Source organism: Squalius cephalus (assembly GCF_949319135.1).
Source record: "Squalius cephalus genome assembly, chromosome: 24".
NCBI lineage: Eukaryota > Metazoa > Chordata > Actinopteri > Cypriniformes > Leuciscidae > Squalius > Squalius cephalus.
In genome coordinates this window covers 4,780,606-5,050,391 of record NC_137145.1, presented here as the reverse complement: position 1 = coordinate 5,050,391, position 269,786 = coordinate 4,780,606, and the positions used below count along the sequence as shown (strand labels likewise).

The 269,786-nt window shown below is 37.0% G+C and overlaps 13 protein-coding genes across 46 annotated transcripts in view; 9 read left to right on the top strand and 4 right to left on the bottom strand.

The window, feature by feature from the left end:
- LOC307152690 (metal transporter CNNM4) overlaps window positions 1–322 on the top strand; it is a 26,723-nt gene extending 26,401 nt beyond the window's left edge. For all 4 annotated transcript variants that reach the window (XM_079861525.1, XM_079861524.1, XM_079861523.1 and 1 more), the window contains one exon: window positions 1–322. This exon is cut by the window's left edge and continues 1,096 nt beyond it. The gene's annotated coding sequence lies outside the window, so the exon portion shown is untranslated.
- Window positions 323–2,582: 2,260 nt separating this feature from the next.
- Window positions 2,583–17,464, top strand: cnnm3 (cyclin and CBS domain divalent metal cation transport mediator 3). 4 transcript variants are annotated; one of them, XM_079861527.1, is made up of 10 exons: window positions 2,583–4,684; window positions 6,478–6,621; window positions 6,707–6,865; window positions 8,540–8,709; window positions 11,566–11,662; window positions 13,505–13,635; window positions 14,846–14,972; window positions 15,261–15,325; window positions 15,576–15,594; window positions 17,097–17,173. In XM_079861527.1, the coding sequence occupies exons 1-8, from the start codon at window positions 3,301–3,303 to the stop codon at window positions 15,308–15,310; spliced, it is 2,262 nt and encodes a 753-aa protein (XP_079717653.1). In that variant the 5' UTR covers window positions 2,583–3,300; the 3' UTR covers window positions 15,311–15,325; window positions 15,576–15,594; window positions 17,097–17,173. The 4 variants fall into 4 exon arrangements, 3 of the variants coding, with proteins under 3 accessions (XP_079717653.1, XP_079717654.1, XP_079717652.1); XR_013820036.1 differs by having other exon boundaries at window positions 15,261–15,594; window positions 17,097–17,464; XM_079861528.1 differs by lacking the exon at window positions 15,261–15,325 and having other exon boundaries at window positions 17,097–17,164.
- A 12,981-nt stretch (window positions 17,465–30,445) lies between these two features.
- Window positions 30,446–33,172, top strand: il1b (interleukin 1, beta). The gene is made up of 7 exons (XM_079862296.1): window positions 30,446–30,511; window positions 30,616–30,660; window positions 30,824–30,902; window positions 30,990–31,167; window positions 31,905–32,066; window positions 32,358–32,497; window positions 32,594–33,172. Exons 2-7 carry the CDS (start codon window positions 30,620–30,622, stop codon window positions 32,810–32,812), a joined length of 819 nt encoding a protein of 272 aa, XP_079718422.1. The 5' UTR covers window positions 30,446–30,511; window positions 30,616–30,619; the 3' UTR covers window positions 32,813–33,172.
- A 10,358-nt stretch (window positions 33,173–43,530) lies between these two features.
- Window positions 43,531–44,975, bottom strand: purbb (purine-rich element binding protein Bb). The gene has a single exon (XM_079861318.1). The coding sequence runs from the start codon at window positions 44,742–44,744 to the stop codon at window positions 43,851–43,853; it is 894 nt and encodes a 297-aa protein (XP_079717444.1). The 5' UTR covers window positions 44,745–44,975; the 3' UTR covers window positions 43,531–43,850.
- Window positions 44,976–48,987: 4,012 nt separating this feature from the next.
- Window positions 48,988–51,732, top strand: h2az2b (H2A.Z variant histone 2b). Its single transcript, XM_079861329.1, has 5 exons — window positions 48,988–49,451; window positions 50,147–50,224; window positions 50,304–50,417; window positions 50,562–50,691; window positions 50,807–51,732. The coding sequence occupies exons 1-5, from the start codon at window positions 49,449–49,451 to the stop codon at window positions 50,866–50,868; spliced, it is 387 nt and encodes a 128-aa protein (XP_079717455.1). The 5' UTR covers window positions 48,988–49,448; the 3' UTR covers window positions 50,869–51,732.
- A 926-nt stretch (window positions 51,733–52,658) lies between these two features.
- Window positions 52,659–72,831, bottom strand: LOC307152533 (DNA-directed DNA/RNA polymerase mu-like). The gene is made up of 13 exons (XM_079861264.1): window positions 72,365–72,831; window positions 71,818–71,995; window positions 71,626–71,724; window positions 71,376–71,546; window positions 71,083–71,154; window positions 70,821–70,941; window positions 68,577–68,709; window positions 68,306–68,408; window positions 67,972–68,202; window positions 67,254–67,337; window positions 55,616–55,904; window positions 54,631–54,881; window positions 52,659–53,225 (listed from the first exon to the last, which is right to left on the bottom strand). The coding sequence occupies exons 1-13, from the start codon at window positions 72,535–72,537 to the stop codon at window positions 52,878–52,880; spliced, it is 2,253 nt and encodes a 750-aa protein (XP_079717390.1). The 5' UTR covers window positions 72,538–72,831; the 3' UTR covers window positions 52,659–52,877.
- Window positions 72,832–73,767: 936 nt separating this feature from the next.
- Window positions 73,768–91,143, top strand: gnsb (glucosamine (N-acetyl)-6-sulfatase (Sanfilippo disease IIID), b). Its single transcript, XM_079861302.1, has 13 exons — window positions 73,768–74,090; window positions 75,373–75,432; window positions 75,509–75,712; window positions 79,143–79,208; window positions 79,491–79,589; window positions 80,681–80,848; window positions 82,316–82,398; window positions 82,484–82,602; window positions 82,680–82,783; window positions 82,876–82,977; window positions 84,965–85,075; window positions 85,161–85,268; window positions 90,168–91,143. Exons 1-13 carry the CDS (start codon window positions 73,935–73,937, stop codon window positions 90,315–90,317), a joined length of 1,530 nt encoding a protein of 509 aa, XP_079717428.1. The 5' UTR covers window positions 73,768–73,934; the 3' UTR covers window positions 90,318–91,143.
- Window positions 91,144–92,177: 1,034 nt separating this feature from the next.
- mrps24 (mitochondrial ribosomal protein S24) lies at window positions 92,178–94,797 on the bottom strand. The gene is made up of 4 exons (XM_079861326.1): window positions 94,702–94,797; window positions 94,413–94,481; window positions 92,945–93,056; window positions 92,178–92,782 (listed from the first exon to the last, which is right to left on the bottom strand). The coding sequence occupies exons 1-4, from the start codon at window positions 94,750–94,752 to the stop codon at window positions 92,499–92,501; spliced, it is 516 nt and encodes a 171-aa protein (XP_079717452.1). The 5' UTR covers window positions 94,753–94,797; the 3' UTR covers window positions 92,178–92,498.
- Window positions 94,798–95,108: 311 nt separating this feature from the next.
- Window positions 95,109–102,731, top strand: nudcd3 (NudC domain containing 3). The gene is made up of 6 exons (XM_079861310.1): window positions 95,109–95,475; window positions 96,188–96,438; window positions 98,242–98,374; window positions 98,532–98,675; window positions 100,236–100,424; window positions 102,135–102,731. Exons 1-6 carry the CDS (start codon window positions 95,278–95,280, stop codon window positions 102,243–102,245), a joined length of 1,026 nt encoding a protein of 341 aa, XP_079717436.1. The 5' UTR covers window positions 95,109–95,277; the 3' UTR covers window positions 102,246–102,731.
- Window positions 102,732–104,483: 1,752 nt separating this feature from the next.
- camk2b2 (calcium/calmodulin-dependent protein kinase (CaM kinase) II beta 2) lies at window positions 104,484–179,401 on the top strand. Of its 24 annotated transcripts, XM_079861290.1 has the most exons (25): window positions 104,538–104,779; window positions 110,167–110,261; window positions 122,163–122,222; window positions 123,008–123,062; window positions 124,029–124,094; window positions 135,104–135,176; window positions 138,600–138,702; window positions 139,770–139,853; window positions 141,764–141,858; window positions 141,937–142,059; window positions 142,273–142,356; window positions 143,343–143,385; window positions 148,691–148,771; window positions 153,817–153,851; window positions 159,280–159,312; window positions 160,297–160,365; window positions 163,258–163,302; window positions 165,052–165,100; window positions 166,488–166,568; window positions 170,519–170,638; window positions 171,805–171,945; window positions 175,544–175,619; window positions 175,914–176,008; window positions 176,119–176,353; window positions 178,947–179,399. In XM_079861290.1, exons 1-24 carry the CDS (start codon window positions 104,718–104,720, stop codon window positions 176,349–176,351), a joined length of 2,001 nt encoding a protein of 666 aa, XP_079717416.1. In that variant the 5' UTR covers window positions 104,538–104,717; the 3' UTR covers window positions 176,352–176,353; window positions 178,947–179,399. The 24 variants fall into 24 exon arrangements, with proteins under 24 accessions (XP_079717412.1, XP_079717402.1, XP_079717401.1 ...); XM_079861286.1 differs by lacking the exons at window positions 135,104–135,176; window positions 159,280–159,312 and adding an exon at window positions 126,689–126,761 and having other exon boundaries at window positions 104,484–104,779; window positions 153,814–153,851; XM_079861275.1 differs by lacking the exon at window positions 159,280–159,312 and having other exon boundaries at window positions 104,504–104,779; window positions 153,814–153,851.
- A 6,536-nt stretch (window positions 179,402–185,937) lies between these two features.
- Window positions 185,938–207,621, top strand: ogdhb (oxoglutarate dehydrogenase b). Of its 2 annotated transcripts, none has more exons than XM_079861257.1 (23): window positions 185,938–186,084; window positions 186,963–187,352; window positions 190,638–190,826; window positions 193,067–193,169; window positions 199,051–199,166; window positions 199,312–199,466; window positions 199,790–199,936; window positions 200,038–200,128; window positions 201,351–201,530; window positions 201,889–202,017; window positions 202,804–202,983; window positions 203,090–203,242; window positions 203,918–204,020; window positions 204,139–204,267; window positions 204,569–204,719; window positions 204,801–204,928; window positions 205,055–205,233; window positions 205,321–205,392; window positions 205,485–205,610; window positions 206,000–206,072; window positions 206,157–206,320; window positions 206,481–206,635; window positions 207,125–207,621. In XM_079861257.1, exons 2-23 carry the CDS (start codon window positions 187,128–187,130, stop codon window positions 207,243–207,245), a joined length of 3,069 nt encoding a protein of 1,022 aa, XP_079717383.1. In that variant the 5' UTR covers window positions 185,938–186,084; window positions 186,963–187,127; the 3' UTR covers window positions 207,246–207,621. The 2 variants fall into 2 exon arrangements, with proteins under 2 accessions (XP_079717383.1, XP_079717384.1); XM_079861258.1 differs by lacking the exon at window positions 193,067–193,169 and adding an exon at window positions 192,753–192,846 and having other exon boundaries at window positions 185,972–186,084.
- pargl (poly (ADP-ribose) glycohydrolase, like) lies at window positions 207,404–225,586 on the bottom strand. Of its 4 annotated transcripts, none has more exons than XM_079861268.1 (17): window positions 225,337–225,586; window positions 215,299–215,437; window positions 213,922–214,443; window positions 213,731–213,817; window positions 213,475–213,585; window positions 213,327–213,398; window positions 213,154–213,240; window positions 212,501–212,661; window positions 212,304–212,416; window positions 211,094–211,166; window positions 210,950–211,025; window positions 210,727–210,874; window positions 210,457–210,535; window positions 210,263–210,371; window positions 210,080–210,170; window positions 209,847–209,975; window positions 207,404–208,506 (listed from the first exon to the last, which is right to left on the bottom strand). In XM_079861268.1, exons 3-17 carry the CDS (start codon window positions 214,441–214,443, stop codon window positions 208,388–208,390), a joined length of 1,977 nt encoding a protein of 658 aa, XP_079717394.1. In that variant the 5' UTR covers window positions 215,299–215,437; window positions 225,337–225,586; the 3' UTR covers window positions 207,404–208,387. The 4 variants fall into 4 exon arrangements, with proteins under 4 accessions (XP_079717394.1, XP_079717393.1, XP_079717391.1 ...); XM_079861267.1 differs by lacking the exon at window positions 225,337–225,586 and adding an exon at window positions 222,194–222,387 and having other exon boundaries at window positions 207,528–208,506; XM_079861265.1 differs by lacking the exon at window positions 225,337–225,586 and having other exon boundaries at window positions 207,528–208,506; window positions 215,299–215,623.
- zmiz2 (zinc finger, MIZ-type containing 2) overlaps window positions 225,577–269,786 on the top strand; it is a 52,689-nt gene continuing 8,479 nt past the window's right edge. The window contains exons 1-14 of the mRNA XM_079861260.1: window positions 225,577–226,090; window positions 258,256–258,361; window positions 262,070–262,184; window positions 263,241–263,434; window positions 264,004–264,187; window positions 264,805–265,026; window positions 265,251–265,442; window positions 266,093–266,191; window positions 266,423–266,588; window positions 267,471–267,612; window positions 268,018–268,228; window positions 268,341–268,446; window positions 268,983–269,140; window positions 269,220–269,287. Of these exons, the coding sequence (XP_079717386.1) occupies window positions 258,312–258,361; window positions 262,070–262,184; window positions 263,241–263,434; window positions 264,004–264,187; window positions 264,805–265,026; window positions 265,251–265,442; window positions 266,093–266,191; window positions 266,423–266,588; window positions 267,471–267,612; window positions 268,018–268,228; window positions 268,341–268,446; window positions 268,983–269,140; window positions 269,220–269,287 (1,907 nt within the window). The 5' untranslated portion in view covers window positions 225,577–226,090; window positions 258,256–258,311. The remainder of the gene's footprint in view (window positions 226,091–258,255; window positions 258,362–262,069; window positions 262,185–263,240; window positions 263,435–264,003; window positions 264,188–264,804; window positions 265,027–265,250; window positions 265,443–266,092; window positions 266,192–266,422; window positions 266,589–267,470; window positions 267,613–268,017; window positions 268,229–268,340; window positions 268,447–268,982; window positions 269,141–269,219; window positions 269,288–269,786) is intronic.

Here is a 269,786-nt window from a genome sequence, read left to right as displayed (position 1 = left end):
TTTGAAGATATGAAATTTGCTGACACAGATGTGGTTTGGAGAACCCCACGTGGTGACATTTATAGCAAAAAAAACCATTGAGCTTTTACCACTGAAAAACCCAGACCTGTGATTATGAAATTCTAATTATGATAAAATAGTTTATTGAAAGATTAATGTATTTATTTTTTTTGTCTAAATTATGTATGTATATTTCATCAGTATTTTGTATAATCTTTTTTTTTTTTTTACCTAATTGTAATTCGTCCCCTGGATGAATCTCACAAGAGTTATATTTCACAACAAACATTTATTCGAAGAAATAAAGCCTATATATACCATTAAGATTTTTTGCATGATGTTATGCGTTATTTTCATGACAATTACGCTGATTTTCTTGACAAATTCTCATTACTGTACTTTTTCTGGAGGTTTTGTAATTCTCATTCTCAATTATCATTAGAGTTGTATTTCTGTACTACGATTGTTCATTTTAATTGTTTTTTTTTTTAAGTCAGTACAGCTAATGCACTCATAATGTAGCAATATTTAATTTTTTTCACCTCACAGTAATGAAAATACTAAGAAATATCAGAATGCAAAAAATCTTCATGGTCTTTATTAATTTTTATTTTGGGGTGAAATATGATCAGAAATTTTGTGAGATTTAAGGCCCACCAAGAACAATAACTATAACGATAATGTATAACGAAAAAGATAGTTCTAAAAATCATTATAAATATAAAAGAATATCAGAGTCCACACCACAACTATAACGGCACAGAAAAACAATATCGTTGGAATCGCTTTCAGAACGATTTTCCCGCTGATGAACGATTAAAAACACTGACAGCCAATCAGAATCCATCCTGCTTTAAAGAGCTCGAGCATTTAAAGTGACAGACGACAAAACTGCAGCTCGCGCTTAGAATAAACAACGATATCTTCTGCTGGTAACTAATATAGTTATCGTTCTTATCTCAAAGGCTACTGTCCATTAAACAACTCAAATGCTGTTTCCACCAACATTCCTGTCCTCGGATACAGAGATGCTTAAACAGAATTCACTGTGAACTGAAGTGAAACCATACATTCATTCTCATACTTGTTTGTACGCTATTGTATCGTCAGTATCTCTTCCTGAAGTCACCAGTACGGTTTGGTTTGTTATAAGCCTCTAGAGTTCAAAGTGAGCAGTTAACAAACTAAAGCCTCTTCTTTCCTTGCACTATATTAAGATTTTCTAGATCTTCTTGCAGTGACCATAAAGCCAGTTCTGTCCTGAGATCACGTTTCAGAGATCAGTGATTTTTCCATTGTGTTCCTCTCATGCTGAGCTGACATTAGAAACTATTTAAAAACCTTATTCTGGTGTATTCATGGCATGCTGTAAGTACGCTATGCAGTGCATGCATAAAGGTTTCAGCGTTAAAGTGTTCTTTTATTTCATAAATTGTATGAATATCCCAGTGAGTTACCGAGTAAAAAGTATTAGAACGAATTACTCTGAAGAATAGCATTGGATTGTTGTTATAATTGTTTTACTCATTGAAGAGTATGAAATTAACTTGTGTATGATGATTATTCATATATTATTTATAAATGTTTTGTTGCCTTTACAAGAGATTTAAATCTAAAGCAATAAATAGTTCTTTGTTTCTTTTTTACAATGTTTAATGTACAATTACAAACTTGAGAAAAGAAATAAGTTGCATTTTACCTAGTGCCGTCAAATCGATTAATCGCGATTAATCTCATCTAACATAAAAGTTTTTGTTTATATATGTTTCCAAACTTGACCGATACTGTACACACACATATATACATATATACACAAACTTGACCGATACTGTACACACACACATATATATATATATACATACATATTATATAAACAAAAACTTTTATATTAGATGCGATTAATCGCGATTAATCGATTTGACTGCACTAATTTTACCTCAACTGACATTCTTGTATATGATATTTGACTAGTATATACTTCAACTGAAACCAAAACATGGGCATTGCGAGCTCTGTACTGCGCCGTAAGATGTTGTATCATAACCAAAGTTGCAACACATGGAATTAAATTTGTGAGTGAACACATTGGCCAAAGCCTTTTGCACTTTGATTTGTCTGTTTAATTCTCATGTTCCTCTTATTGCACAGGGACTTTGTTTTGTGGGGGTGGGGGGATGCTGTTGCTGCTTGAAACTAATGAAATTCCTTTGAGCGTGCTGCTGGGATTTCCAACCCAGCTCCGTAATCTGCTTTTAATGTTCTCCGTAGTTTCTGCTGAGGAACTGTACGGTAGAGATGCTGTGCTGGTTCCCCTTGTTTGATCATTAGACCACGGTGAAGGTTAAAGATTACGAATGTGAGTTTTCAGGATGCATGGTTGCATTTTCAACTCTGCATTTATTTACTTTTCGGGGTCATGACCTATATTGACCTTTTAAACAGTTCAGGGTGTTGTATTGCATACTAAGCACACTTTGTTTTGGGTTCACTAAAGTGTGAGAACACTCTTGTCTTCCATTACACAAGTGAAATAATGAAAAAGAATGAGGTGTGAGTTTTTTTCATATTTATTTTTTAAAAACAAACTAATAATGATTTTCCACACGCTTTTTCCTATCCTCAAGTTGCTCCTCTTTAAAGGGAAATGCAAAACGCAAATGTACTGTACCTCCCAAGAACACAATCGTATTTAAAGCAATGTGTATATAGTATTTTGTATTTCTGTTTGAATTCTTATGATGTATATCTAAGAGATATTTCTCTAATAAACACCTCTTTTGCTCAGTCTGTCTGTGCAGTGCATTTATTCCAGTGGCAAAAACATTTTGCAAGCTGTAAAACATTGCGGTAGGTTTTTAACTCATAAACTCTTTCTTTGCTACTCTGTGCTAGAATCGTTTAAAACCTGTAAATGTTTAAATAAACCCTCTCTGTTTTCGACTGCACAACCAGATAAAGGCGTTTATTTATTTTTTCAAAGAGCCTTGAGAAGATGCTAATCTCACAGGCTGACGCTCTTCAGTGCCGTTGTAGGCGTGGTTTCCCATGCCAGTCCGTTCTCCGATTGGTCAAGCGCGAACTTCCCGTTCTGTCATTGGTCCATCAGTGACACGACGTAGCGTCCGTTCGAAAAAGAAACTGTGTTCATTGTGGCTCCAGACTTCGGGGCCACGTCTGTGCCTGTTTCTTAAGAATCTCCGAGCCAACATGGCGGCCGGACCTAGCCAGTTTCCCTCACCGTTTTATATGAAAACAAGAGAAAAAGTAGGAGGGTAGCAGCAACAACATCAGCAGCGTCACATGATTCATAAAGCCAGGCTGTCCTGTTCCAATATGGTGGTCAGCTTGGCGGAGCTGCGTCTCCCGTTGATCATATCGTTCCTGTGCGGGTTCGGAGCCTGCAGCCCTCAAGAAGTGCAGGTTTTCGGGCTGCGCCTGGAGGACGCCAGCGAGCTGGTGTACCTGCGCAAACGGGTCATCGTAGCTCCACACGGGACCAATTTCACGCTCAGGTTGTTTGGGTCCTACCTGTCCAATGAGACCTGGCCGTGGGTCGAGTTCGCCGCGCCTGGAGACGGTTCGGTTGACCCGTGCGCGTCGGAGGATAGCCGCGGTTCCGCTGCGTTCAAGGTGCACCGCTTGGTTGAGACACAGGAGGAAAACAGCAGGCTTATAGAAGTCTATACCAAGCCTGCAGCATCCGAGACGACGAATAAAGATGCAGAGCCTGTTTTCCATCACATCTGCGTCTTAAAGGGCCAGACGTGGGGGTCATTTGGGTCGGACAAGTTTCTAATTAAGGACCCGGGTGTACCATCTGATTTCATTCCGTTATGGGGTTCGGTTTTGGTGCTTGTACTTCTGGTTTTGATTTGCTGTGTGGTCAGATGCTTGAATCTGAGTTTGCTGTGGCTGGACCCACTGGAGCTGTATGTTCTGCACAGCTGTGGTTCAGAGGATGAGAAGCGGGCGGCCAAGCGCCTCAAGCCCATCCGGAGGAGAGGAAACGTTTTGGTGTGCTCGCTCCTGTTCATTTGTGCATTGGGTCACTCTGTGCTCGGTGTTCTGTTGTACCGCCTCTATGGGTCCATCCTCCCCGCCGTGTTCACTAGCGGCTTCCTCATATTCCTCCTGGCTGAGTTGGTTCCTCATATTGTGTGTTCGGGTTATGGGTTCCAGATGGCACCGGGTTTGATATGGCTGGCCCAGATCTGTCTCATTCTGACGTGTCCACTTTCATGTCCTCTCGGACTCCTGCTGGACTTGATCCTCCACCGGGACGTGAGCACCTGCGGCATCCGCGAGAAAACCATGGAAATGATTCGGACTAGTGTGAACGATCCGTATAATGAGTTTGTCAAGGTGGAGTTCAGTAAGGGTGCTCTCAGGACCAAAACCGTGGAGGATATCTTGACCCCTCTGAAAGATTGCTTCATGCTGCCTTCCACGGCCGTTCTGGACTTCAGCACCATGTCTGAGATCATGCAGAGCGGATACACTCGCGTCCCTGTGTACGAAGAGGAGAGGTCCAATATCATCGAGATCCTGTACGTGAAAGACTTGGCGTTGGTTGATCCAGAGGACCGCACTCCCATGACCACCATCACGAAGTTCTACAATCATCCTCTGCATTATGTTTTTAATGACACCAAGCTGGATGCAATGCTGGAAGAATTCAAAAAAGGCATGTCAAATCCCAAGCCGATGCCTTCAAACTACATGTATCGGTGTTCGACCTTTATTTGACTTAGGCCCATATTGAATGCATATAATATTTGGGGTTTTATTTTCATCAAACTTTTTTTATTTTTTATTTAAGTATTAATAATTCTTATTATACACTGCCCGGCCAAAAAAAAGTCACCATTTGGATTTAAATAGGCAAATGTGTCAATGATTGGATCATTATTCAGTGATTATTATGTTTCTAGCATGTTATATGTTTGGCAACAGTTCTTCTAACCCTCATTGATGGAGTGTGTGCTTTTCATTTCTTAAACAACCATGTATGAGACACATCATGGCCATATTCCAGGATGACAATGTCAAGATTCATCAGGCTCAGATTGTGAAAGAATGGTTGTGAGGACAACCATTTTCACACATGAATCTTCTCCTCTGAGTTCAGAGCTTAAATTCACTGAAAGTCTTTGGGATGTGCTGGAGGAGACTTTACATTGTCAATACAAGATCTTGACCAAAAATTAATGCACTTCTTGATGGAAATAAATCAATACCATCAAGAGGTGCATACATTTTTCCTACATGGTTGTTTAAGAAATGAAAAGCCACACACTCCATCAATGAGGGCTAGAAGAACTGTTGCCAAACATATAACCTGATAGAAACATTAATCACTGAAATAATGATCCAATCATTGACTCTTAAGCATTCGCTTATCCAAACAGCGACTTATTTTTGGCCGGGCAGTGTATAATAATATAATAAATAATATATTTAAATGTGTATGTTTTTATTATTGTTATTAATCTGTCATAATGGGTTAGTAGTGTCTTGATATTTTGATAATCATAATCAGATGCCTTAAAACTAGGTGTATCGGTGTGCAACTAATATTTTAACAATTAGGAAAGTTAGTATGGGACTTAAACAGACCCATGTTAGCCCTACAGAATCACCAAATGTTGATCAAAGAATTACATATTGATTCCTAATTTTGATTCCAATAAGGTAAAAGAAAAAAAAGCCTATCTGCAAGCATTTTTGTTGGCATGATTAGGCCGATATTGATTGCATATAAATATTCATGCTTTTGTGTTTACAAAATTTTTATTAAATATTTAATTTTATATCTTATTATTCTTTTTCATAATACATCTAAAACAGTGTTTATAATATCAGTGTTTATTACACATCTTTCTTTAATACTTGATTCAGATCACTGCATTTATTTTTATTTTTTCAAATATTTTATGACAATTCATATCTGTTGTATACTTAACATTAACGCCACTATGGCTAGTGGTTTTCCAAAGTTACTAGTCACTCATCATTTTCACTGGCTACAATTTTGACCAATACCATGGAGAAAAACTGCCATAAAGATATTTTTAATATCTCATAATTTGGCAGCAGGAATATTAGGCTGCTGTCACTTTAAGACCTGATGCACAGATCCATTATACTGTAACACATGCATATTCTTTCTCAACTGTTTACATTCACTTAATACATAACTGACTGTGTTTACATTGATATTCACCAAGATCTGCATTTTTACATTTTTTTGTGTGTATTTGATTGTTTAAGTGCAATAAGAAACGAGAAAGATCTCATTTTAGTACTGGGAGGTGGCTTTATGTGAACGCACTTTGGTTGGAATTAGTAAAATTATGCTCTATCCCACGCTGAAATTCAAGCCCTGTATCACCAAAACAATGCAATTTTAGAAACTTAAAACAAAGTCATTGCAAAGCTGCTTCCTCTAAAGCAAATGTTCTCTGTCTGTCCTCACAGGAAACTCACACCTGGCCATCGTTCAGAAGGTGAACAATGAGGGCGAAGGAGATCCGTTCTACGAGGTTCTGGGGCTGGTCACGCTGGAGGACGTTATTGAGGAGATCATCAAATCTGAGATCCTGGACGAGTCTGATGGTTACAGTGAGTAGCTGTATGCTGTGTTTTTGAGTTGATACCTGTTGTATCATTTGATCTGAATTATAATGTGTTTGGTCTCATTCCACAGTGGACATGAAGGTGAAGCGTCCGATGGCCCCGTTGGAGATTCCCCTGGAGCCGCGCGGCGTTCATGACGAGTTCTCCATCTTTAAACCTCCAGAGGGCGAACCGAAGATCCGCACCTCTCCTCAACTGTTGCTGGCCACCCACCGCTTCCTATCCCGAGGTCTGTCTGCTTCAGTATGAACCTGTTTATTATCATTAAGGTGTCAGGGTGCCTTGGAAAAATCTGGGAATTTTTGAATTTTCTAGTTGATCTCTGCTATAAAATAACTAGAAATTGCTCTTTGTGTGATCTGTGTAAAATGACTTTTACAATCCTTATCCAGTATTCATGAACAACAACAAAATAATGGAAATGCATTGGTCAGAAGGGAACCCTTCAGTGCTTTCGGATGGTAAAATCATTAGTACTCAGCCTCAAATGGCTTATTCTTCTCAAGGGGAAAATGTAAAATAGCAAAAAATATTTTATAAAGTGAATAACAGAGAAAAAGGTAGCCATTCTAAAAAATGCTTTAATAATAATCATAATCTCAACCAAAAAAAAAAAACACACTATCGTTAATTAAAGGGATAGTTCGTCCAAAAATGAAAATTCTGTCATCATTTACTCAGCCTCAAGTTGTTCCAAACCTGTATGAGTTTCTTTCTTCTGTTGAACACAAAAGAAGATATTTTGAAGAATGTCGGTAACCAAACAGTTGATGGACCCCATTGATTTTCATAGGATGGAGGGGAAAAAAATACTATGGAAGTCAATGGGGTCCAACAACTCTGTTTGGTTACCGACATTCTTCAAAATATCTTCTTTTGTGTTCAACAGAAGAAAGAAACTCATACAGGTTTGGAACAACTTTAGGCTGAGTAAATGATGACACTATCCCTTTCAAAGCAACTTGTCATATTTATATAATTATTCTACTGATGTGTGGTCAGATCTTCGAGCGTGAGTCATCCGATGTTAGAGCTGAATCACTTTTAAATCACTCTCTTTATCTGCTGTTATGTTTATATACAATATACAACACTGTTCAAAAGTTTGGGGTGAATAAGATGTTTTTTGGGGGGGGGGATAATACTTATATTCACCAAGGATGCATTTAATTGATCAAAAGTTTCAGTAAAGACATTTATAATGTTACAAAAAATCCTGAAAAATGTATCACAGTTTCTACAAAATATTAAGCAGCACAACTGTTTTTATTGATAATAATCAGAAATGTTTCTTGAGCAGCAAATCAGCATATTAGAATGATTTCTGAAGGATCATGTGACACTGAAGACTGGAGTAATGATGCTGAAAATTCAGCTTTGCGTCACAGGAATAAATCACACATTAAAATATATTCAAATAGAAAACTAAATTGTAATTTTTAATGTACTGTATTTCACTGAAAAAAAATGATTCGTTGAATTTAATTAAAAAAAAAAAAATGGTAAGTGGTTGCACACAATTGATTTTAGCTACATTTAAACAAATGCATTAAGTTGAACTTAATCAATTTTAGTTCAACTTAATGCATTTGTTTAAATGTAGCTAAAATCAATTGTGTGCAACCACTTACCATAAAAAAATTGATTAAATTCAACAAATAATTTTTTTCAGTGTTGATGCAAGCCTTTCAAAAACACATCTTACAGGCCCCAAACGGTATATTTGTTAGCCTGACAAGAAGGAAGTGCTCAACTTTTAAAGGACATTCCCAGTCTCTCGGATCAATGGCGGGACGATTTGTGCTTGTTATGTGCCGGTTAATGGACATGATTTGCTTGTTATGTGCCGGTTAATGGTGGTGAGTTCATCCGCCAGTAAACACTGCACCTCTGTCTGTTTCAGAGGTGGAACATTTCAGCCCTCAGCGCGTGTCAGAGAGAGTCTTATTTCATCTGCTGCGGCACCCCAGCGTCAACCAAGAAGTGAAGTTTGACCCCGGGAACCGGCTCAGTCCTGATCACTACCTGTACACGCGGAACCACCCTGTGGATTACTTCATTCTGCTGCTGCAGGTGCGAGACACACACATCACAGGACACACACACTCGTTTATGGACATGTGTTCCATGTTAGGCACTTTATAAGCTGGTAATGCTCATAAATACAATATCTAAATATGATAGTATTAGTAGTAGTAGTAGTGCTTTTATTATCAAAATATTAACATTTAAAATGATATTTTGCTAATCATATATATCATTAGATGAAAATGCAAAAATGTCTCCACCCTAAAAATATTTTTATTAGGTTTAAGCAGGAGATAAAAACAGTGCAAACGTTACGGCTGTCTGCCTTCGTCAGGGTTTAACATTTGATAATAATTTCTGTTGTATTATTTTGAAAATTATAGTTATATTGAAAATATTTTGCAAATAAGTAAATATTATGTATTAGTATTAACCTGTCAGAATGTGTTAATGGTGTTTAAACTTTTTTTAAATAAAATTTCTTATCATAAATTCACATTCTTGATCATAAGCCGCTTTCCGACCAAGTAGTTACAGGAACTTAGTTATAGGAACTGTCCACTTCTAAACAGTTCTAAGAACTACTCTTCCCCAAACTCGGTTTTGCTGTTTGCGTTCGCACTGGCCGAGTGACCATAGAGCTGGTAAGTCCCGCCCCTTCCGTAAAACCCCAAGTGGACCTCTAGGTTGAAAAATGGTCAATGCAAGTGAATGTGAGAAAATAATTATTTTCTGGTCCCGTTTGAATTGTGCCATGAATGTGAACATATGTTGTCTGTGAATTTTTTATATAATTTTTCATGTTACGAGTTTGACAGTATATTGTATGATTCTTTGGCTAGCAGTTGTGGAAAAGACATAACGAGAAAGACTACATGTCGCCTATGTGACGTCACCCCATAACACATTTTCCCTCCATTTGTCAAATCACGGTGCTAATGCTGCGATAATCTATGGAGACAGATCGAGATGCCTGTGTGTTTTGTACCCAAATGTCACCATTCAAACCAAATGGGCTGTTCTTTCTTCAGATTCGCGTCGAAAGCAGTGAAGAGTTGTAGTCCACAAAGTGCTCTCACACAAAGTCTAACCGTATCAAACTTCTACCAGCTAAATTGTAGCATTCTTTACACGAAAAGTTATATTAAAAATTCACAGACAACATATGTTCACATTCATGGCAAAATTCAAATGGGACCAGAAAATAATTATTTTCTCCCATTCACTTGCATTGACGATTTTTCAACCTAGAGGTCCAGTGGGGTTAGCGGAAGGGGCGGGACTTACCAGCTCTATAGGAACTGGTAGGAGGGGTAAGGGAGTGACGCAAGCATGGTGACTTTTATTTTGACGGCGCAACGGACCTTTATTTTGGCGGCGCTGAGAACGCCAGAGCAAACAATGCTCGCATTCTCTGTGTTTATTAGTTAACAATCTGTCTAACAGTACTGTTTAACATGTTATTAGATAGAACTGTTATAGAAAGTAGACAGTATATGAAAAAAAGGTTATTAGCCTATGCCGTGTGGTTGATGTCCAGTGTTGCTAGCTGAGCAGAAATACATAATCATGTTTGACTTGGTCCCTTCAAAGTTGCGTTGGATTTTCTCTTCAGCATAAAGGTTTAGAGACCCATCTATCACTGTTTTCCATGTTTGTATCTAGTTTCTGGAGTAAATATATAGGCTATAATCTGTGTGTTTACATATAGCTGTTTTAAAAATGGCGGGTGCTGGTGTTCCGCGTGTGTTCGGTCATCAGCGTACACTAACGTCACGAGTAGTTCCTATAGTGCTGGTTTAGACCGAGTCTGAAGTAGGAGCTAAATTAGTTCCTCCAAATGGAGTTCCTAGAACTAAAATCGTTCCTAGTTCCTGCGGTGCGAACACGCCGACATCCGGGTACTTTAGCCAATAGTTCTAGGAACTGTGAAAAGGTTCCTCCGGTCGGAAAGCGGCTATAGTGTATGTAAGGCACTTTATAAGCACTGGTGTAAATAATATATACAATATCTAAATATGATATTAGTAGTAGTTGTAGTATTTTTATTATTAAAATATTATTATTTAAAACAACATTTGAAATTTCAATATTTGATCATTTAACATTGCTAATTTAATAATAAACGCCCGTTCACACCAAGGATAATTATATAGATAACAATAAGGATATAGTTCTAAAAAATATATACATGTATGTAAAAAAACATAGTCCACAACACAACTATAGCGATAATGACAGAGAAATTATACTGTTGGAATCACTTTCAGAACGATATTTTCCGCTGATGAACGATAAAAACATTGACAGCCAATCAGAATCCATCCTGCTGTAACGAGCTCGAGCATTTAAAGTGACAGACATAAACTACAGCGCGCGCTTAGAATAAACAGAACAATATCGTTGCGTTGGTGAGGACGCTAATTTAGTTATAGTTCTTGGTGTGAATGGGCCCTAATATTAATAATTAATATGTAATAATAATGAATCATAACAATAATACTTATTGTATAATAATAATTATTGTTGTTATTTTAACTATTTAAATGATATTTAATACATTACATTTTGCCGTAAATAAATATTTAAACATTGATACATGAATTATTTATTATTAATAATCTTATTAATGTGTCAGTAGTAGTGGCTTTAGAAGAGCTCAATTTCTTATTATAATTTCGCGTTCTTGATCCATTTATACAAGGGAGAGTTTGGCCATATTTCAGCCTAAAATAAAAAAATAGGTCATGTACGCGTAAAATGTAAATAATATACCATAATTTTTGTAACAAAATATTAAATAGCTTATTTATATTAATTGAAATTAATATTTTGAATTATAAGATACAAATGTGTATTTTTTTGGCAAGATATTTGTGTGATATATATGTGTGTGTGTAGGGCCGTGTGGAGGTGGAGATCGGGAAAGAGGGATTAAAGTTTGAAAACGGCGCGTTCACTTACTACGGCGTCTCAGCGCTCACAGCTCCCTCCTCAGGTACGGGATTTATGAGAATCACAGATCATCTCTAAATCCATCATTCTGATCATCTATTTATAATGCTGCTTAACAAAAACAAAGAACGCTGACTCATGAATGCTGGCTTCAAAATTCATGATAGTCAAAGACATTCAGTAAGCTGTAGGGCAACAAAACAAAAAACGGCTGATTCTGCAAGCCTTTTGTGTTTTGGAAGCAAAACAGCCATATGGGACTATTGTTTAAATGTTGATGTTTCACCTAACCAGTCACGCCACAAACTTTCAGCGTTGCTCTGTCCTCGCTGAGAGTAACATGCTGCACCAAGTGGCAAGTTTGCATCCAATCAGAACATATTTATTGATTAATGCACAGTTTAGTGGATTGGAATTTTAAACCAATGAGATTTTACTGTGGGCGGGGCTTCCAACTTAACAGCAAAAATGTGACCTTGGATCACAAAACCAGTCACGAGTCGCACGGGTATATTTGTGGCAATAGCCTACAATACATTGTATGGGTCAAAATTATCGATTTTTCTTTTATGCCAAAAATCATTAGGATATTAAGTAAAGATCATGTTCCATGAAGATATTTTGTAAATTTCCTACCGTAAATATATAAAATCTGTATTTTTGTGAGTGAATGCAGCGCAATCGCCAACATAAATGCACAACTTTAAAGAGATAGTTCACCCAAAAATGAAAACTCTGTCAGTAATTACTCACCCTCATGTTGTTCCAACCCCGTAAGACCTTCGTTCATCTTCGGAACACAAATTAAGATATTTTTGATTAAATCTGAGAGCTGGATCACTCCTCCATAGGCTTCTAAGGGACTGAAACTTGCTGGCCCAGAAAATGTATTAAAGACATCGTTAATATAGTCCAAGTGACTCCAGTGGCTCAATCTTAAGTTTATAAAGCGACGAGAATACTTTTTGTGCGCAAAAACAAACAAAAATAACGACTTTATTCCACTTTTCATTTCCTTCTCTCTGGGCCTCGAGTCTTTTCACGTAGTGTTTAAGCGTAGCGCGTCTGTGTTGCACGTCACCACGTATCACACATGACCAGCGTCGGCCAATAGTGAGCCTACGTGGTGACGTGCAACACAGACGCGCTACGCTTAAACACTACGTGAAAAGACTCGAGGCCCAGAGAGAAGGAAATGAAAAGTGGAATAAAGTCGTTATTTTTGTTTGTTTTTTTGCGCACAAAAAGTATTCTCGTCGCTTTATAAACTTAAGATCGAGCCACTGGAGTCACTTGGACTATATTAACAATGTCTTTAATACATTTTCTGGGCCAGCAAGTTTCAGTCCCTTAGAAGCCTATGGAGGAGTGAGACAGCTCTCAGATTTAATCAAAAATATCTTAATTTGTGTTCCGAAGATGAACGAAGGTCTTACGGGGTTGGAACAACATGAGGGTGAGTAATTACTGACAGAGTTTTCATTTTTGGGTGAACTAACCCTTTAATGGAGATTTTCTCAATGTTTCGATTTTTTTGCGCCCTCAGATTCCAGATTTTCAGACAAATATCGTCCTATCCTAACAAACCATACATCAATGGAAAGCTTATTTCTTCAGCTTTCAGATGATGTATAAATCTCAATGTAAAAATTTGACCCATGTGACACAATTGGGTCACAAATGTAAAACAGTTACATAGATCAGTTTTAGCAGTAGCGGTTGGTTAAGACACAATCCCAGATAAACATCAGAGTAAGTGATAAGATTTATCACCTGTTGTTTTATTGTGTAACGCCTGATTAGGTCCACAGTGTTATTGCACTACCATTAATGTCAGCAGTCCATGTCGTGATATATTGACCGTAAAGAGTGTGGGTGTGTTCAGTCCACCAGTCTCCGGTGTCCACCCAGCATCAGTCCCCCAGAGACCCCTTTGAGCTGGGAGAAGCCACCAGCCCGTCCAGCTACTGTCCCGACTACACAGTACGAGCCCTCACAGACCTGCAGTTCATCAAGGTGAGCGCACTACTTTCCTTTTACTTCTTTTGTGCTTCCTTTTTTTTTTTTGCAATAAGGTGACATTAGTACGTATTTGATCACTGAGCATTGATTATGAATCAAAATTAACCCTATTTACTTTCATAATTCATGTTCCAAGTCTAATTGTGCATGATTCCTCAATGCATTTTTTTTTAAGTAAAAATGTTTCTCCTTCATTTTAATAAAAAAAATCTTGCTCCATCTTTGTCACACTTCAATTTCAGCTGATGTGTTTTTCTATTTTTCTCAATATAGCAAGATTTTTTATTTTCTGGTAAAATATTAAAAAATGTAATTATATGATTAAATACTCAAACATTAGTAATGTAATTACTATTGTTGCTGATGTTATTTTAACATTTAAAATGAAATGTTAAATATATAAAATAATATATTAATATAATTAAATATTATGTTAAATATTTATATTTATTATTAAATAAAATTAATTTATTTTTTATTTGTTTTTTAAATACTCATACATTGCTAATTTAATTACTATTGTTGTTGATATTCTTATTTTAACATTTAAAATTGAATATTAAATATATTAATATAATATTATATATTATATTAAATAGTTATTTTTATTATTATAATTTTAACATTTTTAAAATATTTTTAAATATTTAAATGCTCAATCATTGGGTAATTTCATTACTATTTTTGTTGATATTTTAACATTTAAAATTATATTTAAAATACAATATAAAATAGCAATTAGAATAGTTTTTTTATAGATAAAAGTTTTTTTTTAGCTCTGATGTGTGCAAATTACATAATTGAGTCTCACTTACAACCTCAGAACATTTAAATATTTGCTTAACTCTTTGAATATTTTGCGATACACATGAAATATTATTTGTATGCCTATAACCTTGGAATATAAGTCAACAGTTTTATATTGTACTGTTTTATTTTTTCATTTGATGTATGTAATTGTAGTTCATTTCCCTCATGAAAGATTTGACGTGCACAGTGTTGCATTGTTTTCTCAGACATTTTTTGCTTCAAATTAAAGTTTGTAATGTTGTGAAGTGAGGCTTTTACTTAGGAGCTTGTCATTGAAGAATTTTTTAGAAAGATTATTTGACTTTTTCATCGCACATGGGTAATGTTCATGTATAACCTTCATAAAAGGATGCATTTTCTTTTCCTGCTGTTAAATCCGTCCCGTGTCCCACAGGTGACCCGTCTGCAGTACCTCAACGCCTTGATGGCGTCCCGGGTCGCCCAGAGCCCCGACCCCCCTGAAATTAAGATCCTGCCCAACAGTCAAACCAAACTCCTGAACGAGAAAAACACTACTCAAGGTGCGTGGCATGAACACAGCAGCACACATGCACGAAACACACCACAACATTGTGTGACTCAGTGCTTTGTATCTTGCTCTGTAATTGGCTAGCATTGGAATGTTGTGGCGTCTAAACATGCAAGAACAAGTCAACCGGGAATCTCTATAAAAGTGTGTTAAACGAGAGGCTTCAGTCTACATCCCTCTCTTCTGCTGAACTAAGACTGTGTTCTCTTTCTCTGTCTTTTTCTCTCCTTCCCTTCATTTTCTCCTTCCCTTCATTTTTCTTTCTTTTTGTCTCCATTAGACTTTCAGCTCCACTATTCATTCTTTGACGCTATTGACAACTACTGTTAGTGTACTTTGCATGAGGTAAATGCAAGTGATAAGCATGATACGTTAAGTTTGAAACGTGTATCCCATCAGCACTCGAGGCATCACAGAGAGCGCCACCAGGTGGTTGGTATGATACATCAGTGCATGCCAAATGATACGGATAGCGGTTACATTTGAACGCATCACTGATATGAGCTTAAGTCAGTCTTTTTTCCCCTAACTTTTCCCCTAATAACCCTCTTCTATATTAATGCTGTCTGTTGGCACCACCACATTAAACTCTCAGACAGGATATAAATGTCCAGGTAAGTCTTCTTATGAAGTTTCCTTTACTCTGTCTAGCAAACTGGTAACTAATTACAGCTGTTTTTGAGCCAATTAATAAATAAACTTTAGCCAAAGATGCTTTGTACAATTCCCTTTTAATATAGTAGGCATATATTGGAAGCCTATATTAACAGTATTTATTTACTTACTTACTTACCTATTTACAATTCAAATAGTAAATGGGTGAATCTTACAAAACCTGTAAAGGAATATGTAACCATATTTCACTCCAAAATCAAATGAAATAAATAAAAAATGATATTAGTGTAAATAAAGTTGCAGCTTATGCACATTATCTTGCCATTCTCATTACTATAAAAAAAACAAAAAACTGATATACATATTTCAATTGTAAAATATGTAAACATCATATTAGTATTAGTACTCACTTAAAAGCAGCAACATTAAGTAATGTAAAATTACTTTTATTACAGTAATGAGAATCCAATGAGAATAGAAAATAACTCAAAAGTTTCTATTCTCATTAGATTCTCATTACTGTAATAAAGTAATTTTACACTTAATATAATTTCACAAGGGCTAAATTGTCATAAAAATAATGTGAAAAATTTAGGGCTGTCAAACGATTAATCGTGATTAATCGCATCCAAAATAAAAGTTTGTTTTTACATAATATATGTGTGTGTACGGTGTATAATTATTTTCTATATATAAATACACACACATGCATGTATATATTTAAGAAATATTTGCATGTATATACTGTGTATATATATTTATATTATATATAATTTATATTATATATAAATATTTTATATATAAATAACACATTTTTCTTAAATATATATGCATGTGTGTGTATTTATATATAGAAAATAATTATACTCCGTACACACACATATATTATGTAAACACAAACTTTTATTTTGGATGCGATTAATCGCGATTAATCGTTTGACAGCCCTAGAAAAATTACAAAAAAAATAAATGGCCACAAAATATGCCTCATTTTCTTAATTCTTCTGCAAAATATATATTTTTATTATATATAAAATAAAAGGGGAATAGATCAAATTAACATTTATTTCAATTTCGGGTATGAAATATGTTTTTGTGGTCTCCAATACTCTCTTTGTCAGGTTAGAAAATTCTGTTATAAACAGTAATTTTATATAGGGAAAAATTGGCTATGAATAATATCATAATGTAATAATCAGCATCAGGCAAAGTGTCTAAATCGATGCATCCAAAGCTTTATTTGTATATCTCTATACTGTACTTGTCTTCCGATAATAAATAAGCTACTAATATATGACAGATGTCTCAAAGTTACAATCATTCATTGGTCTTAAAATGAAATGGAAGTTGTTTCTCAATCTACAATTTGCAAACACTTTTGAAATCTCAACCACAGTATTTTGGTCATTTTGGACACGCTCCAGTGAATGATGTCAGAACATGAGAGATGAATGCGTGTTTTTGACGGATGGTTTTCGTTCTGGTTTCCTGGGATCTGCAGGTGTGAGCAAGAGCCAGGAATCTAGCACAGACGAGGAGCTTCACAGCCAGAGAGGAGCGTTTTGACCTTCTATCTAACCTTCCTCGAGAACTCACAAGGATTTTATTATGACAACTAATTTGTTTGTTGCCGTCTCATATGAATCTTTTACTCCTGGAATGCAGCGATTGAGCCAGATGGAGGGACTGTTGAGGAAAACATGAGGAGACGTGTCATTCTGGTCAGATGGGATCAGTTCTCGCTCTTCTGCTTATTCAGCCGTCGCCTCTGATGTCACTTCCTCTGTACGCTCTGTTTGAGTTCACTTATTTTCTTAAGATGTATATGTGTGCATATGTACTACTAAATTAAATGGTGTTGTGCCAAGATCTTACTATTCCTGTCATATCATAGCAGTATTACAGCCCTGAATGCAACGTCTCCGTATTGTCAAGCCCTAATGTGCCAAAATGAGTTCAGAGCGACCCTCGTTCCAAACACACGAGCTTGTGTTTTCAATGAACAACATATTTTCGCAGCTCTCTCACCATATAATGGCATTTCATAGTGGCTACAGCTCTTGCCGTTAGCTATCACAATTTAAAATTAGAGTAATTTCCCCAGATTTAACTTGAGAACCCGAATATCCAATGAATCACTGCTGTACATATTTCAAGTTGACTAAACTTAAAGACAGCACAGCACAAAACTTAATTTTTTTAAGTTTAAATCATTTTGTGACTACTTCATTGACACAATCAAATATCATTCTCCATACATATTTGAACTGGAATAACCAAGAAACCATGGCATCAAATCTGAACATGAATATGATTTCATACCTTAGGGAAAGATTAATCATGATTACAAAATGAATGTTTTCCAAACAAAGGTTTGGAGTGTCTTTAGATCATATATAAGATATTAGATGCCGAGGTTTTAGAAATGTCTGTACTTGGTCCCTTTTTGATTATTTCTTGGAAAACATCATTTCGGGAGTGACATTAAAACTCGCCGCGCTGATTTCTGTGTGATCCCGACCCATTCTCCTCTGCATGCCTGCATTCGGCTGCCTTTCAATTCTGCATCTCAGAAACATTTGCATAATATTAGGTGACTAGATGCCTTGCTTGACTGTAGTGATGTAGCTAACAGTATAAACGAAAAATATCGAACATTTCCCAAACTGGCGCTATAATGACGGAAAAATAGATCTTAGCAATATTAGAAATCCCAATTTTAAAACATAGAAACATTGTGTAGATGGTTAATTAAACTAAACTCTTTTTATTAATGATTCTATCATTTTTTTCATTTATTACATTTTTTATTTATTTTTTCATTCCATGGTTTTCTGTTATAATGAATTCTATATCCGTTCCATCTGCTTGTCAGAGAAGATGCTTGGAAATCGAGTTTTTGAACACTCTTTTTAACCATTCAAAAGTCTGGGGTTGGGAAGATTTTAATGTCTCTTCTGCTCACCAAGGCTGCATTTATTTGATCAAAAATACAGTAATATTGTAAAATAATATTATAATTTATAATAACTGTTTTCTATTGTAATATATTTTAAAATGTAATTTATCATCATTACTCAAGTCTTCAGTGTCATGGTCCTTTAGAAATCATTCTAATATGCTAATTTGCTGTTCAAGAATTTCTTATTATTATGAATGTTAATAATTATTTATAATGTTTTCCTTTTTTTTCAGGATAAAATCTTTATCTTTGATAAATAGAATGTTCAAAAGAATGGCATTTTTGTAACATTATAAATGTCTTTACTGTCCTTTTTGATCAATTTAATTATTATTTTTGATTTCTTAAAAAAAGTCTTACTTACCCCAAATATTTGAATGGTATAAGTGTGAACTTTGGGTTTTGTTGTGCAAAGTCGTGAGATTTGAGGAACTTAGTAAAAGGAAAGACCTTCTTTTGTGTTCAAGAAATTCAAGCCTTCATTCAGCCTTGTTCAGTTTTACTGATGCAAATAATCATGATGTTATGATGCAATTTTTAGTAGTATTTTACAAGTGTGCATATTTTTGTTGTCTTCATTATAACCCATCTGCTAAAAACTGACTGCACCGAAGTAAATATTTTTCTGCTGTTAAAAAATCTTGTATTGTTTTTTCTGTTGTAAAAGTATATGGTCACAAAATAATGAATGTGTATATATATATATATATATATATATATATATATATATACACACACACACATATCTATATGTATATATATATATGTATATATATATACACACACACATATGTATACACACACACAAACACATGTTAAAAATACCTTTCTTGTCTTATTCTATTGAGAGAAAAGCTGGGGTTTTTGTATAGGTTGAGATGACTGTAAATTAATATGAAGCGTCTGAGACAGAGAGGTTAAGTTGGAACAGTTCCTGGCAATGACAATTCTTCAGGTACAAACATGTTACCGGGGACTCGAACACACTTTTACTTCTGACCAGCCATTTTTGAGATTCAAATCTTCTCTGTATTATTGTATATGAGCCGTCGAATCCTCTTGATATCAGCTGTTTCATAGGAAATAAACACAAACTACTGCTAAAATGATTGTCTTTCATTTTGTATTGTTTCCAGTGCGTGTTGCTGAGCTCCGTACATAGTAATGACTTGTAGATTAAACATTTAATAGATCTAGAGTAGCGGTTCTCAACGGGGGAACAGAGAACAACAGGCAAGATTTTTGAAAGGGGGGAGTTCACGAGTTTACACCAAAGATCCAGGCAAGACAAGATTAAACATGTAATTACTTGCAAAATAATTGCCTACAACATTCTAAAATCTGCCAGTTTAATGCGACATATAGCTTAAGCAATTATTTCTTTTGCAACGACTCTGTTATTTTCCCAGTCATAGACCAGCGCTGACTAGAATCAGCATTCTACACGTGTTTCGCGCTGACAACAACAATCCGGTGGTGACTGGAATCACTTCTTCAAACTATCTGGCGTGGCCCAGCTTTCTCAAGACAACTTAAAGGCGTGGTTGATTATGATTTCACTTTTCTAACTTTAGATAGTGTGTGATGTTGCTGTTTGAGCATAAACAACATCTGCAAAGTTATGAAGCTCAAAGTTCAAAGCAAAGGGAGATATTTGCTTTTAAAGAAATTGCTTTTTAAGGACTACAACAAACGGCTGGTAGAGACTATACAACATTCCTCAAGGGTTAGTGACATCACCAACCTTAGAATTTACATAAACCCCGCCCCCTGAACACGATTATCATGACAGAATATGCTAATCAATAACTAGAAGATAGCTACACATAAGTTACATAAATTCATCAACTAACCATTCAGAAATGTCCTGTTGCTTCTACATGTTGTCACTTCTTCTTGAGTCTCTCCATCATTGTCTGACTCCGGTTTGAACATAAAAGGCTAAAAGTTTTTTAAATTTTCAGTGCATGTCTGTGTGAGTGCAAGCTGTTGAAGCTCCGCCCTCTGCGCCGGGAGCAGCAGCTCATTTGCATTTAAAGGAACAGACACAAAACTGTGCGTTTTTTGCTTTCCCTCAAAAAGTGACAAATTTAACATGCTATATACAAATATCTGTGGGGTATTTTGAGCTAAAACTTCACATACACACTCTGGGGACATCAAAGGCTTATTTTACATCTTGTGAAAAGGACATTATACCACCCCTTTAAAGTTTGTCTCGACAAACTTTTTAATCTACATGCAGCGGAGGAATGGAAAGTTGACAAGCCATTAAAAAAGTATTGACTTAAGACCACTAATATTTCAAATATTTTCAATAAATCATGTTCCCATTCACTCCGGCGACGAATTTTAAAATGAAATAAACTAAATTCTATTTAGAAGGTAAAACTTGTACATGTTTAGGCATTAACTAATACCAATGCCTAATGCCAAAATGTTTTCTTTGTTCACCAAGTAATTTATTGGTCAGGCATTATGTTAACTCGCAAGACTGTAAGGAGAAAATGACAATTTGATGGATAATTTAAATATATTCTGTAATCACATTTTGGTAATGTATTAATTCCGCCGTAACTTCTGAGCGCGAAATGCTGCTTAGATAGTTTCAAGATAGTTAAAAATAATTAATAATAGCCTACAATAATAATTGAATTGTTCATATGTGTTTATTCTTGTCACATCCACATGCAGTCTAAGTATCGCAATCGCTTGGACTTGCATGCCTCAGGCGCACTACAGCTGAAACTATCGTCTCTGCAACCCGCAGTAAAGAAATTAGCAGAAAAACATCAAGCACAGGGCTCCCACTAATTAAGGGGCCTGGATAATGGATAGGGGGCGCCAGCGCTGGCCCAAAAAAGTTTGAGAGCCACTGATCTAGAGGTTCCCAGTATGTAGAATTCAGAAATGCTTGTTATTAGCGACACCGATGGCCGTTAAGTGAACTGCAGCCAGCAACATATTGCTCATGCTCATACTCTGCACACGTAAGTACAAGAGACTGAACATGGTTCAAGGCCCCGATAAACTCATAGGCACGGCAAAGTTATTTTTCGTTGTTTGATTATAAGTATAAGGGAGTTTTAAATGGTATAACTCGGAGCGATATACTGTTGACAAGCATCCCAACGTTTCCTCTCAACAACAAAATAAACAACAAAAATGACAGCGGTGAGAAAACAACCGTTAAGAAAGCATCTGATCATAGCTATGTGGATATGTTCACACCCGCTCTGCAATTCACCGGCTTCATGTCGACAGGCGATGTATTAAAAATGACACTGTTATAGTATAAAAGTAGACTAAAGTAGCCTATTTGAGACTATATCTGGCTATGTGAGACTAGTTTGACTTGATCCCTTTTTTTTCTTTTTGCATGACACATCATCATTACAGTAGGCTACATTATCCTGTCATTCATTTCATATGTCACTGAACGGAAGGGAGTTTCTCGGGAGCGCACGCAAACGTCACATCTTTTAGTTTTACTAGCAAACACTCCTGAGGCATATACATTTTGGATTCCCTGTTACCAATTGATGCCACACTTTGTTTTGTAATATTGTATGCTATGCTATGTTTGTTACTTGTTCTGTCTGTAATAAAAATAAAACACTCCTGAGGCATTCACAGACAACCTAAATCTGGCTGCAGACTTGCACTTAGAGTTTTTTTTTTTTTTTTTTTTTACAAAAATCATGTACAAGTGTAACTTCCATATTACATCAGAAGAACATATACTCAATACTATAGAAATTAAAAAAGGAAATTACACTCAGACTTGCACACTCAGTCACGTAAGTTCCCTAAAAGTTATTTTTTGCAGCTTGTGTTCATCGAAATATTATGTTATATCATTTATTTAGCTTTAGCTTACTTTCTTCTGGTTTTCTGAGCACAAATTGTTTCAAAACAGTACCTTCTAATGTTTATCTGAAGGAATAATATGAATGTATTTGTGCCCCTGTAGTCTAAAAAAGTGTAATGCACCTAAAACAACTGTTTTGTTTTTTTAAATGACCTTCCCAGTGTTGCTTTATTTATTTATTACATGTTGTATTTTACAATATGTTTCACAATACCTATTTTCACACAAAAATAAAACAGTAATCTATACAGTAGTTTCAGTGTGTATGCCATGGTAAGACAGTGTAGGCCTATATAAGACAGTTTATATACCACTCTATCAAGCAGTTTAGTTTATGTATTCAAGACAGTGAGTGGTTTCATGGTTGGCTAGTTAGACTATATAGTTAATGTTAGGCCTAATACAAAGAGTGAGCTGTGTATAAGTAAAATTAAAATTCGTATAAATTAAAGTAAAATATTGACATATGATATATATATACAGTATGTATATATATAATTATTCTTGAACGCCATTGGGAGCTGTTCTTCTCAGACATCGTAGGTATCGATTGCAAGTGACGTCACTTCCGGAGGAAGCCAGGTGACTGAGCGTGACTGAGCGTGCAAGTTTGAGCTTGCAAGTCTGCCAGTGAAAGTGGAAGTCTGCAGCCAGACGCTATTGCGACATCGGGGAAGGTCTTGTTTTTTAAAGTTTTGTCACGAGCTGTTCAAACATTGTCCATTAATTAATGAGAATTCTTCCATATAGCCCCTTGAATAAGGTAATAATTAGTGAGGAACATAAATGAAAATGCAATCTGAATTCTGGCTTTGAACCTCTCAGCAGCTTCAATATACGGTGGACACGTACATACGGCCTACACTGTCTTAATGTCAATGAAGATCGTTCTGAGGATAGATCTTGCATCATTTGAGCAGATACAGACAATTGATCTAATGCAATGATTTTCAGACATTTCTAAGTGTGATTTAATTGTCCAAATGCTCTCTGTTATTGTGCACAGCACTTTCAACTCAGTGTGTAGGCTATTTGTTAGAAAAATGACGACTCATGTCTTGCGATGTTTATAAGAATCAGAATTCACACTTACTGATCAAGACTTCCTCTCTTCCTAACTTCCGACCTATTTCTAATCTACCTTTTATTTCGAAGATCCTTCCCAGCTAGCAAAAAGTCGTCTATTAGACGTTGAATAGACGTAAATCTTAAACGTCTAATTACGACTTTTCAACGTTGAAAACAGGTCGATCTTCAACGTCTTGATGAAATATGTAAAACTCTTTACATTTATTTGAGATAATAATGAACATGGTTTGGTAGTTTGGTTTTCTCCGTTATTTTAGCATGTATAACAGACTTATCCTGTCTTAGATGATCAGTTGAAAACACGTACAAACAGTCCGGCTGAAACTACTTAGTTGAAATCACGTCGTAAACCAGTCCAAGGCGCCGACTTATTTTCAACCATATTTCAACGTTGAAAGACGGTAATTGTTTACTGGGTTGAGAGTTGCACTGACTCACTTACAATCATACTTGGCTGTAAATTCTCTCCATGAAACGTTTCAATCTGGTTTTAAAGCTTTACACATGCAGTGCTGAATCTGCCCTTTTAAGAGTTTCAAGCAATATTTTCACAGAAACTGATTCTGGGAAATCCATGGCTGCATTTGATTTAGTCGACCATGAGGTCCTGTTGAGACGTCTGGAGATATCTGTGGGCTTTCGTGGCGTAGTCTTACAGTGGTTTTGTTCTTATCTGACCAACAGATGTTTTATTGTTCGTATTGGTCATCAGTCCTCCTATAGTGTACCTCTAAACTGTGGTGTCCCACAGGGCTCAGTCCTCGGGCCGGTATTGTTTACCCTGTACATGCTACCTCTGGCTTCCATTTTTAATAAATACGGAGTATCCTTTCATCTATACACTGACGATACTCAGATCTATTTAAACATAATGATAAACATGGTTTACAACTCCTATTGGCCTGTTTAAATGAACTTAAGCTTTGGCTTTCAAGTAATTTTCTAAATTTAAACGCAAATAATAATTCTATTTGGGCCCAAGGAAACCTGTGTGCTTGATGTTGACCGTGGTTCTCTTGCCCCATATGAAACTCATCTGGGTTTTCTGTTTGATCACAACCTAAAATTTCATAAACAGACTAGTGCTGTTGTAAAATCATTTTCGCCAACTCTCTAAAGTGAAACCTTTTTTAACCCAGAGTAACTTTTAAACAGTGATTCATGCTTTCGTAACAACTCGTCTAGACTATTGTAACTCACTTTATATTGGTGTCTCTCGGTCTTCCCTCTCCCGTCTACAGCTAGTGCAAAATGCAGTGGCTAGACTCCTCACTGGGACCCGCAAGTATGAGTCGGTCACCCCTATTTTATCCACACTGCACTGGCTACCTGTCAAATTTAGAATTGATTTTAAAAAAAAAATTATTTGTTTATTAAGCTCTCAACAAATTGGCCTCTCAGTACCTGACCGATCTACTCTGTCCATACACTCCTTCTAGAAAACGAGGCGATTGCGCTTTTGCGACTGCAGGCCCAAAACTTTGAAACAGTTTCCCTCTGTTTCCACCTTCAAATCTTCTTTAAAGACTTATTTATTTTCTTTGGCTTTTTAATCTATTGTTTCTTTATTGGTTGTTTTATTTTTATTTTTTCTGTTCTGTACAGCACTTTGGTCAGCCTTGGTGGTTTTTAAATGTGCTTTATAAAATAAATATTGTATTGTAAGTAAGTTACATTTCCAAGGAATTTGCTCAAAAAGCCACTATTGCTCATTTGTGGTTGGCATGCCTCTGTTGAATTCTGTTTTTGATCAAGGACATTGTCAAGATGAGTTGCTACACATCTGTAACATTAAGCATGATTTATTGAAAGCATAATAAATGTTTGGGTTTTTTTTGTTACAATATTTCTGAACATTAATACACTTTTAGTATAAATTTCAAGGAAGATGCAGTCAAAATATTAAAATATTTTAAATAATTGTGTGAAAACAAAAACAATTTGAGCATTTTATGAACGATTCTTTAATCTGTAAGCATTTAAGGCTTAAATGTAAGGCTATTAATTGTTATTTTTCTATGAGTAGTTGTGGTGTGGCTGGGTTTTTTTGTTGTTGTTTTTTACATCCTTGTGGCAAATGAACTTCCTTCTACCAGCAGGCGAATGACAGGAGACCATATTTGGAAGTGGAAGTACATAAATGGTCATAACGTGCCTTACGCCTGTATGCTCTTACAAACGCTTTAAAAGTTCACAACGGCTGCATATTTGATTAAAACGTTGTGAAATATTATTAATGTTGAAAATAGACTTTAAAATGTAATTTATTCCTGTAATAAAAGCTGAATTTTCAGCATCTTTACTCCAGTCTTCAGTGTCACATGATCATTCAGAAATCGGATTTGCTGCTCATGAAACATTTCTAATTTTTAATGTGGAAAACATTTGTGCTGCTTAATATTGTTGTGGAAACCATATACGTTTTTTTTTCCCAGGATTCTTTGATGATTCTTTTTTTTTTTTTAAACAGCTTTTATTTGACATACATTTTTTTAAATATTTACAAATGTCATTACTGTCAGTTGATTGCATCCTTGCTGAATGTCTTTCAATATAAAATAATAAACATTTTCCTGACCCCAAACTTTTGAATGGCAGCATTTCAACAGTAAAATGATTTAGCCTATATAAAATGTTATAGCTTATAACACTGTTATTTTCTCCCTATTTTTTCCTTCACACACCCATTCAGATCCCTGTAATACTGGTTGTGTGATGCGACTATAAATCTTGAGGTTATCTCATGATGCAACACCGGTTATGCTTCCGATACAACTTGCCTATTATGAAGATTACATCACAGGAAGCAATTACACAAAGTAGCAAACTGGATAGGCTGGGTAAAACAGGTGTGGACACTGGTCTTAATGGTGTCACAATATCCTGTGTACTTTACTACTGTTTACATACTCTGACACGCAGTATAGTGAGTCATCTTATACTAAAGCAGCTGCTTTCATGGGGACAGGACCTATAGATGAGGAAGTTGCATAAGTGCAGAAGTTCTGCTGTACACTCCATGCGTCTGGTTGTGAATGAATGGAGATTACTTAACAAAAATCCTCACTTTTGAAGAACATATTTTCCTAATAACCCAATTGTGGATATTCTTTCACTGGAATAGCCAATTAATTCATCTTAAACTTTTTCTGTATTTTACCTATGTGAAAACGAAAGTTAATAAGATCACGTATCTCTTCTATTCTCATAGTCCATTGATGAATCAGAGGTTTTACAAGTAGGCCTAATTAAAGTCACCATGAAATCATAATTATGATTTATCCATGTACATCATTATTATTATTATTTTTAATTCATGTGTGGTCATAATCTTTACTCAGAATAACTTCCCCTCTATTTTGCAGTGACATCGCTTCTCTGATGATGTGTTTACTGGTGTGTGGGCGGGGCAATCTGTCACTCACATGACACCGACCAATAGCAAACCACATCCAATCAATTCCCCATGCACAAAATCTACATTTTGTCTTGTTAGAGAAGCTGTTTCACCTGGATATATGTCACAATTGGGTAGAAAAGATGCAACTTCCAGGAACAGGAGTTGCACCAAAGTGCTGTGCAATAAAACATTGAGCATATAAAAAGAAAGCATAAAAAGAAACCATGCAGCATACAAAATATAAACACAAATCAAATTAAAAACCTTTAACTAATAATAATAATAATAGGTTTATTTTTATAGCGCTTTTCTAGACACTCAAAGACGCTTTACAGTTAATTGGTTTATATTGAAAAAAACAAAAAAAAACAAAAAAAAAACAAACAAGGTATATATAGACAGGGTTACATAGATAGCACAAGAAATGTAAACACATAGGTAGCCTACAAGGACAAGCAGAGGCAAAGCAAGAGAGGACGCGATGAAAGGGATGAAGATGAAGAAGTCTGTAAACAGGAAAAAGCAAGCTCAAAGAGGTGAGTTTTGAGGGCCTCTGGTGCAACTCAGACATCATCATTCATCACAGTGATGCCCTCATACAGGAGATGTAACTCCAAATTGACTGATGTGGTCAGGGTGGGAGGGTGTTCCGGAGGATGGGCGCAGCAGCTGATAAGGCTCTGTCTCCCCGGTCCGGCGCTTAGTTCTGATGGGCTTGAGTGTGTCAGCACCAACGGACCTGAGGAGGCGAGCGTGAGTATGGCGTGTGAGAAGGACGGAGATGTATGAGGGACAAGGCTGTTAAGTGCTTTGTATGTGAGGAGAAGTATTTTGAAGTTGATCCTGTGTTTGACTGGGAGCCAGTGGAGGTTGTAGAGGACAGGGGTGATATGATCACGGCGGCGGGTGGAGGTGAGAAGGCGGGCAGCTGAGTTCTGTAGCCTACATATTGAAGTTTACCGATGATTTTGTTTGGTAGGCTAGTCTGTAAATGTGATATCTCTTTTTTTGTGCCGGTAATAAGTCTCGCTGCAGCATTTTGGACAGTTTCAGGCGAGAGATTGCAGTTTGAGGCAGGCCACAGTACAGGGAATTACAGTAGTCCAGACTTGATGTTACGAGAGCCTGGATTACGGTTTCCAAATCTTTCGGAGGTAGAAACTGTTTTAATTTCGCAACTGATCTCAGATGAAAGATGCTTCCCTTTACCACTGTAGGCTACTGATTTGTTTCTCAATTTAGAGACGAATCAAATGTAACCCCAAGATTCCTTACATGAGGTTGAACACTGGCGGCAATAGGATCTAAATTAAAAAGAGATGAAGATAGATGAGAATTTTGCTTTCATTTAGCCTAATTGCAAAAATGATTAGCCATCTAACATTTGATCTCCTCAAAACAGTTGCAGAGCACGTCCAAAGGATAAAAACTTGTCAGTTTTAGCTGGTAGATAAAACTGTATCGTCAGCACAATGGTATCTTATATTTCTTAAAAAGGCACCCAGTGCGTATAAAGTAAAAGAGAAGAGGGCCTAGAATGGACCCGTGGGGTACACCGCATAATAGGGGAACTGACGAGGAAAACTTCCCAATGCTCACTGAGAAGGTTCTGTCTTTGAGGTTAGAGGCCAACCACTGCATGATGCCGACTTTAAGCGCTGATGCCATGGTTTCATCTGCACACAGTTATTTAGGGGGTGTTTGGAAAAACTAAAAGGTGTTTTGTATATTTATGACTTTAAATAAAAGATTTGAATCTTAAAATGCATTCTGTCCGCATATTTATCGTCATTGGCATACCATTTGCCTTCTGTCAGCCTGATTTTTGTGTTTGCACGGACCACAGCACATGCACAAGTGATTTGAACGTTCAAAAATATGTCCACTAAATAGTGAACATGCATGCGCTGAACACGTCCATCCGCGCTCATGGTCAAACGTGCACTGGAACAGTGTTGGGTGTAATGCATTACAATACTTTTCCCTTGAAAAAGTCAAATTAGGGATTACTTAGTAAACAATAGTGGATTTAACATCAAAATGTAACGTCTAATGATAGTAATGATAGAAACTTGTTCGTTTAAATACTTTGGTCAATTCAAGAATATTTAATGCAATTTTTTAGTATTTATTTGAAAGATTTAAAAGAGCAGTTTCATGTCTATCTTTTTATTGATATGGGATTTAGAAAGTAAATAGCAATGCAGTAATGCAAAGTTTGGAATTTATTGACATTTTAGTCAGAAATGTGTGGTCGTGTGAAAATCATGTGAATTCCTTTGAACTAAAAGTCAGATTTTCTTGTAGATGTTTCAGTTAAACTTTTCACTCATATTGTTATGCACATGATATAATTTGTAGAAACATTCGAAACCTTTGGACCCTGCTGAAAACCTAAATTTCTTTGACATAGAAGTAAATTTCAAAGATGAGGGTAAAAGTGTTTGCTCATTCTGTCACAGACAGCAGCCATGCACTCAGAGGAGACCGGGGCTAGTTGTCACACAGGTTAGACTATCTTAATTTTTTCAGTTTCATAAGTACTTTTTTTTTTCTTTTTCTTATATTGGTTTCAAAACTGTTGCAAATTAGGATAATTTTCGTGTGTTTTTTTCCCCCCTACAAGCTACAACTTGAGTTACATCATATTATTGCAAAAGAAACAAGTGACCAAAAGAAAAAAAAAAACCAACTGGCGTAATTACAATTTTTATTGCTTATCAAAACAATGTTTTTATTAAAAAAAAAAAAAAAAAAAAAAAGACTTTCTTTTATGGTTTTCATGTCACATAAAAAATGCTACTTGCAAAACAATTTTTTTAAATTAATGTTTTCATTTTGTAATTACTCTTTACTATTAAAACAAATGCTTCTCTCCGCTTACTTTAAAGAAATAATAATAAAATACAATGCCAAACTAGCCTACTTAATCTATCAAACTGACTTTTAATTAGGTGAAAACACGATCATAAAAGAAGGGTTGTTTTTAAGTTATTCTGTTTAAATTGCATTTTTTATATATATATAGGCTACATTTTGTAATAAATGATTAGATCCGGACAGCAACATAAGCATTGCGATAGGCTTATAAAATTTGAAAATGTGCATTTCGATACTTACAAAATTTGAAAATGTGTTTCAAAAACTTGATATTGAATTCTTTAATTTTGAAAATTCAATAAACAAAACAAAACACAAATAAATAATAATAATAATAATAATAATAATAAATACATGAGCATTGCGTCACTGTGAGTGCACGTAAGCTTGAGCACATCCTAGCGCTAGCGTCCTGACATTGTTTTTATTAGCAGAAAAAATTAAATAATTATGTTTAATAGTTTTCTAACAAAGAAAAGTAAGTTTAATCGAGTTCATTTGCGTCTTTACCGGATTCCCCCGCTATAAAACTTGTCGCACCTGCTGTCCGAAATGACGAAAAACTTCATTTAACTTCCTCATTCAAGGGGAAATTCCCATTTAAGGAGGATATAAAAGCCAAACTTCTACTCTCACTAAGGCATAAACCAAAGAGTCTCACAAGAGAAAGAACCAACTCACTAATTCTAGAGAAGGAACTGAACTAAACGACAGGTATGTGGCATGCAATTGCATCTTGGCATCTTTAAAATTCCGATTTTCAAAACAGAAAGATTTTTATTTTCTCAATGTTTAACCCGTTTTCTGCTTCATTTTAGAACGATGGCATACGATGGATATGACATAACTTTTTCTTATGATGAGTAAGTATTACCAGACCAAACGTTTTCATATTATTATTGCATTATCAAACAGCTCTCGAAGACGGAATGATACGTCTGTTACTTCTTGAATTTGCTTTGGTTTTACTTGAAATAGTTTGCCTAAAACTCGTCTGATTCTATATCTGATTTGTTTCCTGAACAGTTTATCTGAGACAGACAGTGCCATTTACTCTGACAGTGCCGAATATGACGAGATGGACTGCGCAGATAAACCATCCATGGTTGGTTTCCTTTTAAATATGCTCATAAATGTGGACTAATTCATATAAGTCATCTAAAGCATAGCTCTAAAAATCATTTCTCTCCAGACCTGCCGATGCAACATGGATGAAGACGTCAATTTGGAAATGTGTAGGCATTCTTCCAGCATGAAGCAGGTGGTGAACATCATCATCGCCCTGAGGAGGATGAAGCACATCAAAACCAAGTCTTCAGAGTTTGGTGAAGAAGAGGTGCTCAACATCATCATGGATAGTGTGATTCAAGGTACTACCACCAAACTTTCATGCAGCTGAAACTAGCTTCTGGCGGTTTGATTGTGCATTGAACGACTGGTAAACCACATTGGTCGAGATGGTTAGAGCTGGTGGGCTACAGCAGTTCCAGTATGACCTATTATGACCTAGTTTGTCCAGTGAAACCACTATAATATTATGCATTTGCAATACCATACTAAAGGATAGTAATGAGCCCAAACTGAACAGAGCTGAATCACGACTATAGTTTTTTCATGCTACTTTGCAGCAAAATTTGAATTTGTTTAATATTTGCTGTAGTTTGCATCAATGACTATGTTTGCATGTGCTCTGAAAATGTGATTATTTCCAATAACCAGAGTAAGATGTTTATGTGACACGAGCAAACCTTCACTCCCATTTATAAGCAATTATAAGTATTTTTTTTTAACTGACATACAGTTAAATCCAGTGTGTTACTGGCCACTGTTCTTACACATTTCTATGGGCTTATTGAATTTGATCAAAGCATTGTGTTTTCATGAGGTAAAGCTCAATCACAATATTTCCTAAATCTCATTATAATCCCATTATGAAGGTGCATGTGAACGTAGCTCTGTTATTTTCCTGCTTTGAAACTATCCGTACTGTATAAAGCACTATATAAATAAATGCATGTGACTTGACCTGAAATAATTGACCAGACATTAAGCATTTGCATTGCTTTTTCGGTTGTTGACGTTCACTAATGTCTTTTTACCTCCACAGAGCGTCGGGTAGAACGGGTTGAGATGACACCATCTTACAAAAGCATCAACAAGATGTTGCTGTGCAACATTTGTGATCAGTTCAAGAAGACTCTGGTGAAAAGCAGCGGATCTCCTCGTCTGCTGGCCGTCACGCTGAGAGACGGAGCCGCTGAATACAAAGGTAAATCTCTTCACTCTTACAAAAAAGTGGATCTAAATCCAACTCTTGACTCAATTTATGCCAAAAAGGTTTTATATAAGCAGAAGAGTCCTACTTTCATGTTTAACGGAATTTTTCCTATTGATGCTAAATTCATAAAAATCGAATTCAAATTAAAGATGAAATCTAAATCCATAAAGCGATGGGAAGCTCTAAAAGGCTCTTTATGTGAAGCACCCTTTCTGAGCTCTCACATCTAAACCCGACTTCAGAAACGATTCTCTCTTAACCTCCACATTTCTTTATTTCCAGTTGATTTCAATCTGTCGCTGTATGCATCAACGAGCTCCTCCTCGAATTCATCCCAGCCTTTGTGCTTGGGAATCTCCGAGACCAATATCTACCTTGCTTGTACCAAGCCGGACAATTCTTCCCCCCAACTGATCTTGAAGGTTTGTTCCCCACACCAAGTTTCACAACCATATTATTGCTTTTTTATTTTATCCACATTGTAAACTAAAGATTTAATCCCCTGATTTTTATTCCAGGAGATCACTGAATCCCTAGACACCATTCAAGTTGGTGACCAGAATGACAACCTCCTGTTCTTCAGGAAAGAGACCGGTGCGGCCAATAACACGTTTGAATCCGTGAAGTATCCTGGATGGTTTATTAGCACGGATTATTATGAATCCAAGGCAGTGGAAATGAGCCAGATCGTGTCAAAGAACCGATGCACAACCTTCACGCTGAGAAGCAAAAACTAATCCAGAGTTAAGGATCTAATTTGATTCCGTAAATATCTTCAGAGAGTATGTACCAAGTACAGTTTATAATCTGGATTTATTTATTGTATTGGTCCAAACGTATTAGACTCGATGTCTGGTTTTAGTTTTTGCACTATGTGGGGATTTTATTTTGGAAATAGAAGATTCACATTGAATTCTTAAAAGTATTTATGTTTGACTATATCCATAAATTGTAACGATATTTAATATTTATATTTGACTACATCCATAAATTGTAACGATATTTAATATTTATTTTAAAGTATTTTAAATGTATTTAAATCAAACTTGTTTTGTACTTGATTTTTGTTACGAAATAAACCTATGAATTAAACCGTTACATGTTGTCGAGTTGATCAGATCATTAGACCTTCATTTGAACATGATGTCTTTTTAACATATAAAACAAACACACACATGATAAAGGTTGATAACTTGCTCCCTTCCAAACATGTAGGGAAATGTATAAAAGATGACGCCAGTTGTTTTTCCAAGCATACATTTTAATCACTTCAAAATATAGGGTATGCATCACCAGCTCTGGTCTTACAGAATTAGGACATGAAACTTGAGCGCCCCCATGTGATAGAAATAATCACTGCACACTGCAATTGCTTCAACTATCCTCAGTGTTGTGATAAATCTGTGTTGTCCATTAGAATGAGTCCAAAATCTCATAAAATAAACATCTCAATAATCTTGAACCTGTTGATATCAGAATATTTGACTGAGTTTTTCAAATAGAGCGCTTCAAATGTCGACTTTCTGTTTCACTATATTTGGCGATCATATTTAGGCCTATAACAAAACCTGTCCACAATCAAATTTAAACAAGCAATGTTTGATTTGACACCTCTAAAATCCCATAAAACTTAGATGTTATTATTGTTGCTGCTACTACTGCCACTATTATTACTACTACAACTATTATTATTATGATTGTTTCAAATTGTCTTGATTTCTATTTATCACTCAGTGAGTTTATCTCTCTCTCTCTTTTTTCTTTCTCTCCACAACATCACCAGAAAAATGTAATCAATATTAATGTTCACTATTATATCACTCTAGATCAACCTATTTCTTAAACTTATTACTGTACCACAATACTACATCTATACATCTTGCTGTTTTTTCTCTTTTTTTCTCTCCCTTTTTTTTTGTACTTGTGTATGTCATTGGTCATATTCTCAAGTCTTAATAAAGCTAAAACAATACAAACATACAGTCATAGCACTTTGTTATAAATTTACGTTGGACAAAAAAATCCTGAATAGACCATTTGTTTATTATAAGTAGTAATACTAGTAGCATAAATTTCCATAGATGAAGCAAACAAATTGGCCTAAATAATTTTTTTTTTTTAAAGATTAAACAGAAAAGGCGTACATTAATAAACAGTTATGGCACAGGAAAGATAAGATGAACCTCAACTAGAGAAACCGGTTGTGTATAGGCTTTTTTGCTTCAGCATCAACTCACTGAATGTTTGAACTAGACTGCTCAAACTTTTATTCAAAGTACCCACATATGTTTACAACAAAAGGCACTAATTCAAACCTCTGCAAGAATATCACAGCCCTGTTTGACGCAGGAGTGTGTGTATGTGTGTGTGTGTAAATTAATCTATTAGAACAAACGGTATTTATACTTATAATGAACACTCGATTCCAGTGTACCTGTGTAAAGAACATAGGTCTAACTACAAAACAACTGTCAATGTGTGTGTGTGAGCTTATGTCAGTGTGTGAATATTCTCAATCAGAGCCACAACGGTGACAAATGAATGTTGAGTGGGGGACCCAGAGACGGCATAGGGCACATTTTACCCACAATTCCTTTGAGTTACCGAATGGCTCCATTCAGACAACACAAAAGTTTCTCAGAATCCTCACCGCTGGCTTTCAACATTTTCTTCAGAACTGACCTGCCTTTCTTTTTAAATAAATAAATAAAATAAAAAAGCATACAAAGGTGGACTTGGTGGTGTTGTAACCATACATGGTCTCTCCCCTACATTATTTGCATGACAAAAATACCTTTTACAATTAATCTAAAAAATAAGTTTGTGCATGCAACAAAAAAAGTAACCAAAGTAATACCAAAGTTGAACATGATGTTACATGACTGATATTGCCATCACTGTATACCATGGTACTGGCACTGCTGTTTGTAAGGGAAGCCCTGCCACCAGATGGCATCTTGCTGGGTTCTTTACAGCAGAGGTTTGTCCCAGTTGGATGCACTCGTCCCTGAAACAAATACATAATTGTGAGAAAATTGAAGTCATCTATGACAGAGTCCATTCCAGATTTCATTCCAGATTTCATGCGTATTTCCAGGAAATACATTAAATGGATAGTTCACCCAAAAATGAAAATTCTTTCATCATTTACTCACCCTTAAGTTGTTCCAAACCTGTATGAATTTCTTTTTGTAACCGAGCAGATCTCGCCTCCCATTGACTAGGGGACAAATACTATATGGAAGTCAATGGGGGACGAGATCTGCTTGGTTACAAACATTCTTCCAAATATCTTCCTTTGTGTTCAGCAGAACAAAGAAATGTATACAGGTTTGGAACAATATGAGGGTGAGTAACTGATGACAGAATTTTCGTTTTAGGGTGAACTATCCCTTTAAATAAGAAGTTGATCTGTAAAAAATGTCGAATGTTCAGATGGATTAAAAAATAAAATAAATAAAAACACCTAAATGATTCCCGAGTAGCCTACCAAAAAACATCCCTGGATGATTCAATTATTATAAAGATCTATTCAAATTCTGTACACTCTCAGAAAATAAAGTACATAATTGTACCTTTATAGGGGTACAATGGCTTGTCACTGGGGCTGTACCCTCAACATTGTACCTTAACCTTTAAAAGAAACGGTGCATATATGTAGGCCTACCTTTTAATGTTTTTTTACCCTCAAAAAGGTACATATATGTACCTTGAGGTCCAATAATAAGCCCTATGGGGTACGTGAGTGTAGATTGTACCTTGGGGGACAGAAATGGACTCCTACTGTACCCCTATTTCTGACAGTGTATCAGCAGAGTGATTAGTCAGTTGGTGTTTACGGCTCAGGTGATTGGATCAAAAAGTCCTGTGGTTCCATGAGCAAAGATTTAAATCAGGTGTTTCTTCAAATCTAGAGAATCCCTCACACACACACCGCTCTCCAGTAAACCTGTGAGCATTACTGCATCTCTCCATTACAGTCCCACTGCAGCAACCCGATTCCCTGTTCACACACACACAGGCTGCATTGAATTGCACAAGCCGAACCCATGCATAAAGGACAGTGTCATAAAAGATGTTGCAGATCATTCTGATAACACTGAAACGCATCATCTGGCAAATTCATGTTAGCTAACGCATCAACTAATGTCGTAGCCTAAATTGTTATGCAAATATATATTATTTGGTAAAACTTTATGATGGTGTAAAAAAAAAAAAATCTATATTAAAATGCTAAGATTGTTAATGCTTTAAGTTTTTGATTCAAATTGAATGGCGTTTACAATTATTCATTTCACACACTTTAATTAATCCAAGGGAATGTGATGATATATTTTTGTCGCCGATTGCATAAAATTAAAAAAAAAAGTAAGAACAGGAGAAAATAAATGCTATTCATTATTCAAGTGATTTCCAAGGGATTGAAAACATAATCTGTCTCCCCGGCCGTTTGCTCGCTCACATGCGCGTGCAGCAGAATGTATGTCTCACATTCCGGGCACATGGCAACACCAGCTAAATATAGCCTGCCAGTGCCAGCCCATGCAGAGCAGAGCACGCTGGGATCAGGGTTTGTTCCTGCGAACGCAGAATCCCCATCACGTAACGCCCCCTCCCTCCTCCTCCTCCTCTTCTTTACGCGTTCTGTCCTCTCGTGCGCTTGCGTCTCACCGGGGAAGGGGAACTCGAGCTGGTTGCCAAAGGCTGCAGTTCGTTTACGGAGTCAAGCGGTGTGTGTGTGTGTGTGTGTTGCTCTCTGAGGACTTCACCTCAAACTGATGTCGAAAGCATTGTGCACACGCACACAAAAAATCAACCCACTATTTGTTGTTTCAGGGGAGACTGCAATCAACTGGACAAACCTCCCAGCGAACAAAAATGTGTTCTAAGAACGTTTTGCTAACGTTCCCGTTAAGTTATTTAGACGTTATGCGAGCGTTAAAGGGACAGTTCACCCAAAAATTTAAATTCTGTCATAATTTACTCACCCTAAAGTTGTTCCAAACCTGTATGAATTTCTTTCTTCTGCTGAAAGAAGATATTTTGAAGAATATGGGTAACCTAACAGGTCATGGACCCCATTATGGAAACTTGTTTCCACCACAGAATAAAACATAATTTTGGCTCACAATTTTGACTTTTTTTTCATGCATTTGTGAGTTTACATCTCGGATTTTCGACTCTTTTTCGAAATTGTGAAGATAGAAACTCGTAACTGTGAGTTCTAAAGTCTTTTAGAATTGCGTGATATCGCAATTGTGAGAAAAAAGGTATTTTTTCCTCAGAATTGGACTATATAACTCGCAATTGCAACTTTATATCTTGCAATTCTGACTTTATAAAACACGCATTTGCAACTTTTTTAACGCAATTCTGAGGAAAAAAGTCACAATTACCTTTTTTATTTTTATGTGGCGGAAACAAGCTTCCATGCCCCATTGACTTCCATAATAATACTATGGAAGTCAATGGGGTCCATCAACTGTTGGGTTACCGACATTATTCAAAATATCTTCTTTTGTGTTCAACAAGACATTTTAACAGGTTTGGAACTACTTGAGGGTGGATGAATGATGACAGAATTTTTATTTTTGGGTGAACTGTCCCTTTAAGGGAACATTCCATTTTGCAAACATTATGGGATTGTTATTTTTGAAAGTTCTCTGAACATTCTGAAACACTTTAAAAATGTTAGATGAACATCCAACATCCCATTAATGAAGTTTTTTGGTGCTAATTTTTTGAGAACATTATCAAAAACCAGATAAATTAATAAAAAAACGTTCTATTAACGTCACTGGAAGAATGTTTCTTCATAACTTTGAGAGAACCTTGCCAGAACGTTAGCCAATGTACAGAGAATATCCCCTGTTGTTGAGCTCGTTCACAAATATTACACATTTTGTAACATCATTTTAATAACGACTCTGACATGGATGTTTCCATGGTTGCAATCCCTTGCATTTTTTTTCTGCAAAATGTTTTTTGCAATCAGCTGCTCATCTCATCATACCCGCTTGGATAAAAGTCTTCTAAATGAATACATGCAAATGCCATTACATTTGAATGAAAAACCTATAAAGCATTATTAATCTTGAAAAAAATTATAAACCACCATAAAGTTCAACATGGTCTCATTATGCATTACCTGACATGAATTAACAATGAGCAATATATTTTTGTAAGTGAAACATAATTCTTCATTGTTTGTTGTTCATTCACAACGCATGAACTATTCCAACTTTTGATGTTAATCAAGTATAAATAATTGTATAAAAGAACATTAAGATTAATAAATGCTGTGGAAGTCTTGTTCATTGTAAGTTCATGTTAACTAATGAAACCTTATTGTAAAGTGTTGCCCATATTTGCATAACATTCAATCAAACTGAATTTTCATGGTTTCAAGCTATGCAAATGTTTTGGCTTTTTGGTGTTATGACGTCACACTACTCCACCCACCATGACCTAAATCAGAATAAGGACAGACCGTGTCCCATCTAATGCTGAGAGACAGCGACGACTCTGTGACCAATGAATGTTCGTGTGATCACAGCGGGAGCTCACTGCATTCCCAATAATCCCGGCCTGATTCGGCAGAGACCTCAGCGTGGCATCGCTCTCTAATTCCTTACACTCTCAGAAATACAGGTACAAATGCTATCACGCTTTCAAAAGGAAGAGGGCATATTAGTACCTCTACAGTAGAGCCTTTTAAAAGGGCCCGCCCCAGTGACAGATGCACCATTATTTTGGAGAGGTGCTGCGGGGTCACTTTCAAAGGGTGAGCCGGGACACGGAGCACACCCATCCTGCGAGGATGACTGTCATCAAACAGGCCGCAGGGCATCTGTGTGCTGTAATGTTACACTTTGCAACACTGCCATTTTTACACTATGCAAGTCATGCATTAAAGTCAAAATTGAACAATTTATAACCCGTTTTACTTACACTACCATTCAAAAGTCCTCTGAAAGTGCCAGTGATGACTTTATCATTTACATTTCAAATAAATGCTGTTGTTTGAACTTTCTATTTAACAAAGAATCTTGAAATAATGTATCATGGATTCAACAACAAATATGAATATGAAATATGAATTTCAACATTGATAATAATCAGAAATCAGCCTATTAGAATGATTTCTGAAGGATCATGTGACACTGAAGACTGGAGTAATGATGCTGAAAATTCAGCTTTGATCACAAGAATAAATTTAAAACATAATAATATATTCACAATATGAATAACATATTTCACAATATTTCAATTTTACTGTATTTTTGGTCAAATAAATACTTGGTGAGCATTAGAGGCTTCTTTCATGCAAAAACATTAAAACATCTTACGGACCCCAAACATATGAACGGTAGTGTGTTATGTGACATATTATGAATAAAGGAAGATATTCGACTAAATGTATGACGAAATGGCTTTTTGGGCGCCATGTGGAAGATGAAGATCAAGTTTACCCTCAAAAACAAGAATGCATCCCACAAATAATGCTTTTTTTAATTTTATTTTTAAGAAAATCTATTATTTGCTTTTGTGCAGTAATTAATAACACATTAAATGGAATTAAATTGCAATAAATGACTGCATTAACTTGCATTAAACAATGACTAAACTGCTATTTAATATTAATATTAATCCCAAGTCTGTGCTGACATCAATCAAGTCAAGTCATTTTAGAATAAGACGCACTAATGAATTGTTTACAAGCACAAACTTATACTTAGAAAAGATAAATGCTCAATTTTAAATTTAAAATAGTGTTTTCACCCTATTTTACTCCCATAATGCCATGTTATTTCAGAGTTAAACTGACTGACTGGATCATTAAAAAAAGTGGGACTTACATTCCGGAATGGAGATAGTTGGAGAGGGAGCAGCTGAAAAATAATAGGGATTCGTGGCATCATCCAATAAGAACAGTCATTTCAGAGGCGGGACTCTGAAACAAAAGTCATTACATTTTGATTAAAGATTATTATTATTATTAGACAAATGGTTTTATCATTTACTTTTAGGAAGTAAATAAGCAGTTTTTTTATCTTGAACTAAAACTATCAAAACATGTTTGTTAATTGAAATAAATATAAATATTAACACTTTAAACTCAAATTAGAAATGTTACCTTGGCAATAAACTAAGGTAAGTTTAACTAAAACTAAATAAAATAAACCTAAATAGTAATATTTATAAAAACATTAAACATTTATATTTTACATATTATAACATTTACATTTATAAAACATTTTACTAAAAATTAAACTAAAATGAACACAAACTGAAAATATTAAAATGAAAGCTAATTCAAAATATTAATAAAAACTATAATACTGTATAAATATTACTAAACGCAACCAACGTACATCAACACAACGACACCAGGCCAGTATTATGCTTTCCATCATTTATAATTTCCTTTATTCTGTTACAAACATACATAGCATTTTCTAAATATAGACTTGTAAATCTCAAGAGAAAAAAAAAAAAAAGTTCAGCCATGGGAAAAACGTAAGGCTGCCGGTTCTTGAGAGGCAGTCTAGCGCGGGACGGGGCTTGATGGGATGGGTGGAGATACTTTGAGTATCATGAGACCTGAGCTCTTGACAGTGTCCTGCAGTAGCTGTGAACTCGCTCTGTAACTTCAGGATCAAGTAACAGATAGAAAATATATACTGAGAACGCCAAGAACCTGAGTTTAAAGGGCATTCCGACGTTAAAATCTCTGCTGAAAACACAAGATATATTGGAAAAATAGCTACCTTTCAGTAAAGATTGTTCAATGAATTGCTGCTCTTGTGCGTACGGTGTCCAAAAAAAAAAAAAAAAAAAAAAAAAAACAGTGGTTGACACATGGATGCTGTTAAGAGCTCGGGTGAGTCGCCTGAAATAACACATTCTTTCGTATATCTTTTCGTACAGTGGAACAGAGGTATTGTTGTTCATTTGAAAAGTATGCGGACGCCCCACAGAACTTTGCACAAATCCCAACCTCAGGAAACAGGAAGACAAATCGGCCAATTGCGAGTCAGCTAAGAGCCTGACAGGAAATGAACTCATAATCTCATCCCTATGGATGAGTATTGCTTCCTGTCCCTATTCTTTTTTTTTTTCTTCTTTTTTTTTTAAGTGACATTAAGGTGGAAACCAAACACAAATCTTTACAGTAACGTATCCCAAGTACACATTTGAAATAAACGCAGCCAAGTTCAGTCGAAAGAAAGTCCATTTCTGGTGTTTTGCAAGAGATGTGTGCCCAATTCCAGATGTTAAACGGACAGGTCATTAAAGAAAAGAAAGTGCTGCGATACTGTGCGATACTCCACTTTGACATTTAGCAGCCTAGAGGGATTTAATGCATGTATACATCTTAAAGTGAAGGAAAAAATGGCTTTTTGTTGGTCATTTTTTAAAACAACATATTAGTCAGCCATCTTGGTTCTTCAACATGACACATTCACTTCGCTAATAGTACAGATGGGTCATACAATCAAAATGAATGCACACGTGATCCACAAATGGTGCTGATTTAGAAACGCCAGCAAGAACATGGCAAATCTCCTTCCGACAGCGAGTTTGTAAAACGAGTCCCGAATGGTGCCTCCCGTCTAGCGGCCCGAACAGCAGCTGAGGAGGGGCGAGGGGAGGGGAACGCAAGAATGTCCTGCCCAACAGCTGCTGTGTCACGCTTTCTATTGCCGTTCGGGCTCGGCTGCCAAATTGGGGCCTGTTTCAGAAGGGTAGTCGCAGAAAACACTATGCTGAACGGCACAACATCACTCTCTCTACTATCCGGCTGCGGCTCCCCATCACATGCACAGTCTGCTGATGTAATAACGTTTGCAGCGCCTTAACAATCGGGCCCTTGTGCGTCGACGCACTTCAGAGCAAACGGCACAGCTGAATCCACGGCCAGCGGAGCAGGAATGCTCACCCTCTCCACGCTTCCCGCATTAAAATAGCCGGCCTGCCCAGTCAGCTCACCGTTGAGGAGAAACAGCTGCTGCAGTCGTGAACGCGCATCCCATAACAATCACGCAGCCTATAGGCTAGATAAAAGTGTGGGAGAATATTTCATATTTCATAACAAACTATCGATTGCAATTCGTCTTGAAAGGATCACAGCAGTACACATGACTTCAACAGCTGCCATTAACACAAAACATTATGGAAGGTTAAAGGAGGATTTACACACCAGCACAAAAACACTGTTGCACCCAAGAAGGGATTTCTTTTTTCTTTTCTTTTCTTTTTTTTTTTCATTGTGGATACAAGCATATCGCAGTTTATGTTTTTGCTAAAGTGCACGGATGAAATATTCTCAACATTAACTATCTTTCTCCATCATAACCCACTGCATCTACTTGGTTATTCTTATAATATTTTTGGTGAAAGGCTAAAGAAAAAATATTGCATTAATATAGCTGCAGTTACTACGCAAGAGAAAGCAATAAATTAAATAAAAAGGCAAAATGCGGGACGGGCATGCACAGAAATGGACGCACGCTGCCACCGGAAAGACGTTTGATATTAATCACCGTGCGTGCTTGTAAACTCAAAAGGGTTGTGTGATGTTTCGCAAGGATAATCTCATATATGATGCTATACTCTTCTACAAAACAAATCCAATATTTCAATCCCAGCTTAAGGTTTCTTTTTTACAAAATTAGCTTCTTGAGCCTTAATTCGGTAGTTTATATATACTTTTTTTTTTACTGTGTATTCAAAAATATGCTGGTTTGTTTACTTATTCTCATAAAGATCAATTTTACATAAAAATTAAAAAAAATGACAACGCAAAAGGGGACGGGGGTGAAAATACACTCGTCCGTGTTGCTCTGTCCTTTAAGCAATCTATCCTTAAATATTCAGAGGGGACTTGGACCCAAGTTAGAAAAAGACAAAGCTCTTTGTATGTTGACCCCAAAAACCAAAATATCCCACCGGTCCATATAATGTTATCTTATAACACCGGTTGGATGATGTGCATAAAGCATCAATTTTCATTACTAACGCCTCAAGGAAGTCACTGGTTTACAGGTTACGACTTCTGATTTAAAAAGTCTCTGGCTGTGAACAGCTGAGACATGTCAACACAAAATCAGGGGTCAAAACGTTCCCCTCCAAATCTGAATTTAAAACTTTTCATCACTCAAATTGGCCAAACCATAAAAGTCACGTTGATGCAAGAACGAAAACCGTAAAACAATAACTTAGGGAACTTCTGTCTGTAGAAGAAAGAAATAAAATAATCTGAGAACACAACTTCTGATGCAATGTTTTGATAGTCCCATGCTGCCTGGAAACACACCATGAATACCAGTGACACTATATATATATATATATATATATATATATATATATATATATATATATATATATATATATATATATAGCCTACACTCAATTTCTCCCCTCTAAAAACATGTCGGACAGTATGAACCCTTACAGCCTGGTATTATCGTATTCAGGCCGCTTTTGAAATTCAGCAGCCTTGGCGTTGATGTAACAAAAGTTTAATTGTTAGCTAAGACAATTAAACTTGCTGGTTTAACCGGACAGGGCAGCATCGGGAATAAGTCATACCCAACGAGACATCCTTCGCCCCATGGCTTCGATACAGACAACCCCCCTCCCCAAACCCTCACCACATTGAAACTTCACAGATCTAGTTTTCTGTCCCATGAATATTTTAGTAGGCTATTTGAGTTCAGTTCATGCACTTCTTGTTTCACACGTGTGGTCATCTCCTGGCGAAGCTGCAAGTCAGTCGTCGTCCACGTCCTCGCCCTCGGACTCCTCTCTCCTCTCGTACATCTTATCCCGGTGTCTCTCCTGGATCTCCTTCATCTCCTCGGCGTAGCGGCAGAAAGCTCCTCCGAACTTCCCCCAGGCCTTGAAGGGGATGGTGATGGAGTTCCTGTAACTGGGCTTGACCTCGCTGACCCGCAGGAACACGCCGTACTTGTTGGAACCCACGTCGAAAAAGAACCTCTTGGAGTCCACCATGATGGAGGTGCCCTCGGGAAGCTCGCCGTAGCCCCCCGCGGCCCCGTGCCCCCCGCTCAGCTCCTCGTCCTCCCCGCCGTAGTCGTCGATGAGCTTGGCCAGGGCGTCTCGGAACTCGATTAAGCCTTGCGCCGGGAGCGCGATGGTCTGGCCGGTCTGCACGCTTCCTCCGGGACCGCCTCCTCCACCGACGCCGAAGCCCGGACCTCGGTTAACGGTCTGGCGGATGCGCAGGAACCTCCCGCGCTGGTTCTCCTTCAAGTCGAGGTAGTATTTACGGTTCTCGCGCACCAAGAACTCGCTCTTGAGCGCACGCCGCGGGCCGCCGTCCTCACCACTGGACGATTGCGCGATCTGCTCCGGGCTGCTTGGCCCCAGCTGGGCGTAGTGCTCGATGAAATCCCCGAGGTAGTCGCGGAACTCGGCCGCCACGGACATGGAGAGAGTCAGGCGGCTCTTGGAGCCACCAGCGCCCACCTCCGCTATCTTGATGAAGCGTCCCTTCGCGTTCTGCTTGACGTCCAGGTAGAAGCGCTTGTTCTGGATGTCCAGGCGCTTGGACGCCAGCTCCTGCGTCTCCTGCTCCCGCTGGAAGTGCTGAGGGCCGCCGCTACTGCCACCGCGCTCGCTCCCACTGTCTCCATCCGCCATCTTCAGCACCTCCAGCCAACTTCTCTCTCAGAGCAACGCTCCTCTCTGCGCTACTCACGCACGCACGCTCCACAGCATTGGCCTCACATCTGCCAATAACAGGCGGCGCGCGCCCGCGGGGTCACTCATAGGTCCGCGCGCTTGTCATTCGCAGGACGAGGGAGGTGCGCGCGCGCTCCATTGGTCAGAGACATTTCCTCCTCGTGTGCAGGCATTTCCTGTCCTTCTGGAGCTCAGCTGAAGCTTTGAAGGAGAACTAAGAAATATATCATTATTTTTTTTTTTAAATCATTATATTTGGATCAAATTATTCGATTGTTTTGTTTTGTCAATGCATATGCAATGCAGTAAAAGTATCAGAGAAGAAAATAAATGCAAATATGACGTGCCGTTGACGTGCTTAAAAAATATAAAATCAATATAAAAATAGAATAAAACATTCAACAAGATGTTATTGGAGTTTTGTGCAGAAAACTACTGTATTATTGACTATTGGACTGAAAAATATATAAATATGGACGTGACAGATGCATTACTCATATTTAATCTGTATTAATATTCATATATATATATATATATGCATCTATAATCTGTATCTAATATCTATAATCTGTCTTGATAAACGTAGCAATTGTATAAAGTGCAGCACGCAGCCTATACATATGTACGCATTTTTCTGCGTTTTCCCTTTTAAGATCTGACCCAGGATCAGCCGTTTTTCCACACTTGGATTTTGAGCTATTTACGAAATGACGTAAAGGCTGACTGTAGATCCGCTGCTGAACTTCCGCCATCACGTGCGCGATGACGTCAACCGTGACGTCGGGGTTTAATTCCCGAGGTCAGTGTGTTGCGCGCATGAAGCAGGGAATTTTTTTTTATGTTTTATTTGTATAGGTTCAGATATAGCCTATTAGGCATAGATAAAACTGTGACAACAGCCATCCAATGCGTGTCTCAGTGTGCCTGTAGCTAAAGCTAATTTGCAACACAGTTACAACAGGGGGGGAACCAAACATGAGTACAAGTTTGTTGCTGAATTAACCAATACTTTTTTAAAATATTAAAACTTGCAGCATCCACTTAAATAATAAATTATTCTTAAATAATCCACTAATTATTCCATTTATTACTCTGCCGCTCATCCATGCACACTCAGTGTTTTGAATCGCCTTTAGGGATTTTAATAACAACATCAAACTTCATGCCATATCTGAAGTAAAATAACTTTTATTCACATGCAGAGTCTGTCCATTTCTATAAGCCATATTTCACACACTCAAGTTTCAAAAAATAAAAGGACACGATGAATAGATCCAAAGGAAGCATAACCCATACAATGTGAACAATTTTTTTTATTTTATTTTTTACTTTTGACTATTTTGGGGAAACATCTAAATGAACATTCATATTAACAATGTGTGTGTGTGTGTGTGTGTGTGTGTGTGGGGGGGGGGGGGGTCACATCTGTCCTATATAAACTTAGTGGCTTTTTAAAAAATATTAAACCTTGCAGCAGATTTGAAATAATCAAGAAATTAATTTCATAATTTTACACCTTTCACTGAGAGGACAGTGACATTTTACAATTTCCACTTGAAGCCGCTCTCGTGGATCTGATGCACCCATGCAATCTCTCAACACATGGTGCAAGACCACTCAGACATTTAAACACAAACTTTACATAGTCTTACAGTTCAAACTACAATCCGGCCTCTAGTTCATAAATGCCAGAGGAGAACTGGCCCCCGACTGAGCCTGGGTTCTCCCAAGGTTTTTTTTTTTTCTCCATTAGGTGACCTGATGGAGTTTTAGGACACCATTAGGTCACTTGATGGAGTTTTTCGGTTCCTTGCCACTGTTGCCTTTGGCTTGCTCAGTTGGGGATATTTTGGGGATATTTAATTTTATTTTATCAATCAATAAATTCCACTAGAAACAAACCTTGTTGTATTATTTTAATTTAATACTGTGAAGCTGCTTTGATACAATCTGTATTGTGAAAAGCGCTATACAAATATACTTGACTTGACTTGACTTGACATAGTGGAGAAAGACAACATGAGCAAAGCTTAAAATCTTTACATAAGATCTGACAATGACGGTATCTTATTTGCTTTCTGTCTATAATATTCAAAGCTCTGTTGTAAAGACATGTAAATCCATATGTGTGATAATATCATCAAGTCAACAAAATCAAAAAATCAACAAAATCATTTGATCATATGTTAAACATTTTCTTTTTATTTTGAAGCTAGAAAGATTTGCCTTAATCATTTTACGTATCTTTTTCACATGACTTTTAAAATTGAACTGAGAATCTAAAATCATGCCAAGGTATTTTTCCTCTGAAACCTTCAATACCCTCATCTTTAATTCTAATGTTTAAGGATTCTGCTAGCTAATTTTTTTATTGAAAAACATAGACTTTGTCTTTTTATTCAAGGTTAAACAAGAGGCATCAAGCCAAGCCGACACTTTTTCTAGGTTTCTTGTTCATTTTTCATCAGCATACATTGGGATATAAGCACAATTTTTCACAATTATTTCATATGGAATAACACAGACATTATTTAAAAACAAATCCCTATTCTACCACACTTGATTCAATGAAAAGGGATTATTTTAGTAAGACAATTGGTCAATTCCAATGGATATTTGTTATAATATACTGAATTTCTACAAAAAATTCACTTAGTTAAACTATAGAGTTTGCTATTGTTCTTGACATGATTCTTAAGAGTGTGATGTTACTCTAATTCAGTGGAAATCAACATGGAACATCTTTGGGTAACATTTTCATTGATAATGTTGGTGTTTTAATAATAATAAAAATAGCAATAATGAGGATATAAGAAATGCTCTTTGTGTCTTTTCCTGCTGCAAGATTCTTTTGGTCTTCTTTATTCTGTATCTCTCGGGTCAAAGCATGGAAATTGCCAAATAAGTTGTGTGTTAATAACACAATTAAGGAAGTGTTTTAAAAGATAGGCTACTTCACAGAATGTATCCTGATAAGCATGTTTTTGAAAGATTTAAGCTTAATATTTCATTTAGTGCACTAAAGAAACTATTTTGCATCTGTCTTTTCACTGTAAGATTTAGAAAACATTATTAATAAAAAACGTAAACGTAGTATATGATAGAAATGTGATTTTTTATACTAAGAATGACAATTTGCAATGTAAAGAACAACATATTATACATATTATACAAATTTTTCACATTTTATGAATGACTTTAAATGATATGTAAATGTTTTGGAACAAACTATAAACACAAAACCGCTAAAAACATGTAATGCTTTGAACGCACTGGAATTTATGTCATTTTTAATGTATTTTTTTCATTTCCTGGCTGAATGTAATAGGCCTGATGTTTTCATGGCATTGTATAAGTAAAAAAGTGTTGCACACATGATTAATTATTACTCTTGTATCGCTTTTAACTGTAGAAGGCATAAACAATATGTAACTGGTTGAATAAGACAAATGTTTACATGATTGCAAGTTGTTTTCATTATTGCTCTTTCCAACACTGTTCTTATGTGCTTTAGTAATGCCAATAAATCACTGTGAAACTGAGAATTAATCATATTAACATAATTATAGTATAAAACAAATACTGAATGTTATTAATCAAGATGAGCAAAACATATTTCATTTGTCTCAAAAGTTATTTTGATTAATTCTTAGATAATCCATTAATTATTCCATTTATTACATGCCGCTCATCCATGCACACTCAGTGTTTTGAATCGCCTAGGGCCTGCATAAAAAAAAGAAAACATTAAAAAATGATATGTTGGATATAAACACTGTAAACACTTAGAAAAACGCCTATATGGGCATTTAACAGCTGGTCAAATATTAACAGAGACGAATTCCCACAACTGCACGTAAAAACACTGATCATCCTGTGAACGATGGAAAGAAGAACTGAAAGAGGAAGACTGGGATGAAGAGGAAGAGGTATTAAATAATAAGAAAATACAAAGGACTAACAAACTGTGTTCCTCACTTGCTCCGTTTTCAAGTATTGCAAAGAGGGAAAATTAAAAACCTGTTTGTTTTATTAAGTTGCCTTATAAGCTACACCTCCTGTTGTCTATTAGCTAAAACATCACAGTGCTCGTCAAAGTCAACAAAATGAAGGAAACTCACGAGGGCACTTTTACCATTTTAGCTTTAGGGGTGTTTTGAGAAGGAGGAGCTGATAAGATAGAGCTCCTCCTATTAGCTTTATGCTGTGCTAATTGCTGCAAGAGATATAGTAAAAGACAACACATTTTTAATAAAGTAAAATACAACACATCCTCAATATTTATTTGTTTTGCATTGTCGCTTTGAAAACACCATAGGCTACACTAGATATCAGACATGTTATTAGTCTATATATTTTATTGTGATCGAAACATTACCAACACTTCAAAATAATAGTTTAATCGATTTTAATGTAATGTAAGATGACGGCGGCACGCATGCGCACAACACTTACACTAGTGTCGGTGAAAAAAAAAAAAAAGAGAACTAAAAAACACCCACATAGTGAAACGCTCTGTGATTGGACGAAATCACCATTTCAAACCAAGACGGAGCTCGCTGATTGGTTATAACGCTGAACCGTAGCGCGCTATCGCTGAAGTGGGCATCATTGTGTTTTCCCTCCGTTTCAAGCGAAAAGAGAAGAAGCTCGTCTGACGATATGGTAAGATAAGTTTTTAATGGTCTAAATTCTCAAATAAATCTAAGCTCGGACCGATGTGTACTGTATAAACCGTAATTGTGCAGTGCTTTAATTCTGTGCACGTGATGGCTTTTAATAAGCTCGTAGTGTTTGTGGGTTGCAGTGTTTTGGTAAGAGAGCGCCGACCACGGGAATAAAGTGAATTTGGTGTATTGTTCTTAAAAAGGAATAAAAAAGCCGGAAAATGTGTGTGTAAATGTAATATTTGGAATGCAGGACAAAGTTTCCCGGCTTTAAACTAAATTTAGCGCATAAACGCATTATGACTCTGGCTGGTGGAATATATCCAACGTATATTTTTAAGTTAGTAAAGTAGAGATAACGTAGTGTTTATTAATAAAAGTCAAACCTTAAAGGCATTTTCTTATGCTGTTTGCTGTAGCTTGGTCAGATAAACTCAGAAGCTCAAGCTATTTTTAAGAACTCCGAGCAAAAATGATTAATTTACTTATCTTTTTGTGTTTATTTGATCACTTCACTCTTGAAAATGGTCTATAACAATACACATTGCCTATATAACTCACAAAATGATCCGATTCACCACATGTTGCTTTGTTCTGAAGAAAACATGCCCCATTTACATTGAGCACAATGTAATTTCAATGAGCCTTGGTGGGACATGCGAGTAATAAGTCCTTCTTCTTGTGCTTCCGCAGGCAGGAGGAAAGGCTGGAAAGGACAGCGGGAAAGCCAAGGCGAAAGCAATCTCCAGATCACAGAGAGCTGGTCTGCAGGTATGGATCCCTTTACCGGAGAGATAAAAACTGTAACTGTAACTTTAACTGTATGATGTTGACCGTTTATGTGATTCAGTTCCCTGTAGGTCGTATCCACAGGCACCTGAAGACCCGAACTACCAGCCATGGTCGTGTTGGAGCCACAGCAGCCGTGTACAGCGCAGCCATCTTGGAGTACCTGACTGCTGAGGTAATGGATTTATTTTGGCACCGTTTGTTAAACAAGCCTGTTGGATGTCATAGTGGCAGGTCGTTGGCTGGCTTCTGCTATACATGAGTCGTCTCTAGTGCATCTGTAAAGCAAATGCAAACCCAGTGATTGTCATATTGGCAGGTGTTGGAGTTGGCTGGAAATGCCTCCAAGGATCTGAAGGTGAAGCGTATCACCCCAAGGCATTTACAGCTGGCCATTCGTGGTGATGAGGAGTTGGACTCGCTTATCAAAGCTACCATTGCTGGCGGAGGTGAGTTTTGTTTGCGTAACGTGATTTTTTTCAGATGTGGTGTGATTTGTAAAACAAAAATGAACACTGGTGCTGATATGATTTTAATTCCATTTGTTTCCGTCTTTCCCTACAGGTGTGATTCCACACATCCACAAGTCTCTGATCGGAAAGAAGGGCCAGCAGAAAACTGTATAAGATGGATTGATGTTCAACTCTGTATAGCAACAGCAATCAGCGTTGAGAAAGCAGTTGTTTTTGTTGTTTCCTCATTTGTTTGGTTATGTTTGGTAAGTGTAGTTTAACATAACAGAGGTTAGAGTTTGACGTACTGTATCCATGATTATAATGGGGGGGGGTTGTTACGTGTTCTGGGGAAAAAAGGAAAACTAATCCTGCCTTTTGTTTAGTTGGGTTAAGAGATGAGGTGTGGGTTTCATTTTTGGCTTTTTAAAGTCTGTTTTATACAATAAAATACTTTTTTTTTTTTCTAAATGTTTTGCTTTTCTGTGATTTTTCATTTAATGCATAATCCTTTTATTAGCTTTATGCTGTGCTAATTGCTGCAAGAGATATAGTGATTGAATCCTGATACCAAGGCTGCAAATAATCCTTTTATTTTAAAATATGCACACATTCACTCTTTATATGTCTAAAACAGTGTTTCTTGTCTCCTTGCATTCAGTTACTAATTACATGATTCATGGAAAATGATAGCATATTTAGTTCAGTAGTTTCAACTTTCCATCACATATTGTTGGTTGTTTCATTTCTATAGTAAAACTGTTGTCAAATGTTTAATATTTAGCTACTTGCATCTTCCCATGCACTCTTTCACCATTAAACTAAAGTGTTGCGTTGACTCTACTTCTGTAAACGGTAAGCCCTGTCTTCTTTGATTTGATTGGCCATCTCAATCATTGTGACATTGACGACTGCTGTTAGACCACTGAGACAGACCAGCATAAACATGTAGGCTGATAATAGTCATTCTTGGATCTGACATAAGGGATGATGTGAATAAATGTATAGAAACATTTTTCAAGCTATATTCCCATTGTATATATCTTTTTGAGACAAAAAGTACATGGAAATTACGTCCTGGTGGGCTGTCAGTTTTATTCTTAAAAACATTTTAAATGAGGTCAGGTAAAAGTATTAAAGTCCCCCCTATTTTTATAGTTTTACATTTGACTATAGTTGATAATCAGCTAAACGTTTCAACTTATTGTTATTTAACAAAAGGTTGTAGCCATATATGTTCGACAGTAACATGTAACTTTAAAATGTGCAGTAGGATAGAAAAAACATTGTTTCATTAGAGGAACTGTTTGTCATAATGACATGACAAAATATATTATTTGTATTTTGATGGTATAATTATATAATAATAATAATAATTGTAAGGAATAAGTAAGATTAAATGTTTAGTTTTAATTCAGTATAATTGATATCTACACTTGTGTTCAAAAGTTTGTGGAATGTTTTTAAAAGGTGTCTGCATTTATTAGATATAAAAAATACAGTAAAATTTTTAAGTATTAGAATTTAAAATAACTATTTTCTCTTTGAAAACATTTAAAAATGTAATTTATCCCTGTTATCAAAGCTGGATTTTCATGATCATTACTCCAGTCTTCAGTGTCTAATGATCCTTCAGAAATCATTCTAATATAATGATTTGCTGCTCTACATTTCTGATTATTATCAATGTTAAAAACAGTTCTGCTGCTTAATATTTTTGTGGAAACGATACATTTTTTTTTTTTCAGGATTCTTTGATGAACAAAGTTCAAAAGAACAGCATTTTAGTTGCAATAAAAAAATCTTTTGTAAGATTATGAATGTCTCTGATGTCACTTTTGAATCAATTTATTGCATCCTCGCTGAATAAAAGTATTAATTTCTTCTTTAAAAAAAAAAAAAAATTAGTATAGTGTGTAGTAATTAGGCCCTTCACAGCCTTCGAAAGAAAACATAAACGGTGTAGTCAAATAGAAAAAGATTTATTTATACACTCCTCTTGTACACATAGACATTTTTCAAGATTTACAAACATATTTAAATAATTCTTCAAAACAAAAAAACTTCAAAAAATCACATTTGTTATTGCACTTCACCCTGTATTCACAAATGCAAAGATGTAAACAAAGCCTTGACTAACAACAGTAACAGGCAGAAATGGCGGGTTTGCTGGCGGCCTCTCCTCACTGTGTGCTGTAGTAGTGAGAGTGGTACGGCGGGTACGGGGTCATCATGGAGGGGTTGCTGGGATGGACGGGAAGGCTCTGTATTTGGCTGTACTGATACAGGGCGTCCACAGGCAGGCTCGGCAGGCCTCCGGTGGTGGCAGGACCGTAGTGGAACCCGGAGCCGTACGGTGTCGCGCTCTCCTGGACCCCCGCGTAGAAGCTGGGATACGGAGCGGCTCGGAAACCGTGCAGATCGGAGTAATGCATCATATGCGAGGCGACCTTAGCCTGGCAGGCGTGAGCGAGGCTGTCCTGGACGGTCCGCTTCAGCTTCATGCGTCGGTTCTGGAACCAGTTTCTGATCTGATGGAGAGAAGCATAATGTAAGGTCATATTTTGCACATCAACAAGTTGAAGCACTTAAAGCACATTGTTGACAATACATTTTTGTAGCACCTAATGAGGTCCAATTAGATAATGTTTGCAAACTAACAAAGATAGTTAATCTTTGTTAATATATTAGTTAATAAATATACAGCTGTTCATTGTTAGTTCATATTAGCTCTGGTCCGTTAAATAATATGGTAGCACTTTACTATAAGGTTTAATTTTTTAATGTTAGTTAATACAAATAAAATTCTATGTTGTTTGTTCGTGTTAGGGCACGTTTACACGACAACGATGTAGGCTACTAAAAATGGAAATGTTTTTCCTTTGCTTTTTTCAGATGACAACCTTTTTGAAACTATCCCGTTCACATGGATCCGCAAAAACGACTAAAGAGGCTGTATTATGCATGGCAGGCCAGTAGATGGCGATGTCACTTTGCAAAGAAACATTATGTGCCTATAGACTGTAATACGCATGCGCATGACCTCAACATTTTCACAAATTCGCGTTTTTGTAGTTTACAAAGAGACAATAACGGTATAGTTTTTGAAAACTTGCACTTTGAATCCCATTTTCAAACGTTTGCGTTTTCAGGCCCCCAAAACGTTGTTGTCATGTAAATGAACGGCCAAATCCCATAAAAAATGTTCAGTTTTTAGTTGAAAATGGTGAGGTGTAAACAGCCCTTAAGTTCACAGTGTATTAACTAATGTTAACACATGCAACTTTTGATTTGAATAATATATTAGTGAATGTTTAAATTAACATTAACAAAGGGGCCGTTTACACGACAGCGTTTTGAACGAAAAACTGAAACTTTTTATGCGTTTTGGCCGTTCATTTATACGATAACGATGTTTTGGGAGCCTGAAAGCAAAAACGGGATTCAAAGAGATTCCAATATCGGCCCTGTGTAAACTACAAAAACATGAATTTGTGGCTTTTCTTTACAGTGACATCGCCATCTACTGGCCTGGCATGCAGAATACAGCGTTTTTAGTCATTTTTGCAAATCTGTTTTTACAATGTTGTCGTCTGTACGCAAAACTTCTCAAAAAGGCAAAAGTTTTTTACTACACCGTTGTTGTGTTAAAGGTATAGTGGAGGATCTTTCCTGAATTTTAGATAAGACCCACCCTCTCCACTTTTTGAAAAGTTTGATTGATTCACCAGAATGATTGACAATTAGGAGGACCAATAGTGTAGGTGATCCACCCGGAAGTAAAAAAATCCTCCGCTATACCTTTAACATACCCTTAGATTAATAAATGCTTAAGTATTTTTCATTGTTAGTTCATGTTAACTAATGTAGTTAACTACTGTTAACAAATGTAACCTTATTGTAAAGTGTTACCAAAAAAAGAAATCAACCTCATACCTGTTTGTCAGACAGATTCAGTCTTTTGCAGAGCTCAGCTTTGTCCTGGGCTCCCAGATAAGCGTTCCTCTTGAAGGCTTTCTCCAGGCTGTTGATCTGCTCGGCGGTGAACGCTGTTCGGGGTCTGCGGCCAGTAGAGGGAGATGCAGACGGAGCCGGCTCTTTGAGGGCCCCAGGTGAGAGAGAACGGCCCCCCTCGCTCTCGTACCCGGACGTCTCCTCCTCCTCCGTGCTGCTGCTGAAACCGGCCTCTATAGCGTATAGGAGAGAACAAACACAGATTCATATACACATCAGGTCTCAAAAAACAACTTTTGCAAGAGGGAAAGAAAAATTATACATTTGCATTTAAATTGAAAATGCTCAAATGATAAATAAATAGAAGAAAATGTAGGAAAAAATCACAAAATTAAATTAACGTAGATCCTATGTAAACTGTTGATTTGCTGTAAGCAATCAAATATTTTTTTTAAAAATAAGATACTGACAAAATGACCGGAAAAAAGGATTTTAATAGTACTTTTAACCATTGTTACCATGTTAAAGAATATTTTGACTTTTTTAACTACTAATTCAATACAAAAAAAGATAACAATAGTGTTTTAGAATTTTACATTAAATGATTATTTAAAATGTATTAAATTTTAATATATTTTAAAATGTTTTTTATTCCTTACTTTTTACTTTTACTTTTAACTATTGTAACTATAACATGATTCAGAAAACATGGAGAATCAGGAGAAATGTATGGAGAATCGTTACATCAAATAATTAAATTAAAAAAAGGTTAATTAAATTAAATATGAAATAAAATGTTAGTATTTTAGATCGGTATTTAAAATAACTGAAAAAAAAACCCTTTATAATTTTAATTATATATACAATTTTACTGTTAATTCTATGAAAAACAATATAAAATAACAGTATTAAATCACGAAAAAAATGCATAGACGTATACTCTTGGATTATTAGAAAAGCATTTTACCGTGAGTGTGTTGCTGGATGATATTGTTGTCACTTGACTCGGTCTCTTGCGTAGATGCACACAGCAAACTGTTTCCCGGCTGTGCTGGCTCCATGTGTTTCTCCTGAGCCTCCGTGTTTTCCGGTCTCCATCTGCCGTAGAAGCCGGGAAGGCTCTCGGATGCCGTGCCAGAGGTGCTCGGGCCGTCCCAAGAGTTTGAGGGATGTGTGGATGATGCCGAGCTGCGCAAGGCCTGGCTGCTCTGAGAAAGCCACTCGATGGAAAAATGCCCCTTCATCTCCGAGAACGGCTCCAAATCCAGCAAAGAAAAGACAAATATCCGGTTTCAGACAAGGTAATGCAGTTCTTCTTCTTTAGGGTGAGTTTCCAGAAGTCCTGTGACTGAGCGAGTCAGATCTGTGTTTGTGTTCTGATAAGCGTGGCTTTGGGTTCACTGATCAACACCTCCAGCACGAGGCTCAAGTATTTATAGGGCTAATCCCAGCTCATTTACAATTCAGTTGGCCCGGATCAAAGGAAACATCCTCCCCTGTCCTGATCTCCACCCCTTCAGTTTTCACAAGTGTGGTAATGAAGACGTCTCAATCGGCCTTGAGTGAACCCATTAACTCCTGGCACCAGTAAGTCTGGAGATGTAATCCCCTCCCTAAAACCATCTCTGATCCCGTCTCCTCGCTGAGGTGTGTGTGTGTGTGTGTGTGGGATTTCATATATGTACACGCTAGAAGGAGTCTGATGGAGGAAGTTCAAGGTTAAAAACAGAGGCTGAGTCATGGAAGTCATAACCAGCAGTGATATTTGGGAATCTTAAAAGTTCAATAGTTGTAGTTCTTCATGAGAAACCAATGAAAAGCTCTTCAAACTGATTGAAAAAGCATCAGCGTATAATGCCCACAAAGATACATCCACATAAAAAACATAAAACTAACTTTCTTTCTTTCTTTCTTTCTTTCTTTCTTTCTTTCTTTCTTTCTTTCTTTCTTTCTTTCAGAAATGATCAACAAATTGGAGAGAAAAAAACAACACCCAAAAAGGACATCCAGTTTCTTTGTTTGTTTGTTCATTTATGTATTTATTTAAGTTCTTATGTGTCATTTTTTTACTTTGTTTAAAGTTCTAAATCAGGTATTTCTTAGGTTCGGTGTAATTTATTTATTTAAATTTTAAGTTTAAGGTAACTAATAAGGTTTTTTTTCAGTTATGTGTTATTTATGTATTTATTTATTTAATTTCTAAATCAGTTTTTTGGGGGTTATGTGTAATTTATGTATTTATTTATTTCAGTTCTAAATCATTTACTTATTTATTTTAGTTAAATGAGGTTATGTGTCATTTATTTATTTAAGTTCTAAATCATATTTTTAGTTTTTGTCATTTATTTATTCTAAATGTATATATGTATGCATTTTATTTATTTAAGTTCTAAATTAGGCTTTTTCGGGTTGTGTCATTTATGTATTTATTTATTTAAGTACTTAATCGTGTATTTTTTAGGTTATGTGTCATTTATTTGTTTGTTTGTCTATCTATTTATTTATTTAAGTTCTAAATCAGGCATTTTTTTAGGTAATGTGTCATTTATTAGTTTGTTTATAGTTCCAGCACAACAAAACACAAGCCGAAACATTTCATAGTAAGAAAATATTTTTTTTAAATATATTTATTTTTACTTAAAAAATAAGCTCAAATGTTTTTTTGTTTGTTGTTTTTTGTTTTTGTCTATAGAATAAGAATGATTGTGTCAAACCAGCTTGTTTGTTTATTTATTCATTGTTTGTTTGTCAGTTTCTCTGATAGAACAATAGGACAAAACTTTAGTGTAAATGTGTCTGTCTCTCTCACACACACTTAATGTCTGCAAACGTGTGTAATTCAGCTCTTGTTTAGCCCTCTTCAGCAGGTATTGGTATCAAAGCATGCGGCTCTTTTGAAGTGGCAGGTAGAGGTTAATGGGCTGTTTTAGAAACACTACACGAGTTTGGAGACAGTAGTCTGCGGAGAACAACTACTGATGGAGATAACTGCCGGCTCTTGGATCTATTCACCCACCCAAACGGGATCATTACGCATAGTTGATCTGGTTTATCAGCTGCTTGCTTGAGATTAAGTTGATCAGTCCCACTATTGAAGAATACGTGATCTCAAAGCCCGCCAGACACTTTTGATTATCAGACGAGCAAATAAAACACACTCAGATTGGCCCATTATTGTTTCTAAAGGATCTGAAGGGTTTGATCCCTTTTGGGCTCAATGAAGGAAAGAAAACAGAAAGACGGCGCCAAGGGTGGAGATTTTATGCATACAAAGGTTCACTAGAAGATTTATTACCTGCTAGCTAGATGCTGGCAAATCTTTCTTTGTCATCTTTATTTATTTATTTATAAATTCTAAATCAGATACATTTTTAAGTTATTTGACATATACAGTGTTGCTGTCTTGGTTTTTATTTAAATTTTCTAAATCAGGTATTTTTTAAGTTATTTCTTGTTTGTCATATAGTGTGGCTGTCTTGGTATTATTTATGTATTTAATCATTTTTCTAAATCAGGTGTTTTTTTCATATAGTGTAGCTTCTTGGTATTTATTATTTATTTATTTATCTTCTAAATCAGGTATTTTTTAAGTTATTTGTCATATAATGTGGCTGTCTTGGTATTATTTATTATTTGTTTTTCTAAATGAGGTATTTTTTAAGTTATTTCTTATTTGACATTGAGGCTGCCTTGGTATTATTTATTTAATCATTTTTTGATTATTGACATTAATTATTATTTTTTCAGGTTATTTGTCATATAGTGTGACTGTCTTGATATTTATTTTTCTAAATCAGTTTTTTTGTTATTTGTCATAGTGTGGCTGTCTTGGTATTTGCTATTTATTTTCTAAATCAGATATTTTTATGACATAGGTTGTCTTTGTATGCATGTATGTATATATTTATTTTCTAAATCAGCTCATTTTAGGTTAATGTTTCATATAGTGTGGCTGTCAGTATTTGTTTGTTTGTTATTTCTTCATTTTTGTTAGGCCTATAGATTTATTTCTTTTAAAACTGATGAAATCAAGTGTTTTTATTTTTGTTTGTTTCTGGGTTATTAAAATATCATAACGTCTAAATGATGCTCATTATCAAATATCACATAAAAAAAAACAGTCAATATTATGTATAGTTGTAAAATCATAAAGAGTCTTAAGAATTATATGTTGCATTATATCTCTAAATATGTTTCTGGGTGTTCAGGAAAAGGCATTTTACAGTTGTTTGGAAATATTTAAATTATGATTACAAATTATGAATGGAAGCAACTCCTTTACAATGATGTCAAACAAAACATGTTCATTCATCATCTCAACTCGTCAAATAATGAGAATAAAATGACTCAGACTGTTGAATGTGTCAATATTGTTCCCTCTTCAGCTCATTTAAAGGTTCAAAGGGCAGATGATTTGTTTACACTCTCTCATCATATCTTCATTTCTATCTGTCTCTCTCTTTCAACAAACACCCGATCTCATTCCTCTCTTATCTGTCACTGATCTCTCTGTAATTGTATTGTAGGTTTCTATATTCCGCTAGGATCAGTGTTAGGGGACGGTCCCGTCTCGTTTCCGCCGTCCCCGGGCCCTGATATGTGATAAACCCGGGGCTGACTTTGATGTGTGTGTGAGCAGAGAGGAATCAGACTCAGACAGGAGCCTGTTTTTATGGATGACAGACGGGAGGGGTTGGAGACGGCAGGGCCACCTCTCATCTCACTAACACTATCATTAAAGCAGAGATTACAGTGTGTGAGAGAGAGAGAGGGACTCTTCTGTTATAATGTGTCTGAGCTGATAGCAATGGTTATAGTAAAATCATCAATATAGGGTGATTGGGACACTTTTTGCCATTGATATGAAAGGGAAAACCTGAATTCACCTATACTTGTGCTTTATAGAAAGCAGAATCCAAAACACTGATTTGAAGATCCTATAATTTAACAGCAGCTGAAGAACCATTTACAGCCAAAAAAATAAAATAATTCTTTATATCCTTCCATGTAAGAAGATTTTCTTTTACGAGAATACGAGTTGCATGACTTGAGTTCTAAACCAGGTCATTTTTTAGGTTATGTGTCATGCATTTATTTATGTATTTAAGCTCTAAATTAGTCACACTGAAAAAAATTATTTGTTGAATTTAATCAATTTTTTATCGTAAGTGGTTGCATTCAATTGATTTTACCTAAACAAATGCATTAAGTTGAACTTAATACATTTTAGTTCAACTTAATGCATTTGTTTAAATGTAGGTAAAATTAATTGAATGCAACCACATACGATAATTTTTTTATTAAATTCAACGAATCATTTCTTTTTCAGTGTATTTTTTTTGTCATGCATTTATTTATTTATTAAAGTTCCAAAGCAGTTTTTTTTTATTTATTTTTTTATGTGGTATTCTTTAGGTTATGTGTCATTTAAGTTAAATCAGGTTGTTGTTTTTTAGGTCATGTGTCATTTATTTATTTACTAAATCTGGTATTCTTTATGTTTTGTGTCAGCGTGGCTGTTTTCACATTTATTAATATAGAAAGTTATCTGAATGATTTCAGCAGTCTCTCCTCTCTTAATAAAACGGTTCTTTGACAAATAATTCTTTAGTTTTAAAGCAGTTTTATTGACTTTTATTTTAATTTCTTGAACTCACTGGTATCAGTCTAGGCTCATGTTGGATACGGACAGCATTTTTTATTGATGGATAACACCCATAACACTGTTCTGTCCTCATATTTATTTGTGCTGATGAGTCTTCAGTTAAGTGTGTGTCTACAGACGGCAGTCTCTCAGAGTAATGGCCCCCGGCAGTGAGGGCCTTTGATTGTCCTCATTGAGGCTCTTTCATCTCTAATAGGGCTGTTTGCTGCTCTGTTATTGCTCAGGTATTGTCCCTCTCCAGCGCTGCAGGGCCCGAGGGCCAAACAACCAGCTGTGCAAAATCAACACCGGCACCACGAGCATCACACCACTGCAGAATCATCAGGACATGCTTTTACCCTTATGCTGAGCATCCATTGACAGATATGTGCACATTTAAATATCATTATAGAAACATTATTGCCTACAACATGCTGATATTGAAATCAAAACAATAACATTTATATTTAAATACATTTATGTAAACATACAGTCCTTTCATTTTAATGTTATATACATATCAATATAAAATAAAATACATCAGTGTTATTTTAGTATCATTGAGATCGATATTGTTTTTATTTGTCTGAATTACTTTTTATTTTTATATTTTCTGTTTTCATTTTGATTTTAAAGTTTGATCAGTTTTGTCATTTGTATTAGCTTCTTAATGTCTAAATATATGTATTTTTAAATAACTTTTCATTTCAGTTTTAGTTATTTTAGTACATCAAGTTGTGAGAAATGAGAAAGAGGGCAAAATAAAATAAATAGTTTAAGTTTTTAATTTTCATTTCAGTTAACAATTTTTGTATGATGGTAGTTTTAGCCATCAATATATAATATATATATAAATAAACGCTGACAGTATCCAACATTAGCCTAATTAGACTGATACCAATAATTTAAAGAAATAAATACAGTTTAAATAACAGATAATAGTAATTAAATAATCACAGATATTGTAAAAATAAATAAATAAATGCATGACACACACATAACCTAAAAATACCTGTATATATATATATATATATATATATATATATATATATATATTAATGCTGTCAAATGGATTAATTGCATCTAACAGAAAAGTTTGTGTATGTAATATTTGTATATATATTATTGTTTATATATATATCTATATATATATGTGTGTGTGTGTGAGTGTGTGTGTATGTATGTATGTATGTATATATATATATATATATATATACATACATATATACATACATATATAGGCAACAATATATATATATATATACATACATACATATATACATACATACATATATAGGCAACAATATATATATATATATATATATATATATATATATATATATATATATATTTATGTGTGTGTGTGTGTGTGTGTATAATAAAAGCAAATATTAAAATGTGTTAATACCCACATGGCCTGCCCATTATATATATTATATAATATGTAGGATATGAGTTACTAAATATCATGCTAAAAACTGAATTATACTGGAATCTTAATACATAGCAAATTTGTTCTCTATCCCTTATGTTGAGAATATTTGTTAATTGCTCTTCTTTTAGTGTGCCAATATCAGCTGGGTTTATTTAATTAAATTTTTTTTTTACATTTCTGTGATATTGTATGTTACGTATCAATTATCACATTAGAACTTCAAACTGCGATTGTACAACGTTTAACGACTTTAACACGGCCTCATGATAGTGTGTTCTGGTCTCGTTTGTTATGCAGGGAATGTCCATGAAAGTCACTAATCCGGTTAATCCCATCAACCCTGATTGCAACACATCCAGTAATCCCTCATTGACTCCAATCAGAGGAATGGACCCGAGGAACCGGCCCGGTTGGAAAAGCAGGTCTGTGATCAGGAGAGCTCCTCCAGAGATCTGCTCCTCACGGAGACCAGAGGTGTCCCGGACGCTCCGGCGGCCCATTCAGAGCACTTTTGTTTCACACCTGGAACCGGGGAGGGGAAGTGTGAAGGAGGCATTAAGCCCTATTGAGCATAACTGCCGAAACCCACCCACCCCGTCTCTTACGACACACACCACTGAAGAGCCGGGGCCAGATCACCATGTTTGTGAATGCTTTCACATCATGGACACTTGACTGAAAGGAGCGTCCTCGCCGAGAAAGACAAGGGAGGAGGGAACGCTACATTTGGGCCTTTCCTTTTCCTGTTAAGAGTGTAATGTAAAGGCTGATGTGAGGTGTGAACCTAGACGTGCCCTTTGAAGTTAAAATGACATTTAGAGGTCAATTATGTTGTTAGCAGAAGGTGTCTGCCGGTTTCAAACCGCCATAAAATACAACTTAAAGGTGGATAAAATGAGACACGCCGGTTTATGTCCTGTCAAACCTGAAGACACGCCACTTAAAGAGCAATGCAAACCAACAGCCATCAGAGATAAAACAATATAGTGTTTCACACTGTCCATTAGTGTATTATACACACTTATGTTACATGATGGGACATCAAAACAAAATGTCATTAAAAAAAAACTAGGCTGAAATGAAACTCAAAACATGAGTTTTCAAGGAACAAGGAGCTTTTAATATTTACACTGTACTCTGGGGGGTTTATAAACTGAACTGGAGCATTACCATTGTATCTAGTCTAAAAGGGCATCATATTAAAGGGACAGTTCACCCAAAAATGAATATTCTCTCATCATTTACTCATCCTCAAGCTGTTCCAAACATGTATGAGTTTCTTTCCTCAGTTGAACACAAAAGAAGATACTTTGAAGAATGTTGATAACTAGTTGACGGTAGCCATTGACTTCCATTGTAAAAAGGGAAAATAGTCAATTAACTGTTTGGTTATTCTTCAAAATATCTTCTTTTGTGTTCAACAGAAGAAAGAAACTCACACAGGTTTGGAACAACTTGAGTGTGAGGAAATGATGACAGAATTTTCATTTTTGCGTGAACCGTCCCTTTAAGAAAAAGTTAAATACCTTGAGTGAGAAATTGTTTTGGGAAAGAGAAAATACAGGTCAGATACGTCAACGTTAATAATTTATCTCAGAGAAAACAGTTTCCACACCAGTTGCTTTATAATTATTAGTATAAACATTTTTGGTTTGACCAGTGGCTATTTTGTGTTTTCAAATAAGCAGATTATTAATTTAAATATACTTCTTATTTACACTGTAAAAAAACTTTTTTTCTAGTTTTACGGAATTTTACTGTTTTATTTTACAGATTTTTCATGTATTTTTGAAATGTGGTAAAAGAAAAAAAAAAAACCCGTCAAATTATAGAAATAGACTGCAAATGTACATGTCCTGTGTAAAATGACATGAAAAACATGTAAATGTCATGTAAATTTCTGTTTTTTTTTTCTGGCACCCCAGCTGCCGGAATATTACCGTTTTTTTTTTACGGGGATTTATCTACTGTGTCTCCATAATATTTATTTGCACTCTAGGCAAATGGCAAATGTATCATGGATTAATTCTCTCATGCACATTTGATTATTTTATAAAGCCTAAATAAATGCTGCTGCCATTAACACTGAAAGAAAGGTGAATTTCTACTTGAAAGATCCCCCGCAGAGACAGAGACGTCTGTTTATATACTGGAGGAGACACCAGACTAAACACGTCTCATTTCACCTGACGCTAGCTGGTAAAACGCCAACATTTCCTCTTCCAAATGAATCGGATGATCAGTGTGTATTAAAATACTGTTGGGGATAGAAAGATTTTTTCATGTTTTTGAAAGAAGTCTCTTATCCTCACCAAGGCTTCATTTATTCGATCAAAAATACAGTAAAAATTATAATATTGTGAAATATTATTACAATTTAAAATAACTGTTTTATATTAGAATATATTTTAAAATGTAATTTATTCCTATGATTTAAAGCTGAATTTTCAGCATCATTACTCCAGTCTTCAGAGTCACATGATCCTTCAGAAATCTTTATTTTGATCAATTTAATGCATCCTTGCAGAATAAAAGTTTACATTTCTTATTAAGAAATCTTACTGACCCCAAACTTGTTAAACAGTACTGCATATTAAATGAAAAACTGAAATATATTCACTATCTACTAAGCATTGACAGAAGGAAGAGGTTAATTGAAAAAAATAGGCCTGTTTTATATGGTTTGTCAACAGATAATTATGAAAACATTTCAAAACTTAGGCACTATTGAACTCACCCTTTCATGAAGGTCCTATAGTTTTAAAATTGACATCCTTTCACGTAAATTTTGTCACAAAAAACAAATGTTAGCATGTTTCTTTTTATTAAATATCCATATGTTAAGTAGGTTGCAATGCCAGAAAAACAAAATGGCTGTGTGTGTTTAATTTTTTAGTTATGTAGTCTGTTTTCCCCCAGTATTCGAGAAAATGTTTTAAAATATATAATGCGCATGTAAAGAAGTTTGGCGGTTGGGAAAAGCGGGTCAAAATGAACCAGGTGCACAAAAAGGAGGTTAGAATAATGTCAGGCATCATCTAACCACAAACACATCTGCATATATGATGTGTACATGCATCAAATATTCTCACTGACAAGCTGAGAGCCTCCATGCATCTCCGTAAATGTCAGTAGAACATTTATAGGTTTAGTATATGCAACTTTATCAAAATTGTAGACAATCACACCAGCAGCTAAGACGATAAAATCAAGTCAAAACCAATGTGCCAGTGAAGATCTTACATTAAACCCAGCAATGGTCATTTATCCAAAGACAACGTCAAATTAATGCAGCGCTAACATGGAAATAATGTATAGTGACACATTTTCAGTTAAAATATTTAATTAAAAAGCATAAAATATGAACAACATCTTATAAACATTCAAGTGTTTGATAAAAGAGAATTATTATTTCTCATTACTGTACCTTATTTACGGAGAACCACGTTAAAACCTTAAACTATAGTGCAAAACACGGATGCTTGCAAAACATTTGCACATCTTATAAACGTTTATATGTGAAACGTGATCTGATCATAACTGGCAGGTAAAATCTAAAGTATATCCGGCTCTGTGATGAAGCACTGGCACATTAGTAGAGATAAGCGGAGACTGATAGACTGGATTCAGGCGTTGCGCTCGGACGGAGGAATAAACTCCAGACCCAGGTAGGCAAAAATCTCCTCTTCCGTCTTTGCTCTGAGGTATTGATTCTGTACAATTTTACAGAGAGAGATGTAAATGTAGCTTTCTTTTAGCAAGGTGTTGAGCATTTTTACAGTTAAACATTTAATGTTGACTTATAAAACCTACATATTATACAATATATTGGTCAAAAAGTATTTTAAGTCAAATTACACAGAATATGTTAAAGTGCCCCTATTTGCTCTTTTAAAGATTTTGTTTTTGTTCTCCCGCATTAAGTTTACATGCATCCAAGGTAAGAAAAGAAACACTTGAATTTTCTCATAATATAGATTGCAGTATCAGCTCATTTCTCACACGGTTCGATAAATGATTCGGTCTCTCTGAACCCCGCCTTTCTGAGAGCCTGCTCTGCTCTGATTGGTGTTGCTAGGTGGTTGCTAGGATATTTTGGTTGGTTGCTAGGGCGTTGCTAGGGTGTTCTGGGTGGTTGCTATGGTGTTGCTAGGGTATTTTGGGTGGTTGCTAGGGTGTTCAGGGCGTTTGCTAAAGTATTCTGGGTGGTTGCTATGGTGTTGCTAGGCAGTTGCTAGGGTATTATGGGTAGTTGCTAAGGTGTTTACAAGGGTGTTCCGGGTGATTGCTATGGTGTTGCTAGGCGGTTGCTATGGTATTCTGGGTGGTTGCTAGGGTGTTGCTAGGCGATTGCTAGGATTTTCTGGGTGGTTGCTATGGTGTTGCTATGCATTGCTAGGGTGTTCTGTGTGGTTGCTATGGCCCGTGCTGCGTTCCAGTCCAAAATTGTCATGCCCTACACTCGCTAACTTCCCTCCGTCTCGTTCACTCGGATGTACGTCATTGCTTACGTTGCACGAGTGCCCACTACTGGCGGAAACTGCAATGGGCTCAACTGGAACGTCCTAAGCCCTTGATCACTTGGAATCAGCTGTTGAGTTGATTTATTATTTAAAAAAATTTTCCTTTAAGAATTTGTTTAATGCAGCATCCAAATGTTTATATGTGTGTGTGGGTTGTTTTAAATAAATAAAAAATATAATTAATATATCATAGAGATGTCTGTTGTGGTGGTGATTAGACGAGATCTGTGGTGACGTCACAATCGTACTGCATTGTGGGACATATAGGTGCCTGAAGTGTACATATGAAGTAGACTCGCTCCCTTGGTCAAAATCAAGGGAACGAGGGTCTGTCCATATAAACTTCCCTCGTCCACTTCACGAAGTGGAACGCACTTCAAAATGGCGGCAGGGATTCCCCTGAGGGGAAGTGCTTAGGGAAGTTCGCAAGTGCGTGTCTAAAAGTGGACTGGAACGCAGCACCAGTCTGTTGTGATTGGTCTACTCTGCTCTGATTGGTCAGATGGTTCAGTTTGTTTTGATTGGTCTACTCTGCTCTGATTGGTCAGATGGTTCAGTTTGTTTTGATTGGTCGAAAGCTTACAGTATGTGTTGGAAGCAAAATGCCCATTACATTTTATATCTGTATTCAGCTCCTGATTTCGCAGCGCAGAAAACAGCGTCTCCTCTAAATGACGACAACACAAACCAAACTCTTCCAGTCTCAGCTACAACTACAGTGTTTGAGGGTCAAAGCAGACGTTGTTCGCGAGCAGCCAGTTGAGACCATAGGCTGGCATTATGCAAATCTGTTACAAACCTACGTAGGTTCATGCAAGACGTAAGACTGGAATCACTGACGACATGTTTCAGGCAGTTCAGAATTGGTTCTTTTAGGAGTCAATAACCCTATTTTACATTTACTACCAGCTATATCACACACTACATAAAAGGTAATATCCTAAAAAGCAGAATAGGGGCACTTTAACATACTATAAATATTGATGTACTTTTAGTGGCTCACCTGTTTGCTGTCGTACAGTGCGTGACTGCTCAAAGACATGTGCTTCTCTTGCCCAGCCCAGCGTCTCAACTCCCTCTCAAACAGCTGCAGAACAAACAGCCCATCATGACCTCAAAACACTGCGAGTGTGACGACGCCGTCAAACATTCACATTAATCAGCCTGATGATACGTTTTGTTACAAAGTAAAATGAACGTTAACTGAAATAAAGTAAAATAAAGTGTAGAAAACTTAAAATTATTTTATTTCAGCTAGCAACATTTCTTATTTTCATTTAGTTTAACTTTATGTACAAAAATGACCAAAACTGAAATAAAAATGTGTAAAATCTATACTATATAGACATATCTTATAATGACAAAAATTTATAAAAATGTCAAAAACATATATAATAAGTAAATAAAAAAATAAAAAAATAAATATATACACACATACATACATATACATATATATATATATATATATATTTATTTATTTTTTGTGCGTTTGATCAATTTTGATTGATTTCAATCAATAATCAGTGATCTGACTATGAAAATTACTAAATGTATTTAATAATTACAGTATTTAGTAAGTGTTTAAAAGTACTACTAAAAGTGTTTGTTTTCAAACTACTCAACCAATAAAACTAACTGAAACCAAACAATACATAATAGAAATAAATAATAGTGAAATTTTCTAAACGATTTAATCCTTTGGAAGTGAGGTAGCAACACACCTTAGACCCGGTCCATCCGAGAGTAGCGAAGGCAAACTGGCTGTAGGGACTGACCACCAGATCTACCCGTACAGCTCTCCAGCCGGACACACTGGCCCTTTCACTTCCTGTCTGAAGCTTAAATATGGAAAAGCATCTCTCAAAGCGATCCATGTTATTAGGAGCTCTAGCTGGACCGTCCATCTTTTCCAGATAAGAGTTTCTGGTCGTCTTCTGATACAGCAGTAAACCCTGATGAAAAATACATGTTACACGAGTAAAATTAATTTACAACACCAAACAGACACAATGAATGGATTTGATCATCCAATTATTCAAAGAACTTCACAAGTACCTGCTGCTCCAGCCAGTTTGTGATTTTAGGCATCAGTCCTTCCTCTTTTCCTTCTTCTGGATGCGTTATGAGAAAGTCCACATCATGACCAACTTCTTTCCCCCTGAAATATATATGGCGAATCTCAACTGCTTGATTGTTTATATTGTCGCAAAATGTCAAATATATTAAATCGCACAGCTCTATTTATATAGTACATCAAACTTTACCTGCATACATACAGTATACTCAGGTAAATGCTCAAAAATGCTTTGAAGATTCAGTATCTGACCTCCTGAACCCTCCCATGAGCCTGATCTCCGCTCCGGGCAGCACAGCGCGCACAGCTTTCTCTACGATATCACTGATGACATCAGCCTCCGCCTTAGTGACGGGTTTCTGGAGGTCGTCGTAATACTGGACACCTGAAAGTGATGAGGTCAGAGGTCATTTCAAATTCTAGATCGCTCATTTCAGTTTTTTTGAAGAACCACATCATAATTCATTAACCGGTGCTAAATCTTCTTCTAATTTGTTTGTAGAGTTATAGATGCTTGTTTAAATTGTTTAATTAATTGTTTATTAATTAAAAAAAAAAGAAAAAAATAGTTTACACGGACACACACTTAAATTAATATATATGTGTGTGTGTGTGTGTGTGTGTGTGTGTATGTATATATGTATATATATATATATATATATATATATATATATATATATATATATATATGGCAATTTTGTACCTTATATATATATACACTGCTCAAAAGAATTAAAGGAACACTTTGAAAACACACCAGATCTCAATGGGGAAAAATATCATGCTGGATATCTATACTAATATGGACTGGGTAATGTGTTATGAACGAAAGGATGCCACATCGTTTGAAGGAAATGAAAATGATCAACCTACAGAGGATTGAATTCAAAGACACCCCGGAAATCTAAGTGAAAAAATGATGCAGCAGGCTTGTCAATTTTGCTGAAATTTTATTGCAGCAACTCAGAATGGTACTCAGTAGTTTGTATGGCCCCCACGTGCTTGTATGCATGCCTGACAACGTCAGGGCATGCTCCTAATGAGACGACGGATGGTGTCCTGGGGTATTTCCTCCCAGATCTGGACCAGCGCATCACTGAGCTCCTGGACAGTCTGAGGTGCAACCAGGTGATGTCAGATGGACCGAAACACAATGTCCCAGAGGTGTTCTATTGGACGTAGGTCAGGTGAGCGTGGTGGCCCTTCAATGGTATCATTCCTTCATCCTCCAGGAACTGCCTGCATGCTCTCGCCACATGAGGCCGGGCATTGTTGTGCACCAGGAGGAACCCAGGACCCACTGCACCATCATAGGGCCTGACAATGGATCCAAGGATTTCATCCCGATACCTAATGGCAGTCAGGGTGCCATTGTCTAGCCTGCAGAGGTCTGTGCGTCCCTCCATGGATATGCCTCCCCAGACCATCACTGACCCACCACCAAACCGGTCATGCTGAACGATGTTACAGGCAGCATAACATTCTCCACAGCTTCTCCAGACCCTTTCCTGTCTGTCACGTGCTCAGGGTGAACCTGCTCTCATTTGTGAAAACCACAGGGCACCAGTGGCGGACCTGCCAATTCTGGTGTTCAATGGGAAATGCCAATCGAGCTCCCTGGTGCTGGGCAGTGAGCACAGGGCCCACTAGAGGACGTCGGGCTCTCAGGCCACCCTCATGAAGTCTGTTTCTGATTGTTTGGTCAGAGACATTCACACCAGTGGCCTGCTGGAGGTCATTTTGTAGGGCTCTGGCAGTGCTCATCATGTTCCTCCTCGCACAAAGGAGCAGATACCGGTCCTGCTGATGGGTTAAGGACCTTCTACGGCCCTGTCCAGCTCTCCTAGAGTAACTGTCTGTCTTCCTGGAATCTCCTCCATGCTCTTGAGACTGTGCTGGGAGACACAGCAAACCTTCTGGCAATGGCATGTATTGATGAGCCATCCTGAAGGAGCTGGACTGCCTGCGCAACCTCTGTAGGGTCCAGGTATCGCCTCATGCTACCAGTAGTGACACTGACCCTAGCCAAATGCAAAACTGGTGAAAAACAGTCCAAAAAGATGAGTAGGGAAAAAATGTCAGTGGCCTCCACCTGTAAAACCATTCCTGTTTTGGGGGTTGTCTCACTGTTGCCCATCTAGTGCACCTGCTGTTAATGTCATTAACACTAAAGCAGCTGAAACTGATTACCAACCCCCTCTGTTACTTAACTGACCAGATCAATATCCCAGGAGTTTAACTGACTTGATGCTATTCTCTGATTAAAAAGTGTTCCCTTTATTTTTTTGAGCAGTGTATATATATATATATGCGTGTGTGTGTGTGTGTGTGTGTGTATATATATATATATATGCGTGTGTGTGTGTGTGTGTGTGTGTGTATGTGTATATATATATATATATATATATATATATATATATATATAGGTTGTTTGATGAAAATATTTCTATATTTATGAATATAATTACAAAAATGTAGCACATTGAAATGCAGTACCTGCTTGCTGTGCACGGTTCAACTGTTGTCCTGTGCGAAACAAATCATCAGGAGATCGCAATCCCTCTCTAAACCAGCGATCTGCCGTCCGCACACCCACCCCAAAAATACCAGTTAGTGCCTGCAGAAAAGGTTGCGACTTCATAATTCACAAACTAACGGTACAAAATCAGTTATTTAATTTATAATGGCAGATGCCAATATTCAGAATAGTTTGAGTTGTATGAAAGAATGCTATTTTTGAACATAAACCCATCATTACCTTCATGGCCTGAAATTGATCTGATTGCCTTGTTGACTCCACTTCTCTTGATGATCCATCTTCTAAAATCTCCTAAATGGTGAAATAAGCTTCTTAACAGATATATCTAGACAATATGGATTTTTGAGAGAAGTTCTTTAGCAGACACTTTTATCCAAAGCGACAAAGGCAATGGTTCCTCTTCAGCAGAACAAATAATTTTATACGGGTTTGTAACAACTTGAGGGTGAGTAAATAATGACAGAATTTTCATTTTTGTGTGAACTTTCCCTTTAAGAAAGCATAATTGTCACCTTAATAACCCTCTGTGAATGGTCACCCAGGCAGGGCAAAGACCTCAGATCCTCCATGTTCTTCACTCGATAGGGAAGTGCCTTTAGGACTGAAGCTGCCCGTCTAAAAGCGACGCTCCGTCCTTCATTGTCATTATATTCGGCATTTTGAGACAAGATTTCAAGAGCATCCTACAGGACAGAGTGTCAAATAACTGCTCATCTTTGGCAGTGAATAAACAGAAATCATTTGAGACATCAAATAACTCACTGTTAGAAATAAATTGTGGTGTTTCAAAGGTGTTCGTCTTTGACAGGCATAACTTTTCATCAGCACTGCAGTTGGGTCTATGTTGGGTTGTGGGTTAACCTGCAACATATTTACATACTTAGTTCATTTGCTCTTTTTTGAAAGTAATGTGTCCATAAAAGCAGACCCAGCAAGTGAGATCTGCCCTTGTACCTGTAATGTGTGTCTGTCCTGAACAGTAACGGGATGTCCTGCCTCCATGCTCTCCGTAAACCACTTGATATCTAACAAATGGACAGAACTGGAAGTGTCTGGTCCTGTTTGGTTGTCCAGCCAGGCCTGCAGTTCATCTCCACTGTTGTTTTCTGACACAATATGTGTGATGGAGGAACTGTAGAAGAAAACAAACTGGGCTAGTCCAAAAGTTATCTTTCATGGCAGGGGGTTTCAATCTTTAAGATGCCACGGACCCCCAAATATGATCATCCTCGTGTGAAGGACCCATCCTAAAATTTAAAAGCCATCTATCATTTATAAACACCCAATTTATACACTGAAAAATGTATATTACATACCTAAAATTAGTTAAATTAAGTTACATTACTTATATATTTCTACTCACTTTAGTAATGCACAACAGTATGTATTATTTAAATCAAATTTTATCTATATAATAGATTAATAACCTGTGTTTTATGGAACAAAAAAGAACTGTGGCAATACCATGATAAATTGACGACGGTTCGTAGTGTAAACATACCTGTAGGTTTCTTTAATAAGAAATCCTTTGCTCCGTCCTAGTCGTGTAAGAAATGCTCTTCTAGATGTTCCCATCTTTCTCTCCAAGATGAATATAGAAACATGGGGAAATTTACAGATGTCATTCTGTTGGCTAACAGTTAGAGATACTTTCCTGCGTTTTAATGGGATCATAGTCTAGACTAGAGTAAACACTTTGGATCCCGCTTCTGCCAATTTTAACCACCTCATCTACCACCACAGATCAGGTGTAATCCAACCCTCTGCATTTTCACAAGATTGAGGGAAAAGATGTCACGTGTGAGTCACTTTTAAGTGCGCGCATTAGTGGCCCGAAATTTGTCCTTAATTGGTCTCGGTGGACATAAATAATAAGTATTGTGTTTCAACCATTCACTTGCTATTTTTAAATGAAACTGCTATAAAGAAAGTACGTTTCTCTTTAAACATTTTCAGGTGAATAGTGTCATAACCGCAGCGAAAGGATGTGGTGTTATCACGTGGTTTCTGTTACTTTTTTCAGCGTTGGTGAGGATGGACCAATCACAGCCATTTGTGATTACTAGAAAAGGATTGCTGCGCCGGATTTCTAATTATGTAGCAACGTATCACGCATTTTAAATAACAGATGTAAACGACAATGGGGTTATTCAGAAACGTCTAAAAAAGAAAAAGTCCAGAATTCAGTTCAGGTTTTCGTGCCACAGGCGACACCTCTCGGAAGACGGACCTCGTATCTCATGTACACCGGGGGATCTATTTTGAGTGATGCACATGGTGGTGCACTCATAAACAGTTCCGACTGGGTGCAGACATAATTACATTAACTTAACTAAGAATTAAAATAAAACATAAATAAAACAATGAATCTGAAAGGCCCAGAAAGTTTTCCTTGATCCTCAAATGCATGTATACAAAACCAAGTCATTCTAGATTCTAAAACAATAACAAACAATCACGTGAAAGGGAGGGGGGTGTGACCTTGAAATAAAACTTGCATTGTCATGTTTGTTAAATTTTTTAGTTGATTTGAGAGGAATATGTGTTTATGGTTTAGTCCTATTTCTCTTTATCGACGATGATGATCATATTCAATTCTTATAACATACGTGAATTGAAATAATATAAATATTTAATATTTTTTCATATAAAATGTCATAGAAATCATTAATAAACTTACGTGTCATATTTAAATAAATAAAAAATCTAATAGAAGATTGTGTCAGAGCATTATTAACATAAAAAAAAAAACGATGCAAAGTTACTCAGAACATCGTTTAACAGGCACAAACTTTGTGTCAGTGGAAGAAAAACTCCAAAACAACGAATCATTTTCTGTTTATATTACTTAATTGAACTGTGACTGTATCAGCTGTTATATCAGGCTGAAGTCATATGACACATGAGCCTCTCTCACTTCCTCAAACTTTGTCAGCTCATCCCACCACCGAGGTCCGCGAGTGCTGCAGTTCGCCACGCGAAACCCTCTTGTGCTCGACAAACTCCGTGTCTCCGGGCAGACACACACACAGATCGGGGGTTTGGGCTGATTTTGACCTCATTTCGGCCTCATGGCGAGCTCGCGCACGTCCAGCGCGCGCGTCGTGTCCACCTGTGTCCTCCTCGTCACTCTTCTCACCTGCACGCTCAGGTGTTCAGAATGCGTCAAACTGAACAACATCGTTCTCATTCTCACCGACGACCAGGATGTGGAAATGGGGGGAATGGTAAGCGTACAAAAGTACACTACAAATGTTTTTTTTATTGGTCGTGCACCTTTGAACAAAGTACTGTTCTGGTAACTTAATAAAATAGTAATACCATGGTACTTTGATATTTAACATGGCACTGAAATTCATACACTGTAGACATAGTATTTCAGTGAACTTCCAAAAATAGTCATATGACTTTTTTTTAAATGTTTTTTTTTAAAGTATCTTCTGCTCATCAAGCCTGCATTTATTTGATCAAAAATACAGAAAAAATATAATTATTGTGAAATATTATTACAATTTAAAATAATGGTTTTCTATTTGAATGTACTTTTAAAATATAATTCATTTCTGTGATGCAAAGCTGAATTTTCAGCATCATTACTCATCATTACAGTCTTCAGTCACATGATCCTTCAGAAATTATTATAATATGATGATTTATTATCAATGTTGGAAACCGTTATGCTGCTTAATATTTTTGTTTTTATAACCTGTGATACTTTTTTCAGGATATGTTGATGAATAAAAAGTAACAAAAAGATTTAAAATGGTAATACAGTATACATACTATTGTTCAAAAGTTTAGGGTCAGAAATTGTTCTATTTCTTTTTTCTTTTCTTTTTTTTTTTAAAGAAATTAATACTTTTATTCAGCAAGGATGTGTTCAATTGATCAAAAGTGATGGTAAAGATTTATATTGTTATAAAATATTTTTATTTTGAATAAATGCTGTTCTTTAAAACTTTTTATTCATCAATGAATCCTAAAAAAAGTATCACAGGTTCCAAAAAAATATTAAGCGGCAAAACTGTTTCCAACATTGATAATAAATCATCATATTAGAATGATTTCTGATGGATCATGTGACACTGAGGACTGGAGTAATGATGCTGAAAATTCTGATTTTGTCACAAGAATACATTTTAAATCCTAAAATACATCATTTTAAATATTTATTTTAAAACGTATTCAAATAGAAAGTAGTTATTTTAAATTTTGAAATAATATCCAAACTTTTGACCACCAGTGTGATATACAACACAACAGATTTCTGTTATGTTTTTGATATATATCTACATATGAGCTACTAGACTAAACCAGTCTCATGCTGGCTAAGCAGGGAGAGCATGTTAAAGTCATATTGAACCTGCAGTTGTTTCCTATCAAGTTCAGAAACGAGTCATTAGGCGAAAATAAGTGTGTGAAATAATACATCCTGTTGACATCTTAGGTGTTAGATGATTCATTATATTAATGCCATAATTGTCACATTGAGTCTTTCTGTTTCCACAGACACCCATGAAGAAGACCAAAGTACTGATCGGTGATGCTGGTGTGACGTTCTCCAATGCAGTGAGTGCTCATCCATTAAGACCTTTTCATAGAGCTGACCAAATATCACAAGTTTCCCCTTTCCTGTTGTGTTTAGTTCACTGCCACCCCTCTGTGCTGTCCCAGTCGTAGCAGCATCCTCAGCGGCAAATATCCACACAATCATTTGGTCCGAAATAACTCCATCTCTGGCAACTGCAGCAGCGTGACGTGGCAGAAAGAGGTTGAGCCCTTAGCCTTTCCGGTTTACCTCAATAAGATGAGCTACCAGACCTTCTACGGGGGGAAATACCTGAATCAGGTCAGCCTTTAACCCATCTGGTACTCTGTGAAATCTCACTGGCCTATTTGCAGAGTGTTCGTTCTTTAAAATGGTCAACAATGTTATCAGAAGATCTTCACAAATCCTTCAAATATTTGAAATGTTCTTAACCAACAACACTCTTAAAGGGATAGTTCACCCAAAAATGAAAATTCTGTCATCATTTACTCACCCTCATGTTTTTTCAAACACTATATGAGTTTCTTTCTTCTGCTGAACACAAACAAGATATTTTGAAGAATGTTGGTAACCAAATAATGTTTCTAAATACAGATATCTCGGTATTTTAATAGATGCATCTCTTTCTTTTACTTCTCATATTCAGCAGCTGTCAAAAAGATTAAAACTTAAACTAGGGTTTTATTTTAGAATCAAATCCTGTCTCTCATTCGAATCTAAAAAGAGGTTAGTTGCTGGTACTTTTATGTCTATTATTGACTATGGTGATGTTTTATATATGCATGCTTCGTCTCAAAGTTTACATGCACTGGACACTATATACCATGGAGCTTTGAGGTTCATCACTGGTCTTAAAGTCCTCACTCACCACTGTGAACTGTATGAACGTGTTGGATGGTCTTCTCTGTCAACACGGAGACTTCAACACTGGTATGTTTTTATATATAAGGCTATTTTAGGTCTTCTTCCATCCTACCTTCTGACCTACATCAGTGTAAAAAATATTGGGACTTACAATCTTCGGTCCCAGGATGTTAGAACTGAGCTGGGGAAAAAGGCGTTTAACTTTGCTGCTCCCTCTGCATGGAACAAGTTACAGAAAAATTTGAAACTTAATAAGCTTGTCTCATTGGTTACTTTTAAGAGGATATTAACTGACTTGGAAGCAGCCACATCTGGCTGTAGTTGTTCTGCATGATATGCTAAGGATTTGTGGTTGATGTATCTGCTATTTTAGTTGTTTTATGTTATTGTGTATTCTGTGTTGTATGTATGGTTGTACTGCTGCCTATCTTGGCCAGGACACTCTTGAAAAAGAGATTTTTAATCTCAACGAGTACTTTCCTGGTTAAATAAAGGTAAAAAAAAAAAAAAAAAAAAAAAAAAAGGTTGACGGTTGCTGTTGACTTTCATAGTGGGAAAAACAACAACTATGTCCATCAACTGTTTGGTTACCAACATTCTTCAAAATATCTTGTTTTGTGTTCAGCAGAAGAAAGAAACTCATACGGGTTTGAAACCACTTGAGGGCGAGTAAATGATGACAGAGTTTTCATTTTTGGGTGAACCATCCCTTTAAGAGTTTAATAAGTCATTTTTCTTTTCAACTACTTTCTAGTCCTGGTCATATTTCACCTGAAATTCTTTAAAAAAAAGAATGTCTTTCTTTCTTCAGTCGAAAAGAAATTAAGGTTTTTGGTTTTTGAGGAAAACATTCCAGGATCTTTCTCCATATAATGGACTTAAATGGCAACCAACGGTTTGAAGGTTCAAGTGTCCGTCTCAATGCAGCTTCAAAGTCTCTACACGATCCCAGTCGAGAAATAAGGGTCTTATCTAGGGAAACGATCGGTCATTTTCTAAAAAAAATAAAAATAAAAATAAAAATATATATACTTTTTAACCACAAATGCTCATCGTGTACCATCTCTGAGATGCACCACGCATTGCGTCATCGCGTTGGAAAGGTCACGCGTCACATCATCTAAGTTATTTGTCTGTGTACTCCAGTTCAAAAAGGTAGGGAAGGGCGAAAAATTCCATCTCATTTTCTCCTCCAACTTCAAAATCGTCCGACATCTTTGTTTTAATTTATTATTAATATATTTATTTATTTTTTGTGACCTTTCCAACGTGATGATAGCCTGGGAAAACCCAGACAACTTCCGGCAAATTTAGATTTGCTCTGCAAGTAGTCTGGCAAAGAGCTCATTCAAGCCCATTTCCATGCCGTCGAAATCGCGTCTCCAATCAGAAACGTTGAGGCGGGCTTTACACAATAACGATCGCTCTGATTGGTTTTAGGTCTAGCCTATCCAATTGCGCCCAGAGGCATTTGAGCGACGTCCACTCCATTGGTGAAGCACACCAACTTTTAAATGCATTATTATATTCAAATTGCAAACACATGAGGACAGTCTCCATGAAAGACCCACTGGCAGATGAACGTGCTACTACATTTCTCTCCGAAACGGTAGGAAATTAAATTAGATTTAATAGAGGATTTTAACTGTGACAAGATGATTGACAGGGCAGTTTACGTGACAGGATGCACGCGACAGATCCGCCCGATAAAGATGACGAAGTAGTATGTCCCAAAGCTTGCCTACTTTTTTGCTACACATTCAAAAGTAAATACATTTTCTTCACATAAAGAGTACATACTTTTATGGCGTAGTGTAACTTAGGCGAATTGGGAATTTGGGACACAGCATATGGCTTTACACAATGCCGATCGCTCTGATTGGTTTTTAGGAGTTTTAGGTCTATCCAACTGCGCCGAGAGGCATTTGAGCGACGTCCGTTGGTGACGCCCCTTTGGAAATGAGTTATTAAAGAAGCTTTGCCAGACCATAACTCTGTTACTACTGAGAATGGTCTGGTTTTAACCAGGCTAACGTGATGATGTAATACGTGGCGCATCTCAGAGATGGTACAAGACGGGCATTTGTGGTAAAAAAAAAAAAAAATAAATAAATAAATAAATAAATATATATATATATATATATATATATATATATGTAATATAATATAATGTAATATAAAATATTATTTTTTTTTTTTTTTAGAAAATGACTGATCGTTTCACTTGATAAGACCCTTATTTCTCGACTGAGATCGTGTAGAGACTTTGAAGCTGCATTGAGACGGACATTTGAACCTTCTTTGAACATTGGTATAGTTGTTTGCCATTGAAGTCCATTCTGTGTAGAAAAATCCTAGAATGTTTTCCTTAAAAACCTTCATTTCTTTTCGAATGAAGAAAGAAAGACATGGATATCTTGGATGACATCGGGGTGAGTCAATCATCAGCAAACATTTTTTTGAAAGTGAACTAATCCTTTAATCATTATACAAATAAAGGCACGTTTTTACTCCCAAATTCTGATTACTATAATCAAAACGCGCTATAATACAATAATACTTGTTTTTTCAATCAGCACTAGTACACTAGTACAATGCTACCATGTAAAATATTATTTAATATACCTTTTTTGCATTGTAATGAGAATTGGGAGAGATTAAAAATGCTTAACTGTCACGGAAATAATGGAAAAATGGGGGGAAAAAATCCTAAAATGGCTTTCATTTCATCAACAAAATATAGTTTCTTATTTTTTCCTGTTTGAATTTGAAGGGGGCAGTATGACTCTGGCATGTTTTGACCAGTATTGTGAGATTCTTCTACTGTTTTCACTCAACCTGTATAAATCCCTCTCCGTGTCTTCAGTATGGAAGTAAGGACGCGGGCGGTGTGGCTCATGTGCCTCCCGGCTGGGACCAGTGGCACGCGCTGGTAAGTCACGAACTGAAGCATCAGTCCCACATTACTTCCTGTTTCACTCTATCTGCATTCAGATCAGCAGGGAGAATCTGTATGTGTTGCCTATAGACATGCATTCATGCAGAACGCATGGTTTAGTTCAGTCATGTGAGGTGGTTTCATCACACCCTGCACCGCAAAAAGCAGATCCAGTTTTTAACCGTTTAATCTCGCTTTTACTGATTGTTTAATGGCAGATATTTCATTGTGCGCATGTTAAATTCAGTGTGATCTTTTGGTTTTGTGTATCCACAGGTGGGAAACTCTCAGTATTATAATTACACACTTTCTGCGAATGGAAAAGAGGAAAAACACGGGGACAACTATGAGAAGGACTATCTCACAGACCTGGTTGTGAGTCTTTAAAGCTTTAAAGTGTAGAGTCAGTATTAAGGCTTCAATTTTATTTCAAGTCTGTGATGTACTTCCGGGTGAAACCGGATGTTCAATGAGGAATAAAATGCATGAGACTATAGAAAGGGTTTTAAAATCTGTCAAAGACAAGTTATGACTTATTTTGAATAAGTTGCACTGATAAATAGTGCACAATAAGACTAGGATTGTGTGTTTGGAAAGTTTGACATTAAGTTGAAACTTATGTCAGTAATCACTATAATATCACTCACTATGTATACTAAAGTGAGACTTTTTACTTCCTTGTAAATGTGAAAGCCAATGAATTTGCCTCATCACCTGCTAAACATGTTTTACATGTGAAATGGATCAGTTAACACAATCTGGTTACCAAATAATGTTACCAATGGCTGTTTTAGAACAAGATACGAGCTGTTTGCCTCATTGTGACTCATACCCCACAGTTGCATTGCATGTTAGATCGAGCCTCCTCGCATCAAACTGTCCACACAGCAGTGTGTCATGTGACTTCTGCAAGATTCATGACTGGACCCCTTTAATACTTGCTGTAACAGCCGTTAATCTGACACTAAAACCTGCTCTGTTATTGTTTAACTAAGATTAGGTGTCCTGGAAAAAGATTAAACTCCACTCACAATAGTGATTCTCCGCCTGTGTTGGGTGTAGTGCATTACTAGATTATTATTTATTGTAATTTAACTATTTTTTTCATGTAAAAAGTCGTTTTTCTGTAATCACAGAATGATTGTATATAAAACAATAGTGGATTTGCCAAGTGGCATCCGCCCAAAAAAAAAAAAAAAAAAAAATCAGAACTTTTTTACTGCATGTTTTTAGTTTGTAGCCTGGAAATTCAGACCTAAATCTGAAAAATTAATTTAATAAAATTCAACTTGGGCTCTCGCGAGAACTCTGGATTTCCAGGGTATTTAGTTCATGCAATGGTCTTAAAATATAATCCACTATCAAACCACATGAAATGCCAGGAAATCAGGTTTGTTTGCATAAAGTTATATATTATATTTAAAACAGATGGTTTATATCTGAAATAAAGTCTTTGTTGATTCTAGTTGAACCGGTCGCTGCATTTTCTGGAGGAGCGAAGCCCCAATCATCCGTTCTTCATGATGTTGTGTCCGCCGTCGCCTCATTCGCCGTGGACGGCCGCCCCTCAGTATCAGAAGACCTTCAGCGACGTGAGAGCGCCACGCGACGGCAGCTTCAACAAGCCTGGAAAGGTTCAGCTTACAGTTTCATCCTTCATGACATCTGATAGTTAAGAGCAAGCACTGCAGGCGTAAATGATGAGACGGGGTTGGATATATCCTCAATATTTTAGGCTTGGAGAAAACTAATCTAAAACAAGTAATAGAAATATTAGTCAAATATTATTTTATATCAAAAAAATTGGTAATTTATATAAATGTATATAAATAATATTTCTTTATGTAAATATTCACATCTTTCAGCAGCCATTTTTATCACGATATTTTATAGATTTGATCTAAATTAAGTATTTTACTTCTTAAATAATATTGGTGGTGATAGTTGTATTTTATTTTTGTAAATGGCATAAAAAGCATGTTTTTTTTTTACATGCTTTCTTAAATATTTTGTTAAATAGATTTAAATAATTCCAGCCATTGAGTTTAATAAATTAGTGCTCTCAAATTGATTAATCACATCTAACATAAAACGTTTTAAATGTACATTATGTGTATGTATATAATACACACACACACACACACACACACACACACACATATATATATATATATATATTCATATAATAATAAATATACAATTGATGCACAATATGAAATTTACAAAAACATGCTGATTTACAAAGTAATATAAATCATTAATAAAATATACAGTATATTTATTATTAATATTTATTGTTAATCATTTATACTTATATTATTTATTATAGTGCCATCCAATCACAATTAATTACAAATTAAAAATAATCCACACACACTCACACATACATATATATATATATTTTAAAAAAGGCAAAAACTACTAAAAATGACAAAAACACCAAACAAAAATTACTAAAACTTTAAATAAAAAAAATAAAAAATAAATAAAAAAGCCAATTCAAAATATTAATAAAAGCTATAACAGTATCACAATTATACTAAAATAATGATTGCATCAAAATATAAGTTAGCAGAAAATAGACAAAAAAATTAAACAGGCAACATACAAAATATACAAACAACAACAAAAAAATTATTATTATTATATATATATATATATATATATATATATATATATATATATATATATTATTAATAATAATAATAATAATAATAATAATAATAATAATAATAATAATAATTTTTTTGTTGTTGTTTGTATATTTTGTATGTTGCCTGTTTAATTTTTTTGTCTATTTTCTGCTAACTTATATTTTGATGCAATCATTATTTTAGTATAATTGTGATACTGTTATAGCTTTTATTAATATTTTGAATTGGCTTTTTTATTTATTTTTTATTTTTTTTATTTAAAGTTTTAGTAATTTTTGTTTGGTGTTTTTGTCATTTTTAGTAGTTTTTGCCTTTTTAAAAATACGCTTAGTTTTTATAAATTTATATTTCAGTTTTAGTTGTTGTCAAATGAAGCTAAATGAAAAAGGTCAGATGTGTATGACCTCAGCATGAGCGTAAGATTAAATGCTCTTTCTCTGATCTCAGGACAAACATTGGTTATTACGACAGCCCGTGAATCCCATGCCAAACAGCTCCATCGAGTACCTTGATGACGCTTTCCGCAGGAGGTACAAAAATACACATTTCATAACAAGTTCTATCACATCACATAATGTAATGTGATCTGATATGTGTGTTTAATATCTCTGATAGGTGGCAGACGCTTCTGTCGGTGGACGACATGGTGGAACAGCTGATTAAGAAACTGGATTCATTAAAGGAACTGGACAACACGTACATCTTCTACACGTCTGATCACGGCTATCACACTGGTGTGTCCTCTGTCGCCACGCTTTTATCAATGTGTTGTCTTGTCTTCATAACACCATATTATAAAAATCACTTTCAGGCCAGTTCTCATTGCCCATTGACAAGAGACAACTGTACGAGTTCGATATTCGCATCCCCCTCTTGGTTCGAGGTCCAGGAATCAAAGCTAACCAAACACTTCAGGTTAGAGGAATGAATTACTGATTTATTGAGCGATATGTCTAAATGTATTATTTTACGTAAAATGCTGTAACATCTGTTTAACTGTCCACTAGTCTCCAGTGATGAATATAGATCTCCCCATGACTATCCTGGACATCGCTGGAGTAAATCTCTCCACCGTCAACATGGACGGACAGTCTTTCCTGCCGCAGATGGTGAGTGCGTCATGTTTTTCACTTCCTGTTTCAGCACATGTGTATTTATATTCTTAATGTGTGTGTGTCTACACATATATATGGGCCAAGCCAAAAATGCCAACATATTTAGGGAGCTTTTAATGGTCATTGTAGATTTAAGATTTTAGCAAGGATTGCACAAATACTGTAGATAAAGTAACTTGCCGTGAAATAGCCTTCCTGATTGATAAGTCAGTGTTGTTTCACACAATGTTAATGGCTCAAACAGTTCATGAATAGTTGAAAATGTCTCCCAGTTCGTTTGAGTTTAATTGTGAGACCAAATGTTTGCCATAGGCTTCAAATCTGGACATGAGCGTGAGCCTGATGGACTTGTTCTTGAGCCACTTCTTGGTTGTCTTTGCGGTTTGGGCAGGAACATTGTCTTTGTTGAACAATAAAATCAGCTCATTCCTCTTTAGATGACTTTTCATTTGTAGGAAGCGAGCCATTCTGTAATATTCTCCTGTACACCAAAGCATTAAATGACTTTTAACAGTGAAGCAGCTCTACACATGGAAGTGAAACACCTGTGTAATGACACTCTTCCTCCATGCTTCACTGTGGTAGAGATGTATTATATTTCTCGGCATATTTTTGAAGACATCACTCGGGAGCATCACCAAGAAACATGTTTCATTGTTATTTACAACTTCCCATATTCTGCCAACAACTTAATTCTGTTTTTGATGTTTTTCTGAGACGGCAGTGTCTTTTTAGGTAGTACTTTTGCTTAAATTCAGCTAATTTCCCAATCAAACATTTGTGGTTAAGACAATTAAAAGCTTAGTGTTCAGCCATTTTGTGCTTGGCCCATTTTTTTTTTTTTTTTTTTTTTTTTTTGCCCAGGAGTGTGTGTTTCTTTCCATTATGAACTATACTATAGATTATTTATACTATACTGTGCTATACTATACTATAGATTATTCATTACAGTACTGTGAATGAAGTATTTTGATGTCGTTTCAACTGCTTTTGTGCTACTCATTTCCATGCTTTAATGCCGTTTTCACTACAATATCTACCTCAATGCAGCATTATTTCATTATATCACACTAATGTTCAAAAGTAAGATTTGTTTTTGAAAGAAATTAATACTTGTATTCAGCAAAGATGCATTAAATTGATCAAAAGTGACAGTAAAGACATTTCTAATGTTACAAAAGATTTCAGTTTCAAACAAATGCTGTCCTTCTGAATTTTCTATTCATCAAAGAATCCTGATTTTTTTATTTATGTTTTTATCAGTGTTTCCACAAAAATATGAGAAGAAGAGTTTAAATGTGTCTTGAGCAGCAAATCATCATATTAGAATGATTTCTGAAGGATCATGGGACACTGAAGACTGGAGTAATGATGCTGAAAATTCGGCTTTGATCACAGGAATATGAATATTATATTATAGGAATATTATATTTTAAAATATATTCAAATAGAAAACGGTTATTTCAAATTGTAATAATATTTCACAATATTCCTGTTTTTACGCTCAAATAAATGCAGCCGTGGTGAGCAACATTTGACCTCAACATTTGGGGTCAAATGTGCAAGTCTTAATTGACTATTGTAAAGACCTTGTTGGGAATCTCTTAAAATCATATTGCATGGTAAAATCAGAAGAAAGAAATTATATTTTGCATTAAAAAAAACAAATGAAGCATGTTTTAGGACCATTAAGATCGCAACAATTAAGCACGTTTTCTCAAATCTCATTACAAGAAAGCAACAAAATATTGTAATGAGGAAATAATACTTTCTGCCATTAGTCTTTATGCTCATTTTGAAACGTGTATCCTAGCAAGATCATGTTCATGACTTTTTTGCATCACAATACAGAGAATGAGAATTATATTTAATGTGAATTCTCACAGTTAATGAGGATTACAGCAATGAAACTGTCTAATAATGTCACAATGAGAAGAAAATGCTAAAATGAGTCTTTTCTCTTCTAATGCTCTCCATGAAGGCACCATCATTGCGTAATGGCACCGAACGGCCCTTCTTTCTGGTGGAGTACTCTGGTGAGGGATATACTTCTGAAGATCCCAGCTGCCCTAAACTCGGCCCAGGACTAGCTGTAAGTGTTTTGGGAATCATCCTATCAACCATCAACCTCTCCTGTTTTCTTAGAATACAAAGCAAAGATTTCCTCTTTCTTCCAGCATTGTTTCCCAGACTGTGTTTGCGAGGACGCCTTCAACAACACGTACGCCTGCGTCAGAACTCTGAAGGATGGAAACCTGCAGTACTGTGAGTTTGCAGACAGTGAGGTGAGCTTTACACTAAAACTCGGGCTACTTTAATCCCAATTTACATTTACATTAATGCTTTGGATGCATGGATTTTATTACTTCATTCCAGGGAACACAAAAAAAAATTTATGAATCGCATATAAAACCTCCATGAATTTGTCTTGCACAATTTTAATGAACTTGATGTGATGCATATTTGTCAGTCTGGCATAAATGAAACGGGTAAGATTTATGCACAAAAAAGCCATGAACCAAGCCAATCAGCTACGAGGTGAATCACAACACTACAAACTTAAATTTGTAGCAAAAAAGTATTTGAAGATCAGACAACAATACCAAGGTACAAGACTGTGTACTTTGCTTTACTGATTAAAGAACTACAATCCCATGAAGCATCGTAAACAGCATAATCAAATTAAAAACGATGGAGAAATATAAAACTACTAATTTAAAAATGTTGATTTTTTTATATATATATAAAAATATACACATACACACATTTAGATTATTGCAAAATATGCATATATATATATATATATATATATATATATATATATATATATATATATATATATATATATATATATATATATATATATATATATATATATATATAGAATATTTAAATATTTTGAGGGCTTAGAGAGATTGACGATTACATAATTTGCGGTGCTTCATGGGAGTGGGCGGAGCTAACAAGATATTTTGGCGTTTTGCTTGTCTCGAATCACTCATTGGTGTAATTTTCTGTACAGCATTATGGGTAATGTAGTTTTTCCACCATGAATTCTGCCAATAAACAATTTTTTTGAAATAACGCAGGCTGATGGCTTCAGCAGAAGCAAATACCAGCGATTAACAACCTCACAGCTCACAGTAAGGTTGTCTTTAATGGTTTATAATCATCAGACTTAAGACTTGGCACCAACCAAATGACTTCATAAACTTAAATATGAGTACTCCACCGGGATATACATATATCCAGAGGCACCTTTACTAAGTGGTAAATGTGGCGGTCTTGCTGTTATCTACAGAGATGATATATCTATTGCGGAAATTACCATTTCCTGCGTATCATCATTTGATTTGTGTTGCCTTCAAAATGAACGGTACTTCTCCTGTTCTTATTGTGCTCATCTATCGACCTCCAAAACCTAATTCTTTGTTTTTCAATGAACTCACAGAACATCTGTTAGCTCTGTCTGTCCATCAATGATTCTCACTAGAGACATTAATATCCATGTGGACAACTTTAATAGTAATCTATCTGTTGAATCCATGGAGGTATTAGACTGTTTTAACATAACTCAGCATGTTAAATTAACCGATTAAGCCATCAATTTGTTCTTCTGTGCAGGAGTGTAACAAAATTCTTTTTTTTTTTTTTTTTTTTATGGATACAATTTTAAGCATCTATAAGTATATCAGTTTGGTACCTTGCTCTGCAATTCCTGAGTCCTATCCTGTTAGTTTTCCTGAAACTGCATTCTCCAGTTTTAACATAGTTTGACACTGATTGTATTTCAAAATTAGTGATGGCAATGAATACAACTACAAGAACCCTCGACCCAATCCCAACATCTGTTCTTAAGGGGTGTCTCTCTTCATTTGTAGCAATGTGAACACCTCTCTTACAATTGGTATTGTTTCAAAAGCCCTAAAGGTTGCAACTATTACACCAGTCCTTAAAAAGCCTGGATGTAGCCTATCTCAAATCTGCCCTTTCTTGCTAAGGTTTTGGAAGGTGTTTTTGTGGCACAACTCCACTCACACTTGTCATCCAACAAGCTTTTCGAACCTTTTCAGTCTGGGTTTAGAAAGGGACACAGTACAGAGACAGCCTTGGTTCGTGTTATGAATGACCTGCTTGTCTTGTCTACCATCTTGATCTTGTTAGATCTCAGTGCAGCTTTTGACACAGTGTGCCATTCTATCCTGCTAAATATAGGCTGGAGAGCTGGCTTGGTATCACTGGTACTGTGCTTAACTGGTTCATATCTTACCTCACTGATCATTTTAGGTTTGTTGTCTTGGGAAACAACAAATCTGAAATTGGACAAGTCCACCATGGTGTTCCTCAGGGATCTGTCCTGGGTCTCATGTTGTTTAGTGTTTATATGCTTCCTTTGGGGCAAATAATTTGGAAATATGATTTGGGGTATCACTTTTATGCTGATGATGCTCAAATTTACCTCAGCTCCAAATCTGATCCTACTGTCACCTCTAAAATTCTCTCGTAGTGTATGCAGGAAATAAAAACGTGGATGCACCATAATTTTTTTTTTATTGAATTATTCCAAGACAGAGATTCTACTCCTTGGCAGACCTGCGGCTACTCACAAAGGGATACATTTTAATTTGATTATGGATGATGGTGTTTTATTTCCATATTCTTATGCTCGTAACCTTGGTGTGATCTTTGACGCTCACCTAACTCTAGACTTACATATTAAAGGGTTAGTTCACCCAAAAATGAAAATTCTGTCAGTAATTACTCACCCTCATGTTGTTCCAACCCCGTAAGACCTTCGTTCATCTTCGGAACACAAATTAAGATATTTTTGATTAAATCTGAGAGCTGATCACTCCTCCATAGGCTTCTAAGGGACTGAAACTTGCTGGCCTAGAAAATGTATTAAAGACATCGTTAATATAGTCCAAGTGATCTTAAGTTTATAAAGCGACGAGAATACTTTTTGTGCGCAAAAACAAACAAAAATAATGACTTTATTCCACTTTTCATTTCCTTCTCTCTGGGCCTCGAGTCTTTTCACGTAGTGTTTAAGCGTAGCGCGTCTGTGTTGCACGTCACCACGTAGGCTCACTATTGGCCGACGCTGGTCATGTGTGATACGTGGTGACGTGCAACACAGACGCGCTACGCTTAAACACTTTAAACACCAAAAGTGGAATAAAGTCATTATTTTTGTTTGTTTTTGCGCACAAAAAGTATTCTCGTCGCTTTATAAACTTAAGATTGAGCCACTGGAGTCACTTGTGTTCCGAAGATGAATGAAGGTCTTAAGGGGTTGGAACAACATGAGGGTGAGTAATTACTGACAGAATTTTCATTTTTGGGTGAACTAACCCTTTAAGAGTATTACAAAATCTGCATTCCATCATCTCAGAAACATTGCAAGAATTAGGCCCTATCTTACTCTACCTGCTGCTGAAAGGCTTATTCATGCATTTGTTACTTCCAGGATTGATTATTGCAATGCACTATTTGTTGGTTTACCTGCTAAATCTATAAAAGGCTGCAGTACATCCAGAATTCAGCAGCATATGTGCTAACACACACTTCACACGTCAGCACATTACAGGCGTGCTTTATAGCTTGTGTTGGCTTCCTGTTCAGTCACGTATTGCTTTTAAAACTCTCACACTAACATACAAAGCTATGCACGAAATAGCCCCTTCTTATATCAGCCTGTACGTGCCTTCCCGTTCCCTTCGGTCTACTGATTCGCTTACTCTTCAGCTTTCTCTGTCACTGCACCCAGGTTATGGAATACACTTCCTCTTATTGTTAGAGATGCTCCCACATCAACCAGTTTCAAGAAGTTGTTGTTAACTCATCTTTTTAAAATTGCTTATATAGACTGTCATGATTAGTATTTTACAGTGTTGTACTGTAATGATTATTTTTGCATAACTCTTGTACTTCTGTATTTTATTTGCTTTTACGGTCTGTAGCGCTTTGGGTTTTAGAAAAGAGCATTATAAATAAAATGTATTATTATTATTATTATTATAAGTTATCTTTCAAAATCAATTTCCCTATGGAGAAAATTAATGGAGATTTTACTTAGGGAACCCGACTGTTGCACTCTGTAGGGCCCTATTAAATGTTTTTATGCTGTGCTGTGTGTGTTAGACTTTTTTCTGGATTTATGATTCAATACCAAATTATTATCAAAAACAGTGATAATCAAATGAAGGCATAGAACATTAACAATTTATTTGCACCCAAAAAATGCTGCACAGCAGAGGTTTACTGTTCAAATTTAAACGGAAGACAACTTGTGAGATTTATTCCTTAAAGTTGTATTATTGTTGTTTTTACATTCATTGTGGAAATCATGGGCCCTACAATGGCATTTTAGACCATCCATGGAATGGCAATTGAGTGCGATTTGACCATTTTGACAGAAAAATGCTAGCCTGGGAAAACCCAGACAACTTCCGGCAAATTTAGATTTGCTCTGCAAGTAGTCTGGCAAAGAGCCCATTCAAGCCCATTTCTAATCCGTCGAAATCGCGGCACCAATCAGAAACGTTGGGGCGGGCTTTACACGATGACGATCGCTCTGATTGGTTTTAGGTCTATCCAATTGCGCCCATTGAGCGACGTCCGTTCAACTTTTAAATGCATTATTATATTCAGATTGCAAACACATGAGGACAGTCTCCATGAAAGACCCACTGGCAGATGAACGTGCTACTACATTTCTCTCCGAAACGGTAGGAAATTAAATTAGATTTAATAGAGGATTTTAACTGTGACAAGATGATTGACATGGCAGTTTAAGTGACAGGATGCACGCGACAGATCCGTCCGATAAAGATGACGAAGTAGTATGTCCCAAAGCTTGCCTACTTTTTTGCTACACATTCAATTCATTCTACACATTCGTAGTGTAACTTAGGAGAATTGGGACGCAGCATATGGCTTTACACGATGACGATCGCTCTGATTGGTTTTAGGTCTATCCAACTGCGCCCAGAGGCATTTGAGCGACGTCCGTTGGTGACGCCCCTTTGGAAATGAGTTATTAATGAAGCTTTGCCAGACCATAACTCAGTTACTACTGAGAATGGTCTGGTTTTAACCAGGCTAGGAAAATGCCATTTTCGAATGCATCTGGATGAATGTAGACGTAAGCCTCATTGAATTTCCCCTGTGTTCTCCTGCAGTCATATGTAGAGATGTACAACCTGACGGCAGATCCCCATCAGCTGGAGAACATTGTGAAGAAGGTCGATCCTTCCCTTCTGCAGATCATGAACCAAAGGCTGATCAAGCTTGAGGGCTGCGTGGGAAACAGCTGTCGAAACCTCAAATAACCCTGCTCTCAAAGCCCAGCTCGAGCGGAGAACGCCAAGTTCGGTCATGTGAAGATGTGTCAGGGTTTTCACTTGCACAAATCTTTCTAAAAGGGATAGTTCACCTAACAAATGTGGATTTGCATTTGGTGCAAATGAAAGTCAAACAGGTTTGGAACGAACTAATTAGGGTGAGTAAATATTTACATGTATTTGGAGTGAACTGTCCCTTTATTTCTGATGTGGTGAAGTCACACACACGCCCCTCCTATAAATGTGAATGTATCTACAGTGTGATTCTTCTTCAAATGCTGAAATACAGCTACAAGGAAAGCACTTCTAAGGACTTAAACCAGATTAACTGGAAGTTTACTCGTCCTCAGGCTTTCCTTACTTCCTGCTGTCGTCATGCAATGTTTTTTGGAGCACTTTTATGGTAAATGAATGTTTAAACAAAATTTTGACGACTAAAATATACTATCATAAAAATATTTACCCTTTGCATTTTAAGTGCTGTTTTTTTTTTTTTTTTTGGACCGTTATCTTTGGTAATGCATGGTTGTTTTATGTTTATTTTTTTTTCATACTGTGAATTGAACCATATATGTACGTATGTGCCTCCTGTGCCACAGTGGAAATCCTGCTCTGATGTTCTTTTAAAATGAAATTTGCTTCATAAAGGGAAATGTCTGATATTTAAGGGAATTTTGCCAACTTTGATTTTAATCTATAATACGATTGTGCCTTTTTGCACTAAATCAGTGTTTGTGCCTTTTGTATGATACAAATGTCTAATTTTGAAAAATCAATAAATTTACACGAAAAAATAAATGAAATTTGCAGTGTCCATTTGATGCAAGAGCACATTACTGCCACCTGCTGCACTGGAATAACCTGTGACATTTATGAAATGAATGTAATATAAGTCTTATACACATATATATATATATATATATATATATATATATATATATATATATATATATATATATATATATATATATATATATATATATATATATATATATATATATATATATATATATATATATATATATATATATATATATATATATATATATATATATATGCATATATATATATATATATATATATATATATGCATATATATATATATATATATATATATATATGCATATATATATATATATATATATATATATATGCATATATATATATATATATATATATATATATGCATATATATATATATATATATATATATATATGCATATATATATATATATATATATATATATATGCATATATATATATATATATATATATATATATATGCATATATATATATATATATATATATATATATATATGCATATATATATATATATATATATATATGCATATATATATATATATATATATATATATATATGCATATATATATATATATATATATATATATATATGCATATATATATATATATATATATATATATGCATATATATATATATATATATATGCATATATATATATATATGCATATATATATATATATATATATATATATATATGCATATATATATGCATATATATATATATATATATATGCATATATATATGCATATATATATATATATATATGCATATATATATGCATATATATATATATATATATGCATATATATATGCATATATATATATATATATATATGCATATATGCATATATATATGCATATATGCATATACACATATGTGTATGTACTAATATAATAAACTTATGCAAATAGTTTGCTTCTGACATATTGTAACTACATTAGTGCTCTGAATGAAAGTCATCTAGACTGATTAAACAAGAAATTATGAGCATGTTGAACATTATGGAGTACGCATAACATTCATATGTATGAATTGCTCAGTTATTTTAATCTCCTTTCGTCCATTTATAAAATACACAATGCCAAATAAAAATGCAAAATACATAATTCACTGCTTTTTGTGTGGAAAAAAAACTTTATTAACAACAGAAACTCAATGTATGAAGCAACGCAGATCTTTATAAATACACACAGTGCAAGTTTTTTTTTTTACATTGCAATGTGAATATTTTTACTTAATATTTGTAAGGCCTTAATTTACATTTATTGAACATTGTAAAACACCTAAAAGTAGACATTTCACCCATTCAATAACCAACTTTCTAAAGCCGCAACAGTTGGCCTTAGAGATATTTGTAGACTACTTTTTCTTCTACTGTTTGCAACTCGATTTTAACTGGACATTTGTAGAAGTGTGAGAGCAGATTCTCTGTGTAGCCAATGAGAAAGTAGAATTTACTCGGTAAGAGTTTCTGTATCATCACAGCACAGATGACCAGGATGTTGCCTCTGCGTTTGATCACCACCTCATCCGCTAAACAGCCATGAAACGTGCCGTATATGAAGCGCCTGATGAAGACGTCCTCCACCACGCGCTCCGCCGCTCCAGCTTCACCTTGAAGATTACCTACGGCATGAGGAAGTGAAAGATTGTTATTCAGGCTTTTCTGACTTACAGTGCACATATTAGTTGAAACTGAACCGTAAAGGTCTGGAGTACCAGCCCACGTGGTGTTGGGAATCCAGCAGGTTAAAGAAAGCGTACTGTTTGAGTTGGATTGTTACTCACTAGTGTGCTGTGAGAGCCAGCCCTTCCTGTGGCCGATGTGATGAGGGTGATGCACCTGCTCATACGTCAGCGGCCTGTCTCCTTTACCCACTCGAATACGAGCTGCGCGGTTCTGTTAGACACAAGATAGATCGTCTGGGTTAAAGACGCTTCTTAAAGGGACAGTTCACCCCAAAATTTCAATTCTGTCATTTACTCACATTCAAGTTGTTTCAAACCTGTATGAGTTTCTTTTTTTCAGTTAGAACACAAAAAATATATATTTTGGAGAATGTCTGTAGCCATTGACTTCACTAGTGAGGTCCATCAACTGTTTGATTAACTATATTCTTCAAAATATCTTCTTTTCTGTTCAGAAGAAAAAGAAATTCATACAGGTTTGGAACAACGTAAGGGAGAGTAAACTTAAACTACTCATTTAAAAACACTGCCAATACTGCAGTCGGTTAAATCTTGTTTCTCTACTTCCTTCATGTAGTATTTGCTGTGTTCTAGCTTTTGTTTCAAATGGATATTGTCACCAGACCTGCTATTTTGAAATGGTCGTGTTGATGGACTTATGTAAAATAATGTGTTAACTACCTCATAAATATTTACCCCTGGTATTGTTGCCATTGTTATGTCCAAGATGCACATCAGTAATGTTTTTTTCTAAGGCATGTTTATAAAAGCTACTTAAAAAAGGGTGGTGTGGCGCAATGGATAAGACACTTGCCTTTGGTGTGAGAGACCCGGGTTCGAATCCACTGTGAGACACCAATGTGTCCCTGAGCAAGACACTTAACCCCTAGTTGCTCCAGAGGCGTGCGACCTCTGACATATATATATAGCAATTGTAAGTCGCTTTGGATAAAAGCGTCAGCTAAATGAATAAAAAAAAAAAAAAATACCCTAATTAAACTAAGGTCTAATCCTGGCTTAATCGAAGCCTTGTCTGTGAAACCGGTCTTTAATGTCAGATAAAATTGACAAAATTTCTCTTAAACTCACTTTGCAATTACTATCTGGTAATATTGATATATTTTATACATTTTGTGGATGGCATGCATTTAATTTATTTTGGAGTTGTTGCTTGTTTTTGGTCAGGTTTCTTTCATTTAAGGATCACATCCTATCCAACTTTCAAATGTGTTTTGAAAATGTTTTATTCATATTTTCCAATTTAGTATACATAAATGTAAATATGGGGGAAATTAGCCTTTGTTTTTCATTTTAAAGGCAGTTCAATTCCTAAAAGCAATATTAAGTTGCAAAATCTGTTAATAATTGTAAACGTTTAACGGTTTTTATTTTATTTTTAAATATCCTTTGCTATAAATTTGTATCCTGATGTTCTAATGTCTGTATTTTTAAATCAAAACCAACAAAATTGAAGATAAATTAAAATAAATGTTTCTGGATGATTAAGGATAACACAAAAGCCTCATTATTAATCAGACAAACCGCATCACTAGATCTGATCACATACCTTCAGACAAGCTGCAGTGCAGTGAATGTTCCTGAAACATGCCGCCGAATTTAACTGGCTGGTCACCATCTACGAAAACACAGATTATTGGATAAATGACATGCACTTATTAATTATATAATCCCAAAATCAAGCTTCACATTCCACATTTACGTTCAGTGCCAGTATCTATATATGTATTTTTATCAGAACGCCTTTCATTTTCATACGTCAGTTACACGATATATGGAAGATCCTGTAAATATGGGTCATTAGTTACAAAAGCAAAAAAATCAGAATGAAATCTTACCGACAACAATTTTGTCTGCCTGACCAAGGACGTCGCCATGTTTTTGCCCATAAATTGCACAAGGGCTTCAGTCGTCAAGAGCGCATTACTGCCACCTGCCGCACTGGAACAACATTTTATCCTGTGTAATAATATAATTTAAATGTAGTTCAACGTCAAATACATAGTAGTACATTTTAATATGAATATATTAATATAATATGATATTGAAAACTATATATATATATATATATATATATATATATATATATATATATATATATATATATATATATATATATATATATATATATATAGTATTAAATATTGTTAAATTATATTAATATAATAGATGTAATATTGTAATCATATATGCAAAGTGTTTTTCAAATGTTTTGTTTTTGGACAGACTTTTATTTTGTACTGAGTGAACCGGAAGCGCCTAAGCAGCTGCGTCCTCTCTCGAAAGATCTGTTGTTGCAGTGCTGTTTCACAAGTTTTCTGCGGGTCTTCTGTTGCTTTACGTTTGTTTTTCATCAACAAGCATCTAAATTAAACAGCGTTGAGTCAAAATTGATCCCGCTGAGCTACTCAGCCATGTCTTCTCCGGTGGAAATGACGGAGTTGTATGATAACGCGCTGTTAGGGATCCTGCAGCATGTTGGAAACATTCAGAATTTCCTGCAGGTTTATTTTGGGTTCCTGTACAGAAAGACGGACTTCTACCGTCTCCTCAGCGGCCCACAGGACCGCATGGGCTTCCCACCCGGAGTAGCTGAAAACATGGTGTTCAAGGTACTCGGGGACTTTTGTTTTGATCCATTAAACTGACTGGATTCTTTATAAATAAGTATAAATGTGGCAGTACAGAGATGGCACCAGCTGGAAATGCCATGTAACGTTACTGAATTTATTAACTATGATATTTACTGTCGTGATACTTGTTAAAAATCCTGGTATGGTCTTGTTTTGCTGGTAATGAATGACAGTGACAGCTAGCCTTGTGTCAGTGTTGTAATTTTGTTTTGGTGTGACTAAAAAAAAAAAAATATTTTTTTTTTTATTAAATAAAAATAATTAAAGTAAATAATTTTAAAATTAATTTATTCATTTTAAAGGTAATTAAAATATTATTCTATGTATATGATGCCACTTTATAATTGCTCTAAGTGTGTTTAAAAATATTACATTAATAAAAATACAAATAAATACGATTTATTAAATTAAAAACAATTTGTTTATTAACATGTTTATATTTTGCCACGTTATAAAAGTCTTCTAAAAATAATTAATTAAATATACTGTTAGTGTCTTTAAAAATAATTAAAATAGATACATTATTAATTATTTGTATTTATATTATGACTCTTTATAATCACTGTAAGAGTCTACAAAATAATTAAATTAAAGTGAATCATTTATAATTTATATTATTTATAATATGCAACTTTACAATTTCTGTAATAAATTGAAGAGTCAAGTGTATTTACTGTCATTCTTCCACCAGACGTTTAAGTTATACGAGAAGCTTGCTGAGCAGGACCGAGAGAGGGCCATGAAGCAGGCCGAGGAGCCGAAAGCTGCTCCTCCTGCAATACAGGAGCTGGAGGTTCAGTCCGAGCACGAGGCCGAAGCTCCTGTGGAGGAGAAGAGAAGCTCAGTCGAGTCCACCCCTGTCACAGCATCACCAGCGCTGAGCGAAGAGACGCCAGCAGGAGCCACAGCGGCATCACACGCCGAGTCTGACACCACTAAGGCGTACGTTTGACTTTACATTCGCTCACAAAATACTAATACTGAGACACACTACCGTTCAAAAGTTTGGGGTCAGTGAGAATTAATACTTTCATTCATCAAGGATGCATTAAATTGATCAAAAGAGACAGTAAAGCCATTTGTAATGTTACAAAATATTCGATTTCAAATAAATATAATCTTTCAAATAAATATATCTATTCTGTTTCAAACAAATGCTTTTCTATTCATCAAATAACCCTAAATTATTTTAGCAGCACAACTGTTTGATATCAACTCAACATTGATAATAATAGGAAATGTTATTTGAGCAGCAAATCAGCATATTAGAATGATTTCTGAAAGATCATGTGACACTGAAGACTGGAGTAATGATGCTGAAAATTCAGTTTAATGAAATGATGCAGAGAAATAAATGCAGTCTTGGTGAACATGAGGCCCTGTAACACACCTGGTATTGAGATGTGTTTTGGTCGATCGGATCACAAGTAGACGAGGGAGACACTTTCCCGTTTACACCTGGTGTTTTAATCCGTCTCTTCTGTCCACTTTGAACCACTTCTGTCCTGATTTCTTCGAGGGGAGGGTCTATGGCCAGTAAATGTATGGGCTTTTTCAGATCTTTCGATCTTATGGACAAAATAAGCTCACGCAATTTACATATGAACGCATCCAGAGACGACCGAAAAACACATGGAGTAAATCAACTTTAGTTTCTGCTCTGAGCCGTGAGATCAGCCGAACGCTGTGAGTGTGTGTTAGAAATCAGAAATGGTGAGAGAACATAATCTTCAACCAAACTTGGGTCTTCAGTGGACAAAGGTTCACGCGCTTCCCATAATGTTCACTCATGATGTCAGTAGGTTGAGAGAAGACGGTCTTTAGTGGCTGTTTGAACACATTCGATCACACGTTTTCAATATGAAAGCAATCCGGTCTAATGTGTTTTTAACTGGCTCTGGAAGTGGCAGAAAGTGGACGAGCTCAAAACGTTTTAGACCCCGTTTACACCTGTATTTAGAGTCGTCCACTGGTGATCCGATCGACCAAAACGCATCTTAAAGGCGTGGTTGATTATGATTTGACTTTTCTAACTCTAGTTAGTGTGTAATGTTGCTGTTTGAGCATAAACAACATCTGCAAAGTTACAACGCTCAAAGTTCAAAGCAAAGGGAGATATTTGCTTTTAAAGAAATCACTTTTTAAGGACTACAACAAACGGCTGGTAGAGACTACACCACATTCCTCCAGGGTTAGTGACATCACTAACCCTATAATTTACATAAACCCCGCCCCCGGAACACGATTTATAGATTATCAAGACAGAATATGCTAATCAATGACTAGAAGATAACTACACATAAGCTACATAAATTCATCAGCTAACCATTCAGAAATGTTGTCTACATGTTGTCACTTCTTCTTGAGTCTCTCCATCATTGTCTGACTCCGGTTTGAACATAAAAGGCTAAAAGTTTTTGAAATTTTCAGTGTGAGGTAAAAGGACACAAGCTGTTGAAGCTCCGCCCTCTGCGCCGGGAGCAGCAGCTCATTTGCATTTAAAGGAACAGACACAAAAACAGTGCGTTTTTGCTCACCCTCAAAAAGTGACAATTTTAACATGCTATATAAAAATATCTGTGGGGTATTTTGAGCTAAAGCTTCACATACACACTCTGGGGACATCAGAGATTTATTTTACATCTTGTGAAAAGGGCATTATACCGCCCCTTTAATAACAGGTGTAGACAGGGCCTAAGAGACTTCTTTTAAAAAATCTTACCTATTTGTTTTCTGCATCTCCAGTGGACAGGAAAGCTATCAGTCCAATGCAGACAGTTACAACGGTGCCGTTAGAGACGATTACACCTGGTCGCAGGATTACACGGATGTGGAAATTCGAGTGCATGTGCCGCCTACCGTCGTTAAAGGCCGACAGGTGTGTGTGTGAGACCTACTGCCATCTGATTTTTATCATGCTTACTGTCTTACAGATTGGCAGCATCCCCATTTAGATTGACTTTTATCTTGCTGTCTAGTATTACAACAAACTAAATTCGTTAACAGTCTGCTTTCCATTCCGTCTATCCGTGCAGGTGTCAGTGGACCTGCAGCCGGGACGGGTACGTGTGGCCGTGAACGAGGGAGGATCTCAGAGAGTCCTGATAGAGGGAGAATTCACACATAAAATTAACACAGAGAATTCCCTGTGGAGTCTGGAGCCCGGCCGCTGCGTTCTGGTACACATTATTTTTGGATGGTGTTTTTAAAAGTTCGACAGACTGATGTATCAGCCAATCATTAGCCATTTTGAGACGGCCTCCACTTTTCTGGTGTTTCACCTCATCATTGTAAGGTCTTGTGACTTGTCAGTGGATAATAAACACTTGTTTTTTATTTAGTGAAATTTGAGCAATTTTGTGTACATTTGCTGTCAGTGCTGTTTTAAAATAAGTCTCTTAGGCTCACCAAGGCTGCAACTGTTTTCAACATCGATAATAATCAGAAATGTTTCTTGAGCTGCAAATCAGCATATTAGAATGATTTCTGAACGATCATGTGACACTTAAGACTGGAGTAATGAGTAGCTTTGCATTACAGGAATAAATTACATTTAAAAATATATTCACATAGACAAAAATAATTTTGAATTGTAATAATAATATTCGCAATATTACTGTTTTTGCTGTATTTGTAATCAAATAAATGCAGCCTTGGTGAGCATAAAACACTTCAAAAGCACTAGTGTACATAGAATTATATCTCTAGATATTGTATGGAATTATTATTATTATTTTCAGAATTTTTGTGTCAATGTGAAATGGATACAGATCTGGGGCCGTATTCACAAAGAATTTTAAGGCTAAAAGTAGCTCCTAACTGGCGAATTTAGGAGCAACTCCTAAAAATAATGGGCGTGTCACTCGTAACTTTAGGACTCCTAATTTTTTTGACTAAGAGTAATTCCCGAAGCATTTTAGCCCTAAAAGTAGCACCTAAGCCTGGGACAGCTTAAAAGAAGTCGAGAGGACTCCTAACTCACCAAGACCTATTCACAAACTGCTTTTTGTGGCATTTCACGTTGCGATGTTTTGAAATGCGTATGCGGCGTCTACAGGAGCTTCCAATCGCGAGGGAACAATTTTGCATTGTAGGCATAACTAGGGATGCAATAACGCCACCAACAACAACCACAACTAGGCTACTCATTGCATGTAAACTAATTGTAACGTTTCATTGTGAATCAAATTAAAATGTTCTTCTCTTTGCAAACGTAGGCAGAGGCATATAGTGACAGATTAATTCAATAATGTTGCAAAGATATTTCATCAATCCATATGTTTCATTAGGCTACTAGGCTATTTGTTTTGCCTTACTCTTTATTCATTTAGGCTATTTATTCAGTTATTCATCATCTTCCGTCCTTCGCACTGCTTGTGTAGCGCACGCATTCTCAGACCTGTCACTCATCATCGTAGGGGAGGTGTTTGGAATCATTCCCGCTTTACAATCATCAGCCAATCAAGGTGGTCACTTCAGTCAAGCTCGTGCATGAGTAATGACGTCATCCATAGCAACGAAGACTCACTCTTAGTTTAAGAGTTGTCATTTTTCTTTACTAAGAGTAGGTCTGAAAGGCGTTGTGAATAACTTTTAAGAGAAAACTCCTAGCTAAAATCTTTTAGTGCGATTTAGGAGTACTCCTAGTGGTAAGATAAAATGCCTTGTGAATACGGCCCCTGATGTATATTGTTAGTAGTTGTAGATGGTCGCGATGATTATTTGGACTTTTCCTCCAGCTGTCCCTCAGTAAAACCGGGGAAGTTTGGTGGAGCGCCGTGTTGAAGGGCGAGACTGAGATCGATGTGAACCAGATCAACCGGGAACGCACCATGGCAACCGTAGATGAAGAGGAGCATGCCGTACTGGACCGCCTGACGTTTGATTACCACCAAAAGCTCCAGGGGAAGCCACAGAGCCATGAGATGGTGAGCACTAGAGCTACATGATTCTGGAGACATTTAGAATCTCAGTCTGTTGTTTAAAATGGAGATCACGATTCTGAATAGACAGCAAAACAAAATAACGTAATTTACTAGATGTGCTGACACAATTTTAATTGTTGCAGACTGTATTTATGTATTCATGTTATCTTGAGTTTGGATGTCTGGTGTTTGGGAGCGCAGTCATGCGAGACACTTATGGGAGGTCACTATACCAAAATCATTCTGATGACAGACTTTGGCTCAGGCATTTCAGAATGATCAAACCAACATTTGAGATGCTGTGCAATGAAATTGGTCCGCTTGTTAGTACAGTTATCCAATCATGTTCTTTGTTGAGGCAAAGTCACGTGAGAGAAGATGTATCCTCCTCAATTGAGTGCACAAGTTTTTTTATGCACATTTTCGTGTTTTTTTATGACATATAATAGGCGGATGGAAAAATAGCTAATGACAGATACTTTTTTTAACTCTCACTTGTCGCCACCTACTGGTGTAACAATGTAATTTATATACTTTATTTGAAGTTACTTTCAAAAGGTGATTTACTCTATTTTGATCACTACCATAGACATCAGTGTTTATATCTGAACTATAAACTTTTATAGTACTTCTGTGATCAAATAATAAAACTGTGTGGTTCAAAAGAGTTTGTGAAGCTGTTTTAGACCTATACATTACAAGTTCTCTCTTTATATCAGCTGGAGCGCCAATGCAGATCTGAATGTTCACTGTGATCGTACTTGTCAGATGTTTTAAAGGGCTGGTATAATGCACTTTTCACAAGATGTAAAATAAGTCTATGATGTCCCTAGAGTGTGTATGTGAAGTTTTAACTCAAAATACCCCACAGATATTTTTATATAGCATGTTAAAATTGTAAATTTTTGAGGATGAGCAAAAACGCACCGTACTATGTTCCTTTAAATGCAAATGAGCTGCTGCTCCCGGCGCAGAGGGCGGAGGAGCTTCAACAGCTTGCACTCACACAGACATGCACTGAAAATTTCAAAAACTTTAAGCCTTTTATGTTCAAACCGGAGTCAGACAATGACTCAAGAAGAAGTGACAACATGTAGAATGCAACAGGACATTTCTGAATGGTTAGTTGATGAATTTATGTGTAGTTATCTTCTAGTCATTGATTAGCTTATTCTGTCTTGATAATCTATTAATCGTGTTCAGGGGGCAGGGTTTATGTACAGTAAATTTAAGGGTTAGTGACGTCACTAACCCGGGAGGAATGTGGTGTAGTCTCTACCAGCCGTTTGTTGTAGTCCTTAAAAAGTGATTTCTTTAAAAGCAAATATCTCCCTTTGCTTTGAACTTTGAGCGTTGTAACGTTGCAGATGTTGTTTATGCTCAAACAGCAACATTACACACTAACTAAAGTTAGAAAAGTGAAATCATAATCAACCACCCCTTTAATAGAAACAGGCGAATCTTTGTCATTTTGGAATAAGTTTGCGTGTGTGTTTGAATCGAGATCACTGTTGATTTACAATAATAAAGCAGCTCTAGTGAGCACGCAATGCAAGTTATTTTCCATACTGCTTTCTTACTTCTGTGGGACATAAAAGAATTCAGTCCAATCTTCAGCCCTAGGACACTTTAACATGTTTTAATGTATTTTTAAGAGCTCTGGGACTTACTATGTGGATATTGCAGTGAAAGATGTTTTATTTTGCATTTCAGAAAGTCCATGAGATGCTGAAGAAAGGCTGGGATGCTGAAGGATCTCCATTTAAAGGACAGGACTTTGACCCCTCCTTGTTCAACATCCCACCCAATGCTGTCCAGTTTTGAGTTTACACGACAAAGTCAGCACTTACTGAAACACACTGAAGGACAGTGATGTGGCGCTTTCTTGCGGTGCGACAAAATGAACATCATTGGTGTCTACACTGCACAAATCAAGCCAATATAACTGATTTGCTGACACTGATCACTGTCTCGTATTTTGCTAGTGTTTGGCATGCAAATTGGGCCATTGATCATTTATAATTTTTAGTGTTTTATGGAATCAGTTGACTGAGGTTTTCTTTGGCTGCGTGTGTCTGTGATCATTACGTTTGCCCAGTTACTGACTATTCAGGGCTTATTACGTGTTAGTTTTCTTGCTATTTCAGTGACCTACAAGAAAGATTCATCAGACATATAAAACGTCTGTAAGCAGATTGCTCAAACTCTCACATGGGATGAAATTCTGTCATTTTCAGATTGTGTTGGCTGATGGATATTGCATCAGAATTTTTTTTCATTTGTGCCTAATTAAAACCTTTTGCAAACATTAAATTTGTGTTATTCTTTGATTATTGTTATGCTGTCACACTGACAATGTGTGAGTATCATTGCATTAGAATACACTTCTAATTGCATTACATGCACTAATGTATATTTATACAGTATACATATAATAGTACATGTTAAAATGTGATCCTCATTTATTTTAAGTGAGGTATGTAGACAATGTACCACACTTATAATATAAAATATTAAGACGTTTAATACATGTTAAAGTAACAAAAATGTGTATATTGGGATAAAATAAAATATATTAAATAATACATAACACATTAAAATGTTTCACGTAATGACCCTCATACATTTTAAGTGTGGTATGTATATGTCCCACAAATCTGGTCAGTTAAATTTAACAAAATTAATTTAACTAAATGTTTTAACTGTTTCATAATGATGTCACCTCTTAACACACCTACTAAAAGAGGTGTTGCAGGTGTTTAATTCTCAGATTTCGCTACCTGCTTGTGGAAGTTTTTGAAATAAGAAGTTTAGTGATATAGAATGGGAAGATTTCTGGCTTCTTTGACTTTTTTTTTTTTTTTTTTTTTTTTTTTTTGTCTAATAAAGTTGTTGAAGCCTCTATTAAAATAGTATGTAATTGCTACCCTGTAAATTATAAACTTGTCAAATTTAATAATAGCATTTCCCGATGTGCTCCTTCTGTCATCCGTTTGAAGAAACTATTATTAATTTGTTTTGGGACTGTACTTGTTGCAAAGTATTTTGCTCTGACTTTTCAAATTTTGATGAAAGGAATTAATTTTTTCAAACTTCTGTATAAACCATTGTTTTTTGGTGACTCTCTAAAATTAGACCCTTCTCATTTAAATGAAAAATAATTTATTGCTGTTCCTTCACTTCCGTTCATTTTTGGAACACAAAATTAAGATGCACAACTAACACTTTGATGCTTCAAAAAGTTCATAAAGAGATCATAAAATTAATCCATATGAATCAAGCGGTTTTGTACAAATTTTCTGAAGAGACTCAATCACTTTATATGATGAACAGATTGAATTTAGTCTTTTATTCACATAAACATTGATCACTGAAAATAAACAGAAGCTCAACCGAACCTGCTTGACGCACAAGAACAAACCTCTTGCAGAAGCTCAAACATGCTGCGTAACAAGAGAATGAACGTCATTGGTTCTTGCACATCAAGCAAACATGCTTGAGCTTTCATTTACCAAGCAAACATGCTTGAGCTTTCATTTACCACAACTGATGTGTGAGTTGATGAATGTTTATATGTGAATAAAAGCCTAAATTCAATTTGTTCATCATATAAATGTCTCTTCAGAAAATTTTGGGGAAAAAATAAAAGTTTTATGATCTCTTTATAAACTTTTTGAAGCATCAAAATTTTATTTGCGTAGCTGTCAATGGAGAAACAGAAATCTCTCAAATTTAATCAAAAAATATATTCATTTGTGTTCCGAAGATGAACGAAAATCTTGCGAGTTTGTAACGACATGAGGGTGGGGAATTAATGACAGAATTTTCATTTTTGGGTGAACTAACCCTTTATGTAAGACTTATTTATGGTGTAGTGCTAATGCATATAAGCCGGTATAATAAGCTTTGTGATAATGTAATGTAACCCTCATTGTTCTTTGTTTTGTCTCGGTATTTGTTACTGTTGTGTTTATCTTACAGAAAAAGGTATTGCAGGTGTAACGCCACAAGCAGAAGCTCCGCTGCGCCCTCCAGCGGTGACAGCGCGTCTCTCTCTCTCACACATACACACACACACAGACACAGCGGAAAACAAGTGCACTGCAGTTAAACGGCGCATTCGGTGAGAGGTCGGTAAAGCAGTCGAGCCTGCTCGTCGGCGAACCTCTCCCTCCCTCGAATATCCATATCCACGTTTAAGTTTTGCCCTGAAAATCCCGCAAGTCGAAGGCGCAGAAGCGTACAGTAGTGCTGGAAGTCAGCTCGGATATTGCCGCGAACGCTGAGGGCTGAGAAATGGCAACGACAACTTGCACGCGCTTCACCGACGAGTACCAGCTGTACGAAGAACTTGGAAAGTAAGATTTGCTTTCTCTGCTAGTGTTTGTGCATAACCCGAGTGTCTTATATTGATGCCACGCTTTATTAAATGTGCTAAAGCCCAGTAGAGATGTCAGGGAACATTAGAGAGAGTTGCGTTTAAATACTCCCACTACTCTTTAACTATTTATCATTGATAATAAACAAGAGAAATCTGGTGATCATTATGAGGATGTTGGATGCTTTTCGGCAATGGAATGCGTATCGATCAGTTTGGAAAGATAGAGCACTGTTGCATTTAATACTCTGTTATAGTGACTGTTTTCATATTTACTATATATGCACATCGACCAGGGCTTCGTTTTTCATGTTTTTTTTTTTTTTTTGTGGCACATTTGAACTCGATGCATCGTCAAGGAACATTAGAGGGAGTTGCATTCAAATACTCCCACTACTGTGTTTATTTGAAATTTGCTCGTAAATATAAGCCGTCAGAGGTTTGATTTGGAGAATATTGCATGTGTTGTGGTTCCTCTGGTGCATTTCATGCAGAATGCTCAGAGGAGCTGTCAGGAAACATTAGAGGGGAGTTGCATTTAAATACACCCACCACCACTGTGCATGTTACAGTGAATATTCCTATTCACACAGTCTCTGATCATAGAAATGAGCAAGCAGATGTTAATTCTGAGGAGGATTTTGCTGCATTTAATATGTAGAACTCAAAGAGAATCAAAAGAGTGCATTACTATTGAATCAAAGATCAGAAATATAAACAGTCAGAGCTAAATTTAGAGGATATTGCATGTTTGCAGCCCCTTTGAATGCACAGGGGAGCTTTTAAGACACGCAAAATGGAGTTGCATGGGACTATACAGATAAAAAACGTGAGGATATTGCATGTTTTGTGGCTCCACTTGTGCATTTCATGCAGAATTCTCAGATAAGCTGTCAGGAAATATTACAGTGATTCTTATCTCTGATCATAAAGCTATTGATTTGGTGGTTATGTTCAGGGTGATTTATATTTGAGAGTTTAATCAGGTCAACAGGTCGCAACATTGTATCTCCACATGGACGGTTGATATAATGTATTAAGAGTTGTCTGTTACAATGTATCATAAACTCTGGGAAGCAGTGAAGGGCCGCTACAATGTAACGTGTGACATTTGGAGCTGTGAGAGCTGCCCGGACGGCTGTTTGCTGTCTATAATCTGTGTGTGTGTGTGTGTGTGTGTGTGTGTGTGTGAGAGAGAGACATGCCTGCGGCCTGACGTTAGGAAATTATTTTACTCTCTCAGCGCCCCCCTCCTCCAGTCAGTCAGTAAGTATTGCGTTTCTTTCGCACAGTTTTCTCCTGAATTATTAACCGGCCCGTGTGTATCACCCACAGTCATAATAACACACAAATAGTAGTAGACAGATTTCTCTTTGAAACTTTTTCAACTTCTCTTTTTTTAATTTTTATAAATGCTCTGTAGCTTTCATTTTCAATTCATTTGAACCCAGTCCTCTCTCGCTGAGGAGAAACAGACATTTACAACTTTTGAGATGTGTTATATGTGTGATATTTCAATAGATCTTCACCATGCTTAGCTGAATATTTTACCACATCCTCAATTTGTGGTGGAGACATGCATTTTAGCCGTTACTTAACTTTCTTTAGTAGATATTTGTGCATATCATGTTTGTTATGTACAGTAGTGACCAAAAGTTATGTCTGGTCAAGGAAAATTGACATCTTCTCCCTTTATTCAAATATTATAAAAAAATTTGTTAAAGATTTTGTAAGCATATTGCGTAGTTAAATAAATTGTTTTATTTGTGATAATGCAATGAAATTGTGCTGACATAATTTTTGGTCAGGCTGTCATACAAAGAAATTAACACATGCACACAAAAAAAACCAAGAGAGAACCAACAGAATATTATGTTTTAGTCAATGAACGCATTTGCCTGTGAGCATTTTCTTTTGCATAGTAAAATAAAACCAAATAATTTTGTCAGATAAATAACTTAACCAAGTTTAGTGTTTTGGTCTTCCCTCATATTTAAAATATTTAAAATATATTAAATATTTTGACGATTTAATCAAACTTGTAGGGTCATTAAAAACAAATATCTCACTTTTGGCCACTACTATATCGAAATTTTTAAGAAATTTTCTTGTCTTGAGTAGCAAATCATCATATTAGAATGATTTCTGATGGATCATGTGACACTGAAGACTGGAGTAATGATGCTAAAAATTCAGCTTTCATCACAGGAATAATTTACATTTGAAAATATGTTCAAATAGAAAAGAGTTATTTTAAGTTGAAATAATACTTTGCAATATTACTATATTTTCGATATAAATAATTATTTATTATTATATTATGAGTTGAATAACTTCCAACTCATCTCGACATGACTTGTCAGTCCAAAGTTGCGGTGTGTTTTGCGTAGTTGTTGTTTGTGAGTGTGTTTTCTGCTGTTGAACCTGAGTAGATCAGTGGTTTGGTCTTCCTGACAGGCCGACAGCAGTAAATCAGCTCAGTGTCTCCGCTGAGACGCCAGCGCTAGTGAAACACGTTTGCTAACAGAGCGGCAGACAGACGCGGCTCCAGTCCTTCATGAGGTCAAAGGTGAACGGACGGCTCACGCTTGTGACACGCTTTGACCTTCTGCTTTATTAGTTGAGAAGTTTCCATTCTTCTTATCGGAGTGAAGAACATCATGTGTTGTTTTCCTCACATTGACAAGCAGTGTTTTATGAAATGAATTACGAAACATGATATTAGTTGTTGACGAGTATATTGGATTATATGTGGGGTTTTCTAATTATCGTATTGGCTGATACGTTTTTCATTTTAGTCGATAAGTGTCATAAGCAAGACCTCTATTTTAACAGAGCTGATATTCTTTAAAAGTAAATACTAACATAATTGAGTAAATAGTATGCAAATTAATATAATTTTAGCAATTGATATGCTCGTGTTATTTACAGTATTTAAATCAAATAGTGTGGTTATAACAGTGAACCATCTCATTACATTATATATTAATATGCTTTATATATTAATATGCTCATGTTAATATGCTGACCTTACTGCAATTCAGATGGTAATACCATTGTATTTAGATTCAGGATGCAAAATACATATATATCAATATATATACAAATATATATATATATATATATATATATATATCAGCTTTTTTTAGATCTTTAAATTTATATGTGTTGTTTGAGATTGTATATTTGCCAAAATTGTATATTTAATTGCACTAACAAAGTTACTATTTAAAAAAAACTTGAATAACTGTTAAATCTAATATTTAGCAAATATTAAAATAAATATCCTTTTTTTTCATACTGTAAATTATCATGTTTTGATGCCTTCATTAACTTTTAGCTGATTTTTACTTTTTAGTGTTTTATTTTTCATTTATTCACACAAAATATTCTACAATTTTATCCCAAACATTTTATCAGTCAAAACATCAAAAGATTATAAGCTTATTGTTTTCAGTCATAATTTTAATATTCATCACTAATTTACATGGTGCTCCATGGTTTTACCATCTTGAAAATGTCCAAAAACAAAGCATTCCCATGTTACCATATCCAAACGTCACGGTAAAATCTTTTTTTTAAAAATGTATGATCGACATTTGGATGTTTTGAATGACGATCTACGTTGAATGATGCCCAAAATCATCCAGTCTTCGTTTCTTCTAGTGCGCTAGCCAAGCGAACCGTGCGCAGGTGATTTGCCTGAGGTCACAGAGGGGCATATGGTCTGTTTTTATCACATGTTAACATCACATGGATGTTTCCAAGGGCATTTGAGCCTGTCGGTGAGGGGCGGGAAGTCACGGATCCGACTTCATCTGTTCAGAGCGTCTGCTTGAGACATTCTAAGTGTGTTGTGTAACTGTAACAAGGTGTGCTAAAATTAGCTGGTAAGGAATGACATCAGACCATTATCACAACTGTCTCAAGTGATTTGTTTTTTTTAATGCAGGTCTTTCTGAAAATAGACCCAAGAAGGCTGTTGATAGACAGCGTGTGCTCTACATTTTGTTCCCATGTGAATATTATGAATATTTGTGCATCAGACACCTACATGTTGTGTTTTGTTGTGACTCTGTTGATGCTTTTGGTAAAGAAGATGTGTGCATAACAGTTGTTCTTAAAGAGGCTGTATTATGCCCCATAAAGTCTGCTAGAATAGGTTTTCAAAAACACCTTATTTTCCCCATGTTTGATATTATTGCAGCACCTCTCTTTCCAGTCTGTCAGTAACGTTCTGTTTAGTTCCGGTCTCTATGAAACCCCTCCTCCCAAAAAGTACAATTGATTCTGATTGGTTGGCTGGGTCAGTGTGTTGTGATTGGTCAACCATTTCGAGCGTGTTTAGCGAAATGTCACACCCCTTACCATAACCGCAAGTTTCATCACACTACTAAACTCAACCAGGCCCCGCCCCTTATTATTTTTGCATGTGTCTTGAGCGGGAATTATTTTGTGACGTGTTTGTTCCCGGAAGAAAAGTCAAGACTACAATGGAGGCATTTCATGGAGTCCAGAAACAGTAGACGCGTTTCCATTACAGATTTGCGCAAAACTTTTGCGATTTATTTCTAAATGTCGACAAAAAACTATTGCGAAATGACGGTGTTTCCATTAACCGATGTTATGCGAATAAAACTTAATTTTTTCCTCTCACGAGAAGTAAAATCATTCCAAAAACCATGGCAATGGACGTTGGTAGTTTTATGTACTATATCCCAGCCACTGCACTAGCCATTATTATTAATCGAAGGAGATGTATGTGTGTTTTCCAAGCATTAATGGTAAGGAACGACCCTTATTATACTTGTGAGCGGCACATATGAGGTGTTTCTGGGTGTTTCTCCCTCAGATCTGCTTCAAGGTCTTGATTGTGGCATATATTTGAGGTTTAGAATCCATTATTCCTGTAATTCTTTTGTCTCATATGAATTTAATAAAGAACTCTGTCTCGTATTCTGTCCAAACACACCGCGTCATCTACGTCAGGTGACTTGTAAATGCGCAAATACTGTTTCCATTGCAGTTTTGCAAAATATTTCTTTTTCGAATTGCCTGAAAAACCACCTCATGCGAGCGTAAAAACTTTTTTGCGATAAATGGGAGTTTCCATTGGCCGTATTTTCAATTCACAATTTCAATTTGCGCAATTTGAAGGGTACTGGAAACGCAGCTAGTGACACTGATATAGAGAATAACTCCCGCTCGAGGGACTTTGTGCTTTGCAGACCCTTTTCATGCTCAAACAGCAACATTACACACTAAAGAAAGATGAACATGTGAAGGGTTTTGGAGGGTTCTTCAAGTTCAGCGGTGTATCTGCAGATCTTCTGAGCTGTTGTGTTTTTCTCTCGTCTGTTTCTTCAGGGGGGCCTTCTCAGTCGTGCGACGCTGTGTCAAGCTGTGCACGGGCCAAGAGCATGCTGCCAAAATCATCAACACCAAAAAGCTTTCGGCAAGAGGTAAATCATGACTGCTGGAAAATGTTTTTGGGCAGGGAAAAGGGGGTTGGTTTGCAATTAGAGCTGGGCGATATGGCTAAAAAACCTGTGGATATTTTTCAGTTGTACCTTAATATTTATGTATTGTGCACTGACATGGCTAAAAATTCTGGTTTTGTTTGAAGCAAACAGCTTGAAATTATTTAAAATATTTAATGTAAGAAATGAAATACTTCTCTTACATAAAAAATGCAATTTATTTGCATTAAAATCATCACAATATTTGATATTCATTTGGGCTGTCAGAATGAATACAATAATGCATACGATACATTTTTTCAGTTTAACGCGTAATAAATATTTGACGCAATTAACACAAGATCCGTTTTTTCATCATCCTTTGGCTGCGTTACAATATATGATCACACTTTCATTCATTCAACTGCTTTTAAACCATTTAAGCGCAATAAGACGCAATAAAAAAGAAGTTAAATCTGTACTGGTGCGCTGTCTGTGAAGCGGCTCTTTGTGAACAAACATTTGAAACGCGCACAGAAATCCACTTCAGACAGCGCGCCAGCGCCGCATTGAGTTCACTTTCATGCTTGAATGGACAAAAACGGAGCCAAAATGCTCCTTTTGTCGAGTATCCTCATACGCACAGTCTTAAATTAGTTAAATAAAGTGTTAAATGAGTGTAAAGAATTGTGAGGCCATGGTATATGTGTCAGATCTTAAAGTGACAGCAGCCTAATAATCCTGTCATTAATGTTAATCAAAGAACAAAAGACAAAGAGATAATCACACACTGCTCTTGACTGAATAACTTTTATAGCTTTAATAAGGATTAATCTATATTTAATTTATAATTTATGCAGTAAAGACTGTGAAGTGTTTGATAACTTTATTCAATTTCTGTATATTTCCTACCTGTTAGATCAAATATTTAAAATATGCTGTCTTTATGTTGGTTTTTTATGTTGTTTCTACATTAATTTGGAGATTAACTGTGAAATTATTACAATATAAAAATATATTAAATGTTAGGTGTGATTAATCGTGATTATTACAATAAAAAGGTGCGATTAATAAGTAAAAATGTTTCAGTCGATTGACAGCCCTAATCATATATTCAGAGTACACTACTGTTCTGAAGTTTGGGGTCGGTAAGATTTTAAAATTGTTTTTAAAAGAAGTTTCTTATGCTCACACTGCTTCACTTATTTGATCAAAGTAAAAACAGAAATATTTTGAAAATATTTTGAAATTTTCTTTTTGAATATATTTTAAAATATAATTTATTCCTGTGATCAAAGCTGAATTTTCAGCATCATTACTCCAGTTTTCAGTGTCACATGATCCTTCAGAAATCATTCTAATATGCTGATTTGATGCTCAAGAAACTTACTATTATTATCATTATTGAAAACAGCTGTGCTGCTTAATTTTTGTGGACATTTTTTTCAAGATTTTTTTTTTCAAGAACAATTATTTGAAATAGAAATCTTTTCTTACATTATAAATGTCTCACATTTGATAATGCATCCTTGCTGAATAAAAGTATAATTTCTTAACTTACTCTCCCCAAACATTTGAATGATGTGTATTCTGAATAAGTCAAAATATATAAAAAAAAAACCTAGTTTATGCCAAATTCCATGTTTACTATGGTACAAATATAGTACATTTTTGCCGTTTTTCGGAGACAGTGGTGGCTAGTATCAAGTGACCACAGTTTTACAATGCTAAACTAATTATGGGTGCATGGATGAGTTTAAATGACTAGGCGAATATAAAGATGTCAGCGCTTGTAGTTGACATGTTTGTTGTGGTGCTGTGTGATATTTTGGGAGAACAGGCCTGTGTGTGTGTTTTGGGAAATGTTGGCGCACAAGGGCAATCATACGGTCTGCAGGTCATCACAGGCAGCCTGACCGTTTGGCACACCACAGACAAGAGCGTGTCTGTGCGGCCAACATGCCAAGAGCACAGGATTCATCTCCCCACAGAGCGCAGACATACGTGTACATGCTCGAACACACACCCACGCTGGTGCGGAGGGGCTTCACTTCTCAACTACTCAAACACAAGAGGCTTTTGTTTGACTGTTTGAGAGCTGCGCTTCTGCTGCCATCCTCAAACAAAGCAATGCCACACTTCAAGTGGAAAGATTTCAGATTGCCGCCTTGTCATCGCTGCTGTTGTTTTGACTCAGCTTTTGACCACATCTGACACCTCACTGACGCCCATGCAATGATTCGTTTTCAGTGTATTCGTATTATTGTGGTTTGCAATGGAAACAGGGTTTAAATGTCATGCAAAGGCAATGCCAGTGCTGAAAGAGTTAATGCAAAATGTGGCAAGTTAAAACTGGAGCAAATGTGGGGGGCGGGGCCAGGGTTGGGTGATTGACACAGAGAGCAGCCAATGACTACGCAGCTCCCTTCCTCAAGAAGGATTCTCTTATTACGCAATTTACCCTTTTCAGACTGTTAAGACATGTTTCCACTCTTATTAACCTCGAAAATTGAGCAAAGCTGTTTTAAATTTTCACTTTAAGTCGGCGACGCCGTGATACAGAAGTTGCAGTACTCTTTTCTTACCTATTGTGATGCATATCCGAGTGAAACGGCTTTTCGAACAAGGAAAAAATGTAGAGTGGGACTTGATTTTGCACATTGGGAATTGATTGGATGGATGTGGTTTTCTATTGGTGGATCTCATGTGAATGACAGGTTGCCCCGCCCTCACGCCAGAAAACACATCATCAGAGAGAGAAGAGAAAAGATGTCTCTGCAAGAGGGAGGCGAAGCTATTTTGATTAAAGATTACGAGGCACATGAATGAAAAAAAATATGACGTGCATGGATATATAATTTATAATAAATACTGCAATATTCCATAAAAAACAAGAATGGTCAATTTTGATTTCATAGTGACTTTAAAGGGTTAGTTCACCCAAAAATGAAAATTCTGTCAGTAATTACTCACCCTCATGTTGTTTCAACCCCGTAAGACTTCGATTCAGCTAGTAGATCTACATGTGTCATTATGAAGCTCAAGTCAGTTCAAGTTTGGTTTCATCCAACGGTATAAGTGCAAAACGATAATAAAACACAATGTATAGTATTATAAATGTATATTAAAGGGTTAGTTCATCTAAAAATGTAAATTCTGTCAGTAATTACTCACCCTCATGTTGTTCCAACCCCGTAAGACTTTCGTTCATCTTCAGAACACACATTAAGATATTTTTGATTAAATCTGAGAGCTGTCTCACTCCTTCATAGACTTCTCTGTAATTGTATTCTGCTGGCCCAGAAAGTTAGTAAAGACAATGTTTAAAATAGTCCAAGTGACTCCAGTGGCTCAAACTTAAGTTTATCAAGCGACGAGAATACTTTCAATGCGCAAAATCCCCAAAAAATAATGACTTTATTCAACTATTAATTTTCCTCTGTGTGGGCCTGAGTGAGTTCACGTAGTGTAACAGCGCAGCGTTTCTGTGTTGTACGTCAGAACATAGGCTCACTATTGGCCAGCATCACACACATCACACACATGACCAGCGTCGGCCAATAGTGAGCTTGCATTCTGACGTACAACCCAGAAGCGCTGCGCTGTTACACTACGTGAACTCACTCAGGCCCACACAGAGGAAAATTAATAGTTGAATAAAGTCATTATTTTAGTTTTTTTTTTGCACACAAACAAGTTTTCTCGTCGCTTGATAAACTTAAGGTTGAGCCACTGTAGTCACTTGGACTATTTTAAACATTGTCTTTACTAGCTTTCTGGGCCGGCAAGTTTCGATCCCATAGAAGCCTATGGAGGAGTGAGCCAACTCTCAGATTTAATCAAAAATATCTTAATTTGTGTTCTGAAGATGAACGAAAGTCTTACGGGGTTGGAACAACATGAGGGTGAGTAATTACTGACAGAATTTACATTTTTAGATGAACTAACCCTTTAATATACATTTATAATACTATACATTTTGTTTTATTATCGTTTTGCACTGATACTGTTGGATGAAACCAAACTTGAATTGCCTTGAGCTTCATAATGACACGTGTAGATCTACTAGCTGAATCGACTCTTTTATAATTGATGAGTTTTGCTACATCAACAGTTATTGAATTGATGCTGGATAATGACACTTGCCTTTTGTAGAGCTGCTTCATATCTGAATCAAACTCGTTTCATAATTGGTGAACTTTACAGTTATTGAACTGAACTGAATTGAGCTGAATAATATTGTTTTGTAAGAGCAGATTGAATTTTGTCTCCTATTTGATGAAGTTTGCATTACTGATTCTGTAAAGCTGCATTGAAACCATCTGTATTGTATAAAGCCCTATATAAATAAAGGTGATTTGACTTTGTGTGAGTGTTTCTAATACAACAGCTGAGGGATTTGACATTTCTTCTGACCACTCTTGATAAAAAAATGTTTCCTCTTTTGGAAAAATCATAAATGCTATCGCTATTCGTTTGCTTTTGGATCAAATGGGAAGGCATGATTGATTTTTGTTGGAGTTTCCGTTCACCACTGTAGAAGTTTACTCAACTATGACGACTTCCACTTTTAAGGACCTGTAAATGTGAAAAGAATCCATAAGAGCTGCTTTGGGAAGTTGTGATTTGCTGTGAATACTTTGTGCATGATCGCAGCAGCACCTGCAATGCAGCATGAAGTTGACCTGGATTTACCCGAGTGTCACACACACACACACACATGCGGCTCTGGAGCGTTTAGCATGACTGAACCCGCTAGGTTGATCAGGGATATCGACTCAGTGATTATTTCCAATTATAACAACCTACCACTGGGATAAATACTGGGGAAAATAACAATTGTTTGAGCTGTTATAGTTTCTAACAGGCCTATTATCCTGCCATGCTTCTGTGGATGCAACCGTGAGCACAGTTGCATGTGATTGCACACAGTTGGTGTGTGTACAACGCACATTATCTTTCATTTACCTCTTGGTGGATTTTATTTGCATCAAAATTGCTTGTATTTAGTTTGCATTTTGTTGTAATATGTTCTTTACGTATGGTAAATGATTGTGATGTTTCTCATTTGTAAGTCGCTTTGGGTTAAAGCATCTGCTAAATGTACTATGAATCAATTCCCGATGGATAGAATCAAGTCCTGGCCTATATATTTTCTTGTTGAATTTCCAGTTTTAAGGCAGAACGATTAATCAAAGTCAATTCTGCTCCACTCCAAGTTTGCATCGCTTATAAACTTGCATTTGGGAAGTTTGGGCATCTGTCTTCCTAAACTTGTAAGGAGAAGCACTTTTAAACTTTTAAATAACAGAAGAGAAGCATTGGCTGGTCCAGCCTGAAAAATGCTTTTTTTTTTAATGATTTGAGCATTTTGGAAACAATTTATGAGGCAGTTGTCAGATTTCATTGGTGACTTCATATATGAAATTTAATCATGAGCTTGGTGAACAACTTTGGAGAATTTGATTGATGTTTCGCCATTCAAAGAGATGATTGCAATAGCTGCCTTAGAGGCGTTTCAAAGATGGCCGCCGAGTGAAATGACTTGCCTGAAAGGGAGGGACTTTGGTAAAACCTGGTTTTTTTTGTTTTGTTTTTTTCAAAGCTTTAAAGGATAACTCACGCCAAATTGCAACCTAGGCTATTTTTATTAATCTACCCGAGTCAAACATTTGTGTAAAAGCATAATTAGAATGGAAACGCCACTTTTAAGTTTGACCGTATTTTCGTTTTCGGTCAAAATGCCTTTTGAAGTGCTAGGGGCACTACAGTGATAGCATCAAAATCGCTATTTTTAAAACACTGAGAAGGCTCGACACAACATGAAACTGTGCTTGAAGTATCACCAGGGGCTCTACACGAGCTCCAGCATTGAGAACATTGTTTGTGTACACAAAGTTTACTAAAAAGAAAGGTTTTGTACGACTCACTTTATCAGTCAGTGTTTCCGGTGGCTGGAATTTTGTCAGTCAAAAGTAGTCGATCTCCGAATGCAACGTAATGAACTGACTCCATATGAGGAAATGTCATGAACTTGTAATTCCAATGAAAAGCATGATAACTTAGACACTTAGCTCATGGCAATATCTATTCAATAATAATAATAATTTATATGGAAACAAGCTTTAGGAGCTTTCCATCTTTACTCTCCTCATATTACGTTGCATTCGGAGATCGACTACTTTTGACTGACAAAATTCCAGTCACCGGAAACACTAACTGATAAAGTGAGTCATACAAAACCTTTCTTTTTAGTAAACTTTGTGTACACAAACAATGTAGTCAATGCTCGAGTTCATGTGTAGAGCCTCTGGAGATACTTCGAGCACAGTTTTATGTTGTGTCGAGCCTTCTTAGTGATTTAAAAATAGCGATTTTGATGCTATCACTGTAGTGCCCCATGCACTCCCATTCAAAAGGCATTTTGACCTAAAACAAAAATACGGTCAATCTTAAAAGTGGCGTTCCATTCTAATTATGCTTTTACATGAATGTTTGACTCGGGTAGATTAACAAAAATAGCCTAGGTTGCAATTTGGCGTGAGTTACCCTTTAAAGGCTCCCTGTGGTTTTCTGCCAAAATAAAAGCTTGATAGTTTAACGTTTAAAAATTAAGAAATCAAGACATTTATAAATGCCATAAATGTTAGTGCTGTAGTTTTATAGTTTTACTCTAAAATATTTTTTTTCTTACTTGTTTTTTTTATTTCACAGTAAAATATTGATATATAAGCACAAAAATGATTGTGCAACTCTACAAACAGGCACAGTAAAACCTGGAGCTTTTCTTTCCATTCCCATTTATATCGCAAGTGCAATTTCTATCAGAACAAAACCCAATTAGATGTTTTCTCCCCCTAACTGTGCAGCCCTGTCCCGTTTCGCTCAGAAATATGTCACATTATGGGAAAACGGCTTGGGAATGCTATTTCATGAGTTGATTTACATATTTATGGGATTTAGGGGGTACATTTAAAATGACAGAAGAGTTACAGCAACAAAAACCTCTTCAATTCTAAATGTTAGATGAGACATTTGTGAGTGTGTTTTTTTTTTTACTAACATAACTTGAGAGAATGCATCTTTAATCCCCATACCTGATGTGAGTGATGTGAACAGGCCAGTGTACTGTAGCTGTGGCGTGCGGTTCGTTACTGTAGTCTGATCGGATGGAGTGTTTCTCTCGGCAGGGTCTGGTGCTCTTTGCTGCAGAGGCGTTTTGTGGTGTTTGGGTGTCAGCATTCTCACAGCTTCACACCAGTCACTCCGCTCAATGTGACAACTTCTCGAGCTGTTGTGTGTGTGTGTGTGGATTTTTTTTTGGTGTGTTTGGGAGGGTTGCAGAGAGGCCTCAATTAGGTTCTGTAAACCGACTATAGCTTCAATAGCAATTTAAATGGCTCATATAATGCAATTTTTTTTTTTTTTTGGGAGCATCTTTATTTTATTTACACACAGAAATTGGTAGGTCTATTAGTCAAATCTGTTTACTTTAGCAATCTTTTTTTGTTTTTTTATTTTTTTTTATAATGCATTTTTTAATGTAATTGCATTTCGTCCCTGAGGTCTACTTAAAGGACAAGTTCGGTATTTTACACTTAAAGCCCTGTTTACAGATCGTTTCTGATGAAATAGAACGGTTAAGATAAAATTTTGGACAAATGCTGCTGTCCCGAGAATGTTAGGTTTCTTTCGCTTTCCCCCCCACCAGTAGACTGGGTGTATAGGTGCACTCGAACACTCCTTCCTAAAACACATTAAACTTTCGTTTACAAAGATGTGAAACTCACCGAGTGGTCAGGGGTGTCCACATGATATGCTCACACAAAAATCGCTGCAAAATATGCTTTCCAACAGGTGTTTTACCATTCGTTGTAAAACTGTGGACCTATTTTTCCAAACGCCTCACACCCGAACTTCTTCCGTTGAGAGCTTGAATAATAGACACCCCAGCCCAGTTGGTGGCGATAATGCACCTTTGCAAGCAAACCACTGGCATTTCATTGTTTGCGATCCGCCGTAAAAAAAAAAAAAAAAAAAAACACGAAGAAGAAGAAAACTACCCCTGAACCCCATTTCAGTTTCCGCGCAGAGTAATACCGTACCTCACAGCACATCCAATGCAAGTCAATGGAGGAGACAAAAACTACGATAAAACCTGTTGGAAAGCATATTTTGCAGCGATTTTTGTGTGAGCATATCATGTGGACACCCCTGACCACTCGGTGAGTTTCACATCTTTGTAAACGAAAGTTTAATGTGTTTTAGGAAGGAGTGTTCGAGTGCACCTACACACCCAGTCTACTGGTGTTTGGGAAAGCGAAAGAAACCTAAAATTCTCGGGACAGCAGCATTTGTCCAAAATTTTATCTTAACCGTTCTATTTCATCAGAAACGATCTGTAAACAGGGCTTTAAGTGTAAAATACCGAACTTGTCCTTTAATCTACACTACTGTTCAAAAGTAAAAGCAGTTCTTTAAAACTTTAATCAAAGAAAGAATTTTTTAAAATCATGGTTTCCTCAAAAATATTAAGCAGCACAATTGTTTTTAACATTGATAATAATACTAAATATTTCTTGAGCATTAAATCAGCATATTAGAATGATTTCTGAAGGATCATGTGACACTGAAGACTGGAGTAATGATGCTGAAAATTCAGCTTTGATCACAGGAATAAATCACATTTTAAAATACAATAAAAGTTATATTATACAATATTGCTTTTTTTAAACTGTTTTTGGTCAAATAAATGCATAAGAGACTTCTTTCAAAAACATTACAAAAATCTTCCTGACCTCAAACTTTTAAACGTTACTGTATTGAATCGTGACTGTTTTGAATGGAATGGGACTGGGGTAAAGACATGTTATTAAATATTCTCTTGTTGTACAACATGTTTGTAAATGCTTCTCATTACAAGATTGAAAAGATGTTGGTGCGTGTTGCTCAGGGTGTGTTCTCACTTGCCATGTTTGGTTGGATTTTGTCACTTACTGTTTTCCGCCTACTATATAGTACAAGTATGCGATTTCGGATGCAGCCCTAATGATGGTGGGATGATAGACAGCCGGCCGTGTCTGTTTATCAGGACTGAATCGTGAAGCGCTGGAGATAATCTGTGCCCTGTTACCCAGCTGTCCTCCTTCCCGTATGACTCATGCATGGCAGACAGCAGGAGTGTGCCGGAGCGGTCCAGGTCTCTCGGCTGTGTGCGTCTGTCTCTCCGTATCATGCAGATTCCTTCGAGTCGAGCATGTCCTCCACAGTCAGACTAGAAGAGGTTGCACTGGTTGGCCGTTGCCGTGTGGTTTACAGTAGGTCCTGTGGTCTGCATGATGCTGAGCGTGACCTTTGCTGCCGTGTTTGAAGTTATGTACAGACCGCTTTAAATGTGCACTTTAAAAGGGTTTAACCCATGTGAATGGAGCAGGAAAACAACCGTCACTGCCCTTCAGAAGTATAAAAAAAGCTTTGCTCAAAAGATTTGAAATTAATTATGAATGTGATTTTTCTATTTTCACATCAAACATCATGCATTCATCTTGCCATGACAACTTAAATGAGTTATTTTCAGGATATTGGTGCCATTTTGTGTTTGATTGTTCCATCTACGAAATGCACAAAAAGTTTGGAGTCAGTAAGAATTGTTTTTTTCTATTAAAGAATTGAATACTTTTTATTAAGCAAGGACACATTAAGTTGATCAAAAGTGACATTTAAAGGGATATTTCACCGCTGGAAAGATGAATGTGCATTTAAATTGGGTCATTTATGTAGTGGAAATGTGAAATTATTTTAGAAGTTGGTGCCTTCTAGACTGAGAAAAGCCAGAAAATGTATTTTTGGCTCATGTGGATGAAAGACAACAACTCCCAGAATGCACTTGCTTCGCTGCCCTACGAGGACACTCCAAAGCCACGCCTACCGGTTACAGAGGGCAGTATCGGAGGAAATGATACAGCTAGGCTACTAGTCGACTCGAAACTGAAAAGACAGCGTTTTATCATGAGATCCCCCTATGGGCGGGTTGAAGACATGCGGGACGAGCTCCTCCTACTGGCTGTAGTCTCTCGCCTCTGGACAAAAACCCTCAGATGACGATAAATGACGATTTTTGCGTCATCTGAGGTTTTTTTTCCGAATTGCTTTCGGAGTGTAAACGCTCATGTGGTCGACTGTGTTCAAACAGCCACTAAAGACCGTCTTCTCTCCATCTACTGACCGAATGAGTGAACATTATGGGAAGAGCTCTAGACAGACGGGATTTAAACTTTGTCGGCTGAAGACCCAAGTTTGGTTTGAAGATGAAAAACGTACCAAACACAATGTTCTCTCACCATTCCTGATTTCTAACACACACTCACAGCGTTCGGCTGATGTTGCGGCTCAGAGCAGAAACTAAAGCTGATTTTCTCCGTGTGTTTTTCCGTTGTCCCCGGGCGTGTTCATAAATAAGTTTTGTGAGCTTATTTTGTCCATTAGATTGAAAGATCTGGAAAAAAAAACATACATTTACTGGCCATAGACCCTCCTCTCAAAGAAATCAGGACAGAAGTGGTTGAAAGTGGACAAAAGTGACGGATTAAAACACCAGGTGTAAACGGGAATGTGTCTCCCTCGTCTACTTGTGATCCGATCGACCAAAACACATCTCAATACCAGGTGTATTACAGGGCCATAAAAAAACATATTTTTAGCCTACTCAGTAGATCTGCATTCTTCTAGATGCAGTTTTTAGGTTAAACAGGTCATCCATAACTTAAATGTTGCTATAGTAGCCTAATGAAAGTAGACTAGAAAGCCTATGCACTTGTGATTAAAATTAAAAAAAAAAAATTACTCTTGATTATGGGCGCAGGATAGTCCAGATGAGGGGGGGCGCTGTGGCGCTGGCCCTTGATAAGTATAAGTAGTCTTATTATTTATAACTATTCATGGTCTTATTGTGCAGGTTTCATTCATTTTCATAATCTTTCAGCATAATGCAATGATTTTCTCCGCCTCTGACAAGACTTTTCCGCTGATGTAAAAAGCATGTGTGGGCGAGAAAAAAATGATGATAACCACTCGTCACGATCAGTAGATAAAATAGTGCCAACTTACTGTTTCAGCATGTTAATGAGACATTTCAGCCCTTGCATCAGCGTGATTTCCTCACAGTCTGCAGAATCTGCAGTGTTATTTTTTTATGTTTTATTTTATATTAGTTATTGTTTATATGGTTTCAAGTTACTAAGTTTTTTTATGGTTCAAGTTTTAGTTTTTGTTAATCACCCTGATCTGCTGTAATGGGATGATTGTCACGCTTTTTTGGGGGGTCAGTTGAGAATGTAGAGTAGGAATTGGTCAAATAATACTCTGTAATCTGACATATGTTGGTTAGTTAACAGTTGATGTTGAGGTTAAAGGGATAGTTCACCCAAAAAATTAAAATTCTGTCATCATTTACTCACCCTCAAGTTGTTTCAAACCTGTATGAATTTCTTTCTTTTGCTGAAGAAGATATTTTGAAGAATGTCGGTAACCAAACAGTTGATGGACCCCATTGATATTTTTTTTCTCTATACTATGGAAGTCAATGGCTACCGTCAACTGCTTGGCTTCTGACATTCTTCAAAATATCTTCTTGTGTTCAACAGAAGAAAGAAACTCATACAGTTGTTTTAAACAACTTTCAATTAGATTTTTGGGTGAACTATCCCTTTAACTAAAATTCATGTGAAATTAGCAGAATTTCACAGTGGCTAAACATCCACAAATTTGTTAAATTCCACAAATGATTTGTGGAATCTATTCATTGGTTAAATTAAGCTTTGTTCACATAAAAAAATAATGCACTGCTCATTTAATCAATCCATCTGCAATTTCTCCATTACATTACGGATCCAATTGTTTTCCCAGATCACCAGAAGCTGGAGCGGGAAGCCCGTATCTGCCGTCTGCTCAAGCATCCCAATATCGGTGAGTCTGAAACATCGGCCGTTAAAGTTAGCTTCACAGATGCACCTGAACTTCTCCATGATGACTGAATGAGCTCGAGGGACAATGATATAGACAAAGTTAACTCAGTTAACAACTGTTAACTCTTTCCTTGCCAGCGTTTTTTGATCATTTTCACCAAAGTTTCATGGCCCCCAGAATATTTTGTTGTATGAATATCTGAATATGCAATAGTTCAAAAGAAAGAACCGAGACTCTGCTTTTAAATAAATTCTTGCTTCATAGCTTCCTTTTTATCAACACTTGAATGTGGGTAAGTTTTATAAAAAAAGCAACATTTTGAGCAAAAAAATCAATTTTTTGTCAAAGACCATCCATATCAGATTCAGAACGTTGATCAAAACACAGATGGAGTAGATCGAGTCCATCAACACCCCGGAAGCTTCACAGTCCTACAGCTCGTCCTGGGTCGACATTTCATTCAGTAACATTAGCCAGTTTTGATTTATATGCTTTTTAATGTTGATGATCTCGTTATTTGACTTATGCATATGCTTGCATATGATATCACTTGTTTCTGCTGCTTCTTCGCCTGTATTCTGATCAGGAGATTCATTAATCTTTCAGAAGATGTGTAATAGCGCCCCCTACCTTATATCAGTGTAAACACGGAAATCCGGAAAGTTCTGTCAATGGCGTGGAAAGAGTTAATTTCATTTCATAATCTGCTCTTTGAGTTGTGCTGTGAGTGAATGGCAAATTGAAAGTATTTGATGATATTATGACTCTCTTTATCTTTAATGCAGTGCGGCTCCATGACAGTATATCAGAGGAAGGCTTCCATTACCTCTTATTTGACCTGTAAGTGTTTCCATATAATGTGGTGCATAATATCTCTTTCTCTCTGCTTTGTTTTTGCTCAGTGCGCTTCAACAGACACCCACCCACTCTACCTTCCCCATAGCATCCCTCTTTCTCTCTCTCTCTCTCTCTCTCACTCGAGAGCCAGTTTCCATAGCAACAGAGCCGGGCTGCCCAGTCGAAGAGAAATCCTGCATCAGGGGTTTCCCCCCCGAAGCCCCAGTGATCTCTCTTCTAGAGGATTCCCCCATCCATACTCTCTCGCTCTGCCTCGCTTTCTTTTCCTGTCATACGCAACCATGCATGCATGTCTGTAAATTAATATCACAGCTGTCTTTAGTTTGTCCTATTTAACTGTGCTTGTGTAATAAATGCTGATGTCTAAAAAAAATTCTTTTTTTTACGTAATTTACTGTTGGAAAGGTGAAGTATGTCAATTCTGCAGAACAATTAAAAATCACGCCATTGGTTGAGCCAGTGTTGCTCTGTCAGGCAATTTACGCTTCAGAGAAATCAACCTAACCCAACCTAACCTAGCATAGGAGAAAGTATTTTTCTAAAAAAATTATTTTAATTTATTCGTTTTTGCACATTTGCTACATTATTTCATTTTTTTTTAATATATATATTTTAAACATTTGTATTATTATTATTAAATATTTATTTAACATTTTTACGTTTATTGTATTATTTTATTTTATCAATATTGTATTTAATATTTTATTTTATTAATATTTTATTTAATAATAATGAATTTTGTTTGCATTCCTATTTTTCTATTTTTTATTTGATTTAATTTCATTGAACCCATTACACCCATCAAGAGTGCAAATGCTTCTGCAATATGAATGCACAGTTTTTGCGATGCCAGTGTAAAGCACACCAAACTGAAGTTGAAGAATTACAGAATAAATTTGCATCTGATTATGGTGACCGTGGTGCCGATATCTTCTCTCTGTCCTGCAGTGTGACGGGTGGAGAGCTGTTTGAAGACATCGTAGCCAGAGAATATTACAGTGAAGCTGACGCCAGGTAAAACAGCTTCTCCATTTTCTGTTATCCAGTCCAGACCCTCCCACGACCATTTCCTCTCCATCCACATTTCTGCTTTCCTCTTTCGCTCATTTTAACTGGACAAACGTATGTACTTTGTATAATATGGGAGTGATAAATGAGTTTTTTAAATGTTTGAGGCAGTGTCTCGCTCTCTCCGTGCAGATCCCTTTTCCTCCAGTTTTCCCATCGGCTTCATTTTTTCCCCCGTTCCATCTATTCCTGTTTTCAGATCTTCTCACAGACACACACAACGACACACACCCACACGCTGCAGTCGCCCTCAGGAGAAAAGCTTTAATCAATTTGACTGTGTGGGAAAGCATGTGGGAGTGAAAGATGCGGCGAGAAACAGAAAGAGAACGAGAGATACTTACCGAGGGAGGAAACACAAGAGCTGGCGAGTGATGAGACTACACGGCTCAATGAGCTCATCCGCCATATTCGTGGGTAGAAACGTGTCACGATGCCGCCCATCCACCGTCAAGACGATGAAATGTATCCCCTCCGCCTGCCTCCACTAGAGTGTCTGAAAAGTAGGCCTCTAATTCACACACTTAATGAGAGTGTCGGCTCATATTCAGCCCTCTCCAGCACAGCGCCGCACGTGAACCCGCACACTGGCTTCATCTGAGCTTCATCTGTTTTAATAGCTCTAGAAATCCCTGACAGAGACTTAATGTCATTTATAATATGTAGTTTGGGTGGTTGCCCGGGTGAAAGTCTCTGTGATGTTCTGGGTTGTAGACATGGCTTGGGTTCCTTCTTTTTTGCCGTTTTATTGTTTACTAGTTTGATCACTCAAACTAATAGCCTAAGGACACGATTCATGGCTCAAATGTGAGAATTTCCTGTTTGTTTGTTTTTTGGCCTCAAATTATCAGTTTATTTATAGCTTTATGTTTTAAAATTTATTTATTTATTTAAATTTCAATAAGTACATACATTACCGTTTAAAAGTTTGGGGTGATTTGGACTGAAAGAAGTCTTTTATACTCTTTAAAAGTCTTTTTTATATATTATATAAAAAATATAATTACAATTTAAAATAACTGTTTTCTATTGTAATATATTTTCAAAATGTAATTTATTCCTGTGATTTAAAGCTGAATTTTCAGCATCATTACTCCAGTCTTCAGTGTCACATGATCTTTCAGAAATCATTCTAATATGATGATTTGCTGCTCAACATTTCTGATTATCAGCAATGTTGAAAACAGTTGTGCTGCTTAATATTTCTGTGAAAACCATGATATATTTTTTTTCAGGATTTTTTTGATGAATAGAAAGTTCAAAAGTACAACATTTAGTTGAAATATAATATTTTGTAACATTATAAATGTCTTTACTGTCACTTTTGATCAATTTAATACATCCTTGCTGAATAAAAGTATTAATTTCTTATTTATTTATTTATTTATTTATGTTTTCTCTCACTGACCCCAAACTTTTGAACCATATTGTATGTTTTCATATTGGCTATTCTTTTATTTAAAATATATTTATTTATTTATATTCATTAAGTATTTTTAAAACAATTTTCTTTACAAAAACATGTGTATTACAAAAAGAAAGACTTATACAACATCTAAACTTTTAAACTTTTTTCTTTTTCTTTTTTGCCGTGTTGACAACTTCAGAATCTTTTATTCGGCTACATTATTTGAGTGATAAAACATCAATACATCACAGAAAACTCAACTTTTAAAGAGTTAGTTCACCCAAAAATGAAAATTTTGTCAGTAATTACTCACCCTCATGTCGTTCGAACACAAATTAAGATATTTTTGATGAAATCTGAGAGGTTTCTGAACCACCCAGTAACGTCATTGCAAACTTCAAGGCCCAGAAAGGTAGTAAAGACATCGTTAAAATAGTCCATGTGACTACAGTGGTTCAACCTTAATGTTATGAAGCGACGAGAATACTTTTTGTGAGTGAAAAAATGAAAATAATGACTTTATTCAACAATTTCTTCTCTTCCGTGTCAGTCTCTGTTTTTTGCACACAAAAAGTATTCATGTGGGATCAACGAATGTAGGATTTTGAGTGGCACTGGCCTAAAAGTGACTTTTCTCCCAACGGTCCCGAAACGCTCTCACACTGCAGACCATCCTTATTAATGAGGCCTGTGTTAGTTGTGTGTGAGGAAAACACCGTAAGCATTTCAGAAAACAGTTGATACACTCTTAAACACCCAGACACACACACACACGGATCATTTCCATATTTTCAGCTCTACTCTGTTTGATTCATCCACCCTTCCCTGCATTTCTCCATCCCACATGTGAGCGTCAGCGGCACAGCGCCCTCACAGGATATGATGCATCCCGTCCGACTGCTTCTATTGTTCTGCGTCGTGTAACATCAGGTCTTTCACCGTTATCACTCGTCTCATTTCATCACCCTCTCCATACAATCATATCAAACAGTCTCTCTTATCTGTGTTGTTCCTATCCCGCGCTCGTCTCCCCCGTGACTAATTCACCACCTCCTTCACGGCTCTCTTCCCTCATCGATTCTTTTTCTTCTTGTTTCCTGTCTGTCCTCTCCTCTCTCGCTTGTCTTTACAGTCATTGTATCCATCAGATTCTAGAGAGTGTCAGTCACATTCACCATCATGACATAGTGCACAGGGACCTGAAGGTCAGTATGGGAAGTGCACTGGCCCCCTGCATGTGTCATGTGATTCTTGCCTGTTTCGTGCCGCCCATTTGTGCGTCTGACTGTCTTGAACCGTACGTCTGGGACTTGAGGTGTGTTTCTGCACTCGATGGCTGTTTTCACACTTGGTTTGATCGTTTTGTCTGAACTGGAGTTTTAATTTCTTGCTATGATCTTGTCACATTGTGTTATTTGGCTACAATTCGCAGTGGATTTGCACACTTAATGCAAATACTATTGTGAGCCCTAGCAGCATTTTGCCATTTTAGCTTGAAAACAGGGTCTAAGGTCGAAAACATTGTTTGACTCATATTTTTAGTTGCTCTAGTTTTAAAGGGGTGGTATAATGCTCTTTTCACAAGATGTAAAATAAGTCTCTGATGTCCCCAGAGTGTGTATGTGAAGTTTTAGCTCAAAATACCCCACAGATATTTTTATATAGCATGTTAAAATTGTCACTTTTTAAGGGTGAGCAAAAACGCACCTTTTTTGTGTCTGTCCCTTTAAATGCAAATGAGCTGATGCTCCCAGCACAGGGGGCGGAGCTTCAACACCTTGTGTCCTGAAAATTTCAAAAACCTTCTTGTTTATGTTTAAATTTATGTAGCTGATGTGGAGTTAACTATCTTCTAGTCATTGATTAGCATATTCTGTCATGATAATCATTACACATACAACATTACACACTAACTAAAGTTAGAAAAGTGAAATCATAATCAACCACCCCTTTAACAACCAAAGCTTAAAATGCACAGGGAATTGCAAGAAATGTAAATAAAGCACTGATTGTTGGAGCACGTTTCACTAGAAAATACTATTTCAGACTTACTTCAAATTCAGCGTGTTACTTTCCATCTCTTTGTAATTATTTGTGAAATTTCTGAGTGAAAATTGTTTTAAATGAAATCCTACAGGAAATGTTTTGTTTGTGTGCGATTACTTTGGTCTGAATTCCTCTACAGGCCACTTCTCACTTTGTATTATTTGGCTATGATTCACAGTGCAATTTGTGTCATGCCATCGTAAACACGTCTGTTGCAGATGCAAGTTGCCAATTTTGAACGAGCATCAAAAAGAAAGTTTTATTATAATGCTTCAAATTATGCTTTATTGCTTTCACTTTAAGGTACCAATTTGCAAGAAAAAACATTCACAAAAATGAGGGTTCTGTCTTCATTGCTTCATGCCGTTCCAAACCTGCATGACTGACTGTCTTGTGTGAAACACGATCGAAAAATTTGATAATGAAAAATGTACAATTGCATGCAACAGCGCCACCCACTTTTCCAGCGGCGTTGGTTCCGGAAGTATTTTTTCCATTAATTTCTCCCATGGGACTTAAAGTCTTGATTAAAGCATTATAAGCCATGATCCAAGTCAACCAGATACAAGGTGAATCATAACATTACAAACTTTGATTTGAAGCAAAAAAAAAGTATTTGAAAATCAGACAAAAACACAAAAGTACAAGACCATGTACTTAACAGCTTTATTGGTTGAAAGAACTAAAATCCCATGAAGCATTATTTAAAAATGACGGGAAAAATATGAAACTACTACTATATTTAAAAATATTGATTATTATAAATGTATGTGTGTGTGTATATATATATATATATATATATATATATATATATAATAGCCTATATATATTTAAGTTTATTGCAAAATATGCATATATTTTCAAATATTTAAGTATTTTGAAAGCATAGGGAGATCTATTTGATTACTTCATTTGCGGTGCTTCATGGGAGTGGGCGGAGCTAACGAGATCTTTTGCTGCTTTTTGCTTGTTTCGACTCTCATTGGTGGAATTTTCCATACGGCATTATGGGTAATGTAGTTTTTCAACCATGATTTCTGCTGTTAAACACTATTATTTTAAAACTACGTTGAAATAATGCAGGCTGACATCTTTAACAGAAGCAAATACCATCGATTAACAACCTCACAGCTCACAGTAAGGTTTTTAAAGGTTTATAAGTTAACATTCAAAATCAATTTCCCTGTGGAGAGAATTGAGTTTTTACTTCCGAAACCCAACTATTGCACTCTAATAGTTTTAGTTAACAATGACAATACCGACCCAAACGTTTCTTCAAAATTTCTTGTTTTGTGTTACCGAGAAAAAAAGTCATACAGGTTTGCAACGACATGAGGGTGAATAATGACAGAACTCTCACTTTTGCATGAACTATTAATTTAAGGTACTAATATGCATCCTTTAGGGGTAGATGAGGTATATTTGAGCGTTCTGCCCCATTGATCAAACCATCCAAATTGTGACGTCAAATGAACTCGGGTCAGCAGCAGACGCTCGAGTGTGAGAACAGCCGAACTGCTCTTGATGCACTGAGAGTTTCTCCTCACCCGTTCTGTCTTCTGCTCTCGTTTTGTTTCTTGTATCGCTGTCTGTCTTCCTCTCTGTTGTTTCAAAACAGTGTCATTTATCTTTGCAATTGGGTAATTCTCGGGCGCGTGTAATGTATTGTTTCAGTCAAGCCTGGCATTCAGGATGACAGAGTGCCGCTGTTTTGTTTAATAGTCACTTGAGTGAAGGGCTCTTACAGAGTATCGCAGTTTGTTGTGGTCTTGATTCAGAAGCTCAAATAAAGCTGCTGACTGTATCTGCTCAGTTCAACCTCATTTCAACCAGACCTCCAGCCCCTTTGAGAGGGGAAAACGGGAGGTTGCATGCGCCATAGGACCTGCTGTTTGATAGGTCTGACCTCTTGACTCGCTGACAGAGGAAAAATAGTCAGGAATTGCACTTTTATTGCTCAGGAGACTTCATTGAGTTGAGTCATTTACCCATCAACTTTGTTTCAGGTTGTTCTCCTAAAATTCCTGTAAGAGTATAGAGCCTTAAAATTAAAACGGATCACATAGATGAGATCATTTGGTCATGGGTGAATTTGACACTGCGACTCAAAATCAAAGTTTTGGGGTCATATGCTCTAAAAACAATGATAATGTAAAACAATCATAACTTAATGTTGTATGTTTTACATTGAGTTTTTTGATAGAGAAGTTAGTTGAACGGATGTGGCTTATTTCATCATCAGGTCAAGTTATAATGAAATTAAATTATCTGCTGAAATATCTGAGAATTTCACTTGAGCTAGTGTTTGCAGGACAAAGATAGAGGTCTATACGGGTTTCTCTCCTTTTTAGTTATTTATATTTTTAGTGATGAATGGATGGAAAAAGATGGATAGAAAAAGATGGATGGATGGAAAGATGGATATATGTATAAGATGGATAGATGGATAAGATCGAACGATAGGTAGATAGATAGATAGATAGATAGATAGATAGATAGATAGATAGATAGATAGATAGATAGATAGATAGATAGATAGATAGATAGATAATTTAGCTAGAAAACAGGGTAGTAAAATGCCCACGATTGATAACTTTGTTTTACTAAAAATTTTACTTGCTCTAGTTTTACTACCAAAGCTTTAAATGCACAGGGAACTACAAGAAATGTAATTAAAACAAAGATTATTGGAGCATTTTTCACAAGAAAATTAAGAGTTTGGTTCCAAAACGCGATAAATACATTTCGATTAATTTGAGTAAAAATTTGTTTTCTTTACCAAGAGAGTGGCAGTGACTGAGTGACTGATTATTTTTCACCCAAAATGCAATGCATTCATGACACTTTTTTTTTTTTCCAAAATGCAATTAATCCATTGAATCAATATAAAAGTTATTTTAACTGTTGAAAATACACAACAAAGTAAGTTGATCCACATATGACAGCCTCTGAACTCGGTCAATACTAATATACAGGCACTGGACTAAAATATATCCTGAACTTTTTTGACGGCGATCAGCTGTAAAATGGCTTGGTCCTGCTCGGTTTTCGTTGACTTTGAGTAAAACAATTGAAAGTTTTTCACAAGATCACCTGGGGTCAGTGTGTCAGCGTGACAGAAGTTTGATGCCGTCGTGTGAGAGCTAGCAACAGCCGGCATTTTTCCTCCTCCCGAGTGCCTCATCTTCTTAATCTCCTCACGTACATGATTAGATTTCTTCCCCACCGCAGAAACCACCACAGGTTCATCAATGCTGTCAAAATTACAAAGTACAAAGTATATAAGGAAAACTAGGATGCGGGGTAAAAGCGCCGCTGTTACTGTTTACAATGCGTGGAATGGTGCGCTGTGATTGGTTGAGCGGATGTATCGCATTCTGCAGAGAAGGGAGACTGGTGTTTGTCGCGGTTTGGAAAGAAAGGGAGAAAACATGACAGAATAACACGGCAGATATCGCATTTTACATAAAATTAAAAATGTACTTTTCAATACCGACCCCATCAGTGTTGCCAGATGTACGATAATTATCGTATTTGTACGATAATTTTGACCTCTGTACGATGTACGATCAATAATGGAAAAAATCCTATAATGTACGATAATTTCAGACTGTGTGACACTTCAAATGATGGTCGTTGTAATAGGGATTCTCATTGATCTAGCTGTGGATTTTACGTCTACCGGGGGAAGAACGTGTAGAGAGAGAGAGAGAGGGAGCGAGAGACCTTGCGTGTGTGTACTAGTGTGCCTCACGAAGCGCATGTAAGGACCCAACCAATCAATTGTAAGTGCGGGCGGGCTTTTATCTATACTCCCGAATCAGAACCGAACAAGCACCCCCCCCCCCCCACCCCCCCCCCCCGTTGGAGAGTTCTTGACACCCAGAAATGACTTTGTTCAGGTTGGGAAGTCTGTCATTTTCATGCCGTTGACTCGTGTACGATAATTTTCTTCCAAATACGATAATTTTGATCTTCTGGTACGATACTTGGACATTTCCAATCTGGCAACACTGGACCCCATAGACCTTATGTAGCCCCGCCCCTTTTCAGCGCTGCGCTCGTTGTCTTTTGACTTCAGGTCTGTATTTTCACAGCGATTTTGCGTGTTTATTAATGAACGGCTCGTTTTAAAATCTTCCCGTTCTACTGACATTTGTTAAGACGTCTGCTTTAAACATTACAGTCCTCATGATAACTTTCGTTAACTTAACTTTAAGTAAATCCACTTCAAAAGCTAATTACTCCTGGACAGCAATGCCATAGAAATATACAGAGCGACCGCAAAAACGGAAGTTATAGACAATATTCTAAAGATGGCGGCGCCCTCGTTTCTCTGGCTATGTCTATACAATACTGATTTTTGCGGGAACTCAATTTTTTTTTAAATGGCGTTTATCGCGTTTTTGAACCAAACTCTTCAAATACTATTTCAGACTTTCTTCTGCTGCTGGGCTTCAGTAAATGTTGCTTTCAGACTGGAGAAGTTTTGAGCTCTCGAAGTTACACTGTTGAACTCTTCCACCTCAAAAGTTTAAGAAAAATTGGATTTCTTGTGTTATAACTCCTTTAAAGAGAACCCATTTGTGATTTTTCTTTCTTGCAGAATCTTTTTATGTTAAATTAGTGAAGCAAACAGCGTTACCCTCGGGGCTCTTCAGCTGCCGGCCTGTGAGCCAGATCCAGCCATCAGTCATTTTTATTGCCTTGCGATTGATATTGATGAAGTTGCTGTGCGACCAGAGACGGGTTCAGCACTCAGTGCTCGCATGTGGAGCAGAGTTAGAGGTTAAGTCTATAGTTCAGTCATGTGCACCATTTTTGATTGTGTCTATTCTGATAAATGGGTCTTATTCAGTAAAGAGACACTGATGGTGAAAAACAAACCTTCAAAGGAAAAGTGACAGAGAAGTTAGTTGAACGGATGTGGCTCATTTCATCATCAGATCAAGTTATAATGAAATGAAATGAAATTTTCTGCCGAAATATCTGAGAATTGCACTTGATCTAGTATTTGCAGGACAAATATAGAGGAAGTCTATTCTATTTACTCTTTTTTTGGTTTTAGTTATTTGATGATGGATGGATGGAACGACAGATATATGGATATATAGATTTATGGATAGATATACGGATAGATAGATGGAACGAAAAATAGATGAATGAATGGATAGGAACGATAGATGGATGTAACGATAGATAGATAGATAGATAGATAGATAGATAGATAGATAGATAGATAGATAGATAGAACGACAGCTGCATGGATGGATGGATAGATGGAATGATAGATAGATGAATGGATGGATAGATAAACGGAACGATGGATGGATGGAACAATGGATGGATAGATAGATGGAATGATGAATAGATAGATAGATGGAACAACAGCTGCATGGATGGATGGATGGATAGATGGAATGATAGATAGATGAATGGATGGATAGGATGGATGGATGGATGGGTGGATGATAGATAAATGGAACGATGGATGGAACAATGAATGGATAGATAGATAGATGAAATTATGAATGGATAGATAGATAGATAGATAGATAGATAGATAGATAGATAGATAGATAGATAGATAGATAGATAGATAGATGAAATGATGAATGGATGGATAGATAGATGGAATGATGGACAGATGGAACGATAGATAGACGGATTGATGGATGGATGGATGGATGGATGGATGGATAGATGGATGTTCGATGGATGGATGGATGGATGGATGGATGGATCAATGGATGGATATATAGATGAAAGGATGGAACAATGGATGGATGGAACGATGGATGGATGGATAGATGCAACGATAGACGGATGGATGGATGATGGAACGATGGATGTATGGAAATATAGATGGATGGATAAAAAAAAAATAGGTGTTTTGTTTTTCATGTTAAGACATTATGTGCAATGAAAGTGCTCAGATCTAATGATTACCACTCTCAGATTAATCTTCATCTGGATATTTTGTCCTCCAAAAGAAGGAAGTTGAAGAGTCCTAGTGTAGAAGAACTAGAAAACAGCTTTACATGTACACACACATGTACACACACACACTGGCTCTCAGTAAATCAGCAGCACACGCCTACACAGGCTGACTCACACCGTCCACCTTCCTCTCCTCACACACCGGTACATTTCACCACACAACTGCCAAAAAACACTCCAGGGCCGCCTGCCAGTCTTACCTCTCCTTCTCCTCCTCTCTATCTCTCCTGATGCTCGCTGTCGTCGTGGGTGGTGAGAGCAGTTTAAGTGTGTAGTGTTAGATAGAGCTTCCTGTGTCAGTAAAACAGGAAAAGCATCATGTCTGCTCTTGCAGAAGACGTAGATGCACGTTAACACTTCTGCGGACTGAACAGAGTTTATGATAAAGAGCCTTTAATTCATCCAGAAGTGTCAGGAAACTCTTGGGTCTCTTTGTTTTGGGTGACGGTGGTCGTCTTCCTCAAGTCCCAAGTTGCTTTTAGTTATGTGCTATTTTTTTAATGTGTTTGAAAGCTAACCCTTCAGTTTTCTTTGCAGATAAGATAAATCCAAGGGTGAATCTCTGTCTGTCTGGGTCACGTTTTACTCTGAAATCAAAATAAAGAATTAATTAGCCGAACTTTGATAACTGGAGCCCTTGATTAATTTGGGATAAAATGTGCTTAACTGGCATGAAAATGCCAGAATTTTATTTTAAATGTTATTTATTTGTTTTTATTTTATTTTATTTAAAATATAACGAAAAGTAAATAATAATAATAAAATCATATTTATTTATAATAAATATAATACAAATAAATTAAATAAACATTAAAGGGTTAGTTCACCCAAAAATTAACTTTTTTTTTTCAAATAATGAAAAATAAAATAAATAATAATAATAATAAAATAATTTATAAATTAGACTAATTATAAAATAAACTATTTATTTGTTTGTTTTTTATTTATTTAAAATATAATGAAATATAAATAATAATAATAAATAGTTTATGAAATAGACTATTTATTTATAATAAATATAATACAAATAAATAAAATAAATAAACAACAATAAAATATATTTATGATAGATAAATAAACAAATAATTAACCATTTTAAGAATTTTATTTTCAATTTAATTTTTAATTTCTATTTTTTTTATTTGATGAAAAATTAAATAAATAATAACAACAATAAACATAATTTAAATTACAATAAAGTGTATTTCTAAATAAATAAAATTTTATTTTGATTTGGGGGGAAATGTGACCTGGACATGTTGTATGGAGATTCATCCTGTAGATAAAAGTCTTTGCCACACTTGTGAAAATTTGCAAGATTTACAAGACAGTGTTTTGGAAGAGGGAGTCACTTAAAGTGTTTTATTATGTTTGGCGAAGATGATGTATTGTTACATTTATCAGTAGCTCCTTGTAATGGGCCTGCATTACCTGCCTGTGCCTGTGCACGAGAGAATGGCATTGCTCAAACTAACATGCGCCCCCTGGTGTTTGCATGCAGTCACTGCATCCAGCAGATCCTGGAGGCGGTGCTTCATTGCCATCAAATGGGCGTGGTGCACCGAGATCTCAAGGTGAGTGACAGGTCATGTGTTTTTCTGTGCTTGTGTTGTGCATGCTTTGATGTCCAAATGTGCCTTGTATGCATTATAATGAGAGTCGAATGGTGAGATGATTAATAATCTGTAGGAGGTGTGGCTTAATACTCAGGATCCGATTTGGCATGGGTGACTGTGCATGGATATCTATTTCTTGCTTAGCTTCAGATTGGGCTAGTATGTCAGATTCATTTTTTGTTGTTGTTTTTATGTCAATTTAAATGCGCTGAACTAGAATGGGATATCGTTCACCAGTAAATAATTTGCAATGTGATCAAGAATGTCTATTAATAAAGTAAATAGGGGCAGTTTTGATTTCATGTTGCTTCTCTTCCTAATCCTGCTTTAGTTTAGAAGTTGTTGTTTTTATATTTCGAAGAATCAGGTTATGCAAATCTCAGTCTGGATGCGTTTCCAGTGCCGTTTCTCCGGATGCGGCTCAAGGTCATTGAGTATTTCACACCATCCTACGGATCCTCAACCAGAACGCATTTTAGATCATGAGCCCGAAACTTCAAGATGCCATCTGAGCTCCACGAATAGCTCCAGCAGATGGCAACGGTGGTTGAGCGTCAGAACACCGAGAGCGCACGTCTCTTTTTCATTACAGCATCTGTAGCGTGAGCATGAGAAAGAAAGATCAAAGATTGAGCCTGAATAAGTTTCCCATGATGCTTTGCTCCTCTGGACCCAATTTCCCACCTGGCTCGACTTCCACCAGAGCAGAGGGAACGTAACCTACTTAATAACAGCACACACACACTCTCACTCTCCGGCTGAACATTGTGTGGAGGTGTGAATGTGTGTGATAAGTGGGATGATGTATTATTAACCGATACGTCTTAATGAGTGACAGTTGGTTACGTGACCATGTGCGTTTAACGTTCGACATGAAATTAAAATGAACCCTATTGGATTTCTTGATACCGTTTGTTAAATGTTCCGTGTAAATATTTATGGAGGTACGTTACCGTTCAAAAGTTTGATAAAGATAAGTTAAGATAAAGATAAGATAAAGATATCTTATTTATTAAAGATAATAAATAAGATAAAGATCTTTTAGAAAAAGTATTCATTTCTTAAAAAAATAAAAATCTTACTGACTCAACTTTTGAATGGTAGTATGTGTACATTTATACTCTGTACAGTTTTTAAGATCAACATGAAATCAAATCAGCCCTAGTAGGTTAAAGGTTCTCAATGTTCTGTGTAAATATCTATGGAGGTAAATTGTTTTGTGCAAAAGTAAGCTAATTTTACTGAAATCTATCTGACACCAGTGGGATCACTGAGAGCCCGTCCTGTCAATCAAATGGACTGTGTTTAGCTAAAGATGATCCAGTCATAGGAAAGTGCATATAGGTGAAGATATTCCTGGTAGCTCTGCTGGAGTGACCAAGCTGCTTATTTCCAAAAAAAAAAGATGTTTTAAATGCATTTACACAAATTAGGAGTGTAAATGTATTAAAATAGTTAAATAAAATGTGTGTACAGTATGTATGTATGTACGTATGTATATGTATGTGTGTGTGTATATATATATATATATATATATATATATATATATATATATATATATATATATAATATACACATACACATATATATATATATATATATATATATATATATATATATATATATATATATATATATATATATATACATATATATATACATATATAGTATATACACACACACACACACACACACACACACACACACACTCACACTCACTGGCCACTTTATTAGGTACAACTTGCTAGTACCAGGTTGGACCCCCTTTTTTCCTTAATTCTTCATGGCAAAGATTCAACAAGGTGCTGGAAACATTCCTCAGAGATTTTGGTCCATATTGACATGAGAGCATCACAGTCGCTGCAGATCCATGATGTGAATCTCCCGTTCCAGCACATCCCAAAGCTGCTCTATTGGATTGAGATCTGGTGACTGGACTATGAACTCATTGTCATGTTCAAGAAACCAGTTTGAGATGATTTGATCTTTGTGACATGGAGTGTTATCCAGCTGGAAGTTGATTCACTGTGGGCATAAAGGGATGGACATGGTCAGCAACAACACTCAGGTCGGCTGTGGTGTTTAATGATGCTCAATTGGTACTAAGAGGTCCAAAGTGTGCCAAGAAAATATCCATTACACCATTACAGCACCAGTGGCCTGAACCGCTGATACAAGACAGGATGATCCATGCTTTCATGTTGTTTAAACTCTGACCCGAACATCTGAACATCCCAGCAGAAATCCAGACTCATCACTTCAGGCAGCGTTTTCCAATCTTCTATTGTCCAGTTTTGGTGAGTCTGTGTGAATTGTAGCTTCAGTGTCCAGTTCTCAGCTGACAGGAGTGTCACCGGTGTGTCTTCTGCTGCTGGAGCTCTTCTGCTTCAAGGTTTGATGTGTTGTGTGTTCAGAAATGCTCTTCTGCACCTCGGTTGTAACGAGAGCTTATTTGAGTTACTGGTGTCTTTCTATCAGCTGGTCTAATCGTTCTCCTCTGACCTCTGGCATCAACATCATCAACAGACCTGCCGCTCACTGGATATTTTCTGTTTTTGGTCCATTCTCTGTAAACTCTAGAGATGGTTGTGGGTGAAAATCCCAGTAGATCAGCAGTTTCTGAAATACTCAGACCAGCCCGTCTGACACCAACAACCATGACACGTTCAAAGTCTCTTAAATCACCTTTCTTCTCCATTCTGATGCTCAGCTTGAACTTCAGCAGAACGTCTTGACCATGTGATTGGTTGATTTGATATTTGTGTTAACGAACAGTTGAACAGGTGTACCTAATAAAGTGGCAAGTACTTATATACAAGTAATTAAAAAAAAAAAAAATTATATCCTAATTTTAGAAGTTTCAAGAACTGAATGTTTTTCATACTCTTTATGGGCAATGAATTTACATGACTTTTCCAGTCATTCGTGATCAAGAGAAAAAAAAGTTTTCTATACTCAAATAGCAGCTTCTGTGTGCTTAAATAATTTAGAGCTTGACTTAACTAGAAATATTTAGGCTATATTTGCTATAGAAATTTCCATGATTTAAGATTTAATATTTTTCCATTTTTTAATAATAAGCTCAAAGGTCATAGATGTCAAGTAGGAAGATCTCACATATGATTTTAAATGGAAAGCAGGGGTAATTAATCATGCTAATCAAACATGATTTTAAATTTTTTTTTAAGCTGAGTTGAAATCAATATGAAAATGCTTGTAGCGAACTTTACTGTTGACAGAACAGCTCTGCCCAGCACAGCTTATATTTTGTATATCTCGCGCACAGCTGTGGTTGTATGTTATATGTTAAGTGTTAAAAGGTGACGTGTATCAGATTTGGGTTCAGCAGTAATATGAGTGCGCACCTGATCTCCCCCCCAGCCGGAAAACCTGCTCTTGGCCAGTAAATGCAAGAACGCCGCCGTCAAGTTGGCCGACTTTGGCCTGGCCATTGAAGTACAAGGGGACCAGCAAGCCTGGTTTGGTACGTGGTCACTTTAAACTGAGTGTTCATCATTTGGCGAGACACTACAGGTGAATAGGGTAAAATTTTAAAATAATAGATATCATCATAAAACTTCCTCAGTTGATTACTTACACAAGTATATAAAAAAAAATTGTATCACAAGTTTTTGAAATTTTGTATGTTTAATTTTTGCAAACTAGGCATTATCTCATTCAATATGCGCGATTTTGCATATATTTTCAGTAGATAGATCTGAACATATGATAAAGCCAGGTGCTTTTTTCATTTAGTTTACACACAAGATGAAAAAAAGATTTCAGAGGGATTTCAGGATTTATGCAAATCAAAATATATTGTCCATAGCCTTAAAAAAAATCAATTTTCGTCATTTTTTTAAATTAAAATGTCACATAAATCAGGCCAGGAATGATTTATTAACAAATCCCTCTGAAAATATCTTCAGAATACTGCTAAGTGTATAACTGGAAAGTTTGGTGTACATAGGTGCTATATAGATGTTTGACAAAAAACTCATTTTGAGAAAACGGCATTTAAAGATTTAATAGCTCTAAATGAGATTTCATCATTAGCTTTAAATCCCCCTTTGGACATTCACGATTGGTTACTGATAGAAAGGAAATGCCCATATTTGGGTTACATAGCGTTGTGCAGGAGACTCAGAGACTCAGAGCTTTACAACGATACCGGTCATAACAGACTTCAGTAAACAGACGGATCTCGGCATGTCGCGTTGGAATGAACTTCTTGGTAAATTCGGGAGAAACTTTCTGCCGCAAGTAAACAAAATGTAATAAAATAAACATCTTAATGTATATTTTCAACGTTTTCTTTATAGCAGCTTGAAAGAACACATATTGAAGGAGTAAACTAGCCCAAAATCTCAAAACGGACCACTGCATGAAAAATCTATGTTTTTGCCTGCCGTGTCTCGCCTTAAATTTTTAGTTATTTCCCTGTACACTGTGATACCCAGATGGTTTTCTCAAACATCCAGACAGCATTGAGATGGAAAGAGTCTGTATGTTGCATTTTCAGATGTGTATTTTTTTTACTTTCGCACGCAGGGTTTGCTGGAACGCCAGGTTACCTTTCCCCAGAAGTGCTAAGAAAGGAGGCTTATGGGAAACCTGTGGACATTTGGGCATGTGGTGAGTCACACACTCCCTCCCGATAGAGTTTTTGCATCTATTTCTATCTTCTTTCTCGCTCGACACCCCACACGTATTCAGACGCATCAGCTCTCAGATGTGGAGAGCTCTTTCCGGCAGGTGTTGTCAAGAGGCTGTTGCCAAGCGCCGCTTTCACCACCGTCCTGTTTCACGTCCACTTTCTCTAGAGTATCTCTAGTTGAGCTGTTTAATTACTTTGCAGATCAGTGGGTGGGATGGTGTTGTTTTGTCTGTGGTTGGGAGTGATTCATTTCAACTAAGTGGTTTATTAGGACAGTTCGTATATCAATGAAGCAATTCACAGATTCACAGTCATTCTCAAAATGTAACACTTATTAGTAGTGTTGCACTATGTAGCATTGTTATATGTGTGTTTGTTGTCACAAAATAAATGTTGTTAATTAAAACTTTATCAATCTTGAACTGAATTTTAGTTTACATTTTATATAATATGGCTCTATATAAGTAAACAATATAGTTTACACTTAATATTTTTTGTATTTTATTTAATGTAATATATTTGCATTTTATTATTTTGAAGTTTTTAATTATGTATATTATATTATTTAAAAATAAATATATATATATATATTATTAAAAAATAAAATTAGACATCATTAAAAGCGTAACTGTTTTGACAACATTTGTCATTTTAGTTTATATTTATATTTTATTTTGTATAATTTATATAATATTATTTACATTTGATAAAATATTTGTTATATATAAATTTTTCTTGCTCTATATATATATTGTGTGTGTGTGCATATGTGTGTGTACTATTTCAACTCTTTCTCTCTGTATGTACTGCTATGCATAAGTTTAGACACCCATACTAAAGTTGACTAAAAAGAGGAATAAAAAATCATATTTTGGAAATTGAACTTAATGCCTTAATTTAAAAAATTAGGAAAAATCCAACCTTTAAGGACACCAATTTTCTTTGTGAATGAATAATGTATCGTAAATAAATAAATGTTCTTCCTTAAAATACAGGGTGCATAAGTTTGGACACCCCTATGTTAAATTCCCATAGAGGCAGGCAGATTTTTATTTTTAAGTATTTAAAAAAAAAAAAAATGTTAGGATACTATGCATCCTGATAAAGTTCCCTTGGCCTTTGGAATTAAAATAGCCCCACATCATCACATAGCCTTCACCATACCTAGAGATTGGCATGGTTTTATTTCAGTTGGCCTAATAGCTGGTTTGATTGGCATTGAGAGATGATCTTATGAAAAGTACCCTATGCCAATCTCTAGGTATGGTGAAGGCTATGTGATGATGTGGGGCTATTTTAATTCCAAAGGCCAAGGGAACTTTATCAGGATGCATAGTATCCTAAAAAAAAAAATGTAAAAAAATACTTAAAAATAAAAATCTGCCTGCCTCTATGGGAATTTAACATAGGGGTGTCCAAACTTATGCACCCGGTATTTTAAGGAAGAACATTTATTTATTTACGATACATTATTCATTCACAAAGAAAATTGTCTCTATATAGAAATATATTATTAAATAAATTAGACATCATGAAAAACACCATTGTTTTGATAACATTTGCCACTTAAGTATTTTTATATAATGTTTATAAATATTTGTTAAAATATATTTGGAAATATATATATATATTGCCCTTTAGGTTAAAATATTTGCCATTTTTGTTTATATTTATTATATTTTAATATAATTTATATAATATTATTTACATTTGTTAAAATATATTTGAAAAAAAATTATGTATTATTATTTTAATATCTCTCTCTCTCTCTCTCTCTCTCTCTCTCTCTCTCTCTCTCTCTCTCTCTATTAAATATACAATTTTATAATATAATTTAGAGAATTGCATAGAATCTGGTATTAGTGAAATGTCTATAATGTCATTGCAGGAGTCATCCTGTATATTCTGCTGGTGGGATATCCTCCATTTTGGGATGAAGACCAGCACAAGCTCTACCAACAGATCAAAGCCGGGGCTTATGATGTGAGTCCCCTTTTGGTCTCTATCATACAGTACAACTTGTGGAGTCAAAATATAACTGTGTTCCTATGTTTCCTGTAGTTTCCCTCCCCAGAATGGGACACGGTTACCCCTGAAGCCAAAAACCTCATCAATCAGATGTTGACCATCAATCCAGTCAAGAGAATCACGGCACAAGAGGCCCTTAAACACCCGTGGGTCTGTGTGAGTATTACCGGCCACCAACCAGAACAAAATACCAACACACACCAGAATACTCATGCTTAAAGTCAACATGACGCCCATATTACGTCTGAGATGTGGTATATTTCAAATAATGTGAATAGGATCCGTTTTAGTTTTTATATTAACTTTAAGACACAAAAGACATTATTCTTATAATTTGAGTCAATAAAATGATTCCTCTGTTTCTCACAGCAACGCTCCACTGTGGCGTCCATGATGCACAGACAGGAAACAGTCGAGTGCCTGAAGAAGTTCAACGCAAGAAGGAAACTCAAGGTCTGCTGATGTCTCTTCTTCAAAGTCACTATAGCTGAAACTAGGGGCCCTATCTTGCACCCAGCGCAATTGACTTTGTACACCTACGCATGTATCATTCCTATTTTGCACCCGACGCACAGCGGACTTTTCCCTCCACAGACGCACGTCGGTAAATTAGGGAATGAACTTGTGCACCCGGGGGCGGTTCAGCGAAAAGAGGAGGCATGTTCAGGCACAAACGTTCCCTGGTGCTATTTTGCAGTTTCAGAAAACAACTCCGCCACAGACCAGGAAAAACCTAGTCTAAAGTCAGAGGCGCGTTATTCAGATGATATTTTAAGGGTGCATGCTTGGTCATAATGTAGTGTGTGCACAACGCGCATACACTTTGCTTCTCTCATCTACACACAGCAGTTCACATTTTTGCAAATCATACATAATTACAAGGAAAAATATTACCACAGAGGGAAATCATTGTGGTGTCCATGAAGATGTGAAAAAAATAGGCATTTATAATCTAGCTTACACATTTACCCAAATTATTATACGCCTGTTTAACCGAAACAAATTTTTGGGTAACTAACCAATTTGGGTGGGTTTCTCCCATCCCCAATGTCACTTCTCTGTGTTTTACGGCCCTGACGAGAACGTCGGTCTCCTCGGCTGTGAGCCGCTCCTGGTGCGCACCTGGCAAATCCGCCGTTATAATAGCAATCCGCCATGGAACAAGCGCGCCTGCTCTTAAAGGGAATGTGAGATGTCGCTCTGATTGGTTTATTTCACGTTACGCCCAAACCACACCTATGAGTAATGAAGCTACTTCAGACCAACCCATTTAGATTTGTGTGATTTCCGAGATCCGCCCACAAAGTTACTTGCGTTTCGCGCTTGATACTTGCGTTTCAGATTGTTAAAATAGGGCCCTAGATGTATTTCATCTGTATATGTCTGAAAACCACCGCTTGATTCTTCTGTTTACATTACTGTCTCTTTCTCGCATCTAGGGTGCAATTCTGACCACCATGCTGGTGTCACGCAACTTCTCAGGTAAGTTCACATCTAGACATTATGTACTTAATCACTAGACCAACTGTTGCATAGGCATAGTGCCCAAAAAAGACAAAACCAAAGTCCTGCACAATCACTCGACCAACCCGGACTGCGCTCGCTGAACTATTTGACTTCTTAAAGTAGAGGAATAAAAAATTACAAATCAATAAATGAATCTGACTTCTATTCTAAAAGCCTCAACACAAACTCTTATTAACAGTGTTGTTTTAGAATTATTTATATAATATTATAGTATATGTTAATATTTTTAATTAGCATTTCCTTTTATATTTTCACATTTCAATTTTAGTCATTTATTTGCTTTTTTTATTTTTTTATTTAGCTTTTATTTTATTTTTTAGTGTTAGTAATTTTAGTACTTAAGTAATTTAGTTATTTTAAGTAGTTGCCAAGGCAGCATTTCTAATTTTTGTGTTAGGATTTTAAGTAAAAATTTTGCTTCTAATATTTTTATTATATTTTATTTCAGCTTTATTCCCACCCCAATTTTGTTAATAGTTTTAGTTAACAAAAACAAAACTGACTCTTAAAGGAATTGTTCACCCCAAAATGAAAATTGTGATCACACCAAACTCATATGACTCTTTATTTTTAGTTTAATGCATATAATTATGCAATTTTCATATGATTCAAGTGAATGGTGACTAGCAGATCTAATGATTACAAAACATAAAATGAATCCATGCCATTTGTTTGCTATATTTCACATCTTCTGAAGCCAACTGATAGCTTTGTGTAAGAGTAAAAGCTTTGTTCCATGTCTTCAGAAGTAATATAGTGTAGAGTGTATATACAATATAATGGACAAGTAAAATGGGGCTTTTATTGTGCTTTTTGGATGGTCATAACCATTCACTTTTATCATGTAAAAATCAACATTCTGTTTGACATTTTTTTTATGCGACGGAGGAAAGGAAATCATTCCTCATTTTGGAAAGACATAAGGGTGAGCAAATGATGACTGAGTTGTCATTTTTGGGTGTACTATCCCTTTAAATTATCTACTTAAGTATTTATGCTATTAATAAATCCCGCCTTGTGGTTTGAGGCATCAGACACTTCAGTACAAAAGGAAATCTCGCAGCTAAGGGAACGATACGCAGTTTCTTATCCGACTGTTGGATTTGGAGAGCAGCTGGACGTTCAGAGTCGGGCCGAGTCCTGACAGATTGATTCAGAGACGTGTGGTTCTGTAGGAAGTGCGTGGCGATTGTGAGCAGCGGGCCTCGTATTTGAGATGTTTGTATCTGTGCCAAATGCTGCTTGTGATAACTGGCGTTTATAATAACATGTGATTTATATCTGCTGTAATGAAGCATCTGCTCTCTCACTTCCCGACACACACACACACACACACACTCTCCCTCGCTCGCACTTCAACAGCAGGCTGGTGGGCGGAAGCGACAGTGTTCCTGTTTGAGGAGTGTTTTAGATGGCCACTCTCTCTCTCTCTCTCTCTCTCTCTCTCTCTCTCTCTCTCTCTCTCTCTCTCTCTCTCTCTCTCTCTCTCTCTCTCTCTCTCTCTCTCTCTCTCTCTCTCTCTCTCTCTCTCTCTCTCTCTCTCTCTCTCTCTCTCTCTCTCTTTCTTGCTCTCTCCATCAGAGGCTCGTCACCCGTCCTCTCTCTCCTCTCATTACTGTAATTACCTCATCCCGCGGGGTGACTCAGTGGTAGAGGAGGCGTGGGAGTGTCCGAGCGTCACTCCACACACTTGCCCTCATATGTCATTCCCTTATCCTTTATTCGGCCTTTGATGGGGACATAAATTTTTTATATATATGTATATATATATATATATATATATATATATATATATGTGTATATATATATATATATATATATATATATATGTGTATATATATATATATATATATATATATATATATATATATATATATATATATATGTGTGTGTGCCCCTTATTCTGTCTTTTTTTGGGGGGAGAAATTGAAAAAATGTAATCATCACAAAAGTCATAAATAAATCTGCCTTGGCTATTTTATAGTAGAAAAAAATAGTAGAGAAATTGTCTTTGATTAAAGAAACAATTTGGACATTTTTATTTATGTATATATATATATATGTATATATATATATATATATATATATATATATATATATATATATATATATATATATATATATATATATATATATATATACACACACACACACACACGTACGTACATACATCATTTTATATAATTATTTTATATATATATATATAATTTTTTTATTTTTTTAATATATATATGCTGTCAATTGATTAAAAAATTTAATAATTAATCGTGCTTAATCGCACCTAATATTTTAAAGTTTTAAAATATTTTGATATTGTAGTAATTTCACATTTAATCTCCAAATTAATGTAGAAACAACATAAAGACAGTAGCCTATATTTTAAATATTTGTTTAATGGCATCTTTTAATGAAAGAAAGCCAGAATCACTGATAACAATAGTGCTACTAATTAATGAAATAATTATTTTCTAAATTTTTGCCATTAATTATAGGCATTTAGATATCAAACACTTCATAGTCGTCACTGCATGAATTTTAAATTAAATATAGATTAATCCTTACAGCTACAAAAGTTATTATTAAAGCTAAAAAAAGAGCAGTGAGTGATTTTCTGTTTCATTTGTTCTTTGATAACATTAATGACAGGTTTATTAGGCTGCTGTCACAAAGTTTAACTCATTTAATTGTGCTTGTGAGGATACTCGACAGACGGGCATTTTGTCACAGACGCGCACCAGTAATGCACTGCGTTCTCTTCGTGTCTTATTGCACTTTAATGGTTTAAAAGCACTTGTGTGAATAAGAGCGTGATCATATAATGTAACGCTTGCCAAAGGATGACAGGAAAAAACAGATGCTGTGTTAATTGTGTTAATTTTGACAGCCCTAATTATATTATATTATATTATATTATATTATATTATATTATATTATATTATATTATATTATATTATATTATATTATATTATATTATATTATTATTTACTTCATAATAATATAATACAATTCATTAATAATAATATTATTATTATATGTCGGTATTATATCTACTGTATAGATTTTTTGTTTTCTACTATGAAATTGCCACGTCTAGTTAAGCCAGTTATTGACAACAAATGTTACTTGGCACCTATTCTTTGGTACTTTCTTTTCATGTTTTATTTTTTTTATTTAAAATATTTAGCGCAGATTTTTTTTTTAGGTGTATTTTTAACTACAAGTCAAACAAGTTAGCAAGTCGGTTTTAATTCAGCAACTTCTCTGAAGCACACAACCCATTAGATTTGATTCAAACCAATAACTCAGCGAGTCGTCTTGACTGAATCAGTAAAAGAACCAGCTCATAAAAAGTCATTTGTTCATGAATCCGACTGTGCTGTTTACGGGATAAGATTATGGATTAATCTTCATCTCTTGTTTACCTCCTCTCTGTCACTTATTTCCCTCTGTATTTCTACTTTCTTCTCACAACACCAAAACTCCAACCCCCAAATAAATGCTTTGCCGTGGCGTAGATCGGCGCTGGCATAAGTGGCGTTTATTCCCCGCTGATAGGAGAGAGTGGCTCCCCGAAGAGAGCTTGACAAGAAAATGAGCCTTTTCTTTATTCCAGAATGACAGGGGAAAACTCATTATATGATTACTACTGTAATGGACTCTCAAAATCCCTCTCTGGTTGCAGACAGCAGCTTGTGTTTCCAGCTAACTCTCTCCACGCTAACACACTGTTCTATCCTCTAGTTTCTCTCTCAATGCCTACAGCAGTGGTTCTCAACTGGTGTGCCGTGACCTAAAAATGTATCTAACTGCTAACGTCAAAGGCCTTATGTCTGTGGTATTTTGGTGTTAATTTGTCTGTCACTTGGCAGAAGATCATTTTCAGCGCATTTGGTATTAATGTTTTACGTCAACTCAGGGTTTGATCTTATGATTTACTCTTCAGCGCGTGTGCCTGAAAGTGTGACATCTGCAGCGACCGGCCAATCAGCAATCTCACAAAACATGCAGAGCATCAGTTTGATTCAATTGCATGGAAATATCTGGCTGTATTAATGCAAGTGAATCAACTACATTTATTTAATTAAATTATATAGGTTTACAAAGAGTGGAAGTTAAAGTGGTTTAAAATCTTTATATATTTTAAAGCTTGTATTTATATGTATGCATATATGTTAATATTAATATTTTAAAAAAAGTTTAATATTAATTGTCCAAATATATTTGCTATATTGCATCAGATAAATGTCACTTTGCCCACAGCTGATTGGCCCAGGTTTGGTTTGCAATCTCTCACCCATAAGGGTGTGAGTAGTTGGGTAGACAGTGAATCGTTTCAATCATGGGTCGATTCAGGACTTTTTTGGTGCAAATGTCGATTAATGCTTTCATTTTGTTTCTTTTTACGTACATTCATAGTGAGGGTGTTCAATATGACCAAAAACTTAATTTTATTTCACAATATATGTAATGATATGGTTATTTTTTGCTGGAAATAGAGTTGTTATGGTTAGGTTGTTACTTTAGATGCCAATTCTTGATACCAATTTCAATACCGCAGCAAAAGTTAATACTTGCCTAATGTTAAGTAAAAAGCTTTCAATTAAAAGCAATTATTGAAGTAAACCAGTAATCAGTCAGTATCAATATAAGAACAATTAAACAAATGACAAGCAGAAAAATTTAATAAGTAGTAGTAGTAGTGAGAAAAGCTACAGAAATGTAATAAATTAATAAATGTAAAATAAAACACTGCCTAGACTTCACTGTATTAAACTTATATTGATCTTATTAAAACTAAAACATTTATTCAGTCAGTTAATAGTGAAGTAGAATAATACTTCACAGAATCGTAATTAACTAAATTTTTAGCACTTTGAATCAATTATTGATTGAAAGGAGCAATTCATGATTCAAAAATCCATGTTTCAAGATCTATGCATATGCATCAGCAGGATTTGTAATCGATGCATCGAGAAAACAAGTGAATCGCTTTACTTAGCCGGAATAAAACCTTTTCCAGACGGTTATATGTGTAGCCTAAGAAAAAAGAAAAAAAAAAAAAATGCAGCTTTTTGAACCTGAAAAAACGAATGGAAAACTTACCTGGGTAGCCACTAAATCTGGCCTTCTGAGATAAGCTTTTTTGGGGGGGGTTACTTTTGAGCATTACGCAATATTGATTCAGTGTTGGCAAAACCAGTTGAGAAGCAGTGGTCTATGGCACGATGGGCATATGTGTGTGTCTGTGTGTGTGTGGCAGTGGGCAGGCAGACCACGGCTCCTTCCTCAGTGTCTGCGGCCGCCGCTGCGGCAGGGACCACCGCCGGTCTGGTGGAACAAGGTAGCCCTCGTCACATCCATCCATCCATCCATCCATCTTCTCATGACTCATATTCAGCATGGAGCTTGGAGCATGTCACGGTTACAGCGGTCTCGTGTTCAGCACTGCGGACGCCACTGGCTGACTTTGGGAATGGCCATTAGATCTCTCCTTCTTTATTCCTTCATTTCTCTCTCCTTGTCCTCTCCATCTCTCTGTTTTGCAGGCTTCATGAAGCCCCGTTCACACTGACTGCGGGTCACACTTCGTGTAGCTGTACCGTTGATTGTAGTGGGCGTTTGTTCTGCCCTGGGCTGTGCAAACAGCCATTGTTTGTAAAAAATCTCATCGCAAATGAAGCAGCTGAAAAATTAGAGTTCAGGAGAGGAACGTTTTTTTTAATCGCAGCAGTGAATAATGCATCACAAGATGCACGATTATAAATGCATGAAACAGAATCGTTTAGAATGCACAGTTTCTGACACAGTTTGTATTAGATCAACTGGTAGAGAAAGAATAAGAAATGTTTCTTGAGAAGCAAATCAGCTTATTAGAATGACACTGAAGACTGGAGAAATGATGCTGAAAATTCAGCTTTGCATCAGGAATAAATGATATTTTAAAATATATTCATATAGCAAACGGTTATTTTAAATTGTAAAAAAAAAAAAAAAAAAAAAATCACAATATAACTGTTTTTACTATATTTTTTTATCAAATAAATGCAGCCTTGGTGAGTATAAGAGACTTATTTCAAAATCATTAAAAGATCTTATCGACCTCAAACTTTTGAACATTAGTGTACCTGAAGTTATTTTGGATAAAATGCAAATCTAAATGCATTTGGATCGTGTAAAACAGTGAAATTACTCACTTCTATTAGTGGTTGCTGCTCTATTTGCGTGAAGGAAATATAACTGTAACACTTTACCTAAAGCCTTTATGTATAATTCATTATAAAAGTATTTTGAATGCATTAAATATGCCTTGTTGCATCGGCAATAGTTTCTGCTCAAACCATCTGCTATTAATAAAAATGAAAAATTCCTCATAATTTTGTTGATGAATCACTATCAGTGTGAACGGCTCACAAAATCATCTTTTCTCTCCTCTGCTGGAAAAGCCAGATCATATTAGTTTTAAGCAGTCAAGTTTTTGTTTTTTGACTGCGGGTTTTTGCTGATCTAAAATTTGCTGATCTAAAACTGTTTGGCCAAGATGTTCTACCAGATCAAAACCACGACCCACTAACCATCTAGACCAGCATATGTTAAACTTAGAACAACATGTTTCCCCACGGCCAGACTTTTTATTATATGCATTATCGTCTTGTTGAAGCTGAACTTTCAAAACCAAAAAATGATGGTTACTATAGTTAAACCATGGTAACCACAAATTAAACATGGTTTTGCTGCACTAACCATAGTTTAACCATGGAATTTGTTATACAAGTGGTATCAATCTACCAAAAAACAATGGTTACTCCACTCTTACCACAATAAAACCATGGTTAATTTTCATATGCGTATGAATAGAAGTGAGTGGAGTGCGGAGACTGCAGATTCAGATGTAAAGTGACAAGTGTAATGTGCAGGTAAATCTGAAAAGAAGTATCGCAGCAGAATTAGATTTAAAGTGGCATTTCAGGAGCTGGTTTTAGCTGGATTTTCCAACAGGGTCCATCTATCTCTTATTTCTTTTTTTTGCACTCTCTCTCTCTCTCTCTCTCTCCATCCATCCATGTGCAATCTGTCATCCTTCAGTCGTGTCCTTCCTCTTCTTCCCTTGGGTTTCTTTTGTGTGTCAGATCTCTTGATTATAGGTTTCTCTCTCTTTCTCTTGCCTGATGACTGAACGTTGCACGAGAGCGCACGCATGTCTTGTGATGCAGGAGAAGCCTGATGTCATCCGATCCGAGTGCATGCGTCTCAAACCTGTGTGTTCGGGAAAGGGGGTTCAATGTCCTTTCAGCATTCGATTATAGGACACTTTTACTCCAGCATCTATGCAGCAAGTTTTCAGCGATGGTTAAAGGAATATTAGCTTATTTTGAGTTTAATGTCTGTGGACTGCTGTTGATTGCCACAGATAACTTTTTGCTTTTATTTGTAAATTTAAATTTTCACTGAGCTCCTAAAGCAGGGTTTTCCCAATCCGGTCCTTGAGTTTACCTCTAACCCTGATCAAACACACCTGGACAAGCTAGTCAAGGTCTACAGACTTCCAGGTGAGTTTGAACAGGATTTGAGGGAATCTCTGCTGGGCGTTTGTCCTCCAGGACCGGATTTGGGGAACCCTGCCCTAAAGGGATATGGTGATGGAAAAAAATATGAGATGTGAGGAGCAATTATGTCAATGACTTTGCGTTCTCTTGCAAATGTTTTGTGCTCCTCTGAGAAACTTGCCTCTGAGAAAGTTTATCTGGGGCACACATCAGTTTTGTGAGAGACAAAGATTCCTGGGCGAACACAATTTTTGTGAGGGAACACAATGCAATGCAATGCAAAAGTTACTCGGCGTGAGGGAATGCAAAGGTTTTGCTAGGGAACACAACGTGGCACGCAAAAGTTTTGTGAGGGAACGCAAAGTTTCTCGGGGGAATGCAAAAGTTTTGCACGGGAACATAAAAGCATTTGACATTTATTTTTTCTTCCCATCTCATATTTTTTCCATCACCATAAGGTCAGTTTAACGGCTCCATACATTTGAATTAAATATTTAAATTGATTTTTTTTTTTTTTTATGGAATTTTTATTTTTCAAAGTCAACAGCGGCAGATAAAATCCATATACATTATATTGAAATGAACCTGGAATACATGGTGCGTTTTCAAATTGGTCCATTTATACTTGAAATTCTTTGCAAGTTTTGAATTTAGTTTGGTTGAACAGCATGTGTAACACAACGGTTTACCCATAGTGCATTGCTTCACAATTTTAAAATAATTCCCAGCAGTCGGAATTATTCATTTTGATCATTTTTATCTTTTTTGTAGAAACTTTTTTCCCCCACAGATGCCCATCTCTCCGTCTCTGCTCCACGTCTTCACTGTGTGTGTGTGTGTGTGTGTGTGTCTCAGAGGTTTTAGGTGAATCGGGTTTATTGCCGCCTCTAGGTGTCACTGCAATTGTGTCATGGAGGAAAAGCCTTGATAATGGCACAACATGGCAAAGATAAAGATTTGAAACTCAAACCAAAGATGGAAAGTTAACCTTTGTTATATGGCAGTTAAGAAACACACATTTGAACCCCCTGCCCTCGTCCAGACAAACACACTCCTGATCATGAACCAGTACTGATCTCTCTCTCTTAATCTATTCTTTCTTAATCTCTCCTTCTCTCCATTCCTCTCTGCCTCTAACATTTGTGTCAAGGTAAGATTCTCGCTCTTTTTCTCTCTCTTTCTCAACCCTCCCTTCCACACAACACCTTCTTCTTATCTGCACGGATTAATAAAGTCGGCGACTTTAGCTCCATAGAAACGCTAAGAATATATATTTCATCTTGTCAAGGCGGCAAAGATTTAAAGTTCACACAGGATTTGCTGGCTCCATTTCATTTGATTTCATTTTAGTGATGTAAAGTTGTCAATTACAGTTTTTATTCACTTTGACAAACTTTAACATCCACACTTGTGGCAGGAATAGCATTTTATGGTAACAGGTGTTCGCCACCTCATGAAGCAAAAGTTTGAACGTATCATGCTTAAACTGCACTGTGTGTGTGTGTGTGTGTGTGTGTGTGTGTGTGTGTTTGTGGGTTTATTTAGCTGTACTTTGGAGATACAGTAAGTGTCCCAGAAGTGAACTAAATTTGGCTAAACCTACCTTTGGGAGGTTATTAAAATGATTTATAAATAAAGTGAATAATATACATTACCAATCAAATGGTAATAATATGGTAACATAAGTTTGTTGTACTTTTATTCAGCAAGGATGCATAAAATTGATAGAAAGTCACAGTAAAATTGCTTAATATTTCTATTTCAAAGAAATTTTAAACTTTCTGTTCACCAAATAATCCTGACAATTGACACAGTTTCCACAGAAATATGAACTGTTTTCAACATTGATAGTAATAAGAAAGATTTCTTGAGCAGCTGAAGGATCATGTGACATTGAAGACTGGAGTAATTATACTGAAAATTCAGCTTTGATCACAGGAATAAATTACATTTTATATATTTGCATAGAAAAAAGTTATTTTAAAAAATAATAATATATTTTTTAAAATTGTCAAATTTTTTATCAAATAAATGCAGCCTTGGTGAGCAGATGAGACTTTTAAAAACATTAAAAAAATCTTACCGACCCCAAACTTTTGAACGGTAATGTAAAAAATGTCTAAAAATGGAAAAAACTTCTATTTTAGGAGTTGAATTAGAGTTTAGGTCAGGTTTACACTGCAAAAAAAAAATGTAATCAATATTTTTGTCTTGATTTAATGTAAAAATATTCTTAAAACAACCTGAATACCTATTTTCATGTTTCATGTTTATTTTTATTTACACTTGTATCTTGTTTTAAACCTAAACCTCAGGTAATTTACTCAAAGCAGCAACAAAAATCTAAAGTAATTTGGCTTTTCAAGTAAGTTTGTTTAATGGATGTTTAGCTGCATTATATAAAGTAGTATATAAACAGAAGTCTATCATTTAGCTGGGTACCTGTGTGTGCGTGTGCGTGTGTGTGTGTGTGTGTGTGTTTGCTTGCACTCTTCTGCACGTGCACCAGCGCATCCCCTTGCGTTTGCATGGCAGTCACCGATCCCTCTCTCCTCGACGGGATGTTTCGATCACATCGAGTGATTTATTTGACCAGTTTTTGCTCTGGGCCGCACAGTGCATTCGCTAACACACGGCACACTTCTGCCCGTGATGTGTGTGTGTGTGTACTCATGTAGTGTTTCTTTAATCCTCTGGATGTGGGACGGGGGGATTTCCCCAGCTGGCTTGGACAGTTATGTGACATGTCAGGCCGAGCAGCATTAGCGCTCCTGTAATGTTGACTGTTGCTCCTCTCCCAGCGTGCTGATGTTTGCCTTTCCTCTCTCCCCGTCTACAGCAGCCAAGAGCCTGCTCAACAAGAAGGCCGATGTCAAGGTAGGACCCCGTTTATTCCCCTTCTCCTCTTCCTTTTTCACACCTTTTTCTCTTTCTCTTCGCATTTGCCCAGTTTCCCGTAGAGGAGGGATCCTGAACGTCTCATGTGCTGGAAGTTTTGATTTGCGTGTCTGAAGCTGATCTGTGTGTTCGCAGTGTCCCGTCTCCATGTTCTGTGTGTTTCTGACTCTCTGCAAGATTAGATTCAAGTGATCAAGTAAGATGAGGTAGTGGTGGGTGGTATAATAATCTTGTTTCATAATATGAATAATATTACATTAGTGTCAGGATATATCACAATATAGCTATTTTTTCCAGGATTTCAATCCAAAAATGTTTTATGAATTACATAACCATATACTAATGGCTGTTTTGGATAATTCAGTGAATAAAATGGTTTACAAATAATCAGAATAAAATTCAGTTTTATTATTTGCAACTCGGTGGATGGAAAGCGAAAGATTTTGCATAACAAATGAATGATAAATCTGGCAAAACAGCTTTACTTTATGTGACAGTTCAACAATTAAAATTCATTCATTAATTCAAAAGCATAATAATAAGGTTGGATGAGCCGCACTTGAAGGAGTAAAATAGCCTTTATACGAACAACTGAATATTTGTGATGTTGCAACTAGTGTTATTTTAGTATTTATTAATATTTTGAATTAGCTTCTATTTTTATATTTTCATTTTTTATATTAGTTTGTATTTTAGTTTGTTTTATTAACTTTATTTTGTGCTTTTTCCATTCTTATTTGTTTTTATTTTTTAAATATTTCTATTTTATTAATATTACTAATATTTATTATTTCTGTTTTAGTTTTAATTTTAGAACAACTTAAAATGACTTTGTTTCAGTAAATTGCTAATCCAACACACATATATAAATATATATACACACGAATATGATGTAAACAAAAACATTTACGTTAGATGCAATATATATATATATATATACACATACATATATTTATATAAAATATAAGATGTGAATATATATATATATATATATATATATATATATATATAAATATATTTTAAATTACTGCTACAGCACTTATATATAATTATATATATATAATTATTATTATTATTATTATTATTTAATTCAGCTTTATTTTTAGCCCAAAAAATATATTTTTAAATGGTTTTAGGTATAGTTAATAGCGACTCTGGTTGCAACCTTAAACTTAAACTACATGTCAGATCTTTTTAAATTGCACCATGAACTTCTGCAATAGAAACAATGTCACAGAATCTTTTCCAGTTTACCCGTTTTTGTCGTCGCACAATAAACACTCAGCCCAAGTATAAGCTTGGTTTTTCAATAACTTCTGAATCTTATTCGTTACACCTACATAATTCACCCATTGAGCCTCCACGGCCCGGCGTGCGTCACGCGGCATCAGGTGAACGCGCACAGATGTTGACCTCTGACCTGTAATGAGCTGTTAGAGAGAGTGCACTTGCAGGTTCATTTGTTCTGATAACAATTAATCCTCTCAGACAGAGGAAAAAGGTCGGCTTTCACCTCTATTGCGCCGCAGAATTAGAAATGAAACTGTGACTGCTCTCTATTAGGGATTGGATGTGGAGTCTAATCTAGAGAATAATCCCCTCCACTCGCAGCATTAATCATGCGTTACGTAATCTTTTAGCCTGCAACTTTTTATGAGGCCTAATGCTAAAAAGCTCCCCAAGGAAAATCCTGCGACTCTCTCCTGCGCTGATGCTGCGTTTCTGTAACATTAGTCCTGAATAAATGAGCATATTTGGGCTGAACCATCTCAGACATTATGCTTTAAATTTGTTCAGTGTGTTACAGGTCAGTGATCTCGCTTGAACTTTAGCTTCCTCCCTTAAGTTTCTCATCCTCTTTCTGGACGTTAATCTTCATTTCTGGGTGAACTGTAGAAGTTTTATACTGACATAGAAAGATATCAAAGATGTTTGGGGTCAGTTACATTTTTTTTAATGTTTTTGAATAAGTCTTATGTTCACATAGGCTGCCTTTATTTGATCAAAAATACAATAAAAAACAGTAATATTGAGAAATGTTAAAAAATAGCTGTTTTCTATTGGAATCAGGGCTTGACATGAACACCCGTGTAACAGTCACTCCTTATAGCCATAGGCGAGTTATATTTTATATATAATAAATACATTTTTCAATTGTTGTCTTTTAAAAAGGCATTTGAAATAATAAACTAAGTGCAATGAAGTGTTGTAAAAAATATAGATATATATATCACTACTGAAATATCTTAAACTCTTCCGATACTCATTTTCCACAGAATAGATACATGATACCAGTGCGCTTTCTCTCTCTCTCTCATCTCTCCGACAGCGAGAGACACACAAACCCGCCTCTCCTCACTCACCTGTTTCTTTTGCTCCGGATGAATATTGTTGGTGTTGAATTTCGGGATGGGATTGCGCGTATTGTGCATAATTTTACTCATGTTTACCCAAAGTGGGCGCACATAAAGCCGCTTCTCAGCGCTAAATTGAGTTCTTTTTCGCTGCTTATTGCTTTTAAACAGTCAAATACACACAAAATAATGTAAAAATGCCGGTCTACACATAAAGTATTCACATAAACACAGTCAGTTTTGTTTTAAGTGAATGTAAACTGTTGAGAAAGAAAACGCATGTGTATCAGTATAATGGATCCGTGCGTCAGGTCTTAAAGTGACAGGAGCCTAATATTCCTGCTGCCAAATTATGAGATAATATTAAAAATATCTATATGGCAGTTTCTTTCCCCATGGTATCGGTCTCAAAATTGTGGCCAGTGAAAATGATGAGTGGCTAGTAACTTTGGAAAACCATTAGCTACAGTGGCTAGTGAGCAAAAAAGTTAATGTCAAGCCCTGATTGTATATATAAAAAAAAAAAATGTATTCCTGTGATCAAAGCATCATAACATGATCCTTCAGAAATCCTTCTAATATGCTGATTTGCTGTTCAAGAAACATTTCTTATTATTATCAATGTCGAAAATATTTTTGTGTAAACAGTAATACATTCTTTGATGAATAGACAGTTCAAAATATCTTTCTTATTTGAAATATAAATTAATTATGATTAATTTAATGCATCTTTGCTGAATAAAATTATACATTTTTGCTGACCCCAAACTTTTGAACGGTATTGTAGTGCATTCATATTTTCCTCGGACTCTCTCTCATCCGACTGCGGTCGAGTCTGAATCAGCTCATCACCATCAGCATTTCCGTCAGACTGTGTTCTCATCCTCAGCTGAGCTCACTTCCTGTTAGCCGCGGAGTGGATCTCATCCACAAGTTCACTCGAAACTGCACCTGCGGCTGGAATCTTTTTTCGAGCGCTCTCATTATCCGCTCGGGCAGGTGTTGATCTTTCATCACCCCTGTAATCCTCAACTGTGCTAATGAGCCACTTTCAGTCTCTCTGCCAATCATTCCATGAGTCCTCCTCCCACGCCTCACTTTAGATCCACAATATCATCCCAATCCAGAGTGTGAGAACGCCGGAGGGTGGACCTCCTGGATGGGAATGTAGCTCTCGCTCCAGGAATAGCTGGCGGTTTGAACCCTGGGAAGCGGGAGACAGAAATAGACCCTTCCACTGCTCCTCACTCATTGCTTAGCAACTGGCTTAACACACTCCTCCATTCTGACATTTCCCTCCTTTTTTCTGTGCTCTCGCTTTCTTGCTGTCTTGCCGTTCGTTCTGCAGTACGATGAAGAGCATCACTACGGGATGAACTGCGTGGATGATCATGGTTTAACTGTTAGAGACCCCCACAAACACAAGTTCAGTTCGAAGGAAATAACAGATTAATGAAATGGACAGGAAGTAAAAGACGACAATAAATATTAGATGGATATGAATTTAGACCCTTTCAAGTCATAACTATGAATTTGAATCCATCTCATCTATCTTATCTATCTATCTATCTATCTATCTATCTATCTGTCACTTGTTTGTTTGTTATGTCTATTATTCGTTCATTCTATTGTTTTATCACTTGGTTCTATCTATCCATCTATCATTTTGTTTGTTTGTTCATTCATTTGTTTGTTCATTATATCTATCTATCTATCTATCTATCTATCTATCTATCTATCTATCTATCTATCGTTTTATTTGTTCATTCATTTTTGTTCATTCTATCTATCTATCTATCATTTTATTTGTTTGTTCATTCATTTGTTCTATCTATCTATCTGTCTATCTATCTATCTATCTATCTATCTATCTATCTATCGTTTTATTTGTTTGTTCATTCATTTGTTCTATCTATCTATCTATCTATCTATCTATCTATCTATCTATCGTTTTATTTGTTTGTTCATTCATTTGTTTGTTCATTCTATCTATCTATCTATCGTTTTATTTGTTTGTTCATTCATTTGTTCTATCTATCTATCTATCTACCTATCTATCTATCTATCTATCTATCTATCGTTTTATTTGTTTGTTCATTCATTTGTTTGTTCATTCTATCTATCTATCTATCTATCTATCTATCTATCATTTTATTTGTTTGTTCATTCATTTGATCTATCTATCTATCTATCTATCTATCTATCTATCTGTCTATCTATCTATCTATCGTTTTATTTGTTTGTTCATTACATCTATCAATCATTTGTTTGTTTGTTCATTCTATCTATCTATCATGTTTTTTTCGTTCGGTCATTTATTTGTTTGTTCTGCCTATCGTTCATTCATTCTATAAATCTGTTGTTTGTTCATTCTATCTATCTTTCTATCGTTCATTCATTTGTGTGTTCTGTCTATCGTTCATTCATTCTATCTATCGTTTTATTGTTTGTTCGTTTATTCTATCGTTCTGTTGTTTGGTCATTCTATCATTCGTTCAATCTATCATTTTATCGTTTGGTCATTCTATCTATGTATCTATTGTTTGTTCGTTCATTCGTTCTATCTTATATCTGTCTATTGCACTATTGTTCTTTCTATCTATCGTTCTTTCTATCTATCTATCTATCTATCGTTGTATTGTTCTGTCTATCAAACCGTGAACATTTTTTTTTTCTCTGAAAATAAGCTCATGAGTTTAGAGATACAGGAACGGTTCTGTCAACTCCTGCACTGACTCCCATCAGCTGGTTATTAAGAATGAGAAGAGAATAAGAAGAGAGTGAGAAGAGAATGCAAGAGAAGAGAATGAGAAGTGAATGAGAAGAGAATGCCTTAAGGGCTCTTCTGTACATTAAACCACATCAAAACCTCTTTTATCCACCAGACAAGTTTACTTTCTTGCCAAAAACCCACACCTTGCTTCACTTTATCTCAACCTTCCTCCCTCTCATATGTCTGTCCGTTTCTGTGTGATTAATGTTCATCTCAGCGTTCATCATAACATGTATTTAACTCTCTCATTCCATCCCTCCATCACCTCCTTTCCACCCAGAAACGGAAATCCAGCTCCACCGTTCAGTACATGGTGAGAATGATATTTAATCCTAATCTCTTTATCCCTCCATCCCTTTCTCATCTCACTCTTGTTTATCCATTCATTCATTTGCTCATCCTTTTGGGCTTTTGTGTCATTTAATGCATAATGTGGAATAAATCTACTCTTCCTCTGTAATGATCTATATTGATTCTTCTCTTGCTCAAATGCCAAGCGATTGAGTTAAAGGGTCAGATGGCATTAAATGACTCCTCAAACACAGGTGAGGGTCTTCAGACCTGCCGTAGTGTTTTTGTGTTGGCGTTAGTTATGATGTGGAGGGTTGTAGCGAGTCAATGTTGACCTTTGTAGTGTATGTTTTAGATTGTGTCTTTTGTGTTATCGCTTCCTTGCGTCTGTGTCTGTCTGATGTCGTCTGTGATTGTACTTCCCGTAGCTTCATAAGGACTCTCCTCCAGTTGTGCTTTCCTACTGCATCTTTCTCTAAGAAAACAATGGACCAACTTTTTGCTTACTTTATTTTGATTTTCAATGCTTTCATTCAGCTTGCTGGAAACAGGTCATAGCATCTTAAGCTGAAGAAGCTGTGGTCCAGCTCTAAACTGGTTGGTAGTCCAGTTGGTTAACCATCTGGACCAGCAAATGATCAGCCTGGACCACATAAAAACCATGTAAAACCAGCTATCAGAATCTGGTTTTAACTGGATTTTCCATCAGTGCAATGTAATCAATTGTAATTATTTTGTTAATTTTGTTGGGAAATGTGATGTGGACATGGAAGTGTACTTGATTGGTTTTATGAGATTAATCTAAATCATTGATTTAGAAATGATGAACAAAGGGCACTCAATGTATCTCCAAGACCCTCTGCTCAATTTATGAATTATGATTTAAAACACAATCTACTCCCTCACCACTGAACACATTATCACCCCTGCTCTCTCTCTCTCTTTCTGTCCTCTCGCCCTTAAACACCCACTGACACCCTTTGACACTCTTTTGTGTTCTGCACAGCCACAGTCAAACAGTGCGAAAAACAGCATAGTCACCAGTCCCAAAGGAAACGTCCCTTCTCCTGCTCTGGTATTTACCTCCTTATTCCTCTCTGTTCTCTCTCGCTCTGACTCGTCTGTCACTTTGGCTTCCTTCTCCTGTCTCACACATGTCTGTCTGTGTCAGCGTCTGGCCCGTCTCAGGCCACCTGTCGTAGACCCTGTGTGTCTGTGTATCTTCATCTTTGTCATCGAAACCATGTTAATGTTATGATCAACGATTTTATAGTCCAAATTTGATTAATTTGAATGCTTAGAGCGTCAATTAGCTTCATGTTTTCATAAAGATGTGTGTTAAGTGTGCATGGACGTTGTTTGGACAACATTTGTGTGTTTTTCATTGTTTGGATCAATGGCAAGCCAACCAAACTTTGACGTTGGCTCTTTGTGTTTACACTATTTTTGACACTCATTATGGCCGTTATGACGTTCTTTTTAAATGTAAGTGTTTGTGTGTGAATGTCTTCTTTTTTATGTGACCTAATGCTGTAAAGTCTGACGTATAGAAATTATTTCTATTAATCAAGTGTGATATAGACCAGTACAATAATGTCTAATTTCATGTTGTTTGTAAAACAATTTTTAGCAATATCTGTTTAGAGTCTCACAATTGCATTGATTTTTGAGAGATGCAGTGACCCCAAACATGTATTTGGCCACTTGAGTCGCATTTCAAAAATGTCCAAATGTTATTGCATTAGATAACAAAATATAAAAATGAAATGGAATTTGAAAACATAACATAATTTCAGACCTAACAATCCTTTTTGTAAAAAAAATTTGCTTGAAAAGTGTGCTTGTGCTAACTTTCTTAAACTGCTGTCATTATTATTATTTTTTATTTTTTATTTTTTTTATTTTTTTTATTCTTTATAATTTCCAAACTTTTTTGTCAGCTGATCTAAGATATTTACTTGAAGTCCCCCTGATATTTAAAGTTAATATTTCGATAATTTAACATAACAAGTTCACAGCTTTCTGATGACTGATGTCCATGCAATTAAACAAATAAAATATTTCCTTTTTTCTTTTTTCAGTAAGTGTTTTATTTTGATTTTGTTTCTATTTATACATTTATGTAATGCAATAATATTCACACATAGTCTGAAGTGTGACTTATATAATTGATAATGATAATTTTAGTTGCAGGTTTTCAACATTTTATTAAGTTTAAAGAGCAAAACTCTTAGCAAAAGGCAGTTATCGCACTAGTCTAGCCTGTTTAACTGGATCTATATCTTTGTGAATTTATATATATTTAGTTTTAAAATGAAAGCACTTGGCATTAAAGTGCCCTAATTATGCCATATTTAAGGTTCCTAATTTTGTTTTGGAGTCTCCTACAGTAAGTTTACATGCATCCAAGGTCAAAAAACACTTTAATTTTCTCAATATACATTGCAGCATCAGCTCTTTTCTAACAGTGTCTGAAACGGTTTGATAAAGGATTCGGTCTCTCTAAACCCCGCCTTTCTGTGAGCCTGCTCTGCTCTGATTGGTCAGATGACCCAGTCTGTTGTGATTGGTCAACCGCTTGCAGGAAATGAAACGCCTATTACCATAATCTGAACTTCAGCTCCAGATCCACCTCAGCTACAATTACAGAGTTTGAGGGTCAAAGTAGACGATGTTTGCGGGCAGCCAATGAAGATCACAGCCGGGCATTATGCAAATTTGGGTAACACTTTAGTTTCCAATTCTCACTATTAACTTGCTTATTAGCATGCATATTAGGATATTGGCTGGTTATTAATACTTATAAAGCACATATTAATGCATTATTCTGCTTGACCATATTCTACATCCCTTAATCCACCCAATACCTAAACTTAACAACTACCTTACTAAGTATTAGTAAGCAGTAATAAGGAGTTTGAAGCTAAAGTTGTAGTTAATAGTGAGAATTGGACCCTAAACTAAAGTGTGGCCCAAATTTATTACAAACCTGGAATTACTGACGACTCATTTCAGGCACTTTAGAGTCGGTTCTTTACAATAACTCCATTTGTGACCCTGGACCACAAAACCAGTCATATTGGTCAATTTTATGAAACTGAGATTTATACATCATCTGACAGCTGAATAAATAGGCTTTCCATTGGTGTATGGTTTGATAGGATAGGACAATATTTGGTCGAGATACAACTATTGAAAATCTGGAATCTGAGGGTGCAAAAAAATCGAAACATTGAGAAAATCTCCTTTAAAGGTTTTCATTTATGTTGGTGATTGTGCTGCATTCACTCACAAAAATACATGTTTTATATATTTACGGTAGGAAATTTACAAAATATCTTCATGGAACATGATCTTTACTTAATATCCTAATGATTTTTGGCATAAAAGAAAAATCGATAATTTTGACCCATACAATGTACTGTTGGCTATTGCCACAAATATACCCGTGCAACTTATGACTGGTTTTGTGATCCAGGGTCACATTTATCATGCACTTTGAAATTCTGCAGACCTTTTACATTCACAAACAGCTATATCACACACTACATTAAAGTTAATATCCTAAAAAGCATAATAGGGGCACTTTAAAATGTTATTCAAGAAGTTGTCGATTTGCTGAGCTCCTCATTAACTCTACAGTGTTTGCACTGGGATTAAATGCGTTCACATCTCTGGACTGGCTTCAGATGTTGGGCTTTGACCTTCGCTGTCCTCTGCCTTTAACCAGAGCGCCACCTCTGACTAATGACCTCCATCATCTTCCTCCTCCTCCTCCTCTCTCTCGCTTTAACTGAGACTCTCTACATTCCTCCTCTTTTTTTTTTTTGCTAACACTTGTTTTATTCTTGCCATCTCTCACCTCCATCTCATTTTGCTCGTCTTTTTCCCTCTCGTTCTCTCTCTCGCTGTCTCCTCCTCTTCCTCTTTTCTCTCTCTCTCTCTCTCTCTCTCTCTCTCTCTTTAGGAGCCTCAGACCACTGTTATCCATAACCCAGCGGATGGGATCAAGGTACATCCTTCCTCAGCTCCCTCCCCATCCTCTTCTCTTTCATCCTCCACTCTCTCTCTTCCTCTCTCTGCTTCTGTCGTCTGTTGCCAGTCTTTATTCTGTGGTGCGAGCGAGGTTGTTGTTTTGGGTTTGTGATTGAGCATGTACTCGCATTAAGATGGGAAAGTGTTTGAGAAAGAGTGTGGTGTTTAGTACGGTGTTCAATGTTAATTGTTTCAGTTAAAACAGTGAAACCAATGGTTCAGTCTAATCATTTGACCCATGCTAGGCATGTTTTTAAGCAGAAATTAATCAAAAAGTCAACTCGAAACTGCATTCAGAATGCATTTTTCTTCCATAACATGACACATTTGCAAGAAAAGAAAAATTACTCCACTACTGAAAAGTTTGGGGTCGGTAAGCTTTTTTTAAATGTTTTTTTGGAAAGAAGAATCTTATGCTCAACAAGGTTGCATTTATTGGATCTAATTTTATGAAATATTAGAATTTAAAAGAACTTTTTGTTTATTTGAATATAATTTAAAATGTAATTTATTCCTGTGATCAATCATTTCTCCAGTCCTCAGTGTCACATGATCCTTCAGAAATCAGAAAAATCTGCATTATTTTAAATTGAAATATTTTGTAACATTATAAGAGTCTGTCCATTTTGATTAATTTATTGCGTCCTTGCTGAATAAAAGTATTAATTTCTTTCAAAAACGAAATCTTAGTGACCCCAAACTTTTGAATAATAGTGTTCACCCCCCTTGATTACTGTTTCCAACTCAGATTGTTAGCAAATATAGTATTTTTAAATACTATATAGCATTTTGTTTTTCTATTTAATTTCCTTAAAAAGGTTTGATTTAATTTCATGTTGACTTTTAGGGTGTGATTTAACAGTCTTTGTTTATTTACAATATTTAATACGCTATTTTTTTATGCCAATAAAAGTTATTTTAGATGTAGAATAGAATCAGGGCATGACGCAAGCCAGATCTGAACCTGCATCTCCCATATGAGAACCACAGCTAAATGTGTTTTTTAACAAATATCTCATACTGTTATCAGTTTCTTTCTTATTAAAGATTACTACCTTCATTCATCCAATCAGACTTTCCGATTCTTACCAAAAAAAAGTTTCCTATCTTGCCTTTATAATGGCGGACGCCCGTCCTCATATGCATGGCCACAGCTGGGTGAAGTGTGACCGTCCGTTTGTCTGTGGCTCAAACCCTCACGGTGCTGCGGTGGGCTGATAACACACACACAGGAACCCAAAGAGAGAAATACGAGCAGACGGGGGCTCAAACATTTGCATTTGTTATATATCAGAAGCTAAATGCGCGTGTGTGTGTGTGTGGGTGGTTACATGCATATGCAGAAGGGAGGAGGGTGCAGCTGCGTTCTCAATGCTGCCATCTGGGATAGAGATGTGGAGATGCACAACAGAGCGTAGAGGATCTGAGTTTCATTGAATGGCTGTGTTACAGCCTCACCAGGTGGCTGAGCCTGAGATTAAACCCACTTCAGATATAGAGCTCAGATCAGCCCGCGACTGTCTACTTTACTGTTGCCAATGTCATTCATCTGAAGTGTAATGTGTACAACTTCATTTGTGGTGATGATGCATTTGTCTCAGTGGTAGTATTGGTCGTGCTTTATTGGAGTTAGTTGCTGTTTGTTGAGTAAGTATTTCGTTGTTGGTATATGTGTGTTAATGAAGATGTGAGGTCAGACACTGATTTGCTTTTGTCTGTCGTACAGGAATCTTCAGACAGCAGCAACACCACCATTGAGGATGAAGACGTCAAAGGTGAGTGCTGCTTGTTTCGGTTGCATTTTATTAAAGCAATACGCCACAAGAGTCCATGCATTCGCAGTGATTTTACTAAGGACTGTGTTTCTGATGACGATTCTTCAAATACAGCTAGGATGCATTAAACTGATCTAAAGTTTTTAAATAAAAAAAATTATAATGTTACAAAATATCTTAAATGCTGTTCTTTTGAACTATATTTTTCTGAAAAAATGTATCACTGTTTCCACAAAAACTGTTTTCTAAATGTATAATAATCAGAAATGTTTCTTGAGCAGCAAATCAGCATATTAGAATGATTTCTGAAGGATCATGTGACTCTGAAGACTGGAGTAATGATACTGAAAATTCAGCTTTGATCACAGGAATACATTACATTTTAAAACATATTACAATAGAAAACAGCCATTTTAAATTCTAATAATATTTCACAATATAACTGATCAAATAAATGCAGCCTTGTTGAGCAGAAGAGACTTCATTCAAAAATATTTAAAAAAATCTTATCAACCCCAAACTTTTGAACATTAGCGTATGTTACACGTTATCTCGTTATGAAAGAGTTGTGAACACTTCTTCATGACCATAAACATGTATAAAACCTCTTTAATCATGGTAAAATCACTGTATAGCATGGCCTCAAATGGATTATTGGTTCTTTTTTTTTATGACAAAAGCAATATGAAAAAATTTAATTTATTTTAATTATTTTTAATTTATATAGGCTAAATTATATAATTAAAATAGAATTATTATATATATATATATATATATATATATATATATATATATATTAAAAAAATTTTTTTAAGTAGGCTATAGTATATATGCTGGAGTCACAGGCATGCCTCGTCTTTGAACTTCTTTGATCCATCTATTTTCCTGTCAGGTCAAGCCTGAACAGTCCATATACAAAAAATCCAAAGCATTTATTTATACCGAAATGTAATTCGTGTCTACTATTGTTGTGAGATCATAACCCTGAGGTTCAGCTGACAGGCCTTATGACTTCCTTTGACTTTGTAAATTACATAAGAAGTGTTGGCGTATTTCTGCTCTCTGCCATCCTGCTCTTCTGGGCGACACGTTCCAGGGCACCTTGAAGGTATTTTTATCTCAAGGAACACTAGAAATGTGAGAGATGTGGGCTAAGGCTATGTGTGTTTTATTCACACGGGTCAATGTTGGTTCACCTTGCGCACTTTTGTGTGGAAATGTGTTCAAAAGTGACAGAAGTGAGCGGGTCTTTACTGTACAAGTCTCAGCCTCAATAATAGGTTGCAGTCATGTTGTTAAATAGTGTGCCATGTTCCGTCTTTGCATGCCCTCCTTTCTCAGTCTGATCTTTCCAATCTCTTCCCACCTTTTCCTTCCCGCTCAATAGGGAAAAGTCTAGATATCAGTTCAATTAAAGCCCCCTCTGAAGTCAGCCAATCACCAGCAGGCTCCGCCCCCGCCATCTTCTGTAAGTCTCAGATTGACTGGTCTGCACTCGTTTGGTTTGGCCTGGCTGGTTTGCACGGCATCTATCAGCGCTCTGCTCACTAACTTCAGCAAATCCCTGAAAAATAAACCGCTTCCAGTTGAGTTTTGCTCCTCTTGATGTGACTTATAGATGTGAGAATATGGGTTGATGATCAATTTGGGTAATAACAGACAGTTTAAGGTCTAGTGTAATTTGCACAATGCTGTCTGTGGTCTTTCTGCTTTATTAATCAATAGGGATGTGTGGCGTAGAAGACGTTGCTACGGTATAGTTCATCCAAAAATGAAAGTTCTGTCATCATCTATTCACCCTCATGTCATTTCAAACCCATAAAACTTTCATTCATCTTTATAACACAAATGAAGATATTTTTAATGAAACCTAAGAGCTTTCTGTCCCTCCATTGTAAGTCCAGGTAACCAAATTTAAAAATCCGAAAAGATCATAAAGGCGTCATAAAATGAATCAAGCGGTTTAATCCAAATTCTGTGAAGAGATACACTCACTTTATAGGATGAACTTAATTTAGGCTTTAATTTACATATAAACACACATACATTTGTTCCCATACAAACCTCATTGGTTCCCGTGCATCATGTCGATCATTGTTTAGGTGTAAAAAAAAAAAGCCTAATTAAATCTGTTCATCGTATAAAGCGATCGTATCTCTTCAAAAGAATTGGATTGAACCACTCGATTCATATGGATTCGTTTTACATGCCTTTTTGATCTTTTAATTTTTGGTTACCTGGACTTTTAGTGGAGGGACAGAAATCTCTCAGGTTTCGTTAAAAGTTTGTGTTTCGAAGATTAACTGATGTTTTATGATTTTGGAATGACATGAAGCGGAGTAAAGATGACAGAATTTTCATTTTGGGTTTTAACCCCTAATAAGTGTAGATAAAAGACTTTGAACTTTTCTTTCCTGAAGCCCTACAGGAAGGGCTTTTGATCACCGTGGCATCCAAAGAGCAAATTAAAAATGTAAATATCCCCTTTAATGAAAGCAACCCACTTTGGCGCTGTCCCAAATGGCACCATAAGCACTCGCGGTCTTCCTATGAGTCCGGCAAAAGTGCGCATCGAGGGTGCATATCGACCGCAAAGCACGCGAGCACCCTTCTGAAACCTAAAATGACAAATGGGACACCCTACGGTCTCATGGACTTAACGGACACGTGCACACGGCAGCCATTGTAAGTCCACAAGACCGAACATGCATACTTAGTGTGCCATTTGGGACAGGGCCTATCTCTTGCTGATCAACTCCCTGCTGTTTCCCGTGCACTGCCCCCAGCAAATGTAATGGCATGCACTCATCCACTTTACCTGTACACACACCCCTTTAAAGGCACAGTACGTAAGTTTCACTGCTAGAGGTACAGTAGCTCATTTAAAACAGTAACACAGGTGTAGCTTGATGATGCAGTGTGAAATCATGGGAGGTGTCGTCTTCACCTCCAAAACCGATGGAAAACAATCCGACGGGACTCGTGTTCATGCATGAGCTAATGTATTAAAGTTTTATTAGCGTTACTGTGGCGTGAAGCGGGGCGCGACATTTCCAGAGAGCCTGAGATATTTTACCGTGCTGGTTTTATTATGCTTATATGCCGCAGTTAAAGTTGCGTTTAACGTTCGCATCGTCCTTCCCTGAACTTGAGCTTTGTTACAGTTACGTTTGATCATTTAAATTCACATTATTTTATTTCATTCGACTGAAACAGCCACAAGTGCTGATTTACTACTCATACAGGTCACTTTTAGCCTGACTTCGTCATACTCATATTCTAGTCAGAATGTGAGTCTGATACCGCTCCATAGAGATTTGATTATGGGGCGTGTCTCAACCGAACTAGGAAAAAAAAAACCTCTGCACTCAATTGGATAGACCTACAACCAATCAGAGCAACGGAGTAAATGACGCATGTTCTTCATTCATATTTTCAACCAACAAAATGTCGCGGGCGTGGCTCTCTGTTCCTCTTTTAAAATGAATGCGCTGTGGATATCTTCTATAACAGACGCGATGGCGGAATCTACACATGATGTTTCATAAACAAAGTTCGGGAGGAGCACGTACAAATAATCAATCCAATATCAACTTGTCATCAAACAATACCATGTCTAACGTTACCGAGGAAGCATATTCACTCTGTCAACTTACCTAACACTCCTTGACAGTTTTTCAGCATCCCTCGGTCCTTCCACCACCCCGAATCCTCACTCTTGTCTTGTTCTCTCACAACCAGGAACACGGGGGGAGTATGGCTACCGAGCCCACAGCCCTCTCCTTGGACAGCACGTCATATACGCATTTATTCTATCTTACTTATTTGTGTGAACTCGTGACATCTCATATAGCCTACGCATTTATTCTATCTGACTTATTTGTAAATGTGAACTCGTGAAATCTCAATTCTCCAATTCAAATCAAGCGCTCTTTGGTGACGTGGGTTATTACGTAACCGCAGACCATCTGTCCATCATCGTATAAAGCCCGCCCTGGCAATTTGATTGGCTCGGCCTTCTAGGAGCCGAGCATAATTACTCCTCAATGGATCGAGTCCAGACCGAACTTCCCGACCAAAAAATGTTGTGGGCGGGGTTCGGGCTGGCACCCAGGCTAGGTCACTTTATCTGACGAATTAAAATTGTGCGGTGCTGCAGCACTGTTTACTTGGTCAAAACAATCATATTAAAAGTATAGTGTGTTGAAAGTTATGTTATAATGTTACTCTGTGCGTTCGCTATGAGACGCTTGTTGCACACTGCTGTAAGCTAGATTGATATCGTATTAATAAAACCTGGATGACTTGTGTTGCTAAATGGCATGCAATTCATTTTAAAACATTGTATGGTGGAGAAAATGCTGTATTACTCTTTTTGATTTTGCTATGTTAGCCACTTGACAAAAGTGTGTTTATAGTGATTTACTTTTTGGGTACAAACCTGTTACAGTAAATCAAGAAAACAAGCTATTCAAACAATAAGACTAGCCGTGTTGAGCTATATAACAATGATTAGTTTTCTGTCAATAAAGGCATCCAAACCAGTCTAATAAAACACGTAATATATCAAAGCGTCTGTGGTGTTTCCATGGATTTTACGGAAGTAAAACGCGGTTTGACTTCATTAAAGGGATACTTCACCGATTATATCAGTAGAAACCGGTAGTATTTTCGAATGCCCGTGCTTCCCTCCCTCAAGTCCCCCTGATACGAGAGATTTCTGTATTGTGTGTCTGGAAGAAAACCTCAGATGACGCAAAAATCGTCATTTATCGTCATCAGAGGCTTTTTTGTCCAGAGGCGAGAGACTCCAGCCAGTTTGAGGAGCTCGTTCCGCATGTCTTCAAAGCGCCCATAGGGGGATCTCACGATAAAACGCCGTCTTTTCAGTTTCGAGTCGACTAGTAGCCTAGTTGTATAATTTCCTCCGATACTGCCCTCTGTAACCGGTAGGCGTGGCTTGGGAGTGGCCTCGTAGGGCAGTGAAGCAAGTGCATTCTGGGAGTTGTTGTCTTTCATCCACATGAGCCAAAAATACATTTTCTGGCTTTTCTCAGACTAGAAGTTTAGAACTTCTAAAATAATTTCACATTTTTACTACATAAATGACCCTATTTAAATACACATTCATCTTTCCAGTGGTGAAATATCCCTTTAACAGGTGACGCAATGACACGGGCCATTACACTGGTTAAAATGGCTGATTTCTCTGGATTTAAACATTGTTGAAAACATTTGGGATAATGTAAAGTACAGAAGTCAACAAAATATATTCTAGTGGTTTTTGGATATTTTAATCCAAAAATCTTACATATTGTGCCTTTAAGATGCATGAGTTTGGATGAATCTGTATCATTAGTATCATCTTGTTCCCACCTGCCATCGGTCATCACTATCACCCCCCCGATGTGTGAACAGCCACCAAGCTGACCGACATCCTGGGCTGCGCCCGCAGGGGCTCAGGACCCTCGACCGCGCCTGACACTGAAGCCGCTGCTCTCTCCACCCAGTCCCCTCCACAGACCCCCATCCTGCAGAGTGAGTACAGCGCCCCCTGCAGACCCCAGCCATCATGCTCAGGCACAGGGGCCAGAATTCAACTTTCCATGGCTGTTGCATTATTTAGTTGAAATGCCATTTAAGTAATTATTTTGTAATTGTTAATATTGTAATTATAATATTAATAATCAATATTAACATTATTCATTTTAATAATAATTATTATTATTAACAATAATTATGAATGTAATCATTTAAGAATTAAAGTATTTAATAAAGTATTTTAATTTAATAATTTGTCATAATTTACTCATAATTTGTCATAAATTTAAATGTTTTTTAAAGTAATTTGTTTGTAATAATTGTTCATTTTAATGATTTTAAATTAATATTAATATTGATCTGTTTTTGTATTTTATATAATAATCATTTTCATTTTAATATTTAAATATTGAATAAACTAACTTAATTTAATAATAATAATTGGTTTTAATTTAGTTAATTTATTAATTTAATATTAAATTAAAGTATTAAATTAAAAGCTTAATTTATTAATAATTTAATAATGTGTTGAAAAATGTTTTTTTAGTTTGTAATAATGAATTATTCATTTGAATGATTTAATAATAATATTGATAATCTATGATGTATTTAATTGTTAATTTAATATTAAATTAATTAGACTTTAAATGAAGTAATTTAATAATAAAGTGATTTTTTTTTAGCTGTCAGCTATGGTTCTTAATTTATTATGCGATTTGGACAGTATATTATGCTTTCTAACTTTTAAGTTTCCAATAACAGGGGAGTTATTGGGATAAAGTGAGTAGTGTTCAGATATTGTATGTTCTTAATATGTCAGGCCCCATGAGCCGACCTGCTCCATCCCTATTAAAGCTTTTTCTAGGCTACTGATCTAACTTATTATAATGTGCATGATGTTTAATTTATTCCCTTAGGTAATTAACAAGAAAAACGTGAACTTTTAACGATGGACCCTGTTCATACTGTGATTCGTCCCAAGCGTTGACCGTTTACCCTTGTTATTGACGCATACTCCCTTCAGTCGGACCCAACTGCCCCGTGCATCTTGTTATTTGTCTGATGCTGCTGTCATTCATTTCCTTTTCATCTCTTGACATGTTCTCCATCTCTCTGTCTTTCACCATGGGTTAATGCTTTCCTCCCTTTCCCGACCCACTCAGCCCGGTTCACAGATCTGGTGAGCAGTGTGGGCCGTGCACCTGTCCCGCAAGCTCCGGCCGAGTCGACCTCCTCCCAAACCTCTGCCCCCCCTCCCCAGCCCTCCTCCCCCCCGACCCCGCCCCCCTCTGCGTCTGTGCAGAGTGAGTATATAGTGGAGTGAGTGAGTGAGTGTGATTTTAGCATAAAGTCTAGTCCACATTGCACTTGATATACTTCAAGTGAAATCGAAGGACAAACTGTTGTGGTGTCATTTCAAAGCTAAATCAGGCCAAAACAAAGTTTGTTTGGAGTTTGTTTCAGGAGCTTGCCAAAACCAACTTCATGAACACCTCCGACCTACCGTTGACCATTGGCTCCGCCTTCTTTGCTGTGCTTCTTTTCATGTTTAATACTGTAAAGCTGCTTGCTTTTAAAGTCACCATTTAAAAATGTTTATGGAATATTGCAGTATTACAAATTATTTATCCGTGCACCTCGTTTTTAAATTCTCGTTATCTTTAATCAAAATAACTTCCCGTCCCTCTTGCAATGACTTCTCTTCTCTGATGATGTGTTTTTCGGCATGAGGGTGGGACAACATGTCACTCAAATGAGATCATAGCAAAAAAAAACGTGTATATATGCCAAAATACAGAAGAAAATACAATTGCAACTGATGTTTCATGCTGACTTTAAGCATTCTATCATATAAAGTAAGTGCTATATAAATCAATGTGGCACGACTTGACTGGAGTGTTAAATTTGTAGTTTTCACGCGACATCAACGCCCGCGTGGAGGACAAAACAAGACTTTCCTCCACTACCTGCCAGTCCTTTTTACCAAGTTTGTACCAAGTACCAATGTAGTAAGACAGTGATATTAAAAGACCAAATTCAGTATACACCTTATTGATGATGCATACCATGCACAGCCGATGAACCCTGAATATAAACTCAACGTGCAGTTAAGCGTTTTTCCATAGAAACCTATTATAAAGAAAATGCTTAACCATTTAGCGGCGTTCATATTTGGGTCTCATCTGCTCACCTGAATGCATCAGTAAGGTGTATACTGAATTTGAACTTTTAATATCACTGTTTTAGTAAATTAAGGCACTTTTATGTGTTTTTCGCGTTAATCGTTTTAGAACGTCCTGCGCTGTATATGGATCACAAGATCTCAGACTGAAAACTATGAGTAGTGGAGCGGCTAAGTGCTTATGTTTGGCAGAATCGTTCAGTTTATGATACAATCGTGAAAATTGGCATAAGCAGTCTCCATGGGTCACTTGACAAGAAAATTGTCCGAGCCACTTGAAATTTCAAGATGGCGGCAATTTTTCAAGATGGCCGACACCTTAGTGGAGCAGTTAAGTGATATAGTGGTTTATTTGGTGATACAAGCATGAAAATTGGCATGAGCAGTCTCTGTGGGTCACTTGACAATAAGCCACCTAAAGATACTTGAAATTTAAGATGGCGGCCATTTTTCAAGATGGCCACCACCTTAGTGGAGCAATTAGGCTTAAGAAATCATTTAGTTGGTGATACAAGCATGAAAATTGCCATGAACCTAATTGCTCCACTAAGGTGGTGGCCATCTTGAAAAATGGCCGCCATCTTGAAATTTCAAGTAGCTGTGGGTGGCTTATTGTCTAGTGACCATCAGAGACTGCTCATGCCAATTTTCATGCTTGTATCACCAAATAAACCACTATATCACTTAACTGCTCAACTAAGGTGTCGGCCATCTTGAAAAATGAAAAATCTTGAAATTTCAAGTGGCTCGGACAATTTTCTTGTCAAGTGACCCATGGAGACTGCTCATGCCAATTTTCACGCTTGTATCATAAACTGAACGATTATATCACTTAGCCGCTCCACTAGAGTTGTAGAGCTGGTGCAAAAATATCCACGTTGCAATGATCAGATGCTTTCTTAACTGTAGTTTTCTCATCTCTGTCACCTTTGTTGTGTTTTTATTTTGATATTGAGAGGAAAGCACAAAGCACGGTATTTCAAACTTCTTTTCACCCCTAAGTGAAGAACAAAAAAGATGCTGTGAGTGTATCAGGGACTTAACAGTCTGTAGCTGACACCACCATCTCAGAATTCCCATCAACCCTGTGACCAACACATGACATTCGGAAGTAGCAGGAGGAATTTCCCTGATAAAAGCGCAGGATTTAAACATCTGAAGTGACATTTTCCTGAGTCTAGTTTGTGAAAGTGTGACAGAACTGCTTCAGCTCTGATGTACTTCAGTTTTCTCTTTAAGGAAGTGGGACTTTTATCATAGCTGAGACGCCAGTCAGAGACTTTAGATCAGGCCTGTCGCGTCAGATTGACAAGGAGAAACTGAAGGACGTGTCGAGGCCACTAAGCTCCCTGAAGGGAGGGAGAGAGAGAGGAAACATGGAGTAAGCCTTATCTAAGGGTCCAGGAATAGCTCAACTAGCTCCATGCGGTTAACAGGGAAAAGACGGGAGAAGACCAGGAGGAGGAAAGTGGTTGAAATGTGAATTGGATGAAGTGTCAGTGGTCAGGTTAATGTGCAAACTTTATCAGGAGGGAGTGTTTAGTCGTAGAATTGAGGAAGAATGGATGAAGGTCTAGACTGAAGATCATGACTGAGAAACTGGGTAAGTCCACAGCAGAGCTGGAGAACTAAACCTTTCTCATCCTCTCAGACGGATCTGACCTGTGTGTGTGTGTGTGTGTGTGTGTGTGTGTGTGTGTGTGTGTGTGTGTGTGTGTGTGTGTGTGTGTGTGTGTGTGTGTGTGTGTGTGTGTGTGTGTGTGTGTGTGTGTGTGTGTGTGTGTGTGTGTGTGTGTGTGTGTGTGTGTGTTTTAGAGCGTTTCTTAAGCGTGACATTTTTCTGTTCCTGTCATGTACAACTGAGAGGAACAGTTAGCTTTGGCTCTGTTAGTCTATAGTTTAAAAAAATCCATGAATGCACAATTTTTTTTTTTCTGTGCCTAAAAATTCCTTGAGGTATTTCCTATTGAAACAGGAAGTTGGGCAGGACCGTTCAAAAGTTTGGGGTCAGTAAGAAATTCATATTTGTATTCAACAAGGACACATGAAATTGATCAAAAGTGACAGTGTTTATAATGTTACAAAAGATTTCCATTTTAAATAATATCAAACCTTAAAAGGAATAGTATCATAGTTTCCACAAAAAATATTAAGCGAGCACATATGTTTTTTTTAACATTGATAATAATCAGAAATGTTTCTTGAGCAGCAAATCATCATATTAGAATGATTTCTGAAGGATCATGTGACACTGAAGACTGAAGTAATGATGCTGAAAATTTAACTTTATAAGTTATAAGCCATTATAGGAATAAATGACGTATTCAAATATATTCAGCTGTTAACTGAACTGTTTTTACTGTATTTTTGATCACATTAATGCAGCCTTGGTGAGCATAAGAGACTTCTTTCAAAAACCTACTGACACCAAAACCAAGATTAATAAAGACTATTATATTTTCCAGAAAGAGCTACTCAGTTTAAAGCATATTTAATCAGGGGTACATTAACATATAGATCTCAAAGCTAATAGACATGGACTAATAGATTTATATAGGGGTTTTTAATTTACATACTGTATGTATTTTAATGTAAAGAGTAAAATATTCCTATACCTGAAGTAAAATGTTTATTCTTTTTGCATGAATCATAATTTTGAGTGAAAAAATGGTGAGACCAGTGTGGGATTAATTAGCTTGATTGTCTGTTTTCTCTTACAGCACGCAAGCAGGAGATCATCAAGATCACGGAGCAGCTGATAGAAGCCATCAACAATGGGGACTTTGAGGCCTATGCGTATGTTACCTCATGCTTTTTCCCAAACATAACCCACAGGGCCCAAAACATACTCTGTACAAATACAAGAATGCAAATGCTTCCATAGCTACTCAAGCCAGATGTCTTCCATTTTTATAAATGTTGTGTTGCATTCTCAGTGTTGCCACAAGGGACACATTTGCAGGTCTTCTTCTACAGTCAGTTGTACTCTCATAGTGGAGCAAATGTTTAAATAGAGAGCCTCACTGACCGCATGTTTATAGCAGCTACATGAATAATAATAATACACAATGGGATCATTCATTGTCACAGGAAAATCTGTGACCCTGGACTGACCTCCTTTGAACCCGAGGCTTTGGGGAACCTAGTTGAGGGGATGGACTTCCATAGATTCTACTTTGAGAACTGTAAGTGTGAGAAGGACTAACATAAATTAAATCAGTTATGTGTAATTCACAGGAAATGTGAGTAGCACCATGCACATGATCTTTCTCCTTGCATGTGTGTTTCTCTACAGTGCTTTCCAAGAACAGTAAGCCCATCCACACCACCATCCTAAACCCTCACGTGCACCTGATCGGAGAAGACGCCGCCTGCATCGCCTACATCCGCCTCACCCAGTTTGTGGATGGCCAGGGCCGACCGCGCAGCAGCCAATCGGAGGAGACTCGCGTCTGGCACCGTCGGGACTCCAAATGGCAGAATGTTCATTTCCACTGCTCCGGTGCGCCCGCTGCTCCTCTCCAGTGAAGGTGACGCTTTGCATTTCTGCAGTTTCTGAATCTAGATCACAATAGAGGTTGAGTCTTTTGGTTTGGTTTCTGGACTTATTTCAGAAAGTGTAAAAAATCATTAAATCTATATTAAAGTTGCAAATGAAGATAATAAATTAAAAAAATTAAAGGATAACTCGCAAAATTAGAATGGAAACGCCACTTTTAAGATTTCCGGCGTCCGGAAACACTGACTGATAAAGTGAGTCGTACAAAACCTTTCTTTTTAGTAAACTTTGTGTACACAAACAATGTTCTCAATGCTCGAGTTCATGTGTAGAGCCCCTGGTGATACTTCAAGCACAGTTTCATGTTGTGTCGAGCCTTCTTAGTGTTTTAAAAATGGCGATTTTGATGCTATCACTGTAGTGCCCCATGCACTCCCATTCAAAAGGCAATTAGACCTAAAACGAAAATACGGTCAAACTTAAAAGTGGCGTTTCCATTCTAATTATGCTTTTACACGAAAGTTTGACTCGGGTAGATTAACAAAAAGAGCCTAGGTTCAATTTTGGCAAGAGTTACCCTTTAAAGGAGAAGTTCACTTTTAAAATGAAAATTCTGTCATCATATACTCACCCTCATGTTGTTTCAAACCTGTATGAATTTCTTTCTTCTGCTGAACAGAAAGGAAGATAATTAGAAGATTATCAGTAACCGGACAGTTTTTGGGTCCCAATGACTTCCATAGTATTTTTTTTCCTACTATGGAAGTCATTGGGACCCAAAAACTGTCTGGTTACTGATAATCTTCTAATTATCTTCCTTTCTGTTCAGCAGAAGAAAGAAATTCATACAGGTTTGAAACAACATGAGGGTGAGTATATGATGACAGAATTTTCATTTTAAAAGTGAACTTCTCCTTTAACATAAAATGTACACTATATTCATTAAGATTAAAGGAATAGTTCACCCAAAAATAAAAATTTTGTCATCATTTACTCTCCCTCAAGTTGTTTCAGACCTGTAAGAATTTCTTTTTTCTGCTGAACACAAAATAAGTTATTTTTAAAAATGTCTGTAACCAAACAGAACTGGACCCCATTGACTTCCATAGTAGGAAAAAAAATACTATGGAAGTCAATGGGGTCCATCAACTGTTTGGTTACAGATATTTTTCAAAATATCTTCTTTTGTGTTCAGCAGAAAAAAGAAATTCTTACAGGTTTGAAATAACTTGAGGGTGAGTAAATGATGATAGAACTTTCATTTTTGGGTGAACTATCCCTTTAATTAAAGAAATTACGATTTTTTTATTCAACAAGGATGCATTTAAGGGGACCTATTATTCCCCTTTTTACAAGATGTAATAGAAGTCTCGGGTGTCCCCAGAATGTGTCTGTGAAGTTTCAGCTTAAAATACCCCACAGATCATTTATTATACCATGTTGTAAATGCCCCTTTTTTGAATGGAAGCAAAAACATGTTGTTTTCGTGCATGTATCTTTAAATGCGAATGAGCTGCTGTTCTCCAACCCCTATCCAGAATAGGGCTGTGTCTTTACAGCTCTTGCTTCGGATACTCTGCCAAAAACTAAAATGCGTTTTAAAGCCATATCAGTTTAAACTTCTGATACATGATTTTCTGAGTGAACACATCTGAAGCACGTGCACAGAAAGCTGACTGTCAGACGGCGTGTTGCGTGAGTATTAAACTAAGTTCTCTTATTTAGTTCACACAAAGTTCAAATCTGCCTTTTGCCGAACTCGTTCTTCCTTTTTCCATCGCATATCAGATTGGAAAAGCTTTTATTTAAAAAAAAAATGAAGAAAATATGTGGAATAAAAGTGCCTAACGGTTATTTGATAATAAAGTGTTTATCGGGTAGGGTGTAGGGAGGGTTTTATTGTCCCAATAAGGTGGCATTTATTTAATAAATAATTTACACTCAATATGTTATTATTGCATACTGTTTTATAATGTACTAAAATACTGAGGTGCAAATGCTATCTAACTGTTTACATTTATTGCAAAGAAAATACTGCTATTTTTACATAGTGTAAATAGAATCTATCGCTAAGAAAATAGCTATTTTCACTTAGTGCAAATAGCCTCTGACACATAGATATGTTTAAAAACAATATAAAAGGGAATTCTGCATTAAAGGTCCCCTTTAAATTGATCAAAAGGGACAGTAAAGACATTTATATTTTACCGAAGATTCTATTTCAAATAAATGCTGTTCTTTTGAACTTTCTATTCAAACACAATACATTCAGATAGAAAACAGTTTTAAATTGTAATGATATTTCACAATAATACTGTTTTACTGTATTGTTGATCAAGTTAATGCTGCCTTGGAGAGCAATAAATATCACAACAACCTCATACTTATGAACGGTAGTGTAAATAAATGTAATTTAATTTGTTAATTTAATTATAATAAAATTTGTTTATTAAGGTAATAAATTAATATTGAATATATGATAATAATATATAAATTAAAAACAATAAGATGAATTGAAGTTTTTCGTATACATACTGTATGTAGAGCATTCTTTAAAGAACACTGTATTCCAAGTTGAATTGAACTCTTTTAACGGTAGCTCTCTGTCTCTCTCTGTGTTTCAGACCGGCCCTGCAGCGAATGCATTAGAAGCGGAGGTGAAGGACAGGGAGGACTGATAGGACGGCAGCAGGGGTCCAGCGTCGAAACGCTCCGAAACCTCCAGCTTTCCAACGCTGGACACAGCCGTCCTCCCCCTGCATGCAAACCAACAGTTATCTCTCTGCCTGCTGGGCTGCTCTCGAAACACAGCGTCCCGACCACCCCTCGCCTCCCACAACACCCAGCACGTCTTTATGCCAAGACTCACCGCCGACGCAAGAGCAGCACTGCATATATTAATCATCGAGAACCATCATAGACTCCAGGTCCCCGTCTAGAGTTATAATAACCCGCACGATTGCCTTCTTGTCCACAGTCCTTTGCGCTCCACTTTCGTCTTCACTGGCCTTATGCCCCCTGTGCCCAGGTACTCCCGAATACAGTAGATCATGTTTTAATAAAATATTATTATTATTATTATTGTATTCTTGTTATTGTTACTACTATTATAATGATTATTACTTCCGTCAGGATTCTAACTATTGCTGTTGTTCTTGAGATTGTATATTTGATGGTCAAATTACTGTTTTGTTTTAAAACACTTTTGAGTTCAATCTCTTTTTTAAGCATGGATTTTAAGTATTAGCGATTGTTTGGGGTTTTTTGGTGTTCACGTAATCTGAAGTGTACTTCGGCAGCGCTGTACATGTTCAAGTTCACAGCTCGCCGTTTAAATTCAAATAAAACAGCGGCAGCACACACAAGGTTTTAAGATTCAAAACTCATAGTCAATGTCTCTAAGACACACGTGTGGTGGCGACCAGATTTCCCGTAACCGTGATCAGTGTCTGTATTATCAGGTTTTTACAATCAAATCTCTTGGAGGCAGCTGACATTATCACATCATTGAGATTCGCCTCATATATCTGCAGGTTGAGCTGAGCTGTTCGTCTCTAAATCGGAGCATAATCTCATTTATTGGCCAGCAGCTGATGTGTCCTCCTTATTGACAGTCAGTGCTGATCCGGTCTTATTTGAGATGCTATTTACTAAGTTTTGTTAAAGTTGTCTGTGAGGTTGTAAGAATGTGAATCTTTTTTTTTTGTTTTCCAGTACAAACACCTAAACACTCTTAAATCAAGATACATTTACTTGAGATGCAAAATGTCCTAAGATATTGAAGGGGGTCATGATATGGATTTTTTATTTTAATATTTTCCTTGAGGTTTGCTTACAATGTTAAAGGGATAGTTCACCCAAAATGAAAACTCTGTCATCATTTACTCACCCTCAAGTTGTTTAAAACCTGTATGAGAGCACAAAAGAACATATTTGGAAGATTATGGGTAACCAAAAAGCAGTTCATACAGGTCTGGAACAACTTGAGGGTGAGTCTGAATCTGAAATGACCCGTTTTTAAAGGGCGGCTCCTTTAAAGCTTGTCAGGAAACGACCACTGTTATGATTGGCTAACGTCATTGCATAGGAAACCGTATCATCGTTATTACGCTATATAAACATTATCCACATAAAACTATCCAAGCATTATGAAATCGTTCACTTACAGTTTGCTATGCGGCTTCTGTCAGATTCAATATAGTCGGCTGCTTCCTCTCTCAACAAAAGTTTCTTTGTTTGAAAAAGTTTCAAACATATAATCCTCCGACGCGATCTGGGACGCCATTAAAGTAAACCATTCGCCGTCCTGTTGTCGACAGACTCAAGCGCGTGGAGTACGTCAGAAACTGAACAGTGTAGACAGCATCACTGATTATAATGGCTTCTATTTGCTTTTGACGTGACGCTCATATCCGACGCATCAGCCATAAAGCGACTGATGGCAGTGGGCGGGGCCTATGGTGTGATGATGTATAACTATTGGTCGATGTCTTGCTCTGGAGGTAGTCATATGCAAATGCATTTGCCAATGTGACGTCACAGTTGCTACAATATCAGAACGAGCAGTTTTTGGAGCTTGATTAAACAAATGCTTCGTTTATAATGAGGAGGACGTTTTAAGCAATGAAACTTGTAGGATGTTTTAATGGTACAAAGACCTCTTATATGACAAAAGAATTTGATTTCTCATGTCATGACCCCTTTAAGTTTTGTTTTCTGAAAGAAAAATTTTTTTTTGCTGAAAACAAGAAAATATATCTGCCAATGGGGTCAGAAATATAATCTTGATTAAAACAAGTTATGTTTTGTATGTATTCTTTTCTTGTTTTAAAACAAGACTTCAGATATTAAGTCATTTTGCTTGGAATGTTTAGATATTTGAACTGGAAAACAAGACAAATCTACTGAGTAAGAAAGTCATTTTTTGCAGTGTTTACACAATCATTTCACTGTAAAGACAGAGCAGGTGTCGGTACGGGTTATAATTGTATCTCCGAACGCAACATTGGAATAAGTTTGTCTTTTTCTCTGGGGATCTTGTAGGACCGATGAGACTCGTTTTGAGAGCGTACAGCATGTTGTTTTTAAGGGCCTTTATTGTAAAGCAGCAGGAAATGTACTGCTGTTCGCCGGCTACGTGTGTTCGAGATTTAAATTGCCATTCTGGTTACCATGGTGATCTGCAACCAAGAGACGAATTTTAACATGTTTCTACCTTCGTCACAGGAACTTTGCGTTTCACCTCGACTCAGGCACCTACAGCTATAGTTCTTCGCTTTTCTTTTTGTTCTGTACACACAGGAACTTTTTATATCTAATTTATGTGGAGTTAAGGCAGTATTGTTTTGTTTTTTTTGTATCCTTTTTAAGAGTGTGAGCGTGTGGTTTTACAATACAATGGCACTGATATCTTGAATGTGAAAGCATATAGTCACTATATTAAAATGTTGAAAGCCATAACGCACAGTCGACTGGGATGTTTCTGTTAGTGTTGTCTTTCTATCTAGCAGAATTGGAAAACGGTCTCATATTCACGCATATGGTTTGATTTGGGGGCTTCCTGACAACTGGTACTGTTTTTGGCATCCTGTCAAAAGATTTATCTCCTACTGAATGTGGGCCGCCAACTGAAGTCACATGACCTTTGTTGAGGCTATAGTTTGTGTTTTCTGTTGCTTTTAATTTTATTCTGAAATTTGACTTTTACTTTTGCGGTTGGCTCTAATGAACCCAGAGTTGTAAATGGTGAAAAATGCGACATCCACCGCAAACGGCGATCTGCATGTCGACAAACTGGCGTTATTTCTTTCTTATATGTGTTTAATGAAGATAATTGAAAAATACAACAGCTCAATAAATAGACATCTTGTAAAACTACCGCTGCATAGTGTTAACTTATATTGTAGATGGAAACTATTTGCATGAACTTCAACAAATAATACATTTTGGTGATTTTTTTTTTTTTTTTTTTTTTTTTTTTTTTCTTTCATTGTTTATTTTATACTGAATGCTGGTGATTCTATCTATTTTCTGAGCTTTGTAAGTGCATATAACTATTTTGTCTAAAAATGATGACTTACTGATAATAACTATCATGGTAAAACATAACTATTCTGATTGTACGGCATGCTTTTGTATAAGAGTTTGTTGTTGTTTGAGCAGTGTTGGCTGAGCCCAAATGTGAAAATGTGAAATAATGAATTTATTAGCGTGGGTCAATCGCAGCGTTTGCCGCTGTCACGCTTGGTCGCATTATGCATGTGTTTTTATTACGGAATGGATCATGCTTTGGCTGCCAGTCTACAAAAGGGACCTCGAATCATGTCTGTCAATGTAAGCATCTGATTTGCATTAAATCAGCAACTCTCATTGTGCTTTGCTCAAATGCTGCCTAAACCTTTAGTGGGCGCTCTTTACCACGCTGTTCTTGTTAGAAAAAATGCATAATGTTACAAGAAATCCAAGAATTCACTCACTTTTATTCTTAAACAGAAACACAATTTTCTTGCACTAATAAACTTAACACCTAAATCACTGCAAAAAATTGTTTTCGTCTTCAGTATATTTTGCAGTACAAATATCTAAACATTCTTAAATCAAGATACATTTACTTGAGAAGTGAAATTCATTCATTTTTTAATGAAAAGTTTAACAAAGTTAAGTAACAATATCTGAAATATCTGCCAATGAGGTCTGAAAAACCAACTTAATTCAAATGGAGGATGAGACCTCATTGGCAGATATCAGTTCTTGTTCTAAGCAAAAACTGACATCTGAAATGATTTCAGAAAGCAAAGCCTAACATCTCGTCATTTTGCTTCTTGGGTAAATGCGTCTTGATTTAAGAATGTTTAGATATTCGTACTGGAAACCTAGACAAAAATACTGAGGAAGACATATTTTTTGCAGTTTATACAAAGAGTTTAATCTCTGTTATCAACTGGATACTTCTCCAATCAGGGGCCTGTTGGATGAAACGGTTTAGTGATGTAATCTAATCAGGCCACTAACGAGAAGCTTGTGTGTGTGTCTGTGTGTTTGAGTGTTACTCATATGTGAAAGAGTGAACCGGTGTTGTGTTTCTCTAGTGGTGACGCATTGCTGCTCTTACAACATCAAGCCAATAGCGATCAATTTGTAGTACTCACATTTTCTCCCAATGTCTTTTTTAATCTTTAATCTGATGGCTTCACAGTTCTCTAAAGATGAGGCTTCCAACTTTGCAGATTTTTTTTTTTTTTTTTGTATGTAACCTCAAATCCTGCAATGTGGATTTTATTCAGTTACGAAAAAGTTAGATTATTAAATCTTTGTTTCTCCTGATTCTTCTCATTAATATTCATACCTGTTCTTCCAATGTGCTCTCCCTCTTTTTCTCTCTATGTGTGCTATAAGAAATGTATTAAGATGTTATCAGTATTATCAATAAAAAGACTGTCAAAACCCATGTAGTGGTTTATATATCTACAATATACAAAGCCAAGAACTCTTAGTACAAGTACTGTTCTGCTGACATTGTGGTCTTGTTAACAAGCGTATGGGCGTTATCTGAATGAGCAGGGAGGTCTAGCCGACGGCTGATAAGATATGAGAAACAGCATGTCAATTTATTACACAACTGTGCCAGTCATGCATACTTTAGAGTGTTGAGTCACTAAAAATGATCAGTTTGAATTCAATTAATCAACTGTGGTGTAAACGCACAGTACAAACTGTTTTTTGCGCAGGTTGTAGTTACTGTAAAACATTCTATGATCAAAAAGTTCTGACAAGATAATGTTTTACATTACTTTAACTCATCAAAATAAGTTGAGTAATTTTCAACTTTTGTTTATAAGTTATACAAGATTCCACTGCTCTTTTTTTTAAGTCATTTTTAAATGACTTAAAAATCCAAGCTGATAGTACTTAAAAATTTAAGGCAGCAACTTTTTACTCTGCCCAAATGAATCAACAGTTACTGTTTGCATGCTGATCATTTCAGATTAAGGAAAAGTTCTGGTTATCAATGTTATAGCATGTCTTGCAGTATAATTCAACTTCTCATCCAGTCTTAATGTTTTTTCTCACTATTGTAGTACTTTATATGCTTTGTAAAGTTAGTTTATGTATATGCTTTTTATGAATCAGTTAAAATAATGTTTCAAAACAAAGGACAAAATGGATCTTTTAAAGAGTTTAAAGGTCAAAAACCTGTCCTGATCCATGAAGCTTAGTGTAACACTACTATGCACTTTCTTTATAGATTTTATGTTACTTCTATCTACAATAAACAACTTTCACATGAAGTCTGCATTTTGCTTTCTTCATATCTGCCTGCCTATTTGAATCACTTGTGTACTTTTTCCTGAAGTCTTCCAGAAAATGACATTGTTCTGTAATTTGCCTTTATTTGTGTGTTTCTGATACAGGAACAAATTTGTTGAAGAACATTCACGAAACCCTTACAACAAGTAGGCTACTGTAGTGGTACCACAGTATAGTAGACCTAATTATCTAAAATGGTACGTCGTATGAATGATTGACTATACTATGGATATGAAATCTCCAAATTCAAAAATCATGGTTTTGGAAGAATATTCGTACATGGTAGAATATTCCAGTATTCTATGAATATTATAGTACTAGCTATTGCATGGTACTTGTCCAAAAAACATAGCCTAACTACAGTACTATGTTGTTTTTTCATAAAATTTTTAAATCAGAAGAAAATAAAGTTTTTATTATTTTTATTGTTATTTTTATTATTAACAACATCAACTGCCAGAAAAAAATGCTACATGTTTGTAGGCTTTAAAGCATTACGTTGCAGCTTTTTTCTTTTTCTTTTTTTGGTTTTTGTATATTATTTAACGTTTTGTATGTAGGCTTTTGTTATTTGTCTTGCTAAAACCCCGCTTCTTGTTGTGTATGGAAGCTTGTTTCCGCCACAAAATAAAACATTTTAAAAGATAATTGCGACTTTTTGTCTCACAATTGCGAGTTTACATCTCGCAATTCTGACTTTATTTCTCGCAATTGCGACTTTATATCACGCAATTCTGACTTTATAACACATAATTGCGAGTTTATATCTCGCAATTCTGACATCTTTTCTCAGAATTGTGAGATATAAACTCACAATTGTGAGATATAAAGTCAAATTCTAAGGGAAAAAAAAGACGGACTTTTTTTTTAAACCTCAGAATAGTTTATATCTCACAATTCTGACTTTATAACACGCAATTGCGACTTTCTATCATGCAATTCTGACTTTATATCTCTCAATTGCGACTTTATTTCTCAGAATTGCGACTTTATATCTCGCAATTGCGACTTTATTTCTCAGAATTGCGACTATTTCTCACAATTCTGACTTCATATCTCGCAATTCTAAGAAAAAAAGTTACAATTCTGACTTGATATATCGCAATTGTGAGAAAAAAAAGTCAGAATTGTGAGATAAAAATGCGCAATTATTATTATTTATTTATTATTCAGTGGCGGAAACAAGCTTCCATAGTATGTGGTACATAGGCTAATAAAATAAATAATTGCATCATGTAATTGCATCAAGTACCCGCGACTCTTTGCGCGTCGTGCGGCTGACGTCATGCGCGCTCGTGACGCAGAGCAGTGCTCGCGCTGCCTAGAAACGAGCGACTCATTTATCTGAACAAGAGCCGCCACGAGACACATCCTGCTCCTGATATCTCACTCGTTCTCTTTATTTTTGTATTTTATGAAATTAAACTACACTTTAAAAAAAAATCTTCTCTGAGAGTAAGTATTTGAATCGCTTTTATCTATGTTTTCGCATCGCCTTTTCACGTTTTAATGTTCCTGTCAGTAAGGCGTTAGCGACTCACTTCTGCATCAGTCAGCAACCTCACCGGTACTGAAGAGAAAACTCTTTTATGAGACACATTTAGTGATGTATTTTGTTATTAGAGCTGTATAACGTGCTGTTTTATTATCTTCCACTGATGCATGGGGCAGTTTAAAAGGACGTGTGAAGGTTTTATGGAGAGTTTTGTTATTAGCTCGAGTTAGCTGAAGCTAGCCGGTGTGCTCCGTTACTCTGAGACATTTTCTGCTGCCAACAGATTAAACTCTTATTTTATAACTTAATTGTGTCTCTTGCCCTCTAACGTTATCTATTTTAATTGTATGCCCTGTTTGTTCGGCTTATAGGGTAAGAAGAGCCCTCAGTCATCGAAAGTTAACATCTGCAGTTCATTATTATAAGAACCATTTTTGTAATGATTTCTCCACCTAATATTACTTCTATTACTTGACAAGGAATGTTCTGGCACCTTAAACTCAAAGCGGTATTTACAGTTTGTTTCCATTAAGTGATTTACTGTAAAGCCTCCCTCATGCAACCTGAGTTCAAGTGTCTTGTTTATGCAGAGTTTGAACTTCCTTATTGCAGAAATGCCAACTGTTTCGAGATGTGGATGCCATTTAGACTGTTTCAGGATTTAAAAATGCATATGCATGCATATAATCAGTCTTTTTCATAAATTAAAGGACAGCTCGCAAATGGATGGTGAGCAAAAGGGCACAAAAGCATGCTGTTAATTTCTTAGTATTTACTGTTGCCAAAATGTCATCTTTTTAATTTTTTACTGACATGCTTCATTTGGTGTTTTCTTCAGCTTCCTGGGACGGGCAGGATTTCGAACAGGCCTTGGGTGGACAAGTAGGAGGACAACCACCTTTATTAAAGGAACACATCTAGGATCTGTTGGATTCAGTGCTGTGGGGAGCTTTCGTTCTCCTGGTCGGTTTGGAGAGGCGGTGGAGCTGTTTTAAAGACTGCGATGCATCGCTTAAGGACTTGCGCTGCACGGCTGCGGCCGCTCACAGCCTCTCAAAGTGTCTCACAGCACAGGACAGCAGTGGCACCCGGGGCCCTAAGGACGTTTCAGCCCTTTAGGTGCTACACGGCCCCTGTCGCCGCTGAGCCTTTTCTTAACGGGACAAGCTCCAACTATGTGGAGGAGATGTACTACGCGTGGCTGGAGAACCCCAAGAGTGTGCACAAGGTAAGATATCGGCTTTCAGCGTAGAGGATTTTGTGAAGAAATTCTGGCTGCTTTTGGTCCAGTCATTTGTGGATGGATCAAAGCACAATACCACTGTTATGATGCATAAAGTCGACATGAAACCAAACCAAGTTGCGATAGTTCTTTCTTCCCTTATTCTGATGAATATCCAAGTGAAACAGCTTCTCAAACAGAAAAAAATGTAAGGGAGGACTTGATTTTGTCCAATGGGAGTTCACTGGATCGTTGTCGTTTCCTATTGGTGGATCTCTTGTGAGTGACAGGTTGTCCCGCCCTCACGCCAGTAAACGTCATCAAAGAAGAGAAGTGATGTCGCTGCAAGATGGAGGGGAAGTTAATTTGATTAAAGATTACGAGGGCACATTAATTTTAAAACAAAATGTGCAGGGATAAATCATTCATTATAAATACTGCAATATTCCATAAAAAATAATTGTCCGGTTTTATTTCATGGTGACTCTAACATTCACATGAAATCAAAATTCACCCTGTTTACTTTCATAATACATCAGTTTAAATGTGAAGTGGGTAGTTGTTTCAGTGTTTTGTAATACAAACCTATATTTCTTTAATTTGAGGTGTACAAACATTTAGGACTAAATGCAAAAAGCATCATAAAAGTAGTAGCCCATATGACTTTTGCACAAGTTAAAATTTTCTGAAAAATCTTGACATCCGGATTAAATCTCCTTGACAGGTTAATGTAGCAATGTTTTAATTTGTGAATGAAATGTTAATATTTGAGTCTGATCTTTAGAAATGATTCAGTCGATTCAGTTCACAAGCCAGCCTGAAAGATTTATTTAAGATTTGGACAGATTTATTTCTCTAGTTTGAAGGTAAACCGAAGAGGAACTTCTTTGATCTCCAAGGTTACGCTTGAGGACATCCACGTTTCATAATGTGACTTTAGTTCCCCACTCAGACAGTAAGCTTAGCTTTGCAGGGCTGTTACGTAAGACTTTTCTTTTCCATGTCACATGCCCTTATCTGGTTTCCAGGATGTTTTCAAAGTGGAACTAAATGTTATATGAATGTATCATACTGAAACATGCTAAGTCTGTGCAGTGGTTAAACCTGCTTTCATTTAGGTCTGTATCTTTTCAGTCTTTGAACGACACACTTCAGCATACCTTTAGATGCATAGACAGTGGTTGTTGTTCATGATATTTATATAAATTAGCTTTTGTGAGTACTGAGGGACAGTAAAAGTAAAGTACACAAGTGATTCAAATAGGCAGGCAGATATGAAGAAAGCAAAATGCAGACTTCTGCGAAAGTTGTTTATTGTTGACAGAAGTAACATAAAACCTATAAAGAAAGTGCATAGTAGTGTTACACTACAGTACAAACTTCCCTCATGTGCCCTACTGCGGGACGATACACCACCGCTTCTCTCAATTTAACACACTGAGCTCTTTAGCTCCTCAAAGCAGGAAAGCCTATGAGACAATTATCAGGTTAGTATGATGTCCTTTGTGATGTCATTGAATAACAGTGACCTGATGTGTCAGTAAGTAAGCCCTCATGTGCAGAACCAGGTCAGATGTGGTCTAGGGTTCAAACCGCTCTTCTTTTCTGTCCCTACATGAACCCAAAGCTTTTCAAATGATTGCATCTAAAGTCTTTGGTGGTTATGCAATTAAACATCCAGCTTATCCAGTGAGGTCTTGCTCCTCTGAAAAGCAGTTTACTGAAATTTGACCCCTTCCCACAGTTTACTCAGATGTGTGACTGCAGTTCCCGTCTGTACTGGAGACTTTGGAGGATGAACCAGATTGATGAGTCAGATTATGTTCCTGTGTGATTATGCAAGAAAGACACCAATACTGCTAGTCAGCAGCTTTTACTTGTTTAAAATTTTATTTTGTAAGCCCGACACAATCGGCCTTATGGAGGAATCCGGGCAGCTGGTGAAGGTTTTCTGCGCGTTACTGTCTTTCCTCGTGGCAAAGTAATTTGATTAAATTAAATACATTTTTTCGTATGTATTTTCTTGTTATTTCATCTGACTCCATTAAATGATGAAAAGGTTTTAATGATATCTGTGCATCATTAAATGTGAGCGAATGTTTGACTGTTCTTTTGAACTCTTTACTGAAAATAATGTCAGAGTCCGTTAGAATAAAATCAAATGTTTACAATTTATTATGTCAGGTAAATGTATCATGCCAATTTCATAATCAGTTCAAAGAGAATCACTATAATAACATCAATATGCTCAGAGATAAAGAGTAAAAGATGTAGGCTAAACCCGACATTTAGAAAAATACATGATGCTGAAGTCCTTGAGGTCCTTCAACATTATGGGCTGATATGAGTTACAGAATCGTCTCTTGTTGCATTTCATTATATAGACAGAAACTTCTTTTCACATGGAAACATTTGCTAACAATGACAATTTGCATTCGGAGTTTATACCTTTCGAGAGCAGGAGGCCATTTGCCTGGAAGACCCACCCTCCTTTGTGTGCCAGTTTTCTCTAAACTCTTAAAAACCTTATTACCTTTTGTTTTACTTCTTTGGGAATGAGACCTTTGTACCAGTCGCACTGAGACATTTCAAATGATACCAAACATGTGTAATACTGTATGATAATTATTTACATTAAACCATATAGATTTTTGGGTGAATTTCAGATGATCTCAGCATGATAAAAAGAGGGAACGGGGGAATGGGGGGGTCAAGGGAAAAAGATGTGGATTAGGATTGCTTGGGTGAGACTTGCGTCTCAAATGATGGTGCTAGTTTCACGAGAGAGTTCAAATGTTAATTTCCAGAAAGGTCCCTTGTCTTCTCAGGGAGTGTGGTCGTTCCTCAAGTAGACTGCCCGGCAATTTCTAATTTCTCAAGTCTTACAATTTTAATAAACCAGTATTACTGATGTGCGTAAGTGGATTTACAGCAGTGGCTAAAAGTGATGTCCGGAGGGCATATTTGTTTTTTGTTTTTAATGACCCTACACGTTCAATTAAACCATCAAAATATATGAAAAATATTTAATGTGGGAAGAACAAAGCACTGGACTTGGATAAGGTATTTATCTGACAGAATTATTTGGCAAATAAAGGCAAACTTCAACTACAGGTTTTATTTTATTAAACAACAAAAATGCATAGAAAAGCAAAAAGCTCACAGGACAAAGCGTACATTGACTACAACATAATCAGTTATTAATGTTTCATTGGTTCTCTCTTGTTGACATATTGTTATTGTTCTTTTTCTTAATCTCTTCCTGTGCACACTGTGCTCATTTCTCAACAGTCATGGGACATCTTCTTCCGTAACGCTAACGCAGGCGCTCCCCCTGGCACTGCATACCAAAGTCCACCTCCAGTGGGGTTGATTCTCTCAGGACTCTCTCAGGCCCAGGCGCTGGTTGGCGCTCAGCCCAATGTGGAAAAACTGGTGGAAGACCACCTTGCCGTGCAGTCCCTCATCCGTGCCTACCAGGTATAAAGTTTGGAGTAAAGGACCCTTTAACTGCTACATGTTTTCCCCTCAACATAGTATATGTTATACTTATTATTTATGTATTCACACTGCCGTTCAAAGGTTTGGGTTCAGTAAGTTCAGTTAAGCAAGGATGCATTAAATTGATCAAAAGTGACAGTAAAGACATTTTATAATGTACAAAAGATTTCAATCAAATAAAGGCAAATAAATATTCTTTTAAAACTGTATGGGGATTTACAGTCAAAGACCCAGAACCAGAAATAATTAATTAAGACAAGAGTCCAAATTATAATAAATTAAAGAAAAGTTTTACTGAAGATAGTTTGCAGTTTCATCAGGCAGAAGTCAGCTTCAAGACTCACATGGAGTTCGTAGGCCGTTCCGCTTACAGTATCAAAGATTACAGCAGTTATACCATACACCAAGGTCTAAGGTACGTCCTTGCTTCAGGTTACAGTTTCTGATTGGCTTAGAAATAGATAAACATAGTAATTTTCCACACATATACAGATAGACTGAAGCATATCTCTATTGATTAGGCAGCTGACACTCGGACCCTGAATTTAGGCTCGTCGTGACCTTCCAGTTTGCAGATTTGCGTTGCTGGTTCAGTCAGTCAATCTCCAATAATGCCAGTGGTTCCTTAACCTAACACACACACTGACACATAGCTTCCTCAAGGTTGGATTTTGCCAGGCTCTAACTATAAACAGGAGAGTATTCCCAAAACATCAAGATAATACGTTCTTTCTCTCAAGGAGATGACACTTTAATATAACACAGTTCTCAAGGAAAGGACACTTTAGTGTAACGCAGTAAAGTAAAGCTTTAGCTAAGAAATGGTCACTTAAACTATTGGTTGCAATGACCCTTGTGACCTATAGTCGTCATGGTGAGCTAGAAGAACAGATGTATGTTTTAACACACTTTCTCAAACAAAAAATCTTTCCATATTTCCTTTCTGGAAGCCGGGCTAAATGAGCAAGCACTGTTACTGCATTCAGATATCAAATACAGACATTAGAGAATACATGAAAAGAACATTTCAGTAATCACACTGGTAACTTCTATAACGGAGTAAAATCTCACAAGCCTAGAGAAGTCATTCAACTCATTTGAAGGAAAAATATTGATTAATACCTTGATTATAATCACTCATTAGATATACATTGAAGCAGCAGTGGATTCCAGAATCCACACCCTTCAAAACGTTATATTCTTCAAAGATGGATCACAGTTTCCACAAAAATATTAAGCAGCACAATTGTTTCCAACATATGATCATAAAATGTTTCTTGACCACCGAATCAGCATATTAGGATGATTTATGAAGGATCGTGTGACATTGAAGACTTTGCCATATTAAAATAGAAAAAAGTATTTTATTCTAATAATATTTCAGACGAATATTACAGTTTTTACTGTATTTTTGATCAAATAAAGGCAGTCTTTGTGAGCATAAAAGGCTTCTTTCAAAAATATAAAAAAATCTTACCATGCCCAAACTCTTGAATGATAGTCTACATTTTGTGTTATTTCACTGTTTGATGACTCAACTGTTATTCTAAACTTTGTAAAGGGTTAAAGAACAAGTCAGTGTTCCCTTTGGCTGGTAGTGAATGTCAACACTGCCTAAATACAATACCCTTCCTTCCAAACTTTCCACGTTTCAATAATATATTTCTGGTCTAAAACTTTGGATAAAGTAGATGATCCTCAAACACAATCTGTAAAGCTCCACAGAATTGAATGGAATATATCCTCGTCCCTCACATATTTTTTTTAAGTGAAATATCTTGGCTAATTGTTTTCATTAAAAAGCTAGGTCCCTTTTAATATTAATATATAAATGCCTTAAGAAAGACAATTAATATTTGATTGCTCTCCTCTGTTAGCTTGTAAGTGCTGTTGCCTTGTTCACAGGTCAGAGGTCATCATATAGCCAAACTTGACCCATTGGGCATCAGTTGTGTAAATTTTGACAATGCCCCGGTATCTGTCGGGTTCCATCAATCTGGTGAGAACTGCCTGTGGTGTTCAGTGTGATTGCAAGAGTGCTCATTCAGTGTGTTAACATTGTTCTGTGTCCTTCTGTCCCTGCTCTTCTGTCGTCTCTCACTCTCTATCTGTCCCAATCTCACCTCCTCAACTGTCCATACTAATCTTTGGGCTACTGTCCTTCCTTCTCCACTTTTCCTTCTTCTATATCTATGTCTTTTTCCTGGAAATCCCTGCAGATTCGGGGGCACCACGTTGCACAGCTGGATCCTCTTGGAATAATGGATGCAGATCTCGATTCGTGTGTCCCTGCAGATATAATCACATCCTCTGATAAACTTGGTGAGGTTTTGATCGGGCATTGGAGAGAGATTGAATCTTTTATGTGGCATGGCTTGTTTATGTGCTGTCCAACACTCTTTTGTATATTCTCCACCCTTACCTGAAGCATGCATGTGGTCCAGACCTGTTTGAATATTTGCAATGGGTAAAATTTAAACACTCAGCAGTGAGTGGTGTTTGTGTGCAGGTTCAGCATAATATAAACATTACCTGGGAATTGTGTGATATTGGACAAGATGGCCTTGTTCCAAAACCTAGCTGCCAATGCTCAGTTTATTACAATAGAGCAATACTCTAAGTCCAGATATGCATATAGCACACACATATATTAGGTGAAATTACGCATTTATTAAATGGACCTTTATATTCATATACACTACTGTTCTAAAGTTTGGTGTTAAATTTTTTTTACTTTTTTTGAAAGAAGTCTTTTATGCTCACCAATGCTGCATTTATTTGAGCAAAAATGCAGTAAAACAGTAATATGGATATATTATTACAATTCAAAGTAACTGTTTTCTATTTTAATACATTTTAAAATGCAATTTATTTCTGAATTTTCAGCATCATTACTCTTCAGTGTCACATGATGCTTCATAAATAATTCTAATATGCTGATTTGCTGCTCAGAAGCTTTTCTTATTATCAATGTTGAAAACAGTTGTGCTGCTTAATATTTTTATGGAAACTGTGATACCTTTTTCTGTTCTTTCAAAAGAACAGTATTTATTTGAAATCTAATCTTTTGTAACTTTATAAAAGCCTTAACTGTCACTTTTGATGCATCCTTGCCGAAAATAAATAGACCTTTTTATATATATATATATATATATATATATATATATATATATATATATATATATATATATATATATAAAAACAAATCTTACTGACCCAAAACTCTTGAATAGTAGCGTATATATGTGCATAGATGACATTTGACTAGACTATTGTGCCGCATGCTATTTGGAATATATATATATATATGAATGATGCCTAAAAATACTGCCAAATTATGTTTTGAATCAGTTTGTACCTTATCACTGCATATCCAGGCCTCTGGCTTTGCCCTTTGTAAATAATGTTTGCTCATGTCTCACTCTTGACACACAGAGGTGTGTTGGTCAGTGTAGCACTCGTCTCATCTAGTGTCAAGTTGTAGTTCCTGTTTCTCACTTTGCCTTTTTCATATCCCCTCACAGAGGCTCTTTTGTTGCACTGGTAATGCCTAGGCTGTTGATTGCTTTTCTGGATGCTGTGAATAGCAGTTGCTCTATTTTGGTTTTCCACCAAATCAGTTAACACAACAATTTGAGAAATGTGAACCATCAGAATGCCTCAAACAAGCTCATAAATAGCTTGTCAAATGTCGTTATTCCTGGTCTTCAGGTTCCTTGTGTCATGAAAATTTATGTCAGGGCGGTCAGGGCGGCAAGAGAGATTTTGTTTTTGACATTATTTGGAATTATTGCACTTCTATCAACAACAATTGTTTCACACCATTAGTTAACCTATTCTAACTTTAAAAACACGCGGGATGTCGATGGGTATGAATTGTTTGGAGAGCTTACCATTTTGCATAGATTGCCTCAGCACATTACCGTATGCATAGCGTGAGTTTGATCCAACACGATCACATTAACGATAATTACCTGAGCCAGGAGAAACAGTGCATCTCTTTAGTTTCGTACAGATTACATTGCTGGACAATATTTGTTTTAAATTTGAATTAATTTATTTAAAAGTAGACATTTCAAGTTTCTTTAGACGTAGGCTATGCTTCATGCTAACTATTCGCTTTAGTTCTAGTTCGCGAGTTTAGTTCATTTTTGAGGTGTGTTTCAGAAATATTCTCGCAGAGTTAGAGCTGAAAGCGCACCGTTTATTTTCTTTATTTTACAAAAGCACAATGTTTTGTTGTTATTGTGAGTGTACACAAATAAAAGTAGACCATTTATAGTTCATAATGACTTTTCTCCACTTATCTGTATGGCCAAAATTACAGTATTTTAAGTTGTTTCTGCTGTCATGAGGGAAAAAATCCACCAGAACCCACCGACGCATTCGTCGGCCAATATGTCAGGAGACATGGGTCAGACAGGATTTTCGGCCACTTCATTAAGTTCTGTTTTGTACAAAGCCTTCCTTTTTGAAGTGAACTTAGTTTTGTAAAAAAAAAAAAATCTTAATTTTAATCACTGTGTTATCACCCAATTGCCTGGATTTAATAAATGAGAAGCAAACCGAACGTCGGCTGTGGAATGGATTGAAGACAAAATTAACACTGGTTTGATGATCATTTTAAATGAGCCCCGATTTGAGCCCAATGATTTGACACCAATATATTGTCAACAGAGTGGAGATTAATCTTATTAAATATGCGCTATAGCAAAAATAATAGGCTAAGATAAATAAAAATAAACCGGTGTTTTCCGATTATTCCTCCGGCTGTATTGAGCAGCGTGCAGACCCTCCTTTATCTCATGACTCAGGCAATCGCCTCGTTTACATAGACATAATGTTTTTGCTGTGTGTAGTGTCTGTGTGTAGCCTATGTGTTTGTGTATGCTAAGTCGTGTGTATTTAGTTTATATTCTGTAGGACCTACACTATCTATTTAAATACAGAATTTGTAGGATATTTGCAGCTGTAGCTTGTAGGCTACCTACTTTCTAGTAGGCTACTTGCTTTTTTTTTTCTGCAGTTTGCAGAATGGAGAAAAAAAAATCCGAAAACATGCTTGCACATTTTTATTTTAGTGTAATTTTATAAATAAACAAAATCTTCATTTGTTCGCATCTTAAAAGAACACGCCGACTTTTGGGGACTTAAGCTTATTCACCGTATCCCCCAGAGTTAGATAAGTCCATACATACCCTTCTCATCTCAGTGCGTGCCGTAACTCTGTCTGACGCACCCACCGCTAGCCTAGCTTAGCACAGGACTCAGGACACAGGTAAACGGCTCCAGCTAGCATACTGCTCCCAATAAGTGACAAAATAACGCCAACATTTTCCTATTTACATGTTGTGATTTGTATAGTCAGAGCGTGTACAAATAACAAGGTCACATGAGACACAGCCATCTTCTAACCGTATACATACTGGGAACTATATTCTCAGAAGGCAAAGCACTGCTACTAGGGCGGAGCACTAGCTTACTTTACAAGCTAAAGTCCCAAAAAGTTGGCGTGTTCCTTTAAAGATTGTACCTAATGGAGAGTGTGGGGTGGGGGCGATCTTGTTTTGCCTAGAGCGGCTGTTGAACTTGCGCCGGCCCTGACTATGTGGGGTGAGTGAGTTTTCTCCCTGACAGTGTCAGGGCCCTCAGTTTTCCAGCGCTGCATTGTTCTGCGTTTCATTCAGTGGAAATGCTGCGCTCAGTGCTTTTTCTCAGAACACCTCACAGGTTCGGTTCATTTCATGTCATTGCGTGGTACATCAGTAAAAAAAAAAAAAAAAAAAGCACTTTGTAACATTGGTCACGTCCACACTGGGGGCATTCATTTTCTCACCTTACTGCTGGAGGTATGAGGACTAGCTAGTGCACTTGAGTTAATAGTATTTTTTAGAAGCTCCCACCAGTTCCCCTGATCAAAAGCCTGTGATTAAATAGTTGCATAGCCTTGCTTTCTTTTTTAGCATTTAGTGGATTTTGCATATCCGAATTTGGTCCAAGTCCAATAAAGCTGTCAGTAACTGAACACTTGACAATGCTTTTTTGGTTTGCATGGACAGCTTTCCCTTTTTGTACCTTTATTCGGTATGTAGCTTTAAACATTCATCAACTCTTAGCAGGAATACATTTATGTGGCACTGCACTGTTCTGGTCCTCGCAAGAGCCCCAGCTGGCATATGTAGTGATTCCCCTCATTAACCTTGCCTAGGGTCTGTTTCTTACATAATGTCCTCATCCTCTTGGAATGTCATGTTTAAGCCTCATTGCTCGAGGCTGTGACATGCTATTAAACTCTCCCAAATTCATCTTTGGTTGATTCCTGTTGGTAATGGTAATAGTGGTGCCTGCGTTAATATAAACATCGCTATTACCAAGGTAATAGTTCTACATAGTTTGTTCTACGGAAATGAATGATGTTTGAATGTTGTAAGGGGATTTACAGTCAAAGACTCAGAACCAGAAATGATTAATTAAGACAAGAGTCAGAATTATAATAAATTAAAGAAAAGTTTTACTGAAGATAGTTTGCAGTTTCATCAGCAGAAGTTCAGCTTTAAGACTCACATGGAGTTCGTAGGCCGCTCCGCTTACAGTTACAAAGATCACAGCAGTTATACCATACACCAAGGTCTAAGCTACGTCCTTGCTTCAGGTTGAATGATTCTCATTGGCTTAGAAATAGATAGACATAGTAATTTTCCACACATACACAGATAAACTGAAGCATATCTCCATCAATTAGGCAGCTGACACTCGGACCCTGAATTTAGGCACGTCGTGACCTTCCAGGTCGCAGATCTGGGTTGCTGGGCGCCAGTCTGTCTCGAACAACAAGTCAGTCAATCTCCCATAATGCCAGTGGTTCCTCAACCTATAACCAAAAAGACTAACACACACACATTGACATACAGCTTTTCCAAGGTTGGAATTGGCCAGACTAACTATAAACGGGAGAGTATTCCCAAAACATCAAGAAAATGCGTTCTTTCTCTCAAGGAATGGAAAGTAAGGCTTTAACTGAGAAATGGTCCCTTAAACTATAGACTACAATGACCATAGTTGTCAGGGTACCCTAGAAAAGCAGATGGATGTATTGACAGAAGTCCATAATTCATTTCTGGAAGCCGGGCTAAATGAGCAAGCACTGTTACTGCATTCAGATATCAAATACAGACATTAGAGAATACATAGAAAAATAATATTTTAGTAATCACACTGGTAACTTCTATAACAGAGTAAAATCTCATAAGCCTAGAGAAGTCATTCAACTCATTTGATATTTAGAAGGAAAAATATTGATTAATACCTTGATTATAATCACTCATTAGATATACATTGAAACAGCATTGGTTCCAGAATCCACACCCTTCAATGTGATCTAACTTAGGCCTATAGTTTTTTTAGGCAACATAATACAGAGCCATATGCTCATATCTAGAGACCAGAATATCACTTTTGACTTGACAAACAATTTTTGTATACATTCTCGGTTTTATCTTTGTTCGTTCACTTGTCTTCACGCTTGGTTTTCTGTAATCTTGTTTTACTGGTGTTCCAAGAACATGTTATTATATTCACATGCCTGCAGCCCTTAAGGTACATTTCTTTATATATTTTGTGTGGATAAATAAATAGAAACAGCTCATGGTACACGTTGTGAATGAACTGTTTTGGCACCTTGAGATTAAAGGTCACAGCAATCTACTATGCAAGACTCATTGTAATGACTCTAGTTTACATACCTTCATGGATTGCCAATAAAAACACGCTTACATTGCTTATTAATCAGTGAGAAAATAAGTTAAATTGTGTACACTAACACATTTCTAGGTAAAATGTGTTTGTTCAAAATGCATGTTGCCATTTGTAGCATCTCATGCATGCGTTACCCCTAGTACTAGTGGACTGGGCTGGAATAGATCTGTTTTTCAACATCTTTTCTTTTCCCTCTGCTAACACTGTTGGCTTAGCCTTTTTTTCCACATGTTCTGTGTCTTATGTGCATGAATGTGCTGTTATTTACACTGTTTGTTTTCAATACAACTTTTAAATAAAAAAAAATTGTTCCACATACCTGCTTCCTCTAATGCAATACCATTTTGTCTTCTGTGTTTACGTGTGTCGGTTGGATCCGCTGTGGTGTTTTGTTTCGCTTGCCTATCCACCCCCTGCCCCATCCATTTGTTTGCATGTCTGCTGTCAGGCTTCTACGGACTGGAAGAATCGGATCTGGATAAAGTTTTCCGGCTTCCCACCACTACCTTTATCGGGGGCAGTGAAAGTGCCCTTCCACTCAGGGAAATCATCCGGCGTTTAGAGGTGCGTAACCAAGTGTATCCCCACTTGAGACACATATAATGCAATGATATTTGAATATGAATGATGTATGAGTATCATTGCATTACATAAAAAGGTATTCAAATATTTAACATGCAAAAACATGACTTCTCGCTACACTATGCAGATGGCCTACTGTCAACACATCGGGGTGGAGTTCATGTTTATCAATGACCTGGAGCAGTGCCAGTGGATCAGACAGAAATTTGAGAAGCCAGGAGTAATGCAGTTTACTCTGGAAGAGAAGAGGACGCTACTGGCCCGTATGGTCCGCTCAACCAGGTCTGCCCCTTGCCATAGTTTTCTGGAGATCTGAATGAACGGTTTGCCATTCAAATAATTTAAGCACAGGTATACTTTAAGCAAAACCTTTCATAAAAGGACAACTGACTTCATACATCCACTACAATTCACACCAGTTGGTTAAAAGTCATTGAAAAAATGCAAGAAAACAGAAGTTCAGTCTGAGAAAACTCTTGCATCATTTGTTTGCAGATGACACTTGCTTTGAGATTGTGTTATATGCAATAACATATTTTCTTAGTATGTCAGAGGATGTTTTTGAACATTCTGTGAATGTTTTTGTAATGCTGTGGTTCCGTCAGATTTGAGGAGTTCCTGCAGAGGAAGTGGTCGTCAGAGAAACGCTTTGGCCTGGAGGGATCCGAGTCTCTCATTCCTGCACTCAAAACTATCATCGACAAATCCAGTGAGAATGGAGTGGAGAATGTTATTATGGGCATGCCACACAGGTAGAGGAACAAAATACTGAATAATGTATTTTAAATGGGGAAGTACATCAGGGTACATATGTAGGGGCCATTGAAACATGTCTGAATTGTCTCTCCATCAGAGGTCGTCTGAATGTGCTTGCTAATGTGATCCGTAAGGAGCTGGAGCAGATCTTCTGCCAGTTTGATTCAAAGCTGGAAGCTGCGGATGAGGTGATCATCTCTCAAGCCACCATCATTTCCTTCAGCAGACGTTTCACTTTCACAGTTCAACTCCGTAAACAGCTTAGAAAAAAGTAGATCAGTCTGCAAACTATTTGTTTTGTAAGGCCTAAGGTCCCATCTCAGCAATTTTACCACAAAAATTACAGTTACTTAACTTGGTTTTGAAGTCATGGTTCAAAATACTGGCAGGGCTTTCCAACATTTGCTGATAATGTTATAACCATACGATAATGAAAGTGAACCAGGTCTCAAATGTATTAAACCGCACACACATCTGACAGGAGGGCAAGCCGCTTTAAACGGTATGCTTATAAGCTTGTTTTAAGCTCTCAATATCCAGCATGTCTCAAGTTTTGGACAACTTTGGTTATGTACTTTTCCCGCGGCAGCTCAGTTTGTAGCACACAGAAGTTTCACACGTGCAGTGGTTAAAACAATGCTACATTTGTTCAGTACTCATGCATACCGAATTGAAAGACCCGAACCGAAAATATTCGGTATGAATATGTGTACCGTTACACCGCTACTTTTTACCATGTCTAGTCCAGTGGAGGAGAATCAATGTCTTTCTATTTATTATTATGCTATGAAAGCTTATACCTAAATGTTTCACTTCTTTTTCAAAGGCGTGATAAAAGATAACAAGCGACACATTTTTTTCTTCCTTATAGAGACGTGCGTCTAAGTGAAACAGATTATCAAAAAAGAAAAACATGTAGGGAAATCATCGGTTGTTGATTGAGGCAGATCAGCGAAATGCGAGCTTGCAGTCGATTGTAAGAAAGGGCAGATTAAATGATTGAAGAACTCCGACGACATGCATCAGCAGAGAGAAGTCTAACGTTTCACCAAATGATTGATTTGACATTTTGATTAAGAATTATGAGGTTAAAAAAAAAAAAAATTACATTCACACAAATGAATTGTTCACAGTAATAGAATAGAACATTTCATGACAACTTTAAAGTGGTAATGTTTGACAAATCTGGAACAACTAGTGCAGTAATATTTTACAGAATCATTACCATAATTGTAGTTAAGTAGCTCTGCACGCAATCTTTCTGTGAAAACATCCTCTCTCTCATTTCTGAAGAAATTTAAAGAATATAAACTCTGTAATGTATGCAGTGTTCCTCTCATACAAAGAATCTTGGCTTTTGACATTTCAGTCCTGTTCATGTTTTGGTTTTTGTCTGTGACTTTCCTTCAGGGCTCAGGGGATGTGAAGTATCATTTAGGAATGTACCACAGACGGATCAACCGAGTCACTGAACGCCACATCACACTATCCCTGATGGCCAACCCTTCACACCTGGAGGCAGTGGACCCTGTAGTGCAGGGCAAGACCAAGGCAGAGCAGTTCTACTGCGGGGACTCTGACGGCAATAGGGTGTGTGAACTTCCCTTGTGGTTCTAAGAATCTGTACTTGCTGTATGTTGGTGGTCACAAGTGTGAAAACAATTCTACAATGTAAATTTTAAATGCTGACATTATCTTAAAATTTAATTTGTCAAGGAGTATGCTAGTATATAGATAACCTCAAAGTTACAGACATGGACTAAATGAAAGGACAGATAAAGAGGCCTGTATACAAATATTAAACAGTTCCCTCAAAGACAAACACATTGCGTTGTTATAGGTTGTATTATGTCAGCAGTTTTAATCATCTTAAATCATCTTTTGTGATTAGAAAACAAGACATGATTGACATGTTGTCAGTAAGAAGAATGTGTCCTTGTCTCTGAAGGTGATGTCCATCTTGTTGCATGGAGACGCAGCCTTTGCAGGTCAGGGCATCGTCTACGAGACATTTCACCTTAGTGACCTGCCGTCCTACACCACCCATGGTACTATTCATGTGGTCGTAAACAACCAGGTCTGTTTCTCTCACACTCTCACCAGCAGAGAATTACCTTTTCAAGCTGAAATTGGATATATACAACCGTTTAAAAGTTGAGGGGCAGTAAAAGAAAAATTGTGTTTGTGATAGAAGTCTTTTATGCTCACCAAGCCTGCATTTATTTGATTAAAAATACAGTAAAAACTGTATTATTACAGCAATATTTTGATATAGTAATACAATTTTATATCACCGTTTTCTATTGTAATATATTTTCATATACAATTTATTCCTGTGATGCAAAGCTGAATTTTCAGATCTTGAGTTTCACATGATCCTTTAAAATTCATTCTAACATGCTGATTTGCTGATCGAATAAACATTTCTTATCATTATCAATGTTAAAAACAGTTGTGCTGCTTAATATTGTTGTGGAAACTATAATTTTCAGGATTCTTCAAAAACAGCATTTATTTTAAATCGATATCTTTTGTGACATTATAAATGTCTTTACTGTCACTTTTGATTACTTTTATTCAGCAAGGACACATGAAATTGTTCATTTATTTTCAAAATAAATATTACTGGCCTTAAACTATTGAACGGTGGTGTATATATTCTATAATGACATGTATACATTTTCCTTATAGGTTGCATTTTCAGGATGATTGACATGCCTTATTGTTTTTATGAGAAGTGTGGTTAAAGTTTACAAAATGGTGTAATTTTTAAAAATGGCTGAAATCACTGAGAGAGTTTGACTTTTTTTTTTTAGGTAAATGTTTGCATTTATTTAAATAGCTTTTGTTTCCCTCTCTATAGATTGGCTTCACCACTGACCCTCGGATGGCACGCTCATCGCCGTACCCCACCGACGTGGCCAGAGTGGTCAACGCTCCCATCTTCCATGTGAACGCCGACGACCCTGAGGCCGTGATGTATGTGTGTAACGTGGCTGCTGAATGGAGAGCCACCTTTCATAAAGATGTGGTTGTTGATCTGGTAGGAAATCACTCTCTTTATCTTTTTTTTTTTCAATTGGGAATGTTGCCAACTTGTGTCAAATGTGCTTTAGGTGTTGATACTATTATTCAAATTTGCTCTTTAGGTGAGCTACAGACGAAACGGCCACAACGAGATGGATGAGCCGATGTTCACTCAACCGTTAATGTACAAACAGATAAAGAAACAGAAACCTGTTCTGCAAAAATATGCTGAAAAGCTCATTGCTGAAGGAGCCGTGAGCAGACAGGAATATGAGGTCAGATTAAACGAATATTACAGCTAATATGAATATATACACTACTATTCAAAAGAAATTTATACTTTAATTTAAGGACATATTAAATTGATCAAAAGTGACACTAAAGATGTTTATAATGTTAAAAAATGTTTATTAATTAATTTATTGATTAATCAAAGAATCCTCAAACAAAATGTATAATCATTTATACAAAAATATGAAGCAACACAACTGTTTTTAACATTAATAATAATCAGAAATGTTTCTTGAGCAGAAAATCAACATGATGAATGATTTCTGAATGATCATATGAGTCTTCAGTGTCACACTATCTTATACTCATACTTACTCATATAAGTATTGCGTATATTGACACTAGTATTGATGTTGAAAATTCAGCTTTGAATCAGGAATAAGTTACATTTAAAATGTTAAAATAAAGAACAGTTATTTTAAATTGTAATAATATTTCACAATATTACAGTTTTTACTGTATTTTTGATCAAATAAATTCAGGTTTTGTTATCATAAGAGATTTCTTTCAAAAACATTAAAAAATCTAACCTACCCCAAACGTTTCACTAGTAGCAATGATATTAATAGGAATTATTGACTATATTTGTCAGATGCTTTTTTTACTGAAATGACAGTGAATATTTACATTAATTTAATGTTGCCTTTCTGTCCTTGTAGGAGGAAATTGCCAAGTATGACAAAATCTGTGAAGAGGCATATAATCGCTCTAAAGATGAGAAGATCATGCACATCAAGCACTGGCTTGACTCACCTTGGCCTGGTGTGTGTTTGTGTTAATGTACACTGTCCCTAAACAGTATCGAGACACTTGTATATGTGTGTATGCTTGTATTTGCTCTGAAATCTGCTTGACTTGACATTTGTACTTAACTCTACAGGTTTCTTCACTCTGGACGGTCAACCTAAGAGCATGAGCTGTCCGTCCACTGGTCTCACTGAGGAAATGCTCAGTCACATCGGTCAAGTGGCTTCTTCTGTGCCTGTGGACGATTTCACCATCCACGGAGGTACCTTTCCACTCCCCTTTCTGCATACACATTCACACAGTTACAAAAAGGCAGATCGCCTGTACCCAAAGTCCTTTTTAAAGCACGTCAGGAACTGGCTGTTTCTGGTAATACAACTACAGCTCCTATATACTTTAATGGGGAAAAACTTCAATCTTTACGTTTTCCAAAAATGTGAGAAATCACCACTAAAATTTTATTATAAAGTTGCTTCTTTTGCCCAAATATGGCTTCAAACTTATTTTTTAAGTTAAGCTAGCATCATTACCCTGAGGTCATTTTGTCTCGGTCTTCCTGTAAGGTCTGTCCCGTATCCTGAAGGGCAGAGCTGCGATGGTGCAGAACCGCTCAGTGGACTGGGCTCTGGGAGAATACATGGCCTTGGGCTCTCTGCTAAAGGAAGGCATTCATGTGCGTCTCAGTGGTCAGGATGTGGAGAGAGGGACCTTCAGGTGAGAATAGCTGCATCTCCTGCTTCTGACTGAACTTGAATTGAAAGCAACTTCACACTCTCCCTTTTTATCGACACACAGTCATCGGCACCATGTGCTACATGATCAGAACGTTGACAAACGGACCTGCATTCCCATGAACTACATGGACCAGAACCAGGCTCCTTATACTGTGTGCAACAGCTCCCTGTCAGAATACGGGGTTCTTGGTGGGTATAAATCAAATGAACTGTGGTTGGTTGCTGTCGGTCAAACAAACCCAGAATAAGCTGCTGTGTGTACCGTTTTATGCCCACTGAACAAGCATGTCCTCAGGTCTGTCTCATTGTGTGCAGGCTTTGAGCTTGGCTTTGCCATGGCGAGCCCGAACGCTCTAGTGCTCTGGGAGGCTCAGTTCGGAGACTTTCATAACACAGCGCAGTGCATCATCGACCAGTTCATCTGCCCTGGCCAGGCCAAGTGGGTCCGACAGAACGGCATTGTGCTGCTACTGCCTCATGGCATGGAGGGCATGGTGAGGTCTTTTCATCCTAAATCCACCTCAGGGCTTTCATCTTTCCATCATTTCCCTTTTTCATTGCTTTCTTGCTGTTGTTTCCAGGGACCAGAGCACTCCTCCGCCCGCCCAGAGAGATTCCTGCAGATGTGCAATGATGACCCTGACGTTTTCCCGGTAGAATACATAGAAATTTCCACTAAGCCCTGTTATTTATTTATTTTTAAATCATTCAAGCAAAATGCTTAATACTTATTTTTTTGCCACAGAAAATCTCAGAGGACTTTGCCGTCCGACAGCTTTTTGACTGTAACTGGATCGTGGTGAACTGCTCAACTCCTGCAAACTACTTCCATGTTCTCCGGAGGCAGATCCTTCTACCCTTCAGAAAGCCTGTAAGAGACATTTCACTCTGTTTATCAACTCTACAAGTTTTCCACATAATAGGAAAACCTGGAAATATCTGGGAATTTTAAAATGGTTTAACAGGTCTGGAATTAGTCATGGATTATTCATGGTAAATCATATTTGCAATAGAAATATTTTTGCTCTAAAATATTTAAATGGACAGCTAATGTAAGTCATGCCCACTTTCTGAGCAAATCATTCTTTTAAACTGCTTTTTTTTTTTTGTGATTCAGTCAAAATGGCTCACATCATTTTAAAATCTGAATTAAAATATATATTTATATATATCTAAATCCAGGCCATGGAAAAGTGTGGGAGAGTCAAAAAGTGTAGCTAACTTGTTTTTAATTTTTGTTTTTGTTTCTGTTTGCTCTAGCTCATTATCTTCACACCTAAATCGCTGCTACGGCACCCAGAGGCCAAGTCAAGTTTTGACGACATGTTACCAGGTGTGCGCTTGAAATCTTGGGAATGTTTTAAATGTCATAAAAATGACGTTGTAGTAATGGTCTGTTGTGTTTGGTTTTGATCAGGCACACACTTCAGACGTCTGATTCCAGAAGAGGGAAGTGCGTCACAGAATTCAGCGGGAGTGAAGCATCTCATCTTCTGCACAGGGAAAGTTTATTACGACCTCACCAAAGAGCGAAAGACCAGAGGCCTGGAGGACTTAGTAGCCATCAGCCGCATTGAGCAGGTACCGGCACACACTTTCATTATCATGTTTATTAATTGGGTCTTATTCTCTATTTATTTCCCCATGCTAGTCAGGCTTTCTTTCCTAAACATTTATACACCACATTATAATTCACTTAATTCCTGCACCGTTGGATTGACTTTGAATGTTTTGTTTCCAGCTCTCTCCATTCCCGTTTGACCTGGTGAAAGCAGAGGCGGAGAAGTATTCACAGGCTCAGCTGCTGTGGTGCCAGGAAGAGCATAAGAATCAAGGCTACTATGACTATGTCAAGCCACGCATCAGCAGAACCTTCAACAACACCCGTCCTGTTTGGTAACTAGTGTTTTTTGATGCATTTGAAGGGGCAAATCTCACAAAATCTCTCAAGAACCTGTTCATATTTTACTCCAGAATCAAAAGAATTTAAATTTGGTATAAAGAAAATGAAGCCATGCGTCAAGTAATATTGACACTCTTTTCATAAATATTTTCTTCAGTTTATTATTGTAATGGGAAAAATAGATCATATTATTTACTTCTTTAAATGCATGCAATTTCTTTTGAAAAAAATTATTTTAGTATAAAAGTTCATTTTATTTATAAGTTTTGTTATATTTACTGTATTGTATTGTATGCTTTAATGGTCATACAACTAGGCTTCAGTTTCTTAAGGCAAAAATAAAGAATTAATGAATTTAATTTGAAAATATCTCAAATTTAATCGAAATTTTTAGTTTGGGGTGACCTGAATAAGTTTTCGTGCCATCTACTCATGCAACATTTTTCTGTAGTTGGTACCCACTTAAATTTCTTTCTTCTCAGGTATGCCGGCCGAGAGCCTGCAGCTGCCCCTGCCACAGGGAACAAGAAGGCGCATCTCGTGGAGCTGGAGCGGTTCTTGGACACCGCCTTCAACCTGGATGCCTTCCAGGGCCGGTCTTAACCACCTCACCCCATCCATTCACTTCATTTCCATCCCTCCGTCCCTTGTTTTTCAGGAAGCTCACATCCTGCTGATAGCGTTAAGAGGGCAAACTGGCAGCTAGGTATCTCCTGACCAAAGCACAGGTTTGCTTTACTCTGTAGGTATGACAGGTCTATCAATGCAGATTTTTTTTTAATGCAAGCTTTTAGCAACTACATGGTAACAATTTGCATGCATGTATTTTCTGAGGCATGTTGATGATGGTTTTAATAGAGCCTTAAAATGACACCGCTTAAACTGCTTGAGGTTTCCCTCAATAATATGAATAATATTTACTTTTAAATGCACACAAAAATCACAGAAAGAACTGCAAGAAATATCTATCAGAAATGGGACATATTGATAGCATGAGGACATTAAAGGACATGCATGGAACCCTATGCATTTTTAAATTATTGCGAAAGGAAATAGTAAGCTTACCTGCATTTAGGAGTTTTAAAATATAGAAGGAAATGTAAAGACAACATATTCTTCATCCTCATCTTCATCCCTCCCATTCCATAAGCACTCCGTGCCAAATTACCATGAACTTCAATAGGTGACTTCAAGGACTGAAAGCTGAAACAATCATTTTGTCCTTGTATTTAAAAAAAAAAAAAAAACAATAAACTGAGATTATGGAGCAAGCAGAAAGACTGCAAGACATAAAATAAAAGGATTTATTTATTTTCTTAGGTTTATGTTTATTCCAGACTATTATTATAAGGCTTCGTTCAATAAAAGCTTCTCAGTTTCCATTTGTCTGCTTGTTTGTACTAAGAACTGTTGCAAGAAAACTATTAGAAAAAAATTTGATGTGAAAAGTGTTTTCATTTTGCTTTAATGAACATGTGATATGTGCACTTTATCAGATGAAACTACAATTAATATAAATCCTGAATAACTATAACGAATTTTAATTAAGCTAAACAATTTGATTGACACCTGTGTATCAAAAAGAAATACATTACAGGTTTTTTTTTAGGATTGTTACTTCATTTTTCTGATCCTTCAGATATCTGATTCATTCAAAGCAGCTTTACATGTTTAATACTGCTGAACCGTTTTGACAACTTTTCTCTGAAATTAGCTTGTATGAATCTCACAGTATTCAGACAGATTTACAATAAGCTTTCCTTATGCCCAATCTTCTCTCTGATGAATCTGTACAGGTCTTTAGGCGAGTGATGTTCACGAGAGTAGTGTCCAGAGTAGTCCTTCAGCCAATTGTACAGTTTACCTGTTGAAAGAAGAAATTATCAGGGTACTCTAAACCCACACTCAAAAATACACTAGTTACTTTAGTAATATTATTTTTACTTTGCATTTGTACAGCAGCACTGAGTACCCTTTTTTGAATTTGGCTATTAACTATTTCCCCTCCAGTGTTTTTTTTTTTTTTTTTACGTTTAAGTTTCCCACCACTGAAATATTTTGTTTAATGAATATCTGAACATGAAATATATCAAAATAAAGAACAGAGACTCTGCTTTTAAACAAAACAAAACTGTTTTATTCTAGCTTCATGCATTCTTCAGAACGATGATCAAAACAGATAGAGTAGATTAAGTCCATCAACACCCCTAATGCTTCACACTCCTTTAACTCGTCCTGGGTCGACATTTCATTCAGTAACATTAGGCAGTTTTGATTTATATGCCGTTTAATGATGATGATCGCGTTTTTACATATGCATCTGATTACATATCGCTCATTTCTGCATCATCTTCGCCTGTATTTTGATCATGAGATTCAGTAATCTTTCAGAAGAGGCCTAATAGCGCCCCCTACCGTATAACAGTGAAAACACGGAAATCCAGAATATTCCGTCAATGGTGGGGAAAGAATTAAATTAAGCTATTAAGAATTTTAACTTTCAAAAAGCTCAAATAACACTGAAAGTATCTACATAAGCATACAGTACTGTTCAAAAGTTTGAGGTCGGGAAGGTTTTTTTTTTTTCATGCTAGCCAAGGCTTTTATTTTTTCAAATCTAATTTATTCTTTAAAATTATTTTTATGGACACCATAATAATTTTTTTCAGGATTCTTTGGTGAATAGAAAGAATAAAAAGAATATTAGAAATGTCTTTAGTCACTTTTAATCAATTGCTGTCAAGTCCTTGCTGATTAAAAGCATCAATTGTGTAAATCATCAACCTCAGAGCTCATGGAGTCAGACTTGTGACCCGAAGGTTGCGGCTTCGATTCTCAAAACCGGCAGGAAATGAAGGTGGGAGGGTGAATGAACAGGGTTTTTTTTTTTTTTTTTTTTTTTCCCCCAACCTCAAATCGCTCCCTGGGAGCCGCAGCAAATGGCCTCCCACTGCTACAGGTGTGTGTGTGTGTGTGTGTGTGTGTGTGTGTGTCAGTTTGCTGTGTGTTTGTGTTGACTGCTCAGTCAAGCTCCTAATGTGTGTGCATTAACTTGGATGGGTTAAATGCAGAGGACAAAATCCAAGTATGGGTTACCATATTCGGCCTTCGTGTCTCTTAAAAAGATATATTTCTTTAGGAGAAATGAACTGGATTTTTTATTAACCTGCTTCTGTTTGTTTCAAATGCAGTTTATGTACTTACCCACAGTCACTCTGTTTTGGGCCAGCATTTCATGCATTCTTTGTATTTCGGATGCCAGATGTTCATTGCCAAATGTGAAGTAAGCCACGTCTCGATCCGCCACTGCAGCAGCCATCAACTGGATGAGAGCTTTTGAAGACAAACACATTCTGTTCTGTGCATTTATCATAGCCATCAATAGTGTTTGCAATTTCTCCAGATCAAACCCGTGTGTGTGTTTTGTCTCCATTTACCTTTGAGCTTAGGATCCCCTTTAAAAGCTCCACAGCCCCAGTTGCCCGTTGCGATGGCTGTTTTCGGCTGTCCGCTGAATCCCACGTATGCCTTTGAGAGTCACACAGCATACGTCTGAATAACCTTATAACAAATTTTCATGATGACAAACAGCGATATTTTAATGTGTTAAAAACTAGTACCTTGTTGAGTTCTCGTTTTATGTTATCTTTAATGTACTGCTCCTTCGGGTTCTTGAAGTCCAGAGCATCAATGGCAACAATCTGCCGATAACGTCTCTTCCACGTGTCCCTATGAATAAATGTCCCACAATTTACACTCATATCTGTGAAACCAATGTTTTTGAAAAATTCGACACTTTTGAAGTGGCACCTACCGCTTTACTTGATCGTTGTATGGACCAACCCACTCAAAGCCTTTGCTATAGCCAGAAGTAATGTTGTACATCTGAGGCCCTGATGAGACATTAGAGATGATCACATAACTATCAGTCAAAAAAATAAGTACTCTGATGCTTTTATCCAAAGCGACTTGCATTGCACTCGAGGTATGCATTTCTGGATGAACTATCCCTACACCTGATGGAAAGCTGTTATGTTTGTTTTTTTAAGATAACGTTGTCTTTGTCTGATTCCCCTAGCAGTACCTGTGATCTTAAGACACTCGTTATCAGCCAGTTTCTCAGTGAAGAGTCTGGCCACGATGAGCTCTGGACTCATGAGGAAGAGGATCTCCTCCTGAACCAGTCCTGACTTCAACACTCCACCACCAATATATTTGCTCGCAAAGTCCACCTGTTCAGAACAACATGATGGAGGTAAAGCTTATCTGAAGAACGGGTAGAGAACTGATGTTGAGATGAAACTGACCTGTAGCATGCCTGTACCCTCTTTCTCAATGGATCCTTTTGAAGAGATGTGAAGGTTCTTCAGGGTTTCCTTCCGACTAAGTCAAACACAACCAGTAATCACAATCACTTTAGTCTATTAATCGTGTGAACTAGTGCAACTTACTTATTCCAGTTGGGGAGAAGTGACGGTGGAATGCAAATCCTTTCAAAAGTAACCAGTCCATCTGGTTTTGATGCTGAAAGAAATTGGTTACACTGAATCCAAAATAAAATCCTAGCTCATCATATATGCATGCGTTCAAACGTTTGGGTTCTGTATGTTTTAGTTTTTTAAATATTTATTTAGCGAGGACACACTAAATTGGTCAAAAGTGACAGTAAAGGCATTTATTATGTTACAAAAGATTATATTTAAAATAAATACTGTTCTTTTGAACTTTCTATTCATCAAAGAATCCTAAAAATCACAGATATATTAAGCTGTGCAACTATTTTCAACATTGATAATCGGAAATGTTTCTTGGACAGCATATCCGCATATTAGAATGATTTCTAACAGGGATCATATGACTGAAGACGGGCCGGTTTCACAAATATAGACTTTGACTATGGCTGAGATATAGTAGATAGTCAGACTTCAGACAGACATCTAAATCAGACCGTTGCACAAAGCACTTAAGACTCTGACTATCTTAAGTAGGACTACACTGCAATGCATTCTGGGTAAAATAAGACCCTTTTCAAAAACAAAAACATGGCAGATCGAGTAAGCGCATTCAACCGCTCAGTGCAGTTTACCCCAGCGGAAAATATGTGTTTGTTGGAGGAGTATAACAGTTACAAGGACATTTTTACATGGGGAAATTTAGCGGAGAATGTAGTAACAAGAAGAAATGTTTAAATTATGAGCTGTTTTCCCTTTTCTCTTGGCTGTTTGTAATGAAACTGATTGTTATTGCTTGTTGCCAAGGTAACATAGTCTTAGACCCAAGTTAGCCTGGGGGTAAGGTGTCTAATTTATTTGGTCTAAATTCAATTTTTGTGAAACAGTCTAACTTGTATTAGACTAGTCTATGAGCAAATTTTAGACTTGTCTAACACTATAGACCGGTCTAAAATAGCTTAGTGAAACCGGCCCCTGGAGTAATGATGCGGAAAATTCATGCATCAAAGGAATAAATTACATTTCATATCACAATAGAAAAGTTATTTTTAAATTGTAATAATATTTCACAATATTACTGTTTTTGATTGAATAAAAGCATTCTTGGTGGGCAGAAGAGACTTCTTTCAAAAACATTTATAAATCTGACTGACCCCAATCTTTTGACCGGTAGTGTACAGTAGTCGTGTGTTAAGTGTGTTCTCAGTACCTGAATCTTGATGAGGACCTTCATTTGTCACGGTGTCGAAGTAATGGAATATGGCTCTCAGTTTCTCTGCCTGTAGGCCTGCTTTTACTGGGTCACTCCGGCTATCAAATAGGCTACAGCAAAAAATAAATGAATAAATAATTGATCCAGCACCAGTATAATAGAGTGGTGTCAGTCTAATGTGATCAGTGTAACACCTGCTGAAGTTAATGGTGGGGTAGTTGGCGTATTCTGAACCAGGGCCAGTGTTGTTCCTGTGAGGGAAGGTGCAGAAGAAGGCGTTTGCTAACAGACAGGAGATCTGCTGCTGAGTCATTGTTATGGCCTGGGTCTGTTGCTGTCGCAGTAGAGGAATGGGCTAGAGACAGAGAGTACAGATTTAAAAATACTTACAACAAACTTGCATTAAAAAAATCTTGGATAAGCAATGCAATTAGTCTGAATATGATTATTTTCTTCAGTCCAGTGGGACATTATTATAGCTTAACAAATGGTGCACTGTGAATTATTTGTCTTGTCTGGTTGTTGCTCGTCAGATTGTTCAGTATGAGTCCGGTGAGACCTTTCATAAAAGCTAAGACAGACTTAAAGTCAGATTCTATGATCTTAGTAATCTATGTATAATGTAATGTAATATTGTCATGATTTACAGCGTTAAATGGACCTTTACATTCATTCTTGCATATTTACTCGCACTTCACATTTAAATGGAACCGAAAAAAATAAGTTAGTCCTTGCTGCGAAAAAAAAAAGAAGGAATTTGGGCTCATTAATCAGATTTAACTTTAAAGTTATACTAGTACTAAGGGATTATGCAAGTGTCTGTGGAAAGAAGGATCCTGTAACATACCCGTTTAATGAGATCAGGTAATCCAACTGCCAGTTTGACCATCTTGGGGATCACCATATGGAGATTATTGTCCGTTGGGTGTAAGCGCTGTAGAGCAATTGCACAAATCTGTCATCAATTTGTATTTGTATTTGTATTTAGCTTTCCTCTGATATGCAGAATGTTTCACTAACCTGACCATAATAATAAAATGCGTCAAATGTCCATTTGTCTTTGTTGCTGGAATTGTAAGACATTATTGCGGTCTACAAATAGACAAAAGATGGAAAACGGGTCACATTACAGTGTAAAAGTAATTGTCATTGTTTATTGTTGCAGTACCTGAACATCCCCAATAGAGAAACTGCCTTTGGTGAGTTTGAGCAACGCATGACAAGTGTTGTCCCATCGAGAGGATGATGCACGGGACTTCTGGTGGGACGCCGGCGATGGCTATGGAGAATAACAATTACTCAGTATGAATATGAATAAATAATGAATAACCTATACCATTTCTGTTTTGATAAGCTACTTTTTCAGAAAAAGCTCTCGATATAGAAATGATGATCTTTAGAAAACGTTCTATGGTCATACTTACATACAGATGTGGTAACTTCACATGGTAGGCATCCCAAACGTGTTTCCCTTCATAGGGGATAATTACACCACTTCGGAAATGTGATGTCTGCTCAAACAAGCCAGTAAACAAGACTGAATCAATATTCATAGCACACTTTATAAGGAAAGATTAGCATACAAGAACTGAGGATGAAATTGCATGATTCTTACATCTATCAGTATCGTATGATCTTTCATGGGTCCTTTCATGGGAATTTGCTGGTTGAGCTCTGAGCTGAAGTTTTCCATTGTCTTGAGGTTCTTGATGGGATATGTGGGTCCCGGCTTTGGTCTTGTTGCTGAGCTGGAGGAATCTGAAGTGTCCATTGGTTCACGTTGAGAGGGCTGGTTTGATGCCCTGCTGTTTTCAGATGCACTATTTGAGTGTGAGTTTTGGCCCTTTTTGTCTCTATGCTCATCAGATGTGGGGTTTTTGGCCCCTTTCTCTGCATTCTCGACAGATGTGCCCGTTTTTTCTCCTCCCCCTTCCCCTTTTTTCTCACTAGATGTTGGCATTGTTTTCTCAATTTTGCCTCTAGTCTCACAAGATGCGGTCTGGCTTGTGGCCTTTTTTCCTGCAGGATCAAGTGAGTCCTGCTTTCTGGATCCTCCTCTTGATGAATGATCAACAGTGTCACTGTTACTTGTTTGATCGAGGCATCCCTTCACTTGATCGCTGTTGTTGTGCGACATCTAAGCCCAAAATAAAACAAAAACATTAGAATTTTTTTTTTTTTTTTTTTAAAGCTTTAAAAGTACATTATCGTTCTATTCGATTACGTATGGTTCTAACAAAGTTTTCAAACGTTACAATAACTTTGACAATTCGAATCACCTGCGAACATTCGAAAAGTGAGGTAACCATAACAAACGTTCGAATGTTTTACTTTCACACTAGAATTATCGGGCGGTGACGTTGCGTTGCTAAAACGTGATAATATTGTAAATCTGAAATAAAATCATAACCGCATTATAGTACAAAAAATAGCTTTGTTTAAAACATATATATATATATATATATATATATATATATATATATATATATATATATATATATATATAAAGTGACTTTTACCGTGTGACCAAAATTATATTTCAATACTTTAATAAAATAATGCGCTCTAATTCGATTCGGATTTTCTTAAACTGTCGTCTTTAATATTTTGGTTATTGCCAATATTAACAAAATAAAATATTCTGAGAACGTAAAATACAGGAATCACATATTTATAAAGGCAATAACCTGCCTACGTAGTAATAACAGTAGCCTACGTAACGTTAGTGTAATTCGAACTCAATCAACTCCGATAGGGAATAATATGCTAAAATAGCCTAGCAAACATCTCGTCTGTTTCCTTTAAATACGTTAAATGCTTAGTTATTATACCCACTATGTAGTGCTTTAATGTTTTGAGCTCTTTCACTTTCGATTTTGTCAACTGCGTGTCCAGTCAAATGCTCTGTTGTTATAGAGACCACAACGTAACTTTCGCGAACTTTTACAATTGAGACAGAACGTGCAGAACATGGTAAGTTACATCTACTCACTTGTCCGGCGGTGACAGTCCGTGTTGTGGAAGTGTAGTGTCTGTGTCTGCTGTGATCACCTGTGACAACAGAGTGAAAGTGAGCGTGCAGGAATGAAACCTTGAGCTGGCGGCACTTCCTGAGAACTGCAGGGCGCGAGCTGCAAAAACACCACAAAAATGTATTCATGATATTAATATTTATTAAATCCTGTCATAGTGTTTCCTGGTCTAAACCGCTTCAATAAATTGCACTTTTTTTTTAGTAATCTCTCTTTAGTAACCTTTCTTCCTCATTAACCATCAGATGACGCCACACTAATTATTATGTGTGGGCGGTGTTTGCTAAGGCTCTATTGCTCATGCTCGCATATAAGGTTAGTGATTTGAACAATCCCCTAATGCTAATCAACTTTTTATGATACGCACATGAATGATGCATTTTGAATGCTTAAATTTCTGTAAACATGCCTTTCTGATACTCTTACGAAATATAAGATTACTTCATGTTCATTTTATTAAGTATACTCAAGTAAAGTTCAGTTATATTTTAAAGTATACTTTATATAGTATACTAATATTAATGTACTAGTAGTAAACTTGTAAGTGTACTATTTCAATAGGCCTGGTACTATTTGGGACTAAATTGGCCCACTTTTTAGTGTATAAAGTATACTTTTAAGTATGTGTAACAGTAGCAAACTTTGAGTACAAAACTAGTTTACTAGTTTTTCTAGTTTACTAGTCTACAAGTGAACTTATACTGAGTTTACCAGATAAATACTTGTAGCACATTTTTTAGTTTATGAAAGTACACTTTGAAGTATACTCTCAGTAAACTACTAGTTTAGTGGTTTTATCCAGTAGCACCTCACTGCAGTACACGATATCCAGGGGGCGGAGTTGGATCCAGATCTAAAGGGTGGAGATGGGTAGGTTTAGGGATCAGGGGGTGGAGATGGGTAGGTTTAGGGGTGGGTTTAGGGATCAGGGGGTGGAGATGGGTAGGTTTAGGGGTGGGTTTAGGGATCAGGGGGTGGAGATGGGTAGGTTTAAGGGTGGGTTTAGGGATCAGGGGGTGTAGATGGGTAGGTTTATATGTAAGGTGGGACTCCCCCTGGATTTTGTGTTCTGCAGTGAGGACCATCTCGTTTTATACTGCAAGTATTCTTTAAGTGAACTTAACATCATATTTAATTTACTATATATATTATTTTTGCATTTTAAGTATACTATTGTGTTCCTATTTAGGTATTCATTTTTATACTTGAAATATACCTTTAACTGTACTTTAACCCTTTCCTGCCAGTGTTTTTTTTTTGTTTTTTTTTTTAAGTTGCCAGCCAGCGTCAGAATTTTTTATCATTTTCACAAAACTTTCATGGCCCCCAGAATATTTTGTTCTCCAACACACATTATATCAAAAGAAAGAACAGAGCCTTTGCCTTTACACACACACACACACACACACACACACACACACACACACACACACACACACATTATTCTATCTTCATGCATTCTTTTTATATCAACACTTGAACATGGGTAAATTATGTTTTTATTGTTGTTGTTTTTTGTTGCACAAACAACACTCGTGTCACTTAATTGAAGTTGAAATTGAAGATAACCACTGGATTCACATGGATTACTTTAATGATGTCTTTCCTTTCTGGGCCTTGAAAGTGATATGCGTAGCTGTCTATGGAGAGACAGAAAGCTCTCAGATTTGATTAAAAAAATCTTTATTTGTGTTCTGAAAATGAACGAAAGTCTTACGGGTTTGGAATAACATGAGGGTGAGTAATTACTGACAGAATTTTCATTTTTGGGTGAATTATCTAAGTATTTTACTTGTACTGAATGTTGGCTCAAAGATGCACTAGACAAGATTATTGACAAGACTGTCAATATACTCAAAATATAAGAAGCAATTTATTTATTTCTGACAGGAAACCAAAGCCATATCAAGCATACATTATGAGCGACAGATTACTGTCATCATCACACTGCAGTTCATTGATGCATACAGAGAACAACATAAACACATTACGACACCAGAATTTAACACCAAGCAGTCAGATATGATATTATACTGACTCGCTGAGGCCGATCTTTTATTCATTTATTAATCCATAGAATCATCCAGCTACTAACACCTAAATCATCAAGGCATTTTAAATGAAGATGAAACTGAACAGTACTAAAAGTGGAAGAGAAGTCCATAAAGGGCATTTGTTTTATCTAGATGATATTGAACTTTATTTAAGAGAGTGAGCGAGGCATCCATTATCCTGGGGCAAATTGCAGGAGATATGTTAAGATTATTTGCAAAACTGTAAGAATCCTCAAACTGGTTTCTTTTCCTGTCATTATATTCACTCCCCTCCTTGCATCTCGTAATTACCAAGGCAAATACTTAATCCTTCAGAGTTCTATATATAAAGTAGTTCCATACTCACTTGCTCGTCTTTAATTAACGCGTAAGTGTTTATAGCTTATTTCTTATGATCAGTCTGAAACTTTTTGTCACACCTGCCGGTGACTGTTAACCACGTTCCTCAAGTTAACCACAAGATGGCACCACTCTCCAATTATTGTAACCTCGTTCATTTACTTTTTAAAAACTCAGCTGTTAAATTTGGTTATTCACATTGACATCCAGCTCACTCAATATGAATCTAAATGTGAATTTTAAAATATTAAAACCCTGCTTTTTCATGGTTGCTTTAGGGCTGTTCTCAAAGTGATTGAGGGATTTTCACGAAACCGCAGCTTCTAACCACTGCCCATTGTGTTTCAGTCAGGTCTGCATAATGACTGTGGGGCAAACCTGTGCTCACCGGTGCCTGAACCCCTCAGCGGGACGCCATGGACAGAGATTCACCTCAGGCAAGAGGAACAACAGCTCTCTTTACATGTGAAAAGCTCTCCCTGTTTGAGTCAGATGGTTGGTCCTTTCCTGAGGGTTTTTTTCTCCTGCACCCTCTGCTGTCTGACCCATCACATGATTGGCCTTCTGTCCTGAGCTGCAATCTCATTATCCCTGCCTTCACCATCACTGGCCCTAGAACCTCCAGATAAACACATCCACTCCGACAATAACTAAATCTATTTATAATAGATTTATAGTCGTTATGTATCCTAGACAATAATCAATTTGCAAGAACAAATCACAGATATCTCTTTTTGAGAGCTCATATCTCGGATGACACACTTTCTTCAAGCTTTCCCTAATTAGGAGGGTTGTGGCATGATTGAGACGGACAGAATGTCCTCTTCAATCGCTGGCTCTGCTGCTGATGTGGCTGTTAATGTCTGTCTGAGTTATGGAACTGCATATGATCCAGCAGCTTTATACAACACACGGCGCCTTAGGTGACTTCACGTTTCTAATATGACAACTGTAGTTTGATCGCTGGCCTCGTAACAACAAAGAGCGTGTGAGGAGGTTCGACAACAGGTGTAGACTGAGTCTTTCAAAGAATGTCTGTTTTCGTGATTTATTCTGTATCTTTAGTTATGAAAGAAACCAAATGTATGAAAAATATTTATATAGCCTAAAATTTGATTAAACATTTATGCACAATGGTTCAAAAGTTTGGGGTCATTAAGATCTTTTATTCAGGAAGGATCCATTAAATTGATCAAAAGTGACAGTTAATATGTTTCTAATGTTACAAAAGAGGGGTGGGGGGGTGGGGGGGGTGGGGGGGTGGCCCAGGTAAACCCAGACAAACCCAGACAAAATGTCCCCAAACAGATGGCAATATCCGAAATCCTTGTGGAGACATGTTTTGGTCCCCATGAGGAAAACAGCTTATAAATCAGACTAAGTGATGTTTTTTTTTTTAAATGTAAAAATGTGTAAAGTTTTCTGTGATGGGTAGGTTTAGTGTAAGAGGAGAGAATATACAGTTTGCACAGTATTAAAATCATTATGTCTTAAGGTGTTGATCCAGGAACATATTATATTTGGTGAAATCACATTAACCATAAATATATATATGGTCGAATGTTATTTTACCATAAGCCATATTTCCGAGTGACACAATTAATGCTAAAATAGTTTGGGCACACAACCTCTGACATCAACAACAATATCTATTTAAATGTCGGTAATCAAACAGTTGTTTGGCATTTCCATAATAGCCTGTGGTGGGGGGGAGGAAATACAATGAAAGTCAATGGGTTCATCAACTGTTTAGATACCAACATTCTTCAAAATATATTTTTTTGTGTTCAACATAACAAAGATATTTATACAGGTTTGGAACAACTTGAGGGTGAGTAAATGATGACAAAATTTACATTTTTGGGTGAACTATCCCTTTAACTAAAAATGTATTTCAACTATAAGTTGATGAGCCTAATTATTTTAACTACGCACGATTATACGAGTAGTTGCATTTTATTATTTGCATTTCGCATTTTATTTTTTATTTTTTTGTGAGCAATTGAGACGCGCTGTTCCAGATGATGCAGATGAGATAAAAGCTTCTAGTTTTTTGGTGTTTCAGAGAACAAGGGTGGAAAGAACAGCTTTTCCAAACCCGCTCCTGCCCCCTTTTTGCTGCCGACTGTTATTGTCGGTCAGCCACTTCCCAGGAATGTTCCTCTTCAGGCCAGGGAGAAGTCACTGCAATGGAATGCAGCGCGCGCCCCGCTAAACAACAATGTTGACTTAAAAAGGCCAGAAAATGGAATCGATCTGGACGCGCGCGCTCGCGCGTCACGCTTTAAATCTGATGCTTTCTATTCTTTGGAGCGCAAATAGAACCTAGACAAATAAGTGTTTAATTATCTCGCATTTAAAACACAGCTGCATCCAAAGCGCATATTAGAACATTGCGTAAGATGGTACCAGGTTGTGGATTTGCCAACCACGCTGCGTGCGTGCGTGCGAGAGGGAGGGGGCGTCTTTTTCAGCAGTCAGATTACTCTTTGTCTGTCCTTGTTGCTCATCCAATAGGAGCACAAAGACGAGACTGGCAGAGTGGCATTCTAGCGCGCAATCCGCTTGTGCGTCCGTGGCGTGCAGTGAGATTAGCCGGGGTCAGATTGATGCCGCGAGATTTGACAGCGCTCATAAGGATCAATAACCGAGTGCTGTTTGACCCTCATACAGTGGGCGATGTGGTTCTCGAACGTGTGCGGAACGAGGGGGGTTGGTTGTTCTAGCCTGTGACATTGTTAAATGACTGCAGTAGATGTGGAGGGAGGGAGGGAGAGGGGGATGCAGCAGGTCGTGGGGGAGGGGAGCCTGTGGGAGGTGGCATTGACATCGATAGCGAGGAGAAAGATGAAAAAAAAGGCAAAAGAATCTCAGCACCTGTTTCCAGGGCAACAGGGAGCTGCTGAGCATAAGTCTGACTTATCCCCCCCCCCCCCCCCCCCTTCACTGGCCGCATGCAGTGATGCAGCCTCTTCAAACTGACACACAAACTAATAAAGACTCGGATTCTTTTCACTAGGTTTTTGAGCTTTGACCAATAGAAATGTTACAGAAACCTCTATAAATGGAGTAGTTCAGCTAAAAATTCATTCACACTGCCTGTTGTAATTTCAAAGCAACATTAAGCAGACAACTTTCTTCCATACAGCAACAGTTCACAGTGACCAATTTAACAAAGCACCAAAATTCCTACATTTAATCTGCGATGATGTACGGATTCAACAAAAGTTTTGATTTCACTCTTAAAAATAAAGGTTTTTTATTGTTTCCATGAAGAATTCAAGAAAGGTTCTTTAGACAGAAAGTGTAAACCCCCCCAAATGGGGGGTTTCACAGTGTAAACCGGACCTAAAGAATGTTTTTCCACTATAAAGAACCTTTTGTTCAATGCAAAGGTTCCATGGATGTTAAAGGTTAATTCTTCATGGAACAATAGATTGCATGAAGGATCTTTAGATTGTTAAATGTTAAAATGAGTTTAAAAAAAGACTAAAGGTGCGCTCACATTACCGAAATATCGTGGGCAAAAAAAAGGACCATTTTATGTTGTGAAAAGTGTTGCGACTACATTTCGCTAGCATAAAGTCGTTTGGACTCTCTCTACAGTGCTTTTCGAGCATGATCGCGATGAACATTCGGAAAACAGTTGCTTGACAATGCTAAAAAATGACAGAATTGTCATATCTGGGTGAATTAATGCTTTCAAACTTTTAAAGTTCCCCTAATATGCCATTTAAAAGGTTCTTCGTTTAATTTCGGAGTCTCCTGTACAGTAGATTTAAATGCATCAAAGGAAACTTGAATTTTCTCATAAATTGCACATCACCTCATTTCTCAAAGAGTCTGAAAATGGTTCGTTCTAAACTCCTCCTTTCCGAGAGCTGCTCTGCTCTGATTGGTCAGATGGCCCAGTCTGTTGTGATTGGGTATCGCTCGTGTCGGAAACGAAACGCCCATTACCACAACTGAACTTCACCTCCAGATCTTCCTCAGCCCTTGATACACAGGGACACGAACAGTAACGATGGCGTCCGTTTTACTGTATCAATTCCAGCATGAATCGTCATCCTTTGCAAGTGTTGCTTTTGCAGCGTCTCGGCTACAAGTAGTGTTTGAGGGCGGGGCAAAGTAGACGTTGTGTGTGGGCAGCCAATGAAGAGCATAGGCTGGCATTATGCAAATGTGTTACATCGTTCTTTAGGTATGTAACAGAAAGTGAGACCGGAATTGCTGACGACTCGTTTCGGCAGTTCACAATCGATTCTTTCTCTTACAACATTTGTCGTGCACTTTGATCTTTACAACTTTGCAGACCTTTTACATTCACGAACCGCTATATCACACACTGCATGAAAGGTACTATTCGAAAAAGCGTAATAAAAAAGTGACCCACTTTAAAGAAGGGAACCAACACTGGAGTTGCACATCAAATAATGTGTTTTTCACGGTGTCGCCTCATTACCTGCTCATCTGACTGTCTTTGTCCTTTCTACCTCTGACAAAGAATATTCTGTACTGTTTCCCTACAGCTCTTCATCTGGCCCCAAACCTCCAGACTAACGTTCAGTCATGCTCATCAAGACTGCAGATCTATTGTTCTTTCCTCAGTCTAGCCCCGGCGCTCTCACTCTCCCCCGCCTTCCCTCCATTCTCTCTGCTGGATAATTCCCATGATATGTTCTTGCCATTGGCGTGGGGCGTACCATTCTCAGCGAGGGGTGAGTGCAAACCAAACAGGAGCTCTTTACGCCCCCACACTGATTTATACAAACATTTGCATCTTAAAATCATGCAAAACTCCTCTTCGCAGAGATGTCGGTGAAGCATGGCACTGATATTAAGACAGTTTGACATCTGTAGCGCGCCAAACGCAACTCCCACCCCTCTGTTGCGCACACATAGCACGACCCCATCCCCTCACGGCGTAGTAAAGTGCCTGTTTTATTGACTCAATGTCTTAAGGGCAGTTCTCTTCCCGTTTTTCTCGAGATCTTAACAGGACAGGAATGAGAGAGGAATAACAATTATGTCACTGCATGAAAGCGAGCGGTTGATAAACTAACAAAATGGACGACGTGAGCGCTGCCTCTCTCTGTGATAACATCACAGAGGCGAAAGAGCATCAGAGCGAATCACAAACGTACAAATGTAGAGGCGAGAGAAAGCCAGGAAAGCAGATGAAAGATCAGGTTGATGAACACCGTCTGTCACTGTCACCTCATGCCCAGAAGCTGAATTCAAACCTTAACATGACACCATCTCTGCCAAACACAGCGCTGCTGACTGCTGCCAGATTGCACTACATCTGTTTCACAGTTAAACCACTGCTGTTCCTTTCTGCTGGACTTTCTAAGTCCTGTAATTCACATTCCTGCTCTTATTGTGAATGATTCATCATCTATGTTATTCTAATGAATATGAGATCATTAATGAAATAAAGCGTTGAGTGTGCGAGTTACATCTCTCACCATGCAGGGAGAGTGCAGTTCACATCTAAGCATATCCGAGGGGTTGGGAATTTGAGTTTGCCCTTCTCTGACCTCTCTATTGTGAGTTGTGCAGCAGTCTGAACCAATCCTTTCACTGCCCGCTGCTTTTTAGAGGACAGCGGACACCACTGCTCTTCTAATTCATGATTTAAAGACACTTTGGCTACCTGCCCATGTGAAAAACATGTCCCTGGACACATTGGGCCTCATTCATGAAACGGAGGGGGAAGGAATTTCTGTGTAGATTGTTTATACATCTAATCCAACAGTTTAACTAGTTAAAATGCTCATTTTTCTTGCACAGACATTTGTTCTGTTTGTGTTTCATGAATGAGGCTAATAAATGAATCAATCTGTATTTTGGTAACGTTTTGGTAACATAATTAATTGCATTTTGATTTATAAACCTCTTTGGGGTCGGTAAGCTTATGTTGTGTTTTTGAATGAAGTCTCTTCTGCTCACCATGGCTGAATTTATTTAATTAAAAATACAGTAAAAATATTGTGAAATATTATTACAATTTAAAATAGCTGTTTTCTATTTGAATATATTTTCAAATGTAATTTATTCCTGTGATCAAAGCTGAATTTTTAGCAACTTTACTCCAGTCTTCAGTGTCACATGATCCTTCAGAAATCATTCTAGAAACTTTTTTTTTTTTATCATCAATGTTCAAAACAGTTGTGCTCCATGATCGATTTTTTCAGGATTTTTAGATGAATAGAAAGTTCAAAAGAACGGCATTGATTTGAAACTGAAGTCTTTTGTAACATTATACATTTCTTTACTGTCACTTTTGATCAATTTAATGCATCTTTGCTGAATAAAAGTATTATTTTTTTTTTTAAATAAAAAAAACTTACTGACCCCAAACTTTTAAACAGTAGTGAAAATTACAGAATGATCTAATTACTAATTATACAAACTGAGTAATTTCTTAAAAAAAATAAAAAAAAAAACATGAGGAGAAAAAATCACCAGGTGTGAAACTGCAGTGCTTGTCAGTAAAATAATAGCATTAACATGGGCTGCCTGCCAAATGTTCCCTGACTGAACATGTATAACGCAGCAACGGTGCGCCATTTTGGCTCAAGCATCCTCCCTAAAAAGTCCTTTTATTAACATAACAATATGGTCATGTAGAGCCACAATGGTGGCCATTCATGTGCCATATTCGCAGAGTTCATCCATCATAACTGGAATCTGGTCTGGTCTCTACCCTACAAATGTTTTATAATAAAATCAAATAAGTTACTTTTTACACACATTTTTTTATTCTCTTAATAGTGTGCTTTTAAAATACATTGAAAAGCTGAAAATTTTTACCTATTGTGACATGGAAAAATGTAACACCTTTCTTTTTGTTTCTGTGTAAGATCTTCTTGACATTAAAAAAATAAATAAATGTGTAATTCCATGGGGACTTTTCTGGGAAAAAAAGTTGGCTATAACAAAAAGACAAACTATTATAAGTAATTTTCATTCACTGACATTAAAGCTGAAATAAAATAAGAAATAGCCGATTAGATGAAAAATATAAACTTAAAAACTTAAAAGAAAATGTAATTTGAAGGACTAAAATTACTAATACTAAAATTAAAATTAAAACTAGATAAAAAAAAAACAATAAAGATAAAATAAAATAATAAAAATGACAAAAGTGCATAACAAAATAACTTCAAATGAACTTATAAAATATAGAATTAAAAGGTATTTTAGGCCCCGTTTCACAGACAAGGCTTAGATTAAGTCAGGATTAGACCTTAGTTCAATTAGGGCATTTAAGTAGCTTTTTTAAACGGGAAAAAAACATTACTGGTGTGAATCTTGAGCTTAAGATATATCAGAGCAAGTTGCTTTCAGCTAAAACAGCTCAAACATGCATTTTAGTCTGGGACTAGGTCTAACCAAGGGTTAAAATATAAATAAATACAAAATAGGCAATAGAAATTAAATAACACTTACATTTTATACAAAAGACATACTTATAAAATTGTATATTATAATAGCTTTAAACCTTTCAAATAGCCTCTTTAATGCATGTGAGATATTTTTCTAACATAGATTAATGTAAGCCTACAGGTGAGTGTACAATGAAGGGCACTTTATATTCACCATCGAGCGCAGCACAATCGTCACCCTCCCCAACCCAGCCTCGTTGGTTCGATTCCTCGACGCTCCATTAATCGAGTCTCGCAACCGAAGGGAAGTCAGTCAGCTGGGGAGGGCGATGAGGGGGTGAGTGACAAAAAAAAAGAGAGAGAGAAAGAAAGAAAGAACGAACGAACGAACGAACGAAAGAAAGAAAGCAAGCAAGAAAGAGAAAAACTGCCTCTCTTTCTTCCGACAGAGCACCTCCATCCCCATGATCTCATGAATAAATTATAGCGACTCATTGTGCAATAGAGGGAGGAATGCAGTCGAGCAGACTCGCGCGCACACATACACACGCACGCGCGCGCAGGAGCAGCAGCAGAAGCAACACGAGAGCCGTCGCGACTCTTTGGATTTACACAAAAACATTTCATTAAACCAAACACATGCTGGGAGTCAGAAAGCGTAGGGTGTTTTATTTCGCAACCTATGGATCATATAAATAGAAATCCGCAAAGAACGGATACATTCACAAATAATATGATCCAGTTTTAACGGTTTTAACGTACTCGCACGGCTTCCGATTTCTGAGGAAACCTTAGCTATCTAAGAAAAGACAGAAACGGCTACGTTTTTATCCATTTTACCCCAGCGAGGATCGAACTAGATCCTGATCTCTATTTTGTGAACATTAAGAGAGGATTTTCTCACAAGGAAAGCCGAACACGGAATCAAATCCAGCCAACAGATCAACCTCGGGCAGCCGGAGTGGAAGGTGAGGACGGATCATTGGAGCTTTCAGTATGATCTCTTTCATCTTAGTATCTTTTTGCTTTGTGATTTTGATTTTGATTATTTTTATATGTGCTGATTTATGTAGTGATATTTAGTGTGTGATCCAAGGCTCAAAGGTGTTAGGTTTCAATCATGCTTGGTGATTTGAATGGCCCTGTTCAGTCGTTTCCTGCTTTTCTTTAGCTGCTACTTCTTTATTCCAGCTGTCAATTCGATAATCATATGCCATAAATATGTGTTGCCCCTCAAATGATTAAATAGAGTAACAAGGATGGACCCATGCACATGAGCTTACAGTAGAAATGCCTTCTGCTGGGACTAGAGTATGAATTAGGTAATCAGCCAGGGTTAGATGTTTCGAATTTTTATTTAAAGGGCATTAAATGTGTATTAAAAGAAAGAAATTACACTATAAAATGCACTCACTCAGGGTTGTAGTATCATTACTTTGCTCTGCTGCATGATTTTACTCTCATGCAATGTGGTTATTGTCTGAAATATGTGTGAAATAAGCAGCTAGACAGTGAATCTCAGTTTGAGCTGGTGCATTCTCAGTTTTTCTCAATGCAAACATGAGCAACATGGTTTTAAATGTGGCCAGCTCTGATCTGATGAGTGAAATGTGTGGCATGATATAGCACAGCTTTTATTAGATCAATCAGGGTGCTGTTAAGTGAATTTCACAGCTAAATGCATTTGAGACACTAGTGTTGCCTGTCACAGTGATCACTTCATTGTGGCTCTTTGGTTGAACGTGGTTTAAGTTGTTTGTTATGACTTTCAACCTCTGAGTTTAGTCATTAGAGACCACAGGATCTGCTCCAGGAGATGTTTTTACACGTTAGTATCAGGGTGTGTGTGTGAAAGATGCTTGCTTTCCTTGTTTGAGTCGTCTTCTTTGGGATCTAAGCTGAGAAACCGAGTTGCTCCAGCATGAGAGGGGGGTTTTGCCTGTCGCATCACAATACCTTTTGCATTAGCATCATGATAGAGCGCTCCACCCAGATGCTTTACATACTGGCAGCACACCTACAGGCAGGTCGGTGTAGCGGGAGGCGCTTTAGGCCGGTGAAGACACAGCAGGTGAGATGGACAGATGGTGAAGGTGGTGCACAGAACCTCAGCGCCGCTACAAACTCTGTGTTTGCAGGTCACAGACCAGGTAGGCGACAAATGCTGCGTTGCCCATCCCCAGGGGTCAAATGATGGCCACAGACATCCCTCGGCTGATTTTTCTATTTTTTTAAGCCCTAATTTGCATGCGTTGTCTCATTCTAAAACACCATCGGTGATAGATCACTCAATTATGATAAGGACCCAAGCCATCTGCTATTCTGGACAAACAGCATAGGGACTCTGACGTTCTTTGGGTTTTTAAAAGAAATAATGACGACGTTACTTCTCGTCATGAATATTTAACTCAGAAGGTTGCATTGTCTTTATATGTGCCCTATGTGTTGAGGAAATGTTTACTAAAAGCACTTTTGGTCGTGAGGAGTTGGTCAATAATTGATGGCAGGCCGGCCTCGGCAGTGTCAAGTAAAGCTTCGGTCCTGACGATGAGTGTCACGGCTTTGTGTCGGCTCTCTCTGGGGATACAGGCCTAAGTCTAATATTATTAAATGTGCTCGGAGTTTGTTTGCGCCTCTGTGGTATCGTCAGGTAATATTTGCGTACAAGAGTACAGAGTTTGCTGCGTAAAAGCTCAAAGGTTTAACGTTTGAGAATTAAGAAAATAAGAAATTGTTATTATTGCTTAAAATATGAAACAAAATAAAAGGGATTACTATTTTGTAGTCGTATTGATATATAATCAGAAAATGTTTTGGACAATTTGTTTCATCACAAGCATTTTAAATCACAATTTTCGATCCCAAAAAAAATCACAGTCCCCCAAATTTGAATTTAAGCACCTGGATCATTTCATCTTACTCCTTTGTTTTTATAAATTGGGCTGTGTTTGAAATAATATACTAGCATACTGTTGTATCTGGTGTATAATAGTTATGTACACCAGTGGTGAGCGGTGACTTCTTTGACCGCGTATGCTGGGTGGTGCGTCATGTCAAAAAAAGCCATGATAGGTTGGTTTGGGGTTATGTAAGTGAGACCTTCGCGTTCGCTCTTAACAGTGTTAGCTACTCAGTTGCTTACTCTGACACACAGTAGCACAGTTAAAAGGATTCTTAATATGTTGGACCTTTTATGAAAAGTAGCCTAAGCCTACCTATTGTGTGCTGCACAAGTCCTGAAAAGTGAAGCCAAAAAGTTTCGATCGCCCCCAGGTGACTGGTCCCAGTATAGGTCATAAACCCCGCCCTCTCCATGAAATCTAATGGGGCATGAGACTTAACTAACCAATCAAAGTACACTTCAGTTTTTTTGTTTTTATCACGCTGATGTAAGTTCAGGTGTTCGTTTTTTAAACAAGTTTGATATTAGTTAGTTATTTGATACTGTAAAAACCGGGGTTTGACGTCGTGATTGACAGTAGACACTGAGGCACCAACTGACTGTTTTCGGGAGGAGAATGGATCTTCAACTTTAATTTCTACATTTCCATTACTGTTTATTTCACACTGAAATAGTGAATTGTTCTGCAGTAAACTGTACTAACTGATTCTGCGAGAGTGTGGGCTTGATATCGCGACACCACGTCACCACTCGGGCTCCAAGATGTCAGCGCCATATTTGGACATTGGCGGCTTCACTTCTCTACAATGGAAGAGAGTGAAGGTGTGTCGTCCATATTTTTTTACAGTCTTTGGTTGAGACATGCCGTCACAAGCACCCGTTAAGAGCTGTGAATGTGATGGTTGAGTTAAAGGAACACGCCGACTTTTTGGGACTTTAGCTTATTCGCCGTTTCCCCCAGAGTTAGATAAGTCCATACATACCCTTCTCATCTCCGTGCGTGCCGTAACTCTGTCTGACGCACCCACTGCTAGCCTAGCTTAGCACAAAGACTGGAGGTAAATGGCTCCAGCTAGCATACTGCTCCCAATAAGTGACAAAAATAACGCCAACATTTTCCTATTTACATGTTGTGATTTGTATAGTCACAGTGTGTACAAATAACAAGGTCACATGAGACACAGCCATCTTCTAACCGTATACATACTGGAACTATATTCTCAGAAGGCGAAGCACTGCTACTTGGGCGGAGTGATTTGCTCGCAGCAGAAGTGCTTCGCCTTCTGAGAATATAGTTCCCAGTATTTATACGGTTAGAAGATGGCTGTGTCTCATGTGACCTTGTTATTTGTACCTTGAAAATGTTGGTGTTATTTTGTCACTTATTGGGAGCAGTATGCTAGCTGGAGCTGTTTACCTCCAGTTTTTGTGCTAAGCTAGGCTAACAGTGGGTGCGTCAGACAGAGTTACGGTACGCACGGAGATGAGAAGGGTATGTATGGACTTATCGAACTCTGGGGGATACGGTGAATAAGCTGAAATCCCAAAAAGTCGGCGTGTTCCTTTAAGGGAGGAAGGCCCATTTGCAAAATATGCTGTATTTTTGTAATTCCGCAAGTTGCCACTAGAGTTACAGAAACTACATAGCCGCGTTTCCACCGTAGGAACTTTCCCCAGGAACTATGAACTTTGGGGTGGTCCTGTGTATTTCGACAGCAGGAACCAGGGTCTAAATGAAGTAACTAAATGTTTGAGTTTGGACTCTTCTTTTATTAAATTTAACCATTGGTCATCCATAGTATCATACATTTAGATCTTGATAACCGCAGACACCTCACTACCATGGTAAAATGTAACTATATGGTTTCTATGGTATTTGTATGAAAAAGGGTAGTATACAAATGCACAAATGCTGTAGCTTAATAACAAAAAAAAAATTGTAATTATATAGCCTACCATTACTCCTTTAATACATTTAATACTTGCCCAAATTAATAATATAATAAAATTCAGTATCCGGTATTCAGTATCCCACAATACTATGGCGCAGTTAGCGTTACTACAGTAAATGCATGGTAAGTGATGGTGATTTGTAGATTCATGGCACAATGTTTCTCAGTGCTGTTTGTCAGCTGTGTTTTTAATCTGGTTTAAACTACAGTAGTCAACATTTGAAGTGGATCAAAACATTCAATCACAATTATACATACATTTTAAACAATACCCGTTCTTCTTTTAGGGCAACTTTAATGAACGTTTTTTTTTATCCAATTCAAATGTTGACTACTGTAGTTTAAATCACAGAGACATTCGTGTTCTTCGCTAAATTCAAGCACTTTTCACTGGATCTCACGGCGCTGTTTAGTGGTCACGTGATCGAGACCGTTCAGCGAGTAAACGAAACTGCTCTAGTAAGCTCGCGCCGCGCTCCCGCTTGAAGCCGAGCGGAGAAATGGTCTGTGTGGTGCAGTTCAAATGAGCAGCCCTGTTTCATTACGCTGTTTCGTTACATTTGCATGATATATTTGGTTATTATGTGCACTTGCGCAGCAGTGTGAAATGACACTTGGGTCTACTGTATGTGTGTTGCGTGAATGCGGGTTTCTGCTATACTTGCAAACGGACTCTCGAGGAGACAGCGGATTCCGATCCATTCATTTGCCGCTCTGATTGCACATGATATGCGCGATTACACTGCACGCTCACTCTCGCTCGCTCGTGTCCAATGTAAAACATCACCATTGTCATCCCTTACATGTGTTTTGTTGAACTAATTGATAGAGATGCACCGATTACAATTTTCTTGGCCGATTCCGATTTCCGATTTTTCATTGAGTTTGACCTGCCGATACCGATTTTAACCGATTCCGATTTCATTTTTTTCTAACCACTTTACAGCACACACAAATATTTATTTTCTATCTTGTCTTTAATAGATAATTTTGCATAGAAAATTTTTGAGCAGATAATCGCTATAAAATGGAACTATATAAATTACTCCTGGTATGGGAAATTAAAAGTTAATTAAAATTAAACTAAAAGAAAGCTTATACTGTATATTCTGACTAGTTTACTCGTTTTTTTATTTTTTTAACACCATATTTTTAACACCATATAGTATTTTTTTACCCAAACTGAATAATAAAAACAAGTTTAAATGGGTACATTTTCTATAAATATTATTTTCTGACATACCCTACTTGTTAAAACACACATGCAAATTCTGTGCATTTTGGGCACTTTTTGTGTGAATTAATACTTATTTTGTCCATCAAAAGTGTGCTTTCACTTTAATTGAGCGTGAGCAGCAGCAAAAATAGACTCGTCGCCGAAACCCGCGCTTCACTGCTGCTCACGCGACGCTCCTGGTTGCTCACGCGCTGCTCCCCATGCTCGCGGTGTGAATGCACTCGTTGATTAACACTCTCGGCGAAAAAAATACGCGCTGCTCATGCGCCGTTCACGCTTGCGGTGTGAAACGGCCGTAATTCACGAGGTTTCCTATTGCGTTCCGTTTGCATGTGTGATGCTGATGTTGCGCGATGTTAATCATGTCGGGTGCATTTGACCGGCATAAAATCGGCATATGTCAGACTAACCGGCCGGTCGCCTGTCATGGCCGATCACGTGAAAATCGGCCAATTCCGGTCACCAGCCGATCAATCAGTGCATCTCTACTAATTGACTTGTGTGCTGGTGACTTTGCTTCCTGAACCAGTGCGCTCCGAGTCGCTTTCACATTCACGCGAATCGCCCCACAGTTCCAGTGCGACCGAACTTCTACAGGTAGTCTTGGGTTCGGTACCCATGACCGCTTTCACATGAGCAATTTTTCATGCGTACCGTGCCCCGTTTCGAACTAAACTACCAGTGTGAAAGCACCCTTAGACTCCACACGCTTCTGTCATACTTTTGAACTCTGTTTGAGTTGACAGTCATGACTCATATCAAGTCTTTTCATCTGACTTTAATTGACTTGTTAATGATTAGTAGCTTTCATACACGTGTCTCAGCTATAACAGTAGACCACATCCATTAGCATGCCATGTCTTTGAGGACAGGAGACGTGTTTTAAAATAGAGTCATTGCACCCGGAAACCTATCGCTTTATTTTTTAACCTTGGTTTGTGCAAACACTGTGCTTGACCTTGGCTCAGATTGGGAGTGTGAAGACAGCAGTTTTGTAAGGGATGTGTCAACAGAGGCCCTTCTGTACGAACAAAAGGATGAGCAGGTAATTTAATCCAGGACCTCACACAATGACGAATAAAAGGCCGCCCAGGAAGAGCGATTCCTTCAAACAATAAATCTGTTCCTGTTAATTTAGCCCATTTATTTTGAGTCCTAAAGCTATGTTCATAATGGCTTAATCACATGCAGTATGCATTCTGTACAATTTCTATATGTGCCATATTACATGAATGGCTTATTGCATGTGCTAAAATACACCCAGAGCACACTGCTTGAGATTGCAATGCCCTCAACCTGACTTTGAATGAATCCGCGGAGGTATGCACGATTATTCGAAATAAATTGAAAGTGTGATTATCAAATAGCAAATGCTGCAAATTAGTTAAAATATATGCACCTCGTGTTGCATTTGGGAATGCAAGATGTGCCTACCATCTTTCCCAAAATCGTTATGAGAAGCGCTCAAAAAGAAAAAGACACTTTGAGTGCCACAATAAAAGACTGATGGTTTAACATTTGAAATGAAAGAGAATAAGCCATAAATACTTGATTTATTTTAACAGTGAAATACTGCAATAGTAATATTCCTTATTTTTAGTAATAATAATAATTAGGCTACTTAATAAAAATATTAAATAAAGAGATATAATACTATTTTATAGGCATATTGATGTATAATCAGAATTTTTTTGAAAAAACACCCCCCCCCCCTGTATTTTAAGTGGCGATGCTATCAGAAAAATGTAACAGAAATCTAAAGCCCTTATCAGATGCAACATCAGTCACAGTTTTTACTCAAAAGTAGGTTAAAAATTCGATGTTTTCCTTATTGTTAACTCAGTGTCACTTGCGGCGTTAAACTTGCCACGTAGTGAGAGTAAGTGATGAGTGATGACAGTGTAGCACACAACTGTTTGAAATCTTTATGGTTGCATACTATGTTTAAAGGGGTGATGAACTGAGAAATCACATTTTCCTTGAGCTTTTGACATACAGTGCTATGCATAAGTTTAGACACCCATGCTAAAGTTGACTAAAAAGAGGAATAAAAAATCATCTTTTGGAAATTGAACTTAATGCCTTAATTAAAAAAATTAGGAAAAATCCAACCTTTAAGGACACCAATTTTCTTTGTGAATGAATAATGTATCGTAAATAAATAAATGTTCTTCCTTAAAATACAGGGTGCATAAGTCTGGACACCCCTATGTTAAATTCCCATAGAGGCAGGCAGATTTTTATTTTTAAAGGCCAGTTACTTCATGGATCCAGGATACTATGCATCCTGATAAAGTTCCCTTGGCCTTTGGAATTAAAATAGCCCCACATCATCACATAGCCTTCACCATACCTAGAGACTGGCATGGTTTTATTTCAGTTAGCCTAATAGCTGGTTTGATTTGCATTGAGAGATGATCTTATGGAAAGTACTCCATGCCAATCTCTAGGTATGGTGAAGGCTATGTGATGATGTGGGGCTATTTTAATTCCAAAGGCCAAGGGAACTTTATCAGGATGCATAGTATCCTGGATCCATGAAGTAACTGGCCTTTAAAAATAAAAATCTGCCTGCCTCTATGGGAATTTAACATAGGGGTGTCCAAACTTATGCACCCTGTATTTTAAGGAAGTACATTTATTTATTTACGATACATTATTCATTCACAAAGAAAATTGGTGTCCTTAAAGGTTGGATTTTTCCTAATATTTTTTAATTAAGGCATTAAGTTCAATTTCCAAAAGATGATTTTTTATTCCTCTTTTTAGTCAACTTTAGCATGGGTGTCTAAACTTATGCATAGCACTGTAAGAGGTCATCATACAATAAGAATATCCTGTAAGTTTCAGAACTGAAAACTTCCTTGTTAGTCCAATAAAAGCTTTTATTGACACCAGGCACAGCGAACGGCAGGTTTTTCAAAGTGGGGATCTATGAGGTCAAAGGGTATCAAACACCGCCTCCACAGAAGAAGATCAACACCTACTTCAACACTGCCTGTTTAGCCCCGCCCACCGATTCGCGCATTACATGAAACTCATTATAATATGCAAAACTGTTATCCAATCATAGCAGTGGGTGTTTACTTCCAAGTCTTCAATGCGGCTCGCCCATAAAAACCGAGCGTTTCAGGAGCTAGGCTCAAAACCAGGGTTGAAAATAGCCTATTACTTACTCATTTTGATATTTTTGAATGTAAAAACCAAGCGAACGTCAGAAGTTGACCTCAGACAACAATATAAAAAAATTAAAAAAGCCAGTTCATGACCCCTTTAAAACACATGTAAACCATATGCTTTGCGCAGTGTGCAAGTAGTATTAAATGTTTATATTCTAGCTTTAAAAGTTGGGAGAAATCTTTAAACTAGACATGGAGCATGTTAACATTTATCCTGCAGGTGGTTGGTAAGGTTGAACGCTGTTTTGGTGCTTGCGAAGACCGAGCAATGCTCTAGATTGCAGCAATAAAAGCGCACACAGACACATTCACAGCCGTGCCCTCTCTTTTCTGTCTGCCTCACTGTTTCAGGACTCTGGGGGAGTTTCTTTTTATATCCACAGAGTGAGCAAAGCATGCAGTGTTGAAGTCAATGTCCCTGCCGCATGTAAGGATCTAGCCAGGCTATATTTGGTGTGCTGAAACACAGCTTCAAAAAAAAAAAAAAAAAACCTTCCGTTACGTCAATTTCCTCTCTTGAGTTCTGTGTTCTGCGGTCATCAATTGCGGCGGATTAAATGTCTGAGCGGTCCGAGAGACCGCATGAAGCGCGGACCCCCGCGGTCCGCCTGGGGAGAGATGTGGTTAAAGGGTTTAATGGGATCACATGACAGCGGAGTAAAGGGGGCTGCTTTGTGATTAAACATTAAGATGTTGAGGTACAGATCAATGCAATCGATGTTCAAGCTTCTCCGTGTCCGTTTTCCCTCCCTGGTGATGGCAATGGCTAACCGCTATAAGACGCAGATTAATATGGCCTCTTTGTTGTTGAGCATGTTATGTCATGGAGGAAAACACATGTGCACTAATCTAATATGAGTTTTTATGTAGCTAATGTGTGGAATGCAGTGGAGACGTGCATCAGGGAGGAGATCTTGCATTAACACCATTCAGGCGTTGCTCGAGCGGCATGCTAACAGGCGGGTGACGGCATTACAGAACAGCCTGAAGATCATCGGATAGGCCTGGCAGTAATCCGCCTGCGGTTTTTCCCCAGCAGACAGTGCATTAGAAGACAGAGATGCCTAACCTCTTATTGACTAGCTGTGTGCATGCATGCACGCCGCAACCACTCGCTGCTTTATTAACCACACACCTCTGCCAGATCATACCGAGAGGGCAGAGGTCATAAACCTGGATATATCTGCCTTGGGTTTTTTTTTTTGCTTCCCCCTTTCTGGCGCTCACATTCTCAAGACTGACAAATTAGATGTTTCGGCTCTTTGAGGAACGCTCTGGAAATTGCTGAAGTCAGATTGCAGTCTGCAGGATGGGGTTTGCCAAAGTGTTGAGACTCTCTCATGGTTGTCCTTGGATGATTAGCATTCCCAAACGGCTGTCTGATATTGTCTGCACTGAGATCTAGACTCATACCTAGCGAAAGCAAAGGCTGCGTCAGAAAAAACAGTGTGAAGCTAATAATATTAATAAAACACCTACATTGATTATTCTGTGTATTTTTTAAAGCTACACTGTGTAAGTTGATTCTTAGCAAAAAACACTTTGTTCTTTCAAAATGATATATGCTCATTAATGTGTAACTTCTACCAACTAATCAAGTATTCTCGTAAGCGTAGAATCTGCCATTTAGAATACATACGAGCGAGTCGCTCGAATGGCGGAAGCCACGTTGTGCCTCCATCTTGAAAATGCATTAGCCAAAGAGGGACATACCTTGAAATTCAAGCTTAGCCTTTCGCGTTTTGACACTCAGTGGCACCATGACGAATGCGAGGGGGAGATTACTTGCAACTGCCGGCAGATTTGAAATAGTACGGCCACTGTAGGAGTTAAAACGCCCTCGGAATGGGAGGGGCTAGAAAGTAATATTCAGTTGGTAGTCATAAACAATTTCACCGTTAGATGGGAGAAAATCCTACACAGTGTAGCTTTAGTGAAAGTGAAAGTGAAGTGAAAGTGAAAGTGAAAGTGACACGTGACGGCCAAGTATGGTAACCCATACTTGGAATTTGACCTCTGCATTTAACCCATCCAAGTTAATGCACACACATTAGGAGCAGAGTAGTGAGTAGTTAACACACACACACTGCAAACGTGGATACACACACCCAGAGCAGCGGGCAGCCTTTGTGTGGCGCCCGGGGAGCGATTAGGGGTTAGGTACCTTGCTCAAGGGCACCTCAGTCATTTCCCACCGGTTCTGGAATCGAACCAGCAACCTTTGGGTTACCAGTCCAACTCCCTAACCACTAGGCCATGACTGCCCCCGTTTAAACTGTACAGCTGTTTAAATCATCAATTTTACAATTTAGGCTTTATGGCATTTAGTGTTATTTTATTATTATTTATATACCATTATAGTATTTAGTGGCGTTGTCACGATACTGGAATTTCCAACTTCGATACGATACCTTGACAAATATTTATATTCGAGACCACAGGGAAAACTGCCATATACACCGCCATAATTTTGTTGAAATAGCTTACACACAGTAAGTACATTTAAAAAATTGTTACCAAAAAATAAACTAATTGCAAACGGTTGCACAAATAAATACAAAAGATTAAAGAGATAAATGAAATAAACATGGCTTTAAGTTTTTCTGGTTGGTCTAACAGTAGTACTCGGGTAAGAAATAGGCCTACTGCAGAAATTAAAGTAGCCTAATCAAATGTAAAGTAAAGATAAACTAAATACAGATTAATTCTTGCAATTAAAGTTACAAAAGTCAAGAGCATCGAATGATTTACTCTTTTGTGATTTAATTAACATGACAGACAGCAGCAGATTTATTAGGCTGCTGTCACTTTAAGAGCTAACGCACGGATCCAATTTACTGTTACATGTGTTTTCTCTACTATTTACATTTCAAAACTGACTGTATTTACCTGAATACTCGACCAGACAGGCGTTTTGATATCATTTTGTATGTATTTGACCGTTTAAGCCACGAAAAAGAAGTCAATTTGGTACTCGCGAGCTGTTTGAGAGGTGGCTTTATTAGAGCGCCACTATCAGTGGTGCACGCGCTTCTGGTGTGAGCGCTTAACCTGTGGGAATGATAAAAATTATGCACAATGTATGAAATGAATGTGTGACAGGAGGCCGGCGGGTGTCCGTTTGCCATCGTGAGAACGTGAAGCTGGTATCAGTGTATTTATACTGCAGAAAAGTTATATTGGAACCGTTTCAGATATTTCAGTGTCGATACATATCGAAATATCAATATTTTTGACAACACTAGTACTAGGTATTTTTATAATTTCAGTTTTTGTTTCAAGTTTTAATAATTTTGTTACTTTAAAAATTAGTTTTTTAATATTTCAATTAGTGCTGCACGGTTAATCACATCGCAATCGCGATGTCAAGTCTACGCGATTATATGACGCAAAATGCTGCAATTTTATATTAAATATACAAATTAGCGCTGTTAACGCAATTAACGCAGCATCTGTTAATGTTTGGCATCCTTTGGCTAGTCTTACCTGATCCCGCTCTTATTCATGCAAATGCTTTTAAACCATTCATGCGCGATAAGACAAAAAAGAACACGCTGCCTGTGAATGTCCTGACTGTGACACACAGAGAGACTCGCGCTAATATCGTGCGTGCGCACAAAACAGCCCAGAATAGAGTTATCTTTCGCGCTTGAACGAACAATAACACACACAATTATGCCAAAATGTCTTTTTGTCGAGTATCTTCATAACATAAGAGTAGTCTTTCTTATGATGAACGTGAAGTTAACTTGTGACTCGTGAGGCGCGTGTGAGATCCGCGTCTCTGACAGCAGCGGCTGGTCTTAAAGGGACAGTACACAGTAGCCACTAATTATATCTGTCGCTAAAGTTAATCAAAGAACATAGGAAACAGAGAAAAACACTCACTGCTCTTGACTAAAGACCTTTTTTCTTTAGGCAGATTATCACTAATCTGTGTGTGCATTTATTTTCCTTGAGAACCAAGCAAGTTGACTCATGAAACCATTTGTTTATTATATTGCATATCGCAATCGCAATCACAATCACAATATTGACCTCAATTATCGCAATATGACATTTTCCCCAAATCGTGCAGCCCTAATTTCAATGTAGCTTTAATGTATTTTAGTTCTAGTTCTTCAACATAACTTTTTTATCTGATAACGTTGGCACTGAGATCCGGAGGCTTCATACTCTCACTAATGGCGAGTGGTGGCGGGATCCTCGTCCATGAGCAAAGCTTCTCCTTCAAAGGCCACGTCGGTAGTGGAAGCACATCTAACGGGATTAAAGGAGGAGAGATGATTCCACAGCCCATCATTTCAAAGAGTCGGTGTGAGTAGTAAATTCCACTTCCAGAGGTGTATAGAGGGTGGTAATGGACGCTGGAGATGGACGAGCGCACCGGCGGGGTGGGGGGTGGACGCTCTTTCCCTTTCAGTGCAGCTGCCGTTTGCTCTGCAAATTGATGTTCTTCACTCCCCCCCTGTATGTTGGGATATGCAGGAATAGCTTTGATCTCTTTTGGGCTGCAGGGGTTTTTTTTTTTTTGACCACTCACGCAAATTGCTCCTGTAGGGACTGTGGCCCGAGGACTGTTTATTCGGCTGTAACTGCAGAGAAAGGTAAAGACACTTTGTCTCGGATATCAATGTGCAAGGGTCGCAGGGGTCACCCCAGAGTACCTTTCCACCAGCTGCTAGGAATCCTGGGAATGTGTGTTAAAGGGGTGCTCATCTAGACAACAAGCAGCTAATGGTTTCACTCACGTTTTTTTGGCCAATCTCGTGATTCAGACACACAATTAGCTGCGGTCATCCGCACGTCCATATGCTACACACCCTGCCAGATTGTGCGAAGACTCCTGTGAAAAGTGACAATGTGTGGTATTACTGCATCATGAGAGTTGCGTCCCTTCATTTGCGTGAATTTTTTATTAATCATTGTGGAAAATTGTTAAAGGAATAGTTTGGTTTCAATACAAGTTAAGCTGAATCGACTTTTTTTTTTTGGGTCCCTTCCTTCATTTTCTTAAAACAGCAACAACTTACAATGGAAGGAAATAGGGAGAAAAAAAAATTCTGAAGGATATGAATATTTAAATGTGAAACTTAATTTTTTTACATTATTTAGATTTACAATAATTCTTGTTTAAACTATTAAATCTGTACAGCTGTTTAAATCATAATTTTTTGCGTTTAAAGATTTATGGCGTTCAGTTTTGTTTTAGTATTATGTATTTATATACTATTATAATATTTATTTATTACATTTTATTTTACTTTTTAAATTCAGTTTAAGTTTTAGTAGTTTTATTTAATGTTTTTTGTCATTTTTATGAGTTTTTTCGAGTACTGGGAGTTTTTTTATGTCAGTTTTAGTAATTTTAGCACTTCAACTTGTTCTATTTCAGTTAGTTGCCAAGGCAACATGTCCAATTATTGTTTAGGTTTTACATCTAATATTCATATATTTTTTAAATCAGCTTTATTTCAGTTAACATTTTTTTTTATATAGTTTTAGTTAACAATAACAACAAAGTTATAGCATTGCATTGTCATTGCAAAAAAAAAATTGTAAAATTGTGTATAGCTTTACAGAGAAAAGGTTAGTAACAAATAATAATAATAAAAAATCTAATTTACCTGTTGAAAGAGTGAGTATTTTATAGGGGTGTAACGATATTCGAACCGAACCGAAAAACCGCGATACTCCACCAACGATACGAATCGCGATACTCTCATGGCGTACCGAACACGCCCGCCCTGCCCCCATTGGACCTCATGTCTTATGTGTACACAACGAATACAGCGTTGTTGCCTAACCACCATTAACCACATTTAATCGCAATAAGCTCAGTGTTTTGTTACTTTCGATAATAAGCAAGGTGTAATCTTTCAGATTCTGTCTATTTGATCACGAAATTCAAACATTAAATGTCGTTTTGGCGCTCTTTGATGTGGCGTGACAGATCACCATACTAGGCTCCTCATTTAAAGCGGCAGCGCGGAGCGCGAGTAAACGCGAGCATCTCTTCCTCAGTTACAGAATAAACATGAATGGACACCTGAAGGTATGTTGAAAGGTACAGTATACTTACTGAAAGGCATCATAACTCGTGTAATCGCTAAGTCAGTGTTTCAACAGCGGAAATACGTCAATAAAACACTTAGTTTTTCACATAGCTTTATTTACCTCAGGCAAGTCATTCAGTGTCCACAGCTTGTTGGTTTGCTAAGGAAATGAACCCTTTCACTAAATAAATGCACTATATTAGCCTATATATTATATTTTACTTAACCTGTTAATGACATCTTGATTATTTAATGTATGTTTAAAATATCTGTCATGAAAATGACAGCAACTGTGTAAATGATTATATTTCAATAATAAATTAGAGTAAAAACATATGTTAATGTAAAAACTGCCTTATGTGCAGTTTACATGTTTTCATACAATTTGTTACTTGAGTGTTGATTATTATTATTATTTCTAAAAATAAATAGCAACTGAATTTAGGCTAAAAGTCTAGGCTCTGTTGTTAAGCTTTAAGGTTATAGTAATGTGAAAGTAAGGGCTCCTATATAGTTTACAGCATTAGCAGATCATTTTTTTTATCCTTGTGAAACGTTTACTTGTAATTTAATTAATTTAAAGACAAGGACACAATTTGTTAATTAAAGCACTGTTTTTTTTTAAAAAACAAAAACAATTTTAGCTTTCTAAACCCCCCACCCCACCTAAATGAACCGAACCGAACCGAACCGAGACGTCAAAACCGTGGGACGTACCGAACCGTCAGTTTTGTGTATCGTTACACCCCTAGTATTTTAACATTTTACAGATTGGCCTTATTCGCATCCATTAAGTGCCTCGTTGTAACCCAGTTTTTTTTAGGAGAGAAAATCATTATGCTGAATAATAATCATTATCATTATTATATATCATACCAAATGCTGTGGATTGAGCTTAACTTGCATTGTACACTTTTATTTGCTCTAGTCCACTAGTTTGTCTCAGTGGGAGAAGGGGTAAGGCGTCGATTTCCGCCTCTTATTTTTAGTTGACTGTGGTGACAGCTGGTACAGATAAGGAGGATTAGATGCTGTGTTCAATGTCTTGTAATACACACTCCCAAATACACTACTGTATTGGTGTTTGGCCACCTGAGAAAAGGCTTAGACACACTATGGCAGTTCAAACACCAAACAGCAAAGTGTCTCTCTCTCTCTCTGTAACTTCTTTCATCCTTCCTTCAGGCACAGACAACTAAAAAGAAACATATTTGTATTGACAGCTCTGAACGTTTCTAATCTTGTGCGTGTCTGCCGGAGGGACGCTGACTGAGCATCCTCCTTTTGATAAGTCTCTGTCAAAGGAGTTTTCTGACCTCTCTGTGCAATCTAAATGGCTTTCTCAGATTTTTTTTAATGTTCACCCTTAATGATGAACATGCTAGCGAACCAGTAAAGAGAGAGGACCATAGTAGTTTAAAGAGTTTAACTAAAAGTGAAAATTTGTTACTCCAAACTGGTATGGCTTTCTTTCTTCTGCGTAACACAAAAGAAGATATTTTGAAACAAACAAAAAAAATTGTTCATACAATGAAAGTCAATGGGGTTCAATTTTGTTTTTTGAACAATTACTTTTATTATATGGACAAAAACATTCTTTAAATCTTCTAAAATATCTAACATGGTCAGGTTTGGAGCGACATGAGGCTGAGTATTTATTTATGTGTGAACTGTCCCTTTAAATTTGTAGGGCAACATCAGCGTTGTGGCTTAGCGGTTAGCACATGTATTCAGACACTGTAGCGCTCGTACTAGTGATATTACAGCTACATTCAGGTACGGATCATTTACTATCCTCTTTGTGTACTAGACTGAAAATAATAGTAAAATTAAATCTATGAATCAGATAAATAACATGAGCTGTCGTTCTTTAAACGGTCCGCCTGTAACTGATAACACCAGAATCAGATCAGAATGATGACAGGGTTGTACGTTGCAGGAAAACCGGACGTGTTGTCAAAATGAATGTTTCCTGCGGTCTCATCTGCAATGTCAGCCGCTGTGTAATCTTCCCATCAGGTTCGCGCCGGGCTCTGACGCAGGTCCTCCACCGCTCTGCCCTGCCACAAGGCAACTCCCAGAACAGGCTTGTTTCCATCTAATCTGGCCACCAGAGAGTAGCACTCTGTGTCATTCACACCCTCCATATGGCGCACCTCCCCGTATGAGGACGGCAAGGCACAATTCCTCATTATAAAGACAAAAAGAGGGCAAGGGGGGGTTGGTAAAGACCCTTGCGTGCGAAACGTACATGATATTGTTGGCCATACAACATAATTTGACTAGATTATTCAGTGGTACTGTGTTGTTGTAAAATAATAAAATTGTAACTACTATAAACTATATATATATATATATATATATATATATATATATATATATATATATATATATATATATATATATATATGTAAACTATATATATAGTTTTATTAGAGAGAGAGAGAGACACACATTTTTTAATTCAGTTTTTTTTACGTATTTATTTATATATACCGAATATATATTTATATATATATATATAACATTATTACTTTATATATATATATATATATATATATATGTCCCAAATATATATATATATATATATATATATATATATATATATATATATATATATATATATATATATATATATATATATATATATATAATGTTTTAAATTGTTAAATGTTTTAAAAATACATTTAAATATGACTGTATTAATTTTTCTTCAACTTTTTAAATATTTATTTATTTACTGTTAATTGCTATTTTTAATGTTAGCAGTTAAAATTTTGCACTTTCTTGTCAAGTAAAGTGTTATGTTAAACATTTGATCAACAACAACTTGGTGAGAGAACCTAAAAACAAATAATTATTAACAAATTACCTAATTTACCAATTTAATATAATTTAAAAACATAATTAATAAATAATTATGTGGGGGTAAAAATCTATTTTTGACACCCTGGCTTCTTTTATCATTCAGTTGATCATTTGCATTAGTAGTGCGCCGCAGCTTTTGAGTCTGATTTGAATTACAGGCAAATCGATCTGCGACAACCCGAAATTCTCCTTTCGAGTGCACGTATCGCTCCACACCAGCCTTCCCCGCCGAGGCCGTCTTTCTGCAGTAATGAGCTCCTCCTCAGGCTGTGCTGGTGTTGTCTGGTTACTGTGGAGTGGACACAACCCGGCAAGGTCGCTCGGGTTAATGGATTCTCTGTTCTCAGTGACAGGGACACCGTGGGCCCTGATAGATGCCTCATTAGCCCTGCATCTCTATCCTGCCTTCTGTGAGCGGACAAAGCGGATGGTGAAGTCAAAGAGTCTTATTGTTGAGACGAGAAAGTTGTTGTGCAACAGACTGCCGACTCGTTTACAGCAACAGACTCCGTGTCTTCATGCTTTCGCTTAATAATTTACTGATTGGCATCGGCTGAAATGGCATGTTTGTTCTTGCTTCTTGTTAGTGAAGGTTATCGTTGCACCCTTGCCAAGACTTTATGTCCATAATTGATATGCAAAACCCAAGTCATTGGGTTCTTCAGAGTTATCTTGAGTCATTTTTTTCTTAGAAAGCACCTCTGAAAGAAGCCATGCAGAAATTGTTCATTATAAAACGCTGTTCTAACTTTCTCACCTAGATGAAAGTGCAAGATGCAAGTTTCTTGACAGCAGCACCACCCAGGATAGGGACCTGCCTTAACTTGCTCTTACAAGTGCTTTCCTAAGTATCCCGAGATAGATTTGTCACACTAATGCTTTTAACACACTGCAATTTCTGGGTGAGAACAAAGGTGACTGGCGTTCGGGCCCTGTGTTGCCCTTAGCCCCGGCTGGCACGATGACAAGGTGAGAGTCTGGACAGAGACTCGCGGACGCTGTTGGACCAGAACGGCTAAGCCAGCATCACCTCTTCATCTGCTCGTGACAGACAAAACTAACAGGGTGTCGGGTTCGGCTGACCCTTACCCCCTTGCCTTCATCATAAGCTGACTACTGAATAATCCATCATACCGTAAACTTTTTTGACAGCCCCTTAAACCTGCTAGTCTTGAACCAGGAACCAGTACAATCAGTGACCAGGATCAGGGGCCGCATTCACGAAACATTCTTAAGAATAAAATTCTTCTTAACTTCCATTTTCTTCTTATTTTCTAATTTAGAATATTTTGTATTCCCAAAAAAATCTTCTTAAGAACGTTCTTATCTTTTTTTTCTTAAGATTGTTCTTAAGACGAAATGTAATAAAATTTTTAAATCTTAAAAATCATCTTAAATAACTTCTTAAAGTTAGCATAACTGCCAACCAATTATCTTAAATACCCAAATGTAAGATGTTTAACGAATTTGTTGGGTTGTTTAAAATGTTAAGCATTACAACATAACAGTTGCTAGCTAAATATAATATATATTACTACTAGTGCCATGAATGTGGACGAGTGCTCTTTAAGTGCCACCGATCGATCATTTACGTGTAAGATGCGCTCACTCAAGCTAGAACTAGCGAGGCGGCACAACACACACAGATACCGGACGCACTGCTCAGTGTGTAAAGTTTGAACCCTTTAAATTTAGTCAATATTTTCTCATGATATTAATTAATTTTCCTCCTTTATGTTAGTGCATTCTTAATATCTTGCGCTATTTTTCCTCTCGTTATCTTTTTTTGTTTGATTGCTACTTTAATTTTCCTGTCCTGTTTATTACTTGACATCCAAACATAATAGACCTTATTCAGAGCAGCGCCTCGAGAGGTATGAAAGCGAGGCTGTGAGGGATAGACTTGCTGTGTTTTCAATGGCATCCGCTGTAAAAAGCTGTATAAAGCTCCTAGATCACACATAATTTTCCACAGCTCATATTGTCTGGGGTTTTTTGTCTACTGAATTTCCTCGGAAAGATATTTTTGCAGTGTTTCGTCAGCAGAACAATCCAATAACAGTACAACCCACTGAAGAGATGCACACACATAGCCCTGCTTTCATTCCCGTTAAAAAATCAATGATGGGCGCTGCTGTGAACAAGGTCTAAATCAAACCAGTTTGTGATGGCTTAAAAGTGAGCAGTTACATTACTTTGAATGTTAAGTTCTCAAAACTAGGAGACTCTAAGGACTCTGAAATTCAGACACTGATGCCTCTTTTACATCGAAATCGTGTCGTGCCTGTTTAGAAGGAAGAGAGGTTTCAGTGCCTGAGCTTTTGAGCTGATGGGGGAACAGGCATGGTAACATGCCCATCACTCAGTTGATCTGGGATATGTTGGTTTGTATCTGTTGGCCCTGACAGCTTTACCCACACAGGTGCTCTCTGAGTCTGCTCCGTGTCTGTGTGAGTGATGGAGAAGCAGTATTCCTGGCTTTCCTCCACCTCGGATCTCTTATTTAGACAGCTTTCACACTCGCTGATCGTGAACGTCTTGCATGCGCACCCAGTAGATGTGTGAGGAGAGAGGTCACGGAGTGTGCGCCTGGTTAAGGGGGTGTGCGCTTGTTTGTCAGACTGAAACCGTGAGTCAGGGCAGGGGTGGGACACACTGACACACTCTGACACTGTGTAAAGCCCCAGCAGAATTGCAACTGACCTGTTCCTCTGACGTTGTTTAGCCACGTACAGTCACTGGCTCCTCTCGCAGGCCTTGACCACAATACACCCACGACCTGAGAAAACAGAGGTGTAGTGCTTTTACTTCGAACGGACCACTCTGACTAACGCTTTGTCACATGTCTGTGTTAGTTAGTTGGATGCTCATGCGCTGTAGCTTCCTGTAACCGCAGAATGTTCTTCCTGTCTTCTGAGCGGTGATTTCCTCTTCTTCCTCTCTTTAGCTGATTGGTGGGTCGGGACTTATGAACACGCACGGGGTTTATACACCTGCCACTGCAAAGGACCATCATTCCTTGCCAAATGTTGCCTGAAAAACTGATAGGCTGGATGCTTGCAAGTGTCTGGAAAGCCAGTGTTACTTGACATAGAATTGTTGTGTGGTTGAAGATGTATGTAGGCTACATATTATTAATATATAATACATAATCATTTCATACATGATAGCACTTTCACAATACACATGCACACTTCAAAGCAGCTTTACAGAAATGCATGAGTCCACATTATAATCTCACACACTCGGTATGGTATAAAACATAATTTGTTTATTAGATATTGGCTAATTTGATAATGCTTTTAAAATTCAAATCCATTTTGCAAATTTTGTTCCTAGAAAAGTCCCTGGATTTCATCAGGGCTTGGTGGTGTGACCATGAAGGTTTTGCCCCTTTGGTAACAGGGCAGGTGTTGTTGTTTTTTTCACATTTCAAGCCGCACCTCACCATGAATGGACAAAATAAATGAGCGAAAAGGCAAATTGCTCAATTAGTTGCAAATGCTTTGGGGTGTGGACAAGCCTTTTCATCAAACTTTACTTTTTTGTGGTGTTGTGGACGCACTCAGCCCAGGCTCTGTGAGCTGTCTTTGTGAAGAGCCTTGTCATGATGAGTCCCATGATTACAGCTAGTCATCAGCAGGGGAGCTTCTTTATGCAAGCGTGTTTGTTGCTTTGCATGAGTAGGGCTTGTCACGTTCCCTAGAATAAGTGGATGAACCTTGCTCGTTTTCAAGTCCCTCAAATTGATTTGAGAGGCCACCCACTGATCTGTAGGAATGAAGCATAATTCATAATTCATATGTACTACTGTACACCCAATGCGCTTTAAAGTCATGTCAGGGGTCTCTCCTCAACCACCAAGTATCGGTACTAAGGAAGCATCGCGTTTATGTGAGGAAGTGAAAGCGACAGTCAAAACACTGCCATTAGAGTAACATCTCTGCTACAATCCCAGCCGAAGCTCTTTTACAGCTCCGCGTAAGCCGCACGGCTAGCGTCGTTCTCTGATAACGGAGCAGAGGGACCGCTGTTGGCCAGCAGAAAGCTGTCTTAATGCAAGTCTCCATCGAGTGGCTCCGTCACCGTTCATCAGCCAAACCATCAGTCAGTCAACCTGTTTTTCCCTCTACACCAGCGAGGGAGAGAAAGACACTGCTGTGTGCAGAGTGAGTCACGTTGCAGGAGAGAGAGAGAGACACACACACACGCACAGAGCAGCTGAGCATTGAAGTCAGACAAGTTTATCAAGCGTAGGCCCTTGAACGAACCAGCCAGCTCTGCTTTTGTAAAGGACAGTCAGAGGCGTAACAAAGTCATTAAAGGAGAATCAATACATTGTGATGCAATTTACATTCGGTGCTGCTCGATTCGAGCGAGCACAAACGGGGGAAATGGGTTTTAGAGCGGCGAGGCTTGGGCTCTTATAGACCGTTCACTGATGCCCGTGAAGAAATCTGATATCGGCCAAATGAATGTGCTCCATTGTGCACTTCCCCTCAACCTTTTCTCGTCTCCGAGAATGACGATGCAACTTGATTTCTTTGCTAATAACCTATGAACACTGGTGCGTTTTGGCTGCATTCTCACATTTTCTGTGTCATAATAGAAATACAAGTGTGGTGCACGTAGGAGGGACATTATTAATATGCTCAATTGTCTTTCCTAGTCGTTGTCCACTAGGAATGTCTTGTTGGGAGGTTGAAGAGCAATTCTTTCCACCAAGAATATCTTCACAAGAGTTGTGATTTGCGCTGGAGAACCCTGGGACGCTCCCGCCCTTGCAGGCGGAGGGAAGATGAGAAGCAGAAGTGTGTGTGTGATAGTTTTATGGTGATGAGGTAAGCCTCACGGCGACGGGCATCTCCCACCAACTTAGGCGCCATAGAGAGGAAGGTGTTTCGAGGAGGAGATCGCTGAGGAACGGTGCAGATCTTGACCTGGAGAGACCCACTAAATCTGCTGAGTGAAGATAGTCACGGCCTGTTCTGTTCTACCGTTACGTACTTGCTCTCGTCTGGCGCCTTGCCGCTCCTCCAGAGTCAGACACAAACAAACCGCTCGCAGATGTGTTATGAAACATGGATGCTCCTTACATGCCATGCTGTTGATGTCATTGTAGTATCGTTTTGGAATTTAGTCTCGTTGTTGTTGCATTTAAAAGGATAGTTCACTCAAAGATGAAAATGCAGTCATCATTTACTCAACCTCGTGTCATTCCAATCCCAAACCTGTATGACTGACTTCCTTCTGTTGAACACAAATATGATATTTTGACAAAATGCCAGTGTTTTGTATATGGGTCATTGACAAAGCTTCAAAAATCTTTTTAAAACTGATGCAATGCATATTTTTGAGTCATGAACAAGTTTCAGTTGTTAAATAACATTTCAAAGTGTTTAAATACATTTTTTGACTGTTTTTATGTCAGGTGGTACAGTTGTATACTATAGTTGTACCACCTGACATGGAAAGTGTACCAACCTTCCCATACTTGAATCTACAAACCTTTTTACTCTGCCACAAGGATCAGTCGGGCTCCTCTGGATGATGCATTATCATGTTTACTGTCATTACCTTGTCAATTCATGATAAAAGAGCCATGTGTGCAGTTGTGCCACCCTGACATTTGAGAATACAGATTGCTGGACAAAAGTTGTTCAATTTTCTCAACAGCTTTAAAACTATATTTATATGTGTTTAAATGAAAGGTTTAAAACCTAAAGTGATGCCCCATAGTATTTAGTTTTTAATGCTTTATTATTAAGACAAATAATTTTTGTGGTCTGTTCATTTGTTGCGACAGTTGCACCATCTGACATATTGGGGTTTAAGATGACAATACGTAAAATATGTATTATTTAAATGTACTAAAAATGAATTCAGACTAAATGGGTTTTATAGAATAAAGTGGTATATGTCATGAATTTATCAAATTATTTTAAAAGGAAATGTACTTGGACACAAAAATATGCACATCATGTCATTGACCACATACTTATAAATATATATGAAGAGTTCAGATGCAAAAGGCTCTAAGTGCCATCTGAAATTTTCTTCTTGAATGATCATTTTTAACAAGCTCATATATTTAAGTTCAATAATTTCACTTAAATAGCAATGAAAATGACCTATTAATTGTCATTTAAGTGAAACTACTGAACTTAATTATACGAGCTTGATAAAAATGATCATTCTAGAAGAAAATTTCAGATGGCACTTAGAGGCTTTTGCATCTGAACTCTTCATATATAGTATGTGTGTGTACATTTATTTATACAATTTTTTGGGTGAAATATCCCTTAAAGCTAGTTCTTCGTATCATAATTGGGCTAAAATTCACCTGTCATCACCTGAGAATCACTTTTAAACAAACTCTTGAAGTTAAACTTTTGAACTGAAATGACTCAGAATAATTGGATGCTGACATGCTCTTGAGTGTTAAGAAACCTACTGAACCTCTGGCATCTGGCTTTGCTCTCATAGGTGTACACCAGGATGAGGCCGCGTGCAAAAACCGGTTGTTCTTCACTTTCTGTTTGCAACTAATGAATTTATTCAAAGGGAGGTGGCAGACGGGCTTGTACACACTCTTTAAGTACTCTGTGTTTGAGAAATTCAAACAGCACCAAACACGGGCCTGGACACCGAACAAATACAGCTGACCTACTCGGTGGCATGCTCTACGCACACAGACATCAGTGCTATACTGAGCTCCCCACTCCTGAACACAACTCCTCTATATCCATCGACCAACACTGGGATTCAAGTTACGTTTGCATATTTTTCCATGGCAGAGTCTTTGCTGTGCGCTGAACTTGCGTCACATGCAATCTGCAACAAGGCCTAAAGGTGAAGCGATGCAGGTATGATTTCAGCTGGGAACATTCGCTTTTTTGTCTCTTTACAAAGAATCAAATTTTCATTTTCATCAGTTATGCTCATTACATTTTCATTTGTGGATCAGTGGTGGATGTTTGCTGCCCTGAGGGCGACACATTGAATGTCAATTTATCTGTACTTAAAACTGACCCAGCACTCTAACTTCAGCTGACGAGCCACAACACTTAGCGGCGTGTTTTAACACATTTTTGTTGCATTAATGCAGAAATGTATGCATTGATGTTGTTCTTCACAGCTCAGAGTCTGTAGGCGTATATTGCAGTCTTTTTTTTTTTTAATGCACAATGATATTCATTATACTCTGTTCTTGCTCAAAGTTTCAACCGGGCATTCTTTGCTGGAGCTCCGTTGCTGGTGTTGAGACACTTTTAGCCAGCAAGCGTGTATTTGTGTGTGTTTGTGTGTGCACATGTGTGGAGGAATGCGTTATCAGGCCCAGCCTTCCTGTGGTTCCTAATCCTCTGTCCACCCCCCCAACCTCTCTATCTCTCTCTCTCTCTCTCTCTCTCTCTCTCTCTCTCTCTCTCTGTGTTTGGCAGCAGCTTCTCCGCTCCGGCTTCAGCGACGTGGGGGAGGGGAGGTCTAACCATGTGACCCAAGGCGCTCCCCCATTTGGCTGGCAGACGAATTGTGGATTTTTGGACAGGCGGGTCTTTAGCTAACCACTGTTCTTATTGATGCACTGCGATTGTCCTTCGCATGAAATCACTGGCTTTCGGGTTTTGCAGATATGTTAACAAATGTCATATTGAATTGAAAAATTTGGAAAGACCGTGTTCTGTTGAAGTTGAAGCTGTTTTTCAATTTTTATTTTGTGTTTTGCATAGATTTCTGTCATAGCTCTTGTATGCATTTGTGTTCATTTAGCTGCAGTGAGTAATTTCCTTTTTCTCCAGAATTTTATACTTTTTACTTCTGTTTTAGTATTTTAGGGCTGCCAGTAACTGGTATTTATTTATTTATTTTAAATGCATTGTATTATTATTATTATTATTATTATTATTATTACAGTTTATTTAAAACTAAAATTAATTTGTGGCCATTTTTGTGTTATTTTAGTTAGTTTCATGAAAATAAACTATATTTATTTAATTATTTATTTATTTGTTTTCGTTCAATTTTCGTGTCAGCGACTTGTTCGCTTTAAACCCGACCGTTAGATGGCAGCGTTATCTCAGAACGTAAACTGTGGTGCAGAGAAGCGCAAGGGTACATCGCTAGCATTAGCATTAGCAAACCCAGCTCACAAGACGATAGAATTACACCAGCTACCGCTGGGATGTACAGAGCTGAAGTGTGGAATCATTTTGGCTTCCACTATAAAGAAAACACCAAGAATATCGATAAGAGTCATGCTAAAATCCAATACTCAAGAAACGCATTGAATCTGAGCGCTCACTTAACATCCCGACGCCATCCGCGCTCTTGAGAGCGGCCTTTCGATAGAATATGTACCGTACACTTAACGTTCAGTAAAATAAACACACAACTAAAATGAAAGTTCATTTACCTGAAATAGAAAGCTTTTGAAACATTATAAATGTCTTTGCTGTAACTTTTGATCAATTTACTTCTTCATTGTTGAATAAAAATATTTAATTTCTTTCCAAAAAAAAAAAAATTCTGATCCCAAACTTTTGAATGGTAGTGTATAATGTTACAAAATCTTTCTATTTCAGATAAACGCTGTTCTTCTGAACTTTCTATTCACTTTGTATTTATCAAGAATTCTGAAAAAAATTGTATACAGCTGTTTTCAATATTAGTTATAATAATGATAATAAATGTTTCTTGAGCAGCAAATCATCATATTAGAATGATTCTGAAGGATCATGTGACACTGAAGAGTAATTATACTGAAAATTCAGTTTTGATCATCGAAAATGAATTACATTTCTAAATATATTCACATGGAAAACAGTTATTTTAAATGGTAATGATATTTCACTGTTTTGATCATATGGTGTTGTGTTATTTATGATTCTAAAATTAGATCCTCTTCCTAAAAAAGAAAATAAATAATAAAACATCTCCAGTACATCTCCAGTTAACTGGCAGAGCATTCATTTCGTTAGGTTTTTAAATAAGAGACGATCTAGCGTAGAGCTGGGCGATTTTTTCCCCCTAAAAAAATCTGTTTTTTTTCCCCATTTAAAACAAAATAACTGCGAACTGTAAATATATTTTAAAAATATATATTTATTGTATTTAATTAAAGTGCATCAACATAAACAAAATTTTGTTTGTCTGTTACGATAGTCACTGTCAGATTACACGATTTTGACTCCTAAAAATCTTGTCATGTTGTGGACAAGAAACATGTCAGACTACACGTTGTTTTACGACCAGTCATCGCGAGCCGTCTCACACACTCATTCACTCGCACATATAGGCTACACAAGCTCACTCACATAGCCTACACACACACACTCACACACACACACACACACACACTCACTCACTCACTCACTCGCACGCACACACACACACACACACACACACACTCACACTCACTTGCACATACACACTCACGCACATACACGCACTCTCTCTCTCACACACACACACACACACACACACACACACACACTCACTCACTCACTCTCGCGCACACACACAGTCACACTCACTCACTCACTCACTCACTCGCACACACACACACACTCACTCACTCACTCACTCACTCGCACACACACACACACACACACACACTCACACTCACTTGCACATACACACTCACGCACATACACGCGCTCTCTCTCTCTCTCACACACACACACACACACACACACACACACACACTCACTCACTCACTCTCGCGCACACACACAGTCACACTCACTCGCTCACTCACTCGCGCGCCGTCGTTGTGGAGGACCGTTAAAAAATTAAACATGCTAGTCTTTTTGTCGTGATGTCGTGAAGCATCGAGGGCTGCGCCGCAGGGAGCGTTCTACGGAAACCCTGAAGGAAGATTTGGCGAAATGTATTGTACGCTATATAGAAGAGGGGGAGAAAAAAAATCTAAAAAATCGATTTTTTGAAATATGAATCGATTTGACCTACCAACTCGATTTTTAAATCAAATCGATTTTTTTCCCAGCCCTAGTCTAGCGCTGAAATGTGTTTTTTAAATCAAGGGATCAAAGTGCTCGTTGCCGCTGCCGCTCGTGTGGCTCACGCACACGCCGCACTGTCTTCACTCGGACGCGCGCTTCAATCCGTTGCGGATACTCTATTCGGTCTGTTGAAATCACAAAACATAATGCACACAAACGTGTCCCTGCTTGATATACAACCACTAATGAACATAATCGGTTTTGATGAGAAAAAAACTATACGAGAAAAAAAAAAATATGTGAGTGCGGAATCGAACCCAGAACCTCTGACACGCTTAGCGAAAGTTCTACCACTGGACCATTAAGATGCACGTGGGTGAGGTAGGCGGATCTATGCATGTATTCACACGAAAATTCTCGAGGTGACTTGATGTAAAGCCACTCGTTGTTGCACAGTTGATTTTTTCCCCTCTGAAATAAATAGCAAAAAGTCATAGCTGAGACTATGTGCATAATTATGCTGTATTATTCTACTTGATAAAAATGTATTGCAGCGAGATTATGCATGCAATAGAACTAAAACAGCCACGTCCATGTGACTGTTATCCATGCGCAATTGAGCATCCACATCAAAGAGCAGGGCCTCGCATTTCAAGTTCGCACCCCACCTGCGACGGCACTGATTGTGAGGCACTGCTAGTGACAGAAAATACACATTGTGGCATCAAAAATGGTCTGAAAATGTGAATTCAGGTGTGGTACAATAGTCCTTTTTTATCCAAGTCTTGATCGTTCCTGGAATCCTCTCCTAACCTGTGCTGTTTCAGGTTCTGTCCTCTGAAAGCGCCGTCCCTGTAGAGAGCTGAATCTGCACTTCATTTCAAGAGCGCTGACACACAGGCATTTCTACGGCCTATCAGAAATCAAAGACCTGCAAGCTTTTTGTGTGCCGCTTGACAAAAAAAACAACAACCCAGAGACGTTTCGTACCCTTAATGGTCACACCCCTGCAGTGCCGTCTTGTGTCCTCCTGTCCCAGACTGAACGATCCTGTTGGGAGAGACACGGACAGGCCTAAATGTGTTTGGCGTGCCGCAGGAGAAGTAAGGTAGAGAAAGTTATAAGTGAGCGAAATGGTACTAGAAGTGAAGGATGGTCCACGTGTTGGAGAAAGGGAGGGAAGCCCAGCAGGAACAGGTCACTGTAGGCCAGGGGTGGAACTAGAGGAAAGGAGAGGAGGGGTTTAGATGGAGCCCAGCAGTAAAGAACAGGGTGTTCTGTTCATTCCAGGGCAAGAACTGTTTGTGCTGTTATCCGTCACACAGTGAAGGGAAAGCAATAAGCAAAGATGCTGAGCCGTGTTATTTCACGGCACAAAATAAGATCTGGTGCTTCAAAAGAGTGTGTGTCATTTGCTTTGAACAAACTTTGGCTTGTGGTTGCACTTGTCACCTGTGTGTGTGTGGTGTTGGGATGTTTACTTTGGTGCCCATGTATTAAAAGACCTAATGTTTGAAATTGGATTTTTGTGGCTTGAGTCCAAAAACAAGTGTTTCTCTTCTAGGAAAATGAACTAAAATTTCTGATGACTCATCTTGCACTTAGGGTCGTGTGCCAATTTTTGTCCAATCAGATGCTCTCTAGAATGAGAATGTAACATTGTAAAGGCTAGTAGCAAGTTATGAATTATGTGGCGTAAACTTGTTGCAATAGGTCAATAATTTCAACACAGGAAAGAAAGTGATGTCATGGGGTCCTTAACTGTGTGTGTGTGTGTGTGTGTGTGTGTGTGTGTGTTCCTCACACGCACCATATTGTGTTTCCAGAGCGGATGGATTAGGTTGTCCACTGTTTGAATAGATGCTCCTTCATTGAAGGATTGTTCCAATATGAGAGATTAATGACTACAGGGGTGGGCTGAGCAGCACTGGGCTAATTAAGCGCCATTAATGATCATCACTCTGCAGTAATTAATCTGGAGAGCTATAAGGTAATGCATTTCATAGATACAACCTCCAAAACCAGTAGTAGTAAAAAGCATTTTGGCATTTTGAGATTAAAATGTAATGCTAATCTGCATGCTAATCTTGGTCATTATTTTCTAAATATAAATATTCTAAATATTGTTTTTATAAATATATAGTTTTATTTTATTTTTGTACCAATTATTTATTAATTTTAGTTTAAATAAAAACATATTTAGTGTATTATTTTTAATATATTATTATTTTACATTTTTATTGCAATATAATAATTTATTTAATGTTTACATGTAGAAATGTATTCATTTTTATTATATATGAAAATATGACATTTTTCTTTCTGTAAAATGATGAAGGGTCTCCATTTAATGATGATTCTCCATTAATCAACGAGGACATTTGTGTTTAATGTTTTAAATCAGCCTAATCAAACCAATAATAACCACACAGAGAAAAGTAATATACAACCGGATTACATATGCTCTGTACGGTTTAAGGTGAATTTTGTTTGTGATCACCTATATATTATGCATCCTTAGTTGTAAGAACATGCACCAACCATAAATAGGCAAATCCTTCAGTATAGCATCGCAAAAGAGGCTGAAATCAGTCGCAGGTTTAATAAACGTCTCTTTACACGGACGAGCTGGCGTAATTGCTAATGAAAACTGCCACACAAGCATGTAAATATTGCTAAGCCTGCTTCAGTCAAGTGGTTATCAAAACACAACAATGGAGGATCTCATTTTGTCGCTGCCGCCCACCTCCCTTTCTCATCCTCCGCTCGATCCTCTCATTATCCCTGTAGGTGAAGCTCGTTCTGATCAACTCTGGCACTCCTCTGAGTGTCTCTTCTTCCAGCCCCCCCTCGACTCAACAGCGTTCATCCACCTTTCTTTTCCAGCTGTGGGGTGTCTGACCTAAATCTGTGAGGAAGGAGAAGAAAATGGAAGCAGAGAGGGATGTTAAGGGGAGAGTGTTAGAGGTGTGGAGCGGCTGACAGCCATTGATGTTGGCGACAAATTACTGATTTGAATTTTTTTCTATATATATATATATATATATATATATATATATATATATATATATATATATATTAATTATTTATTTATTTAATATGGACGTAGAAATAACATTGGACGAACCAGGTGCATTGTTTAAAGTGTTATAGCACATGTGCTAATTTTCAACACCTGTCCATAGGGGGATTTTACAACCCCCTTTATATTTTTATATATATATATATATATATATATATATATATATATATATATATATATATATATATATATATATATATATATATATATATATATAAAAAGACATGATTCTCCACTAATAATTAATAAAATTTGTCGTTAATGTTGGTGTCTGACCTAAAGAGGGATGATGAGGGGAGTGTGTTAGAGGTGTGGAGCGGCTGACAGCCATTGGTGTTGGCGACAAATTACTGATTTTAATTATTTATTTATTTATTTTATTTATAATTATTATTATTTTTTAATTATTCTCCACAAATAATTAATAAAATTTGTCGTTAATGTTGGTGTCTGACTTAAAGAGGGATGTTAAGGGTAGAGTGTTAGAGGTGTGGAGCGGCTGATGGCCATTGATGGCGGCAAATTACTGATTTAAATGTTTTTTTTTTATTTAAAAAAAAAAAAAAAGACATGATTCTCCACTAATAATTAATGAAATTTGTCGTTAATGTTGGTGTCTGACCTAAAGAGGGATGATGAGGGGAGAGTGTTAGAGGTGTGGAGCGGCTGACAGCCATTGATATTGGCGACAAATTACTGATTTTAATTTTAATTTGTTTTTTTTATCAATTAAAAAAAGACATGATTCTCCACTAATAATTAATAAAATTTGTTGTTAATGTTGGTGTCTGTCCTAAAGAGGCATCATGAGGGGAGAGTGTTAGAGGTGTGGATCGGCTGACAGCCATTGATGTTGGCGACATATTACTGATTGTAATTATTATTATTTATTTATTTTATTTACAATTATTATTATTATTTTTAATTATTCTCCTCTAATAATTAATGAAATTTGTCGTTAATGTTGGTGTCTGACCTAAAGAGGGATGTTGAGGGGACAGTGTGTTAGAGGTGCGGGGCGGATGACAGCCATTGATGTTGGCGGCAAATTAGCATGTGTGCTAATCAAGCTTCACCCCCGAGAGTGGAGACAGACGGAGAGGCAGTGGGGTGGGGCGGAGGGGGTCTTGTTGTCATTATTAACGTTGTTCAATCTAAATGGACACGCACAAAGAAGCACCCTCTTCGGTCAGAACAAGCTCCCTGATCGCTTAAATAATTGAGCGGGGTTGAAGGTGTTATCTTTGCAGAGGGCTCGGATCTCAAAGTGGCGGCAGCCATGAGAACCTCCGCTTTTCCACATCTTTTCTTTTTTGAAATCAAAGCGCTATAAATAGCCCTCTCCGTCCTTCCCTCCCTCCCTCCCCGGTTCCTTCCGTCGACGCAGAGCGTGAGGATCCTGCAGCAAGACGTAGCGTTCGGGTCGTCCACGTCGAAACGCACGGGTTGCGACCCGTTGCTCTTGTTTTAAAGCTCTCGCTTTGCACCGGCTTTTGTCTCAGGCGATGCAGTCTGGAGAATTCTCACACACTGACTGCGGTGCAGCAGCCCGAGAGATGCCACATGCTGTCAAATCTTGCTCCTTTGTGTGCGGCGCTGGCTGCTTTTTAAACTGTGATTGGTGGAAAGGCTCCAACTCGAGGAAACGATTGCAAAACCCACCCTATGAAAGCACGGAGAAAGATGTGCTGGCGCAGTCAGTTGTTGATTAACCCCTCGTGCCTCTGGGCAGAACCGCAGCCATCTGAGAGCCCTGCGAATGAAATTGGTTAAAGCCACTACAGCGGCAGAAGCTTCTGTCTCAGTGAGTCGAAGCGGAACCAGAGCCTTTGTTTTGATTGAGTCCTGTCACTCTAACGTGTCTGTCTTTCTTTCTTTCTTTCTTTCTTTTGCAGACTGCCTGCTAGGTTGAGGAGATTCGGGGTGCCCCATAGACCCCTAGGTTCCTCCGATGAACCCCATCAACTCCATGAAACCTGCCCTGCCTCCAACGCCACACAGGTCAGTATCTCCTGCACGTCGACTGCGAGTCAAAGTGTGAAACGCCCACTGTTTCCTCTCTAACGACATTGAACTCTCAAACTGACACCTGCTTCCCTGAGCGCTGCATCTAACAGTCGAAACACTACCGCTGATGTTTTGATTGTTGATTTTGCATATTTTAACTACTGTTTGGTAATAGCTTCAGGGAAGCAATGCGTTTTAATTGTTTTGCAGTCTTATCTGGATGAGATTAGCCTTGGCGTGCAGTTCAATTGTGTTGATTTCCCTCTTATGAATTAGGTTGTTGTTTATGCACACTTTTAAAATGAAAGGTTCTTTGATGGTTCTCAGGTTCACTCTTCATATCAAGAACCTCATTTGGCTGTACACGAGTCCTCAAGGTGCTATACGGTCATTTGGAGAGGAAAAAACAAGTTCTTGATTTTACACTGTAGGTTTTTCAAGCTAAGTATCAGTACATGGATGGCCAAAAGAACCTGAGATTTTAAAAGTTTTTTGTGGAACTTTTTTTTGTATTTTTATTTTTAAAGGGAAATTACACCCAAAATTGACTAATCTGGCATTTACTCACCCTCATGTTGTTTCAGACCCATATGACTGACTTTCTTCTGTGGAACACGAAAGGAAGTTAAGCAGAATGTCAAACATGATGTTAATCACGCAATGAAAGTTAATGCTGCACATAAATAGTTTAAATTTCTATTTTATGTAAATATAGTATTTTATTATGTGCCTAACATCTATTTCTTGTGTGTGTTCCACTGATGAAAAGAAGTCATACAGGTTTTGGATGACATGGGTGTGAGTAAATGATGACAGAATTTGCATTTTTTTTTGGGCTGAACAACCCTTTTAAGAGTGCTTAATTCTCCAAACCAGCAAAGAGAAATATACAACCTAATTGCTTAATGTGCTTTGGGTATTTTTAAAGTAGATTTTAAGCTTTCATAGTAATTTGGTCTTTAGTACATGGTGCACTGCAGGCTCCCGTAGGTAGGTGTACTTGGAACATTTTCATAAGTTTTAGTGATATTTGAGCACATAAATGGAATTATGTTGCTTTAGAGAGAGGCGATAATGAAGCAAACAGTCTGAATATGTAAAGTTGTCTTTTCGCTCTCACCGCAGTAAACTGAAGATAAATTGCCCACGGCAGCACATGCATTGGGGCCCAAACTGAATCCGCACGCCCACATCTTCTCCTATTATTTGCAGAGCTCTCAATCAGCTTGAGTGTTGAGGTTTTTTTTTTAATTTTGATTGGCTGCTTCGTCTCTCAGCGGCTGATTGGCTTCTATAGGGTTTGGCTTTTAAACCACAGTTTCCTGTTTCGCAGAGAAGGGGTATCTAGTGGTTTTCCTGCAGAGGAACTTTAAGAGAAACCTCTGCCTCCTATGGAATGTCTCTAAGCTGCCGATAGTTCGTTTTGTTTACTTGCTAAAGCAGTGCAATGACCAGCCTCAATGAGACGCACGCTTTGGGCCTTTGTCGGAACCTCAATATCCTGTGGGCCGCAGGCCAGTGGATACTTCGCCGCAGATCAAAGTGGAAACGTGTCAAGAAGGGGATCTTGTCTTTCTACGAGGGCTTTAAAAAGAGGAGTCTTTCATGTGGCATTGGGGTTGAGGTGTCTTGGGTCAGTCCGGGTGAGAAGCTGTTCAGAGCCAGTTTTCACTCAATAAACCCTCGCAGGTTTAATTTTCTCGATACTCTTGTTGCCGCTTGGATAGGTTTTACCTGGAATGCTCCCTTTTGGTGTCCAAGGTTTTTTGCCAATCCATCCAATGAGTGGACTAGAGATAATTTACTGGCCACTCTACTTAACTGTACTTAGATTTTTCACTTGAAATAAATATATATATATGTGTGTGTGTGTATGTATATATATAGATTTTTCATTTGAAAAAAAATACAAAAAATAAATATATAAAAGATCAAAAATAAAAGTTTGTGTTTACATAATATATGTGTATGTATGGAGTATAATTATTTTCTATATATAAATACACACACATGCATATATATTTAAGAAAAATGTGTTATTTATATATAAAATATTTATATATAATATAAATTATATATAATATAAATATATATACACAGTATATACATGCAAATATTTCTTAAATATATACATGCATGTGTGTGTATTTATATATAGAAAATAATTATACACCGTACACACACATATATTATGTAAAAATAAACTTTTATTTTGGATGCGATTAATCGTTTGACAGCCCTAATATATATGTGTACATATATCATGTACATTGGTTAACATGCAAGGCTTGCCTGTAAGATTTTTAAAAATGTTTTTGTAAGAAGACTCTTCTGCTCATCAAGGCTGCATTTATTATAGAAAAATACAGTAAAAAAACAGTTATTTTATTTATAATAACTATTTTCTATTTTAATATCTGTTAAAATGTAATTTATTCCTGTGATCAAAGCTGGATTTTTAGCATCATTACTCCAGTCTTCAGTGTCACATGATCCTTCAGAAATCATTCTAATATGCTGATTAGGTGATTTTCAAGAAACATTTCTTATTATTATCAATGTTGAAAACAGTTGTGCTGCTTAATATTTTTGTGGAAACATGACCTTTTTTTCTGCATACTTTGATGCATAGAAAATCCAGAAGAATGTCATTCATCTGATATAGATCTTTTTGACATCTTTTGTAACATTATAAATATCTTTTCTGTCACTTTTAGTCAATTTGATGCATCCTTGATTAATAAAAGTATTACAATATTTACTGATGTTTGCATGTTACGGTTCGACCAAGTCATAAAACAAGTTACCAGCCAACTCTGCTTTATCTCATATTGGTCATTTTGGCCTCAGTTCCTATCCTTTTTGTCCTTAATGGGCACATTTCTGTCCGTCAAGACCTTGTTTCTAATTTGTAAGCACCCCTAAAATGCATGTAGATGCGAGTTCTGTTAGAGCCATATGTGTGCACATTTTTGCCCTTTAATGTATGGGTAGACCAGACACCATATTTAACTTGACACAAATGAAAAAGAGGCTTTGAAGGGTAGATTGCACAGTGTCGTAAATCATGTCTAATTTTGACATGCTTTTCAGAATGTTTTTTTTTTTTTTTTTTGAAGATGTACGTAGTACAACTGATTGAACATTCATCCCTCACAGCCTCGTTGTAATTCAAGTCGAAGTAAATATGGCGTTGACTCTAACTAAGGTGGGTTTCCATGTTCTAATCAGCATGTGATGTAGTTTGGCTAATTATGGAAAGATGGAGAGCGATTATTGAGAGCGATCTGGTTTGATCCAGTTACACAGAAAACAGTAGATACACACACACTTACTCTCTCACCCCCCTCTCCCTTGGCATCGTTACTCTTTCCTGTCTCTAAGTGACTGTGGAGTCGCCATGGAAACATTGTGCCGAGTACCTCCAGATCATGTGGCTGTGGCACGTCTGAAGTCGCAGAAAGATCCTCTCTCTCGCTCTCTCTCTCTCTCATATACACACACTTCACACCATATGCTGATATCATACCAAGACAAAAGATGTAGATGGAATATAATGTGGATCTGGCTGTGGATAATACGAGGCAGATCAGTGAAAAGTGAATTAAGAGCTTTTTGGAGAGGAAGCACTTGGACAATGCATTGCATTAATACACAATGCATTAATAACCCCGGTGTCTGTGTGTTTCTCTCGCCCCGCAGTGACGCCTCTTACCCATATGATCCTGTCCCCTGGCAGCAAGGCCCCAATCAGCCTGCCGGCTCCCTCTCTGTGGTAACCACAGTGTGGGGGGTAACCAATCCTTCACCCAGCCAGGTAAGGGGGAGTGATGACAACACCAGCTTGTTTACCTCAAAGCCGAGAAAGCACTGCATGTTCCTGGGATGTCCTAGTCATGTCTGGTTCTCAAGCAAAACATTATTTTTCGTTTGAATTTTGTTGTTGCCAATGAATCAGCATTCAGAGTTGTTCTTGTTTAATTGAGAAATATAGTAATTAATAAATATTCAATTCTTATAAATCCTCCAATCTTTAAAAGAATGAATGAATAATTAAAAAAATGGGTTACACTTTATTTTAAAGTGTCTTTGTTTCACTATAATTATACATTTGAGTAATATTAAGTAACTACATGTACTTACTATAGGGTTAGGATTAGGGGTTGGTTTGGTTTAGGGTCAGTTGCATGTAATTATGCATAATTTATAGTTATTACTTTAGTAATAATGACACTGTAAAATAAAGTGTTACCAAAAAATGTATTATTAATAAAAATCCCTGAATCAAAACATCATCTCTTTTAGTCATGTCCAACTCATACTGATGCTAGTGAAATTTTAACATTTCAAAACCTCAGCAATAACTAATATGTTATTAAACACACTGCTTGTATTTAAAAAAACAAAAACAATTAGATAATTGAACAGTGCGTTGTCAAAGTTAATATTGTGGCTTTATATACTGTATGGGTAGTCACTTGCATGTGTCATTAGATTATTAACATTTTATCAAAATCAAGCTCAAATGGATTTCACTCACGAAACACGAGACAGGAGGTGTGGAGTCATGAGGTTTGAGGATCCAATGAGGTTACGAGGTTAAGTCACAAGCTCTTTTTTAATGCTTTTTATTGGTTAAATATTTGCAAAACCCACAGGCAGACGTAAAGGGAGACCAATAGCAATGATTTATGAAATAAATGACAAAATATGGAGATACAAGGTTTCCACCCGAAAGTGATGATATACGGTATTATAATAATAATAATATATTAAATGTAAGATATATCAGCAAGTAATACCAAGCATAAAATGTGTTTAATTACATTCATGACTGAGCTAAAAAAAAAAACAATAATTCTCTTTTCGCCAGGTTTTTGGTGCTCCCATGGGTCCAGGCGGAAACTCAGCCGGTGGTCACATGATGCCTGGCAACAGCCCGGGAATGAACTCCCCGCAGTTCATGAGCCAGCAGGGCTACCCCGAGCCCAACAAGGGCTACATGCAGCAGGGCATGTACGGCCGGCCCAGCGGGGGATACCCAGCCGGACCTGGATATGGGGGCAGGTGAGGGAAAGCAAATACTGTCCATGCGGTTTGCGTTTATGAGTGTCTGTGTGATTGTGTGGCTGTATTTAGTCTCTGCTCCTCGTGGGAGTTGCGTGACGTCAGGCAGCTAGTGGACGTCACCGCAGTGGGGGATGTGTGTGCTGTAATGTCCCACCCCTGCGCTGACTCAGAAACACACACTCACGCGGTTGCGTCCCTTAAGATCAATTTGCATCGCAATAAATCTTTTGAATCACTGACTCGGAGCAGTCAGCATCCTTGCTGCCACGACAACGTGAATAATCAGTTCCACTTACGCCACCTTCTACAAATATGCCGGGTCACATTATTGAGCATTTTATAACATGAATGGGGATGCTCTACATCAGTGGATCTCAAACCTTTCCTGGGGACCCCCCTCCGTTTCACCTTTTGTTATGTCTCCCTCATCAGACACACCCAATTCAAGTCTTGCAGTACTAATGAGCTGATAAGTTGAATCAGGTGTGTTAGGTGAGGGAGACATGCTAAATGTGCATTGGGTTTGAGAACCACTGCTCTATATAACCTGGTTGTCTTCTCTTTAGTTACCCCAATAACGGAGGGGGTTCCCTCGGGATGCCGCCCCACGGAGTTCGTCCGCCCACCGACTTCACCCAAGCGGCCGCCGCTGCTGCCGTAGCCGCCGCCGCTGCCACGGCAACAGCCACCGCCACGGCAACAGTCGCTGCGATACAGGAGAAGCAAAACCAGGAGCTGAACTACGGTCCGGTAAGCGACCTGACTTTTTTGTGTTCACATTATGTGCGGTTGACCTTTGTTGTTGTGAACTGCACTAAAGGGAAGGTCATTGGAATAGATCTCCACATGCTTAAATGTTTTGGAAATAAATCGTGTCCCCTTGTTTAATATCTGTTTTTCTTTTTTTTTTCTTTTTTTTTTAAAATGCTGTTAATCTGATTGCTGATCTTTTTTTTTTTTCTTTTTTTTTTGTGGTAAATGCTTTGCACTCCACTTCAGCAATCTTGTGTGACACACAGTAACCTCTGATTTCATTGCGCTCAAATCGCCCCCTGCTGGACGAATGCGGATAAACGAGCCCTGATTCCAAAAACATGGCTTTAATTATTGCAACAACAAAAAAAAGCAAAGTATTTTCCCCTCATTTTTCCAGCAGATTTCATATGCCGTCTTGTCTGCCTTGGTTTAGATGGCAGACATCATGGCCACACAGGACTTTGATTGTTTACGGTGGTGACCTAGTTGCCGTTTCCCTTTCATGCCCAGGGCCCGACGGCCATAAGTCACGGCAGCAGGCACGTCTCCAGCCATTGTTACCCAACGCTGGTTCTGATGGGTGTGGATCTCTGTGTTGTTTTGCTCTACAGATGGGTGGTGCTTCCTCTTACAACACCCAGTTCCTGTCGCACTCTGGACCCCGTGGGCCGCCCGGCATGGCCCCCTCCGGGATGGTCGGCTCCAGACCTCCTTCCATGGGACCCATGTACACACAGCAGGGCCAGAGGTTGCCACAGCATCCCGTCTACCAAGGAGGCCAGCAGGGTCCTCCACGTCACCAGCAGGGCTTGAAACGCCCCTACAACTCCGATGTGAGTGGAGACTCGCTGTTCACCAACTTGACCTTTCAGATGTCACAGTACAAGCTAATATTTTTCAAATGGCTTTTTGTTAGGGTCAATATTGCAAACTAGATGTTAAAGACAATCTGTTTGAGGACTTAACATGATAAAACCTCATTTAAAAGTCTAAAATTATGAGCATAGTGCTGACAACTTGCTTCAATCCTGGAATGACTGTTGTTGTTTTCTTACAGGGATTTCCGGGACAGCAGTACGGTCCCGGTATGGGAGCTGGGAGCCCGTACCCAGGCCAGCCCATGCAGTACCATCCTGGGCCACAGCGGTCCGCTCCTTCCCCGTCTTACCCAACCCACCGAATGCCCCTCCAGCAACCTAATATGGGCCAGTATCCTGCAGGACCAGGAAACCCCAGCCAGTACTACAAGGTACAAAGATCATCAGTATTATTGCTCATACATACAGTTAGTATTTGAAAAAAAGCCCTGCTATGATTAAGCAAGACACTTCAAATCAATTTAGGTACTTTCTGAAAGTGATAGTCATATTTTTCCGTTTGAAAGCTATCAGAAAGCTTTCACTTGCAAATCGCAACACATCGCAGGCTGCTTGCAGTATCATGTTTCCCAAAGAACAGGTTCCTTTTGTCCGTATTAGTGACAAACAAGCTGCCGTTTTTCGAGAAACACACTGGCATTTGATACTGACGAATACGGCAATGAACTTTAAAGAGGCAAGTAGTCGTGAAAAGATTTTTTGGTAGTACCAGTGAAACCCGAACCAACCCAGGTGGTTTAAATTCCATTCTGGGTTTGGAATTACAGCGGTAGATTATCACCATTGTCATACCGCTGAAGTGTGCACTTTAACATGCTCAGGGTCCTTTCCAAAACATAGTGTGCCTTACCATGCCGGGGAATGGAGGTCCAAATTTTAAATATAAGATGTTAGATACCTCTTATGGCTACTTTCTAATGAATGCATTGCGATGTGCTCTCTAAACTTGTGCTTAACCGGGGGTTGGGTTGACTCACTCTGTTTTAAGTCTGATGTTGAAAGAGTTGTGTTTGCTTAACAGGCGGACCAGTTTAACGGACAGGGCAACAGCCACAACAGCCTGTCCTCAGGAGTGACGGGACCTGGGTACACCACCTTCAACCAGGCCACCGTCAACGGGGTTGGTGTCCTCTCTTGCATGCATGTGTGTTTGGTGAAACATGAGTCAGTAGGAGCTGCCTGTTAATATTTCACCATTTCGTGAGCGCCACGATTGGACTTTGGCAGCTGGGGTCCAAACTCCACACAGCTGAATCTGTTTTTGCAGAGTATCGGTTATGAAAATCTGACTGTAAAGATAATTTGGCCTCAGCTTATAAAGCCTGCTCACGTGTCTTGTTTTTTTCCACAGCCCGGACGTGCGATGCCAGGATATCCCAGCTCTCCTCTCCCAGGAAACCCCACTCCTCCCATGACCCCCGGCAGTTCGATTCCGTATATGTCCCCTGGTCAAGACGTCAAATCGCCCTTCCTCCATGACGTCAAACCCAATATCAACTCTCTGCAGCCCCCTACAGGTAACACACAGCACTGCATGTAAGACAACACCCCTCCTATCTCTGGAATCCTTGTTTATAATTCTCTGTGATGTGAATGGAAATAAAAAAATTGAATTGTCAAATTAAATGTTTATCACATGGGGAGAAGTTTTTCCACCTCTTTCCTCACATAAGAAGAAAACGCAGTCATATAATGCTGTTTTATTCCACATAAGGGCAGTGTTGTGTTAGTAATATTTGTATGCCATATAATATTTATATTATATGTAAATTATACATAATGTTTATATTTTTTATATTTTCATTGTAGTTTTAGTAGTTTTTTTTAACCTTTTTTTTTTTATTTAACTTTAATTTATTTTTATTTCAGTTTTTATTATTATTAATTGTATTACTTCAACTAATTCAGTTAGTTGCCAAGGCTTCATTTCAATATTTTATTTTAAAGTAACGATTTTTAATAGTTTTCGCTTAGTTACCAATAACAACACTGCAAAAAAGGATTTTCCCCATCATGTTGGCCTTCATGTTGAGATCACATGACCACTTGATCCACTAGTATCCTCATCTCTGAAACCCCCTATTATGAGATGCTTACTGTTGTGGAATAAATAATGCATGACAAATGCACCTGTGAAGTAAGGTATTATGACATTGTTTACTTTACAAGAAGCTAGAATTGTGTCAGCAAAATTTGTATCATCCAGAGAAATATAATAGAAAAAAAGTCCTTTTGAACATTTAAGCCATTATAATATTTACCAACTTTAGGCTACATCTAGAATTTTCGGAACATTTTTGTTGTCTCTTTCCCACTTTGCCTTTGTTTCTTGCCAGATGAGAAATGATTAAAAACCATGTGGCACCTCAGTAACTCAAACTCTGCTCTTCTGTCTGTAGGAAACCCCAGTGATGACCTGCGTCTGACCTTCCCTGTACGGGACGGGGTGGTGTTGGAGCCCTTCAGATTGGAGCACAACCTGGCCGTCAGCAACCACGTCTTCCAGCTGCGAGACTCCGTGTATAAGACTCTAATGATGAGGTCAGAGTGCAACATCTGTCCCTTGCAGTCTTTGTGTTTGTGAGTGTTTAAAGGGGAACATGGCAACTATTTCATCTTAATAAAACCGTTTAGAAATCATTTGGATGGTTAAATAACATGTCTGGTGAAAATGGTGACTTTCTCCGCTCCCCATTGCGTTCCCAGGCGGAAAACCAACCTTGCAACATGGGGACTAATGTCCCGGTAAGTTGGAAATAGGAAGTCTGTGAGAAGAACGAGTGAGAAATATATATGCCCCACAGCTGTAGGGGGGAGCTCGTTGAGAAAACATGCGACAACAAAAGTGAAAATCAGCGAAGAAACGGCTAGAGTTGCCAAGTTCCCCTTTAATGTGTCAGTGTGTTCGCATTCAATATTTAACCTTGCCCATCGTGTGTTTTACAGGCCTGATCTGGAGCTGCAGTTTAAGTGCTATCACCACGAAGACCGGCAGATGAACACCAACTGGCCGGCGTCGGTGCAGGTGAGCGTCAACGCCACGCCTCTCACCATCGAGCGCGGGGACAACAAGACCTCCCACAAACCCCTATACCTGAAGCATGTGTGCCAGCCAGGACGCAACACCATCCAGATAACGGTCACAGCCTGCTGCTGTGTAAGTACAGAGATTCACATTGCACATTTTCTTCTAGTTAATTACAAACAGCCCGACTAATACGTGTTTCATATGGGTCAGTGTTCATTTCCTGTTTCTTTTTTCCGCGTAGTCTCATCTGTTCGTGCTGCAGCTGGTCCACAGGCCGTCTGTGCGCTCCGTGCTTCAGGGTCTGATGAAGAAGAGGCTCCTGCCAGCGGAGCACTGTGTCACTAAGAGTGAGTAATGCCATGATCTCTTGCACATACACTAAAATCCAGAAGATTGAGGGCAGTAAGATATGATTTTAAGTATTTAAAATTCTTTAATTCAGCAAGGACACATTGACTTGGTCAAAATGACTATGAAGTTACATAAGATTCTATTTCAACTAAATGCTATTTCTTTTTAACTTTTAATTAATCATCAAAAAAGAATCCTGAAAAAATGTATCACAAAATATTGCTATCAGTATTTTCAATATTGATAATAAAACTAAATGTTTATCAGCATATTAGAATGATTTCTGAAGGATCATGTGACACTGAAGACTGGAGATGTTTAAAATTCAGCTTTGAATTTTCACAGGAATAAATATTGTATAATATTAATTATATTGTGAATTTATCACAGGAATAAATTCACAATATTACTGTTTTTCTGTATTTTTGATCAAATAAATGCAGCCTTGGTGAGCAGAAGAGACTTTCAAAAACATAAAAAAATCTTACCGACCCCAAACTTTTGTACTCATCCTTCTTATCTTCTTCCACAGTTAAGAGGAACTTCAGTAGCGGTACCATCCCAGGAACTCCCGGCCTTAACGGCGAGGATGGCGTGGAACAGACGGCCATCAAGGTCTCGCTCAAGTGTCCGATCACTTTCCGGCGCATCCAGCTTCCTGCCAGGGGCCACGACTGCAGACACATACAGGTGATGAGGCCTGAAGTTTAAATCACATGACATCATAAAGTGAGTTTCTGTGGTAAATAACGTCTTTGTTTGTCCATAGTGCTTTGACCTGGAATCGTACCTGCAGCTCAACTGTGAGAGAGGAACTTGGCGTTGTCCTGTGTGCAAGTAAGAACCTTCTTCCCCTCTTGCTTTTTATCTTCATGATATTTTTTAAATTTTAAAACTAAGAAAATGATTGCATGATTTATCCATACCGTAGTAGTTGTCTGACGATATTACAGATTTTCAGGAACAGACAACAACGGATTTATAATTATGTATGCACAATTCTTTTTTTTTTTTTTTTTCATATAACGCTTACTTACAGTTATATCAAACTCTAAATTTAATAACAGTGCTAAATGTAATCTTTAACAAATCTCAGAATAAATCTAACTAAACATTCTAACAGTTAAACTGATTAATTTGAGTTTTTATTGTTTGTTTTTTATCTAGACAAAATAGTATAGAATTTTTATATTTATTTTAACAAATATTTATTTATATGATTGTATTATTAATAATATTTGAATATTATTTAATTCATCTTAAAAATATATATTTTTATCAATATTTTACTTTGGCCGTTATTAGCCATAACATGAAAATAGTTATTGGCTTATCC

Excerpts from the sequence above, each read along its gene's own strand:
- ogdhb (XM_079861257.1), top strand. The coding sequence starts at position 187,128 with ATGCATCGCTTAAGGACTTGCGCTGCACGGCTGCGGCCGCTCACAGCC. Across the intron at positions 187,353-190,637 it reads ACCCCAAGAGTGTGCACAAG|TCATGGGACATCTTCTTCCG; the intron begins GTAAGATATCGG and ends ATTTCTCAACAG. Across the intron at positions 206,636-207,124 it reads AACAACACCCGTCCTGTTTG|GTATGCCGGCCGAGAGCCTG; the intron begins GTAACTAGTGTT and ends CTTTCTTCTCAG.
- gnsb (XM_079861302.1), top strand. The coding sequence starts at position 73,935 with ATGGCGAGCTCGCGCACGTCCAGCGCGCGCGTCGTGTCCACCTGTGTC. Across the intron at positions 82,978-84,964 it reads AGTCTTTCCTGCCGCAGATG|GCACCATCATTGCGTAATGG; the intron begins GTGAGTGCGTCA and ends CTCTCCATGAAG. Across the intron at positions 85,076-85,160 it reads AACTCGGCCCAGGACTAGCT|CATTGTTTCCCAGACTGTGT; the intron begins GTAAGTGTTTTG and ends TCTTTCTTCCAG.
- h2az2b (XM_079861329.1), top strand. Across the intron at positions 50,225-50,303 it reads CACAGAGAGCTGGTCTGCAG|TTCCCTGTAGGTCGTATCCA; the intron begins GTATGGATCCCT and ends TATGTGATTCAG. Across the intron at positions 50,418-50,561 it reads TGGAGTACCTGACTGCTGAG|GTGTTGGAGTTGGCTGGAAA; the intron begins GTAATGGATTTA and ends TCATATTGGCAG.
- LOC307152533 (XM_079861264.1), bottom strand. The coding sequence starts at position 72,537 with ATGATCCCATTAAAACGCAGGAAAGTATCTCTAACTGTTAGCCAACAG. Across the intron at positions 71,547-71,625 it reads ACCACAATTTATTTCTAACA|GATGCTCTTGAAATCTTGTC; the intron begins GTGAGTTATTTG and ends TCTGTCCTGTAG. Across the intron at positions 67,338-67,971 it reads TCGGATGGACCGGGTCTAAG|CTGTTTGAGAGGGAGTTGAG; the intron begins GTGTGTTGCTAC and ends TTTGTTCTGCAG.
- pargl (XM_079861265.1), bottom strand. The coding sequence starts at position 215,466 with ATGAATACATTTTTGTGGTGTTTTTGCAGCTCGCGCCCTGCAGTTCTC. Across the intron at positions 213,399-213,474 it reads TCTCTATTGGGGATGTTCAG|ACCGCAATAATGTCTTACAA; the intron begins GTACTGCAACAA and ends GTCTATTTGTAG. Across the intron at positions 210,536-210,726 it reads CGAGTGTCTTAAGATCACAG|GGCCTCAGATGTACAACATT; the intron begins GTACTGCTAGGG and ends ATGTCTCATCAG.
- purbb (XM_079861318.1), bottom strand. The coding sequence starts at position 44,744 with ATGGCGGATGGAGACAGTGGGAGCGAGCGCGGTGGCAGTAGCGGCGGC.
- mrps24 (XM_079861326.1), bottom strand. The coding sequence starts at position 94,752 with ATGGGCAAAAACATGGCGACGTCCTTGGTCAGGCAGACAAAATTGTTG. Across the intron at positions 93,057-94,412 it reads GCACTGCAGCTTGTCTGAAG|AACCGCGCAGCTCGTATTCG; the intron begins GTATGTGATCAG and ends TGTGTCTAACAG. Across the intron at positions 92,783-92,944 it reads CTGGCTCTCACAGCACACTA|GTAATCTTCAAGGTGAAGCT; the intron begins GTGAGTAACAAT and ends CTCATGCCGTAG.
- nudcd3 (XM_079861310.1), top strand. The coding sequence starts at position 95,278 with ATGTCTTCTCCGGTGGAAATGACGGAGTTGTATGATAACGCGCTGTTA. Across the intron at positions 98,375-98,531 it reads CCGTCGTTAAAGGCCGACAG|GTGTCAGTGGACCTGCAGCC; the intron begins GTGTGTGTGTGA and ends CTATCCGTGCAG. Across the intron at positions 100,425-102,134 it reads AGCCACAGAGCCATGAGATG|AAAGTCCATGAGATGCTGAA; the intron begins GTGAGCACTAGA and ends TTTGCATTTCAG.
- camk2b2 (XM_079861290.1), top strand. The coding sequence starts at position 104,718 with ATGGCAACGACAACTTGCACGCGCTTCACCGACGAGTACCAGCTGTAC. Across the intron at positions 135,177-138,599 it reads TGGTGCACCGAGATCTCAAG|CCGGAAAACCTGCTCTTGGC; the intron begins GTGAGTGACAGG and ends TCTCCCCCCCAG. Across the intron at positions 153,852-159,279 it reads ACAAGAAGGCCGATGTCAAG|AAACGGAAATCCAGCTCCAC; the intron begins GTAGGACCCCGT and ends CTTTCCACCCAG.
- il1b (XM_079862296.1), top strand. The coding sequence starts at position 30,620 with ATGGCATACGATGGATATGACATAACTTTTTCTTATGATGA. Across the intron at positions 32,067-32,357 it reads CGGAGCCGCTGAATACAAAG|TTGATTTCAATCTGTCGCTG; the intron begins GTAAATCTCTTC and ends CTTTATTTCCAG. Across the intron at positions 32,498-32,593 it reads CCCCCCAACTGATCTTGAAG|GAGATCACTGAATCCCTAGA; the intron begins GTTTGTTCCCCA and ends TTTTTATTCCAG.
- cnnm3 (XM_079861526.1), top strand. The coding sequence starts at position 3,301 with ATGATTCATAAAGCCAGGCTGTCCTGTTCCAATATGGTGGTCAGCTTG. Across the intron at positions 8,710-11,565 it reads ACTTCATTCTGCTGCTGCAG|GGCCGTGTGGAGGTGGAGAT; the intron begins GTGCGAGACACA and ends GTGTGTGTGTAG. Across the intron at positions 11,663-13,504 it reads GCTCACAGCTCCCTCCTCAG|TCCACCAGTCTCCGGTGTCC; the intron begins GTACGGGATTTA and ends GGGTGTGTTCAG.